The 271,378-nt window shown below is 39.7% G+C and overlaps 131 non-coding genes across 131 annotated transcripts; 76 read left to right on the top strand and 55 right to left on the bottom strand.

The window, feature by feature from the left end:
* Positions 1-33: 33 nt before the first annotated feature.
* Positions 34-115, bottom strand: TRNAS-GCU (transfer RNA serine (anticodon GCU)). Its single transcript has one exon. It is a non-coding gene; the product is annotated as a tRNA-Ser (tRNA).
* Positions 116-671: 556 nt separating this feature from the next.
* TRNAT-AGU (transfer RNA threonine (anticodon AGU)) lies at positions 672-745 on the top strand. Its single transcript has one exon. It is a non-coding gene; the product is annotated as a tRNA-Thr (tRNA).
* Positions 746-5,179: 4,434 nt separating this feature from the next.
* TRNAS-GCU (transfer RNA serine (anticodon GCU)) lies at positions 5,180-5,261 on the bottom strand. The gene has a single exon. It is a non-coding gene; the product is annotated as a tRNA-Ser (tRNA).
* Positions 5,262-5,817: 556 nt separating this feature from the next.
* TRNAT-AGU (transfer RNA threonine (anticodon AGU)) lies at positions 5,818-5,891 on the top strand. Its single transcript has one exon. It is a non-coding gene; the product is annotated as a tRNA-Thr (tRNA).
* A 1,697-nt stretch (positions 5,892-7,588) lies between these two features.
* TRNAT-AGU (transfer RNA threonine (anticodon AGU)) lies at positions 7,589-7,662 on the top strand. The gene has a single exon. It is a non-coding gene; the product is annotated as a tRNA-Thr (tRNA).
* Positions 7,663-14,020: 6,358 nt separating this feature from the next.
* TRNAS-GCU (transfer RNA serine (anticodon GCU)) lies at positions 14,021-14,102 on the bottom strand. The gene has a single exon. It is a non-coding gene; the product is annotated as a tRNA-Ser (tRNA).
* Positions 14,103-14,658: 556 nt separating this feature from the next.
* TRNAT-AGU (transfer RNA threonine (anticodon AGU)) lies at positions 14,659-14,732 on the top strand. Its single transcript has one exon. It is a non-coding gene; the product is annotated as a tRNA-Thr (tRNA).
* Positions 14,733-16,425: 1,693 nt separating this feature from the next.
* TRNAT-AGU (transfer RNA threonine (anticodon AGU)) lies at positions 16,426-16,499 on the top strand. The gene has a single exon. It is a non-coding gene; the product is annotated as a tRNA-Thr (tRNA).
* Positions 16,500-17,696: 1,197 nt separating this feature from the next.
* Positions 17,697-17,778, bottom strand: TRNAS-GCU (transfer RNA serine (anticodon GCU)). Its single transcript has one exon. It is a non-coding gene; the product is annotated as a tRNA-Ser (tRNA).
* Positions 17,779-18,330: 552 nt separating this feature from the next.
* On the top strand, positions 18,331-18,404 carry TRNAT-AGU (transfer RNA threonine (anticodon AGU)). Its single transcript has one exon. It is a non-coding gene; the product is annotated as a tRNA-Thr (tRNA).
* Positions 18,405-20,237: 1,833 nt separating this feature from the next.
* TRNAT-AGU (transfer RNA threonine (anticodon AGU)) lies at positions 20,238-20,311 on the top strand. Its single transcript has one exon. It is a non-coding gene; the product is annotated as a tRNA-Thr (tRNA).
* Positions 20,312-21,366: 1,055 nt separating this feature from the next.
* TRNAS-GCU (transfer RNA serine (anticodon GCU)) lies at positions 21,367-21,448 on the bottom strand. Its single transcript has one exon. It is a non-coding gene; the product is annotated as a tRNA-Ser (tRNA).
* A 556-nt stretch (positions 21,449-22,004) lies between these two features.
* Positions 22,005-22,078, top strand: TRNAT-AGU (transfer RNA threonine (anticodon AGU)). Its single transcript has one exon. It is a non-coding gene; the product is annotated as a tRNA-Thr (tRNA).
* Positions 22,079-23,133: 1,055 nt separating this feature from the next.
* On the bottom strand, positions 23,134-23,215 carry TRNAS-GCU (transfer RNA serine (anticodon GCU)). Its single transcript has one exon. It is a non-coding gene; the product is annotated as a tRNA-Ser (tRNA).
* Positions 23,216-23,771: 556 nt separating this feature from the next.
* TRNAT-AGU (transfer RNA threonine (anticodon AGU)) lies at positions 23,772-23,845 on the top strand. The gene has a single exon. It is a non-coding gene; the product is annotated as a tRNA-Thr (tRNA).
* A 2,919-nt stretch (positions 23,846-26,764) lies between these two features.
* Positions 26,765-26,846, bottom strand: TRNAS-GCU (transfer RNA serine (anticodon GCU)). The gene has a single exon. It is a non-coding gene; the product is annotated as a tRNA-Ser (tRNA).
* Positions 26,847-27,398: 552 nt separating this feature from the next.
* Positions 27,399-27,472, top strand: TRNAT-AGU (transfer RNA threonine (anticodon AGU)). The gene has a single exon. It is a non-coding gene; the product is annotated as a tRNA-Thr (tRNA).
* Positions 27,473-29,305: 1,833 nt separating this feature from the next.
* Positions 29,306-29,379, top strand: TRNAT-AGU (transfer RNA threonine (anticodon AGU)). The gene has a single exon. It is a non-coding gene; the product is annotated as a tRNA-Thr (tRNA).
* A 1,055-nt stretch (positions 29,380-30,434) lies between these two features.
* Positions 30,435-30,516, bottom strand: TRNAS-GCU (transfer RNA serine (anticodon GCU)). Its single transcript has one exon. It is a non-coding gene; the product is annotated as a tRNA-Ser (tRNA).
* A 556-nt stretch (positions 30,517-31,072) lies between these two features.
* On the top strand, positions 31,073-31,146 carry TRNAT-AGU (transfer RNA threonine (anticodon AGU)). The gene has a single exon. It is a non-coding gene; the product is annotated as a tRNA-Thr (tRNA).
* A 3,552-nt stretch (positions 31,147-34,698) lies between these two features.
* TRNAT-AGU (transfer RNA threonine (anticodon AGU)) lies at positions 34,699-34,772 on the top strand. The gene has a single exon. It is a non-coding gene; the product is annotated as a tRNA-Thr (tRNA).
* A 2,918-nt stretch (positions 34,773-37,690) lies between these two features.
* On the bottom strand, positions 37,691-37,772 carry TRNAS-GCU (transfer RNA serine (anticodon GCU)). The gene has a single exon. It is a non-coding gene; the product is annotated as a tRNA-Ser (tRNA).
* A 552-nt stretch (positions 37,773-38,324) lies between these two features.
* Positions 38,325-38,398, top strand: TRNAT-AGU (transfer RNA threonine (anticodon AGU)). The gene has a single exon. It is a non-coding gene; the product is annotated as a tRNA-Thr (tRNA).
* A 1,698-nt stretch (positions 38,399-40,096) lies between these two features.
* TRNAT-AGU (transfer RNA threonine (anticodon AGU)) lies at positions 40,097-40,170 on the top strand. The gene has a single exon. It is a non-coding gene; the product is annotated as a tRNA-Thr (tRNA).
* A 2,815-nt stretch (positions 40,171-42,985) lies between these two features.
* On the bottom strand, positions 42,986-43,067 carry TRNAS-GCU (transfer RNA serine (anticodon GCU)). Its single transcript has one exon. It is a non-coding gene; the product is annotated as a tRNA-Ser (tRNA).
* A 556-nt stretch (positions 43,068-43,623) lies between these two features.
* On the top strand, positions 43,624-43,697 carry TRNAT-AGU (transfer RNA threonine (anticodon AGU)). Its single transcript has one exon. It is a non-coding gene; the product is annotated as a tRNA-Thr (tRNA).
* Positions 43,698-46,616: 2,919 nt separating this feature from the next.
* TRNAS-GCU (transfer RNA serine (anticodon GCU)) lies at positions 46,617-46,698 on the bottom strand. Its single transcript has one exon. It is a non-coding gene; the product is annotated as a tRNA-Ser (tRNA).
* A 552-nt stretch (positions 46,699-47,250) lies between these two features.
* TRNAT-AGU (transfer RNA threonine (anticodon AGU)) lies at positions 47,251-47,324 on the top strand. Its single transcript has one exon. It is a non-coding gene; the product is annotated as a tRNA-Thr (tRNA).
* A 2,918-nt stretch (positions 47,325-50,242) lies between these two features.
* On the bottom strand, positions 50,243-50,324 carry TRNAS-GCU (transfer RNA serine (anticodon GCU)). The gene has a single exon. It is a non-coding gene; the product is annotated as a tRNA-Ser (tRNA).
* A 552-nt stretch (positions 50,325-50,876) lies between these two features.
* TRNAT-AGU (transfer RNA threonine (anticodon AGU)) lies at positions 50,877-50,950 on the top strand. Its single transcript has one exon. It is a non-coding gene; the product is annotated as a tRNA-Thr (tRNA).
* A 2,918-nt stretch (positions 50,951-53,868) lies between these two features.
* Positions 53,869-53,950, bottom strand: TRNAS-GCU (transfer RNA serine (anticodon GCU)). Its single transcript has one exon. It is a non-coding gene; the product is annotated as a tRNA-Ser (tRNA).
* A 552-nt stretch (positions 53,951-54,502) lies between these two features.
* Positions 54,503-54,576, top strand: TRNAT-AGU (transfer RNA threonine (anticodon AGU)). Its single transcript has one exon. It is a non-coding gene; the product is annotated as a tRNA-Thr (tRNA).
* A 1,834-nt stretch (positions 54,577-56,410) lies between these two features.
* TRNAT-AGU (transfer RNA threonine (anticodon AGU)) lies at positions 56,411-56,484 on the top strand. Its single transcript has one exon. It is a non-coding gene; the product is annotated as a tRNA-Thr (tRNA).
* A 1,686-nt stretch (positions 56,485-58,170) lies between these two features.
* On the top strand, positions 58,171-58,244 carry TRNAT-AGU (transfer RNA threonine (anticodon AGU)). Its single transcript has one exon. It is a non-coding gene; the product is annotated as a tRNA-Thr (tRNA).
* A 1,688-nt stretch (positions 58,245-59,932) lies between these two features.
* On the top strand, positions 59,933-60,006 carry TRNAT-AGU (transfer RNA threonine (anticodon AGU)). The gene has a single exon. It is a non-coding gene; the product is annotated as a tRNA-Thr (tRNA).
* Positions 60,007-61,692: 1,686 nt separating this feature from the next.
* TRNAT-AGU (transfer RNA threonine (anticodon AGU)) lies at positions 61,693-61,766 on the top strand. The gene has a single exon. It is a non-coding gene; the product is annotated as a tRNA-Thr (tRNA).
* A 1,832-nt stretch (positions 61,767-63,598) lies between these two features.
* On the top strand, positions 63,599-63,672 carry TRNAT-AGU (transfer RNA threonine (anticodon AGU)). Its single transcript has one exon. It is a non-coding gene; the product is annotated as a tRNA-Thr (tRNA).
* Positions 63,673-65,501: 1,829 nt separating this feature from the next.
* TRNAT-AGU (transfer RNA threonine (anticodon AGU)) lies at positions 65,502-65,575 on the top strand. Its single transcript has one exon. It is a non-coding gene; the product is annotated as a tRNA-Thr (tRNA).
* A 4,458-nt stretch (positions 65,576-70,033) lies between these two features.
* TRNAS-GCU (transfer RNA serine (anticodon GCU)) lies at positions 70,034-70,115 on the bottom strand. The gene has a single exon. It is a non-coding gene; the product is annotated as a tRNA-Ser (tRNA).
* A 556-nt stretch (positions 70,116-70,671) lies between these two features.
* On the top strand, positions 70,672-70,745 carry TRNAT-AGU (transfer RNA threonine (anticodon AGU)). The gene has a single exon. It is a non-coding gene; the product is annotated as a tRNA-Thr (tRNA).
* Positions 70,746-130,186: 59,441 nt separating this feature from the next.
* Positions 130,187-130,260, top strand: TRNAT-AGU (transfer RNA threonine (anticodon AGU)). Its single transcript has one exon. It is a non-coding gene; the product is annotated as a tRNA-Thr (tRNA).
* Positions 130,261-131,177: 917 nt separating this feature from the next.
* On the bottom strand, positions 131,178-131,259 carry TRNAS-GCU (transfer RNA serine (anticodon GCU)). The gene has a single exon. It is a non-coding gene; the product is annotated as a tRNA-Ser (tRNA).
* A 4,942-nt stretch (positions 131,260-136,201) lies between these two features.
* Positions 136,202-136,275, top strand: TRNAT-AGU (transfer RNA threonine (anticodon AGU)). Its single transcript has one exon. It is a non-coding gene; the product is annotated as a tRNA-Thr (tRNA).
* A 2,063-nt stretch (positions 136,276-138,338) lies between these two features.
* On the bottom strand, positions 138,339-138,420 carry TRNAS-GCU (transfer RNA serine (anticodon GCU)). The gene has a single exon. It is a non-coding gene; the product is annotated as a tRNA-Ser (tRNA).
* Positions 138,421-142,377: 3,957 nt separating this feature from the next.
* TRNAT-AGU (transfer RNA threonine (anticodon AGU)) lies at positions 142,378-142,451 on the top strand. Its single transcript has one exon. It is a non-coding gene; the product is annotated as a tRNA-Thr (tRNA).
* Positions 142,452-144,148: 1,697 nt separating this feature from the next.
* On the top strand, positions 144,149-144,222 carry TRNAT-AGU (transfer RNA threonine (anticodon AGU)). Its single transcript has one exon. It is a non-coding gene; the product is annotated as a tRNA-Thr (tRNA).
* Positions 144,223-145,919: 1,697 nt separating this feature from the next.
* On the top strand, positions 145,920-145,993 carry TRNAT-AGU (transfer RNA threonine (anticodon AGU)). Its single transcript has one exon. It is a non-coding gene; the product is annotated as a tRNA-Thr (tRNA).
* A 1,698-nt stretch (positions 145,994-147,691) lies between these two features.
* On the top strand, positions 147,692-147,765 carry TRNAT-AGU (transfer RNA threonine (anticodon AGU)). Its single transcript has one exon. It is a non-coding gene; the product is annotated as a tRNA-Thr (tRNA).
* A 5,098-nt stretch (positions 147,766-152,863) lies between these two features.
* On the top strand, positions 152,864-152,937 carry TRNAT-AGU (transfer RNA threonine (anticodon AGU)). Its single transcript has one exon. It is a non-coding gene; the product is annotated as a tRNA-Thr (tRNA).
* A 1,697-nt stretch (positions 152,938-154,634) lies between these two features.
* TRNAT-AGU (transfer RNA threonine (anticodon AGU)) lies at positions 154,635-154,708 on the top strand. Its single transcript has one exon. It is a non-coding gene; the product is annotated as a tRNA-Thr (tRNA).
* A 1,696-nt stretch (positions 154,709-156,404) lies between these two features.
* Positions 156,405-156,478, top strand: TRNAN-AUU (transfer RNA asparagine (anticodon AUU)). The gene has a single exon. It is a non-coding gene; the product is annotated as a tRNA-Asn (tRNA).
* Positions 156,479-158,175: 1,697 nt separating this feature from the next.
* Positions 158,176-158,249, top strand: TRNAT-AGU (transfer RNA threonine (anticodon AGU)). Its single transcript has one exon. It is a non-coding gene; the product is annotated as a tRNA-Thr (tRNA).
* Positions 158,250-159,945: 1,696 nt separating this feature from the next.
* TRNAN-AUU (transfer RNA asparagine (anticodon AUU)) lies at positions 159,946-160,019 on the top strand. The gene has a single exon. It is a non-coding gene; the product is annotated as a tRNA-Asn (tRNA).
* Positions 160,020-161,079: 1,060 nt separating this feature from the next.
* TRNAS-GCU (transfer RNA serine (anticodon GCU)) lies at positions 161,080-161,161 on the bottom strand. Its single transcript has one exon. It is a non-coding gene; the product is annotated as a tRNA-Ser (tRNA).
* A 556-nt stretch (positions 161,162-161,717) lies between these two features.
* On the top strand, positions 161,718-161,791 carry TRNAT-AGU (transfer RNA threonine (anticodon AGU)). Its single transcript has one exon. It is a non-coding gene; the product is annotated as a tRNA-Thr (tRNA).
* Positions 161,792-163,489: 1,698 nt separating this feature from the next.
* Positions 163,490-163,563, top strand: TRNAN-AUU (transfer RNA asparagine (anticodon AUU)). Its single transcript has one exon. It is a non-coding gene; the product is annotated as a tRNA-Asn (tRNA).
* A 1,060-nt stretch (positions 163,564-164,623) lies between these two features.
* On the bottom strand, positions 164,624-164,705 carry TRNAS-GCU (transfer RNA serine (anticodon GCU)). The gene has a single exon. It is a non-coding gene; the product is annotated as a tRNA-Ser (tRNA).
* Positions 164,706-165,261: 556 nt separating this feature from the next.
* On the top strand, positions 165,262-165,335 carry TRNAN-AUU (transfer RNA asparagine (anticodon AUU)). The gene has a single exon. It is a non-coding gene; the product is annotated as a tRNA-Asn (tRNA).
* A 1,060-nt stretch (positions 165,336-166,395) lies between these two features.
* Positions 166,396-166,477, bottom strand: TRNAS-GCU (transfer RNA serine (anticodon GCU)). Its single transcript has one exon. It is a non-coding gene; the product is annotated as a tRNA-Ser (tRNA).
* Positions 166,478-167,033: 556 nt separating this feature from the next.
* Positions 167,034-167,107, top strand: TRNAT-AGU (transfer RNA threonine (anticodon AGU)). The gene has a single exon. It is a non-coding gene; the product is annotated as a tRNA-Thr (tRNA).
* Positions 167,108-168,167: 1,060 nt separating this feature from the next.
* On the bottom strand, positions 168,168-168,249 carry TRNAS-GCU (transfer RNA serine (anticodon GCU)). The gene has a single exon. It is a non-coding gene; the product is annotated as a tRNA-Ser (tRNA).
* Positions 168,250-168,805: 556 nt separating this feature from the next.
* On the top strand, positions 168,806-168,879 carry TRNAT-AGU (transfer RNA threonine (anticodon AGU)). Its single transcript has one exon. It is a non-coding gene; the product is annotated as a tRNA-Thr (tRNA).
* Positions 168,880-170,577: 1,698 nt separating this feature from the next.
* TRNAN-AUU (transfer RNA asparagine (anticodon AUU)) lies at positions 170,578-170,651 on the top strand. Its single transcript has one exon. It is a non-coding gene; the product is annotated as a tRNA-Asn (tRNA).
* A 1,060-nt stretch (positions 170,652-171,711) lies between these two features.
* Positions 171,712-171,793, bottom strand: TRNAS-GCU (transfer RNA serine (anticodon GCU)). Its single transcript has one exon. It is a non-coding gene; the product is annotated as a tRNA-Ser (tRNA).
* Positions 171,794-172,349: 556 nt separating this feature from the next.
* Positions 172,350-172,423, top strand: TRNAN-AUU (transfer RNA asparagine (anticodon AUU)). Its single transcript has one exon. It is a non-coding gene; the product is annotated as a tRNA-Asn (tRNA).
* A 1,060-nt stretch (positions 172,424-173,483) lies between these two features.
* On the bottom strand, positions 173,484-173,565 carry TRNAS-GCU (transfer RNA serine (anticodon GCU)). The gene has a single exon. It is a non-coding gene; the product is annotated as a tRNA-Ser (tRNA).
* Positions 173,566-174,121: 556 nt separating this feature from the next.
* On the top strand, positions 174,122-174,195 carry TRNAT-AGU (transfer RNA threonine (anticodon AGU)). Its single transcript has one exon. It is a non-coding gene; the product is annotated as a tRNA-Thr (tRNA).
* A 1,698-nt stretch (positions 174,196-175,893) lies between these two features.
* Positions 175,894-175,967, top strand: TRNAN-AUU (transfer RNA asparagine (anticodon AUU)). The gene has a single exon. It is a non-coding gene; the product is annotated as a tRNA-Asn (tRNA).
* A 1,060-nt stretch (positions 175,968-177,027) lies between these two features.
* TRNAS-GCU (transfer RNA serine (anticodon GCU)) lies at positions 177,028-177,109 on the bottom strand. Its single transcript has one exon. It is a non-coding gene; the product is annotated as a tRNA-Ser (tRNA).
* Positions 177,110-177,665: 556 nt separating this feature from the next.
* On the top strand, positions 177,666-177,739 carry TRNAN-AUU (transfer RNA asparagine (anticodon AUU)). Its single transcript has one exon. It is a non-coding gene; the product is annotated as a tRNA-Asn (tRNA).
* A 1,060-nt stretch (positions 177,740-178,799) lies between these two features.
* TRNAS-GCU (transfer RNA serine (anticodon GCU)) lies at positions 178,800-178,881 on the bottom strand. Its single transcript has one exon. It is a non-coding gene; the product is annotated as a tRNA-Ser (tRNA).
* A 556-nt stretch (positions 178,882-179,437) lies between these two features.
* Positions 179,438-179,511, top strand: TRNAT-AGU (transfer RNA threonine (anticodon AGU)). The gene has a single exon. It is a non-coding gene; the product is annotated as a tRNA-Thr (tRNA).
* A 1,698-nt stretch (positions 179,512-181,209) lies between these two features.
* Positions 181,210-181,283, top strand: TRNAT-AGU (transfer RNA threonine (anticodon AGU)). The gene has a single exon. It is a non-coding gene; the product is annotated as a tRNA-Thr (tRNA).
* A 1,060-nt stretch (positions 181,284-182,343) lies between these two features.
* Positions 182,344-182,425, bottom strand: TRNAS-GCU (transfer RNA serine (anticodon GCU)). The gene has a single exon. It is a non-coding gene; the product is annotated as a tRNA-Ser (tRNA).
* Positions 182,426-182,981: 556 nt separating this feature from the next.
* On the top strand, positions 182,982-183,055 carry TRNAT-AGU (transfer RNA threonine (anticodon AGU)). Its single transcript has one exon. It is a non-coding gene; the product is annotated as a tRNA-Thr (tRNA).
* Positions 183,056-184,115: 1,060 nt separating this feature from the next.
* TRNAS-GCU (transfer RNA serine (anticodon GCU)) lies at positions 184,116-184,197 on the bottom strand. Its single transcript has one exon. It is a non-coding gene; the product is annotated as a tRNA-Ser (tRNA).
* Positions 184,198-184,753: 556 nt separating this feature from the next.
* Positions 184,754-184,827, top strand: TRNAT-AGU (transfer RNA threonine (anticodon AGU)). Its single transcript has one exon. It is a non-coding gene; the product is annotated as a tRNA-Thr (tRNA).
* Positions 184,828-186,525: 1,698 nt separating this feature from the next.
* TRNAT-AGU (transfer RNA threonine (anticodon AGU)) lies at positions 186,526-186,599 on the top strand. Its single transcript has one exon. It is a non-coding gene; the product is annotated as a tRNA-Thr (tRNA).
* A 1,698-nt stretch (positions 186,600-188,297) lies between these two features.
* Positions 188,298-188,371, top strand: TRNAT-AGU (transfer RNA threonine (anticodon AGU)). The gene has a single exon. It is a non-coding gene; the product is annotated as a tRNA-Thr (tRNA).
* Positions 188,372-189,431: 1,060 nt separating this feature from the next.
* TRNAS-GCU (transfer RNA serine (anticodon GCU)) lies at positions 189,432-189,513 on the bottom strand. Its single transcript has one exon. It is a non-coding gene; the product is annotated as a tRNA-Ser (tRNA).
* Positions 189,514-191,203: 1,690 nt separating this feature from the next.
* TRNAS-GCU (transfer RNA serine (anticodon GCU)) lies at positions 191,204-191,285 on the bottom strand. The gene has a single exon. It is a non-coding gene; the product is annotated as a tRNA-Ser (tRNA).
* Positions 191,286-191,841: 556 nt separating this feature from the next.
* On the top strand, positions 191,842-191,915 carry TRNAT-AGU (transfer RNA threonine (anticodon AGU)). The gene has a single exon. It is a non-coding gene; the product is annotated as a tRNA-Thr (tRNA).
* Positions 191,916-192,975: 1,060 nt separating this feature from the next.
* Positions 192,976-193,057, bottom strand: TRNAS-GCU (transfer RNA serine (anticodon GCU)). The gene has a single exon. It is a non-coding gene; the product is annotated as a tRNA-Ser (tRNA).
* A 556-nt stretch (positions 193,058-193,613) lies between these two features.
* TRNAT-AGU (transfer RNA threonine (anticodon AGU)) lies at positions 193,614-193,687 on the top strand. Its single transcript has one exon. It is a non-coding gene; the product is annotated as a tRNA-Thr (tRNA).
* A 1,060-nt stretch (positions 193,688-194,747) lies between these two features.
* On the bottom strand, positions 194,748-194,829 carry TRNAS-GCU (transfer RNA serine (anticodon GCU)). The gene has a single exon. It is a non-coding gene; the product is annotated as a tRNA-Ser (tRNA).
* A 556-nt stretch (positions 194,830-195,385) lies between these two features.
* TRNAT-AGU (transfer RNA threonine (anticodon AGU)) lies at positions 195,386-195,459 on the top strand. Its single transcript has one exon. It is a non-coding gene; the product is annotated as a tRNA-Thr (tRNA).
* Positions 195,460-196,519: 1,060 nt separating this feature from the next.
* TRNAS-GCU (transfer RNA serine (anticodon GCU)) lies at positions 196,520-196,601 on the bottom strand. Its single transcript has one exon. It is a non-coding gene; the product is annotated as a tRNA-Ser (tRNA).
* A 556-nt stretch (positions 196,602-197,157) lies between these two features.
* Positions 197,158-197,231, top strand: TRNAT-AGU (transfer RNA threonine (anticodon AGU)). Its single transcript has one exon. It is a non-coding gene; the product is annotated as a tRNA-Thr (tRNA).
* Positions 197,232-198,291: 1,060 nt separating this feature from the next.
* TRNAS-GCU (transfer RNA serine (anticodon GCU)) lies at positions 198,292-198,373 on the bottom strand. Its single transcript has one exon. It is a non-coding gene; the product is annotated as a tRNA-Ser (tRNA).
* Positions 198,374-198,929: 556 nt separating this feature from the next.
* Positions 198,930-199,003, top strand: TRNAT-AGU (transfer RNA threonine (anticodon AGU)). Its single transcript has one exon. It is a non-coding gene; the product is annotated as a tRNA-Thr (tRNA).
* Positions 199,004-201,128: 2,125 nt separating this feature from the next.
* Positions 201,129-201,202, top strand: TRNAT-AGU (transfer RNA threonine (anticodon AGU)). Its single transcript has one exon. It is a non-coding gene; the product is annotated as a tRNA-Thr (tRNA).
* A 1,060-nt stretch (positions 201,203-202,262) lies between these two features.
* Positions 202,263-202,344, bottom strand: TRNAS-GCU (transfer RNA serine (anticodon GCU)). The gene has a single exon. It is a non-coding gene; the product is annotated as a tRNA-Ser (tRNA).
* A 556-nt stretch (positions 202,345-202,900) lies between these two features.
* Positions 202,901-202,974, top strand: TRNAT-AGU (transfer RNA threonine (anticodon AGU)). The gene has a single exon. It is a non-coding gene; the product is annotated as a tRNA-Thr (tRNA).
* Positions 202,975-205,806: 2,832 nt separating this feature from the next.
* On the bottom strand, positions 205,807-205,888 carry TRNAS-GCU (transfer RNA serine (anticodon GCU)). The gene has a single exon. It is a non-coding gene; the product is annotated as a tRNA-Ser (tRNA).
* A 556-nt stretch (positions 205,889-206,444) lies between these two features.
* Positions 206,445-206,518, top strand: TRNAT-AGU (transfer RNA threonine (anticodon AGU)). Its single transcript has one exon. It is a non-coding gene; the product is annotated as a tRNA-Thr (tRNA).
* A 1,698-nt stretch (positions 206,519-208,216) lies between these two features.
* Positions 208,217-208,290, top strand: TRNAT-AGU (transfer RNA threonine (anticodon AGU)). The gene has a single exon. It is a non-coding gene; the product is annotated as a tRNA-Thr (tRNA).
* Positions 208,291-209,350: 1,060 nt separating this feature from the next.
* Positions 209,351-209,432, bottom strand: TRNAS-GCU (transfer RNA serine (anticodon GCU)). Its single transcript has one exon. It is a non-coding gene; the product is annotated as a tRNA-Ser (tRNA).
* A 1,690-nt stretch (positions 209,433-211,122) lies between these two features.
* TRNAS-GCU (transfer RNA serine (anticodon GCU)) lies at positions 211,123-211,204 on the bottom strand. The gene has a single exon. It is a non-coding gene; the product is annotated as a tRNA-Ser (tRNA).
* Positions 211,205-211,760: 556 nt separating this feature from the next.
* Positions 211,761-211,834, top strand: TRNAT-AGU (transfer RNA threonine (anticodon AGU)). Its single transcript has one exon. It is a non-coding gene; the product is annotated as a tRNA-Thr (tRNA).
* Positions 211,835-212,894: 1,060 nt separating this feature from the next.
* TRNAS-GCU (transfer RNA serine (anticodon GCU)) lies at positions 212,895-212,976 on the bottom strand. Its single transcript has one exon. It is a non-coding gene; the product is annotated as a tRNA-Ser (tRNA).
* Positions 212,977-214,661: 1,685 nt separating this feature from the next.
* TRNAS-GCU (transfer RNA serine (anticodon GCU)) lies at positions 214,662-214,743 on the bottom strand. The gene has a single exon. It is a non-coding gene; the product is annotated as a tRNA-Ser (tRNA).
* A 556-nt stretch (positions 214,744-215,299) lies between these two features.
* TRNAT-AGU (transfer RNA threonine (anticodon AGU)) lies at positions 215,300-215,373 on the top strand. The gene has a single exon. It is a non-coding gene; the product is annotated as a tRNA-Thr (tRNA).
* A 1,060-nt stretch (positions 215,374-216,433) lies between these two features.
* Positions 216,434-216,515, bottom strand: TRNAS-GCU (transfer RNA serine (anticodon GCU)). The gene has a single exon. It is a non-coding gene; the product is annotated as a tRNA-Ser (tRNA).
* Positions 216,516-217,071: 556 nt separating this feature from the next.
* TRNAT-AGU (transfer RNA threonine (anticodon AGU)) lies at positions 217,072-217,145 on the top strand. Its single transcript has one exon. It is a non-coding gene; the product is annotated as a tRNA-Thr (tRNA).
* Positions 217,146-218,843: 1,698 nt separating this feature from the next.
* TRNAT-AGU (transfer RNA threonine (anticodon AGU)) lies at positions 218,844-218,917 on the top strand. Its single transcript has one exon. It is a non-coding gene; the product is annotated as a tRNA-Thr (tRNA).
* A 1,060-nt stretch (positions 218,918-219,977) lies between these two features.
* Positions 219,978-220,059, bottom strand: TRNAS-GCU (transfer RNA serine (anticodon GCU)). The gene has a single exon. It is a non-coding gene; the product is annotated as a tRNA-Ser (tRNA).
* Positions 220,060-222,387: 2,328 nt separating this feature from the next.
* Positions 222,388-222,461, top strand: TRNAT-AGU (transfer RNA threonine (anticodon AGU)). Its single transcript has one exon. It is a non-coding gene; the product is annotated as a tRNA-Thr (tRNA).
* Positions 222,462-223,521: 1,060 nt separating this feature from the next.
* TRNAS-GCU (transfer RNA serine (anticodon GCU)) lies at positions 223,522-223,603 on the bottom strand. Its single transcript has one exon. It is a non-coding gene; the product is annotated as a tRNA-Ser (tRNA).
* Positions 223,604-227,703: 4,100 nt separating this feature from the next.
* TRNAT-AGU (transfer RNA threonine (anticodon AGU)) lies at positions 227,704-227,777 on the top strand. The gene has a single exon. It is a non-coding gene; the product is annotated as a tRNA-Thr (tRNA).
* A 1,060-nt stretch (positions 227,778-228,837) lies between these two features.
* TRNAS-GCU (transfer RNA serine (anticodon GCU)) lies at positions 228,838-228,919 on the bottom strand. The gene has a single exon. It is a non-coding gene; the product is annotated as a tRNA-Ser (tRNA).
* Positions 228,920-232,381: 3,462 nt separating this feature from the next.
* TRNAS-GCU (transfer RNA serine (anticodon GCU)) lies at positions 232,382-232,463 on the bottom strand. Its single transcript has one exon. It is a non-coding gene; the product is annotated as a tRNA-Ser (tRNA).
* Positions 232,464-234,153: 1,690 nt separating this feature from the next.
* Positions 234,154-234,235, bottom strand: TRNAS-GCU (transfer RNA serine (anticodon GCU)). The gene has a single exon. It is a non-coding gene; the product is annotated as a tRNA-Ser (tRNA).
* A 556-nt stretch (positions 234,236-234,791) lies between these two features.
* TRNAT-AGU (transfer RNA threonine (anticodon AGU)) lies at positions 234,792-234,865 on the top strand. The gene has a single exon. It is a non-coding gene; the product is annotated as a tRNA-Thr (tRNA).
* Positions 234,866-235,925: 1,060 nt separating this feature from the next.
* Positions 235,926-236,007, bottom strand: TRNAR-CCU (transfer RNA arginine (anticodon CCU)). Its single transcript has one exon. It is a non-coding gene; the product is annotated as a tRNA-Arg (tRNA).
* Positions 236,008-236,563: 556 nt separating this feature from the next.
* TRNAT-AGU (transfer RNA threonine (anticodon AGU)) lies at positions 236,564-236,637 on the top strand. The gene has a single exon. It is a non-coding gene; the product is annotated as a tRNA-Thr (tRNA).
* Positions 236,638-237,697: 1,060 nt separating this feature from the next.
* TRNAS-GCU (transfer RNA serine (anticodon GCU)) lies at positions 237,698-237,779 on the bottom strand. The gene has a single exon. It is a non-coding gene; the product is annotated as a tRNA-Ser (tRNA).
* A 1,690-nt stretch (positions 237,780-239,469) lies between these two features.
* Positions 239,470-239,551, bottom strand: TRNAS-GCU (transfer RNA serine (anticodon GCU)). The gene has a single exon. It is a non-coding gene; the product is annotated as a tRNA-Ser (tRNA).
* A 556-nt stretch (positions 239,552-240,107) lies between these two features.
* Positions 240,108-240,181, top strand: TRNAT-AGU (transfer RNA threonine (anticodon AGU)). The gene has a single exon. It is a non-coding gene; the product is annotated as a tRNA-Thr (tRNA).
* A 1,060-nt stretch (positions 240,182-241,241) lies between these two features.
* On the bottom strand, positions 241,242-241,323 carry TRNAS-GCU (transfer RNA serine (anticodon GCU)). Its single transcript has one exon. It is a non-coding gene; the product is annotated as a tRNA-Ser (tRNA).
* A 1,690-nt stretch (positions 241,324-243,013) lies between these two features.
* TRNAS-GCU (transfer RNA serine (anticodon GCU)) lies at positions 243,014-243,095 on the bottom strand. Its single transcript has one exon. It is a non-coding gene; the product is annotated as a tRNA-Ser (tRNA).
* A 556-nt stretch (positions 243,096-243,651) lies between these two features.
* Positions 243,652-243,725, top strand: TRNAT-AGU (transfer RNA threonine (anticodon AGU)). Its single transcript has one exon. It is a non-coding gene; the product is annotated as a tRNA-Thr (tRNA).
* A 1,060-nt stretch (positions 243,726-244,785) lies between these two features.
* TRNAS-GCU (transfer RNA serine (anticodon GCU)) lies at positions 244,786-244,867 on the bottom strand. Its single transcript has one exon. It is a non-coding gene; the product is annotated as a tRNA-Ser (tRNA).
* Positions 244,868-246,557: 1,690 nt separating this feature from the next.
* Positions 246,558-246,639, bottom strand: TRNAS-GCU (transfer RNA serine (anticodon GCU)). The gene has a single exon. It is a non-coding gene; the product is annotated as a tRNA-Ser (tRNA).
* Positions 246,640-247,195: 556 nt separating this feature from the next.
* Positions 247,196-247,269, top strand: TRNAT-AGU (transfer RNA threonine (anticodon AGU)). The gene has a single exon. It is a non-coding gene; the product is annotated as a tRNA-Thr (tRNA).
* Positions 247,270-248,329: 1,060 nt separating this feature from the next.
* Positions 248,330-248,411, bottom strand: TRNAS-GCU (transfer RNA serine (anticodon GCU)). Its single transcript has one exon. It is a non-coding gene; the product is annotated as a tRNA-Ser (tRNA).
* A 1,690-nt stretch (positions 248,412-250,101) lies between these two features.
* On the bottom strand, positions 250,102-250,183 carry TRNAS-GCU (transfer RNA serine (anticodon GCU)). The gene has a single exon. It is a non-coding gene; the product is annotated as a tRNA-Ser (tRNA).
* A 556-nt stretch (positions 250,184-250,739) lies between these two features.
* On the top strand, positions 250,740-250,813 carry TRNAT-AGU (transfer RNA threonine (anticodon AGU)). Its single transcript has one exon. It is a non-coding gene; the product is annotated as a tRNA-Thr (tRNA).
* Positions 250,814-251,873: 1,060 nt separating this feature from the next.
* Positions 251,874-251,955, bottom strand: TRNAS-GCU (transfer RNA serine (anticodon GCU)). Its single transcript has one exon. It is a non-coding gene; the product is annotated as a tRNA-Ser (tRNA).
* A 556-nt stretch (positions 251,956-252,511) lies between these two features.
* TRNAT-AGU (transfer RNA threonine (anticodon AGU)) lies at positions 252,512-252,585 on the top strand. Its single transcript has one exon. It is a non-coding gene; the product is annotated as a tRNA-Thr (tRNA).
* A 1,060-nt stretch (positions 252,586-253,645) lies between these two features.
* TRNAS-GCU (transfer RNA serine (anticodon GCU)) lies at positions 253,646-253,727 on the bottom strand. Its single transcript has one exon. It is a non-coding gene; the product is annotated as a tRNA-Ser (tRNA).
* A 556-nt stretch (positions 253,728-254,283) lies between these two features.
* TRNAT-AGU (transfer RNA threonine (anticodon AGU)) lies at positions 254,284-254,357 on the top strand. The gene has a single exon. It is a non-coding gene; the product is annotated as a tRNA-Thr (tRNA).
* Positions 254,358-271,378: the final 17,021 nt, after the last annotated feature.

Raw genomic sequence — 271,378 nt, 5'->3', positions numbered from 1 at the left:
ACCATTCAACACGAAAGAAGAAGCAGATTAATCCGACGAGGATGGGATTCGAACCCATGCATGCAGAGCACAATGGATTAGCAGTCCATCACCTTAACCACTCGGCCACCTCGTCTACATAGCTCCCGTGCATTTAGGTGGGAAGATGTTGAGAGGGTTTTTACCAGTCAGTGTTTTTTCACTGAAGATTGTATGTTGGCTTTTGTCAGAGTTGCCTTATCTCGTCAACTACAGTGCCTGTTGTTTGAAGTTAGCTTGGGGAAAACTCTATCAGAAATGAACCAGTGCTGAGGTTTTTAATATCAATTAGTCATAATTTTTCCTCCTTTTGGTTTTGCCATGGCATTTCTTCAATCTGTCTATTCTGTGTCATAACTTGGAAGCAAAACAAGTCCCAAATTTCAGCTGTGCTAAAAGATGGCTCATTCAATTGCAAAACTTCAAAGCCTTTGTCCTCGATACAGCTTCTGTAAATTTGTCAGTCTTTTAAATGAATGCTCTTCAAAATTTACTTGGCTTCTTAAGTGTTATGACTGAGATTGAAATCTTATTCCATGTTTCTGCTCTACGTGGAATGGAACTCAAGCTCAATATTATTTTGCTGCGCTAACCAGTTGAATGTTCGATTGGTGCTTCAATCTTCCTTTGATTTCAAGTGCATGCCATCTTCTGGTGCTGTGGCTTAGTTGGTTAAAGCGCCTGTCTAGTAAACAGGAGATCCTGAGTTCGAATCTCAGCAGTGCCTTGTTTTCATCTCCTCACAAAGAAGCTTCCTATCTTAAAAATAGGTGTTTCACTTGCGACTGATAGTGCTATTGTGAGATTAAAAATCTCTTCTATCTAAGCGATATAAAGGAAGAAAGATGGCTTCAAGCATGACAATGTAAAACCAGTTGATTTAGTTTTGAAATGCCTCCTTTCTATGCATCTCTAATCCTTTTATCCAATGTATCTCACCTTTATGTCCTTTGGCTTAGTTGGTCAAAGAGCCTGTTTAGCAAACAGAAAATCTTGAATTTGAATGCCAGCAGTGCTATTCTTTCTTTATGTCAGTTTGGGGCTTCTTAACTCTCTAAGCAGGCTTTCTAATGTATCACACCTGTTTGTCCTTTGTCTTAGTTGGTCAAAGAGCCTGTTTAGTAAACAGAAAATCTTGAATTTGAATGCCAGCAGTCCTCTTCCTTCTTTATCTCAGTTTAGGGCTGTTTAACTCTCTAAGCAGGCTTTCTAATGTATCACACCTGTTTGTCCTTTGTCTTAGTTGGTCAAAGAGCCTATTTAGTAAATGGAAAATCTTGAATTTGAATGCCAGCAGTCCTTTTCCTTCTTTATCTCAGTTTAGGGCTGTTTAACTGTCTAAGCAGGCTTTTTAATGTTTCGCACCTGTTTGTCCTTTGGCTTAGTTGGTCAAAGAGCCTATTTAGTAAAAGGAAAATCTTGATTTTGAATGTCAGCAGTGCTTTCTATTCTTCATCTCATTTTGTGGGTTTTTACCCCAAAAAGAGGACTTTTACTCTTGTTTGTCATCAAATATTAATTTCCCACAGCCCTAATATAGTGCAATTGAGAAAAAAAATTGTCTGCTGTTGAAACACTTTAAAAGGAATTAGAGGATATAATTTTCTTTACAGAATATAGGATGGCATCAAGCTTTACAAATTAAAACCAGTGGATTTACAGATCTGACTCTGCAAAGTTTGAGAGGAGTATTGTAAACTTTCATGCTTGAAGTGTCCACCGCTTGGGTTAAAAATGAAAACCAAACCATTCAACACGAAAGAAGAAGCAGATTAATCCGACGAGGATGGAATTCGAACCCATGCATGCAGAGCACAAAGGATTAGCAGTCCATCGCCTTAACCACTCGGCCACTTCTTCTCCATAGCACCTGTGCGTTTAGGTGGGAAGATGTTGAGAGGGTTTTTACCAGTCAGTGTTTTTTCACTGAAGATTGTATGTTGGCTTTTGTCAGAGTTGCCTTATCTCGTCAACTACAGTGCCTGTTGTTTGAAGTTAGCTTGGGGAAAACTCTATCAGAAATGAACCAGTGCTGAGGTTTTTAATATCAATTAGTCATAATTTTTCCTCCTTTTGGTTTTGCCATGGCATTTCTTCAATCTGTCTATTCTGTGTCATAACTTGGAAGCAAAACAAGTCCCAAATTTCAGCTGTGCTAAAAGATGGCTCATTCAATTGCAAAACTTCAAAGCCTTTGTCCTCGATACAGCTTCTGTAAATTTGTCAGTCTTTTAAATGAATGCTCTTCAAAATTTACTTGGCTTCTTAAGTGTTATGACTGAGATTGAAATCTTATTCCATGTTTCTGCTCTACGTGGAATGGAACTCAAACTCAATATTATTTTGCTGCGCTAACCAGTTGAATGTTCGATTGGTGCTTCAATCTTCCTTTGATTTCAAGTGCATGCCATCTTCTGGTACTGTGGCTTAGTTGGTTAAAGCGCCTGTCTCAGGAGATCCTGAGTTCGAATCTCAGCAGTGCCTTGTTTTCATCTCCTCACAAAGAAGCTTCCTATCTTAAAAATAGTTGTTTCACTAGCCACTGATAGTGCAATTGTGAGGTTAAAAATCTCTTCTACTTAAGAGATATAAAGGAAGAAAGATGGCTTCAAGCATGACAATGTAAAACCAGTTGATTTAGTTTTGAAATGCATCCTTTCTATGCATCTCTAATCCGTTTATCCAATGTATCTCACCTTTATGTCCTTTGGCTTAGTTGGTCAAAGAGCCTGTTTAGTAAACAGAAAATCTTGAATTTGAATGCCAGCAGTCCTCTTCCTTCTTTATCTCAGTTTAGGGCTGTTTAACTCTCTAAGCAGGCTTTCTAATGTATCACACCTGTTTGTCCTTTGTCTTAGTTGGTCAAAGAGCCTATTTAGTAAATGGAAAATCTTGAATTTGAATGCCAGCAGTCCTTTTCCTTCTTTATCTCAGTTTAGGGCTGTTTAACTGTCTAAGCAGGCTTTTTAATGTTTCGCACCTGTTTGTCCTTTGGCTTAGTTGGTCAAAGAGCCTATTTAGTAAAAGGAAAATCTTGATTTTGAATGTCAGCAGTGCTTTCTATTCTTCATCTCATTTTGTGGGTTTTTACCCCAAAAAGAGGACTTTTACTCTTGTTTGTCATCAAATATTAATTTCCCACAGCCCTAATATAGTGCAATTGAGAAAAAAAATTGTCTGCTGTTGAAACACTTTAAAAGGAATTAGAGGATATAATTTTCTTTACAGAATATAGGATGGCATCAAGCTTTACAAATTAAAACCAGTGGATTTACAGATCTGACTCTGCAAAGTTTGATAGCAGCACAGGAGTATTGTAAACTTTCATGCTTGAAGTGTCCACCGCTTGGGTTAAAAATGAAAACCAAACCATTCAACACGAAAGAAGAAGCAGATTAATCCGACGAGGATGGAATTCGAACCCATGCATGCAGAGCACAAAGGATTAGCAGTCCATCGCCTTAACCACTCGGCCACTTCTTCTCCATAGCACCTGTGCGTTTAGGTGGGAAGATGTTGAGAGGGTTTTTACCAGTCAGTGTTTTTTCACTGAAGATTGTATGTTGGCTTTTGTCAGAGTTGCCTTATCTCGTCAACTACAGTGCCTGTTGTTTGAAGTTAGCTTGGGGAAAACTCTATCAGAAATGAACCAGTGCTGAGGTTTTTAATATCAATTAGTCATAATTTTTCCTCCTTTTGGTTTTGCCATGGCATTTCTTCAATCTGTCTATTCTGTGTCATAACTTGGAAGCAAAACAAGTCCCAAATTTCAGCTGTGCTAAAAGATGGCTCATTCAATTGCAAAACTTCAAAGCCTTTGTCCTCGATACAGCTTCTGTAAATTTGTCAGTCTTTTAAATGAATGCTCTTCAAAATTTACTTGGCTTCTTAAGTGTTATGACTGAGATTGAAATCTTATTCCATGTTTCTGCTCTACGTGGAATGGAACTCAAACTCAATATTATTTTGCTGCGCTAACCAGTTGAATGTTCGATTGGTGCTTCAATCTTCCTTTGATTTCAAGTGCATGCCATCTTCTGGTACTGTGGCTTAGTTGGATAAAGCGCCTGTCTCAGGAGATCCTGAGTTCGAATCTCAGCAGTGCCTTGTTTTCATCTCCTCACAAAGAAGCTTCCTATCTTAAAAATAGTTGTTTCACTAGCCACTGATAGTGCAATTGTGAGATTAAAAATCTCTTCTACTTAAGAGATATAAAGGAAGAAAGATGGCTTCAAGCATGACAATGTAAAACCAGTTGATTTAGTTTTGAAATGCATCCTTTCTATGCATCTCTAATCCGTTTATCCAATGTATCTCACCTTTATGTCCTTTGGCTTAGTTGGTCAAAGAGCCTGTTTAGTAAACAGAAAATCTTGAATTTGAATGCCAGCTATTCTTTCTTTATGTCAGTTTGGGGCTTCTTAACTCTCTAAGCAGGCTTTCTAATGTATCACACCTATTTGTCCTTTGTCTTAGTTGGTCAAAGAGCCTGTTTAGTAAACAGAAAATCTTGAATTTGAATGCCAGCAGTGCTATTCTTTCTTTATGTCAGTTTGGGGCTTCTTAACTCTCTAAGCAGGCTTTCTAATGTATCACACCTGTTTGTCCTTTGTCTTAGTTGGTCAAAGAGCCTGTTTAGTAAACAGAAAATCTTGAATTTGAATGCCAGCAGTCCTCTTCCTTCTTTATCTCAGTTTAGGGCTGTTTAACTCTCTAAGCAGGCTTTCTAATGTATCACACCTGTTTGTCCTTTGTCTTAGTTGGTCAAAGAGCCTATTTAGTAAATGGAAAATCTTGATTTTGAATGTCAGCAGTGCTTTCTATTCTTCATCTCATTTTGTGGGTTTTTACCCCAAAAAGAGGACTTCTACTCTTGTTTGTCATCAAATATTAATTTCCCACAGCCCTAATATAGTGCAATTGAGAAAAAAAATTGTCTGCTGTTGAAACACTTTAAAAGGAATTAGAGGATATAATTTTCTTTACAGAATATAGGATGGCATCAAGCTTTACAAATTAAAACCAGTGGATTTACAGATCTGACTCTGCAAAGTTTGATAGCAGCACAGGAGTATTGTAAACTTTCATGCTTGAAGTGTCCACCGCTTGGGTTAAAAATGAAAACCAAACCATTCAACACGAAAGAAGAAGCAGATTAATCCGACGAGGATGGGATTCGAACCCATGCATGCAGAGCACAATGGATTAGCAGTCCATCACCTTAACCACTCGGCCACCTCGTCTACATAGCGCCCGTGCATTTAGGTGGGAAGATGTTGAGAGGGTTTTTACCAGTCAGTGTTTTTTCACTGAAGATTGTATGTTGGCTTTTGTCAGAGTTGCCTTATCTCGTCAACTACAGTGCCTGTTGTTTGAAGTTAGCTTGGGGAAAACTCTATCAGAAATGAACCAGTGCTGAGGTTTTTAATATCAATTAGTCATAATTTTTCCTCCTTTTGGTTTTGCCATGGCATTTCTTCAATCTGTCTATTCTGTGTCATAACTTGGAAGCAAAACAAGTCCCAAATTTCAGCTGTGCTAAAAGATGGCTCATTCAATTGCAAAACTTCAAAGCCTTTGTCCTCGATACAGCTTCTGTAAATTTGTCAGTCTTTTAAATGAATGCTCTTCAAAATTTACTTGGCTTCTTAAGTGTTATGACTGAGATTGAAATCTTATTCCATGTTTCTGCTCTACGTGGAATGGAACTCAAGCTCAATATTATTTTGCTGCGCTAACCAGTTGAATGTTCGATTGGTGCTTCAATCTTCCTTTGATTTCAAGTGCATGCCATCTTCTGGTGCTGTGGCTTAGTTGGTTAAAGCGCCTGTCTAGTAAACAGGAGATCCTGAGTTCGAATCTCAGCAGTGCCTTGTTTTCATCTCCTCACAAAGAAGCTTCCTATCTTAAAAATAGGTGTTTCACTTGCAACTGATAGTGCAATTGTGAGATTAAAAATCTCTTCTATCTAAGCGATATAAAGGAAGAAAGATGGCTTCAAGCATGACAATGTAAAACCAGTTGATTTAGTTTTGAAATGCCTCCTTTCTATGCATCTCTAATCCGTTTATCCAATGTATCTCACCTTTATGTCCTTTGGCTTAGTTGGTCAAAGAGCCTGTTTAGCAAACAGAAAATCTTGAATTTGAATGCCAGCAGTGCTATTCTTTCTTTATGTCAGTTTGGGGCTTCTTAACTCTCTAAGCAGGCTTTCTAATGTATCACACCTGTTTGTCCTTTGTCTTAGTTGGTCAAAGAGCCTGTTTAGTAAACAGAAAATCTTGAATTTGAATGCCAGCAGTCCTCTTCCTTCTTTATCTCAGTTTAGGGCTGTTTAACTCTCTAAGCAGGCTTTCTAATGTATCACACCTGTTTGTCCTTTGTCTTAGTTGGTCAAAGAGCCTATTTAGTAAATGGAAAATCTTGAATTTGAATGCCAGCAGTCCTTTTCCTTCTTTATCTCAGTTTAGGGCTGTTTAACTCTCTAAGCAGGCTTTTTAATGTTTTGCACCTGTTTGTCCTTTGGCTTAGTTGGTCAAAGAGCCTATTTAGTAAAAGGAAAATCTTGATTTTGAATGTCAGCAGTGCTTTCTATTCTTCTTCTCATTTTGTGGGTTTTTACCCCAAAAAGAGGACTTTTACTCTTGTTTGTCATCAAATATTAATTTCCCACAGCCCTAATATAGTGCAATTGAGAAAAAAAATTGTCTGCTGTTGAAACACTTTAAAAGGAATTAGAGGATATAATTTTCTTTACAGAATATAGGATGGCATCAAGCTTTACAAATTAAAACCAGTGGATTTACAGATCTGACTCTGCAAAGTTTGATAGCAGCACAGGAGTATTGTAAACTTTCATGCTTGAAGTGTCCACCGCTTGGGTTAAAAATGAAAACCAAACCATTCAACACGAAAGAAGAAGCAGATTAATCCGACAAGGATGGAATTCGAACCCATGCATGCAGAGCACAAAGGATTAGCAGGCCATCGCCTTAACCACCCGGCCACTTCTTCTCCATAGCACCTGTGCGTTTAGGTGGGAAGATGTTGAGAGGGTTTTTACCAGTCAGTGTTTTTTCACTGAAGATTGTATGTTGGCTTTTGTCAGAGTTGCCTTATCTCGTCAACTACAGTGCCTGTTGTTTGAAGTTAGCTTGGGGAAAACTCTATCAGAAATGAACCAGTGCTGAGGTTTTTAATATCAATTAGTCATAATTTTTCCTCCTTTTGGTTTTGCCATGGCATTTCTTCAATCTGTCTATTCTGTGTCATAACTTGGAAGCAAAACAAGTCCCAAATTTCAGCTGTGCTAAAAGATGGCTCATTCAATTGCAAAACTTCAAAGCCTTTGTCCTCGATACAGCTTCTGTAAATTTGTCAGTCTTTTAAATGAATGCTCTTCAAAATTTACTTGGCTTCTTAAGTGTTATGACTGAGATTGAAATGTTATTCCATGTTTCTGCTCTACGTGGAATGGAACTCAAGCTCAATATTGTTTTGCTGCGCTAACCAGTTGAATGTTCGATTGGTGCTTCAATCTTCCTTGGATTTCAAATGCATGCCATCTTCTGGTGCTGTGGCTTAGTTGGTTAAAGCGCCTGTCTAGTAAACAGGAGATCCTGAGTTCGAATCTCAGCAGTGCCTTGTTTTCATCTCCTCACAAAGAAGCTTCCTATCTTAAAAATAGGTGTTTCACTTGCGACTGATAGTGCAATTGTGAGATTAAAAATCTCTTCTACCTAAGAGATATAAAGGAAGAAAGATGGCTTCAAGCATGACAATGTAAAACCAGTTGATTTAGTTTTGAAATGCATCCTTTCTATGCATCTCTAATCCGTTTATCCAATGTATCTCACCTTTATGTCCTTTGGCTTAGTTGGTCAAAGAGCCTGTTTAGTAAACAGAAAATCTTGAATTTGAATGCCAGCTATTCTTTCTTTATGTCAGTTTGGGGCTTCTTAACTCTCTAAGCAGGCTTTCTAATGTATCACACCTATTTGTCCTTTGTCTTAGTTGGTCAAAGAGCCTGTTTAGTAAACAGAAAATCTTGAATTTGAATGCCAGCAGTGCTATTCTTTCTTTATGTCAGTTTGGGGCTTCTTAACTCTCTAAGCAGGCTTTCTAATGTATCACACCTGTTTGTCCTTTGTCTTACTTGGTCAAAGAGCCTGTTTAGTAAACAGAAAATCTTGAATTTGAATGCCAGCAGTCCTCTTCCTTCTTTATCTCAGTTTAGGGCTGTTTAACTCTCTAAGCAGGCTTTCTAATGTATCACACCTGTTTGTCCTTTGTCTTAGTTGGTCAAAGAGCCTATTTAGTAAATGGAAAATCTTGAATTTGAATGCCAGCAGTCCTTTTCCTTCTTTATCTCAGTTTAGGGCTGTTTAACTCTCTAAGCAGGCTTTTTAATGTTTCGCACCTGTTTGTCCTTTGGCTTAGTTGGTCAAAGAGCCTATTTAGTAAAAGGAAAATCTTGATTTTGAATGTCAGCAGTGCTTTCTATTCTTCATCTCATTTTGTGGGTTTTTACCCCAAAAAGAGGACTTTTACTCTTGTTTGTCATCAAATATTAATTTCCCACAGCCCTAATATAGTGCAATTGAGAAAAAAAATTGTCTGCTGTTGAAACACTTTAAAAGGAATTAGAGGATATAATTTTCTTTACAGAATATAGGATGGCATCAAGCTTTACAAATTAAAACCAGTGGATTTACAGATCTGACTCTGCAAAGTTTGATAGCAGCACAGGAGTATTGTAAACTTTCATGCTTGAAGTGTCCACCGCTTGGGTTAAAAATGAAAACCAAACCATTCAACACGAAAGAAGAAGCAGATTAATCCGACGAGGATGGAATTCGAACCCATGCATGCAGAGCACAAAGGATTAGCAGTCCATCACCTTAACCACTCGGCCACTTCTTCTCCATTGCACCTGTGCGTTTAGGTGGGAAGATGTTGAGAGGGTTTTTACCAGTCAGTGTTTTTTCACTGAAGATTGTATGTTGGCTTTTGTCAGAGTTGCCTTATCTCGTCAACTACAGTGCCTGTTGTTTGAAGTTAGCTTGGGGAAAACTCTATCAGAAATGAACCAGTGCTGAGGTTTTTAATATCAATTAGTCATAATTTTTCCTCCTTTTGGTTTTGCCATGGCATTTCTTCAATCTGTCTATTCTGTGTCATAACTTGGAAGCAAAACAAGTCCCAAATTTCAGCTGTGCTAAAAGATGGCTCATTCAATTGCAAAACTTCAAAGCCTTTGTCCTCGATACAGCTTCTGTAAATTTGTCAGTCTTTTAAATGAATGCTCTTCAAAATTTACTTGGCTTCTTAAGTGTTATGACTGAGATTGAAATCTTATTCCATGTTTCTGCTCTACGTGGAATGGAACTCAAGCTCAATATTATTTTGTTGCGCTAACCAGTTGAATGTTCGATTGGTGCTTCAATCTTCCTTTGATTTCAAGTGCATGCCATCTTCTGGTGCTGTGGCTTACTTGGTTAAAGCGCCTGTCTAGTAAACAGGAGATCCTGAGTTCGAATCTCAGCAGTGCCTTGTTTTCATCTCCTCACAAAGAAGCTTCCTATCTTAAAAATAGGTGTTTCACTTGCGACTGATAGTGCAATTGTGAGATTAAAAATCTCTTCTATCTAAGCGATATAAAGGAAGAAAGATGGCTTCAAGCATGACAATGTAAAACCAGTTGATTTAGTTTTGAAATGCCTCCTTTCTATGCATCTCTAATCCGTTTATCCAATGTATCTCACCTTTATGTCCTTTGGCTTAGTTGGTCAAAGAGCCTGTTTAGCAAACAGAAAGTCTTGAATTTGAATGCCAGCAGTGCTATTCTTTCTTTATGTCAGTTTGGGGCTTCTTAACTCTCTAAGCAGGCTTTCTAATGTATCACACCTGTTTGTCCTTTGTCTTAGTTGGTCAAAGAGCCTGTTTAGTAAACAGAAAATCTTGAATTTGAATGCCAGCAGTCCTCTTCCTTCTTTATCTCAGTTTAGGGCTGTTTAACTCTCTAAGCAGGCTTTCTAATGTATCACACCTGTTTGTCCTTTGTCTTAGTTGGTCAAAGAGCCTATTTAGTAAATGGAAAATCTTGAATTTGAATGCCAGCAGTCCTTTTCCTTCTTTATCTCAGTTTAGGGCTGTTTAACTCTCTAAGCAGGCTTTTTAATGTTTCGCACCTGTTTGTCCTTTGGCTTAGTTGGTCAAAGAGCCTATTTAGTAAAAGGAAAATCTTGATTTTGAATGTCAGCAGTGCTTTCTATTCTTCATCTCATTTTGTGGGTTTTTACCCCCAAAAGAGGACTTTTACTCTTGTTTGTAATCAAATATTAATTTCCCACAGCCCTAATATAATGCAATTGAGAAAAAAAATTGTCTGCTGTTGAAACACTTTAAAAGGAATTAGAGGATATAATTTTCTTTACAGAATATAGGATGGCATCAAGCTTTACAAATTAAAATGAGTGGATTTACAGATCTGACTCTGCAAAGTTTGATAGCAGCACAGGAGTATTGTAAACTTTCATGCTTGAAGTGTCCACCACTTGGGTTAAAAATGAAAACCAAACCATTCAACACGAAAGAAGAAACAGATTAATACGACGAGGATGGGATTTGAACCCATGCATGCAGAACACAATGGATTAGCAGTCCATCGCCTTAACCACTCGGCCACCTCATCTACATAGCACCCCTGCGTTTAGGTGGGAAGATTTTGAGAGGGTTTTTACCAGTCAGTGTTTTTTCACTGAAGATTGGATGTTGGCTTTTGTCAGAGTTGCCTTATCTCGTCAACTACAGTGCCTGTTGTTTGAAGTTAGCTTGGGGAAAACTCTATCAGAAATGAACCAGTGCTGAGGTTTTTAATATCAATTAGTCATAATTTTTCCTTCTTTTGGTTTTGCCATGGCATTTCTTCAATCTGTCTATTCTGTGTCATAACTTGGAAGCAAAACAAGTCCCAAATTTCAGCTGTGCTAAAAGATGGCTCATTCAATTGCAAAACTTCAAAGCCTTTGTCCTCGATACAGCTTCTGTAAATTTGTCAGTCTTTTAAATGAATGCTCTTCAAAATTTACTTGGCTTCTTAAGTGTTATGACTGAGATTGAAATGTTATTCCATGTTTCTGCTCTACGTGGAATGGAACTCAAGCTCAATATTGTTTTGCTGCGCTAACCAGTTGAATGTTCGATTGGTGCTTCAATCTTCCTTGGATTTCAATTGCATGCCATCTTCTGGTGCTGTGGCTTAGTTGGTTAAAGCGCCTGTCTAGTAAACAGGAGATCCTGAGTTCGAATCTTAGCAGTGCCTTGTTTTCATCTCCTCACAAAGAAGCTTCCTATCTTAAAAATAGGTGTTTCACTTGCGACTGATAGTGCAATTGTGAGATTAAAAATCTCTTCTATGTAAGCGATATAAAGGAAGAAAGATGGCTTCAAGCATGACAATGTAAAACCAGTTGATTTAGTTTTGAAATGCCTCCTCTCTATGCATCTCTAATCCTTTTATCCAATGTATCTCACCTTTATGTCCTTTGGCTTAGTTGGTCAAAGAGCCTGTTTAGTAAACAGAAAATCTTGAATTTGAATGCCAGCTATTCTTTCTTTATGTCAGTTTGGGGCTTCTTAACTCTCTAAGCAGGCTTTCTAATGTATCACACCTATTTGTCCTTTGTCTTAGTTGGTCAAAGAGCCTGTTTAGTAAACAGAAAATCTTGAATTTGAATGCCAGCAGTCCTCTTCCTTCTTTATCTCAGTTTAGGGCTGTTTAACTCTCTAAGCAGGCTTTCTAATGTATCACACCTGTTTGTCCTTTGTCTTACTTGGTCAAAGAGCCTATTTAGTAAAAGGAAAATCTTGATTTTGAATGTCAGCAGTACTTTCTATTCTTCATCTCATTTTGTGGGTTTTTACCCCAAAATGAGGACTTTTACTCTTGTTTGTCATCAAATATTAATTTCCCACAGCCCTAATATAGTGCAATTGAGAAAAAAAATTCTCTGCTGTTGAAACACTTTAAAAGGAATTAGAGGATATAATTTTCTTTACAGAATATAGGATGGCATCAAGCTTTACAAATTAAAACGAGTGGATTTACAGATCTGACTCTGCAAAGTTTGATAGCAGCACAGGAGTATTGTAAACTTTCATGCTTGAAGTGTCCACCGCTTGGGTTAAAAATGAAAACCAAACCATTCAACATGAAAGAAGAAGCAGATTAATCTGACGAGGATGGGATTCGAACCCATGCATGCAGAGCACAATGGATTAGCAGTCCATCACCTTAACCACACGGCCACCTCTTCTACATAGCGCCTGTGCATTTAGGTGGGAAGATGTTGAGAGGGTTTTTACCAGTCAGTGTTTTTTCACTGAAGATTGTATGTTGGCTTTTGTCAGAGTTGCCTTATCTCGTCAACTACAGTGCCTGTTGTTTGAAGTTAGCTTGGGGAAAACTCAATCAGAAATGAACCAGTGCTGAGGTTTTTAATATCAATTAGTCATAATTTTTCCTCCTTTTGGTTTTGCCATGGCATTTCTTCAATCTGTCTATTCTGTGTCATAACTTGGAAGCAAAACAAGTCCCAAATTTCAGCTGTGCTAAAAGATGGCTCATTCAATTGCAAAACTTCAAAGCCTTTGTCCTCGATACAGCTTCTGTAAATTTGTCAGTCTTTTAAATGAATGCTCTTCAAAATTTACTTGGCTTCTTAAGTGTTATGACTGAGATTGAAATGTTATTCCATGTTTCTGCTCTACGTGGAATGGAACTCAAGCTCAATATTGTTTTGCTGCGCTAACCAGTTGAATGTTCGATTGGTGCTTCAATCTTCCTTGGATTTCAAATGCATGCCATCTTCTGGTGCTGTGGCTTAGTTGGTTAAAGCGCCTGTCTAGTAAACAGGAGATCCTGAGCTCGAATCTCAGCAGTGCCTTGTTTTCATCTCCTCACAAAGAAGCTTCCTATCTTAAAAATAGGTGTTTCACTTGCGACTGATAGTGCAATTGTGAGATTAAAAATCTCTTCTATGTAAGCGATATAAAGGAAGAAAGATGGCTTCAAGCATGACAATGTAAAACCAGTTGATTTAGTTTTGAAATGCCTCCTCTCTATGCATCTCTAATCCTTTTATCCAATGTATCTCACCTTTATGTCCTTTGGCTTAGTTGGTCAAAGAGCCTGTTTAGTAAACAGAAAATCTTGAATTTGAATGCCAGCTATTCTTTCTTTATGTCAGTTTGGGGCTTCTTAACTCTCTAAGCAGGCTTTCTAATGTATCACACCTATTTGTCCTTTGTCTTAGTTGGTCAAAGAGCCTGTTTAGTAAACAGAAAATCTTGAATTTGAATGCCAGCAGTCCTCTTCCTTCTTTATCTCAGTTTAGGGCTGTTTAACTCTCTAAGCAGGCTTTCTAATGTATCACACCTGTTTGTCCTTTGTCTTACTTGGTCAAAGAGCCTATTTAGTAAATGGAAAATCTTGAATTTGAATGCCAGCAGTTCTTTTCCTTCTTTATCTCAGTTTAGGGCTGTTTAACTCTCTAAGCAGGTGTTTTTAATGTTTCGCACCTGTTTGTCCTTTGGCTTAGTTGGTCAAAGAGCCTATTTAGTAAAAGGAAAATCTTGATTTTGAATGTCAGCAGTACTTTCTATTCTTCATCTCATTTTGTGGGTTTTTACCCCAAAAAGAGGACTTTTACTCTTGTTTGTCATCAAATATTAATTTCCCACAGCCCTAATATAGTGCAATTGAGAAAAAAAATTGTCTGCTGTTGAAACACTTTAAAAGGAATTAGAGGATATTATTTTCTTTACAGAATATAGGATGGCATCAAGCTTTACAAATTAAAACGAGTGGATTTACAGATCTGACTCTGCAAAGTTTGATAGCAGCACAGGAGTATTGTAAACTTTCATGCTTGAAGTGTCCACCGCTTGGGTTAAAAATGAAAACCAAACCATTCAACATGAAAGAAGAAGCAGATTAATCCGACGAGGATGGGATTCGAACCCATGCATGCAGAGCACAATGGATTAGCAGTCCATCACCTTAACCACTCGGCCACCTCGTCTACATAGCGCCCGTGCATTTAGGTGGGAAGATGTTGAGAGGGTTTTTACCAGTCAGTGTTTTTTCACTGAAGATTGTATGTTGGCTTTTGTCAGAGTTGCCTTATCTCGTCAACTACAGTGCCTGTTGTTTGAAGTTAGCTTGGGGAAAACTCTATCAGAAATGAACCAGTGCTGAGGTTTTTAATATCAATTAGTCATAATTTTTCCTCCTTTTGGTTTTGCCATGGCATTTCTTCAATCTGTCTATTCTGTGTCATAACTTGGAAGCAAAACAAGTCCCAAATTTCAGCTGTGCTAAAAGATGGCTCATTCAATTGCAAAACTTCAAAGCCTTTGTCCTCGATACAGCTTCTGTAAATTTGTCAGTCTTTTAAATGAATGCTCTTCAAAATTTACTTGGCTTCTTAAGTGTTATGACTGAGATTGAAATGTTATTCCATGTTTCTGCTCTACGTGGAATGGAACTCAAGCTCAATATTGTTTTGCTGCGCTAACCAGTTGAATGTTCGATTGGTGCTTCAATCTTCCTTGGATTTCAAATGCATGCCATCTTCTGGTGCTGTGGCTTAGTTGGTTAAAGCGCCTGTCTAGTAAACAGGAGATCCTGAGTTCGAATCTCAGCAGTGCCTTGTTTTCAACTCCTCACAAAGAAGCTTCCTATCTTAAAAATAGGTGTTTCACTTGCGACTGATAGTGCAATTGTGAGATTAAAAATCTCTTCTATGTAAGCGATATAAAGGAAGAAAGATGGCTTCAAGCATGACAATGTAAAACCAGTTGATTTAGTTTTGAAATGCCTCCTCTCTATGCATCTCTAATCCTTTTATCCAATGTATCTCACCTTTATGTCCTTTGGCTTAGTTGGTCAAAGAGCCTGTTTAGTAAACAGAAAATCTTGAATTTGAATGCCAGCTATTCTTTCTTTATGTCAGTTTGGGGCTTCTTAACTCTCTAAGCAGGCTTTCTAATGTATCACACCTGTTTGTCCTTTGTCTTAGTTGGTCAAAGAGCCTGTTTAGTAAACAGAAAATCTTGAATTTGAATGCCAGCAGTCCTCTTCCTTCTTTATCTCAGTTTAGGGCTGTTTAACTCTCTAAGCAGGCTTTCAAATGTATCACACCTGTTTGTCCTTTGTCTTAGTTGGTCAAAGAGCCTATTTAGTAAATGGAAAATCTTGAATTTGAATGCCAGCAGTCCTTTTCCTTCTTTATCTCAGTTTAGGGCTGTTTAACTCTCTAAGCAGGCGTTTTTAATGTTTCGCACCTGTTTGTCCTTTGGCTTAGTTGGTCAAAGAGCCTATTTAGTTAAAGGAAAATCTTGATTTTGAATGTCAGCAGTACTTTCTATTCTTCATCTCATTTTGTGGGTTTTTACCCCAAAAAGAGGACTTTTACTCTTGTTTGTCATCAAATATTAATTTCCCACAGCCCTAATATAGTGCAATTGAGAAAAAAAATTCTCTGCTGTTGAAACACTTTAAAAGGAATTAGAGGATATAATTTTCTTTACAGAATATAGGATGGCATCAAGCTTTACAAATTAAAACGAGTGGATTTACAGATCTGACTCTGCAAAGTTTGATAGCAGCACAGGAGTATTGTAAACTTTCATGCTTGAAGTGTCCACCGCTTGGGTTAAAAATGAAAACCAAACCATTCAACATGAAAGAAGAAGCAGATTAATCCGACGAGGATGGGATTCGAACCCATGCATGCAGAGCACAATGGATAAGCAGTCCATCACCTTAACCACTCGGCCACCTCGTCTACATAGTGCCCGTGCGTTTAGGTGGGAAGATGTTGAGAGAGTTTTTACCAGTCAGTGTTTTTTCACTGAAGATTGTATGTTGGCTTTTGTCAGAGTTGCCTTATCTCGTCAACTACAGTGCCTGTTGTTTGAAGTTAGCTTGGGGAAAACTCTATCAGAAATGAACCAGTGCTGAGGTTTTTAATATCAATTAGTCATAATTTTTCCTCCTTTTGGTTTTGCCATGGCATTTCTTCAATCTGTCTATTCTGTGTCATAACTTGGAAGCAAAACAAGTCCCAAATTTCAGCTGTGCTAAAAGATGGCTCATTCAATTGCAAAACTTCAAAGCCTTTGTCCTCGATACAGCTTCTGTAAATTTGTCAGTCTTTTAAATGAATGCTCTTCAAAATTTACTTGGCTTCTTAAGTGTTATGACTGAGATTGAAATCTTATTCCATGTTTCTGCTCTACGTGGAATGGAACTCAAGCTCAATATTATTCTGCTGCGCTAACCAGTTGAATGTTCGATTGGTGCTTCAATCTTCCTTTGATTTCAAGTGCATGCCATCTTCTGGTACTGTGGCTTAGTTGGTTAAAGCGCCTGTCTAGTAAACAGGAGATCCTGAGTTCGAATCTCAGCAGTGCCTTGTTTTCATCTCCTCACAAAGAAGCTTCCTATCTTAAAAATAAGTGTTTCACTTGCCACTGATAGTGCAATTGTGAGATTAAAAATCTCTTCTACCTAAGAGATATAAAGGAAGAAAGATGGCTTCAAGCATGACAATGTAAAACCAGTTGATTTAGTTTTGAAATGCATCCCTTCTATGCATCTCTAATCCGTTTATCCAATGTATCTCACCTTTATGTCCTTTGGCTTAGTTGGTCAAAGAGCCTGTTTAGTAAACAGAAAATCTTGAATTTGAATGCCAGCTATTCTTTCTTTATGTCAGTTTGGGGCTTCTTAACTCTCTAAGCAGGCTTTCTAATGTATCACACCTATTTGTCCTTTGTCTTAGTTGGTCAAAGAGCCTGTTTAGTAAACAGAAAATCTTGAATTTGAATGCCAGCAGTGCTATTCTTTCTTTATGTCAGTTTGGGGCTTCTTAACTCTCTAAGCAGGCTTTCTAATGTATCACACCTGTTTGTCCTTTGTCTTAGTTGGTCAAAGAGCCTGTTTAGTAAACAGAAAATCTTGAATTTGAATGCCAGCAGTCCTCTTCCTTCTTTATCTCAGTTTAGGGCTGTTTAACTCTCTAAGCAGGCTTTCTAATGTATCACACCTGTTTGTCCTTTGTCTTAGTTGGTCAAAGAGCCTATTTAGTAAATGGAAAATCTTGAATTTGAATGCCAGCAGTCCTTTTCCTTCTTTATCTCAGTTTAGGGCTGTTTAACTCTCTAAGCAGGCGTTTTTAATGTTTCGCACCTGTTTGTCCTTTGGCTTAGTTGGTCAAAGAGCCTATTTAGTTAAAGGAAAATCTTTATTTTGAATGTCAGCAGTACTTTCTATTCTTCATCTCATTTTTTGGGTTTTTACCCCAAAAAGAGGACTTTTACTCTTGTTTGTCATCAAATATTAATTTCCCACAGCCCTAATATAGTGCAATTGAGAAAAAAAATTCTCTGCTGTTGAAACACTTTAAAAGGAATTAGAGGATATAATTTTCTTTACAGAATATAGGATGGCATCAAGCTTTACAAATTAAAACGAGTGGATTTACAGATCTGACTCTGCAAAGTTTGATAGCAGCACAGGAGTATTGTAAACTTTCATGCTTGAAGTGTCCACCGCTTGGGTTAAAAATGAAAACCAAACCATTCAACATGAAAGAAGAAGCAGATTAATCCGACGAGGATGGGATTCGAACCCATGCATGCAGAGCACAATGGATTAGCAGTCCATCACCTTAACCACTTGGCCACCTCGTCTACATAGTGCCCGTGCGTTTAGGTGGGAAGATGTTGAGAGAGTTTTTACCAGTCAGTGTTTTTTCACTGAAGATTGTATGTTGGCTTTTGTCAGAGTTGCCTTATCTCGTCAACTACAGTGCCTGTTGTTTGAAGTTAGCTTGGGGAAAACTCAGAAATGAACCAGTGCTGAGGTTTTTAATATCAATTAGTCATAATTTTTCCTCCTTTTGGTTTTGCCATGGCATTTCTTCAATCTGTCTATTCTGTGTCATAACTTGGAAGCAAAACAAGTCCCAAATTTCAGCTGTGCTAAAAGATGGCTCATTCAATTGCAAAACTTCAAAGCCTTTGTCCTCGATACAGCTTCTGTAAATTTGTCAGTCTTTTAAATGAATGCTCTTCAAAATTTACTTGGCTTCTTAAGTGTTATGACTGAGATTGAAATCTTATTCCATGTTTCTGCTCTACGTGGAATGGAACTCAAGCTCAATATTATTCTGCTGCGCTAACCAGTTGAATGTTCGATTGGTGCTTCAATCTTCCTTTGATTTCAAGTGCATGCCATCTTCTGGTACTGTGGCTTAGTTGGTTAAAGCGCCTGTCTAGTAAACAGGAGATCCTGAGTTCGAATCTCAGCAGTGCCTTGTTTTCATCTCCTCACAAAGAAGCTTCCTATATTAAAAATAAGTGTTTCACTTGCCACTGATAGTGCAATTGTGAGATTAAAAATCTCTTCTACCTAAGAGATATAAAGGAAGAAAGATGGCTTCAAGCATGACAATGTAAAACCAGTTGATTTAGTTTTGAAATGCATCCTTTCTATGCATCTCTAATCCGTTTATCCAATGTATCTCACCTTTATGTCCTTTGGCTTAGTTGGTCAAAGAGCCTGTTTAGTAAACAGAAAATCTTGAATTTGAATGCCAGCTATTCTTTCATTATGTCAGTTTGGGGCTTCTTAACTCTCTAAGCAGGCTTTCTAATGTATCACACCTATTTGTCCTTTGTCTTAGTTGGTCAAAGAGCCTGTTTAGTAAACAGAAAATCTTGAATTTGAATGCCAGCAGTGCTATTCTTTCTTTATGTCAGTTTGGGGCTTCTTAACTCTCTAAGCAGGCTTTCTAATGTATCACACCTGTTTGTCCTTTGTCTTAGTTGGTCAAAGAGCCTGTTTAGTAAACAGAAAATCTTGAATTTGAATGCCAGCAGTCCTCTTCCTTCTTTATCTCAGTTTAGGGCTGTTTAACTCTCTAAGCAGGCTTTCTAATGTATCACACCTGTTTGTCCTTTGTCTTAGTTGGTCAAAGAGCCTATTTAGTAAATGGAAAATCTTGAATTTGAATGCCAGCAGTCCTTTTCCTTCTTTATCTCAGTTTAGGGCTGTTTAACTCTCTAAGCAGGCTTTTTAATGTTTCGCACCTGTTTGTCCTTTGGCTTAGTTGGTCAAAGAGCCTATTTAGTAAAAGGAAAATCTTGATTTTGAATGTCAGCAGTGCTTTCTATTCTTCATCTCATTTTGTGGGTTTTTACCCCAAAAAGAGGACTTTTACTCTTGTTTGTCATCAAATATTAATTTCCCACAGCCCTAATATAGTGCAATTGAGAAAAAAATTGTCTGCTGTTGAAACACTTTAAAAGGAATTAGAGGATATAATTTTCTTTACAGAATATAGGATGGCATCAAGCTTTACAAATTAAAACCAGTGGATTTACAGATCTGACTCTGCAAAGTTTGATAGCAGCACAGGAGTATTGTAAACTTTCATGCTTGCAGTGTCCACCGCTTGGGTTAAAAATGAAAACCAAACCATTCAACACGAAAGAAGAAGCAGATTAATCCGACGAGGATGGAATTCTAACCCATGCATGCAGAGCACAATGGATTAGCAGTCCATCGCCTTAACCACTCGGCCACTTCTTCTACATAGCACCTGTGCGTTTAGGTGGGAAGATGTTGAGAGGGTTTTTACCAGTCAGTGTTTTTTCACTGAAGATTGTATGTTGGCTTTTGTCAGAGTTGCCTTATCTCGTCAACTACAGTGCCTGTTGTTTGAAGTTAGCTTGAGGAAAACTCTATCAGAAATGAACCAGTGCTGAGGTTTTTAATATCAATTAGTCATAATTTTTCCTCCTTTTGGTTTTGCCATGGCATTTCTTCAATCTGTCTATTCTGTGTCATAACCTGGAAGCAAAACAAGTCCAAAATTTCAGCTGTGCTAAAAGATGGCTCATTCAATTGCAAAACTTCAAAGCCTTTGTCCTCGATACAGCTTCTGTAAATTTGTCAGTCTTTTAAATGAATGCTCTTCAAAATTTACTTGGCTTCTTAAGTGTTATGACTGAGATTGAAATGTTATTCCATGTTTCTGCTCTACGTGGAATGGAACTCAAGCTCAATATTGTTTTGCTGCGCTAACCAGTTGAATGTTCGATTGGTGCTTCAATCTTCCTTGGATTTCAAATGCATGCCATCTTCTGGTGCTGTGGCTTAGTTGGTTAAAGCGCCTGTCTAGTAAACAGGAGATCCTGAGTTCGAATCTCAGCAGTGCCTTGTTTTCATCTCCTCACAAAGAAGCTTCCTATCTTAAAAATAGGTGTTTCACTTGCGACTGATAGTGCAATTGTGAGATTAAAAATCTATTCTATGTAAGCGATATAAAGGAAGAAAGATGGCTTCAACCATGACAATGTAAAACCAGTTGATTTAGTTTTAAAATGCCTCCTCTCTATGCATCTCTAATCCTTTTATCCAATGTATCTCACCTTTATGTCCTTTGGCTTAGTTGGTCAAAGAGCCTGTTTAGTAAACAGAAAATCTTGAATTTGAATGCCAGCTATTCTTTCTTTATGTCAGTTTGGGGCTTCTTAACTCTCTAAGCAGGCTTTCTAATGTATCACACCTGTTTGTCCTTTGTCTTAGTTGGTCAAAGAGCCTGTTTAGTAAACAGAAAATCTTGAATTTGAATGCCAGCAGTCCTCTTCCTTCTTTATCTCAGTTTAGGGCTGTTTAACTCTCTAAGCAGGCTTTCAAATGTATCACACCTGTTTGTCCTTTGTCTTAGTTGGTCAAAGAGCCTATTTAGTAAATGGAAAATCTTGAATTTGAATGCCAGCAGTCCTTTTCCTTCTTTATCTCAGTTTAGGGCTGTTTAACTCTCTAAGCAGGCGTTTTTAATGTTTCGCACCTGTTTGTCCTTTGGCTTAGTTGGTCAAAGAGCCTATTTAGTTAAAGGAAAATCTTGATTTTGAATGTCAGCAGTACTTTCTATTCTTCATCTCATTTTGTGGGTTTTTACCCCAAAAAGAGGACTTTTACTCTTGTTTGTCATCAAATATTAATTTCCCACAGCCCTAATATAGTGCAATTGAGAAAAAAAATTCTCTGCTGTTGAAACACTTTAAAAGGAATTAGAGGATATAATTTTCTTTACAGAATATAGGATGGCATCAAGCTTTACAAATTAAAACGAGTGGATTTACAGATCTGACTCTGCAAAGTTTGATAGCAGCACAGGAGTATTGTAAACTTTCATGCTTGAAGTGTCCACCGCTTGGGTTAAAAATGAAAACCAAACCATTCAACATGAAAGAAGAAGCAGATTAATCCGACGAGGATGGGATTCGAACCCATGCATGCAGAGCACAATGGATTAGCAGTCCATCACCTTAACCACTCGGCCACCTCGTCTACATAGTGCCCGTGCGTTTAGGTGGGAAGATGTTGAGAGAGTTTTTACCAGTCAGTGTTTTTTCACTGAAGATTGTATGTTGGCTTTTGTCAGAGTTGCCTTATCTCGTCAACTACAGTGCCTGTTGTTTGAAGTTAGCTTGGGGAAAACTCTATCAGAAATGAACCAGTGCTGAGGTTTTTAATATCAATTAGTCATAATTTTTCCTCCTTTTGGTTTTGCCATGGCATTTCTTCAATCTGTCTATTCTGTGTCATAACTTGGAAGCAAAACAAGTCCCAAATTTCAGCTGTGCTAAAAGATGGCTCATTCAATTGCAAAACTTCAAAGCCTTTGTCCTCGATACAGCTTCTGTAAATTTGTCAGTCTTTTAAATGAATGCTCTTCAAAATTTACTTGGCTTCTTAAGTGTTATGACTGAGATTGAAATCTTATTCCATGTTTCTGCTCTACGTGGAATGGAACTCAAGCTCAATATTATTCTGCTGCGCTAACCAGTTGAATGTTCGATTGGTGCTTCAATCTTCCTTTGATTTCAAGTGCATGCCATCTTCTGGTACTGTGGCTTAGTTGGTTAAAGCGCCTGTCTAGTAAACAGGAGATCCTGAGTTCGAATCTCAGCAGTGCCTTGTTTTCATCTCCTCACAAAGAAGCTTCCTATCTTAAAAATAGGTGTTTCACTTGCGACTGATAGTGCAATTGTGAGATTAAAAATCTATTCTATGTAAGCGATATAAAGGAAGAAAGATGGCTTCAACCATGACAATGTAAAACCAGTTGATTTAGTTTTAAAATGCCTCCTCTCTATGCATCTCTAATCCTTTTATCCAATGTATCTCACCTTTATGTCCTTTGGCTTAGTTGGTCAAAGAGCCTGTTTAGTAAACAGAAAATCTTGAATTTGAATGCCAGCTATTCTTTCTTTATGTCAGTTTGGGGCTTCTTAACTCTCTAAGCAGGCTTTCTAATGTATCACACCTGTTTGTCCTTTGTCTTAGTTGGTCAAAGAGCCTGTTTAGTAAACAGAAAATCTTGAATTTGAATGCCAGCAGTCCTCTTCCTTCTTTATCTCAGTTTAGGGCTGTTTAACTCTCTAAGCAGGCTTTCAAATGTATCACACCTGTTTGTCCTTTGTCTTAGTTGGTCAAAGAGCCTATTTAGTAAATGGAAAATCTTGAATTTGAATGCCAGCAGTCCTTTTCCTTCTTTATCTCAGTTTAGGGCTGTTTAACTCTCTAAGCAGGCGTTTTTAATGTTTCGCACCTGTTTGTCCTTTGGCTTAGTTGGTCAAAGAGCCTATTTAGTTAAAGGAAAATCTTGATTTTGAATGTCAGCAGTACTTTCTATTCTTCATCTCATTTTGTGGGTTTTTACCCCAAAAAGAGGACTTTTACTCTTGTTTGTCATCAAATATTAATTTCCCACAGCCCTAATATAGTGCAATTGAGAAAAAAAATTCTCTGCTGTTGAAACACTTTAAAAGGAATTAGAGGATATAATTTTCTTTACAGAATATAGGATGGCATCAAGCTTTACAAATTAAAACGAGTGGATTTACAGATCTGACTCTGCAAAGTTTGATAGCAGCACAGGAGTATTGTAAACTTTCATGCTTGAAGTGTCCACCGCTTGGGTTAAAAATGAAAACCAAACCATTCAACATGAAAGAAGAAGCAGATTAATCCGACGAGGATGGGATTCGAACCCATGCATGCAGAGCACAATGGATTAGCAGTCCATCACCTTAACCACTCGGCCACCTCGTCTACATAGTGCCCGTGCGTTTAGGTGGGAAGATGTTGAGAGAGTTTTTACCAGTCAGTGTTTTTTCACTGAAGATTGTATGTTGGCTTTTGTCAGAGTTGCCTTATCTCGTCAACTACAGTGCCTGTTGTTTGAAGTTAGCTTGGGGAAAACTCTATCAGAAATGAACCAGTGCTGAGGTTTTTAATATCAATTAGTCATAATTTTTCCTCCTTTTGGTTTTGCCATGGCATTTCTTCAATCTGTCTATTCTGTGTCATAACTTGGAAGCAAAACAAGTCCCAAATTTCAGCTGTGCTAAAAGATGGCTCATTCAATTGCAAAACTTCAAAGCCTTTGTCCTCGATACAGCTTCTGTAAATTTGTCAGTCTTTTAAATGAATGCTCTTCAAAATTTACTTGGCTTCTTAAGTGTTATGACTGAGATTGAAATCTTATTCCATGTTTCTGCTCTACGTGGAATGGAACTCAAGCTCAATATTATTCTGCTGCGCTAACCAGTTGAATGTTCGATTGGTGCTTCAATCTTCCTTTGATTTCAAGTGCATGCCATCTTCTGGTACTGTGGCTTAGTTGGTTAAAGCGCCTGTCTAGTAAACAGGAGATCCTGAGTTCGAATCTCAGCAGTGCCTTGTTTTCATCTCCTCACAAAGAAGCTTCCTATCTTAAAAATAAGTGTTTCACTTGCCACTGATAGTGCAATTGTGAGATTAAAAATCTCTTCTACCTAAGAGATATAAAGGAAGAAAGATGGCTTCAAGCATGACAATGTAAAACCAGTTGTTTTAGTTTTGAAATGCATCCCTTCTATGCATCTCTAATCCGTTTATCCAATGTATCTCACCTTTATGTCCTTTGGCTTAGTTGGTCAAAGAGCCTGTTTAGTAAACAGAAAATCTTGAATTTGAATGCCAGCTATTCTTTCTTTATGTCAGTTTGGGGCTTCTTAACTCTCTAAGCAGGCTTTCTAATGTATCACACCTATTTGTCCTTTGTCTTAGTTGGTCAAAGAGCCTGTTTAGTAAACAGAAAATCTTGAATTTGAATGCCAGCAGTGCTATTCTTTCTTTATGTCAGTTTGGGGCTTCTTAACTCTCTAAGCAGGCTTTCTAATGTATCACACCTGTTTGTCCTTTGTCTTAGTTGGTCAAAGAGCCTGTTTAGTAAACAGAAAATCTTGAATTTGAATGCCAGCAGTCCTCTTCCTTCTTTATCTCAGTTTAGGGCTGTTTAACTCTCTAAGCAGGCTTTCTAATGTATCACACCTGTTTGTCCTTTGTCTTAGTTGGTCAAAGAGCCTATTTAGTAAATGGAAAATCTTGAATTTGAATGCCAGCAGTCTTTTTCCTTCTTTATCTCAGTTTAGGGCTGTTTAACTCTCTAAGCAGGCTTTTTAATGTTTCGCACCTGTTTGTCCTTTGGCTTAGTTGGTCAAAGAGCCTATTTAGTAAAAGGAAAATCTTGATTTTGAATGTCAGCAGTGCTTTCTATTCTTCATCTCATTTTGTGGGTTTTTACCCCAAAAAGAGGACTTTTACTCTTGTTTGTCATCAAATATTAATTTCCCACAGCCCTAATATAGTGCAATTGAGAAAAAAAATTGTCTGCTGTTGAAACACTTTAAAAGGAATTAGAGGATATAATTTTCTTTACAGAATATAGGATGGCATCAAGCTTTACAAATTAAAACCAGTGGATTTACAGATCTGACTCTGCAAAGTTTGATAGCAGCACAGGAGTATTGTAAACTTTCATGCTTGAAGTGTCCACCGCTTGGGTTAAAAATGAAAACCAAACCATTCAACACGAAAGAAGAAGCAGATTAATCCGACGAGGATGGAATTCGAACCCATGCATGCAGAGCACAATGGATTAGCAGTCCATCGCCTTAACCACTCGGCCACTTCTTCTACATAGCACCTGTGCGTTTAGGTGGGAAGATGTTGAGAGGGTTTTTACCAGTCAGTGTTTTTTCACTGAAGATTGTATGTTGGCTTTTGTCAGAGTTGCCTTATCTCGTCAACTACAGTGCCTGTTGTTTGAAGTTAGCTTGAGGAAAACTCTATCAGAAATGAACCAGTGCTGAGGTTTTTAATATCAATTAGTCATAATTTTTCCTCCTTTTGGTTTTGCCATGGCATTTCTTCAATCTGTCTATTCTGTGTCATAACCTGGAAGCAAAACAAGTCCCAAATTTCAGCTGTGCTAAAAGATGGCTCATTCAATTGCAAAACTTCAAAGCCTTTGTCCTCGATACAGCTTCTGTAAATTTCTCAGTCTTTTAAATGAATCCTCTTCAAAATTTACTTGGCTTCTTAAGTGTTATGACTGAGATTGAAATGTTATTCCATGTTTCTGCTCTACGTGGAATGGAACTCAAGCTCAATATTGTTTTGCTGCGCTAACCAGTTGAATGTTCGATTGGTGCTTCAATCTTCCTTGGATTTCAAATACATGCCATCTTCTGGTGCTGTGGCTTAGTTGGTTAAAGCGCCTGTCTAGTAAACAGGAGATCCTGAGTTCGAATCTCAGCTTCTTATCTTAAAAATAGGTGTTTCACTTGCCACTGATAGTGCAATTGTGAGATTAAAAATCTCTTCTATCTGAAGATGGCTTCAAGCATGACAATGTAAAACCAGTTGTTTTAGTTTTGAAATGCCTCCTTTCTATGCATCTCTAATCCGTTTATCCAATGTATCTCACCTTTATGTCCTTTGGCTTAGTTGGTCAAAGAGCCTGTTTAGTAAACAGAAAATCTTGAATTTGAATGCCAGCAGTGCTATTCTTTCTTTATGTCAGTTTGGGGCTTCTTAACTCTCTAAGCAGGCTTTCTAATGTATCACACCTGTTTGTCCTTTGTCTTAGTTGGTCAAAGAGCCTGTTTAGTAAACAGAAAATCTTGAATTTGAATGCCAGCAGTCCTCTTCCTTCTTTATCTCAGTTTAGGGCTGTTTAACTCTCTAAGCAGGCTTTCTAATGTATCACACCTGTTTGTCCTTTGTCTTAGTTGGTCAAAGAGCCTATTTAGTAAATGGAAAATCTTGAATTTGAATGCCAGCAGTCCTTTTCCTTCTTTATCTCAGTTTAGGGCTGTTTAACTCTCTAAGCAGGCGTTTTTAATGTTTCGCACCTGTTTGTCCTTTGGCTTAGTTGGTCAAAGAGCCTATTTAGTTAAAGGAAAATCTTTATTTTGAATGTCAGCAGTACTTTCTATTCTTCATCTCATTTTGTGGGTTTTTACCCCAAAAAGAGGACTTTTACTCTTGTTTGTCATCAAATATTAATTTCCCACAGCCCTAATATAGTGCAATTGAGAAAAAAAATTCTCTGCTGTTGAAACACTTTAAAAGGAATTAGAGGATATAATTTTCTTTACAGAATATAGGATGGCATCAAGCTTTACAAATTAAAACGAGTGGATTTACAGATCTGACTCTGCAAAGTTTGATAGCAGCACAGGAGTATTGTAAACTTTCATGCTTGAAGTGTCCACCGCTTGGGTTAAAAATGAAAACCAAACCATTCAACATGAAAGAAGAAGCAGATTAATCCGACGAGGATGGGATTCGAACCCATGCATGCAGAGCACAATGGATTAGCAGTCCATCACCTTAACCACTCGGCCACCTCGTCTACATAGTGTCCGTGCGTTTAGGTGGGAAGATGTTGAGAGAGTTTTTACCAGTCAGTGTTTTTTCACTGAAGATTGTATGTTGGCTTTTGTCAGAGTTGCCTTATCTCGTCAACTACAGTGCCTGTTGTTTGAAGTTAGCTTGGGGAAAACTCAGAAATGAACCAGTGCTGAGGTTTTTAATATCAATTAGTCATAATTTTTCCTCCTTTTGGTTTTGCCATGGCATTTCTTCAATCTGTCTATTCTGTGTCATAACTTGGAAGCAAAACAAGTCCCAAATTTCAGCTGTGCTAAAAGATGGCTCATTCAATTGCAAAACTTCAAAGCCTTTGTCCTCGATACAGCTTCTGTAAATTTGTCAGTCTTTTAAATGAATGCTCTTCAAAATTTACTTGGCTTCTTAAGTGTTATGACTGAGATTGAAATCTTATTCCATGTTTCTGCTCTACGTGGAATGGAACTCAAGCTCAATATTATTCTGCTGCGCTAACCAGTTGAATGTTCGATTGGTGCTTCAATCTTCCTTTGATTTCAAGTGCATGCCATCTTCTGGTACTGTGGCTTAGTTGGTTAAAGCGCCTGTCTAGTAAACAGGAGATCCTGAGTTCGAATCTCAGCAGTGCCTTGTTTGCATCTCCTCACAAAGAAGCTTCCTATCTTAAAAATAAGTGTTTCACTTGCCACTGATAGTGCAATTGTGAGATTAAAAATCTCTTCTACCTAAGAGATATAAAGGAAGAAAGATGGCTTCAAGCATGACAATGTAAAACCAGTTGATTTAGTTTTGAAATGCATCCTTTCTATGCATCTCTAATCCGTTTATCCAATATATCTCACCTTTATGTCCTTTGGCTTAGTTGGTCAAAGAGCCTGTTTAGTAAACAGAAAATCTTGAATTTGAATGCCAGCTATTCTTTCTTTATGTCAGTTTGGGGCTTCTTAACTCTCTAAGCAGGCTTTCTAATGTATCACACCTATTTGTCCTTTGTCTTAGTTGGTCAAAGAGCCTGTTTAGTAAACAGAAAATCTTGAATTTGAATGCCAGCAGTGCTATTCTTTCTTTATGTCAGTTTGGGGCTTCTTAACTCTCTAAGCAGGCTTTCTAATGTATCACACCTGTTTGTCCTTTGTCTTAGTTGGTCAAAGAGCCTGTTTAGTAAACAGAAAATCTTGAATTTGAATGCCAGCAGTCCTCTTCCTTCTTTATCTCAGTTTAGGGCTGTTTAACTCTCTAAGCAGGCTTTCTAATGTATCACACCTGTTTGTCCTTTGTCTTAGTTGGTCAAAGAGCCTATTTAGTAAATGGAAAATCTTGAATTTGAATGCCAGCAGTCTTTTTCCTTCTTTATCTCAGTTTAGGGCTGTTTAACTCTCTAAGTAGGCTTTTTAATGTTTCGCACCTGTTTGTCCTTTGGCTTAGTTGGTCAAAGAGCCTATTTAGTAAAAGGAAAATCTTGATTTTGAATGTCAGCAGTGCTTTCTATTCTTCATCTCATTTTGTGGGTTTTTACCCCAAAAAGAGGACTTTTACTCTTGTTTGTCATCAAATATTAATTTCCCACAGCCCTAATATAGTGCAATTGAGAAAAAAATTGTCTGCTGTTGAAACACTTTAAAAGGAATTAGAGGATATAATTTTCTTTACAGAATATAGGATGGCATCAAGCTTTACAAATTAAAACCAGTGGATTTACAGATCTGACTCTGCAAAGTTTGATAGCAGCACAGGAGTATTGTAAACTTTCATGCTTGCAGTGTCCACCGCTTGGGTTAAAAATGAAAACCAAACCATTCAACACGAAAGAAGAAGCAGATTAATCCGACGAGGATGGAATTCGAACCCATGCATGCAGAGCACAATGGATTAGCAGTCCATCGCCTTAACCACTCGGCCACTTCTTCTACATAGCACCTGTGCGTTTAGGTGGGAAGATGTTGAGAGGGTTTTTACCAGTCAGTGTTTTTTCACTGAAGATTGTATGTTGGCTTTTGTCAGAGTTGCCTTATCTCGTCAACTACAGTGCCTGTTGTTTGAAGTTAGCTTGAGGAAAACTCTATCAGAAATGAACCAGTGCTGAGGTTTTTAATATCAATTAGTCATAATTTTTCCTCCTTTTGGTTTTGCCATGGCATTTCTTCAATCTGTCTATTCTGTGTCATAACCTGGAAGCAAAACAAGTCCCAAATTTCAGCTGTGCTAAAAGATGGCTCATTCAATTGCAAAACTTCAAAGCCTTTGTCCTCGATACAGCTTCTGTAAATTTGTCAGTCTTTTAAATGAATGCTCTTCAAAATTTACTTGGCTTCTTAAGTGTTATGACTGAGATTGAAATGTTATTCCATGTTTCTGCTCTACGTGGAATGGAACTCAAGCTCAATATTGTTTTGCTGCGCTAACCAGTTGAATGTTCGATTGGTGCTTCAATCTTCCTTGGATTTCAAATGCATGCCATCTTCTGGTGCTGTGGCTTAGTTGGTTAAAGCGCCTGTCTAGTAAACAGGAGATCCTGAGTTCGAATCTCAGCAGTGCCTTGTTTTCATCTCCTCACAAAGAAGCTTCCTATCTTAAAAATAGGTGTTTCACTTGCGACTGATAGTGCAATTGTGAGATTAAAAATCTCTTCTATGTAAGCGATATAAAGGAAGAAAGATGGCTTCAACCATGACAATGTAAAACCAGTTGATTTAGTTTTGAAATGCCTCCTCTCTATGCATCTCTAATCCTTTTATCCAATGTATCTCACCTTTATGTCCTTTGGCTTAGTTGGTCAAAGAGCCTGTTTAGTAAACAGAAAATCTTGAATTTGAATGCCAGCTATTCTTTCTTTATGTCAGTTTGGGGCTTCTTAACTCTCTAAGCAGGCTTTCTAATGTATCACACCTGTTTGTCCTTTGTCTTAGTTGGTCAAAGAGCCTGTTTAGTAAACAGAAAATCTTGAATTTGAATGCCAGCAGTCCTCTTCCTTCTTTATCTCAGTTTAGGGCTGTTTAACTCTCTAAGCAGGCTTTCTAATGTATCACACCTGTTTGTCCTTTGTCTTAGTTGGTCAAAGAGCCTATTTAGTAAATGGAAAATCTTGAATTTGAATGCCAGCAGTCCTTTTCCTTCTTTATCTCAGTTTAGGGCTGTTTAACTCTCTAAGCAGGCGTTTTTAATGTTTCGCACCTGTTTGTCCTTTGGCTTAGTTGGTCAAAGAGCCTATTTAGTTAAAGGAAAATCTTGATTTTGAATGTCAGCAGTACTTTCTATTCTTCATCTCATTTTGTGGGTTTTTACCCCAAAAAGAGGACTTTTACTCTTGTTTGTCATCAAATATTAATTTCCCACAGCCCTAATATAGTGCAATTGAGAAAAAAAATTCTCTGCTGTTGAAACACTTTAAAAGGAATTAGAGGATATAATTTTCTTTACAGAATATAGGATGGCATCAAGCTTTACAAATTAAAACGAGTGGATTTACAGATCTGACTCTGCAAAGTTTGATAGCAGCACAGGAGTATTGTAAACTTTCATGCTTGAAGTGTCCACCGCTTGGGTTAAAAATGAAAACCAAACCATTCAACATGAAAGAAGAAGCAGATTAATCCGACGAGGATGGGATTCGAACCCATGCATGCAGAGCACAATGGATTAGCAGTCCATCACCTTAACCACTCGGCCACCTCGTCTACATAGTGCCCGTGCGTTTAGGTGGGAAGATGTTGAGAGAGTTTTTACCAGTCAGTGTTTTTTCACTGAAGATTGTATGTTGGCTTTTGTCAGAGTTGCCTTATCTCGTCAACTACAGTGCCTGTTGTTTGAAGTTAGCTTGGGGAAAACTCTATCAGAAATGAACCAGTGCTGAGGTTTTTAATATCAATTAGTCATAATTTTTCCTCCTTTTGGTTTTGCCATGGCATTTCTTCAATCTGTCTATTCTGTGTCATAACTTGGAAGCAAAACAAGTCCCAAATTTCAGCTGTGCTAAAAGATGGCTCATTCAATTGCAAAACTTCAAAGCCTTTGTCCTCGATACAGCTTCTGTAAATTTGTCAGTCTTTTAAATGAATGCTCTTCAAAATTTACTTGGCTTCTTAAGTGTTATGACTGAGATTGAAATCTTATTCCATGTTTCTGCTCTACGTGGAATGGAACTCAAGCTCAATATTATTTTGCTGCGCTAACCAGTTGAATGTTCGATTGGTGCTTCAATCTTCCTTTGATTTCAAGTGCATGCCATCTTCTGGTACTGTGGCTTAGTTGGTTAAAGCGCCTGTCTAGTAAACAGGAGATCCTGAGTTCGAATCTCAGCAGTGCCTTGTTTTCATCTCCTCACAAAGAAGCTTCCTATCTTAAAAATAAGTGTTTCACTTGCCACTGATAGTGCAATTGTGAGATTAAAAATCTCTTCTACCTAAGAGATATAAAGGAAGAAAGATGGCTTCAAGCATGACAATGTAAAACCAGTTGATTTAGTTTTGAAATGCATCCCTTCTATGCATCTCTAATCCGTTTATCCAATGTATCTCACCTTTATGTCCTTTGGCTTAGTTGGTCAAAGAGCCTGTTTAGTAAACAGAAAATCTTGAATTTGAATGCCAGCTATTCTTTCTTTATGTCAGTTTGGGGCTTCTTAACTCTCTAAGCAGGCTTTCTAATGTATCACACCTATTTGTCCTTTGTCTTAGTTGGTCAAAGAGCCTGTTTAGTAAACAGAAAATCTTGAATTTGAATGCCAGCAGTGCTATTCTTTCTTTATGTCAGTTTGGGGCTTCTTAACTCTCTAAGCAGGCTTTCTAATGTATCACACCTGTTTGTCCTTTGTCTTAGTTGGTCAAAGAGCCTGTTTAGTAAACAGAAAATCTTGAATTTGAATGCCAGCAGTCCTCTTCCTTCTTTATCTCAGTTTAGGGCTGTTTAACTCTCTAAGCAGGCTTTCTAATGTATCACACCTGTTTGTCCTTTGTCTTAGTTGGTCAAAGAGCCTATTTAGTAAATGGAAAATCTTGAATTTGAATGCCAGCAGTCTTTTTCCTTCTTTATCTCAGTTTAGGGCTGTTTAACTCTCTAAGCAGGCTTTTTAATGTTTCGCACCTGTTTGTCCTTTGGCTTAGTTGGTCAAAGAGCCTATTTAGTAAAAGGAAAATCTTGATTTTGAATGTCAGCAGTGCTTTCTATTCTTCATCTCATTTTGTGGGTTTTTACCCCAAAAAGAGGACTTTTACTCTTGTTTGTCATCAAATATTAATTTCCCACAGCCCTAATATAGTGCAATTGAGAAAAAAAATTGTCTGCTGTTGAAACACTTTAAAAGGAATTAGAGGATATAATTTTCTTTACAGAATATAGGATGGCATCAAGCTTTACAAATTAAAACCAGTGGATTTACAGATCTGACTCTGCAAAGTTTGATAGCAGCACAGGAGTATTGTAAACTTTCATGCTTGAAGTGTCCACCGCTTGGGTTAAAAATGAAAACCAAACCATTCAACACGAAAGAAGAAGCAGATTAATCCGACGAGGATGGAATTCGAACCCATGCATGCAGAGCACAATGGATTAGCAGTCCATCGCCTTAACCACTCGGCCACTTCTTCTACATAGCACCTGTGCGTTTAGGTGGGAAGATGTTGAGAGGGTTTTTACCAGTCAGTGTTTTTTCACTGAAGATTGTATGTTGGCTTTTGTCAGAGTTGCCTTATCTCGTCAACTACAGTGCCTGTTGTTTGAAGTTAGCTTGAGGAAAACTCTATCAGAAATGAACCAGTGCTGAGGTTTTTAATATCAATTAGTCATAATTTTTCCTCCTTTTGGTTTTGCCATGGCATTTCTTCAATCTGTCTATTCTGTGTCATAACCTGGAAGCAAAACAAGTCCCAAATTTCAGCTGTGCTAAAAGATGGCTCATTCAATTGCAAAACTTCAAAGCCTTTGTCCTCGATACAGCTTCTGTAAATTTGTCAGTCTTTTAAATGAATCCTCTTCAAAATTTACTTGGCTTCTTAAGTGTTATGACTGAGATTGAAATGTTATTCCATGTTTCTGCTCTACGTGGAATGGAACTCAAGCTCAATATTGTTTTGCTGCGCTAACCAGTTGAATGTTCGATTGGTGCTTCAATCTTCCTTGGATTTCAAATACATGCCATCTTCTGGTGCTGTGGCTTAGTTGGTTAAAGCGCCTGTCTAGTAAACAGGAGATCCTGAGTTCGAATCTCAGCTTCTTATCTTAAAAATAGGTGTTTCACTTGCCACTGATAGTGCAATTGTGAGATTAAAAATCTCTTCTATCTGAAGATGGCTTCAAGCATGACAATGTAAAACCAGTTGTTTTAGTTTTGAAATGCCTCCTTTCTATGCATCTCTAATCCGTTTATCCAATGTATCTCACCTTTATGTCCTTTGGCTTAGTTGGTCAAAGAGCCTGTTTAGTAAACAGAAAATCTTGAATTTGAATGCCAGCAGTGCTATTCTTTCTTTATGTCAGTTTGGGGCTTCTTAACTCTCTAAGCAGGCTTTCTAATGTATCACACCTGTTTGTCCTTTGTCTTAGTTGGTCAAAGAGCCTGTTTAGTAAACAGAAAATCTTGAATTTGAATGCCAGCAGTCCTCTTCCTTCTTTATCTCAGTTTAGGGCTGTTTAACTCTCTAAGCAGGCTTTCTAATGTATCACACCTGTTTGTCCTTTGTCTTAGTTGGTCAAAGAGCCTATTTAGTAAATGGAAAATCTTGAATTTGAATGCCAGCAGTCCTTTTCCTTCTTTATCTCAGTTTAGGGCTGTTTAACTCTCTAAGCAGGCTTTTTAATGTTTCGCACCTGTTTGTCCTTTGGCTTAGTTGGTCAAAGAGCCTATTTAGTAAAAGGAAAATCTTGATTTTGAATGTCAGCAGTGCTTTCTATTCTTCATCTCATTTTGTGGGTTTTTACCCCAAAAAGAGGACTTTTACTCTTGTTTGTCATCAAATATTAATTTCCCACAGCCCTAATATAGTGCAATTGAGAAAAAAAATTATCTGCTGTTGAAACACTTTAAAAGGAATTAGAGGATATAATTTTCTTTACAGAATATAGGATGGCATCAAGCTTTACAAATTAAAACGAGTGGATTTACAGATCTGACTCTGCAAAGTTTGATAGCAGCACAGGAGTATTGTAAACTTTCATGCTTGAAGTGTCCACCGCTTGGGTTAAAAATGAAAACCAAACCATTCAACATGAAAGAAGAAGCAGCTTAATCCGACGAGGATGGGATTCGAACCCATGCATGCAGAGCACAATGGATTAGCAGTCCATCACCTTAACCACTCGGCCACCTCTTCTACATAGTGCCCGTGCGTTTAGGTGGGAAGATGTTGAGAGGGTTTTTACCAGTCAGTGTTTTTTCACTGAAGATTGTATGTTGGCTTTTGTCAGAGTTGCCTTATCTCGTCAACTACAGTGCCTGTTGTTTGAAGTTAGCTTGGGGAAAACTCAGAAATGAACCAGTGCTGAGGTTTTTAATATCAATTAGTCATAATTTTTCCTCCTTTTGGTTTTGCCATGGCATTTCTTCAATCTGTCTATTCTGTGTCATAACTTGGAAGCAAAACAAGTCCCAAATTTCAGCTGTGCTAAAAGATGGCTCATTCAATTGCAAAACTTCAAAGCCTTTGTCCTCGATACAGCTTCTGTAAATTTGTCAGTCTTTTAAATGAATGCTCTTCAAAATTTACTTGGCTTCTTAAGTGTTATGACTGAGATTGAAATCTTATTCCATGTTTCTGCTCTACGTGGAATGGAACTCAAGCTCAATATTATTCTGCTGCGCTAACCAGTTGAATGTTCGATTGGTGCTTCAATCTTCCTTTGATTTCAAGTTCATGCCATCTTCTGGTACTGTGGCTTAGTTGGTTAAAGCGCCTGTCTAGTAAACAGGAGATCCTGAGTTCGAATCTCAGCAGTGCCTTGTTTTCATCTCCTCACAAAGAAGCTTCCTATCTTAAAAATAGGTGTTTCACTTGCCACTGATAGTGCAATTGTGAGATTAAAAATCTCTTCTACCTAAGAGATATAAAGGAAGAAAGATGGCTTCAAGCATGACAATGTAAAACCAGTTGATTTAGTTTTGAAATGCATCCTTTCTATGCATCTCTAATCCGTTTATCCAATGTATCTCACCTTTATGTCCTTTGGCTTAGTTGGTCAAAGAGCCTGTTTAGTAAACAGAAAATCTTGAATTTGAATGCCAGCTATTCTTTCTTTATGTCAGTTTGGGGCTTCTTAACTCTCTAAGCAGGCTTTCTAATGTATCACACCTATTTGTCCTTTGTCTTAGTTGGTCAAAGAGCCTGTTTAGTAAACAGAAAATCTTGAATTTGAATGCCAGCAGTGCTATTCTTTCTTTATGTCAGTTTGGGGCTTCTTAACTCTCTAAGCAGGCTTTCTAATGTATCACACCTGTTTGTCCTTTGTCTTAGTTGGTCAAAGAGCCTGTTTAGTAAACAGAAAATCTTGAATTTGAATGCCAGCAGTCCTCTTCCTTCTTTATCTCAGTTTAGGGCTGTTTAACTCTCTAAGCAGGCTTTCTAATGTATCACACCTGTTTGTCCTTTGTCTTAGTTGGTCAAAGAGCCTATTTAGTAAATGGAAAATCTTGAATTTGAATGCCAGCAGTCTTTTTCCTTCTTTATCTCAGTTTAGGGCTGTTTAACTCTCTAAGCAGGCTTTTTAATGTTTCGCACCTGTTTGTCCTTTGGCTTAGTTGGTCAAAGAGCCTATTTAGTAAAAGGAAAATCTTGATTTTGAATGTCAGCAGTGCTTTCTATTCTTCATCTCATTTTGTGGGTTTTTACCCCAAAAAGAGGACTTTTACTCTTGTTTGTCATCAAATATTAATTTCCCACAGCCCTAATATAGTGCAATTGAGAAAAAAAATTGTCTGCTGTTGAAACACTTTAAAAGGAATTAGAGGATATAATTTTCTTTACAGAATATAGGATGGCATCAAGCTTTACAAATTAAAACCAGTGGATTTACAGATCTGACTCTGCAAAGTTTGATAGCAGCACAGGAGTATTGTAAACTTTCATGCTTGAAGTGTCCACCGCTTGGGTTAAAAATGAAAACCAAACCATTCAACACGAAAGAAGAAGCAGATTAATCCGACGAGGATGGAATTCGAACCCATGCATGCAGAGCACAATGGATTAGCAGTCCATCGCCTTAACCACTCGGCCACTTCTTCTACATAGCACCTGTGCGTTTAGGTGGGAAGATGTTGAGAGGGTTTTTACCAGTCAGTGTTTTTTCACTGAAGATTGTATGTTGGCTTTTGTCAGAGTTGCCTTATCTCGTCAACTACAGTGCCTGTTGTTTGAAGTTAGCTTGAGGAAAACTCTATCAGAAATGAACCAGTGCTGAGGTTTTTAATATCAATTAGTCATAATTTTTCCTCCTTTTGGTTTTGCCATGGCATTTCTTCAATCTGTCTATTCTGTGTCATAACCTGGAAGCAAAACAAGTCCCAAATTTCAGCTGTGCTAAAAGATGGCTCATTCAATTGCAAAACTTCAAAGCCTTTGTCCTCGATACAGCTTCTGTAAATTTGTCAGTCTTTTAAATGAATCCTCTTCAAAATTTACTTGGCTTCTTAAGTGTTATGACTGAGATTGAAATGTTATTCCATGTTTCTGCTCTACGTGGAATGGAACTCAAGCTCAATATTGTTTTGCTGCGCTAACCAGTTGAATGTTCGATTGGTGCTTCAATCTTCCTTGGATTTCAAATACATGCAATCTTCTGGTGCTGTGGCTTAGTTGGTTAAAGCGCCTGTCTAGTAAACAGGAGATCCTGAGTTCGAATCTCAGCTTCTTATCTTAAAAATAGGTGTTTTACTTGCCACTGATAGTGCAATTGTGAGATTAAAAATCTCTTCTATCTGAAGATGGCTTCAAGCATGACAATGTAAAACCAGTTGTTTTAGTTTTGAAATGCCTCCTTTCTATGCATCTCTAATCCGTTTATCCAATGTATCTCACCTTTATGTCCTTTGGCTTAGTTGGTCAAAGAGCCTGTTTAGTAAACAGAAAATCTTGAATTTGAATGCCAGCAGTGCTATTCTTTCTTTATGTCAGTTTGGGGCTTCTTAACTCTCTAAGCAGGCTTTCTAATGTATCACACCTGTTTGTCCTTTGTCTTAGTTGGTCAAAGAGCCTGTTTAGTAAACAGAAAATCTTGAATTTGAATGCCAGCAGTCCTCTTCCTTCTTTATCTCAGTTTAGGGCTGTTTAACTCTCTAAGCAGGCTTTCTAATGTATCACACCTGTTTGTCCTTTGTCTTAGTTGGTCAAAGAGCCTATTTAGTAAATGGAAAATCTTGAATTTGAATGCCAGCAGTCCTTTTCCTTCTTTATCTCAGTTTAGGGCTGTTTAACTCTCTAAGCAGGCTTTTTAATGTTTCGCACCTGTTTGTCCTTTGGCTTAGTTGGTCAAAGAGCCTATTTAGTAAAAGGAAAATCTTGATTTTGAATGTCAGCAGTGCTTTCTATTCTTCATCTCATTTTGTGGGTTTTTACCCCAAAAAGAGGACTTTTACTCTTGTTTGTCATCAAATATTAATTTCCCACAGCCCTAATATAGTGCAATTGAGAAAAAAAATTATCTGCTGTTGAAACACTTTAAAAGGAATTAGAGGATATAATTTTCTTTACAGAATATAGGATGGCATCAAGCTTTACAAATTAAAACGAGTGGATTTACAGATCTGACTCTGCAAAGTTTGATAGCAGCACAGGAGTATTGTAAACTTTCATGCTTGAAGTGTCCACCGCTTGGGTTAAAAATGAAAACCAAACCATTCAACATGAAAGAAGAAGCAGCTTAATCCGACGAGGATGGGATTCGAACCCATGCATGCAGAGCACAATGGATTAGCAGTCCATCACCTTAACCACTCGGCCACCTCGTCTACATAGTGCCCGTGCGTTTAGGTGGGAAGATGTTGAGAGGGTTTTTACCAGTCAGTGTTTTTTCACTGAAGATTGTATGTTGGCTTTTGTCAGAGTTGCCTTATCTCGTCAACTACAGTGCCTGTTGTTTGAAGTTAGCTTGGGGAAAACTCAGAAATGAACCAGTGCTGAGGTTTTTAATATCAATTAGTCATAATTTTTCCTCCTTTTGGTTTTGCCATGGCATTTCTTCAATCTGTCTATTCTGTGTCATAACTTGGAAGCAAAACAAGTCCCAAATTTCAGCTGTGCTAAAAGATGGCTCATTCAATTGCAAAACTTCAAAGCCTTTGTCCTCGATACAGCTTCTGTAAATTTGTCAGTCTTTTAAATGAATGCTCTTCAAAATTTACTTGGCTTCTTAAGTGTTATGACTGAGATTGAAATCTTATTCCATGTTTCTGCTCTACGTGGAATGGAACTCAAGCTCAATATTGTTTTGCTGCGCTAACCAGTTGAATGTTCGATTGGTGCTTCAATCTTCCTTTGATTTCAAGTGCATGCCATCTTCTGGTGCTGTGGCTTAGTTGGTTAAAGCGCCTGTCTAGTAAACAGGAGATCCTGAGTTCGAATCTCAGCAGTGCCTTGTTTTCATATCCTCACAAAGAAGCTTCCTATCTTAAAAATAGGTGTTTCACTTGCGACTGATAGTGCAATTGTGAGATTAAAAATCTCTTCTATCTAAGCGATATAAAGGAAGAAAGATGGTTTCAAGCATGACAATGTAAAACCAGTTGATTTAGTTTTGAAATGCCTCCTTTCTATGCATCTCTAATCCGTTTATCCAATGTATCTCACCTTTATGTCCTTTGGCTTAGTTGGTCAAAGAGCCTGTTTAGCAAACAGAAAATCTTGAATTTGAATGCCAGCAGTGCTATTCTTTCTTTATGTCAGTTTGGGGCTTCTTAACTCTCTAAGCAGGCTTTCTAATGTATCACACCTGTTTGTCCTTTGTCTTAGTTGGTCAAAGAGCCTGTTTAGTAAACAGAAAATCTTGAATTTGAATGCCAGCAGTCCTCTTCCTTCTTTATCTCAGTTTAGGGCTGTTTAACTCTCTAAGCAGGCTTTCTAATGTATCACACCTGTTTGTCCTTTGTCTTAGTTGGTCAAAGAGCCTATTTAGTAAATGGAAAATCTTGAATTTGAATGCCAGCAGTCTTTTTCCTTCTTTATCTCAGTTTAGGGCTGTTTAACTCTCTAAGCAGGCGTTTTTAATGTTTCGCACCTGTTTGTCCTTTGGCTTAGTTGGTCAAAGAGCCTATTTAGTAAAAGGAAAATCTTGATTTTGAATGTCAGCAGTGCTTTCTATTCTTCATCTCATTTTGTGGGTTTTTACCCCCAAAAGAGGACTTTTACTCTTGTTTGTAATCAAATATTAATTTCCCACAGCCCTAATATAATGCAATTGAGAAAAAAAATTGTCTGCTGTTGAAACACTTTAAAAGGAATTAGAGGATATAATTTTCTTTACAGAATATAGGATGGCATCAAGCTTTACAAATTAAAACGAGTGGATTTACAGATCTGACTCTGCAAAGTTTGATAGCAGCACAGGAGTATTGTAAACTTTCATGCTTGAAGTGTCCACCACTTGGGTTAAAAATGAAAACCAAACCATTCAACACGAAAGAAGAAGCAGATTAATACGACGAGGATGGGATTCGAACCCATGCATGCAGAGCACAATGGATTAGCAGTCCATCGCCTTAACCACTCGGCCACCTCATTTACATAGCACCCGTGCGTTTAGGTGGGAAGATGTTGAGAGGGTTTTTACCTGTCAGTGTTTTTTCACTGAAGATTGGATGTTGGCTTTTGTCAGAGTTGCCTTATCTCGTCAACTACAGTGCCTGTTGTTTGAAGTTAGCTTGGGGAAAACTCTATCAGAAATGAACCAGTGCTGAGGTTTTTAATATCAATTAGTCATAATTTTTCCTCCTTTTGGTTTTGCCATGGCATTTCTTCAATCTGTCTATTCTGTGTCATAACTTGGAAGCAAAACAAGTCCCAAATTTCAGCTGTGCTAAAAGATGGCTCATTCAATTGCAAAACTTCAAAGCCTTTGTCCTCGATACAGCTTCTGTAAATTTGTCAGTCTTTTAAATGAATGCTCTTCAAAATTTACTTGGCTTCTTAAGTGTTATGACTGAGATTGAAATCTTATTCCATGTTTCTGCTCTACGTGGAATGGAACTCAAGCTCAATATTGTTTTGCTGCGCTAACCAGTTGAATGTTCGATTGGTGCTTCAATCTTCCTTTGATTTCAAGTGCATGCCATCTTCTGGTGCTGTGGCTTAGTTGGTTAAAGCGCCTGTCTAGTAAACAGGAGATCCTGAGTTCGAATCTCAGCAGTGCCTTGTTTTCATATCCTCACAAAGAAGCTTCCTATCTTAAAAATAGGTGTTTCACTTGCAATTGTGAGATTAAAAATCTCTTCTATCTAAGCGATATAAAGGAAGAAAGATGGTTTCAAGCATGACAATGTAAAACCAGTTGATTTAGTTTTGAAATGCCTCCTTTCTATGCATCTCTAATCCGTTTATCCAATGTATCTCACCTTTATGTCCTTTGGCTTAGTTGGTCAAAGAGCCTGTTTAGCAAACAGAAAATCTTGAATTTGAATGCCAGCAGTGCTATTCTTTCTTTATGTCAGTTTGGGGCTTCTTAACTCTCTAAGCAGGCTTTCTAATGTATCACACCTGTTTGTCCTTTGTCTTAGTTGGTCAAAGAGCCTGTTTAGTAAACAGAAAATCTTGAATTTGAATGCCAGCAGTCCTCTTCCTTCTTTATCTCAGTTTAGGGCTGTTTAACTCTCTAAGCAGGCTTTCTAATGTATCACACCTGTTTGTCCTTTGTCTTAGTTGGTCAAAGAGCCTATTTAGTAAATGGAAAATCTTGAATTTGAATGCCAGCAGTCCTTTTCCTTCTTTATCTCAGTTTAGGGCTGTTTAACTCTCTAAGCAGGCGTTTTTAATGTTTCGCACCTGTTTGTCCTTTGGCTTAGTTGGTCAAAGAGCCTATTTAGTAAAAGGAAAATCTTGATTTTGAATGTCAGCAGTACTTTCTATTCTTCATCTCATTTTGTGGGTTTTTACCCCAAAAAGAGGACTTTTACTCTTGTTTGTCATCAAATATTAATTTCCCACAGCCCTAATATAGTGCAATTGAGAAAAAAAATTCTCTGCTGTTGAAACACTTTAAAAGGAATTAGAGGATATAATTTTCTTTACAGAATATAGGATGGCATCAAGCTTTACAAATTAAAATGAGTGGATTTACAGATCTGACTCTGCAAAGTTTGATAGCAGCACAGGAGTATTGTAAACTTTCATGCTTGAAGTGTCCACCGCTTGGGTTAAAAATGAAAACCAAACCATTCAACATGAAAGAAGAAGCAGATTAATCCGACGAGGATGGGATTCGAACCCATGCATGCAGAGCACAATAGATTAGCAGTCCTTCACCTTAACCACTCGGCCACCTCGTCTACATAGTGCCCGTGCGTTTAGGTGGGAAGATGTTGAGAGGGTTTTTACCAGTCAGTGTTTTTTCACTGAAGATTGTATGTTGGCTTTTGTCAGAGTTGCCTTATCTCGTCAACTACAGTGCCTGTTGTTTGAAGTTAGCTTGGGGAAAACTCTATCAGAAATGAACCAGTGCTGAGGTTTTTAATATCAATTAGTCATAATTTTTCCTCCTTTTGGTTTTGCCATGGCATTTCTTCAATCTGTCTATTCTGTGTCATAACTTGGAAGCAAAACAAGTCCCAAATTTCAGCTGTGCTAAAAGATGGCTCATTCAATTGCAAAACTTCAAAGCCTTTGTCCTCGATACAGCTTCTGTAAATTTGTCAGTCTTTTAAATGAATGCTCTTCAAAATTTACTTGGCTTCTTAAGTGTTATGACTGAGATTGAAATCTTATTCCATGTTTCTGCTCTACGTGGAATGGAACTCAAGCTCAATATTATTTTGCTGCGCTAACCAGTTGAATGTTCGATTGGTGCTTCAATCTTCCTTTGATTTCAAATGCATGCCATCTTCTGGTACTGTGGCTTAGTTGGTTAAAGCGACTGTCTAGTAAACAGGAGATCTTGAGTTCGAATCTCAGCAGTGCCTTGTTTTCATCTCCTCACAAAGAAGCTTCCTATCTTAAAAATAGGTGTTTCACTTGCCACTGATAGTGCAATTGTGAGATTAAAAATCTCTTCTATCTAAGCGATATAAAGGAAGAAAGATGGCTTCAAGCATGACAAGGTAAAACCAGTTGATTTAGTTTTGAAATGCCTCCTTTCTATGCATCTCTAATCCGTTTATCCAATGTATCTCACCTTTATGTCCTTTGGCTTAGTTGGTCAAAGAGCCTGTTTAGCAAACAGAAAATCTTGAATTTGACTGCCAGCTATTCTTTCTTTATGTCAGTTTGGGGCTTCTTAACTCTCTAAGCAGGCTTTCTAATGTATCACACCTGTTTGTCCTTTGTCTTAGTTGGTCAAAGAGCCTGTTTAGTAAACAGAAAATCTTGAATTTGAATGCCAGCAGTCCTCTTCCTTCTTTATCTCAGTTTAGGGCTGTTTAACTCTCTAAGCAGGCTTTCTAATGTATCACACCTGTTTGTCCTTTGTCTTAGTTGGTCAAAGAGCCTATTTAGTATATGGAAAATCTTGAATTTGAATGCCAGCAGTCCTTTTCCTTCTTTATCTCAGTTTAGGGCTGTTTAACTCTCTAAGCAGGCGTTTTTAATGTTTCGCACCTGTTTGTCCTTTGGCTTAGTTGGTCAAAGAGCCTATTTAGTTAAAGGAAAATCTTGATTTTGAATGTCAGCAGTACTTTCTATTCTTCATCTCATTTTGTGGGTTTTTACCCCAAAAAGAGGACTTTTACTCTTGTTTGTCATCAAATATTAATTTCCCACAGCCCTAATATAGTGCAATTGAGAAAAAAAATTCTCTGCTGTTGAAACACTTTAAAAGGAATTAGAGGATATAATTTTCTTTACAGAATATAGGATGGCATCAAGCTTTACAAATTAAAACGAGTGGATTTACAGATCTGACTCTGCAAAGTTTGATAGCAGCACAGGAGTATTGTAAACTTTCATGCTTGAAGTGTCCACCGCTTGGGTTAAAAATGAAAACCAAACCATTCAACATGAAAGAAGAAGCAGATTAATCCGACGAGGATGGGATTCGAACCCATGCATGCAGAGCACAATGGATTAGCAGTCCATCACCTTAACCACTCGGCCACCTCGTCTACATAGTGCCCGTGCGTTTAGGTGGGAAGATGTTGAGAGAGTTTTTACCAGTCAGTGTTTTTTCACTGAAGATTGTATGTTGGCTTTTGTCAGAGTTGCCTTATCTCGTCAACTACAGTGCCTGTTGTTTGAAGTTAGCTTGGGGAAAACTCTATCAGAAATGAACCAGTGCTGAGGTTTTTAATATCAATTAGTCATAATTTTTCCTCCTTTTGGTTTTGCCATGGCATTTCTTCAATCTGTCTATTCTGTGTCATAACTTGGAAGCAAAACAAGTCCCAAATTTCAGCTGTGCTAAAAGATGGCTCATTCAATTGCAAAACTTCAAAGCCTTTGTCCTCGATACAGCTTCTGTAAATTTGTCAGTCTTTTAAATGAATGCTCTTCAAAATTTACTTGGCTTCTTAAGTGTTATGACTGAGATTGAAATCTTATTCCATGTTTCTGCTCTACGTGGAATGGAACTCAAGCTCAATATTATTCTGCTGCGCTAACCAGTTGAATGTTCGATTGGTGCTTCAATCTTCCTTTGATTTCAAGTGCATGCCATCTTCTGGTACTGTGGCTTAGTTGGTTAAAGCGCCTGTCTAGTAAACAGGAGATCCTGAGTTCGAATCTCAGCAGTGCCTTGTTTTCATCTCCTCACAAAGAAGCTTCCTATCTTAAAAATAAGTGTTTCACTTGCCACTGATAGTGCAATTGTGAGATTAAAAATCTCTTCTACCTAAGAGATATAAAGGAAGAAAGATGGCTTCAAGCATGACAATGTAAAACCAGTTGATTTAGTTTTGAAATGCATCCCTTCTATGCATCTCTAATCCGTTTATCCAATGTATCTCACCTTTATGTCCTTTGGCTTAGTTGGTCAAAGAGCCTGTTTAGTAAACAGAAAATCTTGAATTTGAATGCCAGCTATTCTTTCTTTATGTCAGTTTGGGGCTTCTTAACTCTCTAAGCAGGCTTTCTAATGTATCACACCTATTTGTCCTTTGTCTTAGTTGGTCAAAGAGCCTGTTTAGTAAACAGAAAATCTTGAATTTGAATGCCAGCAGTGCTATTCTTTCTTTATGTCAGTTTGGGGCTTCTTAACTCTCTAAGCAGGCTTTCTAATGTATCACACCTGTTTGTCCTTTGTCTTAGTTGGTCAAAGAGCCTGTTTAGTAAACAGAAAATCTTGAATTTGAATGCCAGCAGTCCTCTTCCTTCTTTATCTCAGTTTAGGGCTGTTTAACTCTCTAAGCAGGCTTTCTAATGTATCACACCTGTTTGTCCTTTGTCTTAGTTGGTCAAAGAGCCTATTTAGTAAATGGAAAATCTTGAATTTGAATGCCAGCAGTCTTTTTCCTTCTTTATCTCAGTTTAGGGCTGTTTAACTCTCTAAGCAGGCTTTTTAATGTTTCGCACCTGTTTGTCCTTTGGCTTAGTTGGTCAAAGAGCATATTTAGTAAAAGGAAAATCTTGATTTTGAATGTCAGCAGTGCTTTCTATTCTTCATCTCATTTTGTGGGTTTTTACCCCAAAAAGAGGACTTTTACTCTTGTTTGTCATCAAATATTAATTTCCCACAGCCCTAATATAGTGCAATTGAGAAAAAAAATTGTCTGCTGTTGAAACACTTTAAAAGGAATTAGAGGATATAATTTTCTTTACAGAATATAGGATGGCATCAAGCTTTACAAATTAAAACCAGTGGATTTACAGATCTGACTCTGCAAAGTTTGATAGCAGCACAGGAGTATTGTAAACTTTCATGCTTGAAGTGTCCACCGCTTGGGTTAAAAATGAAAACCAAACCATTCAACACGAAAGAAGAAGCAGATTAATCCGACGAGGATGGAATTCGAACCCATGCATGCAGAGCACAATGGATTAGCAGTCCATCGCCTTAACCACTCGGCCACTTCTTCTACATAGCACCTGTGCGTTTAGGTGGGAAGATGTTGAGAGGGTTTTTACCAGTCAGTGTTTTTTCACTGAAGATTGTATGTTGGCTTTTGTCAGAGTTGCCTTATCTCGTCAACTACAGTGCCTGTTGTTTGAAGTTAGCTTGAGGAAAACTCTATCAGAAATGAACCAGTGCTGAGGTTTTTAATATCAATTAGTCATAATTTTTCCTCCTTTTGGTTTTGCCATGGCATTTCTTCAATCTGTCTATTCTGTGTCATAACCTGGAAGCAAAACAAGTCCCAAATTTCAGCTGTGCTAAAAGATGGCTCATTCAATTGCAAAACTTCAAAGCCTTTGTCCTCGATACAGCTTCTGTAAATTTCTCAGTCTTTTAAATGAATCCTCTTCAAAATTTACTTGGCTTCTTAAGTGTTATGACTGAGATTGAAATGTTATTCCATGTTTCTGCTCTACGTGGAATGGAACTCAAGCTCAATATTGTTTTGCTGCGCTAACCAGTTGAATGTTCGATTGGTGCTTCAATCTTCCTTGGATTTCAAATACATGCCATCTTCTGGTGCTGTGGCTTAGTTGGTTAAAGCGCCTGTCTAGTAAACAGGAGATCCTGAGTTCGAATCTCAGCTTCTTATCTTAAAAATAGGTGTTTCACTTGCCACTGATAGTGCAATTGTGAGATTAAAAATCTCTTCTATCTGAAGATGGCTTCAAGCATGACAATGTAAAACCAGTTGTTTTAGTTTTGAAATGCCTCCTTTCTATGCATCTCTAATCCGTTTATCCAATGTATCTCACCTTTATGTCCTTTGGCTTAGTTGGTCAAAGAGCCTGTTTAGTAAACAGAAAATCTTGAATTTGAATGCCAGCAGTGCTATTCTTTCTTTATGTCAGTTTGGGGCTTCTTAACTCTCTAAGCAGGCTTTCTAATGTATCACACCTGTTTGTCCTTTGTCTTAGTTGGTCAAAGAGCCTGTTTAGTAAACAGAAAATCTTGAATTTGAATGCCAGCAGTCCTCTTCCTTCTTTATCTCAGTTTAGGGCTGTTTAACTCTCTAAGCAGGCTTTCTAATGTATCACACCTGTTTGTCCTTTGTCTTAGTTGGTCAAAGAGCCTATTTAGTAAATGGAAAATCTTGAATTTGAATGCCAGCAGTCCTTTTCCTTCTTTATCTCAGTTTAGGGCTGTTTAACTCTCTAAGCAGGCGTTTTTAATGTTTCGCACCTGTTTGTCCTTTGGCTTAGTTGGTCAAAGAGCCTATTTAGTTAAAGGAAAATCTTGATTTTGAATGTCAGCAGTACTTTCTATTCTTCATCTCATTTTGTGGGTTTTTACCCCAAAAAGAGGACTTTTACTCTTGTTTGTCATCAAATATTAATTTCCCACAGCCCTAATATAGTGCAATTGAGAAAAAAAATTCTCTGCTGTTGAAACACTTTAAAAGGAATTAGAGGATATAATTTTCTTTACAGAATATAGGATGGCATCAAGCTTTACAAATTAAAACGAGTGGATTTACAGATCTGACTCTGCAAAGTTTGATAGCAGCACAGGAGTATTGTAAACTTTCATGCTTGAAGTGTCCACCGCTTGTGTTAAAAATGAAAACCAAACCATTCAACATGAAAGAAGATGCAGATTAATCCGACGAGGATGGGATTCGAACCCATGCATGCAGAGCACAATGGATTAGCAGTCCATCACCTTAACCACTCGGCCACCTCGTCTACATAGTGCCCGTGCGTTTAGGTGGGAAGATGTTGAGAGAGTTTTTACCAGTCAGTGTTTTTTCACTGAAGATTGTATGTTGGCTTTTGTCAGAGTTGCCTTATCTCGTCAACTACAGTGCCTGTTGTTTGAAGTTAGCTTGGGGAAAACTCAGAAATGAACCAGTGCTGAGGTTTTTAATATCAATTAGTCATAATTTTTCCTCCTTTTGGTTTTGCCATGGCATTTCTTCAATCTGTCTATTCTGTGTCATAACTTGGAAGCAAAACAAGTCCCAAATTTCAGCTGGGCTAAAAGATGGCTCATTCAATTGCAAAACTTCAAAGCCTTTGTCCTCGATACAGCTTCTGTAAATTTGTCAGTCTTTTAAATGAATGCTCTTCAAAATTTACTTGGCTTCTTAAGTGTTATGACTGAGATTGAAATCTTATTCCATGTTTCTGCTCTACGTGGAATGGAACTCAAGCTCAATATTATTCTGCTGCGCTAACCAGTTGAATGTTCGATTGGTGCTTCAATCTTCCTTTGATTTCAAGTGCATGCCATCTTCTGGTACTGTGGCTTAGTTGGTTAAAGCGCCTGTCTAGTAAACAGGAGATCCTGAGTTCGAATCTCAGCAGTGCCTTGTTTTCATCTCCTCACAAAGAAGCTTCCTATCTTAAAAATAAGTGTTTCACTTGCCACTGATAGTGCAATTGTGAGATTAAAAATCTCTTCTACCTAAGAGATATAAAGGAAGAAAGATGGCTTCAAGCATGACAATGTAAAACCAGTTGATTTAGTTTTGAAATGCATCCTTTCTATGCATCTCTAATCCGTTTATCCAATGTATCTCACCTTTATGTCCTTTGGCTTAGTTGGTCAAAGAGCCTGTTTAGTAAACAGAAAATCTTGAATTTGAATGCCAGCTATTCTTTCTTTATGTCAGTTTGGGGCTTCTTAACTCTCTAAGCAGGCTTTCTAATGTATCACACCTATTTGTCCTTTGTCTTAGTTGGTCAAAGAGCCTGTTTAGTAAACAGAAAATCTTGAATTTGAATGCCAGCAGTGCTATTCTTTCTTTATGTCAGTTTGGGGCTTCTTAACTCTCTAAGCAGGCTTTCTAATGTATCACACCTGTTTGTCCTTTGTCTTAGTTGGTCAAAGAGCCTGTTTAGTAAACAGAAAATCTTGAATTTGAATGCCAGCAGTCCTCTTCCTTCTTTATCTCAGTTTAGGGCTGTTTAACTCTCTAAGCAGGCTTTCTAATGTATCACACCTGTTTGTCCTTTGTCTTAGTTGGTCAAAGAGCCTATTTAGTAAATGGAAAATCTTGAATTTGAATGCCAGCAGTCTTTTTCCTTCTTTATCTCAGTTTAGGGCTGTTTAACTCTCTAAGCAGGCTTTTTAATGTTTCGCACCTGTTTGTCCTTTGGCTTAGTTGGTCAAAGAGCCTATTTAGTAAAAGGAAAATCTTGATTTTGAATGTCAGCAGTGCTTTCTATTCTTCATCTCATTTTGTGGGTTTTTACCCCAAAAAGAGGACTTTTACTCTTGTTTGTCATCAAATATTAATTTCCCACAGCCCTAATATAGTGCAATTGAGAAAAAAAATTGTCTGCTGTTGAAACACTTTAAAAGGAATTAGAGGATATAATTTTCTTTACAGAATATAGGATGGCATCAAGCTTTACAAATTAAAACCAGTGGATTTACAGATCTGACTCTGCAAAGTTTGATAGCAGCACAGGAGTATTGTAAACTTTCATGCTTGAAGTGTCCACCGCTTGGGTTAAAAATGAAAACCAAACCATTCAACACGAAAGAAGAAGCAGATTAATCCGACGAGGATGGAATTCGAACCCATGCATGCAGAGCACAATGGATTAGCAGTCCATCGCCTTAACCACTCGGCCACTTCTTCTACATAGCACCTGTGCGTTTAGGTGGGAAGATGTTGAGAGGGTTTTTACCAGTCAGTGTTTTTTCACTGAAGATTGTATGTTGGCTTTTGTCAGAGTTGCCTTATCTCGTCAACTACAGTGCCTGTTGTTTGAAGTTAGCTTGAGGAAAACTCTATCAGAAATGAACCAGTGCTGAGGTTTTTAATATCAATTAGTCATAATTTTTCCTCCTTTTGGTTTTGCCATGGCATTTCTTCAATCTGTCTATTCTGTGTCATAACCTGGAAGCAAAACAAGTCCCAAATTTCAGCTGTGCTAAAAGATGGCTCATTCAATTGCAAAACTTCAAAGCCTTTGTCCTCGATACAGCTTCTGTAAATTTGTCAGTCTTTTAAATGAATCCTCTTCAAAATTTACTTGGCTTCTTAAGTGTTATGACTGAGATTGAAATGTTATTCCATGTTTCTGCTCTACGTGGAATGGAACTCAAGCTCAATATTGTTTTGCTGCGCTAACCAGTTGAATGTTCGATTGGTGCTTCAATCTTCCTTGGATTTCAAATACATGCCATCTTCTGGTGCTGTGGCTTAGTTGGTTAAAGCGCCTGTCTAGTAAACAGGAGATCCTGAGTTCGAATCTCAGCTTCTTATCTTAAAAATAGGTGTTTCACTTGCCACTGATAGTGCAATTGTGAGATTAAAAATCTCTTCTATCTGAAGATGGCTTCAAGCATGACAATGTAAAACCAGTTGTTTTAGTTTTGAAATGCCTCCTTTCTATGCATCTCTAATCCGTTTATCCAATGTATCTCACCTTTATGTCCTTTGGCTTAGTTGGTCAAAGAGCCTGTTTAGTAAACAGAAAATCTTGAATTTGAATGCCAGCAGTGCTATTCTTTCTTTATGTCAGTTTGGGGCTTCTTAACTCTCTAAGCAGGCTTTCTAATGTATCACACCTGTTTGTCCTTTGTCTTAGTTGGTCAAAGAGCCTGTTTAGTAAACAGAAAATCTTGAATTTGAATGCCAGCAGTCCTCTTCCTTCTTTATCTCAGTTTAGGGCTGTTTAACTCTCTAAGCAGGCTTTCTAATGTATCACACCTGTTTGTCCTTTGTCTTAGTTGGTCAAAGAGCCTATTTAGTAAATGGAAAATCTTGAATTTGAATGCCAGCAGTCCTTTTCCTTCTTTATCTCAGTTTAGGGCTGTTTAACTCTCTAAGCAGGCTTTTTAATGTTTCGCACCTGTTTGTCCTTTGGCTTAGTTGGTCAAAGAGCCTATTTAGTAAAAGGAAAATCTTGATTTTGAATGTCAGCAGTGCTTTCTATTCTTCATCTCATTTTGTGGGTTTTTACCCCAAAAAGAGGACTTTTACTCTTGTTTGTCATCAAATATTAATTTCCCACAGCCCTAATATAGTGCAATTGAGAAAAAAAATTATCTGCTGTTGAAACACTTTAAAAGGAATTAGAGGATATAATTTTCTTTACAGAATATAGGATGGCATCAAGCTTTACAAATTAAAACGAGTGGATTTACAGATCTGACTCTGCAAAGTTTGATAGCAGCACAGGAGTATTGTAAACTTTCATGCTTGAAGTGTCCACCGCTTGGGTTAAAAATGAAAACCAAACCATTCAACATGAAAGAAGAAGCAGCTTAATCCGACGAGGATGGGATTCGAACCCATGCATGCAGAGCACAATGGATTAGCAGTCCATCACCTTAACCACTCGGCCACCTCGTCTACATAGTGCCCGTGCGTTTAGGTGGGAAGATGTTGAGAGGGTTTTTACCAGTCAGTGTTTTTTCACTGAAGATTGTATGTTGGCTTTTGTCAGAGTTGCCTTATCTCGTCAACTACAGTGCCTGTTGTTTGAAGTTAGCTTGGGGAAAACTCAGAAATGAACCAGTGCTGAGGTTTTTAATATCAATTAGTCATAATTTTTCCTCCTTTTGGTTTTGCCATGGCATTTCTTCAATCTGTCTATTCTGTGTCATAACTTGGAAGCAAAACAAGTCCCAAATTTCAGCTGTGCTAAAAGATGGCTCATTCAATTGCAAAACTTCAAAGCCTTTGTCCTCGATACAGCTTCTGTAAATTTGTCAGTCTTTTAAATGAATGCTCTTCAAAATTTACTTGGCTTCTTAAGTGTTATGACTGAGATTGAAATCTTATTCCATGTTTCTGCTCTACGTGGAATGGAACTCAAGCTCAATATTATTCTGCTGCGCTAACCAGTTGAATGTTCGATTGGTGCTTCAATCTTCCTTTGATTTCAAGTTCATGCCATCTTCTGGTACTGTGGCTTAGTTGGTTAAAGCGCCTGTCTAGTAAACAGGAGATCCTGAGTTCGAATCTCAGCAGTGCCTTGTTTTCATCTCCTCACAAAGAAGCTTCCTATCTTAAAAATAGGTGTTTCACTTGCCACTGATAGTGCAATTGTGAGATTAAAAATCTCTTCTACCTAAGAGATATAAAGGAAGAAAGATGGCTTCAAGCATGACAATGTAAAACCAGTTGATTTAGTTTTGAAATGCATCCTTTCTATGCATCTCTAATCCGTTTATCCAATGTATCTCACCTTTATGTCCTTTGGCTTAGTTGGTCAAAGAGCCTGTTTAGTAAACAGAAAATCTTGAATTTGAATGCCAGCTATTCTTTCTTTATGTCAGTTTGGGGCTTCTTAACTCTCTAAGCAGGCTTTCTAATGTATCACACCTATTTGTCCTTTGTCTTAGTTGGTCAAAGAGCCTGTTTAGTAAACAGAAAATCTTGAATTTGAATGCCAGCAGTGCTATTCTTTCTTTATGTCAGTTTGGGGCTTCTTAACTCTCTAAGCAGGCTTTCTAATGTATCACACCTGTTTGTCCTTTGTCTTAGTTGGTCAAAGAGCCTGTTTAGTAAACAGAAAATCTTGAATTTGAATGCCAGCAGTCCTCTTCCTTCTTTATCTCAGTTTAGGGCTGTTTAACTCTCTAAGCAGGCTTTCTAATGTATCACACCTGTTTGTCCTTTGTCTTAGTTGGTCAAAGAGCCTATTTAGTAAATGGAAAATCTTGAATTTGAATGCCAGCAGTCTTTTTCCTTCTTTATCTCAGTTTAGGGCTGTTTAACTCTCTAAGCAGGCTTTTTAATGTTTCGCACCTGTTTGTCCTTTGGCTTAGTTGGTCAAAGAGCCTATTTAGTAAAAGGAAAATCTTGATTTTGAATGTCAGCAGTGCTTTCTATTCTTCATCTCATTTTGTGGGTTTTTACCCCAAAAAGAGGACTTTTACTCTTGTTTGTCATCAAATATTAATTTCCCACAGCCCTAATATAGTGCAATTGAGAAAAAAAATTGTCTGCTGTTGAAACACTTTAAAAGGAATTAGAGGATATAATTTTCTTTACAGAATATAGGATGGCATCAAGCTTTACAAATTAAAACCAGTGGATTTACAGATCTGACTCTGCAAAGTTTGATAGCAGCACAGGAGTATTGTAAACTTTCATGCTTGAAGTGTCCACCGCTTGGGTTAAAAATGAAAACCAAACCATTCAACACGAAAGAAGAAGCAGATTAATCCGACGAGGATGGAATTCGAACCCATGCATGCAGAGCACAATGGATTAGCAGTCCATCGCCTTAACCACTCGGCCACTTCTTCTACATAGCACCTGTGCATTTAGGTGGGAAGATGTTGAGAGGGTTTTTACCAGTCAGTGTTTTTTCACTGAAGATTGTATGTTGGCTTTTGTCAGAGTTGCCTTATCTCGTCAACTACAGTGCCTGTTGTTTGAAGTTAGCTTGAGGAAAACTCTATCAGAAATGAACCAGTGCTGAGGTTTTTAATATCAATTAGTCATAATTTTTCCTCCTTTTGGTTTTGCCATGGCATTTCTTCAATCTGTCTATTCTGTGTCATAACCTGGAAGCAAAACAAGTCCCAAATTTCAGCTGTGCTAAAAGATGGCTCATTCAATTGCAAAACTTCAAAGCCTTTGTCCTCGATACAGCTTCTGTAAATTTGTCAGTCTTTTAAATGAATCCTCTTCAAAATTTACTTGGCTTCTTAAGTGTTATGACTGAGATTGAAATGTTATTCCATGTTTCTGCTCTACGTGGAATGGAACTCAAGCTCAATATTGTTTTGCTGCGCTAACCAGTTGAATGTTCGATTGGTGCTTCAATCTTCCTTGGATTTCAAATACATGCCATCTTCTGGTGCTGTGGCTTAGTTGGTTAAAGCGCCTGTCTAGTAAACAGGAGATCCTGAGTTCGAATCTCAGCTTCTTATCTTAAAAATAGGTGTTTCACTTGCCACTGATAGTGCAATTGTGAGATTAAAAATCTCTTCTATCTGAAGATGGCTTCAAGCATGACAATGTAAAACCAGTTGTTTTAGTTTTGAAATGCCTCCTTTCTATGCATCTCTAATCCGTTTATCCAATGTATCTCACCTTTATGTCCTTTGGCTTAGTTGGTCAAAGAGCCTGTTTAGTAAACAGAAAATCTTGAATTTGAATGCCAGCAGTGCTATTCTTTCTTTATGTCAGTTTGGGGCTTCTTAACTCTCTAAGCAGGCTTTCTAATGTATCACACCTGTTTGTCCTTTGTCTTAGTTGGTCAAAGAGCCTGTTTAGTAAACAGAAAATCTTGAATTTGAATGCCAGCAGTCCTCTTCCTTCTTTATCTCAGTTTAGGGCTGTTTAACTCTCTAAGCAGGCTTTCTAATGTATCACACCTGTTTGTCCTTTGTCTTAGTTGGTCAAAGAGCCTATTTAGTAAATGGAAAATCTTGAATTTGAATGCCAGCAGTCCTTTTCCTTCTTTATCTCAGTTTAGGGCTGTTTAACTCTCTAAGCAGGCTTTTTAATGTTTCGCACCTGTTTGTCCTTTGGCTTAGTTGGTCAAAGAGCCTATTTAGTAAAAGGAAAATCTTGATTTTGAATGTCAGCAGTGCTTTCTATTCTTCATCTCATTTTGTGGGTTTTTACCCCAAAAAGAGGACTTTTACTCTTGTTTGTCATCAAATATTAATTTCCCACAGCCCTAATATAGTGCAATTGAGAAAAAAAATTATCTGCTGTTGAAACACTTTAAAAGGAATTAGAGGATATAATTTTCTTTACAGAATATAGGATGGCATCAAGCTTTACAAATTAAAACGAGTGGATTTACAGATCTGACTCTGCAAAGTTTGATAGCAGCACAGGAGTATTGTAAACTTTCATGCTTGAAGTGTCCACCGCTTGGGTTAAAAATGAAAACCAAACCATTCAACATGAAAGAAGAAGCAGCTTAATCCGACGAGGATGGGATTCGAACCCATGCATGCAGAGCACAATGGATTAGCAGTCCATCACCTTAACCACTCGGCCACCTCGTCTACATAGTGCCCGTGCGTTTAGGTGGGAAGATGTTGAGAGGGTTTTTACCAGTCAGTGTTTTTTCACTGAAGATTGTATGTTGGCTTTTGTCAGAGTTGCCTTATCTCGTCAACTACAGTGCCTGTTGTTTGAAGTTAGCTTGGGGAAAACTCAGAAATGAACCAGTGCTGAGGTTTTTAATATCAATTAGTCATAATTTTTCCTCCTTTTGGTTTTGCCATGGCATTTCTTCAATCTGTCTATTCTGTGTCATAACTTGGAAGCAAAACAAGTCCCAAATTTCAGCTGTGCTAAAAGATGGCTCATTCAATTGCAAAACTTCAAAGCCTTTGTCCTCGATACAGCTTCTGTAAATTTGTCAGTCTTTTAAATGAATGCTCTTCAAAATTTACTTGGCTTCTTAAGTGTTATGACTGAGATTGAAATCTTATTCCATGTTTCTGCTCTACGTGGAATGGAACTCAAGCTCAATATTATTCTGCTGCGCTAACCAGTTGAATGTTCGATTGGTGCTTCAATCTTCCTTTGATTTCAAGTTCATGCCATCTTCTGGTACTGTGGCTTAGTTGGTTAAAGCGCCTGTCTAGTAAACAGGAGATCCTGAGTTCGAATCTCAGCAGTGCCTTGTTTTCATCTCCTCACAAAGAAGCTTCCTATCTTAAAAATAGGTGTTTCACTTGCCACTGATAGTGCAATTGTGAGATTAAAAATCTCTTCTACCTAAGAGATATAAAGGAAGAAAGATGGCTTCAAGCATGACAATGTAAAACCAGTTGATTTAGTTTTGAAATGCATCCTTTCTATGCATCTCTAATCCGTTTATCCAATGTATCTCACCTTTATGTCCTTTGGCTTAGTTGGTCAAAGAGCCTGTTTAGTAAACAGAAAATCTTGAATTTGAATGCCAGCTATTCTTTCTTTATGTCAGTTTGGGGCTTCTTAACTCTCTAAGCAGGCTTTCTAATGTATCACACCTATTTGTCCTTTGTCTTAGTTGGTCAAAGAGCCTGTTTAGTAAACAGAAAATCTTGAATTTGAATGCCAGCAGTGCTATTCTTTCTTTATGTCAGTTTGGGGCTTCTTAACTCTCTAAGCAGGCTTTCTAATGTATCACACCTGTTTGTCCTTTGTCTTAGTTGGTCAAAGAGCCTGTTTAGTAAACAGAAAATCTTGAATTTGAATGCCAGCAGTCCTCTTCCTTCTTTATCTCAGTTTAGGGCTGTTTAACTCTCTAAGCAGGCTTTCTAATGTATCACACCTGTTTGTCCTTTGTCTTAGTTGGTCAAAGAGCCTATTTAGTAAATGGAAAATCTTGAATTTGAATGCCAGCAGTCCTTTTCCTTCTTTATCTCAGTTTAGGGCTGTTTAACTCTCTAAGCAGGCTTTTTAATGTTTCGCACCTGTTTGTCCTTTGGCTTAGTTGGTCAAAGAGCCTATTTAGTAAAAGGAAAATCTTGATTTTGAATGTCAGCAGTGCTTTCTATTCTTCATCTCATTTTGTGGGTTTTTACCCCAAAAAGAGGACTTTTACTCTTGTTTGTCATCAAATATTAATTTCCCACAGCCCTAATATAGTGCAATTGAGAAAAAAAATTGTCTGCTGTTGAAACACTTTAAAAGGAATTAGAGGATATAATTTTCTTTACAGAATATAGGATGGCATCAAGCTTTACAAATTAAAACCAGTGGATTTACAGATCTGACTCTGCAAAGTTTGATAGCAGCACAGGAGTATTGTAAACTTTCATGCTTGAAGTGTCCACCGCTTGGGTTAAAAATGAAAACCAAACCATTCAACACGAAAGAAGAAGCAGATTAATCCGACGAGGATGGAATTCGAACCCATGCATGCAGAGCACAATGGATTAGCAGTCCATCGCCTTAACCACTCGGCCACTTCTTCTACATAGCACCTGTGCATTTAGGTGGGAAGATGTTGAGAGGGTTTTTACCAGTCAGTGTTTTTTCACTGAAGATTGTATGTTGGCTTTTGTCAGAGTTGCCTTATCTCGTCAACTACAGTGCCTGTTGTTTGAAGTTAGCTTGGGGAAAACTCTATCAGAAATGAACCAGTGCTGAGGTTTTTAATATCAATTAGTCATAATTTTTCCTCCTTTTGGTTTTGCCATGGCATTTCTTCAATCTGTCTATTCTGTGTCATAACCTGGAAGCAAAACAAGTCCCAAATTTCAGCTGTGCTAAAAGATGGCTCATTCAATTGCAAAACTTCAAAGCCTTTGTCCTCGATACAGCTTCTGTAAATTTGTCAGTCTTTTAAATGAATGCTCTTCAAAATTTACTTGGCTTCTTAAGTGTTATGACTGAGATTGAAATCTTATTCCATGTTTCTGCTCTACGTGGAATGGAACTCAAGCTCAATATTGTTTTGCTGCGCTAACCAGTTGAATGTTCGATTGGTGCTTCAATCTTCCTTTGATTTCAAGTGCATGCCATCTTCTGGTGCTGTGGCTTAGTTGGTTAAAGCGCCTGTCTAGTAAACAGGAGATCCTGAGTTCGAATCTCAGCAGTGCCTTGTTTTCATATCCTCACAAAGAAGCTTCCTATCTTAAAAATAGGTGTTTCACTTGCAATTGTGAGATTAAAAATCTCTTCTATCTAAGCGATATAAAGGAAGAAAGATGGTTTCAAGCATGACAATGTAAAACCAGTTGATTTAGTTTTGAAATGCCTCCTTTCTATGCATCTCTAATCCGTTTATCCAATGTATCTCACCTTTATGTCCTTTGGCTTAGTTGGTCAAAGAGCCTGTTTAGCAAACAGAAAATCTTGAATTTGAATGCCAGCAGTGCTATTCTTTCTTTATGTCAGTTTGGGGCTTCTTAACTCTCTAAGCAGGCTTTCTAATGTATCACACCTGTTTGTCCTTTGTCTTAGTTGGTCAAAGAGCCTGTTTAGTAAACAGAAAATCTTGAATTTGAATGCCAGCAGTCCTCTTCCTTCTTTATCTCAGTTTAGGGCTGTTTAACTCTCTAAGCAGGCTTTCTAATGTATCACACCTGTTTGTCCTTTGTCTTAGTTGGTCAAAGAGCCTATTTAGTAAATGGAAAATCTTGAATTTGAATGCCAGCAGTCCTTTTCCTTCTTTATCTCAGTTTAGGGCTGTTTAACTCTCTAAGCAGGCGTTTTTAATGTTTCGCACCTGTTTGTCCTTTGGCTTAGTTGGTCAAAGAGCCTATTTAGTAAAAGGAAAATCTTGATTTTGAATGTCAGCAGTACTTTCTATTCTTCATCTCATTTTGTGGGTTTTTACCCCCAAAAGAGGACTTTTACTCTTGTTTGTAATCAAATATTAATTTCCCACAGCCCTAATATAATGCAATTGAGAAAAAAAATTGTCTGCTGTTGAAACACTTTAAAAGGAATTAGAGGATATAATTTTCTTTACAGAATATAGGATGGCATCAAGCTTTACAAATTAAAACGAGTGGATTTACAGATCTGACTCTGCAAAGTTTGATAGCAGCACAGGAGTATTGTAAACTTTCATGCTTGAAGTGTCCACCACTTGGGTTAAAAATGAAAACCAAACCATTCAACACGAAAGAAGAAGCAGATTAATACGACGAGGATGGGATTCGAACCCATGCATGCAGAGCACAATGGATTAGCAGTCCATCGCCTTAACCACTCGGCCACCTCATTTACATAGCACCCGTGCGTTTAGGTGGGAAGATGTTGAGAGGGTTTTTACCTGTCAGTGTTTTTTCACTGAAGATTGGATGTTGGCTTTTGTCAGAGTTGCCTTATCTCGTCAACTACAGTGCCTGTTGTTTGAAGTTAGCTTGGGGAAAACTCTATCAGAAATGAACCAGTGCTGAGGTTTTTAATATCAATTAGTCATAATTTTTCCTCCTTTTGGTTTTGCCATGGCATTTCTTCAATCTGTCTATTCTGTGTCATAACTTGGAAGCAAAACAAGTCCCAAATTTCAGCTGTGCTAAAAGATGGCTCATTCAATTGCAAAACTTCAAAGCCTTTGTCCTCGATACAGCTTCTGTAAATTTGTCAGTCTTTTAAATGAATGCTCTTCAAAATTTACTTGGCTTCTTAAGTGTTATGACTGAGATTGAAATCTTATTCCATGTTTCTGCTCTACGTGGAATGGAACTCAAGCTCAATATTGTTTTGCTGCGCTAACCAGTTGAATGTTCGATTGGTGCTTCAATCTTCCTTTGATTTCAAGTGCATGCCATCTTCTGGTGCTGTGGCTTAGTTGGTTAAAGCGCCTGTCTAGTAAACAGGAGATCCTGAGTTCGAATCTCAGCAGTGCCTTGTTTTCATATCCTCACAAAGAAGCTTCCTATCTTAAAAATAGGTGTTTCACTTGCGACTGATAGTGCAATTGTGAGATTAAAAATCTCTTCTATCTAAGCGAAGAAAGATGGTTTCAAGCATGACAATGTAAAACCAGTTGATTTAGTTTTGAAATGCCTCCTTTCTATGCATCTCTAATCCGTTTATCCAATGTATCTCACCTTTATGTCCTTTGGCTTAGTTGGTCAAAGAGCCTGTTTAGCAAACAGAAAATCTTGAATTTGAATGCCAGCAGTGCTATTCTTTCTTTATGTCAGTTTGGGGCTTCTTAACTCTCTAAGCAGGCTTTCTAATGTATCACACCTGTTTGTCCTTTGTCTTAGTTGGTCAAAGAGCCTGTTTAGTAAACAGAAAATCTTGAATTTGAATGCCAGCAGTCCTCTTCCTTCTTTATCTCAGTTTAGGGCTGTTTAACTCTCTAAGCAGGCTTTCTAATGTATCACACCTGTTTGTCCTTTGTCTTAGTTGGTCAAAGAGCCTATTTAGTAAATGGAAAATCTTGAATTTGAATGCCAGCAGTCCTTTTCCTTCTTTATCTCAGTTTAGGGCTGTTTAACTCTCTAAGCAGGCTTTTTAATGTTTCGCACCTGTTTGTCCTTTGGCTTAGTTGGTCAAAGAGCCTATTTAGTAAAAGGAAAATCTTGATTTTGAATGTCAGCAGTGCTTTCTATTCTTCATCTCATTTTGTGGGTTTTTACCCCCAAAAGAGGACTTTTACTCTTGTTTGTAATCAAATATTAATTTCCCACAGCCCTAATATAATGCAATTGAGAAAAAAAATTGTCTGCTGTTGAAACACTTTAAAAGGAATTAGAGGATATAATTTTCTTTACAGAATATAGGATGGCATCAAGCTTTACAAATTAAAACGAGTGGATTTACAGATCTGACTCTGCAAAGTTTGATAGCAGCACAGGAGTATTGTAAACTTTCATGCTTGAAGTGTCCACCACTTGGGTTAAAAATGAAAACCAAACCATTCAACACGAAAGAAGAAGCAGATTAATACGACGAGGATGGGATTCGAACCCATGCATGCAGAGCACAATGGATTAGCAGTCCATCGCCTTAACCACTCGGCCACCTCATTTACATAGCACCCGTGCGTTTAGGTGGGAAGATGTTGAGAGGGTTTTTACCTGTCAGTGTTTTTTCACTGAAGATTGGATGTTGGCTTTTGTCAGAGTTGCCTTATCTCGTCAACTACAGTGCCTGTTGTTTGAAGTTAGCTTGGGGAAAACTCTATCAGAAATGAACCAGTGCTGAGGTTTTTAATATCAATTAGTCATAATTTTTCCTCCTTTTGGTTTTGCCATGGCATTTCTTCAATCTGTCTATTCTGTGTCATAACTTGGAAGCAAAACAAGTCCCAAATTTCAGCTGTGCTAAAAGATGGCTCATTCAATTGCAAAACTTCAAAGCCTTTGTCCTCGATACAGCTTCTGTAAATTTGTCAGTCTTTTAAATGAATGCTCTTCAAAATTTACTTGGCTTCTTAAGTGTTATGACTGAGATTGAAATCTTATTCCATGTTTCTGCTCTACGTGGAATGGAACTCAAGCTCAATATTGTTTTGCTGCGCTAACCAGTTGAATGTTCGATTGGTGCTTCAATCTTCCTTTGATTTCAAGTGCATGCCATCTTCTGGTGCTGTGGCTTAGTTGGTTAAAGCGCCTGTCTAGTAAACAGGAGATCCTGAGTTCGAATCTCAGCAGTGCCTTGTTTTCATATCCTCACAAAGAAGCTTCCTATCTTAAAAATAGGTGTTTCACTTGCAATTGTGAGATTAAAAATCTCTTCTATCTAAGCGATATAAAGGAAGAAAGATGGTTTCAAGCATGACAATGTAAAACCAGTTGATTTAGTTTTGAAATGCCTCCTTTCTATGCATCTCTAATCCGTTTATCCAATGTATCTCACCTTTATGTCCTTTGGCTTAGTTGGTCAAAGAGCCTGTTTAGCAAACAGAAAATCTTGAATTTGAATGCCAGCAGTGCTATTCTTTCTTTATGTCAGTTTGGGGCTTCTTAACTCTCTAAGCAGGCTTTCTAATGTATCACACCTGTTTGTCCTTTGTCTTAGTTGGTCAAAGAGCCTGTTTAGTAAACAGAAAATCTTGAATTTGAATGCCAGCAGTCCTCTTCCTTCTTTATCTCAGTTTAGGGCTGTTTAACTCTCTAAGCAGGCTTTCTAATGTATCACACCTGTTTGTCCTTTGTCTTAGTTGGTCAAAGAGCCTATTTAGTAAATGGAAAATCTTGAATTTGAATGCCAGCAGTCCTTTTCCTTCTTTATCTCAGTTTAGGGCTGTTTAACTCTCTAAGCAGGCGTTTTTAATGTTTCGCACCTGTTTGTCCTTTGGCTTAGTTGGTCAAAGAGCCTATTTAGTAAAAGGAAAATCTTGATTTTGAATGTCAGCAGTACTTTCTATTCTTCATCTCATTTTGTGGGTTTTTACCCCCAAAAGAGGACTTTTACTCTTGTTTGTAATCAAATATTAATTTCCCACAGCCCTAATATAATGCAATTGAGAAAAAAAATTGTCTGCTGTTGAAACACTTTAAAAGGAATTAGAGGATATAATTTTCTTTACAGAATATAGGATGGCATCAAGCTTTACAAATTAAAACGAGTGGATTTACAGATCTGACTCTGCAAAGTTTGATAGCAGCACAGGAGTATTGTAAACTTTCATGCTTGAAGTGTCCACCACTTGGGTTAAAAATGAAAACCAAACCATTCAACACGAAAGAAGAAGCAGATTAATACGACGAGGATGGGATTCGAACCCATGCATGCAGAGCACAATGGATTAGCAGTCCATCGCCTTAACCACTCGGCCACCTCATTTACATAGCACCCGTGTGTTTAGGTGGGAAGATGTTGAGAGGGTTTTTACCTGTCAGTGTTTTTTCACTGAAGATTGGATGTTGGCTTTTGTCAGAGTTGCCTTATCTCGTCAACTACAGTGCCTGTTGTTTGAAGTTAGCTTGGGGAAAACTCTATCAGAAATGAACCAGTGCTGAGGTTTTTAATATCAATTAGTCATAATTTTTCCTCCTTTTGGTTTTGCCATGGCATTTCTTCAATCTGTCTATTCTGTGTCATAACTTGGAAGCAAAACAAGTCCCAAATTTCAGCTGTGCTAAAAGATGGCTCATTCAATTGCAAAACTTCAAAGCCTTTGTCCTCGATACAGCTTCTGTAAATTTGTCAGTCTTTTAAATGAATGCTCTTCAAAATTTACTTGGCTTCTTAAGTGTTATGACTGAGATTGAAATCTTATTCCATGTTTCTGCTCTACGTGGAATGGAACTCAAGCTCAATATTGTTTTGCTGCGCTAACCAGTTGAATGTTCGATTGGTGCTTCAATCTTCCTTTGATTTCAAGTGCATGCCATCTTCTGGTGCTGTGGCTTAGTTGGTTAAAGCGCCTGTCTAGTAAACAGGAGATCCTGAGTTCGAATCTCAGCAGTGCCTTGTTTTCATATCCTCACAAAGAAGCTTCCTATCTTAAAAATAGGTGTTTCACTTGCCACTGATAGTGCAATTGTGAGATTAAAAATCTCTTCTATCTAAGCGATATAAAGGAAGAAAGATGGCTTCAAGCATGACAAGGTAAAACCAGTTGATTTAGTTTTGAAATGCCTCCTTTCTATGCATCTCTAATCCGTTTATCCAATGTATCTCACCTTTATGTCCTTTGGCTTAGTTGGTCAAAGAGCCTGTTTAGCAAACAGAAAATCTTGAATTTGACTGCCAGCTATTCTTTCTTTATGTCAGTTTGGGGCTTCTTAACTCTCTAAGCAGGCTTTCTAATGTATCACACCTATTTGTCCTTTGTCTCAGTTGGTCAAAGAGCCTGTTTAGTAAACAGAAAATCTTGAATTTGAATGCCAGCAGTGCTATTCTTTCTTTATGTCAGTTTGGGGCTTCTTAACTCTCTAAGCAGGCTTTCTAATGTATCACACCTGTTTGTCCTTTGTCTTAGTTGGTCAAAGAGCCTGTTTAGTAAACAGAAAATCTTGAATTTGAATGCCAGCAGTCCTCTTCCTTCTTTATCTCAGTTTAGGGCTGTTTAACTCTCTAAGCAGGCTTTCTAATATATCACACCTGTTTGTCCTTTGTCTTAGTTGGTCAAAGAGCCTATTTAGTAAATGGAAAATCTTGAATTTGAATGCCAGCAGTCCTTTTCCTTCTTTATCTCAGTTTAGGGCTGTTTAACTCTCTAAGCAGGCTTTTTAATGTTTCGCACCTGTTTGTCCTTTGGCTTAGTTGGTCAAAGAGCCTATTTAGTAAAAGGAAAATCTTGATTTTGAATGTCAGCAGTGCTTTCTATTCTTCATCTCATTTTGTGGGTTTTTACCCCCAAAAGAGGACTTTTACTCTTGTTTGTAATCAAATATTAATTTCCCACAGCCCTAATATACTGCAATTGAGAAAAAAAATTCTCTGCTGTTGAAACACTTTAAAAGGAATTAGAGGATATAATTTTCTTTACAGAATATAGGATGGCATCAAGCTTTACAAATTAAAACGAGTGGATTTACAGATCTGACTGCAAAGTTTGATAGCAGCACAGGAGTATTGTAAACTTTCATGCTTGAAGTGTCCACCGCTTGGGTTAAAAATGAAAACCAAACCATTCAACATGAAAGAAGAAGCAGATTAATCCGACGAGGATGGGATTCGAACCCATGCATGCAGAGCACAATGGATTAGCGGTCCATCACCTTAACCACTCGGCCACCTCGTCTACATAGCGCCCATGCGTTTAGGTGGGAAGATGTTGAGAGGGTTTTTACCAGTCAGTGTTTTTTCACTGAAGATTGTATGTTGGCTTTTGTCAGAGTTGCCTTATCTCGTCAACTACAGTGCCTGTTGTTTGAAGTTAGCTTGGGGAAAACTCTATCAGAAATGAACCAGTGCTGAGGTTTTTAATATCAATTAGTCATAATTTTTCCTCCTTTTGGTTTTGCCATGGCATTTCTTCAATCTGTCTATTCTGTGTCATAACTTGGAAGCAAAACAAGTCCCAAATTTCAGCTGTGCTAAAAGATGGCTCATTCAATTGCAAAACTTCAAAGCCTTTGTCCTCGATACAGCTTCTGTAAATTTGTCAGTCTTTTAAATGAATGCTCTTCAAAATTTACTTGGCTTCTTAAGTGTTATGACTGAGATTGAAATCTTATTCCATGTTTCTGCTCTACGTGGAATGGAACTCAAGCTCAATATTATTTTGCTGCGCTAACCAGTTGAATGTTCGATTGGTGCTTCAATCTTCCTTTGATTTCAAGTGCATGCCATCTTCTGGTACTGTGGCTTAGTTGGTTAAAGCGCCTGTCTAGTAAACAGGAGATCCTGAGTTCGAATCTCAGCAGTGCCTTGTTTTCATCTCCTCACAAAGAAGCTTCCTATCTTAAAAATAGGTGTTTCACTTGCGATTTATAGTGCAATTGTGAGATTAAAAATCTCTTCTACCTAAGAGATATGAAGAAAGATGGCTTCAAGCATGACAATGTAAAACCAGTTCATTTAGTTTTGAAATGCATCCTTTCTATGCATCTCTAATCCGTTTATCCAATGTATCTCACCTTTATGTCCTTTGGCTTAGTTGGTCAAAGAGCCTGTTTAGTAAACAGAAAATCTTGAATTTGAATGCCAGCTATTCTTTCTTTATGTCAGTTTGGGGCTTCTTAACTCTCTAAGCAGGCTTTCTAATGTATCACACCTATTTGTCCTTTGTCTTAGTTGGTCAAAGAGCCTGTTTAGTAAACAGAAAATCTTGAATTTGAATGCCAGCAGTGCTATTCTTTCTTTATGTCAGTTTGGGGCTTCTTAACTCTCTAAGCAGGCTTTCTAATGTATCACACCTGTTTGTCCTTTGTCTTAGTTGGTCAAAGAGCCTGTTTAGTAAACAGAAAATCTTGAATTTGAATGCCAGCAGTCCTCTTCCTTCTTTATCTCAGTTTAGGGCTGTTTAACTCTCTAAGCAGGCTTTCTAATGTATCACACCTGTTTGTCCTTTGTCTTACTTGGTCAAAGAGCCTATTTAGTAAATGGAAAATCTTGAATTTGAATGCCAGCAGTCCTTTTCCTTCTTTATCTCAGTTTAGGGCTGTTTAACTCTCTAAGCAGGCTTTTTAATGTTTCGCACCTGTTTGTCCTTTGGCTTAGTTGGTCAAAGAGCCTATTTAGTAAAAGGAAAATCTTGATTTTGAATGTCAGCAGTGCTTTCTATTCTTCATCTCATTTTGTGGGTTTTTACCCCAAAAAGAAGACTTTTACTTTTGTTTGTCATCAAATATTAATTTCCCACAGCCCTAATATAGTGCAATTGAGAAAAAAATTCTCTGCTGTTGAAACACTTTAAAAGGAATTAGAGGATATAATTTTCTTTACAGAATATAGGATGACATCAAGCTTTACAAATTAAAACGAGTGGATTTACAGATCTGACTCTGCAAAGTTTGATAGCAGCACAGGAGTATTGTAAACTTTCATTCTTGAAGTGTCCACCGCTTGGGTTAAAAATGAAAAACAAACCATTCAACACGAAAGAAGAAGCAGATTAATCCTACGAGGATGGGATTCGAACCCATGCATGCAGAGCACAATGGATTAGCAGTCCATCGCCTTAACCACTCGGCCACCTCGTCTACATAGCACCTGTGCATTTAGGTGGGAAGATGTTGAGAGGGTTTTTACCAGTCAGTGTTTTTTCACTGAAGATTGGATGTTGGCTTTTGTCAGAGTTGCCTTATCTCGTCAACTACAGTGCCTGTTGTTTGAAGTTAGCTTGGGGAATACTCTATCAGAAATGAACCAGTGCTGAGGTTTTTAATATCAATTAGTCATAATTTTTCCTCCTTTTGGTTTTGCCATGGCATTTCTTCAATCTGTCTATTCTGTGTCATAACTTGGAAGCAAAACAAGTCCCAAATATCAGCTGTGCTAAAAGATGGCTCATTCAATTGCAAAACTTCAAAGCCTTTGTCCTCGATACAGCTTCTGTAAATTTGTCAGTCTTTTAAATGAATGCTCTTCAAAATTTACTTGGCTTCTTAAGTGTTATGACTGAGATTGAAATCTTATTCCATGTTTCTGCTCTACGTGGAATGGAACTCAAGCTCAATATTGTTTTGCTGCGCTAACCAGTTGAATGTTCGATTGGTGCTTCAATCTTCCTTGGATTTCAAATGCATGCCATCTTCTGGTACTGTGGCTTAGTTGGTTAAAGCGCCTGTCTAGTAAACAGGAGATCCTGAGTTCGAATCTCAGCAGTGCCTTGTTTTCATCTCCTCACAAAGAAGCTTCCTATCTTAAAAATATGTGTTTCACTTGCCACTGATAGTGCAATTGTGAGATTAAAAATCTCTTCTATCTAAGCGATATAAAGTAAGAAAGATGGCTTCAAGCATGACAATGTAAAACCAGTTGATTTAGTTTTGAAATGCCTCCTTTCTATGCATCTCTAATCCGTTTATCCAATGTATCTCACCTTTATGTCCTTTGGCTTAGTTGGTCAAAGAGCCTGTTTAGTAAACAGAAAATCTTGAATTTGAATGCCAGCAGTGCTATTCTTTCTTTATGTCAGTTTGGGGCTTCTTAACTCTCTAAGCAGGCTTTCTAATGTAACACACCTGTTTGTCCTTTCTCTTAGTTGGTCAAAGAGCCAGTTTAGTAAACAGAAAATCTTGAATTTGAATGCCAGCAGTCCTCTTCCTTCTTTATCTCAGTTTAGGGCTGTTTAACTCTCTAAGCAGGCTTTCTAATGTATCACACCTGTTTGTCCTTTGTCTTAGTTGGTCAAAGAGCCTATTTAGTAAATGGAAAATCTTGAATTTGAATGCCAGCAGTCCTTTTCCTTCTTTATCTCAGTTTAGGGCTGTTTAACTCTCTAAGCAGGCTTTTTAATGTTTCGCACCTGTTTGTCCTTTGGCTTAGTTGGTCAAAGAGCCTATTTAGTAAAAGGAAAATCTTGATTTTGAATGTCAGCAGTGCTTTCTATTCTTCATCTCATTTTGTGGGTTTTTACCCCAAAAAGAGGACTTTTACTCTTGTTTGTCATCAAATATTAATTTCCCACAGCCCTAATATAGTGCAATTGAGAAAAAAATTCTCTGCTGTTGAAACACTTTAAAAGGAATTAGAGGATATAATTTTCTTTACAGAATATAGAATGGCATCAAGCTTTACAAATTAAAACCAGTGGATTTACATATCTGACTCTGCAAAGTTTGATAGCAGCACAGGAGTATTGTAAACGTTAATGCTTGAAGTGTCCACCGCTTTGGTTAAAAATGAAAAACAAACCATTCAACATGAAAGAAGAAGCAGATTAATCCTACAAGGATGGGATTCGAACCAATGCATGCAGAGCACAATGGATTAGCAGTCCATCGCCTTAACCACTCGGCCACCTCGTCTACATAGCACCTGTGCGTTTAGGTGGGAAGATGTTGAGAGGGTTTTTACCAGTCAGTGTTTTTTCACTGAAGATTGGATGTTGGCTTTTGTCAGAGTTGCCTTATCTCGTCAACTACAGTGCCTGTTGTTTGAAGTTAGCTTGGGGAAAACTCTATCAGAAATGAACCAGTGCTGAGGTTTTTAATATCAATTAGTCATAATTTTTCCTCCTTTTGGTTTTGCCATGGAATTTCTTCAATCTGTCTATTCTGTGTCATAACTTGGAAGCAAAACAAGTCCCAAATTTCAGCTGTGCTAAAAGATGGCTCATTCAATTGCAAAACTTCAAAGCCTTTGTCCTCGATACAGCTTCTGTAAATTTGTCAGTCTTTTAAATGAATGCTCTTCAAAATTTACTTGGCTTCTTAAGTGTTATGACTGAGATTGAAATCTTATTCCATGTTTCTGCTCTACGTGGAATGGAACTCAAGCTCAATATTGTTTTGCTGCGCTAACCAGTTGAATGTTCGATTGGTGCTTCAATCTTCCTTGGATTTCAAATGCATACCATCTTCTGGTGCTGTGGCTTATTTTAAAAATAGGTGTTTCACTTGCGACTGATAGTGCAATTGTGAGATTAAAAATCTCTTCTATCTAAGAGATATAAAGGAAGAAAGATGGCTTCAAGCATGACAATGTAAAACCAGTTGATTTAGTTTTGAAATGCATCCTTTCTATGCATCTCTAATCCGTTTATCCAATGTATCTCACCTTTATGTCCTTTGGCTTAGTTGGTCAAAGAGCCTGTTTAGTAAACAGAAAATCTTGAATTTGAATGCCAGCAGTGCTATTCTTTCTTTATGTCAGTTTGGGGCTTCTTAACTCTCTAAGCAGGCTTTCTAATGTATCACACCTGTTTGTCCTTTGTCTTAGTTGATCAAAGAGCCTGTTTAGTAAACAGAAAATCTTGAATTTGAATGCCAGCAGTCCTCTTCCTTCTTTATCTCAGTTTAGGGCTGTTTAACTCTCTAAGCAGGCTTTCTAATGTATCACACCTGTTTGTCCTTTGTCTTAGTTGGTCAAAGAGCCTATTTAGTAAATGGAAAATCTTGAATTTGAATGCCAGCAGTCCTTTTCCTTCTTTATCTCAGTTTAGGGCTGTTTAACTCTCTAAGCAGGCTTTTTAATGTTTCGCACCTGTTTGTCCTTTGGCTTAGTTGGTCAAAGAGCCTTTTTAGTAAAAGGAAAATCTTGATTTTGAATGTCAGCAGTGCTTTCTATTCTTCATCTCATTTTGTGGGTTTTTACCCCAAAAAGAGGACTTTTACTCTTGTTTGTCATCAAATATTAATTTCCCACATCCCTAATATAGTGCAATTGAGAAAAAAAATTGTCTGCTGTTGAAACACTTTAAAAGGAATTAGAGGATATAATTTTCTTTACAGAATATAGGATGGCATCAAGCTTTACAAATTAAAACCAGTGGATTTACAGATCTGACTCTGCAAAGTTTGATAGCAGCACAGGAGTATTGTAAACTTTCATGCTTGAAGTGTCCACCGCTTGGGTTAAAAATGAAAACCAAACCATTCAACACGAAAGAAGAAGCAGATTAATCTGACAAGGATGGGATTCGAACCCATGCATGCAGAGCACAATGGATTAGCAGTCCATCACCTTAACCACTCGGCCACCTCATCTACATAGCACCCGTGCGTTTAGGTGGGAAGATGTTGAGAGGGTTTTTACCAGTCAGTGTTTTTTCACTGAAGATTGTATGTTGGCTTTTGTCAGAGTTGCCTTATCTCGTCAACTACAGTGCCTGTTGTTTGAAGTTAGCTTGGGGAAAACTCTATCAGAAATGAACCAGTGCTGAGGTTTTTAATATCAATTAGTCATAATTTTTCCTCCTTTTGGTTTTGCCATGGCATTCCTTCAATCTGTCTATTCTGTGTCATAACTTGGAAGCAAAACAAGTCCCAAATTACAGCTGTGCTAAAAGATGGCTCATTCAATTGCAAAACTTCAAAGCCTTTGTCCTCGATACAGCTTCTGTAAATTTGTCAGTCTTTTAAATGAATGCTCTTAAAAATTTACTTGGCTTCTTAAGTGTTATGACTGAGATTGAAATCTTATTCCATGTTTCTGTTCTACGTGGAATGGAACTCAAGCTCAATTATGTTTTGCTGCGCTAACCAGTTGAATGTTCGATTGGTGCTTGAATCTTCCTTGGATTTCAAATGCATGCCATCTTCTGGTGCTGTGGCTTAGTTATCTCAGCAGTGCCTTGTTTTCATCTCCTCACAAAGAAGCTTCCTATCTTAAAAATAGGTGTTTCACTTGCGACTGATAGTGCAATTGTGAGATTAAAAATCTCTTCTATCTAAGAGATATAAAGATGGCTTCAAGCATGACAATGTGAAACCAATTGATTTAGTTTTGAAATGCCTCCTTTCTATGCATCTCTAATCCGTTTATCCAATGTATCTCACCTTTATGTCCTTTGGCTTAGTTGGTCAAAGAGCCTGTTTAGTAAACAGAAAATCTTGAATTTGAATGCCAGCAGTGCTATTCTTTCTTTATGTCAGTTTGGGGCTTCTTAACTCTCTAAGCAGGCTTTCTAATGTATCACACCTGTTTGTCCTTTGTCTTAGTTGGTCAAAGAGCCTGTTTAGTAAACAGAAAATCTTGAATTTGAATGCCAGCAGTCCTCTTCCTTCTTTATCTCAGTTTAGGGCTGTTTAACTCTCTAAGCAGGCTTTCTAATGTATCACACCTGTTTGTCCTTTGTCTTAGTTGGTCAAAGAGCCTATTTAGTAAATGGAAAATCTTGAATTTGAATGCCAGCAGTCCTTTTCCTTCTTTATCTCAGTTTAGGGCTGTTTAACTCTCTAAGCAGGCTTTTTAATGTTTCGCACCTGTTTGTCCTTTGGCTTAGTTGGTCAAAGAGCCTATTTAGTAAATGAAAAATCTTGATTTTGAATGTCAGCAGCGCTTTCTATTCTTCATCTCATTTTGTGGGTTTTTACCCCAAAAAGAGGAATTTTACTCTTGTTTGTCATCAAATATTAATTTCCCACAGCCCTAATATAGTGCAATTGAGAAAAAAAATTATCTGCTGTTGAAACACTTTAAAAGGAATTAGAGGATATAATTTATTTAAAGAATATAGGATGGCATCAAGCTTTACAAATTAAAACCAGTGGATTTACAGATCTGACTCTGCAAAGTTTGATAGCAGCTCAGGAGTATTGTAAACTTTCATGCTTGAAGTGTCCACCGCTTGGATTAAAAATGAAAACCAAACCATTCAACACGAAAGAAAAAGCAGATTAATCTGACAAGGATGGGATTTGAACCCATGCATGCAGAGCACAATGGATTAGCAGTCCATCACCTTAACCACTCGGCCACCTCGTCTACATAGCGCCCGTTCGTTTAGGTGGGAAGATGTTGAGAGGGTTTTTACCAGTCAGTGTTTTTTCACTGAAGATTGTATGTTGGCTTTTGTCAGAGTTGCCTTATCTCGTCAACTACAGTGCCTGTTGTTTGAAGTTAGCTTGGGGAAAACTCTATCAGAAATGAACCAGTGCTGAGGTTTTTAATATCAATTAGTCATAATTTTTCCTTCTTTTGGTTTTGCCATGGCATTCCTTCAATCTGTCTATTCTGTGTCATAACTTGGAAGCAAAACAAGTCCCAAATTACAGCTGTGCTAAAAGATGGCTCATTCAATTGCAAAACTTCAAAGCCTTTGTCCTCGATACAGCTTCTGTAAATTTGTCAGTCTTTTAAATGAATGCTCTTCAAAATTTACTTGGCTTCTTAAGTGTTATGACTGAGATTGAAATCTTATTCCATGTTTCTGCTCTACGTGGAATGGAACTCAAGCTCAATATTGTTTTGCTGCACTAACCAGTTGAATGTTCGATTGGTGCTTCAATCTTCCTTGGATTTCAAATGCATGCCATCTTCTGGTACTGTGGCTTAGTTGGTTAAAGCGCCTGTCTAGTAAACAGGAGATCCTGAGTTCGAATCTCAGCAGTGCCTTGTTTTCATCTCCTCACAAAGAAGCTTCCTATCTTAAAAATAGGTGTTTCACTTGCCACTGATAGTGCAATTGTGAGATTAAAAATCTCTTCTATCTAAGAGATATAAAGGAAGAAAGATGGCTTCAAGCTTGACAATGTAAAACCAGTTGATTTTGTTTTGAAATGCCTCCTTTCTATACATCTCTAATCCGTTTATCCAATGTATCTCACCTTTATGTCCTTTGGCTTAGTTGGTCAAAGAGCCTGTTTAGTAAACAGAAAATCTTGAATTTGAATGCCAGCAGTGCTATTCTTTCTTTATCTCAGTTTAGGGCTGTTTAACTCTCTAAGCAGGCTTTCTAATGTATCACACCTGTTTGTCCTTTGTCTTAGTTGGTCAAAGAGCCAGTTTAGTAAACAGAAAATCTTGAATTTGAATGCCAGCAGTCCTCTTCCTTCTTTATCTCAGTTTAGGGCTGTTTAACTCTCTAAGCAGGCTTTCTAATGTATCACACCTGTTTGTCCTTTGTCTTAGTTGGTCAAAGAGCCTATTTAGTAAATGGAAAATCTTGAATTTGAATGCCAGCAGTCCTTTTCCTTCTTTATCTCAGTTTAGGGCTGTTTAACTCTCTAAGCAGGCTTTTTAAGGTTTCGCACCTGTTTGTCCTTTGGCTTTGTTGGTCAAAGAGCCTATTTAGTAAAAGGAAAATCTTGATTTTGAATGTCAGCAGTGCTTTCTATTCTTCATCTCATTTTGTGGGTTTTTACCCCAAAAAGAGGACTTTTACTCTTGTTTGTCATCAAATATTAATTTCCCACAGCCCTAATATAGTGCAATTGAGAAAAAAATTCTCTGCTGTTGAAACACTTTAAAAGGAATTAGAGGATATAATTTTCTTTACAGAATATAGGATGGCATCAAGCTTTACAAATTAAAACCAGTGGATTTACAGATCTGACTCTGCAAAGTTTGATAGCAGCACAGGAGTATTGTAAACTTTCATGCTTGAAGTGTCCACCGCTTGGGTTAAAAATGAAAACCAAACCATTCAACATGAAACAAGAAGCAGATTAATCCGTCGAGGATGGTATTCTAACCCATGCATGCAGAGCACAATGGATTAGCAGTCCATCACCTTAACCACTCGGCCACCTTGTCTACATAGTGCCCGTGTGTTTAGGTGGGAAGATGTTGAGAGGGTTTTTACCAGTCAGTGTTTTTTCACTGAAGATTGTATGTTGGCTTTTGTCAGAGTTGCCTTATCTCATCAACTACAGTGCCTGTTGTTTGAAGTTAGCTTGGGGAAAACTCTATCAGAAATGAACCAGTGCTGAGGTTTTTAATATCAATTAGTCATAATTTTTCCTCCTTTTGGTTTTGCCATGGCATTTCTTCAATCTGTCTATTCTGTGTCATAACTTGGAAGCAAAACAAGTCCCAAATTTCAGCTGTGCTAAAAGATGGCTCATTCAATTGCAAAACTTCAAAGCCTTTGTCCTCGATACAGCTTCTGTAAATTTGTCAGTCTTTTAAATGAATGCTCTTCAAAATTTACTTGGCTTCTTAAGTGTTATGACTGAGATTGAAATCTTATTCCATGTTTCTGCTCTACGTGGAATGGAACTCAAGCTCAATATTGTTTTGCTGCACTAACCAGTTGAATGTTCGATTGGTGCTTCAATCTTCCTTGGATTTCAAATGCATGCCATCTTCTGGTGCTGTGGCTTAGTTGGTTAAAGCGCCTGTCTAGTAAACAGGACATCCTGAGTTTGAGATTAAAAATCTCTTTTATCTAAGAGATATTAAGGAAGAAAGATGGCTTCAAGCACGACAATGTAATACCAGTTGATTTAGTTTTGAAATGCCTCTTTTCTATGCATCTCTAATCCGTTTATCCAATGTATCTCACCTTTATGTCCTTTGGCTTAGTTGGTCAAAGAGCCTGTTTAGTAAACAGAAAATCTTGAATTTGAATGCCAGCAGTTCTATTCTTTCTTTATGTCAGTTTGGGGCTTCTTAACTTTCTAAGCAGGCTTTCTAATGTATCACACCTGTTTGTCCTTTGTCTTAGTTGGTCAAAGAGCCTGTTTAGTAAGCCACAGCACCAGAAGATGGCATGCATTTGAAATCCAAGGAAGATTGAAGCACCAATCGAACATTCAACTGGTTAGCGCAGCAAAACAATATTGAGCTTGAGTTCCATTCCACGTAGAGCAGAAACATGGAATAAGATTTCAATCTCAGTCATAACACTTAAGAAGCCAAGTAAGTTTTGAAGAGCATTCATTGAAAAGACTGACAAATTTACAGAAGCTGTATCGAGGACAAAGGCTTTCAAGTTTTGCAATTGAATGAGCCATCTTTTAGCACAGCTGTAATTTGGGACTTGTTTTGCGTCCAAGTTATGACACAGAATAGACAGATTGAAGGAATGCCATGGCAAAACCAAAAGAAGGAAAAATTATGACTAATTGATATTAAAAACCTCAGCACTGGTTCATTTCTGATAGAGTTTTCCCCAAGCTAACTTCAAACAACAGGCACTGTAGTTGACGAGATAAGGCAACTCTGACAAAAGCCAACATACAATCTTCAGTGAAAAAACACTGACTGGTAAAAACCCTCTCAACATCTTCCCACCTAAACGCACAGGCACTATGAGGACGAGGTGGCCGAGTGGTTAAGATGATGGACTGCTAATCCATTGTGCTCTGCATGCATGGGTTCGAATTCCATCCTTGTTAGATTAATCTGCTTCCTCTTTCGTGTTGAATGGTTTGGTTTTCATTTTTAACCCAAGCGGTGGACACTTCAAGCTTGAAAGTTTACAATACTCCTGTGTTGCTATCAAACTTTGCAGAGTCAGATCTGTAAATCCACTGGTTTTAATTTGTAAAGCTTGATGCCATCCTATATTCTGTAAAGAAAATTATATCCTCTAATTCCTTTTAAAGTGTTTCAACAGCAGAGAATTTTTTTTCTCAATTGCACTATATTAGGGCTGTGGGAAATTAATATTTGATGACAAACAAGAGTAAAAGTCCTCTTTTTGGGGTAAAAACCCACAAAATGAGATGAAGAATAGAAAGCACTGCTGACATTCAAAATCAAGATTTTTCATTTACTAAATAGGCTCTTTGACCAACTAAGCCAAAGGACAAACAGGTGCGAAACATTAAAAAGCCTGCTTAGAGAGTTAAACAGCCCTAAACTGAGATAAAGAAGGAAAAGGACTGCTGGCATTCAAATTCAAGATTTTCCATTTACTAAATAGGCTCTTTGACCAACTAAGACAAAGGACAAACAGGTGTGATACATTAGAAAGCCTGCTTAGAGAGTTAAACAGCCCTAAACTGAGATAAAGAAGGAAGAGGACTGCTGGCATTCAAATTCAAGATTTTCTGTTTACTAAACAGGCTCTTTGACCAACTAAGACAAAGGACAAACAGGTGTGATACGTTAGAAAGCCTGCTTAGAGAGTTAAGAAGCCCCAAACTGACATAAAGAAAGAATAGCACTGCTGGCATTCAAATTCAAGATTTTCTGTTTACTAAACAGGCTCTTTGACCAACTAAGCCAAAGGACATAAAGGTGAGATACATTGGATAAACGGATTAGAGATGCATAGAAAGGAGGCATTTCAAAACTAAATCAATTGGTTTTACATTGTCATGCTTGAAGCCATCTTTATATCTCTTAGATAGAAGAGATTTTTAATCTCACAATTGCACTATCAGTCGCAAGTGAAACACATATTTTTAAGATAGGAAGCTTCTTTGTGAGGAGATGAAAACAAGGCACTGCTGAGATAACTAAGCCACAGCACCAAAACATGGCATGCATTTGAAATCCAAGGAAGATTGAAGCACCAATCGAACATTCAACTGGTTAGCGCAGCAAAACAATATTGAGCTTGAGTTCCATTCCACGTAGAGCAGAAACATGGAATAATATTTCAATCTCAGTCATAACACTTAAGAAGCCAAGTAAATTTTGAAGAGCATTCATTTAAAAGACTGACAAATTTACAGAAGCTGTATCGAGGACAAAGGCTTTGAAATTTTGCAATTGAATGAGCCATCTTTTAGCACAGCTGTAATTTGGGACTTGTTTTGCTTCCAAGTTATGACACAGAATAGACAGATTGAAGGAATGCCATGGCAAAACCAAAAGAAGGAAAAATTATGACTAATTGATATTAAAAACCTCAGCACTGGTTCATTTCTGATAGAGTTTTCCCCAAGCTAACTTCAAACAACAGGCACTGTAGTTGACGAGATAAGGCAACTCTGACAAAAGCCAACATACAATCTTCTGTGAAAAAACACTGACTGGTAAAAACCCTCTCAACATTTTCCCACCTAAACGCACGGGCGCTATGTAGGCGTGGTGGCCGAGTAGTTAAGGCGATGGACTGCTAATCCTTTGTGCTCTGCATGCATGGGTTCGAATCCCATCCTTGTCAGATTAATCTGCTTCTTCATTCGTGTTGAATGGTTTAGTTTTCATTTTTAACCCAAGCGGTGGACACTTCAAGCATGAAAGTTTGCAATACTCCTGTGCTGCTATCAAACTTTGCAGAGTCAGATCTGTAAATCCACTGGTTTTAATTTGTAAAGCTTGATGCCATCCTATATTCTGTAAAGAAAATTATATCCTCTAATTCCTTTTAAAGTGTTTCAACAGCAGAGATTTTTTTTTCTCAATTGCACTATATTAGGGCTGTGGGAAATTAATATTTGATGACAAACAAGAGTAAAAGTCCTCTTTTTGGGTAAAAACCCACAAAATGAGATGAAGAATAGAAAGCACTGCTGACATTCAAAATCAAGATTTTTCATTTACTAAATAGGCTCTTTGACCAACTAAGCCAAAGGACAAACAGGTGCGAAACATTAAAAAGCCTGCTTAGAGAGTTAAACAGCCCTAAACTGAGATAAAGAAGGAAAAGGACTGCTGGCATTCAAATTCAAGATTTTCCATTTACTAAATAGGCTCTTTGACCAACTAAGACAAAGGACAAACAGGTGTGATACATTAGAAAGCCTGCTTAGAGAGTTAAACAGCCCTAAACTGAGATAAAGAAGGAAGAGGACTGCTGGCATTCAAATTCAAGATTTTCTGTTTACTAAACAGACTCTTTGACCAACTAAGACAAAGGACAAACAGGTGTGATACATTAGAAAGCCTGCTTAGAGAGTTAAGAAGCCCCAAACTGACATAAAGAAAGAATAGCACTGCTGGCATTCAAATTCAAGATTTTCTGTTTACTAAACAGGCTCTTTGACCAACTAAGCCAAAGGACATAAAGGTGAGATACATTGGATAAACGGATTAGAGATGCATAGAAAGGAGGCATTTCAAAACTAAATCAACTGGTTTTACATTGTCATGCTTGAAGCCATCTTTCTTCCTTTATATCTCTTAGATAGAAGAGATTTTTAATCTCACAATTGCACTATCAGTCGCAAGTGAAACACATATTTTTAAGAAAGGAAGCTTCTTTGTGAGGAGATGAAAACAAGGCACTGCTGAGATTCGAAGTCAGGATCTCCTGTTTACTAGACAGGCGCTTTAACCAACTAAGCCACAGCACCAGAAGATGGCATGCATTTGAAATCCAAGGAAGATTGAAGCACCAATCGAACATTCAACTGATTAGCGCAGCAAAACAATATTGAGCTTGAGTTCCATTCCACGTAGAGCAGAAACATGGAATAAGATTTCAATCTCAGTCATAACACTTAAGAAGCCAAGTAAATTTTGAAGAGCATTCATTTAAAAGACTGACAAATTTACAGAAGCTGTATCGAGGACAAAGGCTTTGAAGTTTTGCAATTGAATGAGCCATCTTTTAGCACAGCTGAAATTTGGGACTTGTTTTGCTTCCAAGTTATGACACAGAATAGACAGATTGAAGAAATGCCATGGCAAAACCAAAAGGAGGAAAAATTATGACTAATTGATATTAAAAACCTCAGCACTGGTTCATTTCTGATAGAGTTTTCCCCAAGCTAACTTCAAACAACAGGCACTGTAGTTGACGAGATAAGGCAACTCTGACAAAAGCCAACATACAATCTTCAGTGAAAAAACACTGACTGGTAAAAACCCTCTCAACATCTTCCCACCTAAACGCACATTTTGAATGCCAGCAGTCCTCTTCCTTCTTTATCTCAGTTTAGGGCTGTTTAACTCTCTAAGCAGGCTTTCTAATGTATCACACCTGTTTGTCCTTTGTCTTAGTTGGTCAAAGAGCCTATTTAGTAAATGGAAAATCTTGAATTTGAATGCCAGCAGTCCTTTTCCTTCTTTATCTCAGTTTAGGGCTGTTTAACTCTCTAAGCAGGCTTTTTAATGTTTCGCACCTGTTTGTCCTTTGGCTTAGTTGGTCAAAGAGCCTATTTAGTAAATGAAAAATCTTGATTTTGAATGTCAGAAGTGCTTTCTATTCTTCATCTCATTTTGTGGGTTTTTACCCCAAAAAGAGGACTTTTACTCTTGTTTGTCATCAAATATTAATTTCCCACAGCCCTAATATAGTGCAATTGAGAAAAAAAATTCTCTGCTGTTGAAACACTTTAAAAGGAATTAGAGGATATAATTTTCTTTACAGAATATAGGATGGCATCAAGCTTTACAAATTAAAACGAGTGGATTTACAGATCTGACTCTGCAAAGTTTGATAGCAGCACAGGAGTATTGTAAACTTTCATGCTTGAAGTGTCCACCGCTTGGGTTAAAAATGAAAACCAAACCATTCAACACGAAAGAAGAAGCAGATTAATCTGACAAGGATGGGATTCGAACCCATGCATGCAGAGCACAATGGATTAGCAGTCCATCACCTTAACCACTCGGCCACCTCATCTACATAGCACCCGTGCGTTTAGGTGGGAAGATGTTGAGAGGGTTTTTACCAGTCAGTGTTTTTTCACTGAAGATTGTATGTTGGCTTTTGTCAGAGTTGCCTTATCTCGTCAACTACAGTGCCTGTTGTTTGAAGTTAGCTTGGGGAAAACTCTATCAGAAATGAACCAGTGCTGAGGTTTTTAATATCAATTAGTCATAATTTTTCCTTCTTTTGGTTTTGCCATGGCATTCCTTCAATCTGTCTATTCTGTGTCATAACTTGGAAGCAAAACAAGTCCCAAATTACAGCTGTGCTAAAAGATGGCTCATTCAATTGCAAAACTTGAAAGCCTTTGTCCTCGATACAGCTTCTGTAAATTTGTCAGTCTTTTAAATGAATGCTCTTCAAAATTTACTTGGCTTCTTAAGTGTTATGACTGAGATTGAAATCTTATTCCATGTTTCTGCTCTACGTGGAATGGAACTCAAGCTCAATATTGTTTTGCTGCGCTAACCAGTTGAATGTTCGATTGGTGCTTGAATCTTCCATGGATTTCAAATGCATGCCATCTTCTGGTGCTGTGGCTTAGTTATCTCAGCAGTGCCTTGTTTTCATCTCCTCACAAAGAAGCTTCCTATCTTAAAAATAGGTGTTTCACTTGCGACTGATAGTGCAATTGTGAGATTAAAAATCTCTTCTATCTAAGAGATATAAAGATGGCTTCAAGCATGACAATGTAAAACCAATTGATTTAGTTTTGAAATGCCTCCTTTCTATGCATCTCTAATCCGTTTATCCAATGTATCTCACCTTTATGTCCTTTGGCTTAGTTGGTCAAAGAGCCTGTTTAGTAAACAGAAAATCTTGAATTTGAATGCCAGCAGTGCTATTCTTTCTTTATGTCAGTTTGGGGCTTCTTAACTCTCTAATCAGGCTTTCTAATGTATCACACCTGTTTGTCCTTTGTCTTAGTTGGTCAAAGAGCCTGTTTAGTAAACAGAAAATCTTGAATTTGAATGCCAGCAGTCCTCTTCCTTCTTTATCTCAGTTTAGGGCTGTTTAACTCTCTAAGCAGGCTTTCTAATGTATCACACCTGTTTGTCCTTTGTCTTAGTTGGTCAAAGAGCCTATTTAGTAAATTGAAAATCTTGAATTTGAATGCCAGCAGTCCTTTTCCTTCTTTATCTCAGTTTAGGGCTGTTTAACTCTCTAAGCAGGCTTTTTAATGTTTCGCACCTGTTTGTCCTTTGGCTTAGTTGGTCAAAGAGCCTATTTAGTAAATGAAAAATCTTGATTTTGAATGTCAGCAGCGCTTTCTATTCTTCATCTCATTTTGTGGGTTTTTACCCCAAAAAGAGGACTTTTACTCTTGTTTGTCATCAAATATTAATTTCCCACAGCCCTAATATAGTGCAATTGAGAAAAAAAATTATCTGCTGTTGAAACACTTTAAAAGGAATTAGAGGATATAATTTTCTTTACAGAATATAGGATGGCATCAAGCTTTACAAATTAAAACCAGTGGATTTACAGATCTGACTCTGCAAAGTTTGATAGCAGCTCAGGAGTATTGTAAACTTTCATGCTTGAAGTGTCCACCGCTTGGGTTAAAAATGAAAACCAAACCAATCAACACGAAAGAAAAAGCAGATTAATCTGACAAGGATGGGATTTGAACCCATGCATGCAGAGCACAATGGATTAGCAGTCCATCACCTTAACCACTCGGCCACCTCATCAACATAGCGCCCGTTTGTTTAGGTGGGAAGATGTTGCGAGGGTTTTTACCAGTCAGTGTTTTTTCACTGAAGATTGTATGTTGGCTTTTGTCAGAGTTGCCTTATCTCGTCAACTACAGTGCCTGTTGTTTGAAGTTAGCTTGGGGAAAACTCTATCAGAAATGAACCAGTGCTGAGGTTTTTAATATCAATTAGTCATAATTTTTCCTCCTTTTGGTTTTGCCATGGCATTCCTTCAATCTGTCTATTCTGTGTCATAACTTGGAAGCAAAACAAGTCCCAAATTACAGCTGTGCTAAAAGATGGCTCATTCAATTGCAAAACTTCAAAGCCTTTGTCCTCGATACAGCTTCTGTAAATTTGTCAGTCTTTTAAATGAATGCTCTTAAAAATTTACTTGGCTTCTTAAGTGTTATGACTGAGATTGAAATCTTATTCCATGTTTCTGTTCTACGTGGAATGGAACTCAAGCTCAATTATGTTTTGCTGCGCTAACCAGTTGAATGTTCGATTGGTGCTTCAATCTTACTTGGATTTCAAATGCATGCCATCTTCTGGTGCTGTGGCTTAGTTATCTCAGCAGTGCCTTGTTTTCATCTCCTCACAAAGAAGCTTCCTATCTTAAAAATAGGTGTTTCACTTGCGACTGATAGTGCAATTGTGAGATTAAAAATCTCTTCTATCTAAGAGATATAAAGATGGCTTCAAGCATGACAATGTGAAACCAATTGATTTAGTTTTGAAATGCCTCCTTTCTATGCATCTCTAATCCGTTTATCCAATGTATCTCACCTTTATGTCCTTTGGCTTAGTTGGTCAAAGAGCCTGTTTAGTAAACAGAAAATCTTGAATTTGAATGCCAGCAGTGCTATTCTTTCTTTATGTCAGTTTGGGGCTTCTTAACTCTCTAAGCAGGCTTTCTAATGTATCACACCTGTTTGTCCTTTGTCTTAGTTGGTCAAAGAGCCTGTTTAGTAAACAGAAAATCTTGAATTTGAATGCCAGCAGTCCTCTTCCTTCTTTATCTCAGTTTAGGGCTGTTTAACTCTCTAAGCAGGCTTTCTAATGTATCACACCTGTTTGTCCTTTGTCTTAGTTGGTCAAAGAGCCTATTTAGTAAATGGAAAATCTTGAATTTGAATGCCAGCAGTCCTTTTCCTTCTTTATCTCAGTTTAGGGCTGTTTAACTCTCTAAGCAGGCTTTTTAATGTTTCGCACCTGTTTGTCCTTTGGCTTAGTTGGTCAAAGAGCGTATTTAGTAAATGAAAAATCTTGATTTTGAATGTCAGCAGTGCTTTCTATTCTTCATCTCATTTTGTGGGTTTTTACCCCAAAAAGAGGACTTTTACTCTTGTTTGTCATCAAATATTAATTTCCCACAGCCCTAATATAGTGCAATTGAGAAAAAAAAATCTCTGCTGTTGAAACACTTTAAAAGGAATTAGAGGATATAATTTTCTTTACAGAATATAGGATGGCATCAAGCTTTACAAATTAAAACCAGTGGATTTACAGATCTGACTCTGCAAAGTTTGATAGCAGCACAGGAGTATTGTAAACTTTCATGCTTGAAGTGTCCACCACTTGGGTTAAAAATGAAAACCAAACCATTAAACACGAAAGAAGAAGCAGATTAATCTGACAAGGATGGGATTCGGACCCATGCATGCAGAGCACAATGGATTAGCAGTCCATCACCTTAACCACTCGGCCACCTCGTCTACATAGCGCCCGTGCATTTAGGTGGGAAGATGTTGAGAGGGTTTTTACTAGTCAGTGTTTTTTCACTGAAGATTGGATGTTGGCTTTTGTCAGAGTTGCCTTATCTCGTCAACTACAGTGCCTGTTGTTTGAAGTTAGCTTGGGGAAAACTCTATCAGAAATGAACCAGTGCTGAGGTTTTTAATATCAATTAGTCATAATTTTTCCTCCTTTTGGTTTTGCCATGGCATTCCTTCAATCTGTCTATTCTGTGTCATAACTTGGAAGCAAAACAAGTCCCAAATTTCAGCTGTGCTAAAAGATGGATCATTCAATTGCAAAACTTCAAACCCTTTGTCCTCGATACAGCTTCTGTAAATTTGTCAGTCTTTGAAATGAATGCTCTTCAAAATTTACTTGGTTTCTTAAGTGTTATGACTGAGAATGAAATCTTATTCCATGTTCTGCTGTACGTGGAATGGAACTCAAGCTCAATATTGTTTTGCTGCGCTAACCAGTTGAATGTTCGATTGGTGCTTCAATCTTCCTTGGATTTCAAATGCATGCCATCTTCTGGTGCTGTGGATTAGTTGGTTAAAGTTCCTATCTAGTAAACAGGAGAGCCTGAGTTCGAATCTCAGCAATGCCTTGTTTTCTTCTCCTCACAAAGATGCTTCCTATCTTAAAAATAGGTGTTTCACTTGCGACTGGTAGTGCAATTGTGATATTAAAAATCTCTTCTATCTTAGAGATATAAAGGAAGAAAGATGGCTTCAAGCATGACAATGTAAAACCAGTTGATTTAGTTTTGAAATGCCTCCTTTCTATGCATCTCTAATCCGTGTATCCAATGTATCTCACCTTTATGTCCTTTGGCTTAGTTGGTCAAAGAGCCTGTTTAGTAAACAGAAAATCTTGAATTTGAATGCCAGCAGTGCTATTCTTTCTTTATGTCAGTTTGGGGCTTCTTAACGCTCTAAGCAGGCTTTCTAATGTATCACACCTGTTTGTCCTTTGTCTTAGTTGGTCAAAGAGCCTGTTTAGTTAACATAAAATCTTGAATTTGAATGCCAGCAGTCCTCTTCCTTCTTTATCTCAGCTTAGGGCTGTTTAACTCTCTAAGCAGGCTTTCTAATGTATCACACCTGTTTGTCATTTGTCTTAGTTGGTCATAGAGCCTGTTTAGTAAATAGAAAATCTTGATTTCGAATGTCAGCAGTGCTTTCTATTCTTCATCTCAAAGAGAAGGCTGGTAGTGCAATAAGAGACTGCGCTGCTGTGGTAGAATTCAAGATATCTTTATTGCCAACGCGCTTCCTGAGCCAGTCTCAGCTCACTTCATCAGGGCATGTTACAGAAGATCATTGCAGGGGTATATATACATAAAAAAGGGGGAGGCGCCAAGAATAGTGGGGTGACACGTCAGCATGGATACATATACATGAATCATACAAAACAATAAAGCTTTATTACAACCATATTAAAAACGATGTTTAAAATGCCATAAAAAGAGTGTTGGTATAAAAAACGTGATTAAAAAATAGGAAGACAGAGTGGGATCACAAGGTAAAAGATTAAAAAACGGCTCTCGAGTCCTGGGGTGGATTAAAACTTGCCTCAGAGGATATAATGCATGGTATTGGTCCACTATGCTACACGTGGAACTGGAAAGTAAGGAGAAAATGGTTAAAATCATGTGTAAATAGCTAAAACTAGTCTCAAATATTTCTTTCTAGGTGGAGAAAAGAGAAGAACAACAAGAAGAAACTCTTTGGAATAGGTGATATAAAAATGGTTAACAATTGAGTGTTAAGACTTAATAAAAATGTAAAAAAAAATAAAAAAAAAAAAATTCATGGGTGAAAAAAATGCATAAAAAATTTTTCTTTAAAAAACGAAGATGATGATATAAACTAATTGAAAGGATAAGATATTAAAACACAGGGTCAAAATTAAATCAATAAAAAACATCTTTGATGATATTAAGACCATTGGGCTCAATAGATTTGAGTTTGTAGATCCAAAAAACTTCCTTTCTGCATAGTGATTGGAACCTATTGGGGATGTGGTCTGGTATGTGATCAATGGGATAAATGGTGGCCTTACTGAAATCTCTGGAATGTGTGGTGTCAAAGTGTCGTGAAAGTCCATGTTTTTGGAAGCCTATTTTGATATTGTGACGGTGTGAATTCATGCGACTATGCAGTGCTTGTGTAGTGCGACCTACATACAATCTGGGACAAGGACAGGAAATGACATATATAACATAATAGGAATGACAAGTGAGGTGGAATTTGAGGGGAAATTTTTCAAGTGTAATGGGGTGGACAAACAGACGTGCAGTGTGAAATGGTATGACAGCAATCACAATTAGGACGGTGACACTTATAAATCCCTGGTGATGAAATGGTATGGGTAGTAGGCTTCTGGGGTAGAAGTCTACTTGGAGCCAGAATATTCTTTAATGACCTGGCCTTTCGGAAGGTGATAGCAGGTTTGTCTGGAAGGACCCCATTAAGTATGGGGTCCTTCTTAATGATGGGCCATAAATGGGAACAAAATTTTATCACCAATGAGACTTTTAATAAAGGCATCATTTTATACAGAAGATACATTGATGACCTGTTCTTAATCTGGGACAATGACGTTTTAGATGTGGGTGCTCTCATTTGTTCCATCCAGAATAATCGATGGGGCTTGACTTTTACCCCACATGTTAATAATCAGGATTTTTTCGACATCACATTTTTCATCAGGGATTCCAAGATTTGCAGTAAAACGTTTTTTAAAGAGGTGGATTCTAATAGTTATGTACATTTTAAGAGTGGACACTACAAAAAATGGCTTTTTAATATTCCTCACAATCAGTTCCAAAAGATAAGAAAGAACTGCTCTAATGATGAGGATTTTAACACACAATCCGAGGTCCTGAGGGAAAGGTTCCTTGCTCAGAGGTATCCCAAAAAACTCATTAGTTCTACATGTGATAATGTTTTTAAAAATTTTAACCAGAATATTCTCCTCAGCAAATCTCTGACTAAACTAAAGAAAGATGATGCTTAACTCTTTAGAACAAATTTTATTACAACATTCAGTTCACAATAGAACAGGATAAGAGATGTTCTAAATAATTTATGGCCCATCATTAAGAAGGACCCCTGTTATGAATGAGTCACCGAAGGAGGAAAAAACAAAAATACAAGCTAAGTCCAGAAAACCAGAGAGGTTGGTAGCTATCGGATTGCAGACCCCTGATCCTATCCACAACAACTAACAGTAGCCGTGGGGGGTTCCTACGATGCCCTAGACCCCTCGATCACAGCCGGAGAACTAAATAGGCCTAAAGAAAGAAAGGGGAAATCTAAACTGCCCCAGAGCAGACCCCAAAGCAATAGGCAGCCCCCAACATATAATGACGATGAAGCAGGATGAAAACACTAACACAGATAGAAAGATAGGTTGAGCAAACGATGGGGCCCAAGCTAACTAAAAAGGACAGGATAGAAAAGCTGCTGTCTGCAATCCATAAAAATCCCTACCAAAAAATGTCCCAACCGTCTGATAGGAAAAACAGGCCCTGAAGTCGCTAGGACTTCAAAATGACTATATCAGCACTCAGGTAAATTCTGAAGACAGAGCAAAGAGACAAACTGATCAGAGACAAAAATGGAACTCAGCACACCCCCGACCGGGGATGGCTGAACCCCAAAAAACAAGGTAAACAAAGCAAAACTAATAAGTTCACTAGCAGAGCAAAAACTTATCTTTGGGAAGCAGGAATCAGACTGGTCTCCAAGAATCCAGCAGAGAAATCACCAGCGACTCAGAAGGGCGTCGGCTGCCTTATATCCAGTCAAAATTTCCTGTTACCCAGTCATCATCTACCAGATCAGGTGTTTGGTAATCAGCCTCACTACCTTCCTTCACCAGAAGAGGGAGTTCATCAGACATCGACGGTGAAGGGGAAAATGAACTCACAACAGTACCTCCCCCTTGAGGATGGGTCACCGAACCCTCATCCACGCCACCAGGGCGACCAGGATGGGCGCGATGAAAGGCACAAACCAATCTTTCGGCATGATTATCGGATGCAGGGACCCAAGAATTATCCTCCTGGCCATAACCCTTCCATTTAACCAAATACTGGAGTCTCCGTCTAGCCAGGTATCTTCTCAACCTCATATTCCACATTACATTTAACCAATACCGGGTCAGGAGGTGCCACCACAGGAACTACTGACTCAACAAACCTCTTTAACAGAGACTTATGAAACATGAAACACGTTATGGATCTTAAATGTAACAGGAAGAGCCAATTGAAAAGAGACTGGATTAAGAATCTCCAAAATCTTGTAGGGTCCAATAAATCTAGGTTTAAACTTTGGAGAAGCCACCTTCATAGCGATATTCTTTGATGACAACCAAACCATATCACCCACCTTAAACTGGGGACCAATGGTCCTATGCCGGTTGGAAAACCGCTGAGCCTTTTCCTGGGAGAGAGACAACTTATCCACCACTTGGTTCCAGATCTGGTGCATTCTCTCCACCACAGTGTCAACACCTGGGCAGGCAGAAGGCTCCACCTGCCATGAAGAGAATCGAGGATGAAACCCAAAGTTACAAAAAAAGGTGACATCAAAGTGGCAGAACTAGCTCTATTATTTAAAGCAAATTCAGCCAAGGGCAAAAATGAAACCCAATCATCCTGATCAGCAGAAATAAAACATCTCAAATACGACTCCAAAGTCTGGTTTGTTCTCTCCGTCTGCCCATTGGTCTGAGGGTGAAATGCAGAGGAGAAGGACAACTGAAATCCCAGCTTGGAACAGAAAGTCCTCCAAAATCTAGACACAAACTGAACTCCTCTGTCAGATACAATGTTCTCAGGAATCCCGTGCAAGCGAACCACCTGTTGCAAAAACAAGGGCACCAACTCTAAGGAAGATGGCAACTTAGGGAGTGGTACAAGATGGACCATCTTAGAGAATCTATCACAAATCACCCAAATAACAGTCATTCTCTGAGAGACAGGCATATCAGAGGTAAAATCCATTGAAATATGGGTCCATGTCCTCCTGGGCACCGGCAAAGGCATCAACAACCCACTAGAGCGAGAACAAGGTTTAGACCGAGAGCAAGTCCCACAGGACTGCACAAAATTACTGACATCACGAGACAAGGCGGGTCACCAAAAAGACTGACTCACCAAATCTCTAGTACCAAAAATACCTGGATGACCAGCCAATGCAGAGCAATGAACTTCAGACATCACTCTCTTCCTCCACTGGTAAGGAACATACAATTTTCCAATGGGACAACGCTCAGGCTTGTCCTCCTGAAACTCTTCCAGAGCACGTCTCAAATCGGGCGAGATGGCAGAAAGAACTACCCCCTCACCTAAGATGGTAGCAGGCTTGGTCACAACAGGAGAATCAGCAAAGAAACTCCTAGAGAGGGCGCCAGCCTTCACATTCTTAGTGCCCGGAAGAAAAGAGACCACAAAATCAAAACGTGTGAAAAACAAGGCCCACCTAGCCTGTCTAGGATTCAAGCGTTTGGCCGACTCCAGGTAAATCAAATTCTTGTGGTCAGTAAGGACCACGACTTGATGTTTAGCTCCCTCCAACCAATGTCTCCACTCCTCAAATGCCCATTTCATGGCTAACAGTTCCCGATTCCCCACATCATAGTTACGTTCGGATGGGGAGAACTTTCGGGAAAAGAAAGCACAGGGATTCATTTTAGATGTTACAGGATCTTTTTGGGACAAAACAGCTCCTGCACCAATCTCAGAAGCGTCCACCTCTACCTGAAACGGGAGTGAGACATCAGGTTGCCGCAAAACCGGAGCAGAAGTGAACCTTCGCTTCAGTTCCTGAAAGGAAGAAACAGCCTCCGGAGACCAATTCAGCATATCAGCACCCTTCTTAGTCAAATCAGTCAATGATTTGGCAAAACCAGAAAAATTAGCTATAAATTTACGATAAAAATTAGCAAAACCCAAAAATTTCTGGAGGGCCTTCAAAGAAGTGGGCTGAACCCAATCATAAATGGCCTGTACCTTGGCCGGGTCCATTTCAATAGTTGACGGAGACAAAATAAATCCCAAAAATGAAATCCTCTGTACACCAAAAAGGCAATTCGATCCCTTGACATACAGGGAATTCTCCCTCAAAATCCGGAACACAGTCCGAACATGTTCCACATGAGAGTCCCAATCCTTGGAAAAGATCAAAATATCATCCAGATAGATGATCAAAAATGTATCCACCAAGTCTCGGAAAATATCATTCATGAAGCAGTGAAAGACAGAAGGGGCATTAGTGAGCCCAAAAGGCATCACCAGGTACTCAAAATGTCCCTCCGGAGTATTAAATGGCGTCTTCCATTCATCCCCTTGCTTAATGCGAATAAGATTATACGCCCCCCTGAGGTCAAGCTTTGTAAACCAGCAAGCACCTTTAACTCTGGAGAATAGATCAGAAATCAGGGGTAATGGATACTGATATTTAACAGTAATTTTGTTGAGGGAACGATAGTCAATACAAGGCATTAATGACCCATCTCTCTTAGCCACAAAAAAACCCAGCACCTAAGGGTGAAGAGGATGGTCTAATATGACCCTTCTCCAACGACTCCTTAATATAGGATCGCATAGCCTCGTGTTCGGGTACAGATAAATTGAAAAGTCGACCCTTGGGAAATTTACACCCAGGGCTCAGCTCAATTGCACAGTCATAACTCCTATGAGGAGGCAAAGACGCAGACTCATTCTCACTAAATACATCATAATAATCAGCCAAATAGTCAGGAACATCATGTGACTGGGGAGAGGTGGAGAAAACAGGAGCATCACTAAGGGCACACCGACAACCCCATCTCACCACAGGCACAGATTTCCAATCCAAAACTGGATTATGGATTTGCAACCAGGGAAACCCCAGAACAATGGTATCATGCAAATTATGCAACACCAAAAACCTGCAATTCTCTTGATGGTCTGGGGCGACCCGCATTACCACCTGGGTCCAAAACTGAGGTTTATTCTTCGCCAAAGGAGTAGCATCAATACCGCTCAAAGGGATAGGCGTCCGCAGAGGTGTCATAGGAAATCCACAACATTTAGCAAAATCCAAGTCCATCAGGTTCAGAGATGCTCCCGAATCCACAAAAGCCTTAGCGGAAAATGTGGACAGGGAGCAGATCAGAGTAATTGCCAGAAGAAACTTAGGTTGAACACCACCCACAGCAAATGTGTGTGCAAAATGTTTCTCTCGTTTAGGGCAGGCAGAAATAATATGCGAGGCATCACCACAGAAGAAGCACAGCTTATTATGCCTTCTGAACTCCTGACGTTGCGCCCTAGGCAAAACTCTATTACATTGCATAGGTTCAGACATTTGTTCAACAGGTGGCAACACCTCTCGTGCGGTTTTGCATTCACGCAAACGCCGATCAACCTGAATGGCTAATGACATAGAATCGTCAAGACCAGAGGGAACAGGAAATCGCTCCATAGTATCTTTTACGGTTTCTGACAAACCCTTCCGAAAGAGAGCTGCCAAGGCACCATCATTCCAGGTAGTAAGGACCGCCCACTTTTGGAATTTTTGACAATACAACTCTGCAGAATCCCGACCCTGGCTCAATGCCAACAGGGCCTTTTCAGCCTGATCAATAGCATTAGGTTCATCATACAACAACCCCAAGGCTTGAAAAAATGCGTTCACATTAGTAAGAATAGGATCATCAGGTTTCAAAGAAAACGCCCAATCCTGGGGATCGCCGCGCAGCAAAGAGATGACAATTTTAACTTGCTGCGCAGAGCTCCCCGACGAGTTAGGCTTCAAGGCAAAAAATAATTTACAATTATTCTTGAAATTCAAAAATTTAGACCGATCCCCAAAAAACACATCAGGAGTAGGGATCTTTGGTTCAGCAGCATGTGAATGAGCAAGATAGGCGGAAATTCCCCGCACTTCAGCAGTGAGCTGCTCCACACGATCAGACAATTGCTTCATCTCCATTGAGAAAGAAAAAAAATTCCCCTTACGGCCTCAGAGACATAGAGGAAAAAATATACACACAAAAAAAAATTCTGACAAACTCTTTTTTCTTTTTTTTTTTACAATTCTTTCCTGCTATTGAGTACCCTAGGATCTGCGGTATGGCTGGTGATTCTGTTATGAATGAGTCACCGAAGGAGGAAAAAACAAAAATACAAGCTAAGTCCAGAAAATCGGAGAGGTTGTTAGCTATCGGATTGCAGACCCCTGATCCTATCCACAACAACTAACAGTAGCCGTGGGGGGTTCCTACGATGCCCTAGACCCCTCGATCACAGCCGGAGAACTAAATAGGCCTAAAGAAAGAAAGGGGAAATCTAAACTGCCCCAAAGCAGACCCCAAAGCAATAGGCAGCCCCCAACATATAATGACGGTGAAGCAAGATGAAAACACTAACACAGATAGAAAGATAGGTTGAGCAAACGATGGGGCCCAAGCTAACTAAAAAGGACAGGATAGAAAAGCTGCTGTCTGCAATCCGTAAAAAAACCCTACCAAAAAATGTCCCAACCGTCTGATAGGAAAAACAGGCCCTGAAGTCGCTAGGACTTCAAAATGACTATATCAGCACTCAGGTAAATTCTGAAGACAGAGCAAAGAGACAAACTGATCAGAGACAAAAATGGAACTCAGCACACCCCTGACCGGGGATAGCTGAACTCCAAATAACAAGGTAAACAAAACAAAACTAATAAGTTCACTAGCAGAGCAAAAACTTATCTTTGGGAAGCAGGAATCAGACTGGTCTCCAAGAATCCAGCAGATAAATCACCAGCGACTCAGAAGGGCGTCGGCTGCCTTATATCCAGTCAGAATTTCCTGTTACCCAGTCATCATCTACCAGATCAGGTGTTTGGTAATCAGCCTCACTACCTTCCTTCACCAGAAGAGGGAGTTCATCAGACATCGACGGTGAAGGGGAAAATGAACTCACAACAGACCCCATACTTAATGGGGTCCTTCCAGACAAACCTGCTATCACCTTCCGAAAGGCCAGGTCATTAAAGAATATTCTGGCTCCAGGTAGACTTCTACCCCAGAAGCCTACTACCCATACCATTTCATCACCAGGGATTTATAAGTGTCACCATCCTAATTGTGTTTGCTGTCATATCATTTCACACTGCACATCTGTGTTTGTCCACCCCATTACACTTGAAAAATTTCCCCTCAAATTCCACCTCACTTGTCATTCCTATCATGTTATATATGTCATTTCCTGTCCTTGTCCCAGATTGTATGTAGGTCGCACTACACAAGCACTACATTGTCTCATGAATTCACACCGTCACAATATCAAAATAGGCTTCCAAAAACATGGATTTTCACGACACTTTGACACCACACATTCCAGAGATTTCAGTAAAGCCACCATTTATCCCATTGATCACATACCAGACCACATCCCCAATAGGTTTCAATCACTATGCAGAAAGGAAGTTTTTTGAATCTACAAACTCAAATCTATTGAGCCCAATGGTCTTAATATCATCAATTATGTTTTTTATTGATTTTATTTTGACCCTGTGTTTTAATATCTTATCATTTCAATTCCTTTATACCATCATCTTCATTTTTTAAAGAAAAATTTTTGTATGCATTTTTTTTTCACCCATGAATTTTTTTTTTTAATTTTTATTAAGTCTTAACACTCAATTTTTAACCATTTTTATATCACCTATTCAAGAGAGTATCTTCTTTTTGTTCTTCTCTTTTCTCCACCTAGAAAAAAGATATTTGAGACTAGTTTTAGCTATTTACACATGATTTTAACCATTTTCTCCTTACTTTCCAGTTTCACATGTAGCATAGTGGACTAATACCATTAGTTATATCCTCTGAGGCAAGTTCTAATCCACCCCAAGACTTGAGAGCCATTTTTTATTTTTTAATCACGTTTTTTATACCAACACTCGTTTTATGGCATTTTAAACATCGTTTTTAATATGGTTGTAATAAAGTTTTATTGTTTTGTGATTCATGTATATGTATCCATGCTGATGTGTGACCCCACTATTCTTGGCGCCTCCCCCTTTTTTATGTATATATACCCCTGCAATGATCTTCAGTAACATGCCCTGATGAAGTGAGCTGAGACTGGCTCAGGAAACGCATTGGCAATAAAGATATCTTGAATTCTACCACAGCAGCGCAGTCTCTTATTGCACTACCAGCCTTCTCTTTGTACCAAGTCCTTGGACCTCGTGCAGACTGCTGCAGCTGTTTTATGTGATTATAGGTGTTGTGACTCTCTCAACCCTATCAGGTGAGCCTAACACTTGCTGTGCACTCATCTACTTTCCATACAGACCTACGCATTGGAAGCGCCCTGTCTCCCCCTTTTCTATTCTTCATCTCAGTTTGTGGGCTTTTACTCCAAAAGAGGACTTTAACTCTTGTTTGTCATCAAATATTTCTTTCCCACAACCCTAATATAGTGCAATTGAGAGAAAAAAATTCTCTGGTGTTGAAACATAGAATCATAGAATCGTAGAGTTGGAAGGGACCTCCTGGGCCATCTGGTCCAAGCCCCTGCTCAAAGCAGGATTCGCTAAATCATCCCAGTCAGATGTCTGTCCAGCCTCTGTTTGAAGACTTCCATTGAAGAACTCACCACTTCTCGTGAAACACTTTAAAAGGAATTAGATGATATAATTTTCTTTTACAGAATATAGGATGGCATCAAGCATTACAAATTAAAGCCAGTGGATTTACACATCTGACTCTGCAAAGTTTGATAGCAGCACAGGATAATTGCAAACTTTCATGCTTGAAGTGTCCACCGCTTGGGTTAAAAATGAAAACCAAACCATTCAACGTGAAAGAAGAAGCAGATTAAGCCAACCAGGATGGGATTCGATGTTCCTCCTCCACTTGGGCTATGTTCAGACGCAGTGTTTTTGAAGCGGTTTTCAATTTTAAAATTGCTTTCAACCAAAACAATGCATTCACTGGGAAATGTCATTGTAACATTTAACAACCCTAGCTGGCCATGTGGTGTGTGACACATAAGCAGACAAATCTTGTTTCATTTATGAAGGAGATACTCTTAAAGTCACAGAGCCTATTTTTACAGGGGCATCAGGCAGCATTAATCTGCTTAAAGGGCCATTATTAAAAGTGGGTCTCCTAACCTGTTGTAGCCTATGCAGTGAGTGGCTGGGCTGCCAAGAATTATGACACGCCCCAATACTCCTTTCACAAGATGTCCAGGAGGGCCTCCATAAAAAATGTTGCATTGAATGCAAGGCCTGCCCTGCTACCAAGTCATATGCACTCCAATATGCCTTAGAACCAAGGTACTGGATGGGCGCCGCAGGAAAATCCACTTCACATTATTCATTTTGTACTCCTATTATGTTTTCTTATGCATTTGCTGCAAGGCCTACCATGCTACCAAGTCATATGCACCCCAATAAGCCTTTGAACCCACATACTGGATGGGCACAGGAAAATCTACTTCACATTATTCATTTTGTACTCCCATACTCTTTTCTTATGCATTGACTGCAAGGTCTGCCCTGCTGCCAAGTCATATGCACCCCAATAACCCCAATCCCCCTTGGAAGAAAGATGGAGTAGGGCCTCTTAACAAAAAATGTCTCCTAGACTTGTAATGTCCATACACTAAGTGTGTTGGCTGGCAAACATGTTCCCCTGTGGGGTACACCTCAACCTTTTCCATAACAAGTATGTTAAGCAAAACCACCCACCCTTGTTTGTGTGATGACTCCTGGAGTGGACCCTCTGGGCCGTCATACCAACCCACTCCGGGTGAGCTTACCTAGTGAGGACCATCCTCTATACAGGGAATGTCAGGGGCAGGCCCAAGGGAATATAGTACCATGAAAGCTGGAACCAGGTGGCCAGCTCGAAGGAGGCACGAGAGACGGTGTTTAGCAGGGTGAAGACGGGGGCATGCAGGGTACAGGAATATGTAAAGAGTGTACTCAGGGTATGCTGGGTATGGAAGGGCATAGAGCATGTACACGGGGTCACGCAGGGTGCAGGACGCATACTGTGAAGCACGCCTGGGTACAGGATGGGGCAGGACATGTACTGTGAAGCACGCCTGGTTACAAGACAGAGCATAGAGCATGCTGGGAAGCACATTTGGGTACAAGACAGAGCACAGCACATGCTGGGAAGCACACCTGAGTACAAGGCAGAGCAGAGAACGTGCTGGAAAGCACGCCAGAGTACTAGGTAGTGGACCTGAGTAGTGAGCCACTGTGCAGGCACCAAGAAGACCTAGCAAGGAAGCAAAAGTGATAATCAGGCACTGCCTACAGGATGATCAGGCGGAAAGACGTGTGATTTTGGTCAGTAAGGAGGTGATGTCAGGTACACATAGGTAGATGTGCGTGTCATCGGCATAGTGATGAGATTGCAAACCGTGCCATTACATCAGCTCTCCCAGGCTGAAGGCGTAGATGGAGAAGAGTAGGGGTCCTAGAACTGAGCCTTGGGGAACACTGAAAGACAGGTGAGAGGTGGTGTGGGAGAGGGAGACAATGACTGTCCCCCTAACAGTCTTGTTGTTTTTTGCTAACAGACGAGCGGGGGAAACCGCATCTAGCCCAGCACGCTGACACCACACTTCCACATGTCTCATATGGACCTATTTTCTTATCGTGCTTCATAGTGACAGTTTCAAACAGGCCAGCACCCACGGCACCTCTAAGGAGATGTACACATTTCTTCTCATATAATCATATATTCTTGTGCCAGGCTTCAATACAGCATACTTACTTTCATGACAACGGGAGGCATAATATAAATCTGCATTATATTCTAAAGTACCCACATGAATTCTTGGCTTGATACCGGGTTATTGTACCGTGATAGCAGTCGGCAGACTGACGAAGGCCGATTGTAGGTCGAAACGTCTCTCTAGGACTGCAAAAAAATGTAAAATAAATTAATCTCTAAAGGATTATTCAGTTGAGTGCCAAGTTACTTTATTATTCACTTTGGTCTGGGTAACCTAATTGTGCACCTTGTGGTAGTGCCACGCTATACACCATCGAATGAAAACAGTGAAACATAACCTCAAATACAGTGTCTTTTTTGTGGAGGTGTATTCTCATGCACCTCTTCACAACCACACATGGGTATCCCATTCATGATTTGGTCTGTTTGTTGTTATCCTCCTCCTTATACTCATCCTCATCATCCACAACTAGTAGAATACCAGGGTGAACGTATTCCATGATGCAAAAGTCACTCAATTTTTGTGCAAGGGTGTTTTTATGATGCCGGTTACTAATTTGAAACCAAAACAAATGTTACTCCCCCAGGGGGAACTATCATAAAAATGAGATGTATGTATATTCCTCCCATTTATTTCTTATTCTTTTCCAGTTTTACTATCTCTGGACCATGCTTTTAGGACGTAGTGCATGCCTCTACAATAGAAAAGTATTGAAATAATATTATATTTTAATTTATATCCCTGTCTCTTAGCTGTTGCTAGGGACAAACATATCTCGTTGGATACATTCTGGCTTCATATCTATGAACCTGTGTTTAGGCCTAATTTGCCTCAATTTTTGGCACATGGATGTATGAGGCATGTCAGAGATGTACCCCACTCTAAAATGTGGCCTGTTTTTTAAAATAATGCAGCATAGTGCTGTATATAATGTGGTGTAGTGACCACTGTGTCCACTAGGGGGCGCTGTATGGATGTCCCAGGAGAGTGGATGAATGGCAAGATGCTGAATGACCGTTATGTATCTCAAGGTGGGTGGCCTTGAGATGGAGATTTATTATGTGTGTGTTAATCAGCAGTGATACTGCTGAGGTGCTGGTTCAATGTGTCAGGGACTAGTTACCTACAAACCCACCCAGGGGGTGTGTTTAGTAACACTATTGTAAAGTGTATATGTGTGTGTGAAGGACCTGTGATGAGGTCATAGTCATGTGACCCGGTGGGCGTGGCTATGGAACATATAATGTGGCCAAGGTAGTTCACATGGGGTGAATGCTGGGACTCGGTTTGTCCAGTGTGGAAGGTCCCGCTGAGATGGAGCTTCCTGGCTAACAGCCTGTGAAGTGGCTGTGGTGAATAGCTGCACGTGTCTGAGAGTTCCCAGGGGAGGGAATGGACGTCTGCAGTAAGCTGAAGCAGCCATGAGGTTACCCTGACGTGGGTGAGATAACCAAGCCTAGAAAGCCTGTGTCTGCATAACCTGTATGACTACAGAGTACCAGAGCTGAACTCTGTCACGGACGCTATGCTGTATATGAACTTTATGTTGCTGTTATGGGTTTATGCTGCTGAATAAACCGCATGGACTGTTATGAGTTTATGGAAAATCTGTGCCGGATCTGTTTTGTTCGCTGCCTAGCGAGGATCCCCTAACTGAATGACAGTGCTACCTCACAATAAGTACAGTTTCACCAAGGAAAAATAAAGAAAAGAGCCATAAACTGGCAAAACTTTGAGCACACACAGATATGAGATGCACGGAGATACCACTATGACAAATGTGTGCCCTGTTTTTTCATTTTTGGCCTAACTAGTGCTGTATATAAGTACAGTTTCTCCCAGGAAAATTAAAGAAAAGCACTGTAAACTGGCAAAACTTTGAGCACACACAGATATTAGCTTCCACGGAGATACCACTAAGACAAATGTGTGCCCTGTTTTTTTATTTTTTTGCCTATCTAGCACTGTATATAAGTACAGTTTCACCCAGGAAAAATAAAGAAAAGTGCCGTAAACTGGCCAAACTTTGAGCATACACAGTCATCCTAAAGAAAAATAGGAAGTCTTTATGCCATAAAATGGGGTGCCATGGCCATTTAAAGGTACAGTGTTCAATAGCCAGCAACTAACTATTCTCTCTTAATAATTTACTATATTGTATTTTCATATACCACCAATGTTGTATTCTGTTATAGTCACAACACGCATATTTTGGGTATTTCTTTGAGGAAGCACTTTCTTTAACACATGGGAAAAAGGGAAATTAGCTGGTCTTCCAGGATATAGCAAACATAGGGGTGATTTTGTTCCCCACTATGATGTATTTTGCATAAATTGTATTCCTCTCCTTCAACCTAGGTATATAATAATTTTTGGTCACAAGGAAGCCATTCTTTTCATCCCCATATGCATTTTGCAGTACCTTATTTTACTGACCATTAAATTTCCAGGTGCCGTATATACTCGCGTATAAGCCGAGATTTTCAGCCATGATTTTGGGCTGAAAGTCCCCCTCTCAGCTTATACACGAGTCATATACCAGGTGGTCGGTGGGGGAGGGGGAGCGGGGGTGTCAGGTCATACTTACCCCCTCCTGGCGCGGTCTCTGTAGCCCCCCTGCTTGTCCCGGTCTCAGGCTCCTTCCTTCAGCGGTCATGTGGTCATTTTTTAAACATTTCTTTCTTCCTTTTTAGCATGTGCTTAATTTCTGTGTTCATCCATCCTGGCTTCCTTAAATGCTTCCTATTCTTCCCTCTTTTCGGAATTGTTAACGATTGTGCTTTAAGAATTTCATTTTTCAAGATTTCCCATCCTTCCTGGACATTTTTGTTCTTAAGGATATCCAGCCATTGGATCCCTCCAATTCTCTTTCTGAATCCTTTAAAATCTGCCTTTCTGATATCTAACCTTGACGTCTGAGTCTTCACAGGTTTTCCTCCTCTAGTTATCCAAAATTCTAAAATAGCATGGTCGCTACCTCCTAGGGTCCCAGCCACTTTTACCTCCTCAACCATTTCCTCCCTGTTTATAAGGATTAGATCCAAGGTAGCAGTTCCCCTTGTTTTCTCCCCTACCTTTTGGAAGATAAAGTTGTCAGCAAGAGAGGATAACAATTTCCTTTACCTGTTAGTTTTGCCTGAGAGAGATTCCCAACAAAAGTCTGGATAGTTGAAATCTCCCATGACAACTATGTCATATTTTTTGGAGAACTCAGCCATTTGATGCATAAAGAGTTCATCCATATCTTCAGCTTGCACAGGCGGCCTGTAGCAAATGCCTACAATGGTGTCCTTTCCATTGTTCTGTCCTTGTATTCTTACCCAAACCGTTTCCACAGAACTCCCAGTCTCTGAACCTTCAATCTCTGTGCAGATATACGTGTTTCTAACATACAATGCGACACCTCCTCCTCGTTTATCAAGTTTGTTTCTTGCAAATAAGCTGTATCCTTCTAGCCTTGTATTCCATCCAATCATGTGTATTGTCCCACCAAGTTTCTGTGATTCCAATGACATCATATTTCTTTTCCTGTGTTAGTAGTTCCAATTCTCCTTGTTTGTTGCCCATGCTTTGTGCATTAGTATAGAAACATTTTAGTTTGTGATTGGTTTCTCTTTCTCCAATATTTTTATTATTTAGAGTCTTTTATCTTTGTTCTTCCTTTCCACTTTTAAAAGCAGAGTTCTCAATAGCAATTGTCAGGTGTATGGCTTTTTCTGGCCTTTTACTTCCCTTCCCGCATTGTTATAGTTTAAAGCTCTCCTGATGAGTGTAGCAAGGCGACTTCCAAAGACATGTTTTCCAGTCTTCGTAAGGTGCACCCCATCTCTAGCAAGTAGTCCATCGTATAGGTAATTCACTCCGTGATCCAGAAATCCAAATCCTTGCTGACGGCACCATCGACGTAGCCAGTTGTTCACCTGCAGAATCTTATTCCACCTCCTTGTTCCATGGCCATCCACTGGGAGGATGGAAGAGAAGACCACCTATGCTCCCAGTTCTTTCACTTTCTTACCTGTTTTCAAAGTCACTGCAAATGGTTTCCAGGTTGTTCCTTGCTGTGCCATTTGTCCCCACATGTATTAGCAGGAATGGGTAGTCATCAGTAGGTCTTAAGAGTCCTGATATCCTGTCAGACACATCTTTAATTTTTGCACCTGGAAGACAGCAAATTTCTCTTGAGACTATATCCGGTCTGCAGATAGCGGCCTCTGTTCCTCTCAACAGGGAATCACCACCACTCTCCGTTTCTTCTTCACAACATTTTTCTTTCTCCATCCAGGAGGATTCTGAAGGCGTACAAGGTTGCTGTTTGTGGGCAAAGTCTTATCCTGATGTATTTTTTCATCGTTCTCCTGTGTAAGAGCCTGGTACTGGTTCCTGAGCAGTATTTAGGATATTAGACCCCACACTAAATTAATAAATCCCCAATTCTGACCCTATCAAGACATCTGCTCTCCCTACACTCATTCTGGAGCTGAATGCGCTGAGCAGGGCGGCATCCTGTCTCTTATATCCCTGATGATGCTGTTCGGCCAGCCAATCACTGCAAGACCACAACAAAGATGGCTGCTGCATTTCATAGCCTGGCAGACAATCCCTGCAGCATGATTGGGTCTCCAAAATCCACCAAAAATGCTGGGTGGAGACCAGAGTTCCCGCTGAGTAATCCTGGAAATGCTCGGTGCTCGCTGAGTACACCGAGTACAGTGATACTCGGGCGTGTACTGAGTAGTGGTGAGCACGTTCACTCATCACTAGTCACCACCGATTTAACCCCCCTTCCTAAACAATATGGGCAATATGCCATCATCTCTTCTAAAAAAGCGTCGGAGATTCTCTCTCCCACCGACCCTATGACTGTCCCATAGACCTCATCCCGTGCTCGGAGCCACCTCGTGGGCATGTCTACCCTTTGTCTTTCCCAGAGACAGAGGATATGTCTCAATACATCAAGGAGAATTTGGATAGAGGTTTCATTAGGAAGTCTGTGTCTCCTGCTGGGGCTGGGTTCTTCTTTGATCAGAAGAAGAAATGGGCAACTTTGTCCGTGTATTGATTATAGGGGGTTGAATGCTATAACCATAAAGAATAAATACCTTTGCCGCTCATCTCGGAGCTATTTGACAGACTGTGAGGGGCATGGGTATTTTCCAAGTTAGATCTGAATGATGCCTATAATTTGATTCGCATTTGTGAAGGAGATGAATGGAAGACCACGATTAACATGCGGGACGGTCATTATGAGTACCTGGTAATGTCGATCGGTCTCTGTAACGCTCCCGCCATTTTCCAAGACTTCGTTAATGACATCTTTCGGGAGTTATTATCTTCCTCGGTAGTAGTGTATCTGGATGACATACTTATTTACTCTCCAGATATTGAAACTCACCGAAGAGATGTCTGTAAAATCTTTGAGTTATTACATGCTAATTCCCTTTACGCTAAGTTAGAGAAGTGTGTGTTTGAGGAGGAATCTTTGCCTTTCCTTGAGTATATTATCTCGTCCAAAGGGTTGGCTATTTGGGTCCATTCAAGGTTCTAGAACAGGTGAATCCTGTGGTATATTGTCTCTGCCTTCCTCCATATCTGAACATTGCCGACACCTTCCATGTCTTTCTCTTGAAACCCGTATATATAACCTGGTCGTCTGGGACTCCTGCCGGGAGCTCGGATACCTCCTTGGATGATTTTGAGGTCAATGCCATTGTAAGGTCCGAGGTGGTGCATGACAAAAAATATTTTTTGGTGGACTGGAAGGGTTATGTGCCAGAGGATAGAGCCTGGGAGCTGATTGAGCACATTCAAGCTCCTCAGCTCATTGTGTCTTTTGAGTGTGACGAACATCGCAAGGGGGGCCTAGTGGGGGGGTAATGTTAGACACTAGAATTCTCCTACTGCACAGGGTAGATTCCAAGCTTAGTCTGCCTCTGCAGTCTCCCATTCTGCTTCGGCACAGTAGGAGCTGCTAAGCAAAGACATGGGTCTCAGCGTCTTGCTCAGACTCATGCTGTTTGCTTGGTTACTGCTGGCTCTCCAGCCAAAGCTTTAGTAACTAGCAATAGGCAGCAGCTATCAGGCATTCCAGGTGCTAAGTCCAGAAATCAATCCACTGAGCATGCTCGTGAGGTGGCGACCTCTCATTGGTGGTCGGTGGTCAGCTGCTTGGGTGACGTGGCAATTCCGAATTAGTCCATGATCAAGGTCCTGTCTGACTGGACTTAAACAGGAAAGCATAAAAGGTTCCCTGGAGCATGCGTCGGTGCTCTAAGATTATGTGTTTGGTGTGTTGGTTGATATGCTACCACCCTGTGTGCACGTGTGCTGCTTCTCGCATGGCAATTGTGTTCCTGGCAGGTAGTGTAGGGTGGGAACTCCCGCTTGGCTCAGCATCTGACTCCGGGCGTCCTAAGTCACATGTGCAGTTAGCACAGCTGAGTGTCAGAGCGAGCACAACCACCAGCCTAGTCTTCCTGGGGGGGTAGCTATAGGGATCTACAACTAAAGTCATTACCTGTTAGGGCTGCAACCATGGACGTGACCCAGCTGACACCTTCACGTCGACCGACCACAATGACGTAGGGCGAGCGTCCCAGGAAGGGACGGAATGTGGACCCACTGGACCACATAGAATAACCTGGACCTACCCAGACTAGGGAAGGGTAGCGAGCAGGGTCTGTGGCAACTGAGCATGTGGTAGAAATGGTGATGTGCAGACCTATATGACACCGCACTGCTTCAGGTAAGAAAACAAAGTTTACTTAAGGAAGACAGTACAGAAATTAACATAAATATGCCAGGCTCCCGATTCCGCACATCAGGGACAGGTACACGTCTCAGGAATGTAGACGAAGGCATGAGGACATCACGAGTTGATCCAGTCCAGGGTCATCTGGCACGGGCATATGTTGTGAGTTCATTTTCCCCTTCGTCACTGAGGTCTGGTGAACTCCCTATTCTGGTGAAGGAAGGTAATGAGCCTGATTATCAGGCACCTGAACCTGATGAGGATGACTGGCTGAGTGGAGTCACGGACTGGATATAAGGCTGCCGACGCCCTTCTGCCCTGCGGGTGATTTCTCTGTGGACTTCTAGGACACCAGTCTGATTCCTGCTCCTCTAAGCTAAGTTTTTCTGCTTTGCCTGTTTGCATTAGTGTTTTGTTTTTGTTTTCCTTGCTTTTCTGGATTCTGCCATTCCCTGCTGGGGTGAGCTGAATCTCCTTTTGCCTGTAGCTCTGTCTTCAGAATATTCCTGAGTACTGACATAGCTTTTTTGAAGCCTAGCGTCTTCAGGGCCTTTTTCATTGTCAGTCTGTTGGCTCTTATTTTCATAGGGTTTTTCACGGATTGCAGACAGCAGCCTTCCTGTCCTTTCCTATCTAGCTAGATTGGGCCCCGTCTTTGCTCAGTCTATCTTTCTGCCTGTGTTAGTGTTTTCATCTTGCTTCACCGTCATTATATGTTGGGGGCTGCCTATTGCTTTGGGGTCTGCTCTGGGGCAGTTTAGTTTTCCCCTTTCTTTCTTTAGGCCTAGCTATTTCTCCGGCTGTGATCGAGGGGTCTAGGGCATCGTAGGACCCCCCCACGGCTACTGCTAGTTGTGTTGATAGGTTCAGGGGTCTGCAATCCGTTAGCTGCCAACTTCTCTGGTTTTCTGGACTTAGCTAGCATTTCTGTTTTTTGCCTCCTACGGTGACTCAATCATAACAGAATCACCTGCCATATCGCAGATCCTAGGGTACTCAATAGCAGGAAAGAATTGTGTTTAAAAAAAAAAAAAAAAGGTGTGCGTATATTCTTTCCTCTATATCTCTGAGGCCGTAGGGGGAATTTTTTTTTTTTCTCTCAATGGAGATAAAGCAATTGTCTGATCGTGTGGAACAGCTCGCTGCGGAAGTGCGGGGAATTTCCACCTACCTTGCTCGTTCGCATGCTGTTGAACCAAAGATCCCTACACCTGATGTATTTTTTGGGGATCGATCTAAATTTTTGAGTTTCAAAAATAATTGTAAATTATTTTTTGCCTTGAAGCCTAACTCGTCAGGGAGCTCCGCACAGCAGGTTAAAATTGTCATCTCTTTGCTGCGTGGCGATCCCCAGGATTGAGTGTTTTCTTTGAAACCAGATGACCCTATTCTGACTAATGTGAACGCATTCTTTCAAGCTTTGGGGTTGTTGTATGACGAACCTAATGCTATTGATCAGGCTGAAAAGACCCTGTTGGCATTGAACCAGGGTCGAGATTCTGCAGAGTTGTACTGTCAAAAGTTCCGAAAGTGGGCAGTCCTTACTACCTGGAATGATAGTGCCTTGGCTGCTCTCTTTCGGAAGGGTTTGTCAGAAACCGTAAAAGATACTATGGTGGGATTTCCTGTTCCCTCTGGTCTGGACGATTCTATGTCATTAGCCATTCAGGTTGATCGGCGTTTACGTGAACGCAGGATTGCACGAGAGGTGTTGCCACCGGTTGAACAGACGTCTGAACCTATGCAATGTGATAGAGTTTTTCCTAAGGCGCAACGTCAGGAATTCAGAAGGCGTAATAAGCTGTGTTTTTTCTGTGGAGATGCCTCGCATATTATTTCTGTTTGTCCTAAACGAGAGAAACGCTTTGCACACACGTTTTCTGTTGGTGGTGTTCAACCTAAGTTTCTTCTGGCAATTACTCTGATCTGCTCCCTGTCCACATTTTCCGCCAAGGCTTTTGTGGATTCGGGAGCAGCGCTAAACCTAATGGACTTGGATTTTGCTAAACGTTGTGGATTTCCGATGACACCTCTGCAGACGCCTATCCCTTTGAGGGGGATTGATGCTACTCCTTTGGCAAAAATAAACCTCAGTTTTGGACCCAGGTGGTCATGCGGGTCGCCCCAGACCATCAAGAAAATTGCGGATTTTTGGTGTTGCACGGTCTGCATGATGCCGTTGTTCTGGGGTTTCCCTGGTTGCAAATTCATAATCCAGGTTTGGATTGGAAATCTGTGTCTGTGGTGAGTTGGGGTTGTCGGTGTACCTTTAGTGAGGCTCCAGTTTTTTCCACCTCTCCTCAGTCGCATGATGTTCCTGACTATTTGGCGGACTTTTATGATGTATTTAGTGAGAATGAGTCTGTGTCCTTGCCTCCTCATAGGAGTTATGACTGTGCAATTGAACTAAGCCCGGGGTGTAAATTTCCCAAGGGTCGGCTCTTCAATTTATCTGTACCTGAGCACGAGGCTATGCGGTCCTATATTAAGGAGGCGTTGGAGAAGGGTCATATTAGACCATCCTCTTCACCCTTAGGTGCCGGGTTTTTTTTTGTGGCCAAAAAGGATGGTTCTTTAAGGCCTTGTATTGATTATTGTGCCCTCAATAAAATTACTATTAAATATCAGTATCCGTTACCCCTGATTTCGGATCTATTCTCTAGAGTTAGAGGTGCTTGCTGGTTTACCAAGCTTGACCTCAGGGGGGCGTATAATCTTATCCGCATTAAGCAGGGGGATGAATGGAAGACGGCGTTTAATACTCCGGAGGGACATTTTGAGTACCTCGTAATGCCTTTTGGGCTCACTAATGCCCCTTCTGTCTTCCAGTGCTTCATGAACGATATTTTTTGAGATTTTGTCGATAAATTTTTGATTATCTATCTGGATGATATTTTGATCTTCTCCAAGGATTGGGATTCTCATGTGGAACATATTCGGACTGTGTTCCGGATCTTGAGGAAGAATTCCCTGTATGTCAAAGGATCGAAATGCCTTTTTGGATTTCATTTTTGGGATTTATTTTGTCTCTGTCAACTATTGAAATGGACCCGGCCAAGGTACAGGCCATTTATGATTGGGTTCAGCCCACTTCTTTGAAGGCTCTCCAGAAGTTTTTGGGTTTTGCTAATTTTTATCGGAAATTTATAGCAAAATTTTCTAGTATTGCCAAGCCATTGACTGATCTGACTAAGAAGGGTGCTGATGTGTTGAATTGGTCTCCGGAAGCTGTTGCTTCCTTTCAGGAGCTGAAGCGAAGATTTACCTCCGCCCCGGTTTTGCGGCAACCTGATGTCTCACTCCCGTTCCAGGTAGAGGTGGATGCTTCTGAGATTGGTGCAGGAGCTGTTTTGTCCCAAAAGGATCCTGTAACAGCTAAAATGAATCCCTGTGCTTTCTTTTCCCGAAAGTTCTCTCCATCTGAACGTAACTATGATGTGGGGAATCGGGAACTGTTGGCCATGAAATGGGCATTTGAGGAGTGGAGACATTGGTTGGAGGGAGCTAAACATCAAGTTGTGGTCCTCACTGACCACAAGAATTTGATTTATCTTGAGTCGGCTAAACGCTTGAACCCTAGACAAGCTAGGTGGGCCTTGTTTTTTACACGTTTTGATTTTGTGGTCTCTTTTCTTCCTGGAACTAAGAATGTCAAGGCAGACGCCCTCTCTAGGAGTTTCTTTGCTGATTCTCCTGTGGTGACCAAGCCTGCTACCATCTTAGGCGAAGGGGTAGTTCTTTCTGCCATCTCGCCCGATTTGAGACTTGCTCTGCAAGAGTTCCAGGAGGACAAGCCTGAGCGTTGTCCCAGTGGAAAGTTGTATGTTCCTGACCAGTGGAAGAAGAGAGTGATGTCTGAAGTTCATTGCTCTGCATTGGCTGGTCATCCAGGTATTTTTGGTACTAGAGATCTGGTGAGTCGCTCTTTTTGGTGGCCCACCTTGTCTCATGATGTCAGGAATTTTGTGCAGTCCTGTGGGACTTGCTCCCGGTCTAAATCTTGTTCTCGTTCTAGTGGGTTGTTGATGCCTTTGCCTGTCCCCAGGAGGCCATGGACCCATATTTCAATGGATTTCATCTCTGATATGCCGGTCTCTCAAAGAATGACTGTTATTTGGGTGATTTGTGATAGGTTCTCTAAGATGGTTCATCTTGTACCACTCCCTAAGTTGCCATCTTCCTCTGAGTTGGTGCCTCTGTTTTTGCAACAGGTGGTTCGCTTACACGGAATTCCTGAGAACATTGTATCTGACAGAGGAGTTCAGTTTGTGTCTAGATTTTGGAGGACTTTCTGTTCCAAGCTGGGAATTCAGTTGTCCTTCTCCTCTGCTTTTCACCCTCAGACCAATGGGCAGACAGAGAGAACAAACCAGACCTTGGAGTCGTATTTCAGATGTTTTATTTTCGCTGATCAGGATGATTGGGTTTCATTTTTGCCCTTGGCCGAATTTGCTTTAAATAATAGAGTTAGTTCTGCCACTTTGATGTCACTTTTTTTTGTAACTTTCGGTTTCATCCTCTATTTTCTTCAGGGCAGGTGGAGCCTTCTGCCTGCCCAGGTGTTGACACTGTGGTGGAGAGAATGCACCAGATCTGGGACCAAGTGGTGGATAAGTTATCTCTCTCCCAGGAAAAGGCCCAGCGGTTTTCCAATCGACATAGGACCATTGGTCCCCAGTTTAAGATTGGTGATATGGTGTGGTTATCATCAAAAAATATTGCTATGAAGGTGGCTTCTCCTAAGTTTAAGCCTAAATTTATTGGACCTTACAAGATTTTGGAGATTATTAATCCGGTCTCTTTCTGTTTGGCTCTTCCTGTCACATTTAAAATCCATAATGTGTTCCATAAGTCCTTGTTGAAGAGGTTTGTTGAACCAGTTGTTCCTGGGGTGGCACCTCCGGACCCTGTATTGGTTGAAGGTAGCATGGAATATGAGGTAGAGAAAATACTGGATTCCCGTCTGGCTAGACGGAGACTCCAGTATTTGGTTAAGTGGAAAGGTTATGGTCAGGAGGATAATTCCTGGGTCTCTGCCTCTGATATTCATGCCAAAAGATTGGTGCGTGCCTTTCATCGGGCTCACCCTGATCGCCCTGGTGGCATGGTTGAGGGTTCGGTGACCCCTCCTCAAGGGGGAGGTACTGTTGTGAGTTCATTTTCCCCTTCGTCACTGAGGTCTGGTGAACTCCCTAATCTGGTGAAGGAAGGTAATGAGCCTGATTATCAGGCACCTGAACCTGATGAGGATGACTGGCTGAGTGGAGTCACGGACTGGATATAAGGCTGCCGACGCCCTTCTTCCCTGCGGGTGATTTCTCTGTGGACTTCTAGGACACCAGTCTGATTCCTGCTCCTCTAAGCTAAGTTTTTCTGCTTTGCCTGTTTGCATTAGTGTTTTGTTTTTGTTTTCCTTGCTTTTCTGGATTCTGCCATTCCCTGCTGGGGTGAGCTGAATCTCCTTTTGCCTGTAGCTCTGTCTTCAGAATATTCCTGAGTACTGACATAGCTTTTTTGAAGCCTAGCGTCTTCAGGGCCTTTTTCACTGTCAGTCTGTTGGCTCTTATTTTCATAGGGTTTTTCACGGATTGCAGACAGCAGCCTTCCTGTCCTTTCCTATCTAGCTAGATTGGACCCCGTCTTTGCTCAGTCTATCTTTCTGCCTGTGTTAGTGTTTTCATCTTGCTTCACCGTCATTATATGTTGGGGGTTGCCTATTGCTTTGGGGTCTGCTCTGGAGCAATTTAGTTTTCCCCTTTCTTTCTTTAGGCCTAGCTATTTCTCCTGCTGTGATCGAGGGGTCTAGGGCATCGTAGGAACCCCCCACGGCTACTGCTAGTTGTGTTGATAGGTTCAGGGGTCTGCAATCCGCTAGCTGCCAACTTCTCTGGTTTTCTGGACTTAGCTAGCGTTTCTGTTTTTTGCCTCCTACGGTGACTCAATCATAACAGGCATACTAGTATGGCCTCTCTCTCAGGCCTCAGGTGTAGCACTGGCTCAGCAGGAGAATATGAGACACCAACCTCGGATAGGCGTCAGATGATGGCAAGGGTCAAAATGGGTTAATGCAGTCCAGGGTCATCTGGCATGGGCATATCAGGATGGCCTCTCTTAGGCCTCAGGCATTGCACAGGCTCAGCAGGAGAACATCAGACTCTGACCCGGGACAGATGTCATCACAGGGTGGACCTCAGGGAATTGGCGGAACATCAGGACACAGGCAGGACTGGACCAGGAACACCGGCATGGCATCACAGGTCAATGGCTGGTTAGATCCAGGCGGAGCCGTCACCTTGACTCTGGAATGGAGGCTGGACCACCAGGACCACGTACCAGACATCGAGACACATCAAGACACAGACTGGACATCAGGACTATGGACTGGACATCAGGACTATGGACTGGACATCAGGGACACCAGGCTGAATATCAGGACACCAGGCTGGACATCAGGACATCGGGTATCAGATAGAGCATCAGCACACTAGCATTGGACTCCAGACATCTGGCAATGACTGACAGGCTCCGGACATCAGGCTGCGGACATCAGCTCCAGACATCAAGCCGCAATCATCAGGCTCCGGACCTCTGGCAGTGATAGGCAGGCTCCGGAAATCGGGCAGGGAAGCATAGGATCCAGACATCTGGTGGAGGACATCAGGCACAGCACATCTAGAAGAGGTCATCAGACACCGGACATCAGGCCGCAGTCATCAGGCTCCAGACGAGAGGCCACAGACATCAGGCTCCGGACATCTGGAAGCGACCTAAAAAGGAACCCAAGCAGTCTGGTGCAAGCCCGGCCGGGTTGGACTGGAACCGGCCAGGGATTGCACCGAATAACAAGCTGAGCACAGACTAGCAGAAACTCAGCGGGTAGACCAGGCTCCTACTTCCAAGATGAGTCCAGGTTAGATCACAGAAAGTCAGGTAGAAAAGAGTCACAGTCACTGGGCACAGGGTTCAAGACACGGAAGGATGTCAGGAACATCACACAGAGGACACAGTTCAGACAGGGTCAGGTACAGGAGCAGCTCCAGGATCCTGGATTCAGGGAACAAGACACAACATGGACGGGCCTGGATATGCAGCCTCCAGGAAAGTCGGTCTGGGTATTATGCCCCCAGAGCAGGTGGAGAAACAAGACACAACTCAGACAGGGTCAGGTACAGGAGCAGATCAAGGATTCAAGGGATAAGACACAACATGGACAGGCCTGGATATGCAGCCTCCAGGAAAGGTGGTCTGGGTATTATGCCCCCAGAGCAGGTGGAGAAACAAGACACAATTCAGACAGGGTCAAAGAGCATCATTTCCCCCGGAACTGATCAGAACCAGAGCAGGAGCTGAACACACAAACTCACATGGCTAAGTTCAGGAACTCAATGTGAAACTCTGATAATGCCCCGCAAGGCAGGGAAACTTTATATAGCAGCTGCTTCACAGCAATAGGCTGGAGCAGCAAATCTAGCACACACCCATGCCACATAAAAGCAGGGGAGGTGTGGCCACACGCACCCTAAGCACAGCCAGACACAATCAGCAATGCAAAGGACACCTGGCAGGATCTGCATGCCTGAACACATGTGGTAAGTAAAGCACAGTGCAGAGGACCTTAACCCGCAGATAGCTTTCCACAGCGGCAACCAGGGACCGCACAAACAGGTGGTCTTGCAGTGCAGTGGAACAACGCATGCATGTATGGCTACGCAGCGGAGCCAAGCACTGAGCAGCATCCACACAGATAACTGACAACAGTATTCCAGCTAATTAGAGAAAAAAGAGCAAAGGGTTAAAGCAGAGATGCAGAGTAATGCTGGATAAACATAGTACAAACCCAGCGGCATTACAGTATCCCCTCCTGAGGCACTCTCTTCTGAAGACCCAAGCAAAAAAATTTCCCAGAAAATTCACTTGGGTTTGGCGGTAAGTCCCACTGTTCACAAAAATGGCAGCAGAGTCCGTAGCTCAAAAAATCCAATCCGCTGACCAAGCGCTGGATTGAGCAGTTTAGTCCACTTAACAAGTGGGCTTCGAACAGTCCAATCCGCTGACCAAGTGGGGCTCGGGGAAAGTTCTGCAGTTCACACATGCTCAGCAAAGTCCATGGCCAGAGATTACTGTTAGGGCTGCAATCGTGGATGCGGCCCAGCTGACACCTCCACGTCGACCGACCACGATGACGTGAGGCAAGCATCCCAGGAGGGGAAGGAATGTGGACCCACTGGACCACATAGAGTAACATGGACCTACCCAGACTAGGGAAGGGTAGCGAGCATGGTCTGTGGCAGCTGAGCATGTGGTAGAGATGGTGACGTGCAGAACTTTATGACACTGCACTACTTCAGGTAAGAAAACAAAGTTTACTTAAGCAAGGCACATACCATAAATGTTGAAGTCCAAGAACGGAGCATATTCAAACCCATCTTATTAAATACTACTACTTAGCCCCTCGCTAAATATTGGGCCCATCTTTGAGTTAAAAAATGAAATGAAACCGAAAAGAAAATATGAACCCAAAAAAGCAAAAATTACAACAATCTTTACTAAGTATAAAAATACATACATCACATAGATATTAAAAAGGTGGGAAACCCATGTAAAGACACCACCACCCACATACCTACCAATAGGAGATTGCACAAGTTAGAGGAACACCACTAATATGTTTACCAACAATAAATGCATTGCGGTAATGAACAGGCACCAAGATCCAAAAGTACAAATAAAACTAAACTCACCAAAAATAAATACAGTGGCCAGGTGGAAGAGAGGAGCTTACCTCCTGTGGGTGGTGATATCAGCCCCTATGTACGTTTCGGCATTCAGCCTTCTTCCGGGGGTTAACATCACACCTACAGGAGTGTATCTTTATGTAAAGACCGGTCCAATCATGAATCTCCTAACAAATCACCATTTCCTCAAACAAGATCCCATAGGCAGTCTGATTCGAAAGGTCGGGCATGCTGACACCCTAATTCCATAAGGACCAATAGATATCTAAAAGGGCGTATCAAGTCTAAAGTGTAGGCGGCATAATTTAATAGTCTGACCTATCCACAGAGGGCATCCATCATAAGCCGTCCCACAGTATACCTACTATAGCCCATATATTACACCAAACTATAATATCCTATGATATCAGGGTATCCCAAGAGTGTCACACTATGGCGGCGCATGTCACACCGACAAGCAGACCGAGAGAACCGCACGACGTGGCAAGACACGGGCCGCGAGCCAGGCCCCTCCCACATCTGACGTTGGAGGAACCAGCCCACATGACTGGGACACAGCATCAGACGCTGCATCCAGCGATGCCCCCGAACCATTCGGCGGGTGCACGCGCACAGAGTACACTCCGGGCAGCCCGAAAGAGTAAACCACCCTCAAATGGAGATCATATAATATAATACCCACGCTGTAGATATACGAATCCCACAATTTCTGGCCTTATTGACAGGCACCTATTTCTAAAGAAAAAAATAAAGATATATATACATGTAAAAGGTGTCATGATCCAGCGTGCATCTGACAGTTTAAATGGATAAGTGAACTTTTTTTCCTTTGGCTAGGTGCCAAAGTGATGTGATTGCCCCCGGTGGCAATTAGAATTATTACACGTGGTGTCGTTCACTCTAAGTTGCCCCGGTGGTGGTGAGTGGTAGTGCACTTTAGTTTCTTTGGTTTAGTGCACGTAATTATAATTCAGGTGTGAGGCTCTATAAAAGAGAGCCAGGTGTGTTCAATCACTGTGGGTGATATTGTGTGTTAGTCATTCACAAGGAAGCCTGGGTGAAAGAAGGAGCTGAACATGAGTCCTGCACAGCCCAGCCAGAGGGGATGAGTGGCAGCTTTGTGGTCTGCAGGAAGGGCTGGCATGGCGTAGTGGAGTCGCAGTTTACGGTGTCAGCAGGAGGTGCTTGCATGGCTTGGTGGAGTGGCAACGATGGTGAGAGTTGCACTCAGCATGCTGGACTTGGTTGCTGAAAACTGGACTCAAGCATGCTGGACTTTTTGGCAGAAGCAGGACTCATCTTTGGGACTCTGTTTACTGGGTAGCTGCAACTGGTGGTGGACTCTGCTCCAAGGCTGCACTATGGTGAAGGATCCAGTTATGGTGATGGATCCGGGTGGAGGAGAAGATGCACACAGGTGGTGGGCTCTGTTTCTAGGAGCGTACGCAACAGAGCAAAGTTAAGTGGTGTTTCCCCTGTATTGTCATTTTCCCTCATGTGTGTTTAGTGCAGTGGTGGGATTAGTTTCCGCACCGACCAATTCCCTAGTGAGGGTTTAGGTTCAGGGCGAGCTAGGGTTTTTAGATTCCTGTGCATCGCCCGGTGCAGAACCGGCATAGGGAACATTAGGAGTGCAGGGACACTGGCTCAGGGGAGTACAGGAGGTCTCCACTTCCCTATTCCCTATTGCAGGGCCCACCATTGTTAATGTTACCCAGGTTCCCCTTTATTATTTAAATTTGCCTTACTGGAGGCGGGGTTTCCAGACTACTGTATGTATAACGTGTAATACCTACATTCGCCAGTTGGAGGCGGCGTATCCAGCTGCACGTTTTATTATTTAAATTCGCCCCACTGGAGGCGCTGTATCCAGGGTCACGGGTGTCTTATGGGTTTGCCTTGCGGTACTCGCTGCGTCCAGACACACGTGACCGTGATATTATCACCAACCCTACATTTTTTTTTCTGGTGAGCTTTGGCCATGTGGAGACCTGTGAGTAATTGCTGCCAAGCCTCACTGAGGTGAGTGGGAAGCGGCAAGGTGTGTTAGAGCCGCTGCAGCAGCAGTTATCAGGGTCTGGGGCCTTTGCTCAGGCAACCAGGAAATCAAAATGGCGGCTTTGGCAAATTGCGGGTCTGGCAAAAGCCCCGTTGAGTCGCTGCTGGGGAGCAGGACTTGTTCATACAGGTGGACGTAACCAGACAGGTGGGTGGAGTTGGTGATCCCCATGGTGCTGTCTGGGGTTCCCCGAGGTGAAGGGGTACATCCCTGTAGTGAGCAGACTGGTGATAGTCCGCGGGGCTCATGCCAAATCTTCAATACCACCGAAGAAGCCACCCCCTCCTGGTCGTGTGGAGGAAGGCGACCAGCGAGTGTATTTTTTCTCCATGTCCCTGTGGCTTTGGTAAAAGCCCCCTAGAGTCGCTGCAGGGGAGCGGGACTTGCTCATACAGGCGGACGTAACCAGACAGGTGGGTGGAGTTGGTGATCCCCATGGTGCTGTCTGGGGTTCCCCGAGGTGAAGGGGTACGTCCCTGTAGTGAGCATACTGGTGTTATAGTCCGCAGGGCTGACGCCAAATAGTCTATACCACCGAAGAGGCCGCCCCCTACTGGTCGTGTGGAGGAAGGCGACCAGTGAGTGTATATTTCCTCCATATTCCTGTCCCCTTCTCCTCCAGGTGTGTGCAGCAGGTGCGCTGCGGGGGAGTAGGGACAAATCTCAACCCTCGCCATTAACCAACCCTGGGAGGGTAGACCTCATTGTGAAAGGGTTGGAGGGTGGTGTCCCTTGGTGAATAGCGGGGGTGTGAGTGTGGCGACAGCAGGGGGACGCCTCTGTTGTCGTGTCCAGAAGGAGTTCACCAAATATATGACAAATGAATGTGTGCAATAAACATTCAGGTCCGGACCTGGGTGTGAACGAGCGTGTATGTTTGGCCACCAAAAAAAAAAAATCATCAGTGGAAGTGTGTTGCGAAGTGTCACCAGCGCATACTAAACATTCACATACATAGCCTCATTCCCCATGTCGGCACTGTGGAGATGAGTGGTGCCTCCAAAACGAACATTATTGCCAATATCAGTGGTGCGTTTGTCATAAACCTGAAATTTCAGGTAGGGGTGGGGTGAACTCAGGATCTGGGCATCCCCGCTGTTTGTGTTTCCCTAATGAGGAGTGGTCTTGAGGGTCCAGAGGCCCCTCATTAAGGAGGGGGTACTGTCATGATCCAGCGTGGATCTGACAGTTTAAATGGATAAGTGAACTTTTTTCCTTTGGCTAGGTGCCAAAGTGATGTGATTGCCCCCGGTTTCCATTAGAATTATTACAGGTGGTGTCGTTCATTCTAAGTTGCCCCAGTGGTGGTGAGTGGTAGTGCACTTTAGTTTCTTTGGTTTAGTGCACGTAATTATAATTCAGGTGTGAGGCTCTATAAAAGAGAGCCAGGTGTGTTCAATCACTGTGGGTGATATTGTGTGTTAGTCATTCACAAGGAAGCCTGGGTGAAAGAAGGAGCTGAACATGAGTACTGTGCAGCCCAGCCAGAGGGGATGAGTGGCAGCTATGTGGTCTGCAGGAAGGGCTGGCATGGCGTGGTGGAGTCACAGTTTACGGTGTCAGCAGGAGGTGCTTGCATGGCTTGGTGGAGTGGCAACGATGGTGAGAGTGGAACTCGGTATGCTGGACTTGGTTGCTGAAAACTGGACTCGAGCATGCTGGACTTTTTGGCAGAAGCTGGACACATCTTTGGGACTCTGCTTACTGCGCAGCTGCAACTGGTGGTGGACTCTGCTCCAAGGCTGCACTATGGTGAAGGATCCAGTTATGGTGATGGATCCGGGTGGAGGAGAAGATGCACACAGGTAGTGGGCTCTGTTGCTAGGAGCGTACGCAACAGAGCAAAGTTAAGTGGTGTTTCCCCTGTATTGTCATTTTCCCTCATGTGTGTTTAGTGCAGTGGTGGGATTAGTTTCCACACCGACCAATTCCCTAGTGAGGGTTTAGGTTCAGGGCGAGCTAGGGTTTTTAGGTTCCTGTGCATTGCCCGGTGCAGAACTGGCCTAGGGAACGTTAGGAGTGGAGGAACACTGGTTCAGGGGAGTACAGGAGGTCTCCACTTCCCTATTCCCTATTGCAGGGCCCACCATTGTTAATGTTACCCAGGTTCCCCTTTATTACTTAAATTCGCCTTACTGGAGGCGGGGTTTCCAGACTGCTGTATGTATAATGTGTAATACCTAAATTCGCCAGTTGGAGGCGGCGTATCCAGCTGCACGTTTTATTATTTAAATTCGCCCCACTGGAGGCGCTGTATCCAGGGTCACGGGTGTCTTATGGGTTCGCCTTGCGGTACTCGCTGCGTCCAGACACACGTGGTCGTGACAAAAGGGCACCTGTTTCTAAAGACCCAAGGATATATGTACACATAGAAAAACTACATGTATATATGGTGTACACTTTTCAATAATTAAGGGCACTACAATAATAATCCTTGATCATATAGGAAAATATAGGGAAGATCGCCCATAAATACATAAATGGGTCATGGGATGCATTAGTAGAGGTCTGGGGACACGAGTTGAAAACATAATTCTAACACAATGAGTTAAAAAATAGAAGTCGCTGACGGCACCTCTATTACCATATATCAGCTGATGGTATGCATCTGGCAGCAAGCTGTCATCCAATGCTCCTGGGTGCTTGACCTCGCAGTGATCAAATAATTGAATCCATATGAAGAAAAAGGTCGCAATCGACAGGATGAAATATAGCTCCTTTATTGACACGTAGTTACATGTCAGGTCAGAGAAGAGTGGCAAGAGTGTTCACAAGCTGACAACGGCCGTTTCGCACTGCTAGAGCAGCGCAAAACGGCCGTTGTCAGCTTGTGAACACTCTTGCCACTCTACTCTGACCTGACATGTAACTACGTGTCAATAAAGGAGCTATATTTCATCCTGTCGAGTGCGACCTTTTTCTCCATATGAAAACATAATTCTCCCTCTATACAGATCACTCGTCAGACCACACTTGGAGTATTGTGTGCAATTTTGGACGCCGGTGCTCAAGAAAGACATTACTGAACTTGAAAGGGTTCAAAGGCGGGCTACTAAAATGATAAATGGAGTTGTTTCGCTACAATACCCAGAGAGGTTATCAAAATTAGGTCTATTTACTCTAGAAAAGAGAAGACTTAGGGGAGACCTAATATATACAGTGGGGCAAAAAAGTATTTAGTCAGTCAGCAATAGTGCAAGTTCCACCACTTAAAAAGATGAGAGGCGTCTGTAATTTACATCATAGGTAGACCTCAACTATGGGAGACAAACTGAGAAAAAAAAATCCAGAAAATCACATTGTCTGTTTTTTTTTCATTTTATTTGCATATTATGGTGGAAAATAAGTATTTGGTCAGAAACAAGCAATCAAGATTTCTGGCTCTCACAGACATGTAACTTCTTCTTTAAGAGTCTCCTCTTTCCTCCACTCATTACCTGTAGTAATGGCACCTGTTTAAACTTGTTATCAGTATAAAAAGACACCTGTGCACACCCTCAAACAGTCTGACTCCAAACTCCACTATGGTGAAGACCAAAGAGCTGTCAAAGGACACCAGAAACAAAATTGTAGCCCTGCACCAGGCTGGGAAGACTGAATCTGCAATAGCCAACCAGCTTGGAGTGAATAAATCAACTGTGGGAGCAATAATTAGAAAATGGAAGACATATAAGACCACTGATAATCTCCCTCGATCTGGTGCTCCACGCAAAATCCCACCCCGTGGGGTCAGAATGATCACAAGAACGGTGAGCAAAAATCCCAGAACCACGCGGGGGGGACCTAGTGAATGAACTGCAGAGAGCTGGGACCAATGTAACAAGGCCTACCATAAGTAACACACTACGCCACCATGGACTCAGATCCTGCAGTGCCAGACGTGTCCCACTGCTTAAGCCTGTACATGTCCGGTCCCGTCTGAAGTTTGCTAGAGAGCATTTGGATGATCCAGAGGAGTTTTGGGAGAATGTCCTATGGTCTGATGAAACCAAACTGGAACTGTTTGGTAGAAACACAACTTGTCGTGTTTGGAGGAAAAAGAATACTGAGTTGCATCCATCAAACACTATACCTACTGTAAAGCATGGTGGTGGAAACATCATGCTTTGGGGCTGTTTCTCTGCAAAGGGGCCAGGACGACTGATCCGGGTACATGAAAGAATGAATGGGGCCATGTATCGTGAGTAGTGTTGAGCATTCCGATACCGCAAGTATCGGGTATCGGCCGATATTAGCGGTATCGGAATTCCGATACTGACTTCCGATACTTTTGTCATATCGGATTCCGGGATCGGAATCGGAAGTTCCCATCATGCTATGAGCCTGCTTGCTTTGATTAAGCCAATGGGAATCCTCCGAAGTGTGGGCACATCCTGTTAGGCATGTAGGCATGTTAACTATTGGCATGGCTGTGATTGGCTGCCGAAATGATGTCATGATGCACTATAAAAGCCACCGCAGCCGCCATTTCTGGTTCACTCTGCTGTGAATTCAGTTAGGGACAGGCTGCTGTAGAAGACTGTGAGGGACAGTTAGAAATAGCGATTCCACCAAACATCTAGTGCTTTACCCAGGCTACATAAACCACCACTGTAGCCTTCTTTGCCCTAGCAGCAGTGTTCACAGCTGTCTGCAAGGGCTGTATGAGTGCAGCTCACGCTGTGGAGTGGGTCCTGCAGCCACGTCAGGCTGTAGGCCACCCAGTGTGATCACTGCTGCCTCATACATCTTTTATTTTTTGAGCTGCATTTTTTACATAATTTCAATCTAGTGTGCTTCCATCCGTATCCATATACGTTGGTTGCAAACACTAGTAGTAGACAGCGGATCCTTTCTGCAGCCTTTCAGTGCTAGTGTCCACTTTGCTGCACTGTTCACGGCTGTCTGAGAGGTCTCTGACTGTGTGTGAGTGCAGCTCACGCTGAGTAGTGTGTCCTGCAGCTACGTCTGGCTGTAGGACGCTCAGCGTGCGTCAGTGCCTCACACATATTTATATTTGAGTGCAGCTAATTTTTTCTTCTATTAGTGTGCATCCATCCGTCTCCATCTACGGTGGTTGCAAACACTATATAGGAGTACACAGCGGAGCCTTTCCGCAGCCTGTCAGTGCCAGTGCCCACTTAGCTGCACTGTTGACGGCTGTCTGAGAGGTCTCTGACTGTGTGTGAGTGCAGCTCACGCTGAGTAGAGTGTCCTGCAGCTACGTCTGGTTGTGGGACGCTCAACGTGCGCCACTGCCTCACACATATTTGTCTTTGAGTGCAGCTCATTTTTTCTTCTCCTATTAGTGTGCATCCATCCGTATCCATCAACATTGGTTGGTTGCAAACACTATATAGGAGTAGATAGAGGAGCCTTTTTTTCTGGCTTGTGCCCTGCCGGCGCAGCCAGATTAGTATTACCCAATTTTTTTGGAGCCTCATCTTTTGCATTGTAGGTTACCTGCCTGCATTGTAATAGCTCCAAAAAGTTGGTGATACTATCAGTTTCAATTCTTTGTTCACATACTTTGAGTTTGCTTCCAACAAAGAAACCACAAAAAAAGTTCACCAAACACTACATTTGGAACTTGTGTAGGCCACATCAGCTCCTATTAAAGTGTAGTCCACACACACACACTTCATAAAATTAGTGTTTCTTGTACCTGTAACCAGCTGTTCAGGAATAAGCACACTAAGGCCCCCCGTTGTACTTTTCTGCCTATCTTAAGCAGTCTGGCAAGATGAAGAAGGCAGGGAGTAAGGCGCGTGGGCGTGGGCGTGGAGTTTCAGCAGGGAGAGGACGTGGGGATTCTGCAGGGAGAGGACGTGGGGATTCTGCAGGTAGAGGACGTGGGGATTCTGGGCCTGCTGCGGGCACCAGTGGATCAGTATCCCCCAGTTTTAGCAGGCAACAGTCCTTTATGCGCAGCTTTGTAGGACCTCAACGTACCCCACTGCTGCGGGAGGAACAAATTGAAGCCGTTGTCGGATGGATGGCAGCTAACGCATCGACTTCAATTACTTCCACAGCCTCTCAGGACCAGAGCACCGAAGAGCAACCATCTGTCTCTTCACCACCTGCCAAAGTGCCCAGGCAGTCAGAGAGACATGGACAGGAGCCATCACAGTCTCTACTTCTGTTCTCGGAATCTGTTGGCTTGGAAAGAGGGGGCCAGCCAAGCAGCATTCCTGAATGTGAAGAAGAGGGAGTATGCAGTGATGCGCAACTTCTTTGTCCCTCTGAATCTGAAGAGGCGAGTGGGCCAGTGCCTATGGTCAGCACACCTCAGTACGCATCAGATGATGACGAGACTCAGTTGCCACTTTCTGGTGCGTACGATGCTGGTGAGACAACCCCGGAGAAGCAGCTGTTTGAAGAGGGGAGGGAAGATGATGAGGTCCTTGACCCATCATGGTGTGAGGAACAGGAAGGTGGTGGGAGCAGCTCGGAGGAAGAGATTCCCCTACCGGCCAAAACAGGAGGCAGAGGGAGGGGGAAGACTTGGTTGCCTGTACCCTCCACTTCGGCACCCGTTAGGAGCATTCCTCATTCCAAAGGCAAAACGGGCGGTCCCAAGAGTTGCAGTGCGTGGTCCTTTTTTGACACAGTTGCCGATGACATTTGCTTTGTCAAATGCAAGCTGTGTCATCAGATAGTCAAAAGAGGGAGAAATGTCAGCAACCTCAATACCACAAATATGTGGAAACATGTGCGCACCAAGCACGAGTTGGAGTTGCAGAGACACCCTGAAGACGTAGGCCAACGTACAGCACCACCTACCACCTCTTCAGTTCGTGTTGGGGCCTCTTCCTCCAGCTCACACACTGCTGGTTCGGCTTCCTCACAGGATCGCCAAGGAAGAACCTCTGCCACTGTTGTCTGGAGACCCTGTCAGATTCCACCCATAGCAGCACGTTCCCATCCATCACAGCCATCAGTAGCACAGGCATGGGATAAAAGGCGCCCTTACTCGTCAAACCATCCCCGAGCACATTCTCTGAATGCTGGCTTTGCCAAACTTCTGGCAGTTGAAATGCTGTCATTCAGGCTGGTGGACACTGACACCTTCCGGGACTTAATGGCATTGGCAGTCCCCCAATACAACATGCCCAGCCGCTTTTATTTCAGCAGGCGAGCCGTCCCTGCCCTGCAGAAACATGTTGAGGGCAAAATAAAACATGCGCTACTAAACACCATTAGTAGCAAGGTCCACCTGACCACCGATGCGTGGACCAGTAACCATGGACAGGGACGATACCTTTCCCTCACTGCCCACTGGGTCAATGTTGTGGAGCCGGGTACAGATCTGGAAAGTGGCGCTGTACATGTTCTTTCAACGCCACGGATTGCAGGACTCCAGTCTGTACACATAGACTCCTCCTCCTACTCAAGTTCCTCAGAAACAGCAGAGCAGGAGCCTGTTACGACCGATATGAGCACAGCTGTGGCCAAACGTCAACAGGCTATACTCAAATTAATTTCTTTGGGGAATCGAAGCCACACAGCGCAGGAGCTCTGGAATGCTATCAAGCTGGAGAGCGATGTGTGGTTTGGGCCAGCGAATCTCCAGCCAGGCTTGGTAGTGTGTGACAATGGCCGAAATCTGGTGGCAGCTCTTGGCCTAGGCAACCTCACACACATCCCATGTCTGGCACATGTGCTTAACTTGGTCGTGCAGAGCTTTCTGAGGGACTATCCGGATCTTGATGCACTGTTGCACAAGGTCCGCATAGAGTGCGCTCACTTGCGGCGTTCCAGCACGGCAAGATCGCGCCTCGCTGCTCTGCAGTGACGATTTGGCCTTCCGGAACATCGCATCATATGTGACCTACCCACCCGGTGGAATTCAACGTTACATATGTTGGAGCGGTTGTGTGAGCAGCAGGCAGCAGTCATGGAGTACCAGCTGCATCAGGCGCAAACAAGTCGCACTGTGCGCCGTTCACACTTCAGCACCATTGAGTGGGCCTCTATGAAGGACATCTGCCTCGTTTTGTGTGCCTTCGATTAATCCATGCGGATGGCGAGTGCAGATGATGCACTAGTCAGCATGACTGTCCCCCTTATCTGCCTGCTTCAACAAACACTGCAAGCACTAAGGGATGAGGTTTCGGAAGAGGTGGAGGATGAGGAGTCCAAAATGCCATCTGCTTCTGGACAGTCTGCGCTACGTGTTTCCTCACAAAGGCCTAGGCAGGGGACACTTTGTGAGGAGGATGAGGAGGAGTCGATGGAGGAGGAAGACATCTCTCCAGAGGAGGGAGGTACACAAACCTCTACTCAGTATGTACAGCGAGGGTGGGGTGATGCAGAGCAGGCCGAGGTCACGCCTCAAACAGGGGACAGCGGTTCTTTGGCAGTTGGGAGTCTGCAGCACATGGTTGATTTCATGCTGCAGTGCCTGAGAAACGACCGCCGCATCGCCCACATTCTCGTCTCGGCTGATTATTGGGTGTACACCCTCCTAGATCCTCGCTACCGGGACAGCGTACAAAGGCTCATACCAACATTGAACCGGGAGCGTAAACTGCGGGAGTATGAAGAGTCACTGGTGCAGTCCATAATGTTTTCCATTCCACCCGACAGCATTGTTGCTAGTGCTTTACAAAGCAGCTCTGTGCGTCGAGGCAGTGGAGGAAACTCTGCACAAAGAGGGAGCAGAGGCAGCGCCGCAGCACAAGGCAAGACCACTATGGCCCAAATGTGGCAAAGTTTTGTGTGTCCACCACAATTGTCTACACCATCAGCGACGCCTTGAGTCAGCAGGAGGCAACGCTTCCGTCAGATGGTGTCAGACTACATGTCTTGCCCTGTCACTGTACTCCCAGATGGCTCTTCCCCCTTCAAGTTTTGGGTCTCTAAGCTGGATACATGGCCAGAGCTTAGCCAGTATGCATTGGAGGTGCTGGCTTGCCCTGCTGCCAATGTATTATCGGAACGTGTCTTTAGTGCCGCAGGTGGTGTACTAACAGACCGTCGCACGCGACTATCTTCCGATAATGTTGACCGGCTGACTTTTCTGAAAATGAACAAGGCCTGGATCTCCAAAGACTTTGCCATTCCTCTTACAGACTAAATTAGTGGTTGGCAACTGTATCCAGGTCTGCTGGTGTGTTCATTTTTCTACCACCTGAACTATAATCCCTGTGCTTCAACACAGCCAGTTGTCGCTCAGATGTGTCGTCTGCACAGAGAAACACACTAGCTCCTGTGTTAGTGGGGTTCAGTAACGCCAGCTGATCCCCTGCTGTGTGGACGGCAAAGTCACCAGCTCCATCAACATTCAAACCACTTCCGGTTTTTTATCCTTGCCCAACTTAGGTCTCTGGCTCCACTGTCTCTACTATTTCCCCTGGCCTCCAACCCCGCCATCTACATCTCTGAAGTGGCGTCAGCACAATCTACACTTGTTCCTGTGTTCCTGTGGCTCAGTCCCATCAGTTTATCCCCTGATGTGTGTCCGGCAAGGTCTCCTGCTCTGTCCACATTCCCATAACCAGTAGTGGGAATGAGGACAGAGCTGGCGAACTTGCCGGACAAACATCAGGGGATCAACTGACGGGACTGAGCCCCAGTAACACAGGAACAAGTGTAGATTGTGCTGACGCCACTTCAGAGATGTAGCTGGCAGAGTTGGAGGCCAGGGTAAATAGTAGAGACAGTGGAGCCAGAGGCCTAAGTGGAGCATGGTTAGAATCAATAGTAGTCAACAACCTCCATAAAAACCGCTGCACCTTGGCCACTGCATGCGGCATGCGTAATCCTGGGCTCCAACAGTGTCAGTTGGTGTTCAGAAGTGTCGTCTCCACAGAGCCAAACACATTCGTTCAAGTGTTAGTGGGGTTCAGCACTGCCAGCTGTTCCCCTGCTGTGGAGATGGCAAGTCTCCTGCTGCCTACACCTGCCAAAATCCAGTAGGCCCCAGCCTGCTCCACGCCTGATCCTGGGCTCCAACAGCGTCAGTTGGTGTTAAGAAGTGTCGTCTCCACAGAGCCAAACACATTTGTTCAAGTGTTAGTGGGGTTCAGCACTGCCAGCTGTTCCCCTGCTGTGGAGATGGCAAGTCTCCTGCTGCCTACACCTGCCAAAATCCAGTAGGCCCCAGCCTGCTCCACGCCTGATCCTGGGCTCCAACAGCGTCAGTTGGTGTTCAGAAGTGTCATCTCCACAGAGCCAAACACATTCGTTCAAGTGTTAGTGGGGTTCAGCACTGCCAGCTGTTCCCCTGCTGTGGAGATGGCAAGTCTCCTGCTGCCTACACCTGCCAAAATCCAGTAGGCCCCAGCCTGCTCCACGCCTGATCCTGGGCTCCAACAGCATCAGTTGGTGTTCAGAAGTGTCGTCTCCACAGAGCCAAACACATTCGTTCGAGTGTTAGTGGGGTTCAGCACTGCCAGCTGTTCCCCTGCTGTGGAGATGGCAAGTCTCCTTCTGCCTACACCTGCCAAAATCCAGTAGGCCCCAGCCTGCTCCTCGCCTAATCCTGAGCTCCAACAGCGTCAGTTGGTGTTCAGAAGTGTCATCTCCACAGAGCCAAACACATTCGTTCGAGTGTTAGTGGGGTTCAGCACTGCCAGCTGTTCCCCTGCTGTGGAGATGGCAAGTCTCCTGCTGCCTACACCTGCCAAAATCCAGTAGGCCCCAGCCTGCTCCACGCCTGATCCTGGGCTCCAACAGCGTCAATTGGTGTTCAGAAGTGTCGTCTCCACAGAGCCAAACACATTCGTTCGAGTGTTAGTGGGGTTCAGCACTGCCAGCTGTTCCCCTGCTGTGGAGATGGCAAGTCTCCTGCTGCCTACACCTGCCAAAATCCAGTAGGCCCCAGCCTGCTCCTCGCCTAATCCTGGGCTCCAACAGCGTCAGTTGGTGTTCAGAAGTGTCATCTCCACAGAGCCAAACACATTCGTTCGAGTGTTAGTGGGGTTCAGCACTGCCAGCTGTTCCCCTGCTGTGGAGATGGCAAGTCTCCTGCTGCCTACACCTGCCAAAATCCAGTAGGCCCCAGCCTGCTCCTCGCCTAATCCTGGGCTCCAACAGCGTCAGTTGGTGTTCAGAAGTGTCGTCTCCACAGAGCCAAACACATTCGTTCGAGTGTTAGTGGGGTTCAGCACTGCCAGCTGTTCCCCTGCTGTGGAGATGGCAAGTCTCCTGCTGCCTACACCTGCCAAAATCCAGTAGGCCCCAGCCTGCTCCTCGCCTAATCCTGGGCTCCAACAGCGTCAGTTGGTGTTCAGAAGTGTCGTCTCCACAGAGCCAAACACATTCGTTCGAGTGTTAGTGGGGTTCAGCACTGCCAGCTGTTCCCCTGCTGTGGAGATGGCAAGTCTCCTGCTGCCTACACCTGCCAAAATCCAGTAGGCCCCAGCCTGCTCCTCGCCTAATCCTGGGCTCCAACAGCGTCAGTTGGTGTTCAGAAGTGTCGTCTCCACAGAGCCAAACACATTCGTTCGAGTGTTAGTGGGGTTCAGCACTGCCAGCTGTTCCCCTGCTGTGGAGATGGCAAGTCTCCTGCTGCCTACACCTGCCAAAAGCAACAGGCCCCAGCCTGCTCCTCGCCTAATCCTGGGCTCCAACAGCGTCAGTTGGTGTTCAGAAGTGTCGTCTCCACAGAGCCAAACACATTCGTTCGAGTGTTAGTGGGGTTCAGCACTGCCAGCTGTTCCCCTGCTGTGGAGATGGCAAGTCTCCTGCTGCCTACACCTGCCAAAATCCAGTAGGCCCCAGCCTGCTCCTCGCCTAATCCTGGGCTCCAACAGCGTCAGTTGGTGTTCAGAAGTGTCGTCTCCACAGAGCCAAACACATTCGTTCGAGTGTTAGTGGGGTTCAGCACTGCCAGCTGTTCCCCTGCTGTGGAGATGGCAAGTCTCCTGCTGCCTACACCTGCCAAAATCCAGTAGGCCCCAGCCTGCTCCTCGCCTAATCCTGGGCTCCAGCAGCGTCAGTTGGTGTTCAGAAGTGTCGTCTCCACAGAGCCAAACACATTCGTTCGAGTGTTAGTGGGGTTCAGCACTGCCAGCTGTTCCCCTGCTGTGGAGATGGCAAGTCTCCTGCTGCCTACACCTGCCGAAAGCAACAGGCCCCAGCCTGCTCCTCGCCTAATCCTGGGCTCCAACAGCGTCAGTTGGTGTTCAGAAGTGTCGTCTCCACAGAGCCAAACACATTCGTTCGAGTGTTAGTGGGGTTCAGCACTGCCAGCTGTTCCCCTGCTGTGGAGATGGCACTCTCTCCTGCTGTCTCCACATTCCAAATACAGTAGGCCTCTGCCTGCTCCTCGCCTAATCCTGGGCTCCAACAGCGTCAGTTGGTGTTCAGAAGTGTCGTCTCCACAGAGCCAAACACATTCGTTCGAGTGTTAGTGGGGTTCAGCACTGCCAGCTGTTCCCCTGCTGTGGAGATGGCAAGTCTCCTGCTGCCTACACCTGCCAAAATCCAGTAGGCCCCAGCCTGCTCCACGCCTAATCCTGGGCTCCAACAGCGTCAGTTGGTGTTCAGAAGTGTCGTCTCCACAGAGCCAAACACATTCGTTCGAGTGTTAGTGGGGTTCAGCACTGCCAGCTGTTCCCCTGCTGTGGAGATGGCAAGTCTCCTGCTGCCTACACCTGCCAAAATCCAGTAGGCCCCAGCCTGCTCCTCGCCTAATCCTGGGCTCCAGCAGCATCAGTTGGTGTTCAGAAGTGTCGTCTCCACAGAGCCAAACACATTCGTTCGAGTGTTAGTGGGGTTCAGCACTGCCAGCTGTTCCCCTGCTGTGGAGATGGCAAGTCTCCTGCTGCCTACACCTGCCGAAAGCAACAGGCCCCAGCCTGCTCCTCGCCTAATCCTGGGCTCCAACAGCGTCAGTTGGTGTTCAGAAGTGTCGTCTCCACAGAGCCAAACACATTCGTTCGAGTGTTAGTGGGGTTCAGCACTGCCAGCTGTTCCCCTGCTGTGGAGATGGCACTCTCTCCTGCTGTCTCCACATTCCAAATACAGTAGGCCTCTGCCTACACCCTCCTATTTCCTGGGCTTCAACACAGCCAGTTGTAGCTCGGAAGTGCCGTCCACACGGAAAGAGACACTTGCTTCCGTGTCTCAGTGGGGTTCAGTAACGTCAGCTGATCCCCTGCTGTGTGTATGGCAGTCTCTCCTGCTGTCACCACATTCCAAATACAGTAGGCCTCTGCCTACACCCTCCTATTTCCTGGGCTTCAACACAGCCAGTTGTAGCTCGGAAGTGCCGTCCACACGGAAAGAGACACTTGCTCCCGTGTCTCAGTGGGGTTCAGTAACGTCAGCTGATCCCCTGCTGTGTGGATGGCAGTCTCTCCTGCTGTCTCCACATTCCAAATACAGTAGGCCTCTGCCTACACCCTCCTATTTCCTGGGCTTCAACACAGCCAGTTGTAGCTCGGAAGTGCCGTCCACACGGAAAGAGACACTTGCTCCCGTGTCTCAGTGGGGTTCAGTAACGTCAGCTGATCCCCTGCTGTGTGGATGGCAGTCTCTCCTGCTGTCACCACATTCCAAATACAGTAGGCCTCTGCCTACACCCTCCTATTTCCTGGGCTTCAACACAGCCAGTTGTAGCTCGGAAGTGCCGTCCACACGGAAAGAGACACTTGCTCCCGTGTCTCAGTGGGGTTCAGTAACTTCAGCTGATCCCCTGCTGTGTGGATGGCAGTCTCTCCTGCTGTCACCACATTCCAAATACAGTAGGCCTCTGCCTACACCCTCCTATTTCCTGGGCTTCAACACAGCCAGTTGTAGCTCGGAAGTGCCGTCCACACGGAAAGAGACACTTGCTCCCGTGTCTCAGTGGGGTTCAGTAACGTCAGCTGATCCCCTGCTGTGTGGATGGCAGTCTCTCCTGCTGTCACCACATTCCAAATACAGTAGGCCTCTGCCTACACCCTCCTATTTCCTGGGCTTCAACACAGCCAGTTGTAGCTCGGAAGTGCCGTCCACACGGAAAGAGATACTTGCTCCCGTGTCTCAGTGGGGTTCAGTAACGTCAGCTGATCCCCTGCTGTGTGGATGGCAAAGTCTCCTGCTGCCTACACAGTCGTACCACTACTGATTTTTAACCGTGCTCCAATTAGGCCTGTGGCTCCACTGTCTCTCGTATTTCCCCTGTCCTCCAACCCTGCCAGTTACAGCTCCAAAGTGGCATCTGCACAATCCACACTTGTTCCTGTGTTACAGGTGTTCAGTCCGGTCAGTTAATCCCCTGATGTGTGTCCGGCAATGTCGCCTGCTCTGTCCACATTCCCATAACTAGTTATGGGAATGTGGACAGAGCAGGCGACATTGCCGGACACACATCAGGGGATTAACTGACCGGACTGAACACCTGTAACACAGGAACAAGTGTGGATTGTGCAGACGCCACTTCGGAGCTGTAACTGGCGGGGTTGGAGGACAGGGTAGATACGAGTATCAGTGAAGCCACAGGCCTAAGTGGAGCTTGGTTAAAATTAGTAGAAGTCTACAACCGATCTTAAAATTTCTTCAATGCAGCCTCAGCCTGTTCCGTGCTTGTCCCTGGGCTTCAACACAGCCAGTTGTTGCTCGGAAGTCCCGTCTTCACAGAGTAAAACACTAGCTCCTTTGTTTGTGGGGTTCAGTAACGTCAGCTGTTCCCCTGCTGTTTTGATGGCAATCTGTCCTGCTGCCTCCCAATTGACAGCACATCAGGCCTCAGCCTGCTAAGTGATTGTCCTGGGCTCCAACATCGCCAGTTGCTGCTCATAACTGACTTTGGCACGGGTACTCCCTCCTGCCCAGCTTGGTTCCAGCCCTGCCTGCTGTTTCCGGGAAGTGTCAATGTCAGTTTGCCACCCCAAGTTGCCACGTCGTGTTGCGGTTGGGTTAGCCGAGGCTAGGGTGCCAGCAGTTTAGGTGCTTCCTATGTGGACTGCGGGTTCTGGTAACAAAGGCTTGTTCCGTAGTGCCAGTAGGACAAGCACCCCTGTAGGACTGTGTGATTCGGTAACTGCGGCCAGCTTGCGGCATGCCAACTTTGCTTTTCAGGGGTAACTTCTGCTACCCCTCCGGGTTCCAGCACCGTCAGCTGGTTCTCGTCAGAGCCTTTGGCCTAGGTGCCTCCATCTCGGTATCCGAGTTCCGGCAACGTCTGCTGGTCCTTGGTAGTGCTTTGTAGCACAGGTACCTCCTGCTTAGTAACCGGGTTCCAGCACCGTCAGCTGGTCCTCGGTTGTGCCATTGGCTCTTATTCCTTCTGCTGCCCCTCCGGGTGCCAGCACTGTCAGCTGGTCCTCGCTATTTCCATTTGCTCTTGCTGCTTATGCTACCCCTCCGGGTTCCAGCACCGTCAGCTGGTTCTCGTCAGAGCCTTTGGCCTAGGTGCCTCCATCTCAGTATCCGAGTTCCGGCAACGTCTGCTGGTCCTTGGTAGTGCTTTGTAGCACAGGTACCTCCTGCTTAGTAACCGGGTTCCAGCACCGTCAGCTGGTCCTCGGTAGTGCCATTGGCTCTTGTTCCTTCTGCTGCCCCTCCGGGTGCCAGTACCGTCAGCTGGTTCAAGAGGACAAAGAACAGGAAGACAACCACCAAGATGCAGAACAACAAGAGAGAGAAGACAAAGAAGCATAAAAAAACAAAGCAGAAGAACATTAAGCAGAAGACTAATACTCTGAGCAAATGATATTATCTTATTTATAAGCAGAAGAAGACTAAGCAGTGTATGGGGGTGAGTCCGTTCCTCCTCGTGGTGCCCCTGGAAAATGCCTGCTGCTGCAGGCCAAACTGAACGCGGACAAATCCTGTTGTAAATCTTTTGTGACAGGCAGAACGGAAGGTGTAAACTTCTAACTTTTCTAGATAACAACTACAGGAATGCCTGACACAAACAAGAATATGATGAAGAAGAATAGGAAGAAGATGAAGAAGTTGAATATGTAGAATAATAATTGTTGAATAAGAAGAATATGAAGAATGTAAGAAAAGGAAGAAGAAGAAGAATGTAAAAAAAGGAAGTAGAAGAATTTAAAAAAAGGAAGAAGAAGAAGAATGTAAAAAAAAGGAATAAGAAGAAGAATGTAAAAAAAGGAAGTAGAAGAATGTAAAAAAAGGAAGAAGAAGAATGTAAAAAAAGGAATAAGAAGAAGAAGAAGAAGGTAAAAAAGGAAGAAGAATAAGAAAGAAGAAGAAAGAAGAAAGAAGAAGAAGACATACATGTCTGGCAAAATATAAATGAGGCTAACATAGTCAATATCTTTGTAACTCCTAAAGTCTTTAAAAAAAAAGTTTAATTCCTGCTATTCCATTTGATTGGGCTAAACCTCTATGGCTTTAATGTCTCCTCCACCTCCCACAATATATTCTACATTATTCTTAGTTGTTTTTCTTCATGTAGAATTAACCTACAAGGAAAAAAAGGGTTTTTTTTAATTCCGATATTTTGGCCCCATTGACTTGCATTGGTTCCCGGTATCGGAATCGGCGATACCGATACTTTTTTTTAAGATCGGCCGATCCATTCCGATCTGATATTTTCAAGTATCGGCTGGTATCGCTCAACTCTAATCGTGAGATTTTGAGTGCAAACCTCCTTCCATCAGCAAGGGCATTGAAGATGAAACGTGGCTGGGTCTTTCAACATGACAATGATCCAAAGCACACCGCCAGGGCAACGAAGGAGTGGATTCGTAAGAAGCATTTCAAGGTCCTGGAGTGGCCTAGCCAGTCTCCAGATCTCAACCCTATAGAAAACCTTTGGAGGGAGTTGAAAGTCTGTGTTGCCAAGCGAAAAGCCAAAAACATCACTGCTCTAGAGGAGATCTGCATGGAGGAATGGGCCAACATACCAACAACAGTGTGTGGCAACCTTGTGAAGACTTACAGAAAACGTTTGACCTCTGTCATTGCCAACAAAGGATATATTACAAAGTATTGAGATGAAATTTTGTTTCTGACCAAATACTTATTTTCCACCATAATATGCAAATAAAATAAAAAAAAACAGACAATGTGATTTTCTGGATTTTTTTTTCTCAGTTTGTCTCCCATAGTTGAGGTCTACCTATGATGTAAATTACAGACGCCTTTCATCTTTTTAAGTGGTGGAACTTGCACTATTGCTGACTGACTAAATACTTTTTTGCCCCACTGTATGTACAAGTATATCAGGGGGCAATACAGAGATCTCTCCAGTGAACTGTTTGTACCAAGGACTGTGACAAGAACAAGGGGGCATTCTCTTCGTTTGGAGGAAAGACAATTTCTGCGCCAGCATAGAAGAGGGATCTTCACGGTAAGAGCAGTGAGGCTCTGGAATTCTCTTCCTGGGGAAGCGGTGATGGCCAACTCACTGAATGAATTTAAGAAAGGAATGGATGCTTTTCTTGTGAGTAACAGTATAGAAGGTTGCGAATAGCATAATATTATAGGTAGATGATTGACCCAGCTTAGGGGAAGGAATTTTTTTCCCTATGGAGAAAATTGGCTTCTACTCTGTGGGTTTTTTGCCTTCCCCAGGATCAGCAATGCACTAAAAATAGGCTGAACTAGATGGACATAAGGTCTTCCTTCAGCCTTCAAAACTTTGTTACTATGTTACTATGTAAATACATGAAAGGCAGCTGTTTGGATCATACAAAAGAGGGGGGGTGGTTTTAATATGCTAAAGATCAAAAAGAAACCCATAAAGCCCCCGAATATTACCTTATATATAGGTCATGACATACCCTAAAATACATGGGGTCAGCAAAATCAAGCATAATGACATTTTAACAATTTTCATATATAATACATTAATTCCAGAAAGAGCATACCATACCCAATAAATTACAAAAATTGTCACTATAACATGTATAAATAGCAAATGTACATATGATGATGTAGATAACGCATGGTGTACCATGGACAAAAGAGGGTCATTAGACATCTAAATGACCACAGTACATAGTGATCACCATATATACATCACAAAAATGCAAACATCGATTTCTAAGCTAAAGTCCCTCTTAGAAGATCCAGCCTCATGTATCCCAGATGTATAATGTTGCTTGATGTTCAAATCTGTATTAAGGCCTGTTGTACATGATTCCATACGAAACACAAAGACACGCTCTATAAACAAACAAAAATAAAATCAATAACAATAAAAACAAGGTGAGATAAAAATTGACCAGAATGGTTCAGAGGAATGGAACAAAACTGCAGGTTTCATTCAAACCATATGGGTGGATGGTTCTCAGAGTCCAGATCCACTTTGTCTCAAATCTTGCTAGAGGTCGGCTCACTTCACCCCCCTAACATCAAGGAGGATTCTATCTATACCCCTGACCTTTAATCCTTTAGGATCACTCTGATGATACAAATTAAAATGTCTTGGTATTGTACGTAAATGCCCACACATGTCTCCTCTCTGGCAGATTGTATGTTGGCTTTTGTCAGAGTTGCCTTATCTCGTCAACTACAGTGCCTGTTGTTTGAAGTTAGCTTGGGGAAAACTCTATCAGAAATGAACCAGTGCTGAGGTTTTTAATATCAATTAGTCATAATTTTTCCTCCTTTTGGTTTTGCCATGGCATTTCTTCAATCTGTCTATTCTGTGTCATAACTTGGAAGCAAAACAAGTCCCAAATTTCAGCTGTGCTAAAAGATGGCTCATTCAATTGCAAAACTTCAAAGCCTTTGTCCTCGATACAGCTTCTGTAAATTTGTCAGTCTTTTAAATGAATGCTCTTCAAAATTTACTTGGCTTCTTAAGTGTTATGACTGAGATTGAAATCTTATTCCATGTTTCTGCTCTACGTGGAATGGAACTCAAGCTCAATATTGTTTTGCTGCGCTAACCAGTTGAATGTTCGATTGGTGCTTCAATCTTCCTTGGATTTCAAATGCATGCCATCTTCTGGTGCTGTGGCTTAGTTGGTTAAAGCGCCTGTCTAGTAAACAGGAGATCCTGAGTTCGAATCTCAGCAGTGCCTTGTTTTCGTCTCATCACAAAGAAGCTTCCTATCTTAAAAATTGGTGTTTCACTTGCGACTGATAGTGGAATTATGAGATTAAAAATCTCTTCTATCTACGAGATATAAAGGAAGAAAGATGGCTTCAAGCATGACAATGTAAAACCAGTTGATTTAGTTTTGAAATGCCTCCTTTCTATGCATCTCTAATCCGTTTATTCAATGTATCTCACCTTTATGTCCTTTGGCTTAGTTGGTCAAAGAGCCTGTTTAGTAAACAGAAAATCTTGAATTTGAATGCCAGCAGTGCTATTCTTTCTTTATGTCAGTTTGGGGCTTCTTAACTCTCTAAGCAGGCTTTCTAATGTATCACACCTGTTTGTCCTTTGTCTTAGTTGGTCAAAGAGCCTGTTTAGTAAACAGAAAATCTTGAATTTGAATGCCAGCAGTCCTCTTCCTTCTTTATCTCAGTTTAGGGCTGTTTAACTCTCTAAGCAGGCTTTTTAATGTTTCGCACCTGTTTGTCCTTTGGCTTAGTTGGTCAAAGAGCCTATTTAGTAAAAGGAAAATCTTGATTTTGAATGTCAGCAGTGCTTTCTATACTTCATCTCATTTTGTGGGTTTTTACCCCAAAAAGAGGACTTTTACTCTTGTTTGTCATCAAATATTAATTTCCCACAGCCCTAATATAGTGCAATTGAGAAAAAAAATTCTCTGCTGTTGAAACACTTTAAAAGGAATTAGAGGATATAATTTTCTTTACAGAATATAGGATGGCATCAAGCTTTACCAATTAAAACCAGTGGATTTACAGGTCTGACTCTGCAAAGTTTGATAGCAGCACAGGAGTATTGTAAACTTTCATGCATGAAGTGTCCACCGCTTGGGTTAAAAATGAAAACCAAACAATTCAACATGAAAGAAGAAGCAGATTAATCCGACGAGAATGGGATTCGAACCCATGCATGCAGAGCACAATGGATTAGCAGTCCATCACCTTAACCACTCGGCCACCTCGTCTACAAAGCGCCCGTGCGTTTAGGTGGGAAGATGTTGAGAGGGTTTTTACCAGTCAGTGTTTTTTCACTGAAGATTGTATGTTGGCTTTTGTCAGAGTTGCCTTATCTCGTCAACTACAGTGACTGTTGTTTGAAGTTAGCTTGGGGAAAACTCTATCAGAAATGAACCAGTGCTGAGGTTTTTAATATCAATTAGTCATAATTTTTCCTCCTTTTGGTTTTGCCATGGCATTTCTTCAATCTGTCTATTCTGTGTCATAACTTGGAAGCAAAACAAGTCCCAAATTTCAGCTGTGCTAAAAGATGGCTTATTCAATTGCAAAACTTCAAAGCCTTTGTCCTCGATACAGCTTCTGTCAATTTGTCAGTCTTTTAAATGAATGCTCTTCAAAATTTACTTGGCTTCTTAAGTGTTATGACTGAGATTGAAATCTTATTCCATGTTTCTGCTCTACGTGGAATGGAACTCAAGCTCAATATTGTTTTGCTGCGCTAACCAGTTGAATGTTCGATTGGTGCTTCAATCTTCCTTGGATTTCAAATGCATGCCATCTTCTGGTGCTGTGGCTTAGTTGGTTAAAGCGCCTGTCTAGTAAACAGGAGATCCTGAGTTCGAATCTCAGCAGTTCCTTGTTTTCGTCTCCTCACAAAGAAGCTTCCTATCTTAAAAATAGGTGTTTCACTTGCGACTCATAGTGGAATTATGAGATTAAAAATCTCTTCTATAAAGGAAGAAAGATGGCTTCAAGCATGACAATGTAAAACCAGTTGATTTAGTTTTGAAATGCCTCCTTTCTATGCATCTCTAATCCGTTTATCCAATGTATCTCACCTTTATGTCCTTTGGCTTAGTTGGTCAAAGAGCCTGTTTAGTAAACAGAAAATCTTGAATTTGAATGCCAGCAGTCCTCTTCCTTCTTTATCTCAGTTTAGGGCTGTTTAACTCTCTAAGCAGGCTTTCTAATGTATCACACCTGTTTGTCCTTTGTCTTAGTTGGTCAAAGAGCCTATTTAGTAAATGGAAAATCTTGAATTTGAATGCCAGCAGTCCTTTTCCTTCTTTATCTCAGTTTAGGGCTGTTTAACTCTCTAAGCAGGCTTTTTAATGTTTCGCACCTGTTTGTCCTTTGGCTTAGTTGGTCAAAGAGCCTATTTAGTAAAAGGAAAATCTTGATTTTGAATGTCAGCAGTGCTTTCTATTCTTCATCTCATTTTGTGGGTTTTTACCCCAAAAAGAGGACTTTTACTCTTGTTTGTCATCAAATATTAATTTCCCACAGCCCTAATATAGTGCAATTGAGAAAAAAAATTATCTGCTGTTGAAACACTTTAAAAGGAATTAGAGGATATAATTTTCTTTACAGAATATAGGATGGCATCAAGCTTTACCAATTAAAACCAGTGGATTTACAGGTCTGACTCTGCAAAGTTTGATAGCAGCACAGGAGTATTGTAAACTTTCATGCTTGAAGCGTTCCACTGCTTGGGTTAAAAATGAAAACCAAACCATTCAACATGAACCAAGAAGCAGATTAATCCGACGAGGATGGAATTCGAACCCATGCATGCAGAGCACAATGGATTAGCAGTCCATCTCCTTAACCACTCAGCCACCTCATCTACATAGCGCCCGTGCGTTTAGGTGGGAAGATGTTGAGAGGGTTTTTACCAGTCAGTGTTTTTTCACTGAAGATTGTATGTTGGCTTTTGTCAGAGTTGCCTTATCTCGTCAACTACAGTGCCTGTTGTTTGAAGTTAGCTTGGGGAATGCCAGCAGTGCTATTCTTTCTTTATGTCAGTTTGGGGCTTCTTAACTCTCTAAGCAGGCTTTCTAATGTATCACACCTGTTTGTCCTTTGTCTTAGTTGGTCAAAGAGCCTGTTTAGTAAACAGAAAATCTTGAATTTGAATGCCAGCAGTCCTCTTCCTTCTTTATCTCAGTTTAGGGCTGTTTAACTCTCTAAGCAGGCTTTCTAATGTATCACACCTGTTTGTCCTTTGTCTTAGTTGGTCAAAGAGCCTATTTAGTAAATGGAAAATCTTGAATTTGAATGCCAGCAGTCCTTTTCCTTCTTTATCTCAGTTTAGGGCTGTTTAACTCTCTAAGCAGGCTTTTTAATGTTTCGCACCTGTTTGTCCTTTGGCTTAGTTGGTCAAAGAGCCTATTTAGTAAAAGGAAAATCTTGATTTTGAATGTCAGCAGTGCTTTCTATTCTTCATCTCATTTTGTGGGTTTTTACCCCAAAAAGAGGACTTTTACTCTTGTTTGTCATCAAATATTAATTTCCCACAGCCCTAATATAGTGCAATTGAGAAAAAAAATTCTCTGCTGTTGAAACACTTTAAAAGGAATTAGAGGATATAATTTTCTTTACAGAATATAGGATGGCATCAAGCTTTACCAATTAAAACCAGTGGATTTACAGGTCTGACTCTGCAAAGTTTGATAGCAGCACAGGAGTATTGTAAACTTTCATGCTTGAAGGGTTCCACTGCTTGGGTTAAAAATGAAAACCAAACCATTAAACATGAAAGAAGAAGCAAATTAATCCGACGAGGATGGGATTCGAACCCATGCATGCAGAGCACAATGGATTAGCAGTCCATCTCCTTAACCACTTGGCCACCTCATCTACATAGCGTCCATGCGTTTAGGTGGGAAGATGTTGAGAGGGTTTTTACCAGTCAGTGTTTTTTCACTGAAGATTGTATGTTGGCTTTTGTCAGAGTTGCCTTATCTCGTCAACTACAGTGCCTGTTGTTTGAAGTTAGCTTGGGGAAAACTCTATCAGAAATGAACCAGTGCTGAGGTTTTTAATATCAATTAGTCATAATTTTTCCTCCTTTTGGTTTTGCCATGGCATTTCTTCAATCTGTCTATTCTGTGTCATAACTTGGAAGCAAAACAAGTCCCAAATTTCAGCTGTGCTAAAAGATGGCTCATTCAATTGCAAAACTTCAAAGCCTTTGTCCTCGATACAGCTTCTGTAAATTTGTCAGTCTTTTAAATGAATGCTCTTCAAAATTTACTTGGCTTCTTAAGTGTTATGACTGAGATTGAAATCTTATTCCATGTTTCTGCTCTACGTGGAATGGAACTCAAGCTCAATATTGTTTTGCTGCGCTAACCAGTTGAATGTTCGATTGGTGCTTCAATCTTCCTTGGATTTCAAATGCATGCCATCTTCTGGTGCTGTGGCCTGTCTAGTAAACAGGAGATCCTGAGTTCGAATCTCAGCAGTGCCTTGTTTTCGTCTCCTCACAAAGAAGCTTCCTATCTTAAAAATAGGTGTTTCACTTGCGACTGATAGTGGAATTATGAGATTAAAAATCTCTTCTATCTAAGAGATATAAAGGAAGAAAGATGGCTTCAAGCATGACAATGTAAAACCAGTTGATTTAGTTTTGAAATGCCTCCTTTCTATGCATCTCTAATCCGTTTATTCAATGTATCTCACCTTTATGTCCTTTGGCTTAGTTGGTCAAAGAGCCTGTTTAGTAAACAGAAAATCTTGAATTTGAATGCCAGCAGTGCTATTCTTTCTTTATGTCAGTTTGGGGCTTCTTAACTCTCTAAGCAGGCTTTCTAATGTATCACACCTGTTTGTCCTTTGTCTTAGTTGGTCAAAGAGCCTGTTTAGTAAACAGAAAATCTTGAATTTGAATGCCAGCAGTCCTCTTCCTTCTTTATCTCAGTTTAGGGCTGTTTAACTCTCTAAGCAGGCTTTCTAATGTATCACACCTGTTTGTCCTTTGTCTTAGTTGGTCAAAGAGCCTATTTAGTAAATGGAAAATCTTGAATTTGAATGCCAGCAGTCCTCTTCCTTCTTTATCTCAGTTTAGGGCTGTTTAACTCTCTAAGCAGGCTTTTTAATGTTTCGCACCTGTTTGTCCTTTGGCTTAGTTGGTCAAAGAGCCTATTTAGTAAAAGGAAAATCTTGATTTTGAATGTCAGCAGTGCTTTCTATTCTTCATCTCATTTTGTGGGTTTTTACCCCAAAAAGAGGACTTTTACTCTTGTTTGTCATCAAATATTAATTTCCCACAGCCCTAATATAGTGCAATTGAGAAAAAAAATTCTCTGCTGTTGAAACACTTTAAAAGGAATTAGAGGATATAATTTTCTTTACAGAATATAGGATGGCATCAAGCTTTACAAATTAAAACCAGTGGATTTACAGATCTGACTCTGCAAAGTTTGATAGCAGCACAGGAGTATTGTAAACTTTCATGCTTGAAGTGTCCACCACTTGGGTTAAAAATGAAAACCAAACCATTCAACATGAAAGAAGAAGCAGATTAATCCGACGAGGATGGTATTCGAAACCATGCATGCAGAGCACAATGGATTAGCAGTCCATCGCCTTAACCACTCGGCCACCTCGTCTACTTAGCACCTGTGCGTTTAGGTGGGAAGATGTTGAGAGGGTTTTTACCAGTCAGTGTTTTTTCACTGAAGATTGTATGTTGGCTTTTGTCAGAGTTGCCTTATCTCGTCAACTACAGTGCCTGTTGTTTGAAGTTAGCTTGGGGAAAACTCTATCAGAAATGAACCAGTGCTGAGGTTTTTAATATCAATTAGTCATAATTTTTCCTCCTTTTGGTTTTGCCATGGCATTTCTTCAATCTGTCTATTCTGTGTCATAACTTGGAAGCAAAACAAGTCCCAAATTTCAGCTGTGCTAAAAAATGGCTCATTCAATTGCAAAACTTCAAAGCCTTTGTCCTCGATACAGCTTCTGTAAATTTGTCAGTCTTTTAAATGAATCCTCTTCAAAATTTACTTGGCTTCTTAAGTGTTATGACTGAGATTGAAATCTTATTCCATGTTTCTGCTCTACGTGGAATGGAACTCAAGCTCAATATTGTTTTGCTGCGCTAACCAGTTGAATGTTCGATTGGTGCTTCAATCTTCCTTGGATTTCAAATGCATGCCATCTTCTGGTGCTGTGGCTTAGTTGGTTAAAGCGCCTGTCTAGTAAACAGGAGATCCTGAGTTCGAATCTCAGCAGTGCCTTTTTTTTTCGTCTCCTCACAAAGAAGCTTCCTATCTTAAAAATATGTGTTTCACTTGCGACTGATAGTGGAATTATGAGATTAAAAATCTCTTCTATAAAGGAAGAAAGATGGCTTCAAGCATGACAATGTAAAACCAGTTGATTTAGTTTTCAAATGCCTCCTTTCTATGCATCTCTAATCTGTTTATTCAATGTATCTCACCTTTATGTCCTTTGGCTTAGTTGGTCAAAGAGCCTGTTTAGTAAACAGAAAATCTTGAATTTGAATGCCAGCAGTGCTATTCTTTCTTTATGTCAGTTTGGGGCTTCTTAACTCTCTAAGCAGGCTTTCTAATGTATCACACCTGTTTGTCCTTTGTCTTAGTTGGTCAAAGAGCCTGTTTAGTAAACAGAAAATCTTGAATTTGAATGCCAGCAGTCCTCTTCCTTCTTTATCTCAGTTTAGGGCTGTTTAACTCTCTAAGCAGGCTTTCTAATGTATCACACCTGTTTGTCCTTTGTCTTAGTTGGTCAAAGAGCCTATTTAGTAAATGGAAAATCTTGAATTTGAATGCCAGCAGTCCTTTTCCTTCTTTATCTCAGTTTAGGGCTGTTTAACTCTCTAAGCAGGCTTTTTAATGTTTCGCACCTGTTTGTCCTTTGGCTTAGTTGGTCAAAGAGCCTATTTAGTAAAAGGAAAATCTTGATTTTGAATGTCAGCAGTGCTTTCTATTCTTCATCTCATTTTGTGGGTTTTTACCCCAAAAAGAGGACTTCTACTCTTGTTTGTCATCAAATATTAATTTCCCACAGCCCTAATATAGTGCAATTGAGAAAAAAAATTCTCTGCTGTTGAAACACTTTAAAAGGAATTAGAGGATATAATTTTCTTTACAGAATATAGGATGGCATCAAGCTTTACCAATTAAAACCAGTGGATTTACAGGTCTGACTCTGCAAAGTTTGATAGCAGCACAGGAGTATTGTTAACTTTCATGCTTGAAGGGTTCCACTGCTTGGGTTAAAAATGAAAACCAAACCATTCAACATGAACCAAGAAGCAGATTAATCCGACGAGGATGGGATTCGAACCCATGCATGCAGAGCACAATGGATTAGCAGTCCATCTACTTAACCACTCCGCCACCTCATCTACATAGCGCCCTTACGTTTAGGTGGGAAGATGTTGAGAGGGTTTTTACCAGTCAGTGTTTTTTCACTGAAGATTGTATGTTGGCTTTTGTCAGAGTTGCCTTATCTCGTCAACTACAGTGCCTGTTGTTTGAAGTTAGCTTGGGGAATGCCAGCAGTGCTATTCTTTCTTTATGTCAGTTTGGGGCTTCTTAACTCTCTAAGCAGGCTTTCTAATGTATCACACCTGTTTGTCCTTTGTCTTAGTTGGTCAAAAAGCCTGTTTAGTAAACAGAAAATCTTGAATTTGAATGCCAGCAGTCCTCTTCCTTCTTTATCTCAGTTTAGGGCTGTTTAACTCTCTAAGCAGGCTTTCTAATGTATCACACCTGTTTGTCCTTTGTCTTAGTTGGTCAAAGAGCCTATTTAGTAAATGGAAAATCTTGAATTTGAATGCCAGCAGTCCTTTTCCTTCTTTATCTCAGTTTAGGGCTGTTTAACTCTCTAAGCAGGCTTTTTAATGTTTCGCACCTGTTTGTCCTTTGGCTTAGTTGGTCAAAGAGCCTATTTAGTAAAAGGAAAATCTTGATTTTGAATGTCAGCAGTGCTTTCTATTCTTCATCTCATTTTGTGGGTTTTTACCCCAAAAAGAGGACTTTTACTCTTGTTTGTCATCAAATATTAATTTCCCACAGCCCTAATATAGTGCAATTGAGAAAAAAAATTCTCTGCTGTTGAAACACTTTAAAAGGAATTAGAGGATATAATTTTCTTTACAGAATATAGGATGGCATCAAGCTTTACCAATTAAAACAAGTGGATTTACAGGTCTGACTCTGCAAAGTTTGATAGCAGCACAGGAGTATTGTAAACTTTCATGCTTGAAGTGTCCACTGCTTGGGTTAAAAATGAAAACCAAACCATTCAACATGAAAGAAGAAGCAGATTAATCCGACGAGGATGGGATTCGAACCCATGCATGCAGAGCACAATGGATTAGCAGTCCATCGCCTTAACCACTCGGCCACCTCGTCTACATAGCGCCCGTGCGTTTAGGTGGGAAGATGTTGAGAGGGTTTTTACCAGACAGTGTTTTTTCACTGAAGATTGTATGTTGTCTTTTGTCAGAGTTGCCTTATCTCGTCAATTACAGTGCCTGTTGTTTGAAGTTAGCTTGGGGAAAACTCTATCAGAAATGAACCAGTGCTGAGGTTTTTAATATCAATTAGTCATAATTTTTCCTCCTTTTGGTTTTGCCATGGCATTTCTTCAATCTGTCTATTCTGTGTCATAACTTGGAAGCAAAACAAGTCCCAAATTTCAGCTGTGCTAAAAGATGGCTCATTCAATTGCAAAACTTCAAAGCCTTTGTCCTCGATACAGCTTCTGTAAATTTGTCAGTCTTTTAAATGAATGCTCTTCAAAATTTACTTGGCTTCTTAAGTGTTATGACTGAGATTGAAATCTTATTCCATGTTTCTGCTCTACGTGGAATGGAACTCAAGCTCAATATTGTTTTGCTGCGCTAACCAGTTGAATGTTCGATTGGTGCTTCAATCTTCCTTGGATTTCAAATGCATGCCATCTTCTGGTGCTGTGGCTTAGTTGGTTAAAGCGCCTGTCTAGTAAACAGGAGATCCTTAGTTCGAATCTCAGCAGTGCCTTGTTTTCGTCTCCTCACAAAGAAGCTTCCTATCTTAAAAATAGGTGTTTCACTTGCGACAGATAGTGGAATTATGAGATTAAAAATCTCTTCTATCTACGAGATATAAAGGAAGAAAGATGGCTTCAAGCATGACAATGTAAAACCAGTTGATTTAGTTTTGAAATGCCTCCTTTCTATGCATCTCTAATCCGTTTATCCAATGTATCTCACCTTTATGTCCTTTGGCTTAGTTGGTCAAAGAGCCTGTTTAGTAAACAGAAAATCTTGAATTTGAATGCCAGCAGTGCTATTCTTTCTTTATGTCAGTTTGGGGCTTCTTAACTCTCTAAGCAGGCTTTCTAATGTATCACACCTGTTTGTCCTTTGTCTTAGTTGGTCAAAGAGCCTGTTTAGTAAACAGAAAATCTTGAATTTGAATGCAAGCAGTCCTCTTCCTTCTTTATCTCAGTTTAGGGCTGTTTAACTCTCTAAGCAGGCTTTTTAATGTTTCGCACCTGTTTGTCCTTTGGCTTAGTTGGTCAAAGAGCCTATTTAGTAAAAGGAAAATCTTGATTTTGAATGTCAGCAGTGCTTTCTATTCTTCATCTCATTTTGTGGGTTTTTACCCCAAAAAGAGGACTTTTACTCTTGTTTGTCATCAAATATTAATTTCCCACAGCCCTAATATAGTGCAATTGAGAAAAAAAATTCTCTGCTGTTGAAACACTTTAAAAGGAATTAGAGGATATAATTTTCTTTACAGAATATAGGATGGCATCAAGCTTTACAAATTAAAACCAGTGGATTTACAGATCTGACTCTGCAAAGTTTGATAGCAGCACAGGAGTATTGTAAACTTTCATGCATGAAGTGTCCACCGCTTGGGTTAAAAATGAAAACCAAACAATTCAACATGAAAGAAGAAGCAGATTAATCCGACGTGGATGGTATTCGAACCCATGCATGCAGAGCACAATGGATTAGCAGACCATCCCCTTAACCACTCGGCCACCTCGTCTACATAGCGCCCGTGCGTTTAGGTGGGAAGATGTTGAGAGGGTTTTTACCAGTCAGTGTTTTTTCACTGAAGATTGTATGTTGGCTTTTGTCAGAGTTGCCTTATCTCGTCAACTACAGTGCCTGTTGTTTGAAGTTAGCTTGGGGAAAACTCTATCAGAAATGAACCAGTGCTGAGGTTTTTAATATCAATTAGTCATAATTTTTCCTCCTTTTGGTTTTGCCATGGCATTTCTTCAATCTGTCTATTCTGTGTCATAACTTGGAAGCAAAACAAGTCCCAAATTTCAGCTGTGCTAAAAGATGGCTCATTCAATTGCAAAACTTCAAAGCCTTTGTCCTCGATACAGCTTCTGTAAATTTGTCAGTCTTTTAAATGAATGCTCTTCAAAATTTACTTGGCTTCTTAAGTGTTATGACTGAGATTGAAATCTTATTCCATGTTTCTGCTCTACGTGGAATGGAACTCAAGCTCAATATTATTTTGCTGCGCTAACCAGTTGAATGTTCGATTGGTGCTTCAATCTTCCTTTGATTTCAAGTGCATGCCATCTTCTGGTACTGTGGCTTAGTTGTTTAAAGCGCCTGTCTAGTAAACAGGAGATCCTGAGTTCGAATCTCAGCAGTGCCTTGTTTTTCGTCTCCTCACAAAGAAGCTTCCTATCTTAAAAATAGTTGTTTCACTTGCGACTGATAGTGGAATTATGAGATTAAAAATCTCTTCTATCTACGAGATATAAAGGAAGAAAGATGGCTTCAAGCATGACAATGTAAAACCAGTTGATTTAGTTTTGAAATGCCTCCTTTCTATGCATCTCTAATCCGTTTATTCAATGTATCTCACCTTTATGTCCTTTGGCTTAGTTGGTCAAAGAGCCTGTTTAGTAAACAGAAAATCTTGAATTTGAATGCCAGCAGTGCTATTCTTTCTTTATGTCAGTTTGGGGCTTCTTAACTCTCTAAGCAGGCTTTCTAATGTATCACACCTGTTTGTCCTTTGTCTTAGTTGGTCAAAGAGCCTGTTTAGTAAACAGAAAATCTTGAATTTGAATGCCAGCAGTCCTCTTCCTTCTTTATCTCAGTTTAGGGCTGTTTAACTCTCTAAGCAGGCTTTCTAATGTATCACACCTGTTTGTCCTTTGTCTTAGTTGGTCAAAGAGCCTATTTAGTAAATGGAAAATCTTGAATTTGAATGCCAGCAGTCCTTTTCCTTCTTTATCTCAGTTTAGGGCTGTTTAACTCTCTAAGCAGGCTTTTTAATGTTTCGCACCTGTTTGTCCTTTGGCTTAGTTGGTCAAAGAGCCTATTTAGTAAAAGGAAAATCTTGATTTTGAATGTCAGCAGTGCTTTCTATTCTTCATCTCATTTTGTGGGTTTTTACCCCAAAAAGAGGACTTTTACTCTTGTTTGTCATCAAATATTAATTTCCCACAGCCCTAATATAGTGCAATTGAGAAAAAAAATTCTCTGCTGTTGAAACACTTTAAAAGGAATTAGAGGATATAATTTTCTTTACAGAATATAGGATGGCATCAAGCTTTACCAATTAAAACCAGTGGATTTACAGGTCTGACTCTGCAAAGTTTGATAGCAGCACAGGAGTATTGTAAACTTTCATGCTTGAAGTGTCCACTGCTTGGGTTAAAAATGAAAACCAAACCATTCAACATGAAAGAAGAAGCAGATTAATCCGACGAGGATGGGATTCGAACCCATGCATTCAGAGCACAATGGATTAGCAGTCCATCGCCTTAACCACTCGGCCACCTCGTCTACATAGCACCCGTGCGTTTAGGTGGGAAGATGTTGAGAGGGTTTTTACCAGCCAGTGTTTTTTCACTGAAGATTGTATGTTGGCTTTTGTCAGAGTTGCCTTATCTCGTCAACTACAGTGCCTGTTGTTTGAAGTTAGCTTGGGGAAAACTCTATCAGAAATGAACCAGTGCTGAGGTTTTTAATATCAATTAGTCATAATTTTTCCTCCTTTTGGTTTTGCCATGGCATTTCTTCAATCTGTCTATTCTGTGTCATAACTTGGAAGCAAAACAAGTCCCAAATTTCAGCTGTGCTAAAAGATGGCTCATTCAATTGCAAAACTTCAAAGCCTTTGTCCTCGATACAGCTTCTGTAAATTTGTCAGTCTTTTAAATGAATGCTCTTCAAAATTTACTTGGCTTCTTAAGTGTTATGACTGAGATTGAAATCTTATTCCATGTTTCTGCTCTACGTGGAATGGAACTCAAGCTCAATATTGTTTTGCTGCGCTAACCAGTTGAATGTTCGATTGGTGCTTCAATCTTCCTTGGATTTCAAATGCATGCCATCTTCTGGTGCTGTGGCTTAGTTGGTTAAAGCGCCTGTCTAGTAAACAGGAGATCCTGAGTTCGAATCTCAGCAGTGCCTTGTTTTCGTCTCCTCACAAAGAAGCTTCCTATCTTAAAAATAGGTGTTTCACTTGCGACTGATAGTGGAATTATGAGATTAAAAATCTCTTCTATCTACGAGATATAAAGGAAGAAAGATGGCTTCAAGCATGACAATGTAAAACCAGTTGATTTAGTTTTGAAATGCCTCCTTTCTATGCATCTCTAATCCGTTTATCCAATGTATCTCACCTTTATGTCCTTTGGCTTAGTTGGTCAAAGAGCCTGTTTAGTAAACAGAAAATCTTGAATTTGAATGCCAGCAGTCCTCTTCCTTCTTTATCTCAGTTTAGGGCTGTTTAACTCTCTAAGCAGGCTTTCTAATGTATCACACCTGTTTGTCCTTTGTCTTAGTTGGTCAAAGAGCCTGTTTAGTAAACAGAAAATCTTGAATTTGAATGCCAGCAGTCCTCTTCCTTCTTTATCTCAGTTTAGGGCTGTTTAACTCTCTAAGCAGGCTTTCTAATGTATCACACCTGTTTGTCCTTTGTCTTAGTTGGTCAAAGAGCCTATTTAGTAAATGGAAAATCTTGAATTTGAATGCCAGCAGTCCTTTTCCTTCTTTATCTCAGTTTAGGGCTGTTTAACTCTCTAAGCAGGCTTTTTAATGTTTCGCACCTGTTTGTCCTTTGGCTTAGTTGGTCAAAGAGCCTATTTAGTAAAAGGAAAATCTTGATTTTGAATGTCAGCAGTGCTTTCTATTCTTCATCTCATTTTGTGGGTTTTTACCCCAAAAAGAGGACTTTTACTCTTGTTTGTCATCAAATATTAATTTCCCACAGCCCTAATATAGTGCAATTGAGAAAAAAAATTCTCTGCTGTTGAAACACTTTAAAAGGAATTAGAGGATATAATTTTCTTTACAGAATATAGGATGGCATCAAGCTTTACCAATTAAAACCAGTGGATTTACAGGTCTGACTCTGCAAAGTTTGATAGCAGCACAGGAGTATTGTAAACTTTCATGCTTGAAGTGTCCACTGCTTGGGTTAAAAATGAAAACCAAACCATTCAACATGAAAGAAGAAGCAGATTAATCCGACGAGGATGGGATTCGAACCCATGCATTCAGAGCACAATGGATTAGCAGTCCATCGCCTTAACCACTCGGCCACCTCGTCTACATAGCACCCGTGCGTTTAGGTGGGAAGATGTTGAGAGGGTTTTTACCAGCCAGTGTTTTTTCACTGAAGATTGTATGTTGGCTTTTGTCAGAGTTGCCTTATCTCGTCAACTACAGTGCCTGTTGTTTGAAGTTAGCTTGGGGAAAACTCTATCAGAAATGAACCAGTGCTGAGGTTTTTAATATCAATTAGTCATAATTTTTCCTCCTTTTGGTTTTGCCATGGCATTTCTTCAATCTGTCTATTCTGTGTCATAACTTGGAAGCAAAACAAGTCCCAAATTTCAGCTGTGCTAAAAGATGGCTCATTCAATTGCAAAACTTCAAAGCCTTTGTCCTCGATACAGCTTCTGTAAATTTGTCAGTCTTTTAAATGAATGCTCTTCAAAATTTACTTGGCTTCTTAAGTGTTATGACTGAGATTGAAATCTTATTCCATGTTTCTGCTCTACGTGGAATGGAACTCAAGCTCAATATTGTTTTGCTGCGCTAACCAGTTGAATGTTCGATTGGTGCTTCAATCTTCCTTGGATTTCAAATGCATGCCATCTTCTGGTGCTGTGGCTTAGTTGGTTAAAGCGCCTGTCTAGTAAACAGGAGATCCTGAGTTCGATTCTCAGCAGTGCCTTGTTTTCGTCTCCTCACAAAGAAGCTTCCTATCTTAAAAATAGGTGTTTCACTTGCGACTGATAGTGGAATTATGAGATTAAAAATCTCTTCTATCTACGAGATATAAAGGAAGAAAGATGGCTTCAAGCATGACAATGTAAAACCAGTTGATTTAGTTTTGAAATGCCTCCTTTCTATGCATCTCTAATCCGTTTATCCAATGTATCTCACCTTTATGTCCTTTGGCTTAGTTGGTCAAAGAGCCTGTTTAGTAAACAGAAAATCTTGAATTTGAATGCCAGCAGTGCTATTCTTTCTTTATGTCAGTTTGGGGCTTCTTAACTCTCTAAGCAGGCTTTCTAATGTATCACACCTGTTTGTCCTTTGTCTTAGTTGGTCAAAGAGCCTGTTTAGTAAACAGAAAATCTTGAATTTGAATGCCAGCAGTCCTCTTCCTTCTTTATCTCAGTTTAGGGCTGTTTAACTCTCTAAGCAGGCTTTCTAATGTATCACACCTGTTTGTCCTTTGTCTTAGTTGGTCAAAGAGCCTATTTAGTAAATGGAAAATCTTGAATTTGAATGCCAGCAGTCCTTTTCCTTCTTTATCTCAGTTTAGGGCTGTTTAACTCTCTAAGCAGGCTTTTTAATGTTTCGCACCTGTTTGTCCTTTGGCTTAGTTGGTCAAAGAGCCTATTTAGTAAAAGGAAAATCTTGATTTTGAATGTCAGCAGTGCTTTCTATTCTTCATCTCATTTTGTGGGTTTTTACCCCAAAAAGAGGACTTTTACTCTTGTTTGTCATCAAATATTAATTTCCCACAGCCCTAATATAGTGCAATTGAGAAAAAAAATTCTCTGCTGTTGAAACACTTTAAAAGGAATTAGAGGATATAATTTTCTTTACAGAATATAGGATGGCATCAAGCTTTACAAATTAAAACCAGTGGATTTACAGATCTGACTCTGCAAAGTTTGATAGCAGCACAGGAGTATTGTAAACTTTCATGCATGAAGTGTCCACCGCTTGGGTTAAAAATGAAAACCAAACAATTCAACATGAAAGAAGAAGCAGATTAATCCGACGTGGATGGTATTCGAACCCATGCATGCAGAGCACAATGGATTAGCAGACCATCCCCTTAACCACTCGGCCACCTCTTTTACATAGCGCCCGTGCGTTTAGGTGGGAAGATGTTGAGAGGGTTTTTACCAGTCAGTGTTTTTTCACTGAAGATTGTATGTTGGCTTTTGTCAGAGTTGCCTTATCTCGTCAACTACAGTGCCTGTTGTTTGAAGTTAGCTTGGGGAAAACTCTATCAGAAATGAACCAGTGCTGAGGTTTTTAATATCAATTAGTCATAATTTTTCCTCCTTTTGGTTTTGCCATGGCATTTCTTCAATCTGTCTATTCTGTGTCATAACTTGGAAGCAAAACAAGTCCCAAATTTCAGCTGTGCTAAAAGATGGCTCATTCAATTGCAAAACTTCAAAGCCTTTGTCCTCGATACAGCTTCTGTAAATTTGTCAGTCTTTTAAATGAATGCTCTTCAAAATTTACTTGGCTTCTTAAGTGTTATGACTGAGATTGAAATCTTATTCCATGTTTCTGCTCTACGTGGAATGGAACTCAAGCTCAATATTATTTTGCTGCGCTAACCAGTTGAATGTTCGATTGGTGCTTCAATCTTCCTTTGATTTCAAGTGCATGCCATCTTCTGGTACTGTGGCTTAGTTGGTTAAAGCGCCTGTCTAGTAAACAGGAGATCCTGAGTTCGAATCTCAGCAGTGCCTTGTTTTTCGTCTCCTCACAAAGAAGCTTCCTATCTTAAAAATAGTTGTTTCACTTGCGACTGATAGTGGAATTATGAGATTAAAAATCTCTTCTATCTACGAGATATAAAGGAAGAAAGATGGCTTCAAGCATGACAATGTAAAACCAGTTGATTTAGTTTTGAAATGCCTCCTTTCTATGCATCTCTAATCCGTTTATTCAATGTATCTCACCTTTATGTCCTTTGGCTTAGTTGGTCAAAGAGCCTGTTTAGTAAACAGAAAATCTTGAATTTGAATGCCAGCAGTGCTATTCTTTCTTTATGTCAGTTTGGGGCTTCTTAACTCTCTAAGCAGGCTTTCTAATGTATCACACCTGTTTGTCCTTTGTCTTAGTTGGTCAAAGAGCCTGTTTAGTAAACAGAAAATCTTGAATTTGAATGCCAGCAGTCCTCTTCCTTCTTTATCTCAGTTTAGGGCTGTTTAACTCTCTAAGCAGGCTTTCTAATGTATCACACCTGTTTGTCCTTTGTCTTAGTTGGTCAAAGAGCCTATTTAGTAAATGGAAAATCTTGAATTTGAATGCCAGCAGTCCTTTTCCTTCTTTATCTCAGTTTAGGGCTGTTTAACTCTCTAAGCAGGCTTTTTAATGTTTCGCACCTGTTTGTCCTTTGGCTTAGTTGGTCAAAGAGCCTATTTAGTAAAAGGAAAATCTTGATTTTGAATGTCTGCAGTGCTTTCTATTCTTCATCTCATTTTGTGGGTTTTTACCCCAAAAAGAGGACTTTTACTCTTGTTTGTCATCAAATATTAATTTCCCACAGCCCTAATATAGTGCAATTGAGAAAAAAAATTCTCTGCTGTTGAAACACTTTAAAAGGAATTAGAGGATATAATTTTCTTTACAGAATATAGGATGGCATCAAGCTTTACCAATTAAAACCAGTGGATTTACAGGTCTGACTCTGCAAAGTTTGATAGCAGCACAGGAGTATTGTAAACTTTCATGCTTGAAGTGTCCACTGCTTGGGTTAAAAATGAAAACCAAACCATTCAACATGAAAGAAGAAGCAGATTAATCCGACGAGGATGGGATTCGAACCCATGCATTCAGAGCACAATGGATTAGCAGTCCATCACCTTAACCACTCGGCCACCTCGTCTACATAGCACCCGTGCGTTTAGGTGGGAAGATGTTGAGAGGGTTTTTACCAGACAGTGTTTTTTCACTGAAGATTGTATGTTGGCTTTTGTCAGAGTTGCCTTATCTCGTCAACTACAGTGCCTGTTGTTTGAAGTTAGCTTGGGGAAAACTCTATCAGAAATGAACCAGTGCTGAGGTTTTTAATATCAATTAGTCATAATTTTTCCTCCTTTTGGTTTTGCCATGGCATTTCTTCAATCTGTCTATTCTGTGTCATAACTTGGAAGCAAAACAAGTCCCAAATTTCAGCTGTGCTAAAAGATGGCTCATTCAATTGCAAAACTTCAAAGCCTTTGTCCTCGATACAGCTTCTGTAAATTTGTCAGTCTTTTAAATGAATGCTCTTCAAAATTTACTTGGCTTCTTAAGTGTTATGACTGAGATTGAAATCTTATTCCATGTTTCTGCTCTACGTGGAATGGAACTCAAGCTCAATATTGTTTTGCTGCGCTAACCAGTTGAATGTTCGATTGGTGCTTCAATCTTCCTTGGATTTCAAATGCATGCCATCTTCTGGTGCTGTGGCTTAGTTGGTTAAAGCGCCTGTCTAGTAAACAGGAGATCCTGAGTTCGAATCTCAGCAGTGCCTTGTTTTCGTCTCCTCACAAAGAAGCTTCCTATCTTAAAAATAGGTGTTTCACTTGCGACTGATAGTGGAATTATGAGATTAAAAATCTCTTCTATCTACGAGATATAAAGGAAGAAAGATGGCTTCAAGCATGACAATGTAAAACCAGTTGATTTAGTTTTGAAATGCCTCCTTTCTATGCATCTCTAATCCGTTTATCCAATGTATCTCACCTTTATGTCCTTTGGCTTAGTTGGTCAAAGAGCCTGTTTAGTAAACAGAAAATCTTGAATTTGAATGCCAGCAGTGCTATTCTTTCTTTATGTCAGTTTGGGGCTTCTTAACTCTCTAAGCAGGCTTTCTAATGTATCACACCTGTTTGTCCTTTGTCTTAGTTGGTCAAAGAGCCTATTTAGTAAATGGAAAATCTTGAATTTGAATGCCAGCAGTCCTCTTCCTTCTTTATCTCAGTTTAGGGCTGTTTAACTCTCTAAGCAGGCTTTTTAATGTTTCGCACCTGTTTGTCCTTTGGCTTAGTTGGTCAAAGAGCCTATTTAGTAAAAGGAAAATCTTGATTTTGAATGTCAGCAGTGCTTTCTATTCTTCATCTCATTTTGTGGGTTTTTACCCCAAAAAGAGGACTTTTACTCTTGTTTGTCATCAAATATTAATTTCCCACAGCCCTAATATAGTGCAATTGAGAAAAAAAATTCTCTGCTGTTGAAACACTTTAAAAGGAATTAGAGGATATAATTTTCTTTACAGAATATAGGATGGCATCAAGCTTTACCAATTAAAACCAGTGGATTTACAGGTCTGACTCTGCAAAGTTTGATAGCAGCACAGGAGTATTGTAAACTTTCATGCTTGAAGTGTCCACTGCTTGGGTTAAAAATGAAAACCAAACCATTCAACATGAAAGAAGAAGCAGCTTAATCCGACGAGGATGGGATTCAAACCCATGCATGCAGAGCACAATGGATTAGCGGTCCATCCCCTTAACCACTCGGCCACCTCGTCTACATAGCGCCCGTGCGTTTAGGTGGGAAGATGTTGAGAGGGTTTTTACCAGTCAGTGTTTTTTCACTGAAGATTGTATGTTGGCTTTTGTCAGAGTTGCCTTATCTCGTCAACTACAGTGCCTGTTGTTTGAAGTTAGCTTGGGGAAAACTCTATCAGAAATGAACCAGTGCTGAGGTTTTTAATATCAATTAGTCATAATTTTTCCTCCTTTTGGTTTTGCCATGGCATTTCTTCAATCTGTCTATTCTGTGTCATAACTTGGAAGCAAAACAAGTCCCAAATTTCAGCTGTGCTAAAAGATGGCTCATTCAATTGCAAAACTTCAAAGCCTTTGTCCTCGACACAGCTTCTGTAAATTTGTCAGTCTTTTAAATGAATGCTCTTCAAAATTTACTTGGCTTCTTAAGTGTTATGACTGAGATTGAAATCTTATTCCATGTTTCTGCTCTACGTGGAATGGAACTCAAGCTCAATATTGTTTTGCTGCGCTAACCAGTTGAATGTTCGATTGGTGCTTCAATCTTCCTTGGATTTCAAATGCATGCCATCTTCTGGTGCTGTGGCTTAGTTTGTTAAAGCGCCTGTCTAGTAAACAGAAGATCCTGAGTTTGAATCTCAGCAGTGCCTTGTTTTCATCTCCTCACAAAGAAGCTTCCTATCTTAAAAATAGGTGTTTCACTTGCGACTGATAGTGCAATTATGAGATTAAAAATCTCTTCTATCAACGAGATATAAAGGAAGAAAGATGGCTTCAAGCATGACAATGTAAAACCAGTTGATTTAGTTTTGAAATGCCTCCTTTCTATGCATCTCTAATCCGTTTATCCAATGTATCTCACCTTTATGTCCTTTGGCTTAGTTGGTCAAAGAGCCTGTTTAGTAAACAGAAAATCTTGAATTTGAATGCCAGCAGTCCTCTTCCTTCTTTATCTCAGTTTAGGGCTGTTTAACTCTCTAAGCAGGCTTTCTAATGTATCACACCTGTTTGTCCTTTGTCTTAGTTGGTCAAAGAGCCTGTTTAGTAAACAGAAAATCTTGAATTTGAATGCAAGCAGTCCTCTTCCTTCTTTATCTCAGTTTAGGGCTGTTTAACTCTCTAAGCAGGCTTTCTAATGTATCACACCTGTTTGTCCTTTGTCTTAGTTGGTCAAAGAGCCTATTTAGTAAATGGAAAATCTTGAATTTGAATGCCAGCAGTCCTTTTCCTTCTTTATCTCAGTTTAGGGCTGTTTAACTCTCTAAGCAGGCTTTTTAATGTTTCGCACCTGTTTGTCCTTTGGCTTAGTTGGTCAAAGAGCCTATTTAGTAAAAGGAAAATCTTGATTTTGAATGTCAGCAGTGCTTTCTATTCTTCATCTCATTTTGTGGGTTTTTACCCCAAAAAGAGGACTTTTACTCTTGTTTGTCATCAAATATTAATTTCCCACAGCCCTAATATAGTGCAATTGAGAAAAAAAATTCTCTGCTGTTGAAACACTTTAAAAGGAATTAGAGGATATAATTTTCTTTACAGAATATAGGATGGCATCAAGCTTTACAAATTAAAACCAGTGGATTTACAGATCTGACTCTGCAAAGTTTGATAGCAGCACAGGAGTATTGTAAACTTTCATGCATGAAGTGTCCACCGCTTGGGTTAAAAATGAAAACCAAACAATTCAACATGAAAGAAGAAGCAGATTAATCCGACGTGGATGGTATTCGAACCCATGCATGCAGAGCACAATGGATTAGCAGACCATCCCCTTAACCACTCGGCCACCTCGTCTACATAGCGCCCTTGCGTTTAGGTGGGAAGATGTTGAGAGGGTTTTTACCAGTCAGTGTTTTTTCACTGAAGATTGTATGTTGGCTTTTGTCAGAGTTGCCTTATCTCGTCAACTACAGCGCCTGTTGTTTGAAGTTAGCTTGGGGAAAACTCTATCAGAAATGAACCAGTGCTGAGGTTTTTAATATCAATTAGTCATAATTTTTCCTCCTTTTGGTTTTGCCATGGCATTTCTTCAATCTGTCTATTCTGTGTCATAACTTGGAAGCAAAACAAGTCCCAAATTTCAGCTGTGCTAAAAGATGGCTCATTCAATTGCAAAACTTCAAAGCCTTTGTCCTCGATACAGCTTCTGTAAATTTGTCAGTCTTTTAAATGAATGCTCTTCAAAATTTACTTGGCTTCTTAAGTGTTATGACTGAGATTGAAATCTTATTCCATGTTTCTGCTCTACGTGGAATGGAACTCAAGCTCAATATTATTTTGCTGCGCTAACCAGTTGAATGTTCGATTGGTGCTTCAATCTTCCTTTGATTTCAAGTGCATGCCATCTTCTGGTACTGTGGCTTAGTTGGTTAAAGCGCCTGTCTAGTAAACAGTAGATCCTGAGTTCGAATCTCAGCAGTGCCTTGTTTTTCGTCTCCTCACAAAGAAGCTTCCTATCTTAAAAATAGTTGTTTCACTTGCGACTGATAGTGGAATTATGAGATTAAAAATCTCTTCTATCTACGAGATATAAAGGAAGAAAGATGGCTTCAAGCATGACAATGTAAAACCAGTTGATTTAGTTTTGAAATGCCTCCTTTCTATGCATCTCTAATCCGTTTATTCAATGTATCTCACCTTTATGTCCTTTGGCTTAGTTGGTCAAAGAGCCTGTTTAGTAAACAGAAAATCTTGAATTTGAATGCCAGCAGTGCTATTCTTTCTTTATGTCAGTTTGGGGCTTCTTAACTCTCTAAGCAGGCTTTCTAATGTATCACACCTGTTTGTCCTTTGTCTTAGTTGGTCAAAGAGCCTGTTTAGTAAACAGAAAATCTTGAATTTGAATGCCAGCAGTCCTCTTCCTTCTTTATCTCAGTTTAGGGCTGTTTAACTCTCTAAGCAGGCTTTCTAATGTATCACACCTGTTTGTCCTTTGTCTTAGTTGGTCAAAGAGCCTATTTAGTAAATGGAAAATCTTGAATTTGAATGCCAGCAGTCCTTTTCCTTCTTTATCTCAGTTTAGGGCTGTTTAACTCTCTAAGCAGGCTTTTTAATGTTTCGCACCTGTTTGTCCTTTGGCTTAGTTGGTCAAAGAGCCTATTTAGTAAAAGGAAAATCTTGATTTTGAATGTCAGCAGTGCTTTCTATTCTTCATCTCATTTTGTGGGTTTTTACCCCAAAAAGAGGACTTTTACTCTTGTTTGTCATCAAATATTAATTTCCCACAGCCCTAATATAGTGCAATTGAGAAAAAAAATTCTCTGCTGTTGAAACACTTTAAAAGGAATTAGAGGATATAATTTTCTTTACAGAATATAGGATGGCATCAAGCTTTACCAATTAAAACCAGTGGATTTACAGGTCTGACTCTGCAAAGTTTGATAGCAGCACAGGAGTATTGTAAACTTTCATGCTTGAAGTGTCCACTGCTTGGGTTAAAAATGAAAACCAAACCATTCAACATGAAAGAAGAAGCAGATTAATCCGACGAGGATGGGATTCGAACCCATGCATTCAGAGCACAATGGATTAGCAGTCCATCGCCTTAACCACTCGGCCACCTCGTCTACATAGCACCCGTGCGTTTAGGTGGGAAGATGTTGAGAGGGTTTTTACCAGACAGTGTTTTTTCACTGAAGATTGTATGTTGGCTTTTGTCAGAGTTGCCTTATCTCGTCAACTACAGTGCCTGTTGTTTGAAGTTAGCTTGGGGAAAACTCTATCAGAAATGAACCAGTGCTGAGGTTTTTAATATCAATTAGTCATAATTTTTCCTCCTTTTGGTTTTGCCATGGCATTTCTTCAATCTGTCTATTCTGTGTCATAACTTGGAAGCAAAACAAGTCCCAAATTTCAGCTGTGCTAAAAGATGGCTCATTCAATTGCAAAACTTCAAAGCCTTTGTCCTCGATACAGCTTCTGTAAATTTGTCAGTCTTTTAAATGAATGCTCTTCAAAATTTACTTGGCTTCTTAAGTGTTATGACTGAGATTGAAATCTTATTCCATGTTTCTGCTCTACGTGGAATGGAACTCAAGCTCAATATTGTTTTGCTGCGCTAACCAGTTGAATGTTCGATTGGTGCTTCAATCTTCCTTGGATTTCAAATGCATGCCATCTTCTGGTGCTGTGGCTTAGTTGGTTAAAGCGCCTGTCTAGTAAACAGGAGATCCTGAGTTCGAATCTCAGCAGTGCCTTGTTTTCGTCTCCTCACAAAGAAGCTTCCTATCTTAAAAATAGGTGTTTCACTTGCGACTGATAGTGGAATTATGAGATTAAAAATCTCTTCTATCTACGAGATATAAAGAAAGAAAGATGGCTTCAAGCATGACAATGTAAAACCAGTTGATTTAGTTTTGAAATGCCTCCTTTCTATGCATCTCTAATCCGTTTATCCAATGTATCTCACCTTTATGTCCTTTGGCTTAGTTGGTCAAAGAGCCTGTTTAGTAAACAGAAAATCTTGAATTTGAATGCCAGCAGTGCTATTCTTTCTTTATGTCAGTTTGGGGCTTCTTAACTCTCTAAGCAGGCTTTCTAATGTATCACACCTGTTTGTCCTTTGTCTTAGTTGGTCAAAGAGCCTGTTTAGTAAACAGAAAATCTTGAATTTGAATGCCAGCAGTCCTCTTCCTTCTTTATCTCAGTTTAGGGCTGTTTAACTCTCTAAGCAGGCTTTCTAATGTATCACACCTGTTTGTCCTTTGTCTTAGTTGGTCAAAGAGCCTATTTAGTAAATGGAAAATCTTGAATTTGAATGCCAGCAGTCCTTTTCCTTCTTTATCTCAGTTTAGGGCTGTTTAACTCTCTAAGCAGGCTTTTTAATGTTTCGCACCTGTTTGTCCTTTGGCTTAGTTGGTCAAAGAGCCTATTTAGTAAAAGGAAAATCTTGATTTTGAATGTCAGCAGTGCTTTCTATTCTTCATCTCATTTTGTGGGTTTTTACCCCAAAAAGAGGACTTTTACTCTTGTTTGTCATCAAATATTAATTTCCCACAGCCCTAATATAGTGCAATTGAGAAAAAAAATTCTCTGCTGTTGAAACACTTTAAAAGGAATTAGAGGATATAATTTTCTTTACAGAATATAGGATGGCATCAAGCTTTACAAATTAAAACCAGTGGATTTACAGATCTGACTCTGCAAAGTTTGATAGCAGCACAGGAGTATTGTAAACTTTCATGCATGAAGTGTCCACCGCTTGGGTTAAAAATGAAAACCAAACAATTCAACATGAAAGAAGAAGCAGATTAATCCGACGTGGATGGTATTCGAACCCATGCATGCAGAGCACAATGGATTAGCAGACCATCCCCTTAACCACTCGGCCACCTCTTTTACATAGCGCCCGTGCGTTTAGGTGGGAAGATGTTGAGAGGGTTTTTACCAGTCAGTGTTTTTTCACTGAAGATTGTATGTTGGCTTTTGTCAGAGTTGCCTTATCTCGTCAACTACAGTGCCTGTTGTTTGAAGTTAGCTTGGGGAAAACTCTATCAGAAATGAACCAGTGCTGAGGTTTTTAATATCAATTAGTCATAATTTTTCCTCCTTTTGGTTTTGCCATGGCATTTCTTCAATCTGTCTATTCTGTGTCATAACTTGGAAGCAAAACAAGTCCCAAATTTCAGCTGTGCTAAAAGATGGCTCATTCAATTGCAAAACTTCAAAGCCTTTGTCCTCGATACAGCTTCTGTAAATTTGTCAGTCTTTTAAATGAATGCTCTTCAAAATTTACTTGGCTTCTTAAGTGTTATGACTGAGATTGAAATCTTATTCCATGTTTCTGCTCTACGTGGAATGGAACTCAAGCTCAATATTGTTTTGCTGCGCTAACCAGTTGAATGTTCGATTGGTGCTTCAATCTTCCTTGGATTTCAAATGCATGCCATCTTCTGGTGCTGTGGCTTAGTTGGTTAAAGCGCCTGTCTAGTAAACAGGAGATCCTGAGTTCGAATCTCAGCAGTGCCTTGTTTTCGTCTCCTCACAAAGAAGCTTCCTATCTTAAAAATAGGTGTTTCACTTGCGACTGATAGTGGAATTATGAGATTAAAAATCTCTTCTATCTACGAGATATAAAGGAAGAAAGATGGCTTCAAGCATGACAATGTAAAACCAGTTGATTTAGTTTTGAAATGCCTCCTTTCTATGCATCTCTAATCCGTTTATCCAATGTATCTCACCTTTATGTCCTTTGGCTTAGTTGGTCAAAGAGCCTGTTTAGTAAACAGAAAATCTTGAATTTGAATGCCAGCAGTGCTATTCTTTCTTTATGTCAGTTTGGGGCTTCTTAACTCTCTAAGCAGGCTTTCTAATGTATCACACCTGTTTGTCCTTTGTCTTAGTTGGTCAAAGAGCCTGTTTAGTAAACAGAAAATCTTGAATTTGAATGCCAGCAGTCCTCTTCCTTCTTTATCTCAGTTTAGGGCTGTTTAACTCTCTAAGCAGGCTTTCTAATGTATCACACCTGTTTGTCCTTTGTCTTAGTTGGTCAAAGAGCCTATTTAGTAAATGGAAAATCTTGAATTTGAATGCCAGCAGTCCTTTCCTTCTTTATCTCAGTTTAGGGCTGTTTAACTCTCTAAGCAGGCTTTTTAATGTTTCGCACCTGTTTGTCCTTTGGCTTAGTTGGTCAAAGAGCCTATTTAGTAAAAGGAAAATCTTGATTTTGAATGTCAGCAGTGCTTTCTATTCTTCATCTCATTTTGTGGGTTTTTACCCCAAAAAGAGGACTTTTACTCTTGTTTGTCATCAAATATTAATTTCCCACAGCCCTAATATAGTGCAATTGAGAAAAAAAATTCTCTGCTGTTGAAACACTTTAAAAGGAATTAGAGGATATAATTTTCTTTACAGAATATAGGATGGCATCAAGCTTTACCAATTAAAACCAGTGGATTTACAGGTCTGACTCTGCAAAGTTTGATAGCAGCACAGGAGTATTGTAAACTTTCATGCTTGAAGTGTCCACTGCTTGGGTTAAAAATGAAAACCAAACCATTCAACATGAAAGAAGAAGCAGATTTATCCGACGAGGATGGGATTCGAACCCATGCATACAGAGCACAATGGATTAGCAGTCCATCCTCTTAACCACTCGGCCACCTCGTCTACATAGTGCCCATGCGTTTAGGTGGGAAGATGTTGAGAGGGTTTTTACCAGTCAGTGTTTTTTCACTGAAGATTGTATGTTGGCTTTTGTCAGAGTTGCCTTATCTCGTCAACTACAGTGCCTGTTGTTTGAAGTTAGCTTGGGGAAAACTCTATCAGAAATGAACCAGTGCTGAGGTTTTTAATATCAATTAGTCATAATTTTTCCTCATTTTGGTTTTGCCATGGCATTTCTTCAATCTGTCTATTCTGTGTCATAACTTGGAAGCAAAACAAGTCCCAAATTTCAGCTGTGCTAAAAGATGGCTCATTCAATTGCAAAACTTCAAAGCCTTTGTCCTCGATACAGCTTCTGTAAATTTGTCAGTCTTTTAAATGAATGCTCTTCAAAATTTACTTGGCTTCTTAAGTGTTATGACTGAGATTGAAATCTTATTCCATGTTTCTGCTCTACGTGGAATGGAACTCAAGCTCAATATTGTTTTGCTGCGCTAACCAGTTGAATGTTCGATTGGTGCTTCAATCTTCCTTGGATTTCAAATGCATGCCATCTTCTGGTGCTGTGGCTTAGTTGGTTAAAGCGCCTGTTTATTAAACAGGAGATCCTGAGTTCGAATCTCAGCAGTGCCTTGTTTTCGTCTCCTCACAAAGAAGCTTCCTATCTTAAAAATAGGTGTTTCACTTGCGACTGATAGTGCAATTGTGAGATTAAAAATCTCTTCTATCTAAGCGATATAAAGGAAGAAAGATGGCTTCAAGCATGACAATGTAAAACCAGTTGATTTAGTTTTGAAATGCCTCCTTTCTATGCATCTCTAATCCGTTTATCCAATGTATCTCACCTTTATGTCCTTTGGCTTAGTTGGTCAAAGAGCCTGTTTAGCAAACAGAAAATCTTGAATTTGAATGCCAGCAGTGCTGTTCTTTCTTTATGTCAGTTTGGGGCTTCTTAACTCTCTAAGCAGGCTTTCTAATGTATCACACCTGTTTGTCCTTTGTCTTAGTTGGTCAAAGAGCCTGTTTAGTAAACAGAAAATCTTGAATTTGAATGCCAGCAGTCCTCTTCCTTCTTTATCTCAGTTTAGGGCTGTTTAACTCTCTAAGCAGGCTTTCTAATGTATCACACCTGTTTGTCCTTTGTCTTAGTTGGTCAAAGAGCCTATTTAGTAAATGGAAAATCTTGAATTTGAATGCCAGCAGTCCTTTTCCTTCTTTATCTCAGTTTAGGGCTGTTTAACTCTCTAAGCAGGCGTTTTAATGTTTCGCACCTGTTTGTCCTTTGGCTTAGTTGGTCAAAGAGCCTATTTAGTAAAAGGAAAATCTTGATTTTGAATGTCAGCAGTGCTTTCTATTCTTCATCTCATTTTGTGGGTTTTTACCCCAAAAAGAGGACTTTTACTCTTGTTTGTCATCAAATATTAATTTCCCACAGCCCTAATATAGTGCAATTGAGAAAAAAAATTCTCTGCTGTTGAAACACTTTAAAAGGAATTAGAGGATATAATTTTCTTTACAGAATATAGGATGGCATCAAGCTTTACCAATTAAAACCAGTGGATTTACAGGTCTGACTCTGCAAAGTTTGATAGCAGCACAGGAGTATTGTAAACTTTCATGCTTGAAGTGTCCACTGCTTGGGTTAAAAATGAAAACCAAACCATTCAACATGAAAGAAGAAGCAGATTAATCCGACGAGGATGGGATTCGAACCCATGCATTCAGAGCACAATGGATTAGCAGTCCATCGCCTTAACCACTCGGCCACCTCGTCTACATAGCACCCGTGCGTTTAGGTGGGAAGATGTTGAGAGGGTTTTTACCAGACAGTGTTTTTTCACTGAAGATTGTATGTTGGCTTTTGTCAGAGTTGCCTTATCTCGTCAACTACAGTGCCTGTTGTTTGAAGTTAGCTTGGGGAAAACTCTATCAGAAATGAACCAGTGCTGAGGTTTTTAATATCAATTAGTCATAATTTTTCCTCCTTTTGGTTTTGCCATGGCATTTCTTCAATCTGTCTATTCTGTGTCATAACTTGGAAGCAAAACAAGTCCCAAATTTCAGCTGTGCTAAAAGATGGCTCATTCAATTGCAAAACTTCAAAGCCTTTGTCCTCGATACAGCTTCTGTAAATTTGTCAGTCTTTTAAATGAATGCTCTTCAAAATTTACTTGGCTTCTTAAGTGTTATGACTGAGATTGAAATCTTATTCCATGTTTCTGCTCTACGTGGAATGGAACTCAAGCTCAATATTGTTTTGCTGCGCTAACCAGTTGAATGTTCGATTGGTGCTTCAATCTTCCTTGGATTTCAAATGCATGCCATCTTCTGGTGCTGTGGCTTAGTTGGTTAAAGCGCCTGTCTAGTAAACAGGAGATCCTGAGTTCGAATCTCAGCAGTGCCTTGTTTTCGTCTCCTCACAAAGAAGCTTCCTATCTTAAAAATAGGTGTTTCACTTGCGACTGATAGTGGAATTATGAGATTAAAAATCTCTTCTATCTACGAGATATAAAGGAAGAAAGATGGCTTCAAGCATGACAATGTAAAACCAGTTGATTTAGTTTTGAAATGCCTCCTTTCTATGCATCTCTAATCCGTTTATCCAATGTATCTCACCTTTATGTCCTTTGGCTTAGTTGGTCAAAGAGCCTGTTTAGTAAACAGAAAATCTTGAATTTGAATGCCAGCAGTGCTATTCTTTCTTTATGTCAGTTTGGGGCTTCTTAACTCTCTAAGCAGGCTTTCTAATGTATCACACCTGTTTGTCCTTTGTCTTAGTTGGTCAAAGAGCCTGTTTAGTAAACAGAAAATCTTGAATTTGAATGCCAGCAGTCCTCTTCCTTCTTTATCTCAGTTTAGGGCTGTTTAACTCTCTAAGCAGGCTTTCTAATGTATCACACCTGTTTGTCCTTTGTCTTAGTTGGTCAAAGAGCCTATTTAGTAAATGGAAAATCTTGAATTTGAATGCCAGCAGTCCTTTCCTTCTTTATCTCAGTTTAGGGCTGTTTAACTCTCTAAGCAGGCTTTTTAATGTTTCGCACCTGTTTGTCCTTTGGCTTAGTTGGTCAAAGAGCCTATTTAGTAAAAGGAAAATCTTGATTTTGAATGTCAGCAGTGCTTTCTATTCTTCATCTCATTTTGTGGGTTTTTACCCCAAAAAGAGGACTTTTACTCTTGTTTGTCATCAAATATTAATTTCCCACAGCCCTAATATAGTGCAATTGAGAAAAAAAATTCTCTGCTGTTGAAACACTTTAAAAGGAATTAGAGGATATAATTTTCTTTACAGAATATAGGATGGCATCAAGCTTTACCAATTAAAACCAGTGGATTTACAGGTCTGACTCTGCAAAGTTTGATAGCAGCACAGGAGTATTGTAAACTTTCATGCTTGAAGTGTCCACTGCTTGGGTTAAAAATGAAAACCAAACCATTCAACATGAAAGAAGAAGCAGATTAATCCGACGAGGATGGGATTCGAACCCATGCATACAGAGCACAATGGATTAGCAGTCCATCCTCTTAACCACTCGGCCACCTCATCTACATAGTGCCCGTGCGTTTAGGTGGGAAGATGTTGAGAGGGTTTTTACCAGTCAGTGTTTTTTCACTGAAGATTGTATGTTGGCTTTTGTCAGAGTTGCCTTATCTCGTCAACTACAGTGCCTGTTGTTTGAAGTTAGCTTGGGGAAAACTCTATCAGAAATGAACCAGTGCTGAGGTTTTTAATATCAATTAGTCATAATTTTTCCTCCTTTTGGTTTTGCCATGGCATTTCTTCAATCTGTCTATTCTGTGTCATAACTTGGAAGCAAAACAAGTCCCAAATTTCAGCTGTGCTAAAAGATGGCTCATTCAATTGCAAAACTTCAAAGCCTTTGTCCTCGATACAGCTTCTGTAAATTTGTCAGTCTTTTAAATGAATGCTCTTCAAAATTTACTTGGCTTCTTAAGTGTTATGACTGAGATTGAAATCTTATTCCATGTTTCTGCTCTACGTGGAATGCAACTCAAGCTCAATATTGTTTTGCTGCGCTAACCAGTTGAATGTTCGATTGGTGCTTCAATCTTCCTTGGATTTCAAATGCATGCCATCTTCTGGTGCTGTGGCTTAGTTGGTTAAAGCGCCTGTTTATTAAACAGGAGATCCTGAGTTCGAATCTCAGCAGTGCCTTGTTTTCGTCTCCTCACAAAGAAGCTTCCTATCTTAAAAATAGGTGTTTCACTTGCGACTGATAGTGCAATTGTGAGATTAAAAATCTCTTCTATCTAAGCGATATAAAGGAAGAAAGATGGCTTCAAGCATGACAATGTAAAACCAGTTGATTTAGTTTTGAAATGCCTCCTTTCTATGCATCTCTAATCCGTTTATCCAATGTATCTCACCTTTATGTCCTTTGGCTTAGTTGGTCAAAGAGCCTGTTTAGCAAACAGAAAATCTTGAATTTGAATGCCAGCAGTGCTGTTCTTTCTTTATGTCAGTTTGGGGCTTCTTAACTCTCTAAGCAGGCTTTCTAATGTATCACACCTGTTTGTCCTTTGTCTTAGTTGGTCAAAGAGCCTGTTTAGTAAACAGAAAATCTTGAATTTGAATGCCAGCAGTCCTCTTCCTTCTTTATCTCAGTTTAGGGCTGTTTAACTCTCTAAGCAGGCTTTCTAATGTATCACACCTGTTTGTCCTTTGTCTTAGTTGGTCAAAGAGCCTATTTAGTAAATGGAAAATCTTGAATTTGAATGCCAGCAGTCCTTTTCCTTCTTTATCTCAGTTTAGGGCTGTTTAACTCTCTAAGCAGGCGTTTTTAATGTTTCGCACCTGTTTGCCCTTTGGCTTAGTTGGTCAAAGAGCCTATTTAGTAAAAGGAAAATCTTGATTTTGAATGTCAGCAGTACTTTCTATTCTTCATCTCATTTTGTGGGTTTTTACCCCAAAAAGAGGACTTTTACTCTTGTTTGTCATCAAATATTAATTTCCCACAGCCCTAATATAGTGCAATTGAGAAAAAAAATTCTCTGCTGTTGAAACACTTTAAAAGGAATTAGAGGATATAATTTTCTTTACAGAATATAGGATGGCATCAAGCTTTACAAATTAAAACGAGTGGATTTACAGATCTGACTCTGCAAAGTTTGATAGCAGCACAGGAGTATTGTAAACTTTCATGCTTGAAGTGTCCACCGCTTGGGTTAAAAATGAAAACCAAACCATTCAACATGAAAGAAGAAGCAGATTAATCCGACGAGGATGGGATTCGAACCCATGCATGCAGAGCACAATGGATTAGCAGTCCATCACCTTAACCACTCGGCCACCTCGTCTACATAGTGCCCGTGCGTTTAGGTGGGAAGATGTTGAGAGGGTTTTTACCAGTCAGTGTTTTTTCACTGAAGATTGTATGTTGGCTTTTGTCAGAGTTGCCTTATCTCGTCAACTACAGTGCCTGTTGTTTGAAGTTAGCTTGGGGAAAACTCTATCAGAAATGAACCAGTGCTGAGGTTTTTAATATCAATTAGTCATAATTTTTCCTCCTTTTGGTTTTGCCATGGCATTTCTTCAATCTGTCTATTCTGTGTCATAACTTGGAAGCAAAACAAGTCCCAAATTTCAGCTGTGCTAAAAGATGGCTCATTCAATTGCAAAACTTCAAAGCCTTTGTCCTCGATACAGCTTCTGTAAATTTGTCAGTTTTTTAAATGAATGCTCTTCAAAATTTACTTGGCTTCTTAAGTGTTATGACTGAGATTGAAATCTTATTCCATGTTTCTGCTCTACGTGGAATGGAACTCAAGCTCAATATTGTTTTGCTGCGCTAACCAGTTGAATGTTCGATTGGTGCTTCAATCTTCCTTGGATTTCAAATGCATTCCATCTTCTGGTGCTGTGGCTTAGTTGGTTAAAGCGCCTGTCTAGTAAACAGGAGATCCTGAGTTCGAATCTCAGCAGTGCCTTGTTTTCATATCCTCACAAAGAAGCTTCCTATCTTAAAAATAGGTGTTTCACTTGCGACTGATAGTGCAATTGTGAGATTAAAAATCTCTTCTATCTAAGCGATATAAAGGAAGAAAGATGGTTTCAAGCATGACAATGTAAAACCAGTTGATTTAGTTTTGAAATGCCTCCTTTCTATGCATCTCTAATCCGTTTATCCAATGTATCTCACCTTTATGTCCTTTGGCTTAGTTGGTCAAAGAGCCTGTTTAGCAAACAGAAAATCTTGAATTTGAATGCCAGCAGTGCTGTTCTTTCTTTATGTCAGTTTGGGGCTTCTTAACTCTCTAAGCAGGCTTTCTAATGTATCACACCTGTTTGTCCTTTGTCTTAGTTGGTCAAAGAGCCTGTTTAGTAAACAGAAAATCTTGAATTTGAATGCCAGCAGTCCTCTTCCTTCTTTATCTCAGTTTAGGGCTGTTTAACTCTCTAAGCAGGCTTTCTAATGTATCACACCTGTTTGTCCTTTGTCTTAGTTGGTCAAAGAGCCTATTTAGTAAATGGAAAATCTTGAATTTGAATGCCAGCAGTCCTTTTCCTTCTTTATCTCAGTTTAGGGCTGTTTAACTCTCTAAGCAGGCGTTTTTAATGTTTCGCACCTGTTTGTCCTTTGGCTTAGTTGGTCAAAGAGCCTATTTAGTAAAAGGAAAATCTTGATTTTGAATGTCAGCAGTACTTTCTATTCTTCATCTCATTTTGTGGGTTTTTACCCCAAAAAGAGGACTTTTACTCTTGTTTGTCATCAAATATTAATTTCCCACAGCCCTAATATAGTGCAATTGAGAAAAAAAATTCTCTGCTGTTGAAACACTTTAAAAGGAATTAGAGGATATAATTTTCTTTACAGAATATAGGATGGCATCAAGCTTTACAAATTAAAACGAGTGGATTTACAGATCTGACTCTGCAAAGTTTGATAGCAGCACAGGAGTATTGTAAAATTTCATGCTTGAAGTGTCCACCGCTTGGGTTAAAAATGAAAACCAAACCATTCAACATGAAAGAAGAAGCAGATTAATCCGACGAGGATGGGATTCGAACCCATGCATGCAGAGCACAATGGATTAGCAGTCCATCACCTTAACCACTCGGCCACCTCTTCTACATAGTGCCTGTGCGTTTAGGTGGGAAGATGTTGAGAGGGTTTTTACCAGTCAGTGTTTTTTCACTGAAGATTGTATGTTGGCTTTTGTCAGAGTTGCCTTATCTCGTCAACTACAGTGCCTGTTGTTTGAAGTTAGCTTGGGGAAAACTCTATCAGAAATGAACCAGTGCTGAGGTTTTTAATATCAATTAGTCATAATTTTTCCTCATTTTGGTTTTGCCATGGCATTTCTTCAATCTGTCTATTCTGTGTCATAACTTGGAAGCAAAACAAGTCCCAAATTTCAGCTGTGCTAAAAGATGGCTCATTCAATTGCAAAACTTCAAAGCCTTTGTCCTCGATACAGCTTCTGTAAATTTGTCAGTCTTTTAAATGAATGCTCTTCAAAATTTACTTGGCTTCTTAAGTGTTATGACTGAGATTGAAATCTTATTCCATGTTTCTGCTCTACGTGGAATGGAACTCAAGCTCAATATTGTTTTGCTGCGCTAACCAGTTGAATGTTCGATTGGTGCTTCAATCTTCCTTGGATTTCAAATGCATGCCATCTTCTGGTGCTGTGGCTTAGTTGGTTAAAGCGCCTGTTTATTAAACAGGAGATCCTGAGTTCGAATCTCAGCAGTGCCTTGTTTTCGTCTCCTCACAAAGAAGCTTCCTATCTTAAAAATAGGTGTTTCACTTGCGACTGATAGTGCAATTGTGAGATTAAAAATCTCTTCTATCTAAGCGATATAAAGGAAGAAAGATGGCTTCAAGCATGACAATGTAAAACCAGTTGATTTAGTTTTGAAATGCCTCCTTTCTATGCATCTCTAATCCGTTTATCCAATGTATCTCACCTTTATGTCCTTTGGCTTAGTTGGTCAAAGAGCCTGTTTAGCAAACAGAAAATCTTGAATTTGAATGCCAGCAGTGCTGTTCTTTCTTTATGTCAGTTTGGGGCTTCTTAACTCTCTAAGCAGGCTTTCTAATGTATCACACCTGTTTGTCCTTTGTCTTAGTTGGTCAAAGAGCCTGTTTAGTAAACAGAAAATCTTGAATTTGAATGCCAGCAGTGCTATTCTTTCTTTATCTCAGTTTAGGGCTGTTTAACTCTCTAAGCAGGCTTTCTAATGTATCACACCTGTTTGTCCTTTGTCTTAGTTGGTCAAAGAGCCTATTTAGTAAATGGAAAATCTTGAATTTGAATGCCAGCAGTCCTTTTCCTTCTTTATCTCAGTTTAGGGCTGTTTAACTCTCTAAGCAGGCGTTTTTAATGTTTCGCACCTGTTTGTCCTTTGGCTTAGTTGGTCAAAGAGCCTATTTAGTAAAAGGAAAATCTTGATTTTGAATGTCAGCAGTACTTTCTATTCTTCATCTCATTTTGTGGGTTTTTACCCCAAAAAGAGGACTTTTACTCTTGTTTGTCATCAAATATTAATTTCCCACAGCCCTAATATAGTGCAATTGAGAAAAAAAATTCTCTGCTGTTGAAACACTTTAAAAGGAATTAGAGGATATAATTTTCTTTACAGAATATAGGATGGCATCAAGCTTTACAAATTAAAACGAGTGGATTTACAGATCTGACTCTGCAAAGTTTGATAGCAGCACAGGAGTATTGTAAACTTTCATGCTTGAAGTGTCCACCGCTTGGGTTAAAAATGAAAACCAAACCATTCAACATGAAAGAAGAAGCAGATTAATCCGACGAGGATGGGATTCGAACCCATGCATGCAGAGCACAATGGATTAGCAGTCCATCACCTTAACCACTCGGCCACCTCGTCTACATAGTGCCCGTGCGTTTAGGTGGGAAGATGTTGAGAGGGTTTTTACCAGCCAGTGTTTTTTCACTGAAGATTGTATGTTGGCTTTTGTCAGAGTTGCCTTATCTCGTCAACTACAGTGCCTGTTGTTTGAAGTTAGCTTGGGGAAAACTCTATCAGAAATGAACCAGTGCTGAGGTTTTTAATATCAATTAGTCATAATTTTTCCTCCTTTTGGTTTTGCCATGGCATTTCTTCAATCTGTCTATTCTGTGTCATAACTTGGAAGCAAAACAAGTCCCAAATTTCAGCTGTGCTAAAAGATGGCTCATTCAATTGCAAAACTTCAAAGCCTTTGTCCTCGATACAGCTTCTGTAAATTTGTCAGTCTTTTAAATGAATGCTCTTCAAAATTTACTTGGCTTCTTAAGTGTTATGACTGAGATTGAAATCTTATTCCATGTTTCTGCTCTACGTGGAATGGAACTCAAGCTCAATATTGTTTTGCTGCGCTAACCAGTTGAATGTTCGATTGGTGCTTCAATCTTCCTTGGATTTCAAATGCATGCCATCTTCTGGTGCTGTGGCTTAGTTGGTTAAAGCGCCTGTTTATTAAACAGGAGATCCTGAGTTCGAATCTCAGCAGTGCCTTGTTTTCGTCTCCTCACAAAGAAGCTTCCTATCTTAAAAATAGGTGTTTCACTTGCGACTGATAGTGCAATTGTGAGATTAAAAATCTCTTCTATCTACGAGATATAAAGGAAGAAAGATGGCTTCAAGCATGACAATGTAAAACCAGTTGATTTAGTTTTGAAATGCCTCCTTTCTATGCATCTCTAATCCGTTTATCCAATGTATCTCACCTTTATGTCCTTTGGCTTAGTTGGTCAAAGAGCCTGTTTAGCAAACAGAAAATCTTGAATTTGAATGCCAGCAGTGCTGTTCTTTCTTTATGTCAGTTTGGGGCTTCTTAACTCTCTAAGCAGGCTTTCTAATGTATCACACCTGTTTGTCCTTTGTCTTAGTTGGTCAAAGAGCCTGTTTAGTAAACAGAAAATCTTGAATTTGAATGCCAGCAGTCCTCTTCCTTCTTTATCTCAGTTTAGGGCTGTTTAACTCTCTAAGCAGGCTTTCTAATGTATCACACCTGTTTGTCCTTTGTCTTAGTTGGTCAAAGAGCCTATTTAGTAAATGGAAAATCTTGAATTTGAATGCCAGCAGTCCTTTTCCTTCTTTATCTCAGTTTAGGGCTGTTTAACTCTCTAAGCAGGCGTTTTTAATGTTTCGCACCTGTTTGTCCTTTGGCTTAGTTGGTCAAAGAGCCTATTTAGTAAAAGGAAAATCTTGATTTTGAATGTCAGCAGTACTTTCTATTCTTCATCTCATTTTGTGGGTTTTTACCCCAAAAAGAGGACTTTTACTCTTGTTTGTCATCAAATATTAATTTCCCACAGCCCTAATATAGTGCAATTGAGAAAAAAAATTCTCTGCTGTTGAAACACTTTAAAAGGAATTAGAGGATATAATTTTCTTTACAGAATATAGGATGGCATCAAGCTTTACAAATTAAAACGAGTGGATTTACAGATCTGACTCTGCAAAGTTTGATAGCAGCACAGGAGTATTGTAAACTTTCATGCTTGAAGTGTCCACCGCTTGGGTTAAAAATGAAAACCAAACCATTCAACATGAAAGAAGAAGCAGATTAATCCGACGAGGATGGGATTCGAACCCATGCATGCAGAGCACAATGGATTAGCAGTCCATCACCTTAACCACTCGGCCACCTCGTCTACATAGTGCCCGTGCGTTTAGGTGGGAAGATGTTGAGAGGGTTTTTACCAGTCAGTGTTTTTTCACTGAAGATTGTATGTTGGCTTTTGTCAGAGTTGCCTTATCTCGTCAACTACAGTGCCTGTTGTTTGAAGTTAGCTTGGGGAAAACTCTATCAGAAATGAACCAGTGCTGAGGTTTTTAATATCAATTAGTCATAATTTTTCCTCCTTTTGGTTTTGCCATGGCATTTCTTCAATCTGTCTATTCTGTGTCATAACTTGGAAGCAAAACAAGTCCCAAATTTCAGCTGTGCTAAAAGATGGCTCATTCAATTGCAAAACTTCAAAGCCTTTGTCCTCGATACAGCTTCTGTAAATTTGTCAGTTTTTTAAATGAATGCTCTTCAAAATTTACTTGGCTTCTTAAGTGTTATGACTGAGATTGAAATCTTATTCCATGTTTCTGCTCTACGTGGAATGGAACTCAAGCTCAATATTGTTTTGCTGCGCTAACCAGTTGAATGTTCGATTGGTGCTTCAATCTTCCTTGGATTTCAAATGCATTCCATCTTCTGGTGCTGTGGCTTAGTTGGTTAAAGCGCCTGTCTAGTAAACAGGAGATCCTGAGTTCGAATCTCAGCAGTGCCTTGTTTTCATATCCTCACAAAGAAGCTTCCTATCTTAAAAATAGGTGTTTCACTTGCGACTGATAGTGCAATTGTGAGATTAAAAATCTCTTCTATCTAAGCGATATAAAGGAAGAAAGATGGTTTCAAGCATGACAATGTAAAACCAGTTGATTTAGTTTTGAAATGCCTCCTTTCTATGCATCTCTAATCCGTTTATCCAATGTATCTCACCTTTATGTCCTTTGGCTTAGTTGGTCAAAGAGCCTGTTTAGCAAACAGAAAATCTTGAATTTGAATGCCAGCAGTGCTGTTCTTTCTTTATGTCAGTTTGGGGCTTCTTAACTCTCTAAGCAGGCTTTCTAATGTATCACACCTGTTTGTCCTTTGTCTTAGTTGGTCAAAGAGCCTGTTTAGTAAACAGAAAATCTTGAATTTGAATGCCAGCAGTCCTCTTCCTTCTTTATCTCAGTTTAGGGCTGTTTAACTCTCTAAGCAGGCTTTCTAATGTATCACACCTGTTTGTCCTTTGTCTTAGTTGGTCAAAGAGCCTATTTAGTAAATGGAAAATCTTGAATTTGAATGCCAGCAGTCCTTTTCCTTCTTTATCTCAGTTTAGGGCTGTTTAACTCTCTAAGCAGGCGTTTTTAATGTTTCGCACCTGTTTGTCCTTTGGCTTAGTTGGTCAAAGAGCCTATTTAGTAAAAGGAAAATCTTGATTTTGAATGTCAGCAGTACTTTCTATTCTTCATCTCATTTTGTGGGTTTTTACCCCAAAAAGAGGACTTTTACTCTTGTTTGTCATCAAATATTAATTTCCCACAGCCCTAATATAGTGCAATTGAGAAAAAAAATTCTCTGCTGTTGAAACACTTTAAAAGGAATTAGAGGATATAATTTTCTTTACAGAATATAGGATGGCATCAAGCTTTACAAATTAAAACGAGTGGATTTACAGATCTGACTCTGCAAAGTTTGATAGCAGCACAGGAGTATTGTAAACTTTCATGCTTGAAGTGTCCACCGCTTGGGTTAAAAATGAAAACCAAACCATTCAACATGAAAGAAGAAGCAGATTAATCCGACGAGGATGGGATTCGAACCCATGCATGCAGAGCACAATGGATTAGCAGTCCATCACCTTAACCACTCGGCCACCTCGTCTACATAGTGCCCGTGCGTTTAGGTGGGAAGATGTTGAGAGGGTTTTTACCAGTCAGTGTTTTTTCACTGAAGATTGTATGTTGGCTTTTGTCAGAGTTGCCTTATCTCGTCAACTACAGTGCCTGTTGTTTGAAGTTAGCTTGGGGAAAACTCTATCAGAAATGAACCAGTGCTGAGGTTTTTAATATCAATTAGTCATAATTTTTCCTCCTTTTGGTTTTGCCATGGCATTTCTTCAATCTGTCTATTCTGTGTCATAACTTGGAAGCAAAACAAGTCCCAAATTTCAGCTGTGCTAAAAGATGGCTCATTCAATTGCAAAACTTCAAAGCCTTTGTCCTCGATACAGCTTCTGTAAATTTGTCAGTTTTTTAAATGAATGCTCTTCAAAATTTACTTGGCTTCTTAAGTGTTATGACTGAGATTGAAATCTTATTCCATGTTTCTGCTCTACGTGGAATGGAACTCAAGCTCAATATTGTTTTGCTGCGCTAACCAGTTGAATGTTCGATTGGTGCTTCAATCTTCCTTGGATTTCAAATGCATTCCATCTTCTGGTGCTGTGGCTTAGTTGGTTAAAGCGCCTGTCTAGTAAACAGGAGATCCTGAGTTCGAATCTCAGCAGTGCCTTGTTTTCATATCCTCACAAAGAAGCTTCCTATCTTAAAAATAGGTGTTTCACTTGCGACTGATAGTGCAATTGTGAGATTAAAAATCTCTTCTATCTAAGCGATATAAAGGAAGAAAGATGGTTTCAAGCATGACAATGTAAAACCAGTTGATTTAGTTTTGAAATGCCTCCTTTCTATGCATCTCTAATCCGTTTATCCAATGTATCTCACCTTTATGTCCTTTGGCTTAGTTGGTCAAAGAGCCTGTTTAGCAAACAGAAAATCTTGAATTTGAATGCCAGCAGTGCTGTTCTTTCTTTATGTCAGTTTGGGGCTTCTTAACTCTCTAAGCAGGCTTTCTAATGTATCACACCTGTTTGTCCTTTGTCTTAGTTGGTCAAAGAGCCTGTTTAGTAAACAGAAAATCTTGAATTTGAATGCCAGCAGTCCTCTTCCTTCTTTATCTCAGTTTAGGGCTGTTTAACTCTCTAAGCAGGCTTTCTAATGTATCACACCTGTTTGTCCTTTGTCTTAGTTGGTCAAAGAGCCTATTTAGTAAATGGAAAATCTTGAATTTGAATGCCAGCAGTCCTTTTCCTTCTTTATCTCAGTTTAGGGCTGTTTAACTCTCTAAGCAGGCGTTTTTAATGTTTCGCACCTGTTTGTCCTTTGGCTTAGTTGGTCAAAGAGCCTATTTAGTAAAAGGAAAATCTTGATTTTGAATGTCAGCAGTACTTTCTATTCTTCATCTCATTTTGTGGGTTTTTACCCCAAAAAGAGGACTTTTACTCTTGTTTGTCATCAAATATTAATTTCCCACAGCCCTAATATAGTGCAATTGAGAAAAAAAATTCTCTGCTGTTGAAACACTTTAAAAGGAATTAGAGGATATAATTTTCTTTACAGAATATAGGATGGCATCAAGCTTTACAAATTAAAACGAGTGGATTTACAGATCTGACTCTGCAAAGTTTGATAGCAGCACAGGAGTATTGTAAAATTTCATGCTTGAAGTGTCCACCGCTTGGGTTAAAAATGAAAACCAAACCATTCAACATGAAAGAAGAAGCAGATTAATCCGACGAGGATGGGATTCGAACCCATGCATGCAGAGCACAATGGATTAGCAGTCCATCACCTTAACCACTCGGCCACCTCTTCTACATAGTGCCTGTGCGTTTAGGTGGGAAGATGTTGAGAGGGTTTTTACCAGTCAGTGTTTTTTCACTGAAGATTGTATGTTGGCTTTTGTCAGAGTTGCCTTATCTCGTCAACTACAGTGCCTGTTGTTTGAAGTTAGCTTGGGGAAAACTCTATCAGAAATGAACCAGTGCTGAGGTTTTTAATATCAATTAGTCATAATTTTTCCTCATTTTGGTTTTGCCATGGCATTTCTTCAATCTGTCTATTCTGTGTCATAACTTGGAAGCAAAACAAGTCCCAAATTTCAGCTGTGCTAAAAGATGGCTCATTCAATTGCAAAACTTCAAAGCCTTTGTCCTCGATACAGCTTCTGTAAATTTGTCAGTCTTTTAAATGAATGCTCTTCAAAATTTACTTGGCTTCTTAAGTGTTATGACTGAGATTGAAATCTTATTCCATGTTTCTGCTCTACGTGGAATGGAACTCAAGCTCAATATTGTTTTGCTGCGCTAACCAGTTGAATGTTCGATTGGTGCTTCAATCTTCCTTGGATTTCAAATGCATGCCATCTTCTGGTGCTGTGGCTTAGTTGGTTAAAGCGCCTGTTTATTAAACAGGAGATCCTGAGTTCGAATCTCAGCAGTGCCTTGTTTTCGTCTCCTCACAAAGAAGCTTCCTATCTTAAAAATAGGTGTTTCACTTGCGACTGATAGTGCAATTGTGAGATTAAAAATCTCTTCTATCTAAGCGATATAAAGGAAGAAAGATGGCTTCAAGCATGACAATGTAAAACCAGTTGATTTAGTTTTGAAATGCCTCCTTTCTATGCATCTCTAATCCGTTTATCCAATGTATCTCACCTTTATGTCCTTTGGCTTAGTTGGTCAAAGAGCCTGTTTAGCAAACAGAAAATCTTGAATTTGAATGCCAGCAGTGCTGTTCTTTCTTTATGTCAGTTTGGGGCTTCTTAACTCTCTAAGCAGGCTTTCTAATGTATCACACCTGTTTGTCCTTTGTCTTAGTTGGTCAAAGAGCCTGTTTAGTAAACAGAAAATCTTGAATTTGAATGCCAGCAGTGCTATTCTTTCTTTATCTCAGTTTAGGGCTGTTTAACTCTCTAAGCAGGCTTTCTAATGTATCACACCTGTTTGTCCTTTGTCTTAGTTGGTCAAAGAGCCTATTTAGTAAATGGAAAATCTTGAATTTGAATGCCAGCAGTCCTTTTCCTTCTTTATCTCAGTTTAGGGCTGTTTAACTCTCTAAGCAGGCGTTTTTAATGTTTCGCACCTGTTTGTCCTTTGGCTTAGTTGGTCAAAGAGCCTATTTAGTAAAAGGAAAATCTTGATTTTGAATGTCAGCAGTACTTTCTATTCTTCATCTCATTTTGTGGGTTTTTACCCCAAAAAGAGGACTTTTACTCTTGTTTGTCATCAAATATTAATTTCCCACAGCCCTAATATAGTGCAATTGAGAAAAAAAATTCTCTGCTGTTGAAACACTTTAAAAGGAATTAGAGGATATAATTTTCTTTACAGAATATAGGATGGCATCAAGCTTTACAAATTAAAACGAGTGGATTTACAGATCTGACTCTGCAAAGTTTGATAGCAGCACAGGAGTATTGTAAACTTTCATGCTTGAAGTGTCCACCGCTTGGGTTAAAAATGAAAACCAAACCATTCAACATGAAAGAAGAAGCAGATTAATCCGACGAGGATGGGATTCGAACCCATGCATGCAGAGCACAATGGATTAGCAGTCCATCACCTTAACCACTCGGCCACCTCGTCTACATAGTGCCCGTGCGTTTAGGTGGGAAGATGTTGAGAGGGTTTTTACCAGCCAGTGTTTTTTCACTGAAGATTGTATGTTGGCTTTTGTCAGAGTTGCCTTATCTCGTCAACTACAGTGCCTGTTGTTTGAAGTTAGCTTGGGGAAAACTCTATCAGAAATGAACCAGTGCTGAGGTTTTTAATATCAATTAGTCATAATTTTTCCTCCTTTTGGTTTTGCCATGGCATTTCTTCAATCTGTCTATTCTGTGTCATAACTTGGAAGCAAAACAAGTCCCAAATTTCAGCTGTGCTAAAAGATGGCTCATTCAATTGCAAAACTTCAAAGCCTTTGTCCTCGATACAGCTTCTGTAAATTTGTCAGTCTTTTAAATGAATGCTCTTCAAAATTTACTTGGCTTCTTAAGTGTTATGACTGAGATTGAAATCTTATTCCATGTTTCTGCTCTACGTGGAATGGAACTCAAGCTCAATATTGTTTTGCTGCGCTAACCAGTTGAATGTTCGATTGGTGCTTCAATCTTCCTTGGATTTCAAATGCATGCCATCTTCTGGTGCTGTGGCTTAGTTGGTTAAAGCGCCTGTTTATTAAACAGGAGATCCTGAGTTCGAATCTCAGCAGTGCCTTGTTTTCGTCTCCTCACAAAGAAGCTTCCTATCTTAAAAATAGGTGTTTCACTTGCGACTGATAGTGCAATTGTGAGATTAAAAATCTCTTCTATCTACGAGATATAAAGGAAGAAAGATGGCTTCAAGCATGACAATGTAAAACCAGTTGATTTAGTTTTGAAATGCCTCCTTTCTATGCATCTCTAATCCGTTTATCCAATGTATCTCACCTTTATGTCCTTTGGCTTAGTTGGTCAAAGAGCCTGTTTAGCAAACAGAAAATCTTGAATTTGAATGCCAGCAGTGCTGTTCTTTCTTTATGTCAGTTTGGGGCTTCTTAACTCTCTAAGCAGGCTTTCTAATGTATCACACCTGTTTGTCCTTTGTCTTAGTTGGTCAAAGAGCCTGTTTAGTAAACAGAAAATCTTGAATTTGAATGCCAGCAGTCCTCTTCCTTCTTTATCTCAGTTTAGGGCTGTTTAACTCTCTAAGCAGGCTTTCTAATGTATCACACCTGTTTGTCCTTTGTCTTAGTTGGTCAAAGAGCCTATTTAGTAAATGGAAAATCTTGAATTTGAATGCCAGCAGTCCTTTTCCTTCTTTATCTCAGTTTAGGGCTGTTTAACTCTCTAAGCAGGCGTTTTTAATGTTTCGCACCTGTTTGTCCTTTGGCTTAGTTGGTCAAAGAGCCTATTTAGTAAAAGGAAAATCTTGATTTTGAATGTCAGCAGTACTTTCTATTCTTCATCTCATTTTGTGGGTTTTTACCCCAAAAAGAGGACTTTTACTCTTGTTTGTCATCAAATATTAATTTCCCACAGCCCTAATATAGTGCAATTGAGAAAAAAAATTCTCTGCTGTTGAAACACTTTAAAAGGAATTAGAGGATATAATTTTCTTTACAGAATATAGGATGGCATCAAGCTTTACAAATTAAAACGAGTGGATTTACAGATCTGACTCTGCAAAGTTTGATAGCAGCACAGGAGTATTGTAAACTTTCATGCTTGAAGTGTCCACCGCTTGGGTTAAAAATGAAAACCAAACCATTCAACATGAAAGAAGAAGCAGATTAATCCGACGAGGATGGGATTCGAACCCATGCATGCAGAGCACAATGGATTAGCAGTCCATCACCTTAACCACTCGGCCACCTCGTCTACATAGTGCCCGTGCGTTTAGGTGGGAAGATGTTGAGAGGGTTTTTACCAGTCAGTGTTTTTTCACTGAAGATTGTATGTTGGCTTTTGTCAGAGTTGCCTTATCTCGTCAACTACAGTGCCTGTTGTTTGAAGTTAGCTTGGGGAAAACTCTATCAGAAATGAACCAGTGCTGAGGTTTTTAATATCAATTAGTCATAATTTTTCCTCCTTTTGGTTTTGCCATGGCATTTCTTCAATCTGTCTATTCTGTGTCATAACTTGGAAGCAAAACAAGTCCCAAATTTCAGCTGTGCTAAAAGATGGCTCATTCAATTGCAAAACTTCAAAGCCTTTGTCCTCGATACAGCTTCTGTAAATTTGTCAGTTTTTTAAATGAATGCTCTTCAAAATTTACTTGGCTTCTTAAGTGTTATGACTGAGATTGAAATCTTATTCCATGTTTCTGCTCTACGTGGAATGGAACTCAAGCTCAATATTGTTTTGCTGCGCTAACCAGTTGAATGTTCGATTGGTGCTTCAATCTTCCTTGGATTTCAAATGCATTCCATCTTCTGGTGCTGTGGCTTAGTTGGTTAAAGCGCCTGTCTAGTAAACAGGAGATCCTGAGTTCGAATCTCAGCAGTGCCTTGTTTTCATATCCTCACAAAGAAGCTTCCTATCTTAAAAATAGGTGTTTCACTTGCGACTGATAGTGCAATTGTGAGATTAAAAATCTCTTCTATCTAAGCGATATAAAGGAAGAAAGATGGTTTCAAGCATGACAATGTAAAACCAGTTGATTTAGTTTTGAAATGCCTCCTTTCTATGCATCTCTAATCCGTTTATCCAATGTATCTCACCTTTATGTCCTTTGGCTTAGTTGGTCAAAGAGCCTGTTTAGCAAACAGAAAATCTTGAATTTGAATGCCAGCAGTGCTGTTCTTTCTTTATGTCAGTTTGGGGCTTCTTAACTCTCTAAGCAGGCTTTCTAATGTATCACACCTGTTTGTCCTTTGTCTTAGTTGGTCAAAGAGCCTGTTTAGTAAACAGAAAATCTTGAATTTGAATGCCAGCAGTCCTCTTCCTTCTTTATCTCAGTTTAGGGCTGTTTAACTCTCTAAGCAGGCTTTCTAATGTATCACACCTGTTTGTCCTTTGTCTTAGTTGGTCAAAGAGCCTATTTAGTAAATGGAAAATCTTGAATTTGAATGCCAGCAGTCCTTTTCCTTCTTTATCTCAGTTTAGGGCTGTTTAACTCTCTAAGCAGGCGTTTTTAATGTTTCGCACCTGTTTGTCCTTTGGCTTAGTTGGTCAAAGAGCCTATTTAGTAAAAGGAAAATCTTGATTTTGAATGTCAGCAGTACTTTCTATTCTTCATCTCATTTTGTGGGTTTTTACCCCAAAAAGAGGACTTTTACTCTTGTTTGTCATCAAATATTAATTTCCCACAGCCCTAATATAGTGCAATTGAGAAAAAAAATTCTCTGCTGTTGAAACACTTTAAAAGGAATTAGAGGATATAATTTTCTTTACAGAATATAGGATGGCATCAAGCTTTACAAATTAAAACGAGTGGATTTACAGATCTGACTCTGCAAAGTTTGATAGCAGCACAGGAGTATTGTAAAATTTCATGCTTGAAGTGTCCACCGCTTGGGTTAAAAATGAAAACCAAACCATTCAACATGAAAGAAGAAGCAGATTAATCCGACGAGGATGGGATTCGAACCCATGCATGCAGAGCACAATGGATTAGCAGTCCATCACCTTAACCACTCGGCCACCTCTTCTACATAGTGCCTGTGCGTTTAGGTGGGAAGATGTTGAGAGGGTTTTTACCAGTCAGTGTTTTTTCACTGAAGATTGTATGTTGGCTTTTGTCAGAGTTGCCTTATCTCGTCAACTACAGTGCCTGTTGTTTGAAGTTAGCTTGGGGAAAACTCTATCAGAAATGAACCAGTGCTGAGGTTTTTAATATCAATTAGTCATAATTTTTCCTCATTTTGGTTTTGCCATGGCATTTCTTCAATCTGTCTATTCTGTGTCATAACTTGGAAGCAAAACAAGTCCCAAATTTCAGCTGTGCTAAAAGATGGCTCATTCAATTGCAAAACTTCAAAGCCTTTGTCCTCGATACAGCTTCTGTAAATTTGTCAGTCTTTTAAATGAATGCTCTTCAAAATTTACTTGGCTTCTTAAGTGTTATGACTGAGATTGAAATCTTATTCCATGTTTCTGCTCTACGTGGAATGGAACTCAAGCTCAATATTGTTTTGCTGCGCTAACCAGTTGAATGTTCGATTGGTGCTTCAATCTTCCTTGGATTTCAAATGCATGCCATCTTCTGGTGCTGTGGCTTAGTTGGTTAAAGCGCCTGTTTATTAAACAGGAGATCCTGAGTTCGAATCTCAGCAGTGCCTTGTTTTCGTCTCCTCACAAAGAAGCTTCCTATCTTAAAAATAGGTGTTTCACTTGCGACTGATAGTGCAATTGTGAGATTAAAAATCTCTTCTATCTAAGCGATATAAAGGAAGAAAGATGGCTTCAAGCATGACAATGTAAAACCAGTTGATTTAGTTTTGAAATGCCTCCTTTCTATGCATCTCTAATCCGTTTATCCAATGTATCTCACCTTTATGTCCTTTGGCTTAGTTGGTCAAAGAGCCTGTTTAGCAAACAGAAAATCTTGAATTTGAATGCCAGCAGTGCTGTTCTTTCTTTATGTCAGTTTGGGGCTTCTTAACTCTCTAAGCAGGCTTTCTAATGTATCACACCTGTTTGTCCTTTGTCTTAGTTGGTCAAAGAGCCTGTTTAGTAAACAGAAAATCTTGAATTTGAATGCCAGCAGTGCTATTCTTTCTTTATCTCAGTTTAGGGCTGTTTAACTCTCTAAGCAGGCTTTCTAATGTATCACACCTGTTTGTCCTTTGTCTTAGTTGGTCAAAGAGCCTATTTAGTAAATGGAAAATCTTGAATTTGAATGCCAGCAGTCCTTTTCCTTCTTTATCTCAGTTTAGGGCTGTTTAACTCTCTAAGCAGGCGTTTTTAATGTTTCGCACCTGTTTGTCCTTTGGCTTAGTTGGTCAAAGAGCCTATTTAGTAAAAGGAAAATCTTGATTTTGAATGTCAGCAGTACTTTCTATTCTTCATCTCATTTTGTGGGTTTTTACCCCAAAAAGAGGACTTTTACTCTTGTTTGTCATCAAATATTAATTTCCCACAGCCCTAATATAGTGCAATTGAGAAAAAAAATTCTCTGCTGTTGAAACACTTTAAAAGGAATTAGAGGATATAATTTTCTTTACAGAATATAGGATGGCATCAAGCTTTACAAATTAAAACGAGTGGATTTACAGATCTGACTCTGCAAAGTTTGATAGCAGCACAGGAGTATTGTAAACTTTCATGCTTGAAGTGTCCACCGCTTGGGTTAAAAATGAAAACCAAACCATTCAACATGAAAGAAGAAGCAGATTAATCCGACGAGGATGGGATTCGAACCCATGCATGCAGAGCACAATGGATTAGCAGTCCATCACCTTAACCACTCGGCCACCTCGTCTACATAGTGCCCGTGCGTTTAGGTGGGAAGATGTTGAGAGGGTTTTTACCAGCCAGTGTTTTTTCACTGAAGATTGTATGTTGGCTTTTGTCAGAGTTGCCTTATCTCGTCAACTACAGTGCCTGTTGTTTGAAGTTAGCTTGGGGAAAACTCTATCAGAAATGAACCAGTGCTGAGGTTTTTAATATCAATTAGTCATAATTTTTCCTCCTTTTGGTTTTGCCATGGCATTTCTTCAATCTGTCTATTCTGTGTCATAACTTGGAAGCAAAACAAGTCCCAAATTTCAGCTGTGCTAAAAGATGGCTCATTCAATTGCAAAACTTCAAAGCCTTTGTCCTCGATACAGCTTCTGTAAATTTGTCAGTCTTTTAAATGAATGCTCTTCAAAATTTACTTGGCTTCTTAAGTGTTATGACTGAGATTGAAATCTTATTCCATGTTTCTGCTCTACGTGGAATGGAACTCAAGCTCAATATTGTTTTGCTGCGCTAACCAGTTGAATGTTCGATTGGTGCTTCAATCTTCCTTGGATTTCAAATGCATGCCATCTTCTGGTGCTGTGGCTTAGTTGGTTAAAGCGCCTGTTTATTAAACAGGAGATCCTGAGTTCGAATCTCAGCAGTGCCTTGTTTTCGTCTCCTCACAAAGAAGCTTCCTATCTTAAAAATAGGTGTTTCACTTGCGACTGATAGTGCAATTGTGAGATTAAAAATCTCTTCTATCTACGAGATATAAAGGAAGAAAGATGGCTTCAAGCATGACAATGTAAAACCAGTTGATTTAGTTTTGAAATGCCTCCTTTCTATGCATCTCTAATCCGTTTATCCAATGTATCTCACCTTTATGTCCTTTGGCTTAGTTGGTCAAAGAGCCTGTTTAGCAAACAGAAAATCTTGAATTTGAATGCCAGCAGTGCTGTTCTTTCTTTATGTCAGTTTGGGGCTTCTTAACTCTCTAAGCAGGCTTTCTAATGTATCACACCTGTTTGTCCTTTGTCTTAGTTGGTCAAAGAGCCTGTTTAGTAAACAGAAAATCTTGAATTTGAATGCCAGCAGTCCTCTTCCTTCTTTATCTCAGTTTAGGGCTGTTTAACTCTCTAAGCAGGCTTTCTAATGTATCACACCTGTTTGTCCTTTGTCTTAGTTGGTCAAAGAGCCTATTTAGTAAATGGAAAATCTTGAATTTGAATGCCAGCAGTCCTTTTCCTTCTTTATCTCAGTTTAGGGCTGTTTAACTCTCTAAGCAGGCGTTTTTAATGTTTCGCACCTGTTTGTCCTTTGGCTTAGTTGGTCAAAGAGCCTATTTAGTAAAAGGAAAATCTTGATTTTGAATGTCAGCAGTACTTTCTATTCTTCATCTCATTTTGTGGGTTTTTACCCCAAAAAGAGGACTTTTACTCTTGTTTGTCATCAAATATTAATTTCCCACAGCCCTAATATAGTGCAATTGAGAAAAAAAATTCTCTGCTGTTGAAACACTTTAAAAGGAATTAGAGGATATAATTTTCTTTACAGAATATAGGATGGCATCAAGCTTTACAAATTAAAACGAGTGGATTTACAGATCTGACTCTGCAAAGTTTGATAGCAGCACAGGAGTATTGTAAACTTTCATGCTTGAAGTGTCCACCGCTTGGGTTAAAAATGAAAACCAAACCATTCAACATGAAAGAAGAAGCAGATTAATCCGACGAGGATGGGATTCGAACCCATGCATGCAGAGCACAATGGATTAGCAGTCCATCACCTTAACCACTCGGCCACCTCGTCTACATAGTGCCCGTGCGTTTAGGTGGGAAGATGTTGAGAGGGTTTTTACCAGTCAGTGTTTTTTCACTGAAGATTGTATGTTGGCTTTTGTCAGAGTTGCCTTATCTCGTCAACTACAGTGCCTGTTGTTTGAAGTTAGCTTGGGGAAAACTCTATCAGAAATGAACCAGTGCTGAGGTTTTTAATATCAATTAGTCATAATTTTTCCTCCTTTTGGTTTTGCCATGGCATTTCTTCAATCTGTCTATTCTGTGTCATAACTTGGAAGCAAAACAAGTCCCAAATTTCAGCTGTGCTAAAAGATGGCTCATTCAATTGCAAAACTTCAAAGCCTTTGTCCTCGATACAGCTTCTGTAAATTTGTCAGTTTTTTAAATGAATGCTCTTCAAAATTTACTTGGCTTCTTAAGTGTTATGACTGAGATTGAAATCTTATTCCATGTTTCTGCTCTACGTGGAATGGAACTCAAGCTCAATATTGTTTTGCTGCGCTAACCAGTTGAATGTTCGATTGGTGCTTCAATCTTCCTTGGATTTCAAATGCATTCCATCTTCTGGTGCTGTGGCTTAGTTGGTTAAAGCGCCTGTCTAGTAAACAGGAGATCCTGAGTTCGAATCTCAGCAGTGCCTTGTTTTCATATCCTCACAAAGAAGCTTCCTATCTTAAAAATAGGTGTTTCACTTGCGACTGATAGTGCAATTGTGAGATTAAAAATCTCTTCTATCTAAGCGATATAAAGGAAGAAAGATGGTTTCAAGCATGACAATGTAAAACCAGTTGATTTAGTTTTGAAATGCCTCCTTTCTATGCATCTCTAATCCGTTTATCCAATGTATCTCACCTTTATGTCCTTTGGCTTAGTTGGTCAAAGAGCCTGTTTAGCAAACAGAAAATCTTGAATTTGAATGCCAGCAGTGCTGTTCTTTCTTTATGTCAGTTTGGGGCTTCTTAACTCTCTAAGCAGGCTTTCTAATGTATCACACCTGTTTGTCCTTTGTCTTAGTTGGTCAAAGAGCCTGTTTAGTAAACAGAAAATCTTGAATTTGAATGCCAGCAGTCCTCTTCCTTCTTTATCTCAGTTTAGGGCTGTTTAACTCTCTAAGCAGGCTTTCTAATGTATCACACCTGTTTGTCCTTTGTCTTAGTTGGTCAAAGAGCCTATTTAGTAAATGGAAAATCTTGAATTTGAATGCCAGCAGTCCTTTTCCTTCTTTATCTCAGTTTAGGGCTGTTTAACTCTCTAAGCAGGCGTTTTTAATGTTTCGCACCTGTTTGTCCTTTGGCTTAGTTGGTCAAAGAGCCTATTTAGTAAAAGGAAAATCTTGATTTTGAATGTCAGCAGTACTTTCTATTCTTCATCTCATTTTGTGGGTTTTTACCCCAAAAAGAGGACTTTTACTCTTGTTTGTCATCAAATATTAATTTCCCACAGCCCTAATATAGTGCAATTGAGAAAAAAAATTCTCTGCTGTTGAAACACTTTAAAAGGAATTAGAGGATATAATTTTCTTTACAGAATATAGGATGGCATCAAGCTTTACAAATTAAAACGAGTGGATTTACAGATCTGACTCTGCAAAGTTTGATAGCAGCACAGGAGTATTGTAAACTTTCATGCTTGAAGTGTCCACCGCTTGGGTTAAAAATGAAAACCAAACCATTCAACATGAAAGAAGAAGCAGATTAATCCGACGAGGATGGGATTCGAACCCATGCATGCAGAGCACAATGGATTAGCAGTCCATCACCTTAACCACTCGGCCACCTCTTCTACATAGTGCCTGTGCGTTTAGGTGGGAAGATGTTGAGAGGGTTTTTACCAGTCAGTGTTTTTTCACTGAAGATTGTATGTTGGCTTTTGTCAGAGTTGCCTTATCTCGTCAACTACAGTGCCTGTTGTTTGAAGTTAGCTTGGGGAAAACTCTATCAGAAATGAACCAGTGCTGAGGTTTTTAATATCAATTAGTCATAATTTTTCCTCCTTTTGGTTTTGCCATGGCATTTCTTCAATCTGTCTATTCTGTGTCATAACTTGGAAGCAAAACAAGTCCCAAATTTCAGCTGTGCTAAAAGATGGCTCATTCAATTGCAAAACTTCAAAGCCTTTGTCCTCGATACAGCTTCTGTAAATTTGTCAGTCTTTTAAATGAATGCTCTTCAAAATTTACTTGGCTTCTTAAGTGTTATGACTGAGATTGAAATCTTATTCCATGTTTCTGCTCTACGTGGAATGGAACTCAAGCTCAATATTATTTTGCTGCGCTAACCAGTTGAATGTTCGATTGGTGCTTCAATCTCCCTTTGATTTCAAGTGCATGCCATCTTCTGGTACTGTGGCTTAGTTGGTTAAAGCGCCTGTCTAGTAAACAGGAGATCCTGAGTTCGAATCTCAGCAGTGCCTTTTTTTCATATCCTCACAAAGAAGCTTCCTATCTTAAAAATAGGTGTTTCACTTGCGACTGATAGTGCAATTGTGAGATTAAAAATCTCTTCTACCTAAGAGATATAAAGGAAGAAAGATGTCTTCAAGCATGACAATGTAAAACCAGTTGATTTAGTTTTGAAATGCCTCCTTTCTATGCATCTCTAATCCGTTTATCCAATGTATCTCACCTTTATGTCCTTTGGCTTAGTTGGTCAAAGAGCATGTTTAGCAAACAGAAAATCTTGAATTTGAATGCCAGCAGTGCTATTCTTTCTTTATGTCAGTTTGGGGCTTCTTAACTCTCTAAGCAGGCTTTCTAATGTATCACACCTGTTTGTCCTTTGTCTTAGTTGGTCAAAGAGCCTGTTTAGTAAACAGAAAATCTTGAATTTGAATGCCAGCAGTCCTCTTCCTTCTTTATCTCAGTTTAGGGCTGTTTAACTCTCTAAGCAGGCTTTCTAATGTATCACACCTGTTTGTCCTTTGTCTTAGTTGGTCAAAGAGCCTATTTAGTAAATGGAAAATCTTGAATTTGAATGCCAGCAGTCCTTTTCCTTCTTTATCTCAGTTTAGGGCTGTTTAACTCTCTAAGCAGGCGTTTTTAATGTTTCGCACCTGTTTGTCCTTTGGCTTAGTTGGTCAAAGAGCCTATTTAGTAAAAGGAAAATCTTGATTTTGAATGTCAGCAGTACTTTCTATTCTTCATCTCATTTTGTGGGTTTTTACCCCAAAAAGAGGACTTTTACTCTTGTTTGTCATCAAATATTAATTTCCCACAGCCCTAATATAGTGCAATTGAGAAAAAAAAATCTCTGCTGTTGAAACACTTTAAAAGGAATTAGAGGATATAATTTTCTTTACAGAATATAGGATGGCATCAAGCTTTACAAATTAAAACGAGTGGATTTACAGATCTGACTCTGCAAAGTTTGATAGCAGCACAGGAGTATTGTAAACTTTCATGCTTGAAGTGTCCACCGCTTGGGTTAAAAATGAAAACCAAACCATTCAACATGAAAGAAGAAGCAGATTAATCCGACGAGGATGGGATTCGAACCCATGCATGCAGAGCACAATGGATTAGCAGTCCATCACCTTAACCACTCGGCCACCTCGTCTACATAGTGCCCGTGCGTTTAGGTGGGAAGATGTTGAGAGGGTTTTTACCAGTCAGTGTTTTTTCACTGAAGATTGTATGTTGGCTTTTGTCAGAGTTGCCTTATCTCGTCAACTACAGTGCCTGTTGTTTGAAGTTAGCTTGGGGAAAACTCTATCAGAAATGAACCAGTGCTGAGGTTTTTAATATCAATTAGTCATAATTTTTCCTCCTTTTGGTTTTGCCATGGCATTTCTTCAATCTGTCTATTCTGTGTCATAACTTGGAAGCAAAACAAGTCCCAAATTTCAGCTGTGCTAAAAGATGGCTCATTCAATTGCAAAACTTCAAAGCCTTTGTCCTCGATACAGCTTCTGTAAATTTGTCAGTCTTTTAAATGAATGCTCTTCAAAATTTACTTGGCTTCTTAAGTGTTATGACTGAGATTGAAATCTTATTCCATGTTTCTGCTCTACGTGGAATGGAACTCAAGCTCAATATTATTTTGCTGCGCTAACCAGTTGAATGTTCGATTGGTGCTTCAATCTTCCTTTGATTTCAAGTGCATGCCATCTTCTGGTACTGTGGCTTAGTTGGTTAAAGCGCCTGTCTAGTAAACAGGAGATCCTGAGTTCGAATCTCAGCAGTGCCTTGTTTTCATATCCTCACAAAGAAGCTTCCTATCTTAAAAATAGGTGTTTCACTTGCGACTGATAGTGCAATTGTGAGATTAAAAATCTCTTCTACCTAAGAGATATAAAGGAAGAAAGATGGCTTCAAGCATGACAATGTAAAACCAGTTGATTTAGTTTTGAAATGCCTCCTTTCTATGCATCTCTAATCCGTTTATCCAATGTATCTCACCTTTATGTCCTTTGGCTTAGTTGGTCAAAGAGCCTGTTTAGCAAACAGAAAATCTTGAATTTGAATGCCAGCAGTGCTATTCTTTCTTTATGTCAGTTTGGGGCTTCTTAACTCTCTAAGCAGGCTTTCTAATGTATCACACCTGTTTGTCCTTTGTCTTAGTTGGTCAAAGAGCCTGTTTAGTAAACAGAAAATCTTGAATTTGAATGCCAGCAGTCCTCTTCCTTCTTTATCTCAGTTTAGGGCTGTTTAACTCTCTAAGCAGGCTTTCTAATGTATCACACCTGTTTGTCCTTTGTCTTAGTTGGTCAAAGAGCCTATTTAGTAAATGGAAAATCTTGAATTTGAATGCCAGCAGTCCTTTTCCTTCTTTATCTCAGTTTAGGGCTGTTTAACTCTCTAAGCAGGCGTTTTTAATGTTTCGCACCTGTTTGTCCTTTGGCTTAGTTGGTCAAAGAGCCTATTTAGTAAAAGGAAAATCTTGATTTTGAATGTCAGCAGTACTTTCTATTCTTCATCTCATTTTGTGGGTTTTTACCCCAAAAAGAGGACTTTTACTCTTGTTTGTCATCAAATATTAATTTCCCACAGCCCTAATATAGTGCAATTGAGAAAAAAAATTCTCTGCTGTTGAAACACTTTAAAAGGAATTAGAGGATATAATTTTCTTTACAGAATATAGGATGGCATCAAGCTTTACAAATTAAAACGAGTGGATTTACAGATCTGACTCTGCAAAGTTTGATAGCAGCACAGGAGTATTGTAAACTTTCATGCTTGAAGTGTACACCGCTTGGGTTAAAAATGAAAACCAAACCATTCAACATGAAAGAAGAAGCAGATTAATCCGACGAGGATGGGATTCGAACCCATGCATGCAGAGCACAATGGATTAGCAGTCCATCACCTTAACCACTCGGCCACCTCGTCTACATAGTTCCCGTGCGTTTAGGTGGGAAGATGTTGAGAGGGTTTTTACCAGTCAGTGTTTTTTCACTGAAGATTGTATGTTGGCTTTTGTCAGAGTTGCCTTATCTCGTCAACTACAGTGCCTGTTGTTTGAAGTTAGCTTGGGGAAAACTCTATCAGAAATGAACCAGTGCTGAGGTTTTTAATATCAATTAGTCATAATTTTTCCTCCTTTTGGTTTTGCCATGGCATTTCTTCAATCTGTCTATTCTGTGTCATAACTTGGAAGCAAAACAAGTCCCAAATTTCAGCTGTGCTAAAAGATGGCTCATTCAATTGCAAAACTTCAAAGCCTTTGTCCTCGATACAGCTTCTGTAAATTTGTCAGTCTTTTAAATGAATGCTCTTCAAAATTTACTTGGCTTCTTAAGTGTTATGACTGAGATTGAAATCTTATTCCATGTTTCTGCTCTACGTGGAATGGAACTCAAGCTCAATATTATTTTGCTGCGCTAACCAGTTGAATGTTCGATTGGTGCTTCAATCTTCCTTTGATTTCAAGTGCACGCCATCTTCTGGTACTGTGGCTTAGTTGGTTAAAGCGCCTGTCTAGTAAACAGGAGATCCTGAGTTCGAATCTCAGCAGTGCCTTTTTTTCATATCCTCACAAAGAAGCTTCCTATCTTAAAAATAGGTGTTTCACTTGCGACTGATAGTGCAATTGTGAGATTAAAAATCTCTTCTACCTAAGAGATATAAAGGAAGAAAGATGGCTTCAAGCATGACAATGTAAAACCAGTTGATTTAGTTTTGAAATGCCTCCTTTCTATGCATCTCTAATCCGTTTATCCAATGTATCTCACCTTTATGTCCTTTGGCTTAGTTGGTCAAAGAGCCTGTTTAGCAAACAGAAAATCTTGAATTTGAATGCCAGCAGTGCTATTCTTTCTTTATGTCAGTTTGGGGCTTCTTAACTCTCTAAGCAGGCTTTCTAATGTATCACACCTGTTTGTCCTTTGTCTTAGTTGGTCAAAGAGCCTGTTTAGTAAACAGAAAATCTTGAATTTGAATGCCAGCAGTCCTCTTCCTTCTTTATCTCAGTTTAGGGCTGTTTAACTCTCTAAGCAGGCTTTCTAATGTATCACACCTGTTTGTCCTTTGTCTTAGTTGGTCAAAGAGCCTATTTAGTAAATGGAAAATCTTGAATTTGAATGCCAGCAGTCCTTTTCCTTCTTTATCTCAGTTTAGGGCTGTTTAACTCTCTAAGCAGGCGTTTTTAATGTTTCGCACCTGTTTGTCCTTTGGCTTAGTTGGTCAAAGAGCCTATTTAGTAAAAGGAAAATCTTGATTTTGAATGTCAGCAGTACTTTCTATTCTTCATCTCATTTTGTGGGTTTTTACCCCAAAAAGAGGACTTTTACTCTTGTTTGTCATCAAATATTAATTTCCCACAGCCCTAATATAGTGCAATTGAGAAAAAAAATTCTCTGCTGTTGAAACACTTTAAAAGGAATTAGAGGATATAATTTTCTTTACAGAATATAGGATGGCATCAAGCTTTACAAATTAAAACGAGTGGATTTACAGATCTGACTCTGCAAAGTTTGATAGCAGCACAGGAGTATTGTAAACTTTCATGCTTGAAGTGTACACCGCTTGGGTTAAAAATGAAAACCAAACCATTCAACATGAAAGAAGAAGCAGATTAATCCGACGAGGATGGGATTCGAAACCATGCATGCAGAGCACAATGGATTAGCAGTCCATCACCTTAACCACTCGGCCACCTCGTCTACATAGTTCCCGTGCGTTTAGGTGGGAAGATGTTGAGAGGGTTTTTACCAGTCAGTGTTTTTTCACTGAAGATTGTATGTTGGCTTTTGTCAGAGTTGCCTTATCTCGTCAACTACAGTGCCTGTTGTTTGAAGTTAGCTTGGGGAAAACTCTATCAGAAATGAACCAGTGCTGAGGTTTTTAATATCAATTAGTCATAATTTTTCCTCCTTTTGGTTTTGCCATGGCATTTCTTCAATCTGTCTATTCTGTGTCATAACTTGGAAGCAAAACAAGTCCCAAATTTCAGCTGTGCTAAAAGATGGCTCATTCAATTGCAAAACTTCAAAGCCTTTGTCCTCGATACAGCTTCTGTAAATTTGTCAGTTTTTTAAATGAATGCTCTTCAAAATTTACTTGGCTTCTTAAGTGTTATGACTGAGATTGAAATCTTATTCCATGTTTCTGCTCTACGTGGAATGGAACTCAAGCTCAATATTGTTTTGCTGCGCTAACCAGTTGAATGTTCGATTGGTGCTTCAATTTTCCTTGGATTTCAAATGCATTCCATCTTCTGGTGCTGTGGCTTAGTTGGTTAAAGCGCCTGTCTAGTAAACAGGAGATCCTGAGTTCGAATCTCAGCAGTGCCTTGTTTTCATATCCTCACAAAGAAGCTTCCTATCTTAAAAATAGGTGTTTCACTTGCGACTGATAGTGCAATTGTGAGATTAAAAATCTCTTCTATCTAAGCGATATAAAGGAAGAAAGATGGTTTCAAGCATGACAATGTAAAACCAGTTGATTCAGTTTTGAAATGCCTCCTTTCTATGCATCTCTAATCCGTTTATCCAATGTATTTCACCTTTATGTCCTTTGTCTTAGTTGGTCAAAGAGCCTGTTTAGCAAACAGAAAATCTTGAATTTGAATGCCAGCAGTGCTGTTCTTTCTTTATGTCAGTTTGGGGCTTCTTAACTCTCTAAGCAGGCTTTCTAATGTATCACACCTGTTTGTCCTTTGTCTTAGTTGGTCAAAGAGCCTGTTTAGTAAACAGAAAATCTTGAATTTGAATGCCAGCAGTCCTCTTCCTTCTTTATCTCAGTTTAGGGCTGTTTAACTCTCTAAGCAGGCTTTCTAATGTATCACACCTGTTTGTCCTTTGTCTTAGTTGGTCAAAGAGCCTATTTAGTAAATGGAAAATCTTGAATTTGAATGCCAGCAGTCCTTTTCCTTCTTTATCTCAGTTTAGGGCTGTTTAACTCTCTAAGCAGGCGTTTTTAATGTTTCGCACCTGTTTGTCCTTTGGCTTAGTTGGTCAAAGAGCCTATTTAGTAAAAGGAAAATCTTGATTTTGAATGTCAGCAGTACTTTCTATTCTTCATCTCATTTTGTGGGTTTTTACCCCAAAAAGAGGACTTTTACTCTTGTTTGTCATCAAATATTAATTTCCCACAGCCCTAATATAGTGCAATTGAGAAAAAAAATTCTCTGCTGTTGAAACACTTTAAAAGGAATTAGAGGATATAATTTTCTTTACAGAATATAGGATGGCATCAAGCTTTACAAATTAAAACGAGTGGATTTACAGATCTGACTCTGCAAAGTTTGATAGCAGCACAGGAGTATTGTAAACTTTCATGCTTGAAGTGTCCACCGCTTGGGTTAAAAATGAAAACCAAACCATTCAACATGAAAGAAGAAGCAGATTAATCCGACGAGGATGGGATTCGAACCCATGCATGCAGAGCACAAAGGATTAGCGTTCCATCGCCTTAACCACTCGGCCACTTCTTCTCCATAGCACCTGTGCGTTTAGGTGGGAAGATGTTGAGAGGGTTTTTACCAGTCAGTGTTTTTTCACTGAAGATTGTATGTTGGCTTTTGTCAGAGTTGCCTTATCTCGTCAACTACAGTGCCTGTTGTTTGAAGTTAGCTTGAGGAAAACTCTATCAGAAATGAACCAGTGCTGAGGTTTTTAATATCAATTAGTCATAATTTTTCCTCCTTTTGGTTTTGCCATGGCATTTCTTCAATCTGTCTATTCTGTGTCATAACCTGGAAGCAAAACAAGTCCCAAATTTCAGCTGTGCTAAAAGATGGCTCATTCAATTGCAAAACTTCAAAGCCTTTGTCCTCGATACAGCTTCTGTAAATTTGTCAGTCTTTTAAATGAATCCTCTTCAAAATTTACTTGGCTTCTTAAGTGTTATGACTGAGATTGAAATGTTATTCCATGTTTCTGCTCTACGTGGAATGGAACTCAAGCTCAATATTATTTTGCTGCGCTAACCAGTTGAATGTTTGATTGGTGCTTCAATCTTCCTTTGATTTCAAGTGCATGCCATCTTCTGGTGCTGTGGCTTAGTTGGTTAAAGCGCCTGTCTAGTAAACAGGAGATCCTGAGTTCGAATCTCAGCAGTGCCTTGTTTTCATCTCCTCACAAAGAAGCTTCCTATCTTAAAAATAGGTGTTTCACTTGCCACTGATAGTGCAATTGTGAGATTAAAAATCTCTTCTATCTAAGAGATATAAAGGAAGAAAGATGGCTTCAAGCATGACAATGTAAAACCAGTTGATTTAGTTTTGAAATGCCTCCTTTCTATGCATCTCTAATCCGTTTATCCAATGTATCTCACCTTTATGTCCTTTGGCTTAGTTGGTCAAAGAGCCTGTTTAGTAAACAGAAAATCTTGAATTTGAATGCCAGCAGTGCTATTCTTTCTTTATGTCAGTTTGGGGCTTCTTAACTCTCTAAGCAGGCTTTCTAATGTATCACACCTGTTTGTCCTTTGTCTTAGTTGGTCAAAGAGCCTGTTTATTAAACAGAAAATCTTGAATTTGAATGCCAGCAGTCCTCTTCCTTCTTTATCTCAGTTTAGGGCTGTTTAACTCTCTAAGCAGGCTTTCTAATGTATCACACCTGTTTGTCCTTTGTCTTAGTTGGTCAAAGAGCCTATTTAGTAAATGGAAAATCTTGAATTTGAATGCCAGCAGTCCTTTTCCTTCTTTATCTCAGTTTAGGGCTGTTTAACTCTCTAAGCAGGCGTTTTTAATGTTTCGCACCTGTTTGTCCTTTGGCTTAGTTGGTCAAAGAGCCTATTTAGTAAAAGGAAAATCTTGATTTTGAATGTCAGCAGTACTTTCTATTCTTCATCTCATTTTGTGGGTTTTTACCCCAAAAAGAGGACTTTTACTCTTGTTTGTCATCAAATATTAATTTCCCACAGCCCTAATATAGTGCAATTGAGAAAAAAAATTCTCTGCTGTTGAAACACTTTAAAAGGAATTAGAGGATATAATTTTCTTTACAGAATATAGGATGGCATCAAGCTTTACAAATTAAAACGAGTGGATTTACAGATCTGACTCTGCAAAGTTTGATAGCAGCACAGGAGTATTGTAAACTTTCATGCTTGAAGTGTACACCGCTTGGGTTAAAAATGAAAACCAAACCATTCAACATGAAAGAAGAAGCAGATTAATCCGACGAGGATGGGATTCGAACCCATGCATGCAGAGCACAATGGATTAGCAGTCCATCACCTTAACCACTCGGCCACCTCGTCTACATAGTTCCCGTGCGTTTAGGTGGGAAGATGTTGAGAGGGTTTTTACCAGTCAGTGTTTTTTCACTGAAGATTGAATGTTGGCTTTTGTCAGAGTTGCCTTATCTCGTCAACTACAGTGCCTGTTGTTTGAAGTTAGCTTGGGGAAAACTCTATCAGAAATGAACCAGTGCTGAGGTTTTTAATATCAATTAGTCATAATTTTTCCTCCTTTTGGTTTTGCCATGGCATTTCTTCAATCTGTCTATTCTGTGTCATAACTTGGAAGCAAAACAAGTCCCAAATTTCAGCTGTGCTAAAAGATGGCTCATTCAATTGCAAAACTTCAAAGCCTTTGTCCTCGATACAGCTTCTGTAAATTTGTCAGTTTTTTAAATGAATGCTCTTCAAAATTTACTTGGCTTCTTAAGTGTTATGACTGAGATTGAAATCTTATTCCATGTTTCTGCTCTACGTGGAATGGAACTCAAGCTCAATATCGTTTTGCTGCGCTAACCAGTTGAATGTTCGATTGGTGCTTCAATCTTCCTTGGATTTCGAATGCATGCCATCTTCTGGTGCTGTGGCTTAGTTGGTTAAAGCGCCTGTCTAATAAACAGGAGATCCTGAGTTTGAATCACAGCAGTGCCTTGTTTTCATCTCCGCACAAAGAAGCTTCCTATCTTAAAAATAGGTGTTTCACTTGAGACTGATAGTGCAATTGTGAGATTAAAAATCTCTTCTATCTAAGCGATATAAAGGAAGAAAGATGGTTTCAAGCATGACAATGTAAAACCAGTTGATTTAGTTTTGAAATGCCTCCTTTCTATGCATCTCTAATCCGTTTATCCAATGTATCTCACCTTTATGTCCTTTGGCTTAGTTGGTCAAAGAGCCTGTTTAGCAAACAGAAAATCTTGAATTTGAATGCCAGCAGTGCTGTTCTTTCTTTATGTCAGTTTGGGGCTTCTTAACTCTCTAAGCAGGCTTTCTAATGTATCACACCTGTTTGTCCTTTGTCTTAGTTGGTCAAAGAGCCTGTTTAGTAAACAGAAAATCTTGAATTTGAATGCCAGCAGTCCTCTTCCTTCTTTATCTCAGTTTAGGGCTGTTTAACTCTCTAAGCAGGCTTTCTAATGTATCACACCTGTTTGTCCTTTGTCTTAGTTGGTCAAAGAGCCTATTTAGTAAATGGAAAATCTTGAATTTGAATGCCAGCAGTCCTTTTCCTTCTTTATCTCAGTTTAGGGCTGTTTAACTCTCTAAGCAGGCGTTTTTAATGTTTCGCACCTGTTTGTCCTTTGGCTTAGTTGGTCAAAGAGCCTATTTAGTAAAAGGAAAATCTTGATTTTGAATGTCAGCAGTACTTTCTATTCTTCATCTCATTTTGTGGGTTTTTACCCCAAAAAGAGGACTTTTACTCTTGTTTGTCATCAAATATTAATTTCCCACAGCCCTAATATAGTGCAATTGAGAAAAAAAAATCTCTGCTGTTGAAACACTTTAAAAGGAATTAGAGGATATAATTTTCTTTACAGAATATAGGATGGCATCAAGCTTTACAAATTAAAACGAGTGGATTTACAGATCTGACTCTGCAAAGTTTGATAGCAGCACAGGAGTATTGTAAACTTTCATGCTTGAAGTGTCCACCGCTTGGGTTAAAAATGAAAACCAAACCATTCAACATGAAAGAAGAAGCAGATTAATCCGACGAGGATGGGATTCGAACCCATGCATGCAGAGCACAATGGATTAGCAGTCCATCACCTTAACCACTCGGCCACCTCGTCTACATAGTGCCCGTGCGTTTAGGTGGGAAGATGTTGAGAGGGTTTTTACCAGTCAGTGTTTTTTCACTGAAGATTGTATGTTGGCTTTTGTCAGAGTTGCCTTATCTCGTCAACTACAGTGCCTGTTGTTTGAAGTTAGCTTGGGGAAAACTCTATCAGAAATGAACCAGTGCTGAGGTTTTTAATATCAATTAGTCATAATTTTTCCTCCTTTTGGTTTTGCCATGGCATTTCTTCAATCTGTCTATTCTGTGTCATAACTTGGAAGCAAAACAAGTCCCAAATTTCAGCTGTGCTAAAAGATGGCTCATTCAATTGCAAAACTTCAAAGCCTTTGTCCTCGATACAGCTTCTGTAAATTTGTCAGTTTTTTAAATGAATGCTCTTCAAAATTTACTTGGCTTCTTAAGTGTTATGACTGAGATTGAAATCTTATTCCATGTTTCTGCTCTACGTGGAATGGAACTCAAGCTCAATATTGTTTTGCTGCGCTAACCAGTTGAATGTTCGATTGGTGCTTCAATCTTCCTTGGATTTCAAATGCATTCCATCTTCTGGTGCTGTGGCTTAGTTGGTTAAAGCGCCTGTCTAGTAAACAGGAGATCCTGAGTTCGAATCTCAGCAGTGCCTTGTTTTCATATCCTCACAAAGAAGCTTCCTATCTTAAAAATAGGTGTTTCACTTGCGACTGATAGTGCAATTGTGAGATTAAAAATCTCTTCTATCTAAGCGATATAAAGGAAGAAAGATGGTTTCAAGCATGACAATGTAAAACCAGTTGATTTAGTTTTGAAATGCCTCCTTTCTATGCATCTCTAATCCGTTTATCCAATGTATCTCACCTTTATGTCCTTTGGCTTAGTTGGTCAAAGAGCCTGTTTAGCAAACAGAAAATCTTGAATTTGAATGCCAGCAGTGCTGTTCTTTCTTTATGTCAGTTTGGGGCTTCTTAACTCTCTAAGCAGGCTTTCTAATGTATCACACCTGTTTGTCCTTTGTCTTAGTTGGTCAAAGAGCCTGTTTAGTAAACAGAAAATCTTGAATTTGAATGCCAGCAGTCCTCTTCCTTCTTTATCTCAGTTTAGGGCTGTTTAACTCTCTAAGCAGGCTTTCTAATGTATCACACCTGTTTGTCCTTTGTCTTAGTTGGTCAAAGAGCCTATTTAGTAAATGGAAAATCTTGAATTTGAATGCCAGCAGTCCTTTTCCTTCTTTATCTCAGTTTAGGGCTGTTTAACTCTCTAAGCAGGCGTTTTTAATGTTTCGCACCTGTTTGTCCTTTGGCTTAGTTGGTCAAAGAGCCTATTTAGTAAAAGGAAAATCTTGATTTTGAATGTCAGCAGTACTTTCTATTCTTCATCTCATTTTGTGGGTTTTAACCCCAAAAAGAGGACTTTTACTCTTGTTTGTCATCAAATATTAATTTCCCACAGCCCTAATATAGTGCAATTGAGAAAAAAAAATCTCTGCTGTTGAAACACTTTAAAAGGAATTAGAGGATATAATTTTCTTTACAGAATATAGGATGGCATCAAGCTTTACAAATTAAAACGAGTGGATTTACAGATCTGACTCTGCAAAGTTTGATAGCAGCACAGGAGTATTGTAAACTTTCATGCTTGAAGTGTCCACCGCTTGGGTTAAAAATGAAAACCAAACCATTCAACATGAAAGAAGAAGCAGATTAATCCGACGAGGATGGGATTCGAACCCATGCATGCAGAGCACAATGGATTAGCAGTCCATCACCTTAACCACTCGGCCACCTCGTCTACATAGTGCCCGTGCGTTTAGGTGGGAAGATGTTGAGAGGGTTTTTACCAGTCAGTGTTTTTTCACTGAAGATTGTATGTTGGCTTTTGTCAGAGTTGCCTTATCTCGTCAACTACAGTGCCTGTTGTTTGAAGTTAGCTTGGGGAAAACTCTATCAGAAATGAACCAGTGCTGAGGTTTTTAATATCAATTAGTCATAATTTTTCCTCCTTTTGGTTTTGCCATGGCATTTCTTCAATCTGTCTATTCTGTGTCATAACTTGGAAGCAAAACAAGTCCCAAATTTCAGCTGTGCTAAAAGATGGCTCATTCAATTGCAAAACTTCAAAGCCTTTGTCCTCGATACAGCTTCTGTAAATTTGTCAGTCTTTTAAATGAATGCTCTTCAAAATTTACTTGGCTTCTTAAGTGTTATGACTGAGATTGAAATCTTATTCCATGTTTCTGCTCTACGTGGAATGGAACTCAAGCTCAATATTATTTTGCTGCGCTAACCAGTTGAATGTTCGATTGGTGCTTCAATCTTCCTTTGATTTCAAGTGCATGCCATCTTCTGGTACTGTGGCTTAGTTGGTTAAAGCGCCTGTCTAGTAAACAGGAGATCCTGAGTTCGAATCTCAGCAGTGCCTTGTTTTCATATCCTCACAAAGAAGCTTCCTATCTTAAAAATAGGTGTTTCACTTGCGACTGATAGTGCAATTGTGAGATTAAAAATCTCTTCTACCTAAGAGATATAAAGGAAGAAAGATGGCTTCAAGCATGACAATGTAAAACCAGTTGATTTAGTTTTGAAATGCCTCCTTTCTATGCATCTCTAATCCGTTTATCCAATGTATCTCACCTTTATGTCCTTTGGCTTAGTTGGTCAAAGAGCCTGTTTAGCAAACAGAAAATCTTGAATTTGAATGCCAGCAGTGCTATTCTTTCTTTATGTCAGTTTGGGGCTTCTTAACTCTCTAAGCAGGCTTTCTAATGTATCACACCTGTTTGTCCTTTGTCTTAGTTGGTCAAAGAGCCTGTTTAGTAAACAGAAAATCTTGAATTTGAATGCCAGCAGTCCTCTTCCTTCTTTATCTCAGTTTAGGGCTGTTTAACTCTCTAAGCAGGCTTTCTAATGTATCACACCTGTTTGTCCTTTGTCTTAGTTGGTCAAAGAGCCTATTTAGTAAATGGAAAATCTTGAATTTGAATGCCAGCAGTCCTTTTCCTTCTTTATCTCAGTTTAGGGCTGTTTAACTCTCTAAGCAGGCGTTTTTAATGTTTCGCACCTGTTTGTCCTTTGGCTTAGTTGGTCAAAGAGCCTATTTAGTAAAAGGAAAATCTTGATTTTGAATGTCAGCAGTACTTTCTATTCTTCATCTCATTTTGTGGGTTTTTACCCCAAAAAGAGGACTTTTACTCTTGTTTGTCATCAAATATTAATTTCCCACAGCCCTAATATAGTGCAATTGAGAAAAAAAATTCTCTGCTGTTGAAACACTTTAAAAGGAATTAGAGGATATAATTTTCTTTACAGAATATAGGATGGCATCAAGCTTTACAAATTAAAACGAGTGGATTTACAGATCTGACTCTGCAAAGTTTGATAGCAGCACAGGAGTATTGTAAACTTTCATGCTTGAAGTGTACACCGCTTGGGTTAAAAATGAAAACCAAACCATTCAACATGAAAGAAGAAGCAGATTAATCCGACGAGGATGGGATTCGAACCCATGCATGCAGAGCACAATGGATTAGCAGTCCATCACCTTAACCACTCGGCCACCTCGTCTACATAGTTCCCGTGCGTTTAGGTGGGAAGATGTTGAGAGGGTTTTTACCAGTCAGTGTTTTTTCACTGAAGATTGTATGTTGGCTTTTGTCAGAGTTGCCTTATCTCGTCAACTACAGTGCCTGTTGTTTGAAGTTAGCTTGGGGAAAACTCTATCAGAAATGAACCAGTGCTGAGGTTTTTAATATCAATTAGTCATAATTTTTCCTCCTTTTGGTTTTGCCATGGCATTTCTTCAATCTGTCTATTCTGTGTCATAACTTGGAAGCAAAACAAGTCCCAAATTTCAGCTGTGCTAAAAGATGGCTCATTCAATTGCAAAACTTCAAAGCCTTTGTCCTCGATACAGCTTCTGTAAATTTGTCAGTCTTTTAAATGAATGCTCTTCAAAATTTACTTGGCTTCTTAAGTGTTATGACTGAGATTGAAATCTTATTCCATGTTTCTGCTCTACGTGGAATGGAACTCAAGCTCAATATTATTTTGCTGCGCTAACCAGTTGAATGTTCGATTGGTGCTTCAATCTTCCTTTGATTTCAAGTGCACGCCATCTTCTGGTACTGTGGCTTAGTTGGTTAAAGCGCCTGTCTAGTAAACAGGAGATCCTGAGTTCGAATCTCAGCAGTGCCTTTTTTTCATATCCTCACAAAGAAGCTTCCTATCTTAAAAATAGGTGTTTCACTTGCGACTGATAGTGCAATTGTGAGATTAAAAATCTCTTCTACCTAAGAGATATAAAGGAAGAAAGATGGCTTCAAGCATGACAATGTAAAACCAGTTGATTTAGTTTTGAAATGCCTCCTTTCTATGCATCTCTAATCCGTTTATCCAATGTATCTCACCTTTATGTCCTTTGGCTTAGTTGGTCAAAGAGCCTGTTTAGCAAACAGAAAATCTTGAATTTGAATGCCAGCAGTGCTATTCTTTCTTTATGTCAGTTTGGGGCTTCTTAACTCTCTAAGCAGGCTTTCTAATGTATCACACCTGTTTGTCCTTTGTCTTAGTTGGTCAAAGAGCCTGTTTAGTAAACAGAAAATCTTGAATTTGAATGCCAGCAGTCCTCTTCCTTCTTTATCTCAGTTTAGGGCTGTTTAACTCTCTAAGCAGGCTTTCTAATGTATCACACCTGTTTGTCCTTTGTCTTAGTTGGTCAAAGAGCCTATTTAGTAAATGGAAAATCTTGAATTTGAATGCCAGCAGTCCTTTTCCTTCTTTATCTCAGTTTAGGGCTGTTTAACTCTCTAAGCAGGCGTTTTTAATGTTTCGCACCTGTTTGTCCTTTGGCTTAGTTGGTCAAAGAGCCTATTTAGTAAAAGGAAAATCTTGATTTTGAATGTCAGCAGTACTTTCTATTCTTCATCTCATTTTGTGGGTTTTTACCCCAAAAAGAGGACTTTTACTCTTGTTTGTCATCAAATATTAATTTCCCACAGCCCTAATATAGTGCAATTGAGAAAAAAAATTCTCTGCTGTTGAAACACTTTAAAAGGAATTAGAGGATATAATTTTCTTTACAGAATATAGGATGGCATCAAGCTTTACAAATTAAAACGAGTGGATTTACAGATCTGACTCTGCAAAGTTTGATAGCAGCACAGGAGTATTGTAAACTTTCATGCTTGAAGTGTACACCGCTTGGGTTAAAAATGAAAACCAAACCATTCAACATGAAAGAAGAAGCAGATTAATCCGACGAGGATGGGATTCGAACCCATGCATGCAGAGCACAATGGATTAGCAGTCCATCACCTTAACCACTCGGCCACCTCGTCTACATAGTTCCCGTGCGTTTAGGTGGGAAGATGTTGAGAGGGTTTTTACCAGTCAGTGTTTTTTCACTGAAGATTGTATGTTGGCTTTTGTCAGAGTTGCCTTATCTCGTCAACTACAGTGCCTGTTGTTTGAAGTTAGCTTGGGGAAAACTCTATCAGAAATGAACCAGTGCTGAGGTTTTTAATATCAATTAGTCATAATTTTTCCTCCTTTTGGTTTTGCCATGGCATTTCTTCAATCTGTCTATTCTGTGTCATAACTTGGAAGCAAAACAAGTCCCAAATTTCAGCTGTGCTAAAAGATGGCTCATTCAATTGCAAAACTTCAAAGCCTTTGTCCTCGATACAGCTTCTGTAAATTTGTCAGTCTTTTAAATGAATGCTCTTCAAAATTTACTTGGCTTCTTAAGTGTTATGACTGAGATTGAAATCTTATTCCATGTTTCTGCTCTACGTGGAATGGAACTCAAGCTCAATATTATTTTGCTGCGCTAACCAGTTGAATGTTCGATTGGTGCTTCAATCTTCCTTTGATTTCAAGTGCACGCCATCTTCTGGTACTGTGGCTTAGTTGGTTAAAGCGCCTGTCTAGTAAACAGGAGATCCTGAGTTCGAATCTCAGCAGTGCCTTTTTTTCATATCCTCACAAAGAAGCTTCCTATCTTAAAAATAGGTGTTTCACTTGCGACTGATAGTGCAATTGTGAGATTAAAAATCTCTTCTACCTAAGAGATATAAAGGAAGAAAGATGGCTTCAAGCATGACAATGTAAAACCAGTTGATTTAGTTTTGAAATGCCTCCTTTCTATGCATCTCTAATCCGTTTATCCAATGTATCTCACCTTTATGTCCTTTGGCTTAGTTGGTCAAAGAGCCTGTTTAGCAAACAGAAAATCTTGAATTTGAATGCCAGCAGTGCTATTCTTTCTTTATGTCAGTTTGGGGCTTCTTAACTCTCTAAGCAGGCTTTCTAATGTATCACACCTGTTTGTCCTTTGTCTTAGTTGGTCAAAGAGCCTGTTTAGTAAACAGAAAATCTTGAATTTGAATGCCAGCAGTCCTCTTCCTTCTTTATCTCAGTTTAGGGCTGTTTAACTCTCTAAGCAGGCTTTCTAATGTATCACACCTGTTTGTCCTTTGTCTTAGTTGGTCAAATAGCCTATTTAGTAAATGGAAAATCTTGAATTTGAATGCCAGCAGTCCTTTTCCTTCTTTATCTCAGTTTAGGGCTGTTTAACTCTCTAAGCAGGCGTTTTTAATGTTTCGCACCTGTTTGTCCTTTGGCTTAGTTGGTCAAAGAGCCTATTTAGTAAAAGGAAAATCTTGATTTTGAATGTCAGCAGTACTTTCTATTCTTCATCTCATTTTGTGGGTTTTTACCCCAAAAAGAGGACTTTTACTCTTGTTTGTCATCAAATATTAATTTCCCACAGCCCTAATATAGTGCAATTGAGAAAAAAAAATCTCTGCTGTTGAAACACTTTAAAAGGAATTAGAGGATATAATTTTCTTTACAGAATATAGGATGGCATCAAGCTTTACAAATTAAAACGAGTGGATTTACAGATCTGACTCTGCAAAGTTTGATAGCAGCACAGGAGTATTGTAAACTTTCATGCTTGAAGTGTCCACCGCTTGGGTTAAAAATGAAAACCAAACCATTCAACATGAAAGAAGAAGCAGATTAATCCGACGAGGATGGGATTCGAACCCATGCATGCAGAGCACAATGGATTAGCAGTCCATCACCTTAACCACTCGGCCACCTCGTCTACATAGTGCCCGTGCGTTTAGGTGGGAAGATGTTGAGAGGGTTTTTACCAGTCAGTGTTTTTTCACTGAAGATTGTATGTTGGCTTTTGTCAGAGTTGCCTTATCTCGTCAACTACAGTGCCTGTTGTTTGAAGTTAGCTTGGGGAAAACTCTATCAGAAATGAACCAGTGCTGAGGTTTTTAATATCAATTAGTCATAATTTTTCCTCCTTTTGGTTTTGCCATGGCATTTCTTCAATCTGTCTATTCTGTGTCATAACTTGGAAGCAAAACAAGTCCCAAATTTCAGCTGTGCTAAAAGATGGCTCATTCAATTGCAAAACTTCAAAGCCTTTGTCCTCGATACAGCTTCTGTAAATTTGTCAGTTTTTTAAATGAATGCTCTTCAAAATTTACTTGGCTTCTTAAGTGTTATGACTGAGATTGAAATCTTATTCCATGTTTCTGCTCTACGTGGAATGGAACTCAAGCTCAATATTGTTTTGCTGCGCTAACCAGTTGAATGTTCGATTGGTGCTTCAATCTTCCTTGGATTTCAAATGCATTCCATCTTCTGGTGCTGTGGCTTAGTTGGTTAAAGCGCCTGTCTAGTAAACAGGAGATCCTGAGTTCGAATCTCAGCAGTGCCTTGTTTTCATATCCTCACAAAGAAGCTTCCTATCTTAAAAATAGGTGTTTCACTTGCGACTGATAGTGCAATTGTGAGATTAAAAATCTCTTCTATCTAAGAGATATAAAGGAAGAAAGATGGTTTCAAGCATGACAATGTAAAACCAGTTGATTTAGTTTTGAAATGCCTCCTTTCTATGCATCTCTAATCCGTTTATCCAATGTATCTCACCTTTATGTCCTTTGGCTTAGTTGGTCAAAGAGCCTGTTTAGCAAACAGAAAATCTTGAATTTGAATGCCAGCAGTGCTGTTCTTTCTTTATGTCAGTTTGGGGCTTCTTAACTCTCTAAGCAGGCTTTCTAATGTATCACACCTGTTTGTCCTTTGTCTTAGTTGGTCAAAGAGCCTGTTTAGTAAACAGAAAATCTTGAATTTGAATGCCAGCAGTCCTCTTCCTTCTTTATCTCAGTTTAGGGCTGTTTAACTCTCTAAGCAGGCTTTCTAATGTATCACACCTGTTTGTCCTTTGTCTTAGTTGGTCAAAGAGCCTATTTAGTAAATGGAAAATCTTGAATTTGAATGCCAGCAGTCCTTTTCCTTCTTTATCTCAGTTTAGGGCTGTTTAACTCTCTAAGCAGGCGTTTTTAATGTTTCGCACCTGTTTGTCCTTTGGCTTAGTTGGTCAAAGAGCCTATTTAGTAAAAGGAAAATCTTGAATTTGAATGCCAGCAGTGCTGTTCTTTCTTTATGTCAGTTTGGGGCTTCTTAACTCTCTAAGCAGGCTTTCTAATGTATCACACCTGTTTGTCCTTTGTCTTAGTTGGTCAAAGAGCCTGTTTAGTAAACAGAAAATCTTGAATTTGAATGCCAGCAGTCCTCTTCCTTCTTTATCTCAGTTTAGGGCTGTTTAACTCTCTAAGCAGGCTTTCTAATGTATCACACCTGTTTGTCCTTTGTCTTAGTTGGTCAAAGAGCCTATTTAGTAAATGGAAAATCTTGAATTTGAATGCCAGCAGTCCTTTTCCTTCTTTATCTCAGTTTAGGGCTGTTTAACTCTCTAAGCAGGCGTTTTTAATGTTTCGCACCTGTTTGTCCTTTGGCTTAGTTGGTCAAAGAGCCTATTTAGTAAAAGGAAAATCTTGATTTTGAATGTCAGCAGTACTTTCTATTCTTCATCTCATTTTGTGGGTTTTTACCCCAAAAAGAGGACTTTTACTCTTGTTTGTCATCAAATATTAATTTCCCACAGCCCTAATATAGTGCAATTGAGAAAAAAAATTCTCTGCTGTTGAAACACTTTAAAAGGAATTAGAGGATATAATTTTCTTTACAGAATATAGGATGGCATCAAGCTTTACAAATTAAAACGAGTGGATTTACAGATCTGACTCTGCAAAGTTTGATAGCAGCACAGGAGTATTGTAAACTTTCATGCTTGAAGTGTCCACCGCTTGGGTTAAAAATGAAAACCAAACCATTCAACATGAAAGAAGAAGCAGATTAATCCGACGAGGATGGGATTCGAACCCATGCATGCAGAGCACAAAGGATTAGCGTTCCATCGCCTTAACCACTCGGCCACTTCTTCTCCATAGCACCTGTGCGTTTAGGTGGGAAGATGTTGAGAGGGTTTTTACCAGTCAGTGTTTTTTCACTGAAGATTGTATGTTGGCTTTTGTCAGAGTTGCCTTATCTCGTCAACTACAGTGCCTGTTGTTTGAAGTTAGCTTGAGGAAAACTCTATCAGAAATGAACCAGTGCTGAGGTTTTTAATATCAATTAGTCATAATTTTTCATCCTTTTGGTTTTGCCATGGCATTTCTTCAATCTGTCTATTCTGTGTCATAACCTGGAAGCAAAACAAGTCCCAAATTTCAGCTGTGCTAAAAGATGGCTCATTCAATTGCAAAACTTCAAAGCCTTTGTCCTCGATACAGCTTCTGTAAATTTGTCAGTCTTTTAAATGAATCCTCTTCAAAATTTACTTGGCTTCTTAAGTGTTATGACTGAGATTGAAATGTTATTCCATGTTTCTGCTCTACGTGGAATGGAACTCAAGCTCAATATTATTTTGCTGCGCTAACCAGTTGAATGTTCGATTGGTGCTTCAATCTTCCTTTGATTTCAAGTGCATGCCATCTTCTGGTGCTGTGGCTTAGTTGGTTAAAGCGCCTGTCTAGTAAACAGGAGATCCTGAGTTCGAATCTCAGCAGTGCCTTGTTTTCATCTCCTCACAAAGAAGCTTCCTATCTTAAAAATAGGTGTTTCACTTGCCACTGATAGTGCAATTGTGAGATTAAAAATCTCTTCTATCTAAGAGATATAAAGGAAGAAAGATGGCTTCAAGCATGACAATGTAAAACCAGTTGATTTAGTTTTGAAATGCCTCCTTTCTATGCATCTCTAATCCGTTTATCCAATGTATCTCACCTTTATGTCCTTTGGCTTAGTTGGTCAAAGAGCCTGTTTAGTAAACAGAAAATCTTGAATTTGAATGCCAGCAGTGCTATTCTTTCTTTATGTCAGTTTGGGGCTTCTTAACTCTCTAAGCAGGCTTTCTAATGTATCACACCTGTTTGTCCTTTGTCTTAGTTGGTCAAAGAGCCTGTTTATTAAACAGAAAATCTTGAATTTGAATGCCAGCAGTCCTCTTCCTTCTTTATCTCAGTTTAGGGCTGTTTAACTCTCTAAGCAGGCTTTCTAATGTATCACACCTGTTTGTCCTTTGTCTTAGTTGGTCAAAGAGCCTATTTAGTAAATGGAAAATCTTGAATTTGAATGCCAGCAGTCCTTTTCCTTCTTTATCTCAGTTTAGGGCTGTTTAACTCTCTAAGCAGGCGTTTTTAATGTTTCGCACCTGTTTGTCCTTTGGCTTAGTTGGTCAAAGAGCCTATTTAGTAAAAGGAAAATCTTGATTTTGAATGTCAGCAGTACTTTCTATTCTTCATCTCATTTTGTGGGTTTTTACCCCAAAAAGAGGACTTTTACTCTTGTTTGTCATCAAATATTAATTTCCCACAGCCCTAATATAGTGCAATTGAGAAAAAAAATTCTCTGCTGTTGAAACACTTTAAAAGGAATTAGAGGATATAATTTTCTTTACAGAATATAGGATGGCATCAAGCTTTACAAATTAAAATGAGTGGATTTACAGATCTGACTCTGCAAAGTTTGATAGCAGCACAGGAGTATTGTAAACTTTCATGCTTGAAGTGTACACCGCTTGGGTTAAAAATGAAAACCAAACCATTCAACATGAAAGAAGAAGCAGATTAATCCGACGAGGATGGGATTCGAACCCATGCATGCAGAGCACAATGGATTAGCAGTCCATCACCTTAACCACTCGGCCACCTCGTCTACATAGTTCCCGTGCGTTTAGGTGGGAAGATGTTGAGAGGGTTTTTACCAGTCAGTGTTTTTTCACTGAAGATTGTATGTTGGCTTTTGTCAGAGTTGCCTTATCTCGTCAACTACAGTGCCTGTTGTTTGAAGTTAGCTTGGGGAAAACTCTATCAGAAATGAACCAGTGCTGAGGTTTTTAATATCAATTAGTCATAATTTTTCCTCCTTTTGGTTTTGCCATGGCATTTCTTCAATCTGTCTATTCTGTGTCATAACTTGGAAGCAAAACAAGTCCCAAATTTCAGCTGTGCTAAAAGATGGCTCATTCAATTGCAAAACTTCAAAGCCTTTGTCCTCGATACAGCTTCTGTAAATTTGTCAGTTTTTTAAATGAATGCTCTTCAAAATTTACTTGGCTTCTTAAGTGTTATGACTGAGATTGAAATCTTATTCCATGTTTCTGCTCTACGTGGAATGGAACTCAAGCTCAATATTGTTTTGCTGCGCTAACCAGTTGAATGTTCGATTGGTGCTTCAATCTTCCTTGGATTTCAAATGCATTCCATCTTCTGGTGCTGTGGCTTAGTTGGTTAAAGCGCCTGTCTAGTAAACAGGAGATCCTGAGTTCGAATCTCAGCAGTGCCTTGTTTTCATATCCTCACAAAGAAGCTTCCTATCTTAAAAATAGGTGTTTCACTTGCGACTGATAGTGCAATTGTGAGATTAAAAATCTCTTCTATCTAAGAGATATAAAGGAAGAAAGATGGTTTCAAGCATGACAATGTAAAACCAGTTGATTTAGTTTTGAAATGCCTCCTTTCTATGCATCTCTAATCCGTTTATCCAATGTATCTCACCTTTATGTCCTTTGGCTTAGTTGGTCAAAGAGCCTGTTTAGCAAACAGAAAATCTTGAATTTGAATGCCAGCAGTGCTGTTCTTTCTTTATGTCAGTTTGGGGCTTCTTAACTCTCTAAGCAGGCTTTCTAATGTATCACACCTGTTTGTCCTTTGTCTTAGTTGGTCAAAGAGCCTGTTTAGTAAACAGAAAATCTTGAATTTGAATGCCAGCAGTCCTCTTCCTTCTTTATCTCAGTTTAGGGCTGTTTAACTCTCTAAGCAGGCTTTCTAATGTATCACACCTGTTTGTCCTTTGTCTTAGTTGGTCAAAGAGCCTATTTAGTAAATGGAAAATCTTGAATTTGAATGCCAGCAGTCCTTTTCCTTCTTTATCTCAGTTTAGGGCTGTTTAACTCTCTAAGCAGGCGTTTTTAATGTTTCGCACCTGTTTGTCCTTTGGCTTAGTTGGTCAAAGAGCCTATTTAGTAAAAGGAAAATCTTGATTTTGAATGTCAGCAGTACTTTCTATTCTTCATCTCATTTTGTGGGTTTTTACCCCAAAAAGAGGACTTTTACTCTTGTTTGTCATCAAATATTAATTTCCCACAGCCCTAATATAGTGCAATTGAGAAAAAAAATTCTCTGCTGTTGAAACACTTTAAAAGGAATTAGAGGATATAATTTTCTTTACAGAATATAGGATGGCATCAAGCTTTACAAATTAAAACGAGTGGATTTACAGATCTGACTCTGCAAAGTTTGATAGCAGCACAGGAGTATTGTAAACTTTCATGCTTGAAGTGTCCACCGCTTGGGTTAAAAATGAAAACCAAACCATTCAACATGAAAGAAGAAGCAGATTAATCCGACGAGGATGGGATTCGAACCCATGCATGCAGAGCACAAAGGATTAGCGTTCCATCGCCTTAACCACTCGGCCACTTCTTCTCCATAGCACCTGTGCGTTTAGGTGGGAAGATGTTGAGAGGGTTTTTACCAGTCAGTGTTTTTTCACTGAAGATTGTATGTTGGCTTTTGTCAGAGTTGCCTTATCTCGTCAACTACAGTGCCTGTTGTTTGAAGTTAGCTTGGGGAAAACTCTATCAGAAATGAACCAGTGCTGAGGTTTTTAATATCAATTAGTCATAATTTTTCCTCCTTTTGGTTTTGCCATGGCATTTCTTCAATCTGTCTATTCTGTGTCATAACTTGGAAGCAAAACAAGTCCCAAATTTCAGCTGTGCTAAAAGATGGCTCATTCAATTGCAAAACTTCAAAGCCTTTGTCCTCGATACAGCTTCTGTAAATTTGTCAGTTTTTTAAATGAATGCTCTTCAAAATTTACTTGGCTTCTTAAGTGTTATGACTGAGATTGAAATCTTATTCCATGTTTCTGCTCTACGTGGAATGGAACTCAAGCTCAATATCGTTTTGCTGCGCTAACCAGTTGAATGTTCGATTGGTGCTTCAATCTTCCTTGGATTTCGAATGCATGCCATCTTCTGGTGCTGTGGCTTAGTTGGTTAAAGCGCCTGTCTAATAAACAGGAGATCCTGAGTTTGAATCACAGCAGTGCCTTGTTTTCATCTCCGCACAAAGAAGCTTCCTATCTTAAAAATAGGTGTTTCACTTGAGACTGATAGTGCAATTGTGAGATTAAAAATCTCTTCTATCTAAGCGATATAAAGGAAGAAAGATGGTTTCAAGCATGACAATGTAAAACCAGTTGATTTAGTTTTGAAATGCCTCCTTTCTATGCATCTCTAATCCGTTTATCCAATGTATCTCACCTTTATGTCCTTTGGCTTAGTTGGTCAAAGAGCCTGTTTAGCAAACAGAAAATCTTGAATTTGAATGCCAGCAGTGCTGTTCTTTCTTTATGTCAGTTTGGGGCTTCTTAACTCTCTAAGCAGGCTTTCTAATGTATCACACCTGTTTGTCCTTTGTCTTAGTTGGTCAAAGAGCCTGTTTAGTAAACAGAAAATCTTGAATTTGAATGCCAGCAGTCCTCTTCCTTCTTTATCTCAGTTTAGGGCTGTTTAACTCTCTAAGCAGGCTTTCTAATGTATCACACCTGTTTGTCCTTTGTCTTAGTTGGTCAAAGAGCCTATTTAGTAAATGGAAAATCTTGAATTTGAATGCCAGCAGTCCTTTTCCTTCTTTATCTCAGTTTAGGGCTGTTTAACTCTCTAAGCAGGCGTTTTTAATGTTTCGCACCTGTTTGTCCTTTGGCTTAGTTGGTCAAAGAGCCTATTTAGTAAAAGGAAAATCTTGATTTTGAATGTCAGCAGTACTTTCTATTCTTCATCTCATTTTGTGGGTTTTTACCCCAAAAAGAGGACTTTTACTCTTGTTTGTCATCAAATATTAATTTCCCACAGCCCTAATATAGTGCAATTGAGAAAAAAAATTCTCTGCTGTTGAAACACTTTAAAAGGAATTAGAGGATATAATTTTCTTTACAGAATATAGGATGGCATCAAGCTTTACAAATTAAAACGAGTGGATTTACAGATCTGACTCTGCAAAGTTTGATAGCAGCACAGGAGTATTGTAAACTTTCATGCTTGAAGTGTCCACCGCTTGGGTTAAAAATGAAAACCAAACCATTCAACATGAAAGAAGAAGCAGATTAATCCGACGAGGATGGGATTCGAACCCATGCATGCAGAGCACAATGGATTAGCAGTCCATCACCTTAACCACTCGGCCACCTCGTCTACATAGTGCCCGTGCGTTTAGGTGGGAAGATGTTGAGAGGGTTTTTACCAGTCAGTGTTTTTTCACTGAAGATTGTATGTTGGCTTTTGTCAGAGTTGCCTTATCTCGTCAACTACAGTGCCTGTTGTTTGAAGTTAGCTTGGGGAAAACTCTATCAGAAATGAACCAGTGCTGAGGTTTTTAATATCAATTAGTCATAATTTTTCCTCCTTTTGGTTTTGCCATGGCATTTCTTCAATCTGTCTATTCTGTGTCATAACTTGGAAGCAAAACAAGTCCCAAATTTCAGCTGTGCTAAAAGATGGCTCATTCAATTGCAAAACTTCAAAGCCTTTGTCCTCGATACAGCTTCTGTAAATTTGTCAGTTTTTTAAATGAATGCTCTTCAAAATTTACTTGGCTTCTTAAGTGTTATGACTGAGATTGAAATCTTATTCCATGTTTCTGCTCTACGTGGAATGGAACTCAAGCTCAATATTGTTTTGCTGCGCTAACCAGTTGAATGTTCGATTGGTGCTTCAATCTTCCTTGGATTTCAAATGCATTCCATCTTCTGGTGCTGTGGCTTAGTTGGTTAAAGCGCCTGTCTAGTAAACAGGAGATCCTGAGTTCGAATCTCAGCAGTGCCTTGTTTTCATATCCTCACAAAGAAGCTTCCTATCTTAAAAATAGGTGTTTCACTTGCGACTGATAGTGCAATTGTGAGATTAAAAATCTCTTCTATCTAAGCGATATAAAGGAAGAAAGATGGTTTCAAGCATGACAATGTAAAACCAGTTGATTTAGTTTTGAAATGCCTCCTTTCTATGCATCTCTAATCCGTTTATCCAATGTATCTCACCTTTATGTCCTTTGGCTTAGTTGGTCAAAGAGCCTGTTTAGCAAACAGAAAATCTTGAATTTGAATGCCAGCAGTGCTGTTCTTTCTTTATGTCAGTTTGGGGCTTCTTAACTCTCTAAGCAGGCTTTCTAATGTATCACACCTGTTTGTCCTTTGTCTTAGTTGGTCAAAGAGCCTGTTTAGTAAACAGAAAATCTTGAATTTGAATGCCAGCAGTCCTCTTCCTTCTTTATCTCAGTTTAGGGCTGTTTAACTCTCTAAGCAGGCTTTCTAATGTATCACACCTGTTTGTCCTTTGTCTTAGTTGGTCAAAGAGCCTATTTAGTAAATGGAAAATCTTGAATTTGAATGCCAGCAGTCCTTTTCCTTCTTTATCTCAGTTTAGGGCTGTTTAACTCTCTAAGCAGGCGTTTTTAATGTTTCGCACCTGTTTGTCCTTTGGCTTAGTTGGTCAAAGAGCCTATTTAGTAAAAGGAAAATCTTGATTTTGAATGTCAGCAGTACTTTCTATTCTTCATCTCATTTTGTGGGTTTTTACCCCAAAAAGAGGACTTTTACTCTTGTTTGTCATCAAATATTAATTTCCCACAGCCCTAATATAGTGCAATTGAGAAAAAAAATTCTCTGCTGTTGAAACACTTTAAAAGGAATTAGAGGATATAATTTTCTTTACAGAATATAGGATGGCATCAAGCTTTACAAATTAAAACGAGTGGATTTACAGATCTGACTCTGCAAAGTTTGATAGCAGCACAGGAGTATTGTAAACTTTCATGCTTGAAGTGTCCACCGCTTGGGTTAAAAATGAAAACCAAACCATTCAACATGAAAGAAGAAGCAGATTAATCCGACGAGGATGGGATTCGAACCCATGCATGCAGAGCACAATGGATTAGCAGTCCATCAGCTTAACCACTCGGCCACCTCGTCTACATAGTGCCCGTGCGTTTAGGTGGGAAGATGTTGAGAGGGTTTTTACCAGTCAGTGTTTTTTCACTGAAGATTGTATGTTGGCTTTTGTCAGAGTTGCCTTATCTCGTCAACTACAGTGCCTGTTGTTTGAAGTTAGCTTGGGGAAAACTCTATCAGAAATGAACCAGTGCTGAGGTTTTTAATATCAATTAGTCATAATTTTTCCTCCTTTTGGTTTTGCCATGGCATTTCTTCAATCTGTCTATTCTGTGTCATAACTTGGAAGCAAAACAAGTCCCAAATTTCAGCTGTGCTAAAAGATGGCTCATTCAATTGCAAAACTTCAAAGCCTTTGTCCTCGATACAGCTTCTGTAAATTTGTCAGTTTTTTAAATGAATGCTCTTCAAAATTTACTTGGCTTCTTAAGTGTTATGACTGAGATTGAAATCTTATTCCATGTTTCTGCTCTACGTGGAATGGAACTCAAGCTCAATATTGTTTTGCTGCGCTAACCAGTTGAATGTTCGATTGGTGCTTCAATCTTCCTTGGATTTCAAATGCATTCCATCTTCTGGTGCTGTGGCTTAGTTGGTTAAAGCGCCTGTCTAGTAAACAGGAGATCCTGAGTTCGAATCTCAGCAGTGCCTTGTTTTCATATCCTCACAAAGAAGCTTCCTATCTTAAAAATAGGTGTTTCACTTGCGACTGATAGTGCAATTGTGAGATTAAAAATCTCTTCTATCTAAGCGATATAAAGGAAGAAAGATGGTTTCAAGCATGACAATGTAAAACCAGTTGATTTAGTTTTGAAATGCCTCCTTTCTATGCACCTCTAATCCGTTTATCCAATGTATCTCACCTTTATGTCCTTTGGCTTAGTTGGTCAAAGAGCCTGTTTAGCAAACAGAAAATCTTGAATTTGAATGCCAGCAGTGCTGTTCTTTCTTTATGTCAGTTTGGGGCTTCTTAACTCTCTAAGCAGGCTTTCTAATGTATCACACCTGTTTGTCCTTTGTCTTAGTTGGTCAAAGAGCCTGTTTAGTAAACAGAAAATCTTGAATTTGAATGCCAGCAGTCCTCTTCCTTCTTTATCTCAGTTTAGGGCTGTTTAACTCTCTAAGCAGGCTTTCTAATGTATCACACCTGTTTGTCCTTTGTCTTAGTTGGTCAAAGAGCCTATTTAGTAAATGGAAAATCTTGAATTTGAATGCCAGCAGTCCTTTTCCTTCTTTATCTCAGTTTAGGGCTGTTTAACTCTCTAAGCAGGCGTTTTTAATGTTTCGCACCTGTTTGTCCTTTGGCTTAGTTGGTCAAAGAGCCTATTTAGTAAAAGGAAAATCTTGATTTTGAATGTCAGCAGTACTTTCTATTCTTCATCTCATTTTGTGGGTTTTTACCCCAAAAAGAGGACTTTTACTCTTGTTTGTCATCAAATATTAATTTCCCACAGCCCTAATATAGTGCAATTGAGAAAAAAAATTCTCTGCTGTTGAAACACTTTAAAAGGAATTAGAGGATATAATTTTCTTTACAGAATATAGGATGGCATCAAGCTTTACAAATTAAAACGAGTGGATTTACAGATCTGACTCTGCAAAGTTTGATAGCAGCACAGGAGTATTGTAAACTTTCATGCTTGAAGTGTCCACCGCTTGGGTTAAAAATGAAAACCAAACCATTCAACATGAAAGAAGAAGCAGATTAATCCGACGAGGATGGGATTCGAACCCATGCATGCAGAGCACAATGGATTAGCAGTCCATCACCTTAACCACTCGGCCACCTCGTCTACATAGTGCCCGTGCGTTTAGGTGGGAAGATGTTGAGAGGGTTTTTACCAGTCAGTGTTTTTTCACTGAAGATTGGATGTTGGCTTTTGTCAGAGTTGCCTTATCTCGTCAACTACAGTGCCTGTTGTTTGAAGTTAGCTTGGGGAAAACTCTATCAGAAATGAACCAGTGCTGAGGTTTTTAATATCAATTAGTCATAATTTTTCCTCCTTTTGGTTTTGCCATGGCATTTCTTCAATCTGTCTATTCTGTGTCATAACTTGGAAGCAAAACAAGTCCCAAATTTCAGCTGTGCTAAAAGATGGCTCATTCAGTTGCAAAACTTCAAAGCCTTTGTCCTCGATACAGCTTCTGTAAATTTGTCAGTTTTTTAAATGAATGCTCTTCAAAATTTACTTGGCTTCTTAAGTGTTATGACTGAGATTGAAATCTTATTCCATGTTTCTGCTCTACGTGGAATGGAACTCAAGCTCAATATCGTTTTGCTGCGCTAACCAGTTGAATGTTCGATTGGTGCTTCAATCTTCCTTGGATTTCGAATGCATGCCATCTTCTGGTGCTGTGGCTTAGTTGGTTAAAGCGCCTGTCTAATAAACAGGAGATCCTGAGTTTGAATCACAGCAGAGCCTTGTTTTCATCTCCGCACAAAGAAGCTTCCTATCTTAAAAATAGGTGTTTCACTTGAGACTGATAGTGCAATTGTGAGATTAAAAGTCTCTTCTATCTAAGCGATATAAAGGAAGAAAGATGGTTTCAAGCATGACAATGTAAAACCAGTTGATTTAGTTTTGAAATGCCTCCTTTCTATGCATCTCTAATCCGTTTATCCAATGTATCTCACCTTTATGTCCTTTGGCTTAGTTGGTCAAAGAGCCTGTTTAGCAAACAGAAAATCTTGAATTTGAATGCCAGCAGTGCTGTTCTTTCTTTATGTCAGTTTGGGGCTTCTTAACTCTCTAAGCAGGCTTTCTAATGTATCACACCTGTTTGTCCTTTGTCTTAGTTGGTCAAAGAGCCTGTTTAGTAAACAGAAAATCTTGAATTTGAATGCCAGCAGTCCTCTTCCTTCTTTATCTCAGTTTAGGGCTGTTTAACTCTCTAAGCAGGCTTTCTAATGTATCACACCTGTTTGTCCTTTGTCTTAGTTGGTCAAAGAGCCTATTTAGTAAATGGAAAATCTTGAATTTGAATGCCAGCAGTCCTTTTCCTTCTTTATCTCAGTTTAGGGGTGTTTAACTCTCTAAGCAGGCGTTTTTAATGTTTCGCACCTGTTTGTCCTTTGGCTTAGTTGGTCAAAGAGCCTATTTAGTAAAAGGAAAATCTTGATTTTGAATGTCAGCAGTACTTTCTATTCTTCATCTCATTTTGTGGGTTTTTACCCCAAAAAGAGGACTTTTACTCTTGTTTGTCATCAAATATTAATTTCCCACAGCCCTAATATAGTGCAATTGAGAAAAAAAATTCTCTGCTGTTGAAACACTTTAAAAGGAATTAGAGGATATAATTTTCTTTACAGAATATAGGATGGCATCAAGCTTTACAAATTAAAACGAGTGGATTTACAGATCTGACTCTGCAAAGTTTGATAGCAGCACAGGAGTATTGTAAACTTTCATGCTTGAAGTGTCCACCGCTTGGGTTAAAAATGAAAACCAAACCATTCAACATGAAAGAAGAAGCAGATTAATCCGACGAGGATGGGATTCGAACCCATGCATGCAGAGCACAATGGATTAGCAGTCCATCACCTTAACCACTCGGCCACCTCGTCTACATAGTGCCCGTGCGTTTAGGTGGGAAGATGTTGAGAGGGTTTTTACCAGTCAGTGTTTTTTCACTGAAGATTGTATGTTGGCTTTTGTCAGAGTTGCCTTATCTCGTCAACTACAGTGCCTGTTGTTTGAAGTTAGCTTGGGGAAAACTCTATCAGAAATGAACCAGTGCTGAGGTTTTTAATATCAATTAGTCATAATTTTTCCTCCTTTTGGTTTTGCCATGGCATTTCTTCAATCTGTCTATTCTGTGTCATAACTTGGAAGCAAAACAAGTCCCAAATTTCAGCTGTGCTAAAAGATGGCTCATTCAATTGCAAAACTTCAAAGCCTTTGTCCTCGATACAGCTTCTGTAAATTTGTCAGTCTTTTAAATGAATGCTCTTCAAAATTTACTTGGCTTCTTAAGTGTTATGACTGAGATTGAAATGTTATTCCATGTTTCTGCTCTACGTGGAATGGAACTCAAGCTCAATATTATTTTGCTGCGCTAACCAGTTGAATGTTCGATTGGTGCTTCAATCTTCCTTTGATTTCAAGTGCATGCCATCTTCTGGTACTGTGGCTTAGTTGGTTAAAGCGCCTGTCTAGTAAACAGGAGATCCTGAGTTCGAATCTCAGCAGTGCCTTGTTTTCATATCCTCACAAAGAAGCTTCCTATCTTAAAAATAGGTGTTTCACTTGCGACTGATAGTGCAATTGTGAGATTAAAAATCTCTTCTACCTAAGAGATATAAAGGAAGAAAGATGGCTTCAAGCATGACAATGTAAAACCAGTTGATTTAGTTTTGAAATGCCTCCTTTCTATGCATCTCTAATCCGTTTATCCAATGTATCTCACCTTTATGTCCTTTGGCTTAGTTGGTCAAAGAGCATGTTTAGCAAACAGAAAATCTTGAATTTGAATGCCAGCAGTGCTATTCTTTCTTTATGTCAGTTTGGGGCTTCTTAACTCTCTAAGCAGGCTTTCTAATGTATCACACCTGTTTGTCCTTTGTCTTAGTTGGTCAAAGAGCCTGTTTAGTAAACAGAAAATCTTGAATTTGAATGCCAGCAGTCCTCTTCCTTCTTTATCTCAGTTTAGGGCTGTTTAACTCTCTAAGCAGGCTTTCTAATGTATCACACCTGTTTGTCCTTTGTCTTAGTTGGTCAAAGAGCCTATTTAGTAAATGGAAAATCTTGAATTTGAATGCCAGCAGTCCTTTTCCTTCTTTATCTCAGTTTAGGGCTGTTTAACTCTCTAAGCAGGCGTTTTTAATGTTTCGCACCTGTTTGTCCTTTGGCTTAGTTGGTCAAAGAGCCTATTTAGTAAAAGGAAAATCTTGATTTTGAATGTCAGCAGTACTTTCTATTCTTCATCTCATTTTGTGGGTTTTTACCCCAAAAAGAGGACTTTTACTCTTGTTTGTCATCAAATATTAATTTCCCACAGCCCTAATATAGTGCAATTGAGAAAAAAAAATCTCTGCTGTTGAAACACTTTAAAAGGAATTAGAGGATATAATTTTCTTTACAGAATATAGGATGGCATCAAGCTTTACAAATTAAAACGAGTGGATTTACAGATCTGACTCTGCAAAGTTTGATAGCAGCACAGGAGTATTGTAAACTTTCATGCTTGAAGTGTCCACCGCTTGGGTTAAAAATGAAAACCAAACCATTCAACATGAAAGAAGAAGCAGATTAATCCGACGAGGATGGGATTCGAACCCATGCATGCAGAGCACAATGGATTAGCAGTCCATCACCTTAACCACTCGGCCACCTCGTCTACATAGTGCCCGTGCGTTTAGGTGGGAAGATGTTGAGAGGGTTTTTACCAGTCAGTGTTTTTTCACTGAAGATTGTATGTTGGCTTTTGTCAGAGTTGCCTTATCTCGTCAACTACAGTGCCTGTTGTTTGAAGTTAGCTTGGGGAAAACTCTATCAGAAATGAACCAGTGCTGAGGTTTTTAATATCAATTAGTCATAATTTTTCCTCCTTTTGGTTTTGCCATGGCATTTCTTCAATCTGTCTATTCTGTGTCATAACTTGGAAGCAAAACAAGTCCCAAATTTCAGCTGTGCTAAAAGATGGCTCATTCAATTGCAAAACTTCAAAGCCTTTGTCCTCGATACAGCTTCTGTAAATTTGTCAGTCTTTTAAATGAATGCTCTTCAAAATTTACTTGGCTTCTTAAGTGTTATGACTGAGATTGAAATCTTATTCCATGTTTCTGCTCTACGTGGAATGGAACTCAAGCTCAATATTATTTTGCTGCGCTAACCAGTTGAATGTTCGATTGGTGCTTCAATCTTCCTTTGATTTCAAGTGCATGCCATCTTCTGGTACTGTGGCTTAGTTGGTTAAAGCGCCTGTCTAGTAAACAGGAGATCCTGAGTTCGAATCTCAGCCTTGTTTTCATATCCTCACAAAGAAGCTTCCTATCTTAAAAATAGGTGTTTCACTTGCGACTGATAGTGCAATTGTGAGATTAAAAATCTCTTCTACCTAAGAGATATAAAGGAAGAAAGATGGCTTCAAGCATGACAATGTAAAACCAGTTGATTTAGTTTTGAAATGCCTCCTTTCTATGCATCTCTAATCCGTTTATCCAATGTATCTCACCTTTATGTCCTTTGGCTTAGTTGGTCAAAGAGCCTGTTTAGCAAACAGAAAATCTTGAATTTGAATGCCAGCAGTGCTATTCTTTCTTTATGTCAGTTTGGGGCTTCTTAACTCTCTAAGCAGGCTTTCTAATGTATCACACCTGTTTGTCCTTTGTCTTAGTTGGTCAAAGAGCCTGTTTAGTAAACAGAAAATCTTGAATTTGAATGCCAGCAGTCCTCTTCCTTCTTTATCTCAGTTTAGGGCTGTTTAACTCTCTAAGCAGGCTTTCTAATGTATCACACCTGTTTGTCCTTTGTCTTAGTTGGTCAAAGAGCCTATTTAGTAAATGGAAAATCTTGAATTTGAATGCCAGCAGTCCTTTTCCTTCTTTATCTCAGTTTAGGGCTGTTTAACTCTCTAAGCAGGCGTTTTTAATGTTTCGCACCTGTTTGTCCTTTGGCTTAGTTGGTCAAAGAGCCTATTTAGTAAAAGGAAAATCTTGATTTTGAATGTCAGCAGTACTTTCTATTCTTCATCTCATTTTGTGGGTTTTTACCCCAAAAAGAGGACTTTTACTCTTGTTTGTCATCAAATATTAATTTCCCACAGCCCTAATATAGTGCAATTGAGAAAAAAAAATCTCTGCTGTTGAAACACTTTAAAAGGAATTAGAGGATATAATTTTCTTTACAGAATATAGGATGGCATCAAGCTTTACAAATTAAAACGAGTGGATTTACAGATCTGACTCTGCAAAGTTTGATAGCAGCACAGGAGTATTGTAAACTTTCATGCTTGAAGTGTCCACCGCTTGGGTTAAAAATGAAAACCAAACCATTCAACATGAAAGAAGAAGCAGATTAATCCGACGAGGATGGGATTCGAACCCATGCATGCAGAGCACAATGGATTAGCAGTCCATCACCTTAACCACTCGGCCACCTCGTCTACATAGTGCCCGTGCGTTTAGGTGGGAAGATGTTGAGAGGGTTTTTACCAGTCAGTGTTTTTTCACTGAAGATTGTATGTTGGCTTTTGTCAGAGTTGCCTTATCTCGTCAACTACAGTGCCTGTTGTTTGAAGTTAGCTTGGGGAAAACTCTATCAGAAATGAACCAGTGCTGAGGTTTTTAATATCAATTAGTCATAATTTTTCCTCCTTTTGGTTTTGCCATGGCATTTTTTCAATCTGTCTATTCTGTGTCATAACTTGGAAGCAAAACAAGTCCCAAATTTCAGCTGTGCTAAAAGATGGCTCATTCAATTGCAAAACTTCAAAGCCTTTGTCCTCGATACAGCTTCTGTAAATTTGTCAGTCTTTTAAATGAATGCTCTTCAAAATTTACTTGGCTTCTTAAGTGTTATGACTGAGATTGAAATCTTATTCCATGTTTCTGCTCTACGTGGAATGGAACTCAAGCTCAATATTATTTTGCTGCGCTAACCAGTTGAATGTTCGATTGGTGCTTCAATCTTCCTTTGATTTCAAGTGCATGCCATCTTCTGGTACTGTGGCTTAGTTGGTTAAAGCGCCTGTCTAGTAAACAGGAGATCCTGAGTTCGAATCTCAGCAGTGCCTTGTTTTCATATCCTCACAAAGAAGCTTCCTATCTTAAAAATAGGTGTTTCACTTGCGACTGATAGTGCAATTGTGAGATTAAAAATCTCTTCTACCTAAGAGATATAAAGGAAGAAAGATGGCTTCAAGCATGACAATGTAAAACCAGTTGATTTAGTTTTGAAATGCCTCCTTTCTATGCATCTCTAATCCGTTTATCCAATGTATCTCACCTTTATGTCCTTTGGCTTAGTTGGTCAAAGAGCCTGTTTAGCAAACAGAAAATCTTGAATTTGAATGCCAGCAGTGCTATTCTTTCTTTATGTCAGTTTGGGGCTTCTTAACTCTCTAAGCAGGCTTTCTAATGTATCACACCTGTTTGTCCTTTGTCTTAGTTGGTCAAAGAGCCTGTTTAGTAAACAGAAAATCTTGAATTTGAATGCCAGCAGTCCTCGTCCTTCTTTATCTCAGTTTAGGGCTGTTTAACTCTCTAAGCAGGCTTTCTAATGTATCACACCTGTTTGTCCTTTGTCTTAGTTGGTCAAAGAGCCTATTTAGTAAATGGAAAATCTTGAATTTGAATGCCAGCAGTCCTTTTCCTTCTTTATCTCAGTTTAGGGCTGTTTAACTCTCTAAGCAGGCGTTTTTAATGTTTCGCACCTGTTTGTCCTTTGGCTTAGTTGGTCAAAGAGCCTATTTAGTAAAAGGAAAATCTTGATTTTGAATGTCAGCAGTACTTTCTATTCTTCATCTCATTTTGTGGGTTTTTACCCCAAAAAGAGGACTTTTACTCTTGTTTGTCATCAAATATTAATTTCCCACAGCCCTAATATAGTGCAATTGAGAAAAAAAATTCTCTGCTGTTGAAACACTTTAAAAGGAATTAGAGGATATAATTTTCTTTACAGAATATAGGATGGCATCAAGCTTTACAAATTAAAACGAGTGGATTTACAGATCTGACTCTGCAAAGTTTGATAGCAGCACAGGAGTATTGTAAACTTTCATGCTTGAAGTGTACACCGCTTGGGTTAAAAATGAAAACCAAACCATTCAACATGAAAGAAGAAGCAGATTAATCCGACGAGGATGGGATTCGAACCCATGCATGCAGAGCACAATGGATTAGCAGTCCATCACCTTAACCACTCGGCCACCTCGTCTACATAGTTCCCGTGCGTTTAGGTGGGAAGATGTTGAGAGGATTTTTACCAGTCAGTGTTTTTTCACTGAAGATTGTATGTTGGCTTTTGTCAGAGTTGCCTTATCTCATCAACTACAGTGCCTGTTGTTTGAAGTTAGCTTGGGGAAAACTCTATCAGAAATGAACCAGTGCTGAGGTTTTTAATATCAATTAGTCATAATTTTTCCTCCTTTTGGTTTTGCCATGGCATTTCTTCAATCTGTCTATTCTGTGTCATAACTTGGAAGCAAAACAAGTCCCAAATTTCAGCTGTGCTAAAAGATGGCTCATTCAATTGCAAAACTTCAAAGCCTTTGTCCTCGATACAGCTTCTGTAAATTTGTCAGTCTTTTAAATGAATGCTCTTCAAAATTTACTTGGCTTCTTAAGTGTTATGACTGAGATTGAAATCTTATTCCATGTTTCTGCTCTACGTGGAATGGAACTCAAGCTCAATATTATTTTGCTGCGCTAACCAGTTGAATGTTCGATTGGTGCTTCAATCTTCCTTGGATTTCAAATGCATTCCATCTTCTGGTGCTGTGGCTTAGTTGGTTAAAGCGCCTGTCTAGTAAACAGGAGATCCTGAGTTCGAATCTCAGCAGTGCCTTGTTTTCATATCCTCACAAAGAAGCTTCCTATCTTAAAAATAGGTGTTTCACTTGCGACTGATAGTGCAATTGTGAGATTAAAAATCTCTTCTATCTAAGCGATATAAAGGAAGAAAGATGGTTTCAAGCATGACAATGTAAAACCAGTTGATTTAGTTTTGAAATGCCTCCTTTCTATGCATCTCTAATCCGTTTATCCAATGTATCTCACCTTTATGTCCTTTGGCTTAGTTGGTCAAAGAGCCTGTTTAGCAAACAGAAAATCTTGAATTTGAATGCCAGCAGTGCTGTTCTTTCTTTATGTCAGTTTGGGGCTTCTTAACTCTCTAAGCAGGCTTTCTAATGTATCACACCTGTTTGTCCTTTGTCTTAGTTGGTCAAAGAGCCTGTTTAGTAAACAGAAAATCTTGAATTTGAATGCCAGCAGTCCTCTTCCTTCTTTATCTCAGTTTAGGGCTGTTTAACTCTCTAAGCAGGCTTTCTAATGTATCACACCTGTTTGTCCTTTGTCTTAGTTGGTCAAAGAGCCTATTTAGTAAATGGAAAATCTTGAATTTGAATGCCAGCAGTCCTTTTCCTTCTTTATCTCAGTTTAGGGCTGTTTAACTCTCTAAGCAGGCGTTTTTAATGTTTCGCACCTGTTTGTCCTTTGGCTTAGTTGGTCAAAGAGCCTATTTAGTAAAAGGAAAATCTTGATTTTGAATGTCAGCAGTACTTTCTATTCTTCATCTCATTTTGTGGGTTTTTACCCCAAAAAGAGGACTTTTACTCTTGTTTGTCATCAAATATTAATTTCCCACAGCCCTAATATAGTGCAATTGAGAAAAAAAATTCTCTGCTGTTGAAACACTTTAAAAGGAATTAGAGGATATAATTTTCTTTACAGAATATAGGATGGCATCAAGCTTTACAAATTAAAACGAGTGGATTTACAGATCTGACTCTGCAAAGTTTGATAGCAGCACAGGAGTATTGTAAACTTTCATGCTTGAAGTGTCCACCGCTTGGGTTAAAAATGAAAACCAAACCATTCAACATGAAAGAAGAAGCAGATTAATCCGACGAGGATGGGATTCGAACCCATGCATGCAGAGCACAAAGGATTAGCGTTCCATCGCCTTAACCACTCGGCCACTTCTTCTCCATAGCACCTGTGCGTTTAGGTGGGAAGATGTTGAGAGGGTTTTTACCAGTCAGTGTTTTTTCACTGAAGATTGTATGTTGGCTTTTGTCAGAGTTGCCTTATCTCGTCAACTACAGTGCCTGTTGTTTGAAGTTAGCTTGAGGAAAACTCTATCAGAAATGAACCAGTGCTGAGGTTTTTAATATCAATTAGTCATAATTTTTCCTCCTTTTGGTTTTGCCATGGCATTTCTTCAATCTGTCTATTCTGTGTCATAACCTGGAAGCAAAACAAGTCCCAAATTTCAGCTGTGCTAAAAGATGGCTCATTCAATTGCAAAACTTCAAAGCCTTTGTCCTCGATACAGCTTCTGTAAATTTGTCAGTCTTTTAAATGAATCCTCTTCAAAATTTACTTGGCTTCTTAAGTGTTATGACTGAGATTGAAATGTTATTCCATGTTTCTGCTCTACGTGGAATGGAACTCAAGCTCAATATTATTTTGCTGCGCTAACCAGTTGAATGTTCGATTGGTGCTTCAATCTTCCTTTGATTTCAAGTGCATGCCATCTTCTGGTGCTGTGGCTTAGTTGGTTAAAGCGCCTGTCTAGTAAACAGGAGATCCTGAGTTCGAATCTCAGCAGTGCCTTGTTTTCATCTCCTCACAAAGAAGCTTCCTATCTTAAAAATAGGTGTTTCACTTGCCACTGATAGTGCAATTGTGAGATTAAAAATCTCTTCTATCTAAGAGATATAAAGGAAGAAAGATGGCTTCAAGCATGACAATGTAAAACCAGTTGATTTAGTTTTGAAATGCCTCCTTTCTATGCATCTCTAATCCGTTTATCCAATGTATCTCACCTTTATGTCCTTTGGCTTAGTTGGTCAAAGAGCCTGTTTAGCAAACAGAAAATCTTGAATTTGAATGCCAGCAGTGCTGTTCTTTCTTTATGTCAGTTTGGGGCTTCTTAACTCTCTAAGCAGGCTTTCTAATGTATCACACCTGTTTGTCCTTTGTCTTAGTTGGTCAAAGAGCCTGTTTAGTAAACAGAAAATCTTGAATTTGAATGCCAGCAGTCCTCTTCCTTCTTTATCTCAGTTTAGGGCTGTTTAACTCTCTAAGCAGGCTTTCTAATGTATCACACCTGTTTGTCCTTTGTCTTAGTTGGTCAAAGAGCCTATTTAGTAAATGGAAAATCTTGAATTTGAATGCCAGCAGTCCTTTTCCTTCTTTATCTCAGTTTAGGGCTGTTTAACTCTCTAAGCAGGCGTTTTTAATGTTTCGCACCTGTTTGTCCTTTGGCTTAGTTGGTCAAAGAGCCTATTTAGTAAAAGGAAAATCTTGATTTTGAATGTCAGCAGTACTTTCTATTCTTCATCTCATTTTGTGGGTTTTTACCCCAAAAAGAGGACTTTTACTCTTGTTTGTCATCAAATATTAATTTCCCACAGCCCTAATATAGTGCAATTGAGAAAAAAAATTCTCTGCTGTTGAAACACTTTAAAAGGAATTAGAGGATATAATTTTCTTTACAGAATATAGGATGGCATCAAGCTTTACAAATTAAAACGAGTGGATTTACAGATCTGACTCTGCAAAGTTTGATAGCAGCACAGGAGTATTGTAAACTTTCATGCTTGAAGTGTACACCGCTTGGGTTAAAAATGAAAACCAAACCATTCAACATGAAAGAAGAAGCAGATTAATCCGACGAGGATGGGATTCGAACCCATGCATGCAGAGCACAATGGATTAGCAGTCCATCACCTTAACCACTCGGCCACCTCGTCTACATAGTTCCCGTGCGTTTAGGTGGGAAGATGTTGAGAGGGTTTTTACCAGTCAGTGTTTTTTCACTGAAGATTGTATGTTGGCTTTTGTCAGAGTTGCCTTATCTCGTCAACTACAGTGCCTGTTGTTTGAAGTTAGCTTGGGGAAAACTCTATCAGAAATGAACCAGTGCTGAGGTTTTTAATATCAATTAGTCATAATTTTTCCTCCTTTTGGTTTTGCCATGGCATTTCTTCAATCTGTCTATTCTGTGTCATAACTTGGAAGCAAAACAAGTCCCAAATTTCAGCTGTGCTAAAAGATGGCTCATTCAATTGCAAAACTTCAAAGCCTTTGTCCTCGATACAGCTTCTGTAAATTTGTCAGTTTTTTAAATGAATGCTCTTCAAAATTTACTTGGCTTCTTAAGTGTTATGACTGAGATTGAAATCTTATTCCATGTTTCTGCTCTACGTGGAATGGAACTCAAGCTCAATATCGTTTTGCTGCGCTAACCAGTTGAATGTTCGATTGGTGCTTCAATCTTCCTTGGATTTCGAATGCATGCCATCTTCTGGTGCTGTGGCTTAGTTGGTTAAAGCGCCTGTCTAATAAACAGGAGATCCTGAGTTTGAATCACAGCAGTGCCTTGTTTTCATCTCCGCACAAAGAAGCTTCCTATCTTAAAAATAGGTGTTTCACTTGAGACTGATAGTGCAATTGTGAGATTAAAAATCTCTTCTATCTAAGCGATATAAAGGAAGAAAGATGGTTTCAAGCATGACAATGTAAAACCAGTTGATTTAGTTTTGAAATGCCTCCTTTCTATGCATCTCTAATCCGTTTATCCAATGTATCTCACCTTTATGTCCTTTGGCTTAGTTGGTCAAAGAGCCTGTTTAGCAAACAGAAAATCTTGAATTTGAATGCCAGCAGTGCTGTTCTTTCTTTATGTCAGTTTGGGGCTTCTTAACTCTCTAAGCAGGCTTTCTAATGTATCACACCTGTTTGTCCTTTGTCTTAGTTGGTCAAAGAGCCTGTTTAGTAAACAGAAAATCTTGAATTTGAATGCCAGCAGTCCTCTTCCTTCTTTATCTCAGTTTAGGGCTGTTTAACTCTCTAAGCAGGCTTTCTAATGTATCACACCTGTTTGTCCTTTGTCTTAGTTGGTCAAAGAGCCTATTTAGTAAATGGAAAATCTTGAATTTGAATGCCAGCAGTCCTTTTCCTTCTTTATCTCAGTTTAGGGCTGTTTAACTCTCTAAGCAGGCGTTTTTAATGTTTCGCACCTGTTTGTCCTTTGGCTTAGTTGGTCAAAGAGCCTATTTAGTAAAAGGAAAATCTTGATTTTGAATGTCAGCAGTACTTTCTATTCTTCATCTCATTTTGTGGGTTTTTACCCCAAAAAGAGGACTTTTACTCTTGTTTGTCATCAAATATTAATTTCCCACAGCCCTAATATAGTGCAATTGAGAAAAAAAATTCTCTGCTGTTGAAACACTTTAAAAGGAATTAGAGGATATAATTTTCTTTACAGAATATAGGATGGCATCAAGCTTTACAAATTAAAACGAGTGGATTTACAGATCTGACTCTGCAAAGTTTGATAGCAGCACAGGAGTATTGTAAACTTTCATGCTTGAAGTGTCCACCGCTTGGGTTAAAAATGAAAACCAAACCATTCAACATGAAAGAAGAAGCAGATTAATCCGACGAGGATGGGATTCGAACCCATGCATGCAGAGCACAAAGGATTAGCGTTCCATCGCCTTAACCACTCGGCCACTTCTTCTCCATAGCACCTGTGCGTTTAGGTGGGAAGATGTTGAGAGGGTTTTTACCAGTCAGTGTTTTTTCACTGAAGATTGTATGTTGGCTTTTGTCAGAGTTGCCTTATCTCGTCAACTACAGTGCCTGTTGTTTGAAGTTAGCTTGAGGAAAACTCTATCAGAAATGAACCAGTGCTGAGGTTTTTAATATCAATTAGTCATAATTTTTCCTCCTTTTGGTTTTGCCATGGCATTTCTTCAATCTGTCTATTCTGTGTCATAACCTGGAAGCAAAACAAGTCCCAAATTTCAGCTGTGCTAAAAGATGGCTCATTCAATTGCAAAACTTCAAAGCCTTTGTCCTCGATACAGCTTCTGTAAATTTGTCAGTCTTTTAAATGAATCCTCTTCAAAATTTACTTGGCTTCTTAAGTGTTATGACTGAGATTGAAATGTTATTCCATGTTTCTGCTCTACGTGGAATGGAACTCAAGCTCAATATTATTTTGCTGCGCTAACCAGTTGAATGTTCGATTGGTGCTTCAATCTTCCTTTGATTTCAAGTGCATGCCATCTTCTGGTGCTGTGGCTTAGTTGGTTAAAGCGCCTGTCTAGTAAACAGGAGATCCTGAGTTCGAATCTCAGCAGTGCCTTGTTTTCATCTCCTCACAAAGAAGCTTCCTATCTTAAAAATAGGTGTTTCACTTGCCACTGATAGTGCAATTGTGAGATTAAAAATCTCTTCTATCTAAGAGATATAAAGGAAGAAAGATGGCTTCAAGCATGACAATGTAAAACCAGTTGATTTAGTTTTGAAATGCCTCCTTTCTATGCATCTCTAATCCGTTTATCCAATGTATCTCACCTTTATGTCCTTTGGCTTAGTTGGTCAAAGAGCCTGTTTAGCAAACAGAAAATCTTGAATTTGAATGCCAGCAGTGCTGTTCTTTCTTTATGTCAGTTTGGGGCTTCTTAACTCTCTAAGCAGGCTTTCTAATGTATCACACCTGTTTGTCCTTTGTCTTAGTTGGTCAAAGAGCCTGTTTAGTAAACAGAAAATCTTGAATTTGAATGCCAGCAGTCCTCTTCCTTCTTTATCTCAGTTTAGGGCTGTTTAACTCTCTAAGCAGGCTTTCTAATGTATCACACCTGTTTGTCCTTTGTCTTAGTTGGTCAAAGAGCCTATTTAGTAAATGGAAAATCTTGAATTTGAATGCCAGCAGTCCTTTTCCTTCTTTATCTCAGTTTAGGGCTGTTTAACTCTCTAAGCAGGCGTTTTTAATGTTTCGCACCTGTTTGTCCTTTGGCTTAGTTGGTCAAAGAGCCTATTTAGTAAAAGGAAAATCTTGATTTTGAATGTCAGCAGTACTTTCTATTCTTCATCTCATTTTGTGGGTTTTTACCCCAAAAAGAGGACTTTTACTCTTGTTTGTCATCAAATATTAATTTCCCACAGCCCTAATATAGTGCAATTGAGAAAAAAAATTCTCTGCTGTTGAAACACTTTAAAAGGAATTAGAGGATATAATTTTCTTTACAGAATATAGGATGGCATCAAGCTTTACAAATTAAAACGAGTGGATTTACAGATCTGACTCTGCAAAGTTTGATAGCAGCACAGGAGTATTGTAAACTTTCATGCTTGAAGTGTACACCGCTTGGGTTAAAAATGAAAACCAAACCATTCAACATGAAAGAAGAAGCAGATTAATCCGACGAGGATGGGATTCGAACCCATGCATGCAGAGCACAATGGATTAGCAGTCCATCACCTTAACCACTCGGCCACCTCGTCTACATAGTTCCCGTGCGTTTAGGTGGGAAGATGTTGAGAGGGTTTTTACCAGTCAGTGTTTTTTCACTGAAGATTGTATGTTGGCTTTTGTCAGAGTTGCCTTATCTCGTCAACTACAGTGCCTGTTGTTTGAAGTTAGCTTGGGGAAAACTCTATCAGAAATGAACCAGTGCTGAGGTTTTTAATATCAATTAGTCATAATTTTTCCTCCTTTTGGTTTTGCCATGGCATTTCTTCAATCTGTCTATTCTGTGTCATAACTTGGAAGCAAAACAAGTCCCAAATTTCAGCTGTGCTAAAAGATGGCTCATTCAATTGCAAAACTTCAAAGCCTTTGTCCTCGATACAGCTTCTGTAAATTTGTCAGTTTTTTAAATGAATGCTCTTCAAAATTTACTTGGCTTCTTAAGTGTTATGACTGAGATTGAAATCTTATTCCATGTTTCTGCTCTACGTGGAATGGAACTCAAGCTCAATATTATTTTGCTGCGCTAACCAGTTGAATGTTCGATTGGTGCTTCAATCTTCCTTGGATTTCGAATGCATGCCATCTTCTGGTGCTGTGGCTTAGTTGGTTAAAGCGCCTGTCTAATAAACAGGAGATCCTGAGTTTGAATCACAGCAGTGCCTTGTTTTCATCTCCGCACAAAGAAGCTTCCTATCTTAAAAATAGGTGTTTCACTTGAGACTGATAGTGCAATTGTGAGATTAAAAATCTCTTCTATCTAAGCGATATAAAGGAAGAAAGATGGTTTCAAGCATGACAATGTAAAACCAGTTGATTTAGTTTTGAAATGCCTCCTTTCTATGCATCTCTAATCCGTTTATCCAATGTATCTCACCTTTATGTCCTTTGGCTTAGTTGGTCAAAGAGCCTGTTTAGCAAACAGAAAATCTTGAATTTGAATGCCAGCAGTGCTGTTCTTTCTTTATGTCAGTTTGGGGCTTCTTAACTCTCTAAGCAGGCTTTCTAATGTATCACACCTGTTTGTCCTTTGTCTTAGTTGGTCAAAGAGCCTGTTTAGTAAACAGAAAATCTTGAATTTGAATGCCAGCAGTCCTCTTCCTTCTTTATCTCAGTTTAGGGCTGTTTAACTCTCTAAGCAGGCTTTCTAATGTATCACACCTGTTTGTCCTTTGTCTTAGTTGGTCAAAGAGCCTATTTAGTAAATGGAAAATCTTGAATTTGAATGCCAGCAGTCCTTTTCCTTCTTTATCTCAGTTTAGGGCTGTTTAACTCTCTAAGCAGGCGTTTTTAATGTTTCGCACCTGTTTGTCCTTTGGCTTAGTTGGTCAAAGAGCCTATTTAGTAAAAGGAAAATCTTGATTTTGAATGTCAGCAGTACTTTCTATTCTTCATCTCATTTTGTGGGTTTTTACCCCAAAAAGAGGACTTTTACTCTTGTTTGTCATCAAATATTAATTTCCCACAGCCCTAATATAGTGCAATTGAGAAAAAAAATTCTCTGCTGTTGAAACACTTTAAAAGGAATTAGAGGATATAATTTTCTTTACAGAATATAGGATGGCATCAAGCTTTACAAATTAAAACGAGTGGATTTACAGATCTGACTCTGCAAAGTTTGATAGCAGCACAGGAGTATTGTAAACTTTCATGCTTGAAGTGTCCACCGCTTGGGTTAAAAATGAAAACCAAACCATTCAACATGAAAGAAGAAGCAGATTAATCCGACGAGGATGGGATTCGAACCCATGCATGCAGAGGACAATGGATTAGCAGTCCATCACATTAACCACTCGGCCACCTCGTCTACATAGTGCCCGTGCGTTTAGGTGGGAAGATGTTGAGAGGGTTTTTACCAGTCAGTGTTTTTTCACTGAAGATTGGATGTTGGCTTTTGTCAGAGTTGCCTTATCTCGTCAACTACAGTGCCTGTTGTTTGAAGTTAGCTTGGGGAAAACTCTATCAGAAATGAACCAGTGCTGAGGTTTTTAATATCAATTAGTCATAATTTTTCCTCCTTTTGGTTTTGCCATGGCATTTCTTCAATCTGTCTATTCTGTGTCATAACTTGGAAGCAAAACAAGTCCCAAATTTCAGCTGTGCTAAAAGATGGCTCATTCAATTGCAAAACTTCAAAGCCTTTGTCCTCGATACAGCTTCTGTAAATTTGTCAGTTTTTTAAATGAATGCTCTTCAAAATTTACTTGGCTTCTTAAGTGTTATGACTGAGATTGAAATCTTATTCCATGTTTCTGCTCTACGTGGAATGGAACTCAAGCTCAATATCGTTTTGCTGCGCTAACCAGTTGAATGTTCGATTGGTGCTTCAATCTTCCTTGGATTTCGAATGCATGCCATCTTCTGGTGCTGTGGCTTAGTTGGTTAAAGCGCCTGTCTAATAAACAGGAGATCCTGAGTTTGAATCACAGCAGTGCCTTGTTTTCATCTCCGCACAAAGAAGCTTCCTATCTTAAAAATAGGTGTTTCACTTGAGACTGATAGTGCAATTGTGAGATTAAAAATCTCTTCTATCTAAGCGATATAAAGGAAGAAAGATGGTTTCAAGCATGACAATGTAAAACCAGTTGATTTAGTTTTGAAATGCCTCCTTTCTATGCATCTCTAATCCGTTTATCCAATGTATCTCACCTTTATGTCCTTTGGCTTAGTTGGTCAAAGAGCCTGTTTAGCAAACAGAAAATCTTGAATTTGAATGCCAGCAGTGCTGTTCTTTCTTTATGTCAGTTTGGGGCTTCTTAACTCTCTAAGCAGGCTTTCTAATGTATCACACCTGTTTGTCCTTTGTCTTAGTTGGTCAAAGAGCCTGTTTAGTAAACAGAAAATCTTGAATTTGAATGCCAGCAGTCCTCTTCCTTCTTTATCTCAGTTTAGGGCTGTTTAACTCTCTAAGCAGGCTTTCTAATGTATCACACCTGTTTGTCCTTTGTCTTAGTTGGTCAAAGAGCCTATTTAGTAAATGGAAAATCTTGAATTTGAATGCCAGCAGTCCTTTTCCTTCTTTATCTCAGTTTAGGGCTGTTTAACTCTCTAAGCAGGCGTTTTTAATGTTTCGCACCTGTTTGTCCTTTGGCTTAGTTGGTCAAAGAGCCTATTTAGTAAAAGGAAAATCTTGATTTTGAATGTCAGCAGTACTTTCTATTCTTCATCTCATTTTGTGGGTTTTTACCCCAAAAAGAGGACTTTTACTCTTGTTTGTCATCAAATATTAATTTCCCACAGCCCTAATATAGTGCAATTGAGAAAAAAAATTCTCTGCTGTTGAAACACTTTAAAAGGAATTAGAGGATATAATTTTCTTTACAGAATATAGGATGGCATCAAGCTTTACAAATTAAAACGAGTGGATTTACAGATCTGACTCTGCAAAGTTTGATAGCAGCACAGGAGTATTGTAAACTTTCATGCTTGAAGTGTCCACCGCTTGGGTTAAAAATGAAAACCAAACCATTCAACATGAAAGAAGAAGCAGATTAATCCGACGAGGATGGGATTCGAACCCATGCATGCAGAGCACAAAGGATTAGCGTTCCATCGCCTTAACCACTCGGCCACTTCTTCTCCATAGCACCTGTGCGTTTAGGTGGGAAGATGTTGAGAGGGTTTTTACCAGTCAGTGTTTTTTCACTGAAGATTGTATGTTGGCTTTTGTCAGAGTTGCCTTATCTCGTCAACTACAGTGCCTGTTGTTTGAAGTTAGCTTGAGGAAAACTCTATCAGAAATGAACCAGTGCTGAGGTTTTTAATATCAATTAGTCATAATTTTTCCTCCTTTTGGTTTTGCCATGGCATTTCTTCAATCTGTCTATTCTGTGTCATAACCTGGAAGCAAAACAAGTCCCAAATTTCAGCTGTGCTAAAAGATGGCTCATTCAATTGCAAAACTTCAAAGCCTTTGTCCTCGATACAGCTTCTGTAAATTTGTCAGTCTTTTAAATGAATCCTCTTCAAAATTTACTTGGCTTCTTAAGTGTTATGACTGAGATTGAAATGTTATTCCATGTTTCTGCTCTACGTGGAATGGAACTCAAGCTCAATATTATTTTGCTGCGCTAACCAGTTGAATGTTCGATTGGTGCTTCAATCTTCCTTTGATTTCAAGTGCATGCCATCTTCTGGTGCTGTGGCTTAGTTGGTTAAAGCGCCTGTCTAGTAAACAGGAGATCCTGAGTTCGAATCTCAGCAGTGCCTTGTTTTCATCTCCTCACAAAGAAGCTTCCTATCTTAAAAATAGGTGTTTCACTTGCCACTGATAGTGCAATTGTGAGATTAAAAATCTCTTCTATCTAAGAGATATAAAGGAAGAAAGATGGCTTCAAGCATGACAATGTAAAACCAGTTGATTTAGTTTTGAAATGCCTCCTTTCTATGCATCTCTAATCCGTTTATCCAATGTATCTCACCTTTATGTCCTTTGGCTTAGTTGGTCAAAGAGCCTGTTTAGCAAACAGAAAATCTTGAATTTGAATGCCAGCAGTGCTGTTCTTTCTTTATGTCAGTTTGGGGCTTCTTAACTCTCTAAGCAGGCTTTCTAATGTATCACACCTGTTTGTCCTTTGTCTTAGTTGGTCAAAGAGCCTGTTTAGTAAACAGAAAATCTTGAATTTGAATGCCAGCAGTCCTCTTCCTTCTTTATCTCAGTTTAGGGCTGTTTAACTCTCTAAGCAGGCTTTCTAATGTATCACACCTGTTTGTCCTTTGTCTTAGTTGGTCAAAGAGCCTATTTAGTAAATGGAAAATCTTGAATTTGAATGCCAGCAGTCCTTTTCCTTCTTTATCTCAGTTTAGGGCTGTTTAACTCTCTAAGCAGGCGTTTTTAATGTTTCGCACCTGTTTGTCCTTTGGCTTAGTTGGTCAAAGAGCCTATTTAGTAAAAGGAAAATCTTGATTTTGAATGTCAGCAGTACTTTCTATTCTTCATCTCATTTTGTGGGTTTTTACCCCAAAAAGAGGACTTTTACTCTTGTTTGTCATCAAATATTAATTTCCCACAGCCCTAATATAGTGCAATTGAGAAAAAAAATTCTCTGCTGTTGAAACACTTTAAAAGGAATTAGAGGATATAATTTTCTTTACAGAATATAGGATGGCATCAAGCTTTACAAATTAAAACGAGTGGATTTACAGATCTGACTCTGCAAAGTTTGATAGCAGCACAGGAGTATTGTAAACTTTCATGCTTGAAGTGTACACCGCTTGGGTTAAAAATGAAAACCAAACCATTCAACATGAAAGAAGAAGCAGATTAATCCGACGAGGATGGGATTCGAACCCATGCATGCAGAGCACAATGGATTAGCAGTCCATCACCTTAACCACTCGGCCACCTCGTCTACATAGTTCCCGTGCGTTTAGGTGGGAAGATGTTGAGAGGGTTTTTACCAGTCAGTGTTTTTTCACTGAAGATTGTATGTTGGCTTTTGTCAGAGTTGCCTTATCTCGTCAACTACAGTGCCTGTTGTTTGAAGTTAGCTTGGGGAAAACTCTATCAGAAATGAACCAGTGCTGAGGTTTTTAATATCAATTAGTCATAATTTTTCCTCCTTTTGGTTTTGCCATGGCATTTCTTCAATCTGTCTATTCTGTGTCATAACTTGGAAGCAAAACAAGTCCCAAATTTCAGCTGTGCTAAAAGATGGCTCATTCAATTGCAAAACTTCAAAGCCTTTGTCCTCGATACAGCTTCTGTAAATTTGTCAGTTTTTTAAATGAATGCTCTTCAAAATTTACTTGGCTTCTTAAGTGTTATGACTGAGATTGAAATCTTATTCCATGTTTCTGCTCTACGTGGAATGGAACTCAAGCTCAATATTATTTTGCTGCGCTAACCAGTTGAATGTTCGATTGGTGCTTCAATCTTCCTTGGATTTCGAATGCATGCCATCTTCTGGTGCTGTGGCTTAGTTGGTTAAAGCGCCTGTCTAATAAACAGGAGATCCTGAGTTTGAATCACAGCAGTGCCTTGTTTTCATCTCCGCACAAAGAAGCTTCCTATCTTAAAAATAGGTGTTTCACTTGAGACTGATAGTGCAATTGTGAGATTAAAAATCTCTTCTATCTAAGCGATATAAAGGAAGAAAGATGGTTTCAAGCATGACAATGTAAAACCAGTTGATTTAGTTTTGAAATGCCTCCTTTCTATGCATCTCTAATCCGTTTATCCAATGTATCTCACCTTTATGTCCTTTGGCTTAGTTGGTCAAAGAGCCTGTTTAGCAAACAGAAAATCTTGAATTTGAATGCCAGCAGTGCTGTTCTTTCTTTATGTCAGTTTGGGGCTTCTTAACTCTCTAAGCAGGCTTTCTAATGTATCACACCTGTTTGTCCTTTGTCTTAGTTGGTCAAAGAGCCTGTTTAGTAAACAGAAAATCTTGAATTTGAATGCCAGCAGTCCTCTTCCTTCTTTATCTCAGTTTAGGGCTGTTTAACTCTCTAAGCAGGCTTTCTAATGTATCACACCTGTTTGTCCTTTGTCTTAGTTGGTCAAAGAGCCTATTTAGTAAATGGAAAATCTTGAATTTGAATGCCAGCAGTCCTTTTCCTTCTTTATCTCAGTTTAGGGCTGTTTAACTCTCTAAGCAGGCGTTTTTAATGTTTCGCACCTGTTTGTCCTTTGGCTTAGTTGGTCAAAGAGCCTATTTAGTAAAAGGAAAATCTTGATTTTGAATGTCAGCAGTACTTTCTATTCTTCATCTCATTTTGTGGGTTTTTACCCCAAAAAGAGGACTTTTACTCTTGTTTGTCATCAAATATTAATTTCCCACAGCCCTAATATAGTGCAATTGAGAAAAAAAATTCTCTGCTGTTGAAACACTTTAAAAGGAATTAGAGGATATAATTTTCTTTACAGAATATAGGATGGCATCAAGCTTTACAAATTAAAACGAGTGGATTTACAGATCTGACTCTGCAAAGTTTGATAGCAGCACAGGAGTATTGTAAACTTTCATGCTTGAAGTGTCCACCGCTTGGGTTAAAAATGAAAACCAAACCATTCAACATGAAAGAAGAAGCAGATTAATCCGACGAGGATGGGATTCGAACCCATGCATGCAGAGGACAATGGATTAGCAGTCCATCACATTAACCACTCGGCCACCTCGTCTACATAGTGCCCGTGCGTTTAGGTGGGAAGATGTTGAGAGGGTTTTTACCAGTCAGTGTTTTTTCACTGAAGATTGGATGTTGGCTTTTGTCAGAGTTGCCTTATCTCGTCAACTACAGTGCCTGTTGTTTGAAGTTAGCTTGGGGAAAACTCTATCAGAAATGAACCAGTGCTGAGGTTTTTAATATCAATTAGTCATAATTTTTCCTCCTTTTGGTTTTGCCATGGCATTTCTTCAATCTGTCTATTCTGTGTCATAACTTGGAAGCAAAACAAGTCCCAAATTTCAGCTGTGCTAAAAGATGGCTCATTCAATTGCAAAACTTCAAAGCCTTTGTCCTCGATACAGCTTCTGTAAATTTGTCAGTTTTTTAAATGAATGCTCTTCAAAATTTACTTGGCTTCTTAAGTGTTATGACTGAGATTGAAATCTTATTCCATGTTTCTGCTCTACGTGGAATGGAACTCAAGCTCAATATCGTTTTGCTGCGCTAACCAGTTGAATGTTCGATTGGTGCTTCAATCTTCCTTGGATTTCGAATGCATGCCATCTTCTGGTGCTGTGGCTTAGTTGGTTAAAGCGCCTGTCTAATAAACAGGAGATCCTGAGTTTGAATCACAGCAGTGCCTTGTTTTCATCTCCGCACAAAGAAGCTTCCTATCTTAAAAATAGGTGTTTCACTTGAGACTGATAGTGCAATTGTGAGATTAAAAATCTCTTCTATCTAAGCGATATAAAGGAAGAAAGATGGTTTCAAGCATGACAATGTAAAACCAGTTGATTTAGTTTTGAAATGCCTCCTTTCTATGCATCTCTAATCCGTTTATCCAATGTATCTCACCTTTATGTCCTTTGGCTTAGTTGGTCAAAGAGCCTGTTTAGCAAACAGAAAATCTTGAATTTGAATGCCAGCAGTGCTGTTCTTTCTTTATGTCAGTTTGGGGCTTCTTAACTCTCTAAGCAGGCTTTCTAATGTATCACACCTGTTTGTCCTTTGTCTTAGTTGGTCAAAGAGCCTGTTTAGTAAACAGAAAATCTTGAATTTGAATGCCAGCAGTCCTCTTCCTTCTTTATCTCAGTTTAGGGCTGTTTAACTCTCTAAGCAGGCTTTCTAATGTATCACACCTGTTTGTCCTTTGTCTTAGTTGGTCAAAGAGCCTATTTAGTAAATGGAAAATCTTGAATTTGAATGCCAGCAGTCCTTTTCCTTCTTTATCTCAGTTTAGGGCTGTTTAACTCTCTAAGCAGGCGTTTTTAATGTTTCGCACCTGTTTGTCCTTTGGCTTAGTTGGTCAAAGAGCCTATTTAGTAAAAGGAAAATCTTGATTTTGAATGTCAGCAGTACTTTCTATTCTTCATCTCATTTTGTGGGTTTTTACCCCAAAAAGAGGACTTTTACTCTTGTTTGTCATCAAATATTAATTTCCCACAGCCCTAATATAGTGCAATTGAGAAAAAAAATTCTCTGCTGTTGAAACACTTTAAAAGGAATTAGAGGATATAATTTTCTTTACAGAATATAGGATGGCATCAAGCTTTACAAATTAAAACGAGTGGATTTACAGATCTGACTCTGCAAAGTTTGATAGCAGCACAGGAGTATTGTAAACTTTCATGCTTGAAGTGTCCACCGCTTGGGTTAAAAATGAAAACCAAACCATTCAACATGAAAGAAGAAGCAGATTAATCCGACGAGGATGGGATTCGAACCCATGCATGCAGAGCACAATGGATTAGCAGTCCATCACCTTAACCACTCGGCCACCTCGTCTACATAGTGCCCGTGCGTTTAGGTGGGAAGATGTTGAGAGGGTTTTTACCAGTCAGTGTTTTTTCACTGAAGATTGGATGTTGGCTTTTGTCAGAGTTGCCTTATCTCGTCAACTACAGTGCCTGTTGTTTGAAGTTAGCTTGGGGAAAACTCTATCAGAAATGAACCAGTGCTGAGGTTTTTAATATCAATTAGTCATAATTTTTCCTCCTTTTGGTTTTGCCATGGCATTTCTTCAATCTGTCTATTCTGTGTCATAACTTGGAAGCAAAACAAGTCCCAAATTTCAGCTGTGCTAAAAGATGGCTCATTCAATTGCAAAACTTCAAAGCCTTTGTCCTCGATACAGCTTCTGTAAATTTGTCAGTTTTTTAAATGAATGCTCTTCAAAATTTACTTGGCTTCTTAAGTGTTATGACTGAGATTGAAATCTTATTCCATGTTTCTGCTCTACGTGGAATGGAACTCAAGCTCAATATCGTTTTGCTGCGCTAACCAGTTGAATGTTCGATTGGTGCTTCAATCTTCCTTGGATTTCGAATGCATGCCATCTTCTGGTGCTGTGGCTTAGTTGGTTAAAGCGCCTGTCTAATAAACAGGAGATCCTGAGTTTGAATCACAGCAGTGCCTTGTTTTCATCTCCGCACAAAGAAGCTTCCTATCTTAAAAATAGGTGTTTCACTTGAGACTGATAGTGCAATTGTGAGATTAAAAATCTCTTCTATCTAAGCGATATAAAGGAAGAAAGATGGTTTCAAGCATGACAATGTAAAACCAGTTGATTTAGTTTTGAAATGCCTCCTTTCTATGCATCTCTAATCCGTTTATCCAATGTATCTCACCTTTATGTCCTTTGGCTTAGTTGGTCAAAGAGCCTGTTTAGCAAACAGAAAATCTTGAATTTGAATGCCAGCAGTGCTGTTCTTTCTTTATGTCAGTTTGGGGCTTCTTAACTCTCTAAGCAGGCTTTCTAATGTATCACACCTGTTTGTCCTTTGTCTTAGTTGGTCAAAGAGCCTGTTTAGTAAACAGAAAATCTTGAATTTGAATGCCAGCAGTCCTCTTCCTTCTTTATCTCAGTTTAGGGCTGTTTAACTCTCTAAGCAGGCTTTCTAATGTATCACACCTGTTTGTCCTTTGTCTTAGTTGGTCAAAGAGCCTATTTAGTAAATGGAAAATCTTGAATTTGAATGCCAGCAGTCCTTTTCCTTCTTTATCTCAGTTTAGGGCTGTTTAACTCTCTAAGCAGGCGTTTTTAATGTTTCGCACCTGTTTGTCCTTTGGCTTAGTTGGTCAAAGAGCCTATTTAGTAAAAGGAAAATCTTGATTTTGAATGTCAGCAGTACTTTCTATTCTTCATCTCATTTTGTGGGTTTTTACCCCAAAAAGAGGACTTTTACTCTTGTTTGTCATCAAATATTAATTTCCCACAGCCCTAATATAGTGCAATTGAGAAAAAAAATTCTCTGCTGTTGAAACACTTTAAAAGGAATTAGAGGATATAATTTTCTTTACAGAATATAGGATGGCATCAAGCTTTACAAATTAAAACGAGTGGATTTACAGATCTGACTCTGCAAAGTTTGATAGCAGCACAGGAGTATTGTAAACTTTCATGCTTGAAGTGTCCACCGCTTGGGTTAAAAATGAAAACCAAACCATTCAACATGAAAGAAGAAGCAGATTAATCCGACGAGGATGGGATTCGAACCCATGCATGCAGAGCACAATGGATTAGCAGTCCATCACCTTAACCACTCGGCCACCTCGTCTACATAGTGCCCGTGCGTTTAGGTGGGAAGATGTTGAGAGGGTTTTTACCAGTCAGTGTTTTTTCACTGAAGATTGTATGTTGGCTTTTGTCAGAGTTGCCTTATCTCGTCAACTACAGTGCCTGTTGTTTGAAGTTAGCTTGGGGAAAACTCTATCAGAAATGAACCAGTGCTGAGGTTTTTAATATCAATTAGTCATAATTTTTCCTCCTTTTGGTTTTGCCATGGCATTTCTTCAATCTGTCTATTCTGTGTCATAACTTGGAAGCAAAACAAGTCCCAAATTTCAGCTGTGCTAAAAGATGGCTCATTCAATTGCAAAACTTCAAAGCCTTTGTCCTCGATACAGCTTCTGTAAATTTGTCAGTTTTTTAAATGAATGCTCTTCAAAATTTACTTGGCTTCTTAAGTGTTATGACTGAGATTGAAATCTTATTCCATGTTTCTGCTCTACGTGGAATGGAACTCAAGCTCAATATTGTTTTGCTGCGCTAACCAGTTGAATGTTCGATTGGTGCTTCAATCTTCCTTGGATTTCAAATGCATTCCATCTTCTGGTGCTGTGGCTTAGTTGGTTAAAGCGCCTGTCTAGTAAACAGGAGATCCTGAGTTCGAATCTCAGCAGTGCCTTGTTTTCATATCCTCACAAAGAAGCTTCCTATCTTAAAAATAGGTGTTTCACTTGCGACTCATAGTGCAATTGTGAGATTAAAAATCTCTTCTATCTAAGCGATATAAAGGAAGAAAGATGGTTTCAAGCATGACAATGTAAAACCAGTTGATTTAGTTTTGAAATGCCTCCTTTCTATGCATCTCTAATCCGTTTATCCAATGTATCTCACCTTTATGTCCTTTGGCTTAGTTGGTCAAAGAGCCTGTTTAGCAAACAGAAAATCTTGAATTTGAATGCCAGCAGTGCTGTTCTTTCTTTATGTCAGTTTGGGGCTTCTTAACTCTCTAAGCAGGCTTTCTAATGTATCACACCTGTTTGTCCTTTGTCTTAGTTGGTCAAAGAGCCTGTTTAGTAAACAGAAAATCTTGAATTTGAATGCCAGCAGTCCTCTTCCTTCTTTATCTCAGTTTAGGGCTGTTTAACTCTCTAAGCAGGCTTTCTAATGTATCACACCTGTTTGTCCTTTGTCTTAGTTGGTCAAAGAGCCTATTTAGTAAATGGAAAATCTTGAATTTGAATGCCAGCAGTCCTTTTCCTTCTTTATCTCAGTTTAGGGCTGTTTAACTCTCTAAGCAGGCGTTTTTAATGTTTCGCACCTGTTTGTCCTTTGGCTTAGTTGGTCAAAGAGCCTATTTAGTAAAAGGAAAATCTTGATTTTGAATGTCAGCAGTACTTTCTATTCTTCATCTCATTTTGTGGGTTTTTACCCCAAAAAGAGGACTTTTACTCTTGTTTGTCATCAAATATTAATTTCCCACAGCCCTAATATAGTGCAATTGAGAAAAAAAATTATCTGCTGTTGAAACACTTTAAAAGGAATTAGAGGATATAATTTTCTTTACAGAATATAGGATGGCATCAAGCTTTACAAATTAAAACGAGTGGATTTACAGATCTGACTCTGCAAAGTTTGATAGCAGCACAGGAGTATTGTAAACTTTCATGCTTGAAGTGTCCACCGCTTGGGTTAAAAATGAAAACCAAACCATTCAACATGAAAGAAGAAGCAGATTAATCCGACGAGGATGGGATTCGAACCCATGCATGCAGAGCACAATGGATTAGGAGTCTATCACCTTAACCACTCGGCCACCTCGTCTACATAGTGCCCGTGCGTTTAGGTGGGAAGATGTTGAGAGGGTTTTTACCAGTCAGTGTTTTTTCACTGAAGATTGGATGTTGGCTTTTGTCAGAGTTGCCTTATCTCGTCAACTACAGTGCCTGTTGTTTGAAGTTAGCTTGGGGAAAACTCTATCAGAAATGAACCAGTGCTGAGGTTTTTAATATCAATTAGTCATAATTTTTCCTCCTTTTGGTTTTGCCATGGCATTTCTTCAATCTGTCTATTCTGTGTCATAACTTGGAAGCAAAACAAGTCCCAAATTTCAGCTGTGCTAAAAGATGGCTCATTCAATTGCAAAACTTCAAAGCCTTTGTCCTCGATACAGCTTCTGTAAATTTGTCAGTCTTTTAAATGAATGCTCTTCAAAATTTACTTGGCTTCTTAAGTGTTATGACTGAGATTGAAATCTTATTCCATGTTTCTGCTCTACGTGGAATGGAACTCAAGCTCAATATTATTTTGCTGCGCTAACCAGTTGAATGTTCGATTGGTGCTTCAATCTTCCTTTGATTTCAAGTGCATGCCATCTTCTGGTACTGTGGCTTAGTTGGTTAAAGCGCCTGTCTAGTAAACAGGAGATCCTGAGTTCGAATCTCAGCAGTGCCTTGTTTTCATATCCTCACAAAGAAGCTTCCTATCTTAAAAATAGGTGTTTCACTTGCGACTGATAGTGCAATTGTGAGATTAAAAATCTCTTCTACCTAAGAGATATAAAGGAAGAAAGATGGCTTCAAGCATGACAATGTAAAACCAGTTGATTTAGTTTTGAAATGCCTCCTTTCTATGCATCTCTAATCCGTTTATCCAATGTATCTCACCTTTATGTCCTTTGGCTTAGTTGGTCAAAGAGCCTGTTTAGCAAACAGAAAATCTTGAATTTGAATGCCAGCAGTGCTATTCTTTCTTTATGTCAGTTTGGGGCTTCTTAACTCTCTAAGCAGGCTTTCTAATGTATCACACCTGTTTGTCCTTTGTCTTAGTTGGTCAAAGAGCCTGTTTAGTAAACAGAAAATCTTGAATTTGAATGCCAGCAGTCCTCTTCCTTCTTTATCTCAGTTTAGGGCTGTTTAACTCTCTAAGCAGGCTTTCTAATGTATCACACCTGTTTGTCCTTTGTCTTAGTTGGTCAAAGAGCCTATTTAGTAAATGGAAAATCTTGAATTTGAATGCCAGCAGTCCTTTTCCTTCTTTATCTCAGTTTAGGGCTGTTTAACTCTCTAAGCAGGCGTTTTTAATGTTTCGCACCTGTTTGTCCTTTGGCTTAGTTGGTCAAAGAGCCTATTTAGTAAAAGGAAAATCTTGATTTTGAATGTCAGCAGTACTTTCTATTCTTCATCTCATTTTGTGGGTTTTTACCCCAAAAAGAGGACTTTTACTCTTGTTTGTCATCAAATATTAATTTCCCACAGCCCTAATATAGTGCAATTGAGAAAAAAAATTCTCTGCTGTTGAAACACTTTAAAAGGAATTAGAGGATATAATTTTCTTTACAGAATATAGGATGGCATCAAGCTTTACAAATTAAAACGAGTGGATTTACAGATCTGACTCTGCAAAGTTTGATAGCAGCACAGGAGTATTGTAAACTTTCATGCTTGAAGTGTACACCGCTTGGGTTAAAAATGAAAACCAAACCATTCAACATGAAAGAAGAAGCAGATTAATCCGACGAGGATGGGATTCGAACCCATGCATGCAGAGCACAATGGATTAGCAGTCCATCACCTTAACCACTCGGCCACCTCGTCTACATAGTTCCCGTGCGTTTAGGTGGGAAGATGTTGAGAGGGTTTTTACCAGTCAGTGTTTTTTCACTGAAGATTGTATGTTGGCTTTTGTCAGAGTTGCCTTATCTCGTCAACTACAGTGCCTGTTGTTTGAAGTTAGCTTGGGGAAAACTCTATCAGAAATGAACCAGTGCTGAGGTTTTTAATATCAATTAGTCATAATTTTTCCTCCTTTTGGTTTTGCCATGGCATTTCTTCAATCTGTCTATTCTGTGTCATAACTTGGAAGCAAAACAAGTCCCAAATTTCAGCTGTGCTAAAAGATGGCTCATTCAATTGCAAAACTTCAAAGCCTTTGTCCTCGATACAGCTTCTGTAAATTTGTCAGTTTTTTAAATGAATGCTCTTCAAAATTTACTTGGCTTCTTAAGTGTTATGACTGAGATTGAAATCTTATTCCATGTTTCTGCTCTACGTGGAATGGAACTCAAGCTCAATATCGTTTTGCTGCGCTAACCAGTTGAATGTTCGATTGGTGCTTCAATCTTCCTTGGATTTCGAATGCATGCCATCTTCTGGTGCTGTGGCTTAGTTGGTTAAAGCGCCTGTCTAATAAACAGGAGATCCTGAGTTTGAATCACAGCAGTGCCTTGTTTTCATCTCCGCACAAAGAAGCTTCCTATCTTAAAAATAGGTGTTTCACTTGAGACTGATAGTGCAATTGTGAGATTAAAAATCTCTTCTATCTAAGCGATATAAAGGAAGAAAGATGGTTTCAAGCATGACAATGTAAAACCAGTTGATTTAGTTTTGAAATGCCTCCTTTCTATGCATCTCTAATCCGTTTATCCAATGTATCTCACCTTTATGTCCTTTGGCTTAGTTGGTCAAAGAGCCTGTTTAGCAAACAGAAAATCTTGAATTTGAATGCCAGCAGTGCTGTTCTTTCTTTATGTCAGTTTGGGGCTTCTTAACTCTCTAAGCAGGCTTTCTAATGTATCACACCTGTTTGTCCTTTGTCTTAGTTGGTCAAAGAGCCTGTTTAGTAAACAGAAAATCTTGAATTTGAATGCCAGCAGTCCTCTTCCTTCTTTATCTCAGTTTAGGGCTGTTTAACTCTCTAAGCAGGCTTTCTAATGTATCACACCTGTTTGTCCTTTGTCTTAGTTGGTCAAAGAGCCTATTTAGTAAATGGAAAATCTTGAATTTGAATGCCAGCAGTCCTTTTCCTTCTTTATCTCAGTTTAGGGCTGTTTAACTCTCTAAGCAGGCGTTTTTAATGTTTCGCACCTGTTTGTCCTTTGGCTTAGTTGGTCAAAGAGCCTATTTAGTAAAAGGAAAATCTTGATTTTGAATGTCAGCAGTACTTTCTATTCTTCATCTCATTTTGTGGGTTTTTACCCCAAAAAGAGGACTTTTACTCTTGTTTGTCATCAAATATTAATTTCCCACAGCCCTAATATAGTGCAATTGAGAAAAAAAATTCTCTGCTGTTGAAACACTTTAAAAGGAATTAGAGGATATCATTTTCTTTACAGAATATAGGATGGCATCAAGCTTTACAAATTAAAACGAGTGGATTTACAGATCTGACTCTGCAAAGTTTGATAGCAGCACAGGAGTATTGTAAACTTTCATGCTTGAAGTGTCCACCGCTTGGGTTAAAAATGAAAACCAAACCATTCAACATGAAAGAAGAAGCAGATTAATCCGACGAGGATGGGATTCGAACCCATGCATGCAGAGCACAATGGATTAGCAGTCCATCACCTTAACCACTCGGCCACCTCGTCTACATAGTGCCCGTGCGTTTAGGTGGGAAGATGTTGAGAGGGTTTTTACCAGTCAGTGTTTTTTCACTGAAGATTGGATGTTGGCTTTTGTCAGAGTTGCCTTATCTCGTCAACTACAGTGCCTGTTGTTTGAAGTTAGCTTGGGGAAAACTCTATCAGAAATGAACCAGTGCTGAGGTTTTTAATATCAATTAGTCATAATTTTTCCTCCTTTTGGTTTTGCCATGGCATTTCTTCAATCTGTCTATTCTGTGTCATAACTTGGAAGCAAAACAAGTCCCAAATTTCAGCTGTGCTAAAAGATGGCTCATTCAATTGCAAAACTTCAAAGCCTTTGTCCTCGATACAGCTTCTGTAAATTTGTCAGTCTTTTAAATGAATGCTCTTCAAAATTTACTTGGCTTCTTAAGTGTTATGACTGAGATTGAAATCTTATTCCATGTTTCTGCTCTACGTGGAATGGAACTCAAGCTCAATATTATTTTGCTGCGCTAACCAGTTGAATGTTCGATTGGTGCTTCAATCTTCCTTTGATTTCAAGTGCATGCCATCTTCTGGTACTGTGGCTTAGTTGGTTAAAGCGCCTGTCTAGTAAACAGGAGATCCTGAGTTCGAATCTCAGCAGTGCCTTGTTTTCATATCCTCACAAAGAAGCTTCCTATCTTAAAAATAGGTGTTTCACTTGCGACTGATAGTGCAATTGTGAGATTAAAAATCTCTTCTACCTAAGAGATATAAAGGAAGAAAGATGGCTTCAAGCATGACAATGTAAAACCAGTTGATTTAGTTTTGAAATGCCTCCTTTCTATGCATCTCTAATCCGTTTATCCAATGTATCTCACCTTTATGTCCTTTGGCTTAGTTGGTCAAAGAGCCTGTTTAGCAAACAGAAAATCTTGAATTTGAATGCCAGCAGTGCTATTCTTTCTTTATGTCAGTTTGGGGCTTCTTAACTCTCTAAGCAGGCTTTCTAATGTATCACACCTGTTTGTCCTTTGTCTTAGTTGGTCAAAGAGCCTGTTTAGTAAACAGAAAATCTTGAATTTGAATGCCAGCAGTCCTCTTCCTTCTTTATCTCAGTTTAGGGCTGTTTAACTCTCTAAGCAGGCTTTCTAATGTATCACACCTGTTTGTCCTTTGTCTTAGTTGGTCAAAGAGCCTATTTAGTAAATGGAAAATCTTGAATTTGAATGCCAGCAGTCCTTTTCCTTCTTTATCTCAGTTTAGGGCTGTTTAACTCTCTAAGCAGGCGTTTTTAATGTTTCGCACCTGTTTGTCCTTTGGCTTAGTTGGTCAAAGAGCCTATTTAGTAAAAGGAAAATCTTGATTTTGAATGTCAGCAGTACTTTCTATTCTTCATCTCATTTTGTGGGTTTTTACCCCAAAAAGAGGACTTTTACTCTTGTTTGTCATCAAATATTAATTTCCCACAGCCCTAATATAGTGCAATTGAGAAAAAAAATTCTCTGCTGTTGAAACACTTTAAAAGGAATTAGAGGATATAATTTTCTTTACAGAATATAGGATGGCATCAAGCTTTACAAATTAAAACGAGTGGATTTACAGATCTGACTCTGCAAAGTTTGATAGCAGCACAGGAGTATTGTAAACTTTCATGCTTGAAGTGTACACCGCTTGGGTTAAAAATGAAAACCAAACCATTCAACATGAAAGAAGAAGCAGATTAATCCGACGAGGATGGGATTCGAACCCATGCATGCAGAGCACAATGGATTAGCAGTCCATCACCTTAACCACTCGGCCACCTCGTCTACATAGTTCCCGTGCGTTTAGGTGGGAAGATGTTGAGAGGGTTTTTACCAGTCAGTGTTTTTTCACTGAAGATTGTATGTTGGCTTTTGTCAGAGTTGCCTTATCTCGTCAACTACAGTGCCTGTTGTTTGAAGTTAGCTTGGGGAAAACTCTATCAGAAATGAACCAGTGCTGAGGTTTTTAATATCAATTAGTCATAATTTTTCCTCCTTTTGGTTTTGCCATGGCATTTCTTCAATCTGTCTATTCTGTGTCATAACTTGGAAGCAAAACAAGTCCCAAATTTCAGCTGTGCTAAAAGATGGCTCATTCAATTGCAAAACTTCAAAGCCTTTGTCCTCGATACAGCTTCTGTAAATTTGTCAGTTTTTTAAATGAATGCTCTTCAAAATTTACTTGGCTTCTTAAGTGTTATGACTGAGATTGAAATCTTATTCCATGTTTCTGCTCTACGTGGAATGGAACTCAAGCTCAATATCGTTTTGCTGCGCTAACCAGTTGAATGTTCGATTGGTGCTTCAATCTTCCTTGGATTTCGAATGCATGCCATCTTCTGGTGCTGTGGCTTAGTTGGTTAAAGCGCCTGTCTAATAAACAGGAGATCCTGAGTTTGAATCACAGCAGTGCCTTGTTTTCATCTCCGCACAAAGAAGCTTCCTATCTTAAAAATAGGTGTTTCACTTGAGACTGATAGTGCAATTGTGAGATTAAAAATCTCTTCTATCTAAGCGATATAAAGGAAGAAAGATGGTTTCAAGCATGACAATGTAAAACCAGTTGATTTAGTTTTGAAATGCCTCCTTTCTATGCATCTCTAATCCGTTTATCCAATGTATCTCACCTTTATGTCCTTTGGCTTAGTTGGTCAAAGAGCCTGTTTAGCAAACAGAAAATCTTGAATTTGAATGCCAGCAGTGCTGTTCTTTCTTTATGTCAGTTTGGGGCTTCTTAACTCTCTAAGCAGGCTTTCTAATGTATCACACCTGTTTGTCCTTTGTCTTAGTTGGTCAAAGAGCCTGTTTAGTAAACAGAAAATCTTGAATTTGAATGCCAGCAGTCCTCTTCCTTCTTTATCTCAGTTTAGGGCTGTTTAACTCTCTAAGCAGGCTTTCTAATGTATCACACCTGTTTGTCCTTTGTCTTAGTTGGTCAAAGAGCCTATTTAGTAAATGGAAAATCTTGAATTTGAATGCCAGCAGTCCTTTTCCTTCTTTATCTCAGTTTAGGGCTGTTTAACTCTCTAAGCAGGCGTTTTTAATGTTTCGCACCTGTTTGTCCTTTGGCTTAGTTGGTCAAAGAGCCTATTTAGTAAAAGGAAAATCTTGATTTTGAATGTCAGCAGTACTTTCTATTCTTCATCTCATTTTGTGGGTTTTTACCCCAAAAAGAGGACTTTTACTCTTGTTTGTCATCAAATATTAATTTCCCACAGCCCTAATATAGTGCAATTGAGAAAAAAAATTCTCTGCTGTTGAAACACTTTAAAAGGAATTAGAGGATATAATTTTCTTTACAGAATATAGGATGGCATCAAGCTTTACAAATTAAAACGAGTGGATTTACAGATCTGACTCTGCAAAGTTTGATAGCAGCACAGGAGTATTGTAAACTTTCATGCTTGAAGTGTCCACCGCTTGGGTTAAAAATGAAAACCAAACCATTCAACATGAAAGAAGAAGCAGATTAATCCGACGAGGATGGGATTCGAACCCATGCATGCAGAGCACAATGGATTAGCAGTCCATCACCTTAACCACTCGGCCACCTCGTCTACATAGTGCCCGTGCGTTTAGGTGGGAAGATGTTGAGAGGGTTTTTACCAGTCAGTGTTTTTTCACTGAAGATTGGATGTTGGCTTTTGTCAGAGTTGCCTTATCTCGTCAACTACAGTGCCTGTTGTTTGAAGTTAGCTTGGGGAAAACTCTATCAGAAATGAACCAGTGCTGAGGTTTTTAATATCAATTAGTCATAATTTTTCCTCCTTTTGGTTTTGCCATGGCATTTCTTCAATCTGTCTATTCTGTGTCATAACTTGGAAGCAAAACAAGTCCCAAATTTCAGCTGTGCTAAAAGATGGCTCATTCAATTGCAAAACTTCAAAGCCTTTGTCCTCGATACAGCTTCTGTAAATTTGTCAGTCTTTTAAATGAATGCTCTTCAAAATTTACTTGGCTTCTTAAGTGTTATGACTGAGATTGAAATCTTATTCCATGTTTCTGCTCTACGTGGAATGGAACTCAAGCTCAATATTATTTTGCTGCGCTAACCAGTTGAATGTTCGATTGGTGCTTCAATCTTCCTTTGATTTCAAGTGCATGCCATCTTCTGGTACTGTGGCTTAGTTGGTTAAAGCGCCTGTCTAGTAAACAGGAGATCCTGAGTTCGAATCTCAGCAGTGCCTTGTTTTCATATCCTCACAAAGAAGCTTCCTATCTTAAAAATAGGTGTTTCACTTGCGACTGATAGTGCAATTGTGAGATTAAAAATCTCTTCTACCTAAGAGATATAAAGGAAGAAAGATGGCTTCAAGCATGACAATGTAAAACCAGTTGATTTAGTTTTGAAATGCCTCCTTTCTATGCATCTCTAATCCGTTTATCCAATGTATCTCACCTTTATGTCCTTTGGCTTAGTTGGTCAAAGAGCCTGTTTAGCAAACAGAAAATCTTGAATTTGAATGCCAGCAGTGCTATTCTTTCTTTATGTCAGTTTGGGGCTTCTTAACTCTCTAAGCAGGCTTTCTAATGTATCACACCTGTTTGTCCTTTGTCTTAGTTGGTCAAAGAGCCTGTTTAGTAAACAGAAAATCTTGAATTTGAATGCCAGCAGTCCTCTTCCTTCTTTATCTCAGTTTAGGGCTGTTTAACTCTCTAAGCAGGCTTTCTAATGTATCACACCTGTTTGTCCTTTGTCTTAGTTGGTCAAAGAGCCTATTTAGTAAATGGAAAATCTTGAATTTGAATGCCAGCAGTCCTTTTCCTTCTTTATCTCAGTTTAGGGCTGTTTAACTCTCTAAGCAGGCGTTTTTAATGTTTCGCACCTGTTTGTCCTTTGGCTTAGTTGGTCAAAGAGCCTATTTAGTAAAAGGAAAATCTTGATTTTGAATGTCAGCAGTACTTTCTATTCTTCATCTCATTTTGTGGGTTTTTACCCCAAAAAGAGGACTTTTACTCTTGTTTGTCATCAAATATTAATTTCCCACAGCCCTAATATAGTGCAATTGAGAAAAAAAATTCTCTGCTGTTGAAACACTTTAAAAGGAATTAGAGGATATAATTTTCTTTACAGAATATAGGATGGCATCAAGCTTTACAAATTAAAACGAGTGGATTTACAGATCTGACTCTGCAAAGTTTGATAGCAGCACAGGAGTATTGTAAACTTTCATGCTTGAAGTGTACACCGCTTGGGTTAAAAATGAAAACCAAACCATTCAACATGAAAGAAGAAGCAGATTAATCCGACGAGGATGGGATTCGAACCCATGCATGCAGAGCACAATGGATTAGCAGTCCATCACCTTAACCACTCGGCCACCTCGTCTACATAGTTCCCGTGCGTTTAGGTGGGAAGATGTTGAGAGGGTTTTTACCAGTCAGTGTTTTTTCACTGAAGATTGTATGTTGGCTTTTGTCAGAGTTGCCTTATCTCGTCAACTACAGTGCCTGTTGTTTGAAGTTAGCTTGGGGAAAACTCTATCAGAAATGAACCAGTGCTGAGGTTTTTAATATCAATTAGTCATAATTTTTCCTCCTTTTGGTTTTGCCATGGCATTTCTTCAATCTGTCTATTCTGTGTCATAACTTGGAAGCAAAACAAGTCCCAAATTTCAGCTGTGCTAAAAGATGGCTCATTCAATTGCAAAACTTCAAAGCCTTTGTCCTCGATACAGCTTCTGTAAATTTGTCAGTTTTTTAAATGAATGCTCTTCAAAATTTACTTGGCTTCTTAAGTGTTATGACTGAGATTGAAATCTTATTCCATGTTTCTGCTCTACGTGGAATGGAACTCAAGCTCAATATCGTTTTGCTGCGCTAACCAGTTGAATGTTCGATTGGTGCTTCAATCTTCCTTGGATTTCGAATGCATGCCATCTTCTGGTGCTGTGGCTTAGTTGGTTAAAGCGCCTGTCTAATAAACAGGAGATCCTGAGTTTGAATCACAGCAGTGCCTTGTTTTCATCTCCGCACAAAGAAGCTTCCTATCTTAAAAATAGGTGTTTCACTTGAGACTGATAGTGCAATTGTGAGATTAAAAATCTCTTCTATCTAAGCGATATAAAGGAAGAAAGATGGTTTCAAGCATGACAATGTAAAACCAGTTGATTTAGTTTTGAAATGCCTCCTTTCTATGCATCTCTAATCCGTTTATCCAATGTATCTCACCTTTATGTCCTTTGGCTTAGTTGGTCAAAGAGCCTGTTTAGCAAACAGAAAATCTTGAATTTGAATGCCAGCAGTGCTGTTCTTTCTTTATGTCAGTTTGGGGCTTCTTAACTCTCTAAGCAGGCTTTCTAATGTATCACACCTGTTTGTCCTTTGTCTTAGTTGGTCAAAGAGCCTGTTTAGTAAACAGAAAATCTTGAATTTGAATGCCAGCAGTCCTCTTCCTTCTTTATCTCAGTTTAGGGCTGTTTAACTCTCTAAGCAGGCTTTCTAATGTATCACACCTGTTTGTCCTTTGTCTTAGTTGGTCAAAGAGCCTATTTAGTAAATGGAAAATCTTGAATTTGAATGCCAGCAGTCCTTTTCCTTCTTTATCTCAGTTTAGGGCTGTTTAACTCTCTAAGCAGGCGTTTTTAATGTTTCGCACCTGTTTGTCCTTTGGCTTAGTTGGTCAAAGAGCCTATTTAGTAAAAGGAAAATCTTGATTTTGAATGTCAGCAGTACTTTCTATTCTTCATCTCATTTTGTGGGTTTTTACCCCAAAAAGAGGACTTTTACTCTTGTTTGTCATCAAATATTAATTTCCCACAGCCCTAATATAGTGCAATTGAGAAAAAAAATTCTCTGCTGTTGAAACACTTTAAAAGGAATTAGAGGATATAATTTTCTTTACAGAATATAGGATGGCATCAAGCTTTACAAATTAAAACGAGTGGATTTACAGATCTGACTCTGCAAAGTTTGATAGCAGCACAGGAGTATTGTAAACTTTCATGCTTGAAGTGTCCACCGCTTGGGTTAAAAATGAAAACCAAACCATTCAACATGAAAGAAGAAGCAGATTAATCCGACGAGGATGGGATTCGAACCCATGCATGCAGAGCACAATGGATTAGCAGTCCATCACCTTAACCACTCGGCCACCTCGTCTACATAGTGCCCGTGCGTTTAGGTGGGAAGATGTTGAGAGGGTTTTTACCAGTCAGTGTTTTTTCACTGAAGATTGGATGTTGGCTTTTGTCAGAGTTGCCTTATCTCGTCAACTACAGTGCCTGTTGTTTGAAGTTAGCTTGGGGAAAACTCTATCAGAAATGAACCAGTGCTGAGGTTTTTAATATCAATTAGTCATAATTTTTCCTCCTTTTGGTTTTGCCATGGCATTTCTTCAATCTGTCTATTCTGTGTCATAACTTGGAAGCAAAACAAGTCCCAAATTTCAGCTGTGCTAAAAGATGGCTCATTCAATTGCAAAACTTCAAAGCCTTTGTCCTCGATACAGCTTCTGTAAATTTGTCAGTCTTTTAAATGAATGCTCTTCAAAATTTACTTGGCTTCTTAAGTGTTATGACTGAGATTGAAATCTTATTCCATGTTTCTGCTCTACGTGGAATGGAACTCAAGCTCAATATTATTTTGCTGCGCTAACCAGTTGAATGTTCGATTGGTGCTTCAATCTTCCTTTGATTTCAAGTGCATGCCATCTTCTGGTACTGTGGCTTAGTTGGTTAAAGCGCCTGTCTAGTAAACAGGAGATCCTGAGTTCGAATCTCAGCAGTGCCTTGTTTTCATATCCTCACAAAGAAGCTTCCTATCTTAAAAATAGGTGTTTCACTTGCGACTGATAGTGCAATTGTGAGATTAAAAATCTCTTCTACCTAAGAGATATAAAGGAAGAAAGATGGCTTCAAGCATGACAATGTAAAACCAGTTGATTTAGTTTTGAAATGCCTCCTTTCTATGCATCTCTAATCCGTTTATCCAATGTATCTCACCTTTATGTCCTTTGGCTTAGTTGGTCAAAGAGCCTGTTTAGCAAACAGAAAATCTTGAATTTGAATGCCAGCAGTGCTATTCTTTCTTTATGTCAGTTTGGGGCTTCTTAACTCTCTAAGCAGGCTTTCTAATGTATCACACCTGTTTGTCCTTTGTCTTAGTTGGTCAAAGAGCCTGTTTAGTAAACAGAAAATCTTGAATTTGAATGCCAGCAGTCCTCTTCCTTCTTTATCTCAGTTTAGGGCTGTTTAACTCTCTAAGCAGGCTTTCTAATGTATCACACCTGTTTGTCCTTTGTCTTAGTTGGTCAAAGAGCCTATTTAGTAAATGGAAAATCTTGAATTTGAATGCCAGCAGTCCTTTTCCTTCTTTATCTCAGTTTAGGGCTGTTTAACTCTCTAAGCAGGCGTTTTTAATGTTTCGCACCTGTTTGTCCTTTGGCTTAGTTGGTCAAAGAGCCTATTTAGTAAAAGGAAAATCTTGATTTTGAATGTCAGCAGTACTTTCTATTCTTCATCTCATTTTGTGGGTTTTTACCCCAAAAAGAGGACTTTTACTCTTGTTTGTCATCAAATATTAATTTCCCACAGCCCTAATATAGTGCAATTGAGAAAAAAAATTCTCTGCTGTTGAAACACTTTAAAAGGAATTAGAGGATATAATTTTCTTTACAGAATATAGGATGGCATCAAGCTTTACAAATTAAAACGAGTGGATTTACAGATCTGACTCTGCAAAGTTTGATAGCAGCACAGGAGTATTGTAAACTTTCATGCTTGAAGTGTACACCGCTTGGGTTAAAAATGAAAACCAAACCATTCAACATGAAAGAAGAAGCAGATTAATCCGACGAGGATGGGATTCGAACCCATGCATGCAGAGCACAATGGATTAGCAGTCCATCACCTTAACCACTCGGCCACCTCGTCTACATAGTTCCTGTGCGTTTAGGTGGGAAGATGTTGAGAGGGTTTTTACCAGTCAGTGTTTTTTCACTGAAGATTGTATGTTGGCTTTTGTCAGAGTTGCCTTATCTCGTCAACTACAGTGCCTGTTGTTTGAAGTTAGCTTGGGGAAAACTCTATCAGAAATGAACCAGTGCTGAGGTTTTTAATATCAATTAGTCATAATTTTTCCTCCTTTTGGTTTTGCCATGGCATTTCTTCAATCTGTCTATTCTGTGTCATAACTTGGAAGCAAAACAAGTCCCAAATTTCAGCTGTGCTAAAAGATGGCTCATTCAATTGCAAAACTTCAAAGCCTTTGTCCTCGATACAGCTTCTGTAAATTTGTCAGTTTTTTAAATGAATGCTCTTCAAAATTTACTTGGCTTCTTAAGTGTTATGACTGAGATTGAAATCTTATTCCATGTTTCTGCTCTACGTGGAATGGAACTCAAGCTCAATATCGTTTTGCTGCGCTAACCAGTTGAATGTTCGATTGGTGCTTCAATCTTCCTTGGATTTCGAATGCATGCCATCTTCTGGTGCTGTGGCTTAGTTGGTTAAAGCGCCTGTCTAATAAACAGGAGATCCTGAGTTTGAATCACAGCAGTGCCTTGTTTTCATCTCCGCACAAAGAAGCTTCCTATCTTAAAAATAGGTGTTTCACTTGAGACTGATAGTGCAATTGTGAGATTAAAAATCTCTTCTATCTAAGCGATATAAAGGAAGAAAGATGGTTTCAAGCATGACAATGTAAAACCAGTTGATTTAGTTTTGAAATGCCTCCTTTCTATGCATCTCTAATCCGTTTATCCAATGTATCTCACCTTTATGTCCTTTGGCTTAGTTGGTCAAAGAGCCTGTTTAGCAAACAGAAAATCTTGAATTTGAATGCCAGCAGTGCTGTTCTTTCTTTATGTCAGTTTGGGGCTTCTTAACTCTCTAAGCAGGCTTTCTAATGTATCACACCTGTTTGTCCTTTGTCTTAGTTGGTCAAAGAGCCTGTTTAGTAAACAGAAAATCTTGAATTTGAATGCCAGCAGTCCTCTTCCTTCTTTATCTCAGTTTAGGGCTGTTTAACTCTCTAAGCAGGCTTTCTAATGTATCACACCTGTTTGTCCTTTGTCTTAGTTGGTCAAAGAGCCTATTTAGTAAATGGAAAATCTTGAATTTGAATGCCAGCAGTCCTTTTCCTTCTTTATCTCAGTTTAGGGCTGTTTAACTCTCTAAGCAGGCGTTTTTAATGTTTCGCACCTGTTTGTCCTTTGGCTTAGTTGGTCAAAGAGCCTATTTAGTAAAAGGAAAATCTTGATTTTGAATGTCAGCAGTACTTTCTATTCTTCATCTCATTTTGTGGGTTTTTACCCCAAAAAGAGGACTTTTACTCTTGTTTGTCATCAAATATTAATTTCCCACAGCCCTAATATAGTGCAATTGAGAAAAAAAATTCTCTGCTGTTGAAACACTTTAAAAGGAATTAGAGGATATAATTTTCTTTACAGAATATAGGATGGCATCAAGCTTTACAAATTAAAACGAGTGGATTTACAGATCTGACTCTGCAAAGTTTGATAGCAGCACAGGAGTATTGTAAACTTTCATGCTTGAAGTGTCCACCGCTTGGGTTAAAAATGAAAACCAAACCATTCAACATGAAAGAAGAAGCAGATTAATCCGACGAGGATGGGATTCGAACCCATGCATGCAGAGCACAATGGATTAGCAGTCCATCACCTTAACCACTCGGCCACCTCGTCTACATAGTGCCCGTGCGTTTAGGTGGGAAGATGTTGAGAGGGTTTTTACCAGTCAGTGTTTTTTCACTGAAGATTGGATGTTGGCTTTTGTCAGAGTTGCCTTATCTCGTCAACTACAGTGCCTGTTGTTTGAAGTTAGCTTGGGGAAAACTCTATCAGAAATGAACCAGTGCTGAGGATTTTAATATCAATTAGTCATAATTTTTCCTCCTTTTGGTTTTGCCATGGCATTTCTTCAATCTGTCTATTCTGTGTCATAACTTGGAAGCAAAACAAGTCCCAAATTTCAGCTGTGCTAAAAGATGGCTCATTCAATTGCAAAACTTCAAAGCCTTTGTCCTCGATACAGCTTCTGTAAATTTGTCAGTCTTTTAAATGAATGCTCTTCAAAATTTACTTGGCTTCTTAAGTGTTATGACTGAGATTGAAATCTTATTCCATGTTTCTGCTCTACGTGGAATGGAACTCAAGCTCAATATTATTTTGCTGCGCTAACCAGTTGAATGTTCGATTGGTGCTTCAATCTTCCTTTGATTTCAAGTGCATGCCATCTTCTGGTACTGTGGCTTAGTTGGTTAAAGCGCCTGTCTAGTAAACAGGAGATCCTGAGTTCGAATCTCAGCAGTGCCTTGTTTTCATATCCTCACAAAGAAGCTTCCTATCTTAAAAATAGGTGTTTCACTTGCGACTGATAGTGCAATTGTGAGATTAAAAATCTCTTCTACCTAAGAGATATAAAGGAAGAAAGATGGCTTCAAGCATGACAATGTAAAACCAGTTCATTTAGTTTTGAAATGCATCCTTTCTATGCATCTCTAATCCGTTTATCCAATGTATCTCACCTTTATGTCCTTTGGCTTAGTTGGTCAAAGAGCCTGTTTAGCAAACAGAAAATCTTGAATTTGAATGCCAGCAGTGCTATTCTTTCTTTATGTCAGTTTGGGGCTTCTTAACTCTCTAAGCAGGCTTTCTAATGTATCACACCTGTTTGTCCTTTGTCTTAGTTGGTCAAAGAGCCTGTTTAGTAAACAGAAAATCTTGAATTTGAATGCCAGCAGTCCTCTTCCTTCTTTATCTCAGTTTAGGGCTGTTTAACTCTCTAAGCAGGCTTTCTAATGTATCACACCTGTTTGTCCTTTGTCTTAGTTGGTCAAAGAGCCTATTTAGTAAATGGAAAATCTTGAATTTGAATGCCAGCCGTCCTTTTCCTTCTTTATCTCAGTTTAGGGCTGTTTAACTCTCTAAGCAGGCGTTTTTAATGTTTCGCACCTGTTTGTCCTTTGGCTTAGTTGGTCAAAGAGCCTATTTAGTAAAAGGAAAATCTTGATTTTGAATGTCAGCAGTACTTTCTATTCTTCATCTCATTTTGTGGGTTTTTACCCCAAAAAGAGGACTTTTACTCTTGTTTGTCATCAAATATTAATTTCCCACAGCCCTAATATAGTGCAATTGAGAAAAAAAATTCTCTGCTGTTGAAACACTTTAAAAGGAATTAGAGGATATAATTTTCTTTACAGAATATAGGATGGCATCAAGCTTTACAAATTAAAACGAGTGGATTTACAGATCTGACTCTGCAAAGTTTGATAGCAGCACAGGAGTATTGTAAACTTTCATGCTTGAAGTGTCCACCGCTTGGGTTAAAAATGAAAACCAAACCATTCAACATGAAAGAAGAAGCAGATTAATCCGACGAGGATGGGATTCGAACCCATGCATGCAGAGCACAATGGATTAGCAGTCCATCACCTTAACCACTCGGCCACCTCGTCTACATAGTGCCCGTGCGTTTAGGTGGGAAGATGTTGAGAGGGTTTTTACCAGTCAGTGTTTTTTCACTGAAGATTGGATGTTGGCTTTTGTCAGAGTTGCCTTATCTCGTCAACTACAGTGCCTGTTGTTTGAAGTTAGCTTGGGGAAAACTCTATCAGAAATGAACCAGTGCTGAGGATTTTAATATCAATTAGTCATAATTTTTCCTCCTTTTGGTTTTGCCATGGCATTTCTTCAATCTGTCTATTCTGTGTCATAACTTGGAAGCAAAACAAGTCCCAAATTTCAGCTGTGCTAAAAGATGGCTCATTCAATTGCAAAACTTCAAAGCCTTTGTCCTCGATACAGCTTCTGTAAATTTGTCAGTCTTTTAAATGAATGCTCTTCAAAATTTACTTGGCTTCTTAAGTGTTATGACTGAGATTGAAATCTTATTCCATGTTTCTGCTCTACGTGGAATGGAACTCAAGCTCAATATTATTTTGCTGCGCTAACCAGTTGAATGTTCGATTGGTGCTTCAATCTTCCTTTGATTTCAAGTGCATGCCATCTTCTGGTACTGTGGCTTAGTTGGTTAAAGCGCCTGTCTAGTAAACAGGAGATCCTGAGTTCGAATCTCAGCAGTGCCTTGTTTTCATATCCTCACAAAGAAGCTTCCTATCTTAAAAATAGGTGTTTCACTTGCGACTGATAGTGCAATTGTGAGATTAAAAATCTCTTCTACCTAAGAGATATAAAGGAAGAAAGATGGCTTCAAGCATGACAATGTAAAACCAGTTCATTTAGTTTTGAAATGCATCCTTTCTATGCATCTCTAATCCGTTTATCCAATGTATCTCACCTTTATGTCCTTTGGCTTAGTTGGTCAAAGAGCCTGTTTAGCAAACAGAAAATCTTGAATTTGAATGCCAGCAGTGCTATTCTTTCTTTATGTCAGTTTGGGGCTTCTTAACTCTCTAAGCAGGCTTTCTAATGTATCACACCTGTTTGTCCTTTGTCTTAGTTGGTCAAAGAGCCTGTTTAGTAAACAGAAAATCTTGAATTTGAATGCCAGCAGTCCTCTTCCTTCTTTATCTCAGTTTAGGGCTGTTTAACTCTCTAAGCAGGCTTTCTAATGTATCACACCTGTTTGTCCTTTGTCTTAGTTGGTCAAAGAGCCTATTTAGTAAATGGAAAATCTTGAATTTGAATGCCAGCCGTCCTTTTCCTTCTTTATCTCAGTTTAGGGCTGTTTAACTCTCTAAGCAGGCGTTTTTAATGTTTCGCACCTGTTTGTCCTTTGGCTTAGTTGGTCAAAGAGCCTATTTAGTAAAAGGAAAATCTTGATTTTGAATGTCAGCAGTACTTTCTATTCTTCATCTCATTTTGTGGGTTTTTACCCCAAAAAGAGGACTTTTACTCTTGTTTGTCATCAAATATTAATTTCCCACAGCCCTAATATAGTGCAATTGAGAAAAAAAATTCTCTGCTGTTGAAACACTTTAAAAGGAATTAGAGGATATAATTTTCTTTACAGAATATAGGATGGCATCAAGCTTTACAAATTAAAACGAGTGGATTTACAGATCTGACTCTGCAAAGTTTGATAGCAGCACAGGAGTATTGTAAACTTTCATGCTTGAAGTGTCCACCGCTTGGGTTAAAAATGAAAACCAAACCATTCAACATGAAAGAAGAAGCAGATTAATCCGACGAGGATGGGATTCGAACCCATGCATGCAGAGCACAATGGATTAGCAGTCCATCACCTTAACCACTCGGCCACCTCGTCTACATAGTGCCCGTGCGTTTAGGTGGGAAGATGTTGAGAGGGTTTTTACCAGTCAGTGTTTTTTCACTGAAGATTGGATGTTGGCTTTTGTCAGAGTTGCCTTATCTCGTCAACTACAGTGCCTGTTGTTTGAAGTTAGCTTGGGGAAAACTCTATCAGAAATGAACCAGTGCTGAGGATTTTAATATCAATTAGTCATAATTTTTCCTCCTTTTGGTTTTGCCATGGCATTTCTTCAATCTGTCTATTCTGTGTCATAACTTGGAAGCAAAACAAGTCCCAAATTTCAGCTGTGCTAAAAGATGGCTCATTCAATTGCAAAACTTCAAAGCCTTTGTCCTCGATACAGCTTCTGTAAATTTGTCAGTCTTTTAAATGAATGCTCTTCAAAATTTACTTGGCTTCTTAAGTGTTATGACTGAGATTGAAATCTTATTCCATGTTTCTGCTCTACGTGGAATGGAACTCAAGCTCAATATTATTTTGCTGCACTAACCAGTTGAATGTTCGATTGGTGCTTCAATCTTCCTTTGATTTCAAGTGCATGCCATCTTCTGGTACTGTGGCTTAGTTGGTTAAAGCGCCTGTCTAGTAAACAGGAGATCCTGAGTTCGAATCTCAGCAGTGCCTTGTTTTCATATCCTCACAAAGAAGCTTCCTATCTTAAAAATAGGTGTTTCACTTGCGACTGATAGTGCAATTGTGAGATTAAAAATCTCTTCTACCTAAGAGATATAAAGGAAGAAAGATGGCTTCAAGCATGACAATGTAAAACCAGTTCATTTAGTTTTGAAATGCATCCTTTCTATGCATCTCTAATCCGTTTATCCAATGTATCTCACCTTTATGTCCTTTGGCTTAGTTGGTCAAAGAGCCTGTTTAGCAAACAGAAAATCTTGAATTTGAATGCCAGCAGTGCTATTCTTTCTTTATGTCAGTTTGGGGCTTCTTAACTCTCTAAGCAGGCTTTCTAATGTATCACACCTGTTTGTCCTTTGTCTTAGTTGGTCAAAGAGCCTGTTTAGTAAACAGAAAATCTTGAATTTGAATGCCAGCAGTCCTCTTCCTTCTTTATCTCAGTTTAGGGCTGTTTAACTCTCTAAGCAGCCTTTCTAATGTATCACACCTGTTTGTCCTTTGTCTTAGTTGGTCAAAGAGCCTATTTAGTAAATGGAAAATCTTGAATTTGAATGCCAGCAGTCCTTTTCCTTCTTTATCTCAGTTTAGGGCTGTTTAACTCTCTAAGCAGGCTTTTTAATGTTTCGCACCTGTTTGTCCTTTGGCTTAGTTGGTCAAAGAGCCTATTTAGTAAATGAAAAATCTTGATTTTGAATGTCAGCAGTGCTTTCTATTCTTCATCTCATTTTGTGGGTTTTTACCCCAAAAAGAGGACTTTTACTCTTGTTTGTCATCAAATATTAATTTCCCACAGCCCTAATATATTGCAATTGAGAAAAAAAATTCTCTGCTGTTGAAACACTTTAAAAGGAATTAGAGGATATAATTTTCTTTACAGAATATAGGATGGCATCAAGCTTTACAAATTAAAACCAGTGGATTTACACATCTGACTCTGCAAAGTTTGATAGCAGCACAGGAGTATTGTAAACTTTCATGCTTGAAGTGTCCACCGCTTGGGTTAAAAATGAAAACCAAACCATTCACCACGAAAGAAGAAGCAGATTAATCTGACGAGGATGGGATTCAAACCCATACATTGGATTAGCAGTCCATCGCCTTAACCACTCTGCCACCTCTTCTACATAGTGCCCGCATGTTAAGGTGGAAAGATGTTGAGAGGTTTTTACCAGTCAGTGTTTTTTCACTGAAGATTGTATGTTGGCTTTTGTCAGAGTTGCCTTATCTCGTCACCTACAGTTCCTGTTGTTTGAAGTTAGCTTGGGGAAAACTCTATCAGAAATGAACCAGTGCTGAGGTTTTTAATATCAATTAGTCATAATTTTTCCTCCTTTTGGTTTTGCCATGGCATTCCTTCAATCTGTCTATTCTGTGTCATAACTTGGAAGCAAAACAAGTCCCAAATTTCAGCTGTGCTAAAAGATGGATCATTCAATTGCAAAACTTCAAACCCTTTGTCCTCGATACAGCTTCTGTAAATTTGTCAGTCTTTGAAATGAATGCTCTTCAAAATTTACTTGGTTTCTTAAGTGTTATGACTGAGAATGAAATCTTATTCCATGTTCTGCTGTACGTGGAATGGAACTCAAGCTCAATATTGTTTTGCTGCGCTAACCAGTTGAATGTTCGATTGGTGCTTCAATCTTCCTTGGATTTCAAATGCATGCCATCTTCTGGTGCTGTGGATTAGTTGGTTAAAGTTCCTGTCTAGTAAACAGGAGATCCTGAGTTCGAATCTCAGCTAATGCCTTGTTTTCTTCTCCTCACAAAGATGCTTCCTATCTTAAAAATAGGTGTTTCACTTGCGACTGGTAGTGCAATTGTGAGATTAAAAATCTCTTCTATCTTAGAGATATAAAGGAAGAAAGATGGCTTCAAGCATGACAATGTAAAACCAGTTGATTTAGTTTTGAAATGCCTCCTTTCTATGCATCTCTAATCCGTGTATCCAATGTATCTCACCTTTATGTCCTTTGGCTTAGTTGGTCAAAGAGCCTGTTTAGTAAACAGAAAATCTTGAATTTGAATGCCAGCAGTGCTATTCTTTCTTTATGTCAGTTTGGGGCTTCTTAACGCTCTAAGCAGGCTTTCTAATGTATCACACCTGTTTGTCCTTTGTCTTAGTTGGTCAAAGAGCCTGTTTAGTTAACATAAAATCTTGAATTTGAATGCCAGCAGTCCTCTTCCTTCTTTATCTCAGCTTAGGGCTGTTTAACTCTCTAAGCAGGCTTTCTAATGTATCACACCTGTTTGTCATTTGTCTTAGTTGGTCATAGAGCCTGTTTAGTAAATAGAAAATCTTGATTTCGAATGTCAGCAGTGCTTTCTATTCTTCATCTCAAAGAGAAGGCTGGTAGTGCAATAAGAGACTGCGCTGCTGTGGTAGAATTCAAGATATCTTTATTGCCAACGCGCTTCCTGAGCCAGTCTCAGCTCACTTCATCAGGGCATGTTACAGAAGATCATTGCAGGGGTATATATACATAAAAAAGGGGGAGGCGCCAAGAATAGTGGGGTGACACGTCAGCATGGATACATATACATGAATCATACAAAACAATAAAGCTTTATTACAACCATATTAAAAATATTAAAAACGATGTTTAAAATGCCATAAAAAGAGTGTTGGTATAAAAAACGTGATTAAAAAATAGGAAGACAGAGTGGGATCACAAGGTAAAAGATTAAAAAACGGCTCTCGAGTCCTGGGGTGGATTAAAACTTGCCTCAGAGGATATAATGCATGGTATTGGTCCACTATGCTACATGTGGAACTGGAAAGTAAGGAGAAAATGGTTAAAATCATGTGTAAATAGCTAAAACTAGTCTCAAATATTTCTTTCTAGGTGGAGAAAAGAGAAGAACAACAAGAAGAAACTCTTTGGAATAGGTGATATAAAAATGGTTAACAATTGAGTGTTAAGACTTAATAAAAATGTAAAAAAAAATAAAAAAAAAAAAATTCATGGGTGAAAAAAATGCATAAAAAATTTTTCTTTAAAAAACGAAGATGATGATATAAACTAATTGAAAGGATAAGATATTAAAACACAGGGTCAAAATTAAATCAATAAAAAACATCTTTGATGATATTAAGACCATTGGGCTCAATAGATTTGAGTTTGTAGATCCAAAAAACTTCCTTTCTGCATAGTGATTGGAACCTATTGGGGATGTGGTCTGGTATGTGATCAATGGGATAAATGGTGGCCTTACTGAAATCTCTGGAATGTGTGGTGTCAAAGTGTCGTGAAAGTCCATGTTTTTGGAAGCCTATTTTGATATTGTGACGGTGTGAATTCATGCGACTATGCAGTGCTTGTGTAGTGCGACCTACATACAATCTGGGACAAGGACAGGAAATGACATATATAACATAATAGGAATGACAAGTGAGGTGGAATTTGAGGGGAAATTTTTCAAGTGTAATGGGGTGGACAAACAGACGTGCAGTGTGAAATGGTATGACAGCAATCACAATTAGGACGGTGACACTTATAAATCCCTGGTGATGAAATGGTATGGGTAGTAGGCTTCTGGGGTAGAAGTCTACTTGGAGCCAGAATATTCTTTAATGACCTGGCCTTTCGGAAGGTGATAGCAGGTTTGTCTGGAAGGACCCCATTAAGTATGGGGTCCTTCTTAATGATGGGCCATAAATGGGAACAAAATTTTATCACCAATGAGACTTTTAATAAAGGCATCATTTTATACAGAAGATACATTGATGACCTGTTCTTAATCTGGGACAATGACGTTTTAGATGTGGGTGCTCTCATTTGTTCCATCCAGAATAATCGATGGGGCTTGACTTTTACCCCACATGTTAATAATCAGGATTTTTTCGACATCACATTTTTCATCAGGGATTCCAAGATTTGCAGTAAAACGTTTTTTAAAGAGGTGGATTCTAATAGTTATGTACATTTTAAGAGTGGACACTACAAAAAATGGCTTTTTAATATTCCTCACAATCAGTTCCAAAAGATAAGAAAGAACTGCTCTAATGATGAGGATTTTAACACACAATCCGAGGTCCTGAGGGAAAGGTTCCTTGCTCAGAGGTATCCCAAAAAACTCATTAGTTCTACATGTGATAATGTTTTTAAAAATTTTAACCAGAATATTCTCCTCAGCAAATCTCTGACTAAACTAAAGAAAGATGATGCTTAACTCTTTAGAACAAATTTTATTACAACATTCAGTTCACAATAGAACAGGATAAGAGATGTTCTAAATAATTTATGGCCCATCATTAAGAAGGACCCCTGTTATGAATGAGTCACCGAAGGAGGAAAAAACAAAAATACAAGCTAAGTCCAGAAAACCAGAGAGGTTGGTAGCTATCGGATTGCAGACCCCTGATCCTATCCACAACAACTAACAGTAGCCGTGGGGGGTTCCTACGATGCCCTAGACCCCTCGATCACAGCCGGAGAACTAAATAGGCCTAAAGAAAGAAAGGGGAAATCTAAACTGCCCCAGAGCAGACCCCAAAGCAATAGGCAGCCCCCAACATATAATGACGATGAAGCAGGATGAAAACACTAACACAGATAGAAAGATAGGTTGAGCAAACGATGGGGCCCAAGCTAACTAAAAAGGACAGGATAGAAAAGCTGCTGTCTGCAATCCATAAAAATCCCTACCAAAAAATGTCCCAACCGTCTGATAGGAAAAACAGGCCCTGAAGTCGCTAGGACTTCAAAATGACTATATCAGCACTCAGGTAAATTCTGAAGACAGAGCAAAGAGACAAACTGATCAGAGACAAAAATGGAACTCAGCACACCCCCGACCGGGGATGGCTGAACCCCAAAAAACAAGGTAAACAAAGCAAAACTAATAAGTTCACTAGCAGAGCAAAAACTTATCTTTGGGAAGCAGGAATCAGACTGGTCTCCAAGAATCCAGCAGAGAAATCACCAGCGACTCAGAAGGGCGTCGGCTGCCTTATATCCAGTCAAAATTTCCTGTTACCCAGTCATCATCTACCAGATCAGGTGTTTGGTAATCAGCCTCACTACCTTCCTTCACCAGAAGAGGGAGTTCATCAGACATCAACGGTGAAGGGGAAAATGAACTCACAACAGTACCTCCCCCTTGAGGATGGGTCACCGAACCCTCATCCACGCCACCAGGGCGACCAGGATGGGCGCGATGAAAGGCACAAACCAATCTTTCGGCATGATTATCGGATGCAGGGACCCAAGAATTATCCTCCTGGCCATAACCCTTCCATTTAACCAAATACTGGAGTCTCCGTCTAGCCAGGTATCTTCTCAACCTCATATTCCACATTACATTTAACCAATACCGGGTCAGGAGGTGCCACCACAGGAACTACTGGCTCAACAAACCTCTTTAACAGAGACTTATGAAACACGAAACACGTTATGGATCTTAAATGTAACAGGAAGAGCCAATTGAAAAGAGACTGGATTAAGAATCTCCAAAATCTTGTAGGGTCCAATAAATCTAGGTTTAAACTTTGGAGAAGCCACCTTCATAGCGATATTCTTTGATGACAACCAAACCATATCACCCACCTTAAACTGGGGACCAATGGTCCTATGCCGGTTGGAAAACCGCTGAGCCTTTTCCTGGGAGAGAGACAACTTATCCACCACTTGGTTCCAGATCTGGTGCATTCTCTCCACCACAGTGTCAACACCTGGGCAGGCAGAAGGCTCCACCTGCCATGAAGAGAATCGAGGATGAAACCCAAAGTTACAAAAAAAGGTGACATCAAAGTGGCAGAACTAGCTCTATTATTTAAAGCAAATTCAGCCAAGGGCAAAAATGAAACCCAATCATCCTGATCAGCAGAAATAAAACATCTCAAATACGACTCCAAAGTCTGGTTTGTTCTCTCCGTCTGCCCATTGGTCTGAGGGTGAAATGCAGAGGAGAAGGACAACTGAAATCCCAGCTTGGAACAGAAAGTCCTCCAAAATCTAGACACAAACTGAACTCCTCTGTCAGATACAATGTTCTCAGGAATCCCGTGCAAGCGAACCACCTGTTGCAAAAACAAGGGCACCAACTCTAAGGAAGATGGCAACTTAGGGAGTGGTACAAGATGGACCATCTTAGAGAATCTATCACAAATCACCCAAATAACAGTCATTCTCTGAGAGACAGGCATATCAGAGGTAAAATCCATTGAAATATGGGTCCATGTCCTCCTGGGCACCGGCAAAGGCATCAACAACCCACTAGAGCGAGAACAAGGTTTAGACCGAGAGCAAGTCCCACAGGACTGCACAAAATTACTGACATCACGAGACAAGGGCGATTCCCCACATCATAGTTACGTTCGGATGGGGAGAACTTTCGGGAAAAGAAAGCACAGGGATTCATTTTAGATGTTACAGGATCTTTTTGGGACAAAACAGCTCCTGCACCAATCTCAGAAGCGTCCACCTCTACCTGAAACGGGAGTGAGACATCAGGTTGCCGCAAAACCGGAGCAGAAGTGAACCTTCGCTTCAGTTCCTGAAAGGAAGAAACAGCCTCCGGAGACCAATTCAGCATATCAGCACCCTTCTTAGTCAAATCAGTCAATGATTTGGCAAAACCAGAAAAATTAGCTATAAATTTACGATAAAAATTAGCAAAACCCAAAAATTTCTGGAGGGCCTTCAAAGAAGTGGGCTGAACCCAATCATAAATGGCCTGTACCTTGGCCGGGTCCATTTCAATAGTTGACGGAGACAAAATAAATCCCAAAAATGAAATCCTCTGTACACCAAAAAGGCAATTCGATCCCTTGACATACAGGGAATTCTCCCTCAAAATCCGGAACACAGTCCGAACATGTTCCACATGAGAGTCCCAATCCTTGGAAAAGATCAAAATATCATCCAGATAGATGATCAAAAATGTATCCACCAAGTCTCGGAAAATATCATTCATGAAGCACTGAAAGACAGAAGGGGCATTAGTGAGCCCAAAAGGCATCACCAGGTACTCAAAATGTCCCTCCGGAGTATTAAATGGCGTCTTCCATTCATCCCCTTGCTTAATGCGAATAAGATTATACGCCCCCCTGAGGTCAAGCTTTGTAAACCAGCAAGCACCTTTAACTCTGGAGAATAGATCAGAAATCAGGGGTAATGGATACTGATATTTAACAGTAATTTTGTTGAGGGAACGATAGTCAATACAAGGCATTAATGACCCATCTCTCTTAGCCACAAAAAAAACCCAGCACCTAAGGGTGAAGAGGATGGTCTAATATGACCCTTCTCCAACGACTCCTTAATATAGGATCGCATAGCCTCGTGTTCGGGTACAGATAAATTGAAAAGTCGACCCTTGGGAAATTTACACCCAGGGCTCAGCTCAATTGCACAGTCATAACTCCTATGAGGAGGCAAAGACGCAGACTCATTCTCACTAAATACATCATAATAATCAGCCAAATAGTCAGGAACATCATGTGACTGGGGAGAGGTGGAGAAAACAGGAGCATCACTAAGGGCACACCGACAACCCCATCTCACCACAGGCACAGATTTCCAATCCAAAACTGGATTATGGATTTGCAACCAGGGAAACCCCAGAACAATGGTATCATGCAAATTATGCAACACCAAAAACCTGCAATTCTCTTGATGGTCTGGGGCGACCCGCATTACCACCTGGGTCCAAAACTGAGGTTTATTCTTCGCCAAAGGAGTAGCATCAATACCGCTCAAAGGGATAGGCGTCCGCAGAGGTGTCATAGGAAATCCACAACATTTAGCAAAATCCAAGTCCATCAGGTTCAGAGATGCTCCCGAATCCACAAAAGCCTTAGCGGAAAATGTGGACAGGGAGCAGATCAGAGTAATTGCCAGAAGAAACTTAGGTTGAACACCACCCACAGCAAATGTGTGTGCAAAATGTTTCTCTCGTTTAGGGCAGACAGAAATAATATGCGAGGCATCACCACAGAAGCACAGCTTATTATGCCTTCTGAACTCCTGACGTTGCGCCCTAGGCAAAACTCTATTACATTGCATAGGTTCAGACATTTGTTCAACAGGTGGCAACACCTCTCGTGCGGTTTTGCATTCACGCAAACGCCGATCAACCTGAATGGCTAATGACATAGAATCGTCAAGACCAGAGGGAACAGGAAATCGCTCCATAGTATCTTTTACGGTTTCTGACAAACCCTTCCGAAAGAGAGCTGCCAAGGCACCATCATTCCAGGTAGTAAGGACCGCCCACTTTTGGAATTTTTGACAATACAACTCTGCAGAATCCCGACCCTGGCTCAATGCCAACAGGGCCTTTTCAGCCTGATCAATAGCATTAGGTTCATCATACAACAACCCCAAGGCTTGAAAAAATGCGTTCACATTAGTAAGAATAGGATCATCAGGTTTCAAAGAAAACGCCCAATCCTGGGGATCGCCGCGCAGCAAAGAGATGACAATTTTAACTTGCTGCGCGGAGCTCCCCGACGAGTTAGGCTTCAAGGCAAAAAATAATTTACAATTATTCTTGAAATTCAAAAATTTAGACCGATCCCCAAAAAACACATCAGGAGTAGGGATCTTTGGTTCAGCAGCATGTGAATGAGCAAGATAGGCGGAAATTCCCCGCACTTCAGCAGTGAGCTGCTCCACACGATCAGACAATTGCTTCATCTCCATTGAGAAAGAAAAAAAATTCCCCTTACGGCCTCAGAGACATAGAGGAAAAAATATACACACAAAAAAAAATTCTGACAAACTCTTTTTTCTTTTTTTTTTTTACAATTCTTTCCTGCTATTGAGTACCCTAGGATCTGCGGTATGGCTGGTGATTCTGTTATGAATGAGTCACCGAAGGAGGAAAAAACAAAAATACAAGCTAAGTCCAGAAAATCGGAGAGGTTGTTAGCTATCGGATTGCAGACCCCTGATCCTATCCACAACAACTAATAGTAGCCGTGGGGGGTTCCTACGATGCCCTAGACCCCTCGATCACAGCCGGAGAACTAAATAGGCCTAAAGAAAGAAAGGGGAAATCTAAACTGCCCCAAAGCAGACCCCAAAGCAATAGGCAGCCCCCAACATATAATGACGGTGAAGCAAGATGAAAACACTAACACAGATAGAAAGATAGGTTGAGCAAACGATGGGGCCCAAGCTAACTAAAAAGGACAGGATAGAAAAGCTGCTGTCTGCAATCCGTAAAAAAACCCTACCAAAAAATGTCCCAACCGTCTGATAGGAAAAACAGGCCCTGAAGTCGCTAGGACTTCAAAATGACTATATCAGCACTCAGGTAAATTCTGAAGACAGAGCAAAGAGACAAACTGATCAGAGACAAAAATGGAACTCAGCACACCCCTGACCGGGGATAGCTGAACTCCAAATAACAAGGTAAACAAAACAAAACTAATAAGTTCACTAGCAGAGCAAAAACTTATCTTTGGGAAGCAGGAATCAGACTGGTCTCCAAGAATCCAGCAGAGAAATCACCAGCGACTCAGAAGGGCGTCGGCTGCCTTATATCCAGTCAGAATTTCCTGTTACCCAGTCATCATCTACCAGATCAGGTGTTTGGTAATCAGCCTCACTACCTTCCTTCACCAGAAGAGGGAGTTCATCAGACATCGACGGTGAAGGGGAAAATGAACTCACAACAGACCCCATACTTAATGGGGTCCTTCCAGACAAACCTGCTATCACCTTCCGAAAGGCCAGGTCATTAAAGAATATTCTGGCTCCAGGTAGACTTCTACCCCAGAAGCCTACTACCCATACCATTTCATCACCAGGGATTTATAAGTGTCACCATCCTAATTGTGTTTGCTGTCATATCATTTCACACTGCACATCTGTGTTTGTCCACCCCATTACACTTGAAAAATTTCCCCTCAAATTCCACCTCACTTGTCATTCCTATCATGTTATATATGTCATTTCCTGTCCTTGTCCCAGATTGTATGTAGGTCGCACTACACAAGCACTACATTGTCTCATGAATTCACACCGTCACAATATCAAAATAGGCTTCCAAAAACATGGATTTTCACGACACTTTGACACCACACATTCCAGAGATTTCAGTAAAGCCACCATTTATCCCATTGATCACATACCAGACCACATCCCCAATAGGTTTCAATCACTATGCAGAAAGGAAGTTTTTTGAATCTACAAACTCAAATCTATTGAGCCCAATGGTCTTAATATCATCAATTATGTTTTTTATTGATTTTATTTTGACCCTGTGTTTTAATATCTTATCATTTCAATTCCTTTATACCATCATCTTCGTTTTTTAAAGAAAAATTTTTGTATGCATTTTTTTTTCACCCATGAATTTTTTTTTTTTAATTTTTATTAAGTCTTAACACTCAATTTTTAACCATTTTTATATCACCTATTCAAGAGAGTATCTTCTTTTTGTTCTTCTCTTTTCTCCACCTAGAAAAAAGATATTTGAGACTAGTTTTAGCTATTTACACATGATTTTAACCATTTTCTCCTTACTTTCCAGTTTCACATGTAGCATAGTGGACTAATACCATTAGTTATATCCTCTGAGGCAAGTTCTAATCCACCCCAAGACTTGAGAGCCATTTTTTATTTTTTAATCACGTTTTTTATACCAACACTCGTTTTATGGCATTTTAAACATCGTTTTTAATATGGTTGTAATAAAGTTTTATTGTTTTGTGATTCATGTATATGTATCCATGCTGATGTGTGACCCCACTATTCTTGGCGCCTCCCCCTTTTTTATGTATATATACCCCTGCAATGATCTTCAGTAACATGCCCTGATGAAGTGAGCTGAGACTGGCTCAGGAAATGCATTGGCAATAAAGATATCTTGAATTCTACCACAGCAGCGCAGTCTCTTATTGCACTACCAGCCTTCTCTTTGTACCAAGTCCTTGGACCTCGTGCAGACTGCTGCAGCTGTTTTATGTGATTATAGGTGTTGTGACTCTCTCAACCCTATCAGGTGAGCCTAACACTTGCTGTGCACTCATCTACTTTCCATACAGACCTACGCATTGGAAGCGCCCTGTCTCCCCCTTTTCTATTCTTCATCTCAGTTTGTGGGCTTTTACTCCAAAAGAGGACTTTAACTCTTGTTTGTCATCAAATATTTCTTTCCCACAACCCTAATATAGTGCAATTGAGAGAAAAAAATTCTCTGGTGTTGAAACATAGAATCATAGAATCGTAGAGTTGGAAGGGACCTCCTGGGCCATCTGGTCCAAGCCCCTGCTCAAAGCAGGATTCGCTAAATCATCCCAGTCAGATGTCTGTCCAGCCTCTGTTTGAAGACTTCCATTGAAGAACTCACCACTTCTCGTGAAACACTTTAAAAGGAATTAGATGATATAATTTTCTTTTACAGAATATAGGATGGCATCAAGCATTACAAATTAAAGCCAGTGGATTTACACATCTGACTCTGCAAAGTTTGATAGCAGCACAGGATAATTGCAAACTTTCATGCTTGAAGTGTCCACCGCTTGGGTTAAAAATGAAAACCAAACCATTCAACGTGAAAGAAGAAGCAGATTAAGCCAACCAGGATGGGATTCGATGTTCCTCCTCCACTTGGGCTATGTTCAGACGCAGTGTTTTTGAAGCGGTTTTCAATTTTAAAATTGCTTTCAACCAAAACAATGCATTCACTGGGAAATGTCATTGTAACATTTAACAACCCTAGCTGGCCATGTGGTGTGTGACACATAAGCAGACAAATCTTGTTTCATTTATGAAGGAGATACTCTTAAAGTCACAGAGCCTATTTTTACAGGGGCATCAGGCAGCATTAATCTGCTTAAAGGGCCATTATTAAAAGTGGGTCTCCTAACCTGTTGTAGCCTATGCAGTGAGTGGCTGGGCTGCCAAGAATTATGACACGCCCCAATACTCCTTTCACAAGATGTCCAGGAGGGCCTCCATAAAAAATGTTGCATTGAATGCAAGGCCTGCCCTGCTACCAAGTCATATGCACTCCAATATGCCTTAGAACCAAGGTACTGGATGGGCGCCGCAGGAAAATCCACTTCACATTATTCATTTTGTACTCCTATTATGTTTTCTTATGCATTTGCTGCAAGGCCTACCATGCTACCAAGTCATATGCACCCCAATAAGCCTTTGAACCCACATACTGGATGGGCACAGGAAAATCTACTTCACATTATTCATTTTGTACTCCCATACTCTTTTCTTATGCATTGACTGCAAGGTCTGCCCTGCTGCCAAGTCATATGCACCCCAATAACCCCAATCCCCCTTGGAAGAAAGATGGAGTAGGGCCTCTTAACAAAAAATGTCTCCTAGACTTGTAATGTCCATACACTAAGTGTGTTGGCTGGCAAACATGTTCCCCTGTGGGGTACACCTCAACCTTTTCCATAACAAGTATGTTAAGCAAAACCACCCACCCTTGTTTGTGTGATGACTCCTGGAGTGGACCCTCTGGGCCGTCATACCAACCCACTCCGGGTGAGCTTACCTAGTGAGGACCATCCTCTATACAGGGAATGTCAGGGGCAGGCCCAGGGGAATAAAGTACCATGAAAGCTGGAACCAGGTGGCCAGCTCGAAGGAGGCACGAGAGACGGTGTTTAGCAGGGTGAAGACGGGGGCATGCAGGGTACAGGAATATGTAAAGAGTGTACTCAGGGTATGCTGGGTATGGAAGGGCATAGAGCATGTACACGGGGTCACGCAGGGTGCAGGACGCATACTGTGAAGCACGCCTGGGTACAGGATGGGGCAGGACATGTACTGTGAAGCACGCCTGGTTACAAGACAGAGCATAGAGCATGCTGGGAAGCACATTTGGGTACAAGACAGAGCACAGCACATGCTGGGAAGCACACCTGAGTACAAGGCAGAGCAGAGAACGTGCTGGAAAGCACGCCAGAGTACTAGGTAGTGGACCTGAGTAGTGAGCCACTGTGCAGGCACCAAGAAGACCTAGCAAGGAAGCAAAAGTGATAATCAGGCACTGCCTACAGGATGATCAGGCGGAAAGACGTGTGATTTTGGTCAGTAAGGAGGTGATGTCAGGTACACATAGGTAGATGTGCGTGTCATCGGCATAGTGATGAGATTGCAAACCGTGCCATTACATCAGCTCTCCCAGGCTGAAGGCGTAGATGGAGAAGAGTAGGGGTCCTAGAACTGAGCCTTGGGGAACACTGAAAGACAGGTGAGAGGTGGTGTGGGAGAGGGAGACAATGACTGTCCCCCTAACAGTCTTGTTGTTTTTTGCTAACAGACGAGCGGGGGAAACCGCATCTAGCCCAGCACGCTGACACCACACTTCCACATGTCTCATATGGACCTATTTTCTTATCGTGCTTCATAGTGACAGTTTCAAACAGGCCAGCACCCACGGCACCTCTAAGGAGATGTACACATTTCTTCTCATATAATCATATATTCTTGTGCCAGGCTTCAATACAGCATACTTACTTTCATGACAACGGGAGGCATAATATAAATCTGCATTATATTCTAAAGTACCCACATGAATTCTTGGCTTGATACCGGGTTATTGTACCGTGATAGCAGTCGGCAGACTGACGAAGGCCGATTGTAGGTCGAAACGTCTCTCTAGGACTGAAAAAAAATGTAAAATAAATTAATCTCTAAAGGATTATTCAGTTGAGTGCCAAGTTACTTTATTATTCACTTTGGTCTGGGTAACCTAATTGTGCACCTTGTGGTAGTGCCACGCTATACACCATCGAATGAAAACAGCGAAACATAACCTCAAATACAGTGTCTTTTTTGTGGAGGTGTATTCTCATGCACCTCTTCACAACCACACATGGGTATCCCATTCATGATTTGGTCTGTTTGTTGTTATCCTCCTCCTTATACTCATCCTCATCATCCACAACTAGTAGAATACCAGGGTGAACGTATTCCATGATGCAAAAGTCACTCAATTTTTGTGCAAGGGTGTTTTTATGATGCCGGTTACTAATTTGAAACCAAAACAAATGTTACTCCCCCAGGGGGAACTATCATAAAAATGAGATGTATGTATATTCCTCCCATTTATTTCTTATTCTTTTCCAGTTTTACTATCTCTGGACCATGCTTTTAGGACGTAGTGCATGCCTCTACAATAGAAAAGTATTGAAATAATATTATATTTTAATTTATATCCCTGTCTCTTAGCTGTTGCTAGGGACAAACATATCTCGTTGGATACATTCTGGCTTCATATCTATGAACCTGTGTTTAGGCCTAATTTGCCTCAATTTTTGGCACATGGATGTATGAGGCATGTCAGAGATGTACCCCACTCTAAAATGTGGCCTGTTTTTTAAAATAATGCAGCATAGTGCTGTATATAATGTGGTGTAGTGACCACTGTGTCCACTAGGGGGCGCTGTATGGATGTCCCAGGAGAGTGGATGAATGGCAAGATGCTGAATGACCGTTATGTATCTCAAGGTGGGTGGCCTTGAGATGGAGATTTATTATGTGTGTGTTAATCAGCAGTGATACTGCTGAGGTGCTGGTTCAATGTGTCAGGGACTAGTTACCTACAAACCCACCCAGGGGGTGTGTTTAGTAACGCTATTGTAAAGTGTATATGTGTGTGTGAAGGACCTGTGATGAGGTCATAGTCATGTGACCCGGTGGGCGTGGCTATGGAACATATAATGTGGCCAAGGTAGTTCACATGGGGTGAATGCTGGGACTCGGTTTGTCCAGTGTGGAAGGTCCCGCTGAGATGGAGCTTCCTGGCTAACAGCCTGTGAAGTGGCTGTGGTGAATAGCTGCACGTGTCTGAGAGTTCCCAGGGGAGGGAATGGACGTCTGCAGTAAGCTGAAGCAGCCATGAGGTTACCCTGACGTGGGTGAGATAACCAAGCCTAGAAAGCCTGTGTCTGCATAACCTGTATGACTACAGAGTACCAGAGCTGAACTCTGTCACGGACGCTATGCTGTATATGAACTTTATGTTGCTGTTATGGGTTTATGCTGCTGAATAAACCGCATGGACTGTTATGAGTTTATGGAAAATCTGTGCCGGATCTGTTTTGTTCGCTGCCTAGCGAGGATCCCCTAACTGAATGACAGTGCTACCTCACAATAAGTACAGTTTCACCAAGGAAAAATAAAGAAAAGAGCCATAAACTGGCAAAACTTTGAGCACACACAGATATGAGATGCACGGAGATACCACTATGACAAATGTGTGCCCTGTTTTTTCATTTTTGGCCTAACTAGTGCTGTATATAAGTACAGTTTCTCCCAGGAAAATTAAAGAAAAGCACTGTAAACTGGCAAAACTTTGAGCACACACAGATATTAGCTTCCACGGAGATACCACTAAGACAAATGTGTGCCCTGTTTTTTTATTTTTTTGCCTATCTAGCACTGTATATAAGTACAGTTTCACCCAGGAAAAATAAAGAAAAGTGCCGTAAACTGGCCAAACTTTGAGCATACACAGTCATCCTAAAGAAAAATAGGAAGTCTTTATGCCATAAAATGGGGTGCCATGGCCATTTAAAGGTACAGTGTTCAATAGCCAGCAACTAACTATTCTCTCTTAATAATTTACTATATTGTATTTTCATATACCACCAATGTTGTATTCTGTTATAGTCACAACACGCATATTTTGGGTATTTCTTTGAGGAAGCACTTTCTTTAACACATGGGAAAAAGGGAAATTAGCTGGTCTTCCAGGATATAGCAAACATAGGGGTGATTTTGTTCCCCACTATGATGTATTTTGCATAAATTGTATTCCTCTCCTTCAACCTAGGTATATAATAATTTTTGGTCACAAGGAAGCCATTCTTTTCATCCCCATATGCATTTTGCAGTACCTTATTTTACTGACCATTAAATTTCCAGGTGCCGTATATACTCGCGTATAAGCCGAGATTTTCAGCCATGATTTTGGGCTGAAAGTCCCCCTCTCAGCTTATACACGAGTCATATACCAGGTGGTCGGTGGGGGAGGGGGAGCGGGGGTGTCAGGTCATACTTACCCCCTCCTGGCGCGGTCTCTGTAGCCCCCCTGCTTGTCCCGGTCTCAGGCTCCTTCCTTCAGCGGTCATGTGGTCATTTTTTAAACATTTCTTTCTTCCTTTTTAGCATGTGCTTAATTTCTGTGTTCATCCATCCTGGCTTCCTTAAATGCTTCCTATTCTTCCCTCTTTTCGGAATTGTTAACGATTGTGCTTTAAGAATTTCATTTTTCAAGATTTCCCATCCTTCCTGGACATTTTTGTTCTTAAGGATATCCAGCCATTGGATCCCTCCAATTCTCTTTCTGAATCCTTTAAAATCTGCCTTTCTGATATCTAACCTTGACGTCTGAGTCTTCACAGGTTTTCCTCCTCTAGTTATCCAAAATTCTAAAATAGCATGGTCGCTACCTCCTAGGGTCCCAGCCACTTTTACCTCCTCAACCATTTCCTCCCTGTTTATAAGGATTAGATCCAAGGTAGCAGTTCCCCTTGTTTTCTCCCCTACCTTTTGGAAGATAAAGTTGTCAGCAAGAGAGGATAACAATTTCCTTTACCTGTTAGTTTTGCCTGAGAGAGATTCCCAACAAAAGTCTGGATAGTTGAAATCTCCCATGACAACTATGTCATATTTTTTGGAGAACTCAGCCATTTGATGCATAAAGAGTTCATCCATATCTTCAGCTTGCACAGGCGGCCTGTAGCAAATGCCTACAATGGTGTCCTTTCCATTGTTCTGTCCTTGTATTCTTACCCAAACCGTTTCCACAGAACTCCCAGTCTCTGAACCTTCAATCTCTGTGCAGATATACGTGTTTCTAACATACAATGCGACACCTCCTCCTCGTTTATCAAGTTTGTTTCTTGCAAATAAGCTGTATCCTTCTAGCCTTGTATTCCATCCAATCATGTGTATTGTCCCACCAAGTTTCTGTGATTCCAATGACATCATATTTCTTTTCCTGTGTTAGTAGTTCCAATTCTCCTTGTTTGTTGCCCATGCTTTGTGCATTAGTATAGAAACATTTTAGTTTGTGATTGG

Source organism: Dendrobates tinctorius, unplaced genomic scaffold, assembly GCF_039654945.1.
Source record: "Dendrobates tinctorius isolate UK_male_01 unplaced genomic scaffold, ASM3965494v1 ptg000204l, whole genome shotgun sequence".
NCBI lineage: Eukaryota > Metazoa > Chordata > Amphibia > Anura > Dendrobatidae > Dendrobates > Dendrobates tinctorius.
Note: the sequence above shows the minus strand (reverse complement) of the source record. Positions and strands in the feature narration are given on the sequence as shown.